The sequence below is a fragment of the Mercenaria mercenaria genome, chromosome 16 (assembly GCF_021730395.1).
Source record: "Mercenaria mercenaria strain notata chromosome 16, MADL_Memer_1, whole genome shotgun sequence".
NCBI classification, from domain to species: domain Eukaryota; kingdom Metazoa; phylum Mollusca; class Bivalvia; order Venerida; family Veneridae; genus Mercenaria; species Mercenaria mercenaria.
Window position 1 is genome coordinate 34,238,538 of NC_069376.1, and position 288,358 is coordinate 34,526,895.

At 36.1% G+C, this 288,358-nt stretch overlaps 7 protein-coding genes and 1 long non-coding RNA gene across 13 annotated transcripts; 6 read left to right on the forward strand and 2 right to left on the reverse strand.

Annotated features, from left to right (window-relative positions):
- The first annotated feature begins 26,203 nt into the window (after positions 1-26,203).
- Positions 26,204-34,757, forward strand: LOC123540583 (DNA ligase 1-like). The gene is made up of 8 exons (XM_053525863.1): positions 26,204-26,389; positions 26,951-27,175; positions 28,410-28,599; positions 29,343-29,526; positions 30,252-30,369; positions 31,275-32,144; positions 34,355-34,441; positions 34,740-34,757. The coding sequence occupies exons 1-8, from the start codon at positions 26,204-26,206 to the stop codon at positions 34,755-34,757; spliced, it is 1,878 nt and encodes a 625-aa protein (XP_053381838.1).
- LOC123540001 (death-inducer obliterator 1-like) lies at positions 32,090-75,996 on the forward strand. 2 transcript variants are annotated; one of them, XM_053526677.1, is made up of 24 exons: positions 32,090-32,144; positions 34,355-34,441; positions 35,298-35,373; positions 37,528-39,544; positions 40,309-40,414; positions 42,419-42,602; positions 43,152-43,223; positions 43,622-43,981; positions 44,573-44,737; positions 45,462-45,609; positions 46,329-46,473; positions 48,358-48,517; positions 48,732-48,848; positions 49,955-50,086; positions 52,485-52,652; positions 57,441-57,619; positions 58,371-58,521; positions 59,393-59,482; positions 60,775-60,970; positions 61,474-61,634; positions 64,928-64,966; positions 68,149-68,296; positions 70,765-70,863; positions 71,511-75,996. In XM_053526677.1, the coding sequence occupies exons 3-24, from the start codon at positions 35,335-35,337 to the stop codon at positions 74,678-74,680; spliced, it is 8,046 nt and encodes a 2,681-aa protein (XP_053382652.1). In that variant the 5' UTR covers positions 32,090-32,144; positions 34,355-34,441; positions 35,298-35,334; the 3' UTR covers positions 74,681-75,996. The 2 variants fall into 2 exon arrangements, with proteins under 2 accessions (XP_053382652.1, XP_053382653.1); XM_053526678.1 differs by lacking the exon at positions 64,928-64,966.
- Positions 75,997-85,405: 9,409 nt separating this feature from the next.
- Positions 85,406-91,385, reverse strand: LOC123540464 (uncharacterized). Its single transcript, XM_045325540.2, has 6 exons — positions 91,076-91,385; positions 90,183-90,350; positions 88,495-88,756; positions 88,055-88,164; positions 86,797-86,897; positions 85,406-86,364 (listed from the first exon to the last, which is right to left on the reverse strand). Exons 1-6 carry the CDS (start codon positions 91,307-91,309, stop codon positions 86,106-86,108), a joined length of 1,134 nt encoding a protein of 377 aa, XP_045181475.2. The 5' UTR covers positions 91,310-91,385; the 3' UTR covers positions 85,406-86,105.
- A 2,803-nt stretch (positions 91,386-94,188) lies between these two features.
- Positions 94,189-121,260, forward strand: LOC123540702 (uncharacterized). 2 transcript variants are annotated; one of them, XM_053526679.1, is made up of 5 exons: positions 94,189-94,324; positions 95,900-96,525; positions 100,689-100,923; positions 108,182-108,318; positions 116,565-121,260. In XM_053526679.1, the coding sequence occupies exons 1-5, from the start codon at positions 94,309-94,311 to the stop codon at positions 121,137-121,139; spliced, it is 5,589 nt and encodes a 1,862-aa protein (XP_053382654.1). In that variant the 5' UTR covers positions 94,189-94,308; the 3' UTR covers positions 121,140-121,260. The 2 variants fall into 2 exon arrangements, with proteins under 2 accessions (XP_053382654.1, XP_053382655.1); XM_053526680.1 differs by having other exon boundaries at positions 94,189-94,240.
- On the forward strand, positions 104,472-105,851 carry LOC128549613 (uncharacterized). Its single transcript, XR_008367819.1, has 2 exons — positions 104,472-105,447; positions 105,719-105,851. It is a non-coding gene; the product is annotated as an uncharacterized LOC128549613 (long non-coding RNA).
- A 4,520-nt stretch (positions 121,261-125,780) lies between the features above and the next one.
- Positions 125,781-137,187, forward strand: LOC123540876 (uncharacterized). Its single transcript, XM_053526681.1, has 4 exons — positions 125,781-127,247; positions 127,863-128,045; positions 129,683-129,905; positions 132,863-137,187. The coding sequence occupies exons 2-4, from the start codon at positions 128,017-128,019 to the stop codon at positions 133,061-133,063; spliced, it is 453 nt and encodes a 150-aa protein (XP_053382656.1). The 5' UTR covers positions 125,781-127,247; positions 127,863-128,016; the 3' UTR covers positions 133,064-137,187.
- An 8,043-nt stretch (positions 137,188-145,230) lies between these two features.
- On the forward strand, positions 145,231-152,661 carry LOC123540715 (zinc finger protein 431-like). Its single transcript, XM_053526683.1, has 2 exons — positions 145,231-145,369; positions 147,634-152,661. The coding sequence occupies exon 2, from the start codon at positions 148,413-148,415 to the stop codon at positions 149,220-149,222; it is 810 nt and encodes a 269-aa protein (XP_053382658.1). The 5' UTR covers positions 145,231-145,369; positions 147,634-148,412; the 3' UTR covers positions 149,223-152,661.
- A 25,599-nt stretch (positions 152,662-178,260) lies between these two features.
- LOC123540961 (zinc finger protein 808-like) lies at positions 178,261-258,655 on the reverse strand. Of its 4 annotated transcripts, XM_045326297.2 has the most exons (3): positions 216,877-217,011; positions 184,950-185,105; positions 178,261-180,660 (listed from the first exon to the last, which is right to left on the reverse strand). In XM_045326297.2, exon 3 carries the CDS (start codon positions 180,190-180,192, stop codon positions 178,987-178,989), a length of 1,206 nt encoding a protein of 401 aa, XP_045182232.2. In that variant the 5' UTR covers positions 180,193-180,660; positions 184,950-185,105; positions 216,877-217,011; the 3' UTR covers positions 178,261-178,986. The 4 variants fall into 4 exon arrangements, with proteins under 4 accessions (XP_045182232.2, XP_053382659.1, XP_045182233.2 ...); XM_053526684.1 differs by lacking the exons at positions 184,950-185,105; positions 216,877-217,011 and adding an exon at positions 258,536-258,655; XM_045326298.2 differs by lacking the exon at positions 184,950-185,105 and having other exon boundaries at positions 216,938-217,017.
- Between the last annotated feature and the right edge of the window lie 29,703 nt (positions 258,656-288,358).

A 288,358-nucleotide genomic window follows, 5' to 3' on the forward strand; every position in this document is an offset into this window, starting at 1 on the left:
CTGACTCCTATATATAGCACCAAGCTTACCATGCATGAACATTTTATATATTTTGATAGTGCTGTTTATTTGTAAATCGGGTGCTATAAAGCAATACAAATTTTGTCTTCAATCTTGGTCTTAATTCATGAATCAAGAGGAATCATACGTTGTAAAGTTACCTGTTTCATGCATAGTCCCACATGGACACCAAGCAAATGTCGTTATATAAATTATCTTGCATATGTCGTTCTAAAACGTTCAATTGTTTAAACGATAACGCATTCACATGAAAGTTCCATCAGTTTTCTTTTCACAAAAAGATCGTTAAAAGGGTCCATATTAGCCCAGGAAATAACTTGCCTTCAAACCATGACTGAAAAACTTACATCAGCATCAAAACTGTTACATACTCGTCACCAAACCGTGACACCTCAGGATTTCAGACAAAATGCCCTCCAATAATGCTTGAAAGTATTAGAAAAGTTACTAAATAAAAGACTACAACTTTACTTGGATGAAGTTCTTGTAATAAGTTTAAAATACTTTCTTTTTTACTTTGGCAGTTTAACATATACATGTAAACTAAAACACTTCTTCACAAATAAAGTTGGATTTTGCAACCTTAGTATGGATGAAATATATAGTAATATGCCTCGGAAATAATGATGAAATTTAAGTCTCTGTCTTATCATCTGAAACTTTTTTTGCGAAGGAGAGTAAACACTTGGAACAGGTAAGTATTCTGTTGTGTTCCTTCTTCGATTATATTTGCGTTTGATACTTCTATCTTCTATATTTCTATCATTGAATACGTTTGTGTTATTGTGCACAGCAGCACTGGGTCTTTTTTTGTACATTTACACATACTTTCTGTATGGAGGGTTGTATGGGCGGATGCGTGCTTTGAATACATCATATCTTGTCGATTCAATATCCTTGGTTTTTCAAAATAAGCTGGGATTGGAACAGCTACTAGTGAATGGAAATTTTGAAAACATCAGTTCCTAAGATCTTAAACCAAGAAAATTTTGCATATGTGAGACACTGTCATACGTGGAATAGTTGTTAAGTATCCATCTGATTGCTCTTCTTTGTACCATTTCTAATTTACCGGTCATGAGTTTAGTGTAGGGTGACCAGACTGAAGAGGAGTATTGTACATGTAGCCTGACAAGAGTTTTATATGCTATTTCTTTAACTATTTTGTTTTTTTTGTTGTTTTTTTTTTTTGTTTGGATGTTACGTTTTTTTAAAGACCGCCCCAGTAGCCTAGTGGTAGAGCGCCCGCGCCGCGTGCGGGAGGTCGTGGGTTCGATCCCCGGCCGCGTCATACCAAAGACGTACAAAATGGTACTATTAGCTTCCTCGCTTGGCACTCATCATTAAGAGGATAGTGCTAGGACTGGTCAGCCCGGTGGCAGTATAATGTGACCGGTGGGGTATCATCACCCGTGTCTACGGCGTGATATTCCAGTGATGCAGCACTATGAAGTTGGGCATTGTGCTCGCTGCTACAAGTAGACACCGTCGTTTATATGACTAAAAATATTGAAAAAGACGTTAAACCCGAACACACAGAGTGTTGTTCAGATTTTGTTAGTACATTTTATTGTATAAGTGTTAAAAGAAATGTCGCTTGATAGGTCTACTCTAAGGTATTTTGCATTTGTTACGGTTTCAAGGATCTGGCCATGCAATATGTAATAATGTAAGATTGTATGTTTATTTCGTGAAATGTTAAGAACCTACTACTACTAGTATTTACTTGGGTTGAAGTGCATTTCCCCACTTATTTTCCCTTTTCTGCTGGTTGCCAAGATCATGTTGTAAATGATTGCAGTCAGTTGTGTTGTTGATAGTAAGATAGACAACTGTGTCATCAGCAAAATGTCAGACCTTGATTTTTTTATGATCAGGTAAGTCGTTAATATATAGAAGAAAGAGGAGAGACCAAAGCACAGACCCTTGGGGCACACCAGATGTCACAGGAACTTCAACCCTCGAGAACAACCACCTGAGTTCTGCCTATTATGAAAGAGCGAATCTAGTCAAGAGTGCATCCTCTGATACCATGCTCATGAAGTTTTTGAAGTAGTTCAGTGTCACCAACTTTGTCAAAAACCTTGCTATCATCAAGGATAAGGTCTGACTGCTGGCCTGCAACAAGGGTTCTGGCTAGATCATCAACCAATTGGAGTTTCGTTTCTCATGAGCGGCGCTCTCTGAATCCATGTTACAGTTCATATAGAGTGTTGTACTAGTAAAATAGGGGGAAATATCGGATGCAATAATCTTTTCTGTCAGTTTACAAAGAATACAGCTTAATATGAAAGGACGATAGTTGGATGGATCTCTCTGAGGTCCTTTCTTGTTAGAGGCAACGTTTCCTTTTGTACAATATGGTGGCCAGTACCAGAATCAAGATATTTTTAGATAAGAATTTTAAGGATAGGCGCAAGTTGACAACGAATCAGTTTAAGGACAACTGGTTTGATGTTGTCAGGACCAGCAGGCTTATCCGTTTTTTTGACAACTTTAAAAATTTGAGAATGCCATTTACACTTACAGAGATGCTTGACATGGAGGGATGTTTACTTTTGAGATGAAAGGATCAGAATCGCACAATTTATCCCTGATAGTATGTAGACAGGACTGTCCGAATGAGAGAGGGGGATTTAATGGAGCGAAAACAAATTGAAATTGGTCGTTAAGGTAAGATTATTTGCCAGATTAATTACAGATCGAGATGGTTATATTTAAATGATAAAAAGAAATTTACTTATGACATTCATCTGGCAGTTAAAAAACTGGCCAGAATAAATACATATACATGTATTTCATTTATACTACTTGGCCCAAGTGTAATATGTTATTTATTTCAAAATATAAACAGTTTATTAGAAAGTACTAACAATAGTATGCATTAGGTTTTTAGCGGATTTGACAGTACATGTATAAAGAAATCTTGAGATTTGAACATAATTATTGCAACATTCATGCACACATTCTAGATTTTCTTTTTTTATGTTGTACTTAAACGTCTTGTTCATTGCAGCATGCGTAAGAATAAATTAAATTCAAAGGAGTCCTGTAGTGTAGATAAAATCTTAGAATTTAAATGTAAATATGCCTAAACTTGGATTTCACTTAACTATGTAAAGAAATAATATGATTTTAATAGTTTTTTTTTATATCTAAAACGCATTTCAAAATATTCTTTGTGCATATTATATTATTCCGACTATATTTAATGGACAGTTTCTCACGGATCTATACTTTAATAATTAAACGGCAATAAATAGGGTTACAACCATACTTTTTGTTTCGTTGAAATATATTTTCGCAACTCTAATGCAGACAAAACACTGGCCATAGCTTTCGCAGAAGCGGTGGTTCCAACGCCGCGGCGGTGGAGGATTCGTCGCAGAAGCGGTGGAGAAATATGGCCGACTGACTATATTTACGCTCTCATCGGTACTTTTTTAACGAGTGTTTCACGCTTGACTGAAAACAACCAGTGAGACAGGAGCCCACATGTGTACTCTTCCAGCCACAAACACTTGTTCAGTGCAATTCTTTGTCATTAATGTAAACACTTCTGTACAGTTTGACGAGGGACTGCCGTTTTTGTAGAATTTCTATCAGAAATGGTAAAATCTTGTACAAAACGACCCCTGAGCACGTTTGCATCAAAATTTAAGTCTGGCACTGTCAAGCAAAAACTTTTTCTCCGTAATCGGTGATTTTTCATTGCAAGCATACAAAATGATCGAACAAAAATGATTCCAACGCAGTGTGTGGTGAGTACGCAACGCATTACGGTGGATCTTGTTTCTTTAATGTTCGCTATTGACTTTAAACTGGAGTAAACAGCATTTTTCCAGAATTTTGATTTGGTAGAGCCATGAAATCACTTTGACATTAGATAGCAACAGAAACTGAAAGTTTAGAATAAATATGATATTGATTTGCACATCCGTAAATACAAAATATCAAGTGACAATATTGATTGTCTGATTAAATGCTGACCACATGCGACTTCTGCATCGTATGATAAACCAACTTGACTAAAGTACAATACAATTACTAATACGTAGCGTATCATAACAAAATGACATTGAGCAGCTGTGTTATAGGAGTTAAGACTTTTTATAAGTAGGCTAATTTACCTCTTCTTCAACAATATCCTTTTATTTTCAGACGTTTACCACAGAATCTCATAGTGTCAAGGGAAAAGTTTTGATATTTTTTCTTAGTGACAAGATGAGATTATTTGATTGCCCTTCGTCCGTCGTCCGTCACTCGTCTGTCCGTCCGTCGTCCGTCCACAATTTCTTGTGAACACGATGGAGATCTCATTTTTCAACAGATTTTAATCCCTGAAGGAGCCAAAATGTTCGCCTTATGAACATGATTGGTGGTTAAAGTCGAAAGTAAAATGTCACCATTTCACACAAATTAAGTCGCAATAAGATCTCGGTTCCTATTGAAAAACAGCTAGATTCCAACATATGTTCAAGAGATACTACCCCTGAAAGGGACAATTTTTCTATTCTGGCCCTCTCAGCCATATATGGTTTCATTTATGCTTGGATTTGATACAAACTTGCATATGTGTGCCCAATCACATGATCACGCTACGTCATTTTGAGCTCGTAAGTTAAAGTGGAAACGTAAACAAAATTATAAATCAGGGCGTAAGTTGTTTCTTTTATTCAATATATTGTGTTAATATCACGTACATCATTCGAAACCTATTTGAAAGTGCTACCCCCGGTACTACAATTTTCCCGCCAAAACCTTCTCGTTTTAACGCTATTCCTGTTTATCCACTTTCGACAGTATGCGCTCAATGTGCAAGTCAATTGAACAGGAATAAAATTAAAATGAAAAGCTTTTGGTGGGGAAATCGTAGTACCAGGGATAGCACTTTCAAATAGGTTTCGAATCATATGCATGATATAAACACAATATAGATTAAAAAAACTTACGCCCCGATTTTAAATTTTTGTTAACCTTTCTACTTTCACTTTCGAGCTCAAAATGACGTAGCGCGATCACGTGATTAGGCACAATGTGCACGGAATTTTTATCTTAAGAATTTCTAGGTCAAGTTCAAAACTTTGTCATGTGGGGTCAAAAACTATGTCACCGGGTCAAATCAAAGGAGAAGCTTCTTAACACCATACGTCACGTTCATGGCCTTATCTTCAGTAATGTTTATCTTGATGATTCTAAGGCTAAGTTTAACACTGAAAGATAAACGGAGAAATAAAGTACAAACAACTTACAACAGACAAGCAGAAAGAAATGTTACAGACACCTTTAACTCCTTGTTCTACTGCCTAGAGGACGACAAGTAATCAATTCATTTCAGTTATTCTTATTACAACAAATGAAGAGAAATTACAGCTGGGAACATACTTAAATATGCTAAAACATTATTAAAAACCTATAAAAATGACAAATGATTGCAGCATATGCAGTGTGTTGGAATATACTCCCCCGCCCCCACCCCAATGCGTACCCGACTTCGATATTATGTGGCCAAAACAAAAATAAGGGACAGCAGAAACCCTGTCAGTTTGTATATTAGATAAGTTTGTATGTTCTATGATGTAAAAGATCAAACAATCGATAAAGTTCGTTCATATTTTGTATATAATAAGGGAAAAGGAAAATGAAGAAAACCTTCATGCGTTAATATGAATAATCATAACCGAGGTGTATTTAGTACGAAAGAACATGGCGTAACTATTTGGCAGTTGATTTAGTAAAATATATAATCATGGTTTAAAATAAAGCTTTTCGTGTATGCATTCAACAGAACGGAATTGCAAATCAATAGTATATTATTACTAAACATTTTCTATTGCTGTCTGATGTCAAAGTGATTTCATGGACCTACCCCAATCAAAATTCCAGGAAAATGTTGTTTACTTATTAATAAGTTAAAGTCCGTAACGAACATTAAAGAAACAAGATCCACCGTAATGCGTTGCAATTGTACCCAACGCACACTGCGTTGGAATCATTTTTGGTCGTTTCTTTTTCATATGGAAAATTCACCTATTACGAAGAAAAAGTTTTTTTGCTTGACAGTGTCAGACTTAAATTTTGCTGAAACGTGCTCAGGGGTTGTTTTGTACAAGATTTTACCATTTTTAATGGGAATTCTACAAAAACGGCAGTCCCTCGTCAAACTGTACAGAAGTGTTTACATTAATGACAAAGAATTGCACTGAGCAAGTGTTTGTGGTTGGAAGCGTACACATGTGGGCTCCTGTCCCACTGGTTGTTTTCAGTCAAACGTGAAAAACTCATTAGAAAACTTACCGATGACAGCATAAATGTAGTCAGTCGGCTATATCTCTCCACCGCTTCTGCAACGAATCCTCCACCGCCGCGGCGTTGGAACCACCGCTTCTGCGAAAGCTATGGCCAGTGTGAAAATAGCTTATTATTTCAGTTATACGCAAACACTAGCCTGTTTTTAGTATGTTACAAAAACATTAAAGTGTTAAACAGTATTTGTCAAAATCAGCTTTAAGTGAGAGTGGGTGCCCACCATAAACCGGTTTAAGCTCTCCCAGTGGTGTTTTTGCCACTGACCGTTCCAATGCGGTGCCCCACTGTGTTCCTTCATTTGTTCGTTTTGTCCTCGTGTGTTTGATTTGTATGCGAGTGAGTGTGTGTTGGCAGAGTGCACATCTGCGTGCTGTGAGTTTCGTTTCGGGGAGGCTCGTTTTTGGAACGTGGCATTCCCTGTTTGATATTTATTCTTGCTTTTAATAATCAATTCTTTACTGCATATTATGAAAAGTAATATATAAAATAGAAAATTAAAGTGGAAACTCTACAGGTCGCTCAACACAACAAAAACAAAAATTTTGCAGGCTCGGTTTGATTGAACCTATTCATGGACGGTAGTGAAAATGCTTGCTACCGTCTACGCCCTCTGGCAGAACTCAACATTTACACATGCTAGAAGTACATAAAAACAATTTGGAGACATCCACAGATGTGTTCATACGGCGGTGCACATGTAACCTTCAATGATAATTCCATGAAAAATGGCGTATAGTCTCCAGTTAAAATTATGGGTTTGCCCTAAACGAGAAAAAAAAAACGAGAAAAAAATGGGCAGAACTAAACAAACTGGAATTAAGAAAGAGTATCTGGGGTTATGGAGCATGTTTATCACAGGAACTGCCAAAAGACAAAATTTAAAAGCAGCACCATATCCAAGAGGTGATTACATAATGCTATGAAAGCGGGAGTATTGGAACCACCCAGGCCGAAATGTTCAAGCTGAGAAATAACACGACAAAAAAGCCGTGCTGAACGATCTGAGAAGATCGAAATATAAAGCACTGACTGAATGTACGGGAAAACATTTTTCGGCCGCCACACGGCACAAACCACTCAACAGGTCACTCAACACGACAAAAACGAAAATGTTCCAGGCTCGGTTTGGCCATGAAATGCATGCTACCGTCCACGCCCTCTAGCCACGAGTTGAGCAGAACTTAGCCTTAATTGGATTTTTTGTTTGTTTGTTTGTTTTGGGTTTAACGCCGTTTTTCAACAGTATTTCAGTCATGTAACGGCGGGCAGTTAACCTAACCAGTGTTCCTGGATTCTGTACCAGTACAAACCTGTTCTCTGCAAGTAACTGCCAACTTCCCCACATGAATCAGAGGTGGAGGACTAATGATTTCAGACACAATGTCGTTTATCAAATAGTCACGGAGAACATACGCCCCGCCCGAGGATCGAACTCACGACCCCGCGATCCGTAGACCAACGCTCTTACCTACTGAGCTAAGCGGGCGGGCTAATTGGCTTATCAGGATGATTTATTTATGATCTGATATTTTTAAGTTGTCATCACTCTGACGGGACAGTGACAGTCAAAAGTTATCACGCTGACCTGAAACGTCTTATTATTTGGACTAAGCAGAACTCAACATTTGCACATGCTACAAGTAGCCCGCCCGCTTAGCTCAATAGGTAAGAGCGTTGATCTACGGATCTCGGGGTCGCGAGTTCGATCCTCGGGCGGGGCGTATGTTCTCCGTGACTATTTGATAAACGACATTGTGTCTGATATCATTAGTCCTCCACCTCTGATTCATGTGGGGGAGTTGGTAGTTACTTGCGGAGAACAGGTTTGTACTGGTACAGAATCCAGGAACACTGGTTAGGTTAACTGCCTGCCGTTACATGACTGAAATACTGTTGAAAAACGGCGTTAAACCCAAAACAAACAAACAAACAAACATGCTACAAGTACAAAAAAAAAACAATTTAGAGACATCTGTAGATGTGTTCATACGGCGGTGCACGTGGTTCAACCTTCAACGATACACTAGCGTGTGATTCCATGGTCCCCACATAAAATAACTAATCAGTATCTAACACCCTTTCAGTAGAGCATAATGTAGATGGCCAATTCCTTACCTATCAATTCAACTTTCTATAAGTGTTCTGTCCTCGGGCGGGGCGTATGTTCTCCGTGATGATTTGATGAAAGACATTGTGTCTGAAATCATTCGTCCTCCACCTCTGATAATTCATGTGGGGAAGTTGGCAGTTACTTGCGGAGAACAGGTTTATACTGGTACAGAATCCAGGGGCACTGGTTAGGTTAACAAACAAATCTGTCTGAAGATTCCAAAATATCAACACTTCTACTCTGATAAATGCTATCAATTTATTTTAGTCTACATGTATATCCCTCGAAACAAGCTTCTTGTATTTCAATGAAAGTAAATTTACATTTAACCGTGAACCTGCAATATGAATATCAGGCTTAAGTAACTTGCAAAGAATGTCCAGAAGATGAGTTCTGCCAAGATTGCTCAGTTTTCAGTTTGTTTTTTTGTTTTGGGTTTAACGCCGTTTTTTCAACAGTATTTCAGTCATGTAACGGCGGGCAGTTAACCTAACCAGTGTTCCTGGATTCTATACCAGTACAAACCTGTTCTCCGCACGTAACTGCCAACTTTCCCGCATGAATCAGAGGTGGAGGACGAATGAATTCAGACACAATGTCTTTTATCAAATCGTCACGGAGAACATACGCCCCGCCCGGGGATCGAACTCGCGACCCCGTGATCCGTAGACCAACGTTCTCCCAACTGAGCTAAGCGGTCGGCTCAAGAGTTTTCAGGACACCGATAAAAATCATCATGTCTTTCAAGATACTCGAGACAAAGTTCATCACCGTCAGTCTCCACTACCCATTGAAAGTAACAGGACTTTGACATTTTGGTTTCAAATTTAATGGCTACAGAGTCATTCAAAATCAAACCTTTTACGTCATCTAAACATTCTTTAACATGCTCAACTTGCAGTTCTGCATTGTTCATTTCAGTGTCATGGTTGTTTACAGGGTTTGCAGTTTCACTGTCGGCTGCTCTTAGAAGACGAACTTCCCATTGTTTCACATAATCACTGTTTGAACACTGTTTATTTATGCGACAACCCTCACAGTAGTAACTTAAGTTACGGGTTTTCAACTGAAAACTGCTGGTTTCATACTGTTTTGCACGACTTGAGCTTAATGGTTTTCCTACGCCAGACAGATTCTTGGCACAAAATTCAACTAATTCCTTTGCATGTGATATTGTCAGACTTCCATCCTGAAACATTGCATTAGATGCCTTTCTCTTCGCTAAGGCCACCACAAGTACCCTTGCCGTGATCTGCCTCATAATAATTTCTTACTTTCTGCACATTATGAAGTACTGTGCCTATCCTTATACTGTTCTGCGCAGCCACCAGACCACTAATGAATGTCATTAACACTAATACATTTGGGTCTCAAAATACCGAATTGTAAGTTTCTCAAATTCTCACACAGCAAAAGCCTCATGCTTCAAATCATCAGTCATTGGGCATAAATCCTTCCTTTTGCAACTGTCCGTCTTTCAAGTAGTAAAACATTATTAGATGCAATTTTGTTTCTTATTCCAGTGTAATGACTGTATTTTTGCGGCCGTATCTACACGTGAAATTGTTGGCAAAGTCCATTGCCATGATGATTTTACTGTCCTTTAAAGCGCTCACGTAAATCAGATTGTTCTGCCATAATGGCACGCATGATATACTGCGAACACAATGTATTAGAGTTGTTTTGTGAGATATCAAAACAGCACGTACAACAAATTTCTCTTCATTAAGAGCCAATTTGCTTCCCTTCTCACGTAATAAGTCTGTGTATGCGTCTTCAAGTTTGTTTGTTTCACAAGAGTCATAGTCACGAATGATATACTTCATTGAATGGAATGAACCAGATTGTTTACAGAGGGTATTTTAGGGAGTATTCTTGAAGTCATATTTGGGGAATGTTGGTTGAATTTGTCCAGTGCTTGCACTTACATTCTAATGTTCTTACAATATGTGCAACAACACACGATGCGATTTGAAATTTTAGTATTTCTCACATTTTGCAGCTTTATCTTGTCAAACTTGCGTGTTTACAGTTTAACATCGTTTTTTCTTCTTCTCTTAAATGCACCGTATGCCTGTTCTTGAGTAATTTCCATAACGTGCTTCTATATGTGCTGTTTTTCTTGGGTTCGTGTTTTTCACTAATAGTACATCACTTTTGTTTGGCATCTGTCTACTTGCATCGTGAAGGTATAACTCGTGCACAGTTTCAACTTTTTCGGTATCAAACTTATCATTTCTGGTCTTCTTTTACTGGCCTGGATTTAGAATTGTTCTGCCTAATATGTTCCTGCTAAGTCCAAGTGTTTTAATACAACTAATATTCTGCGGCTTTATTTTTTTTTAACAGATGGTGGCGATTATCTGAATTGTGCTTTCTGTCGACGACTGGCTGAGCCTTCTGTCACTAAAAAATCAAGTATTCTGTAGTCTGTGTCTGTGTCCTGCGGGCGTTTCTATTGAAGTGATGGACTCTCACTCAATGGTTCACGACACTTCTGTTGTGAAAAATGCTACAAGTTCTCTAAAGCTATACTTTCTTACCAGGAGTCTCAGGCATACTGTGTTTTGCACACTTTAAGGCACGAGCTCCGCTACTGTTATGTTTATATGCACTTCCGGAGTTTACTGGTGAACTCTTGATATTGGATGAAGATACAGGTAAGCACTTTGATTTGAGTTGTTGATACGAAGTCATAACTTAACAACTCGTTGACATGCTTTTTCTTTCTTCCCACTTTTGTGTACACGTTATTTTTTCATTGCACATATCTACGTTTTTCTCTCTGTCAACGGAGGTTTTTACGCACAGTTTTTTTTCCAGGTTCCTGTTTACAGTCAGCAGTTTCTTTCTCTATGGCACCTTCCACGGGCTACATTCAGTTGTCTTACATTTTCAAGTATTTTTACAATATTTCATGGGATGGTTTTCAACTTCAGCTGTCAAAACTGTCCTCTTTGACCTTTTCCTGGCAGCATCTTTTTGTCTGGATTCTATGGGCTTATTATGAAACAAACAAAAATTAAGTTAGATTACATAAATTATATCAAGTTACACTTTAATATACTTGAAGACTAAGAAGGATAATTTTTATTTTAAAATACTTAAAGATGCAATGTTCATCACAAAACCATATTCTGTCATTGTCATGTTTATATACTGGCACTCATCATGTACCCATGTTGTTTTCCTGGTTGAACTCTATGCTTACAGAGTTTGATTTTTTCTTCTGAATTTGAGCATAAAAAGACATTATGGTATATCTTATAATAAACATATATTTAAGTATATCTAAAAAGCTTCCTTTTATATAACGTCAAGTTTTAATGTTACTGTAGTCCTTTAACAAAAGAAAGGATCTTTGATTATTTTTATGAAAAGAACTTTAAAAGAAATAAAATTAAAGTTAAATTTGACGTTTTAATGACAGAATTTTCAATACATACCTCATTTTTTGCTATCTCTTCTTGTTTCCTTTTTTCTCTTTTCCTTTTTTCACGTTTAGCTAATAGTGGATCCTTCACTGTAATGGTAATGAATCTGCAAGTTCCAGTATGTATATCTACCCATAATGATCAATCGAGATCCAATTTAAGGATTTTATTGTACCCTCCGACAACAAAGTTGTAAGGGGGGGGGGGGGGGGAAACTGGTTTCAGGTTGTCTGTCTGTCTGTCTGTCCGTCTGTCCGTAGACGCAATCTTGTGCGAACCATCTCTCCTTATCCCCTTGACAGAATTTAATGAAACTTCACACAAGTGATCAGTACCAACAGTAGTTGTGCATGGGGCATGTTAGGTTCTTTTAGAAAAAAAGTTTGCAGAGTTATGGGACTTTATTTTTTGTTACTATACTATATACATAGACACAATCTTGTGCGCACCATCTCTCCTCATCCCCTTGACACAATTTAATGAAACTTCACACAAGTGATCAGTACCAACAGTAGTTGTGCATGGGGCATGCTATGTTCTTTTAGAAAAAAAAATGTGCAGAGTTATGGGACTTTGTTTTTTTTTGTTACTATACTATATACATAGACACAATTTTGTGCGCACCATCTCTCCTCATCCCCTTGACACAATTTAATGAAACTTCACACAAGTGATCAGTAACAACAGTAGTTGTGCATGGGGCATGTTAGGTTCTTTTAGCAACAAAAATTGCACAGTTATGGGACTTTGTTTCTTGTTAACATACTATGTACATACAGTCTGTATATGCAGTCTTGTGCGTGCCTAATCTACCAAACCCTTGCACACAATTTAATGAAACTTCACACAAGTGATCAGTACCAACCCTAGTTGTGCATGGTGCATGTTACATTCTTTTAGATAAATATTCTGCATAGTTATGGGACTTTGTTTTTTGTTACTATACTGTATACATACAGTCTATATACATACAGTCCACATAATTATGCAATCTTGTGTGCGTCAAATTGCAATGTACTGTGTCAGTGCATGCGGGGGGTACATTTATCACCTTTAGTGATAGCTCTAGTTGTTCCTTGTAATATGACACCCTGTTGAGAGAATGTGACTGTGATTTTTATTATTATCCAGCTTCCCTATTACATAATTTTATTAAAGCCAGAAAACTGACGCATCTTCATTCTGAAATAAATTTTAATGGATTTTAAAGAAAAGAGAAAATCCTTTAGCTGTAAAGCAAACTGTTTTCGGTGATTAGCATCGAAATTCCATATGTGCTTGTTTGTAATTCGTTTATCAGTAAGCTGTTCTAAAAAGTCCTCAGGGCATGATGGCATACCTTAAAACTTACAAAATGTTTCAAGCCTTTGGTTGCCGACACTATTACAAATGTGATAAACTTGAGTTTCCTTACTTCATTCTTTCCTGATTTCTTGAAAGTATCACAGGTGGTCTCTAGTCTCAAGAAAATTACCACACTTGATAAAGACAACTATGGACATGGAACAATATACCTGCATTGTGTCTAAAGTCAGGTCAGTAAATTCGCAGCTAATGGAACTTTTTAATAGCCATGATATTATATTCTATACATTCTTATCTGCCTCTAGGCCAAGTTACGATTGTGAAATTACTTTTCTTAAAGTACTAGAGGACTGAAAAAGATCAATTGATGACAGTTAATTTGTTGATGCCATTTGTATGGATTTGTCGAAAGTTTTCGACTGCCTATGCCTTTATCTTCTATTCGTAAAACTTGATTGCTATCACGTGTCTCTGATCAAGTCCTATATCTACTTTTAGCTGTCTTGCCAACAGGAAGAAACTTGTCAAACTCTGTTCACACTTGAATACCTTCAAACAAATTTATAAAGGTGTCCTTCGGGGTTCTATTTTAGGTCCTTTCCCTTTTACATTTTCGCCAACGACATTATTGATTTTGTGCATAGTTGTAATCTATTTCATTTTGCCGATAATAACAGTGTTTCTTGCAGTGACACAACACAGATTACATTTATTGTTGATTATTTATAGTCAGAAATTAATCTCTGTTGGAGTTGTTCTCAGATAACCTGATTTAAGTATTCTTATCTGTAAATCTAACACTTTTAACTGTTTCCAGTCTTACATTATCACTTTGACATCTCACTGTCAATACTTTTGTAAAATCTTTCTCTTGTACTTACTGTGCATGATGCGCGTAGCATGGCGTACTCAATTACTCGGCTGAGTAACATTTAAAATCTAAAAAATAAAAAAGACTAAAAACTCCATAGAAGCAATAAAAAAACTGACCAGGAGTGGGTATGGGGTAGGGACAATGTCATAGCATATGAGTATGCTGTTGTCTTGGTCCTTGACTTTGTTATAACTTTTGTGATTGCGATTTTCTTTTATCAAAATGGCTATCAAAATTTCTAAATTTTGTTGTTGTTTTTTTTTTCTTGCTCCACTTGCACTTGTTATTGTAAATACATATTTAAATCTAAATACATTTAACATTCTAAATACACATATGATTTCAGATGCATATAATAATATACTATAGCTGCTATTGACCATAAGAACAATCTTCTTAATATATATATAATAATGACAATTGTACATCACTAGTTAAATTTGGAAGGATGAACGACTGTCTGTATCAACTATGAATTCCTAATTCGCTACGCTCAAACAAAAATAAATTATCTATCTCATAATCAAAGAGAATCAACGGGAACAAAAATAACAGATTCACAAATTAACACTTTAGTCTTTGTTATCTGCATTGCCATAGTATAACACTAAACTTCGGTCATATTAACTATCAATTCATTCGTTTCTACATAGAAAACATACGGCTATATGAATATACTTTCCGGATCAATATGCTGCGAGGCACCTTCTCAACCCTACGCCATTCCGTCGTTGGATGGGGTAGTATAAATGTATAAAGAAAACGAGTTTCAACACAAGTCACCTTCTTCTGATACCCTGACGGTCCCAATTCCCAAAATTTATTGCCGAAAAAATACATCCTACACCTCAATACCTTTGAAGTACGGTAATATCTGAGTTCTTTAAACCTAGGATAAAATACTCATAACCAGCAAATATTTAATTAGTAATTTCGTCTCCACACTTCCTCTATCATCCTTTCGTGAATTTAGATTTTATATTTCAGTCCAAACATCTGTCACAAGAGATTTGTTTCTGTATCATTATTTACTTGATTGTTTCCAAGAATGTAGAGATACGTTTCACGGAAATTGTAAGTTCTGATAAGAAATGTTCATGGCAAGTACGATTGTGATATTGCAAACATGTAACAGATGACAAACAATAACTTTTAGTAATTACCTTGGTCTAGAACATATTTCTGTAACTGCAATTAAAAGAGATTTTACTGTAAATTTACTCGAAGAATGAAATGAAAATCTGTTGAAATAGCTTAATCAATTTGTCTGTTTTGAAATTACGCGTAAGTCAAAGTTTGTCCTCAGCAGTCTGATCAGTTCCTAGGCAGTTTAGAGTATTTATTGCAAGGTGATTTGTTTACATTCCGTTGTAACACGTATGCATACATGCGTACTTTATTTAAGAATTGGATGCTATTTTCTGTGCGTTTATACGGGTATAAACCACATTGGGACTTCTTGCAAATTCATGCTGAATGGCGCTAGCATGCTGAATGGCGCTAGCGATTCTTGGATGATTAGCAACCTAGCTTGAACCGTTCCAGTGTGGTTCATACCCATATAAGCGCACAAAAAAATAGCATTCAACTCTTATATTTAGATTTTACGATAGCTTACTACAAAAATAACTGATTTGCTTTCAAGGCCCCGTGTTCACAAAACATTTTCAGTCACAGCTGAGTTTGATAATGAAACTTTATCTATATCTATATCTAGATAGCAAGTTTAAAACTAAATTTTAAGTTATTAACTATTTTCAAATGCCTATCCAGTAATAATGGTCAGTGTCAGGTGGTATTTACTGTTGAAGGTTTAGTAAAATTGATATTAAAATTTCAAACTCAAACTCAGCTGAAACCGAAAAATGTTTTGTGAACACAGGAAGTATCAGAAAATCAAGAGTCAAGAACTATTAAACTATTAAACAACTTCTTCCTAAACTCACTGGAACTCGCGTCTTACCAACTTTTATAATTAAGTTTGTAATCGACGGATGGAGCTGCTTGTAGTGAATCTAATGATTATAAGTTTTTATTTTCAGTGCCTGTGCTTAATTTGTAGTTTTTAGTTTGTTCTGCTTATTTTCTTACTTATATTGAATATGAGTTTTAAGGACACGTCACGGCTGAGATAGTTTAGCATTATTACAATACACAGTCGGTATTGAGATTGTGTTTCCAATACATGTGCTCATTAGATAAATCCTCAATATCTATGTGAAAATAAGGGATACGTTTTGTATGATTGCAACACTGTGAGTTGCTCTAATTACTGACAAATGACTGAAACAATAAGAATTCGTACGAGAGATGGATAGACAAAACGACAGTGAGGTAACAATATATTCTTTTATTGTTTTAATGTATGAGTTGTAAGCTACAATAAAGAATACCCATTTTATGAAAATCAAACTGGAAGTTAGAAATAACAGAAAAAAATTAATTAGGTCACGAGTCATCATATACCTGTCAGAATTTGTCATTAGTTTTCACGAGCTCTCAAAATTATTTTTATCTCTCTACTCTGCAAGTGCATTGTTTTTGAAAGTATCTTGGACGGATATTGTAGTGTGTAACTTACTTTACATTCCACATTAATATTTGTGCTTGAAATTGCTTTTTTGAGCTCACCGACGTTACATATAAATGTCTATTGTTTTAGTTTATTTTCTGTTATAAAGGTACCAAATCTCAATATTAAGATATAAGAATTGTTCCTTTCTGGTAGACAAAGGAAACTATTTGGTTGAATCATAATATAACGGTTTTTGTAAAGAACTGAATATTCTTTGTTTTTTTTGTTATTCACCGGAAATTCAAAAAGTAACATCACCTGCTTTATTTCCGTTTATCTTTTTAGAAGTTCTTAGGTCGCAAACTGTGTACACAAACCTGTTTTACCCTACAATTGAAACAATATATTCTGTGTTCTGTATTACAACGATTCTGTTACAGCTATTCGTTTTCAAGTTATTGTTATGTCACGTGACACATTAAAAATGGCGATGAGCATGGTCCTGACTTTGTGGAGAAATGACGTCAATTTTGTGGGTTTTATGCATGTAATCTCCAATGCCTTGCATTTATAGAACTCGTGAATTGCGATTGTGTATCTAACAACTGTTTTTGCATGAATAAGGTGTGTAACGTGTGTGTGTTTTTGTTAGTGTTGAATGTTGTAATTTTTCATCATAAAAATTTGTTTGTTGAATGTTGTTACATCTATAGAAATCAAGTTGTCTTGCATGCAATGCATTAGAGGGACATACAACTTCATTAAAATTTCTGAGGAAGTGAAACTAAGTCTGCATTGTACTTGTTTGTTAATGTTGAAATGTTGTTTACACTCTACTTCAGTACTTGTATCTTGCAATTTTCAGTAAATTTTATGGCAGTGGCTACTGACACAGTTCCGGTAACCAGACCTCAATTGACCATATCGACATTATAGGATAAATCCCGTCTTCCGGTATTTCCGTAAATAGGGTCAGGGGGGCTGACGTGATTAACCGATATAAAGACCATGTACAATATTACTTTATTAGCGATTATATTTGCCAGAAGATAAGGACAATGAAAATATTATTTTACGACCTCGGCAACAAAATTTTTGCAAAAATAATTTGTTAACCTTAAAAAATGCGAAAAATTGCACACCTTTGGTGTTGAGCCACGGAAGCGGCAATATAGAATAAAAGATAGAATTTCAAAAATAAAGTAAACTTGGATCAGGGTTTTCCCTCGGGTTTTTTATTTGGGAGTCCATGGACTCCCATGGCTGCTAATTTAAGGGTCCCTAATAATTTTTGGGGGTCCACAAATTATTGATCTTGAAAATGGACATTATTACTAAAAAAAAAATTTATCCTAAAACCGAATGAACTTGTATCTTTTTAATTTAGATAGCAGCTGATTCAGTATTTCAGAATCTTTCAAAATGGCATGAGGTTCTCAATCCAGACTGATAACAAAAGGTGTGACAGTCTTTTTGTTATGATCAAATAGCCAGTAATTACCGGCAATTAAGTGTCAACTCGTGTCAATTATGTTGTTCACAGTTTGATCTTAGTTAAAGATAATACTCGATCCTTAATTAGCATCATAATTTTTGTGATTTATTAATATTTTTTCATCAAAATACTTTAAATTTATATGAAATTAATTTTGTTTAATAGAAAAATATACCATTCGATCTTTTACGGAACGTAACGGCAATCTTAGATTTTAGCGGTGTCAGTTAGCGCGGAGAGTAGTTTCCCTTTACCAAAATGGCGAACATCGGTAACAAAACTTGTTTTGAAGTTGGAAAATCGTCTATACCTGTGTATAATGAGCACCCACGATTCGGGGATGGTCCCGGTGGTAAAAAACTGCGCATTTTACATGGGTATCTGCGCAAAGGAAGCTTCAGTGCAAAGGAGTTTCGTGACCGATTTTGCGGGTCCAGTGGACGCAGAGGCACTACAAAATGCGAGTCCAAAGCAGTCAAAGCGCGTCAGGGACGCAGAAAACCTGCGTCCGGGAAAACCCTGTTGGATGATATTTTTAATACATCTTAATTACAACAATGTTTTATGATTATCTGCAATACCTTTTTTATTCATTTTCTTTGTTTAAACCTTGAAAACAGATAATCTTAAACACTACCGCTATATAGCGTAATTGCCGACACCCCCTCCCCGTAAAACCGGGAACGGGTGTTTATTGGTGGTTTATACTGGAAAACGGGATTTATCTTATGTCAATATCGAGAATACAACCGATATAGGGTGTTTAGAGGTCTGTAAGTGTATTTGCAAAGAGAAACCCATAATCATGATACTTAAGAAATTTGTATTTACCTTCCCTAAATTTCATGTTATTATTCCTATTGTGATAGTGTCACCAGCATGCAACATGAACTTGGTTGGCAGACATTACAAGACCGACGTGACATGGCATGATGACTGACAATAATTTATAAAATTGTGTATGGTTTGATGGCAGTTCCAGTTCCAGTTGATGCCCATGAGAATGACGCGCCATGTCAGGCTGATAAATACCTTCACTTTGTATTAACACTATCATGCTTTTATTATGCCCCCTTTGAAAAAGGAGGGGTATATTGTTTTGCAGATGTCGGTCGGTCTGTAGGTCGGTCGGTCGGAATGTAGACCTATCCGTTTCCGGATGATAACTCAAGAACGCTTAGGCCTAGGATCATGAAAGTTGTTAGGGAGGTTGGTCATCACCAGCAGATAACCCCTATTGATTTTGAGGTCTGTATGTCAAAGGTCAAGGTCACAGTGACCCTGAATAGTAAAACAGTTTCCGGATGATAACTCAAGAACACTTGGGCCTAGGATCATGAAAGTTGATAGGGAGGTTGGTAATGACAATTGGATGACCCCTATTGATTTTGAGGTCAGTATGTTAAAGGTCAAGGTCACAGTGACCCTGAACAGTAAAACGGCTTTCGGATGATAACTCAAGAACGCTTGGGCCAAGGGTCACGAAAGTTGATAGGGAGGTTGGTCATCACCAGCAGATGACCCCTATCGATTTTGAGGTCTGTATGTCAAAGGTCAAGGTCACAGTGACCCTGAATAGTAAAACGGTTTCCGGATGATATCTCAAGAACACTTGGGCCTAGGATCATGAAAGTTGATAGGGAGGTTGGTAATGACCAGCGGATGACCCCTATTGATTTTGAGGTCAGTATGTTAAAGGTCAAGGTCACAGTGACCCTGAACAGTAAAACAGTTTCCGGATGATAACTCAAGAATGCTTAGGCCTAGGGTCACGAAAGTTGATAGGGAGTTTAATCATGACCAGCAGGTGACCCCTATTGATTTTGAGGTCAGTATGTCAAAGGTCAAGGTCACAGTGACCAGGAACAGTAAAATGGTTTCCAGGCAATAACTCAAGAACGCTTGGGCCTAGTGTCAAGAAAATTGATTGTTAGGTTGGCCATGACCAGCAGATGACCCCTATTGATTTTGAGGTAATTAGGTCAGAGGTCAAGGTCACATTGGCTAGGAACAGTTAAATGGTTTCTGATCTTCTTGTCCAAAACCATAGGGCCTAGGGCTTTGATATTTGGTATGTAGCAAAATCTAGTGGTCCTCTACCAAGATTGTTCAGATTATTTCCCTGGGGTCAAATATGGCCCCACCCCTAGGGTCACATGGTTTATATAGACTTATATAGGAAAAAAATTTGAAAATCTTGTCCAAACCACAAAGTCTGTGGCTTTGGTATTTTGTAATGTAGCATCATTTAGTGGTTCTCTACCAAGTTTGTTCAAGTTATTCCTCTTGGGTCAGATATGGCCCTGCCTCAGAGGTCAAATGGTTCATATAGACTTACATAGGGAAAAACTTAGAATCTTCATGTCCATAACTTACATCATTCAAATTTGGACCACATGTATAGTTTTGAGTGGCAAGATGAACCTTGACATGAGTTGACCTTGATCTTGACCTAGTGACCTACTTTCACATTTCTGTACCTACAGCCTTCAAATTTGGACGACATGCATATGTTTGTGTACTGAAAAAACTTTGACCTTGTTATTGACCTAGTGACCTACTGTCACATTTTTGAAGGTACAGGCTTCAAATTTGGACCACATGCATAGTTTTTTGTTCCAAAATAAAACTTGACCTTGATTTTGACCTAGTGACCTACTTTCACATTTCTCAAGCTACAGCCTTCAAATTTGGACCACAAGCATAGTTTTGTGTACTGAAATGAACTTTGATCTTGACATTGACCTACTTTCACATTTCTGAAGGTACAGGCTTCAAATTTGGACCACTTGCATAGTTTTGTGTTCTGAAATAAAATTCGACCTTGATTTTGACCTAGTGACCTACTTTCACATTTCTCAAGCTACAGCCTTCAAATTTGAACCACATGCATAGTTTTGTGTACCGAAATGAACTTTGATCTTAAGATTGACCTAGTGACCTATTTTCACATTTTTGAAGGTACAGGCTTCAAATTTGGACTGCATGCATATTTTTGTGTTCTGAATTGAAATTTTACATTGATTTTTATCTATTACCTACTTTCACATTTCTCAATCTACAGCCTCCAAATTTGAAGCACATGCATAGTTCTGTCTACCGAAATGAACTTTACCTTGAAATTGATTTAGTGACCTGCTTTCACGTGTTTCAAGCCACCGCTTTCAAATTTGGACCACATACACATTGTTTTGTACCTAAATGAAATTTGACCTTGATTTTGACCTTGAGCTAGTATTGAAATTTGGAACATTCAAAAATGGCTCAGTGGATGGCGCCAAGATCAATCTGTAATCTCTTGTTAGGTTAATAGGTTAAAGGTCAAGGTCAGATTAAACCAGAAAGGTAGAATTTTTGTTTACAGTGAGCATATAATTTCTGTTCCTTGTGCAATTACTGAATGCATCAAGGGGGGCATTTTGTGTTCGACGAGCTCTTGTTAATATTTCATTCTCACTATTTAACTTTTAAGTCTTCTTTCAATGCTTTAACTACTACTATTCTTGCACTTGGCACGCACCTGCTAGTTTAACTGAAAGGGGCTTCATCAGTATGAAAAGATAGATGATGTACCATAACCACAAACTGTCAATCTTGCATACTGGCTGTCTCTGAGTGGTCTCTGATAATTTTTGGTAAAATTACAACATAAATTGCTGCATCGTAAAATTTGTTTTTATCAATATGCAGTGATTCATTTTGCCGTGCCTCCTGCGTCAAAGACGCGTATTTTTCATGGGGGACGCGTAAATTTAAAATGTGTGCAGCCGCGGGACGCAAACAATTACCTTATCACTGTTCGATTTGTAAAGCATAGGGCTTGAGCTAGGGAGCGACTTGAGCGAAATAGGCGCTTTGTAGCTCCCCACTTCGCCCTAATCTAACATCAAAGCAAAATTCAAGTCACCCGATTTTTTTTTATCCACACTCCACCAGTTATCCGCTATCAGCCTGTTGACTCTTGACTGGAATATACGATGGCATAATTCTGGTGACACTTGTTTTGTAAACTGACTGTTGATAAACAAAGCAGTAGAGATTTATATTGCCCGTACATTAGCTTACACATGCTTTTTTGACCTTTAGAAAGTATCTTACCTTGACTGGCTGAATAATTTCCTTAAATCCACTTAATTTTACTCATATTTTTCAAAACCAAGACTTTAGAAACATAATTTTATCACTGACACTTTCTGAGACTAAAATAACGTAACTGAAATTTACCCAAACTTTTGACACTTGCATCAAATTTAGAAATTGGGTTAAACATGTTTGACAACTGTTTCTTTTGATGTGAGCCCACACCAGCAGATCAAAGAGACACCAGCAGATCAAAGAAGACAGTATTGGAGTGATGTCATAGTGATGTCACTGCTATTGACATGTATTTAATTCACATACTTGTTATTTAAAGTGACTGACTTTGAGTGCATTAGCGTTGGGAGCTTGATTTATTTTCTGCTGATATGGAATAAACATTTTTAATTAATTGTATTCATATTTAAAGGGTTTTCTTGGTTTGGACAATCACTGCAAGAGTGAAAAAAAACTTTTATTTGCAGTTTAATCACATTAGATTCACAAGGTTTACAAAGATAAGAAAACAGAATCACTGACATTTTCAGTGAATTTATTTACTTTAAATTAATAGACTTAAAGACGGGAAATAATAAAATTAGTAACGTTATATTATTATATATTAAGCATATTTAGTTCCTTTTTCAACTTGCATGACTCATTACTCACTGGCTGGGACTCATTGTTTCAAAATATGTGAGTCCTTTGGACTCGTATCTTCAGATTTCAAAATGAATCACTGAATATGTTTTGTTTTTTTGCTGCATATCAAGTATATTTCATTAAAGGAGTTTGATGCAATATATTTTGCATCATTTTGACTATTTGTGCCTCTTCAGTTTATTTGATGTTTCTTTGTTACATTACTTTCAATATATAGCCCATAGGTTACCAAAAGTTACCAAATACAGAGTGGTAACATATAGTGAGCTTTGTGCAGAGGTGCTATTTTTGGGCCATATATGAAACTGTACGAGTTGAATGAATGCTGCTATCTGCGAACCATATCCTTTCCGCAGCCTTAACGTACTAAAACGTATTAGCGTCTGATGGCCCTTTCACGCTTCCATAGAAACAACATTTAATTACACGAAACTTATTTTGAAAATATTTCTGAAATGTCTAGGTCTGCAGCTCTCAAAAACAGTTATATCTTACATCTGAGGCATATACTGACACTCTCAGACAACATCAAAAATGACATTTTGAGCGATTTGATGAAGTTCCAAAATTACCAATGTACCCTTGGTCCGTTATGGACCCCTGTGGGATTTCTGTTTATCTAGAACTCAAATATTTTTTCATAGATTAAAAGCTGACATGCTGTACTAAAGCCCAGGTAATTTCAATTCGTAATAAAGTGCTGAAAATTGGCTCCCCAATAGCAAAAAAAAAAAAGAAGAAGTCCACGCGCATACATTTAGATGGGGTGACCCCTGACTATCTACGAATCAAAATGCGGCTTTCGTTTTCAAGTTTAGTTCTACTTTCATTTTATTTACTTCCAGAAATAGCTGAAGGTCGATTGACGTCATTTTCTTTGTTGTCAAAAACATACATATGCCTGGCGAGATTGCATAAATATGTGCTGGCCGTCCTAAGGTTATACACTTGAATTTTAGAAGATAATTGATTTAATCTAGTCTGATGTTTCATTGCAACAAAATTAACCCTTCGCATGCTAGACAGGATTGGTTCTGCCTTTGCGACCAGTGTAGATCCTGGTCACAGGGATCATCCTACAAGGCGATTTGAGCGATATCGTCGCTTTAAAGTCTGCCACTTCGCCTAATTATCGCCTCCGGGTGAAATCCGAATCGCCGAGATTTTTAGAGTGTTGTAATCTGATTTCTTTAAGTTGTAAAACTTGATCAATGCATATTCTAGATTTAATTACCGATAAATCCATTGTCAACCCAGCCTACTCACCTGTCAAACTTCAGCCAATTATAGCGTTAATATCCCACTGTGTTTAAACAATAATATTGTAAGCCGCCACCATTTTGAAAATTTTCAAATCGGCGTGTAAAAAACTGATAAACTTAACAAGTGCATGATCTTATGCATCAATTGTATATTATTTCTTGACTTTATTAAAAATTACTTCAAAAATTATTTCAAAAACAGCCTATTTCTGTAAATGAATTGCCTGGGCGCTGTGGATAAAAAACGATCCCACGAACGTCTTAACTGCCGTACAAAATATTGTAAAAAGATCGCCAATATCTACAAGTTTGGTATTATTTTCGAAAAGTTTAATAAATAAATCAATTAAATGTATAAACCTGAACAAGTTGATGCAAGAATCGGGTATTATTAAAGCACAAGAATCGAAACATGAATGAAAATTTTCACGGCGATTCGATCATGCACCTGATAAATTTTGAGTTTCGGACGTGTAAATTTCGGATAAAAATTTAAAGGCGACTTTTTCATAGCTCAGTTAATACTTTATTTAGAAATTCATGATACTAATAACGCAATATTCAATTTCCTTAGATAATTACTGTTTATAAGTTACAGCAAGACCTACAGAAATTGGATATATAGGTGGGAAACTGAATACTATATGCTGAAACTTCTCCTTAAATTCCTTGGTTTCTCCCTAAATTCTGTTCTCCCTAAAATTTTAATCTAGGATGATCCCTGGATCAGCCTGCACATCCATGCAGTCTGATCAAGATTTGCACTGTTCGCTATTCAGGTAAGCACCCCTTTTGACAGTTAATGGTACTGTCCAAATTGAAAGATGGACAAGTTCATTGTAGACATTTAGCAGAATAAGGGTTAAAGGTGCAAATAACCCACAATATGTGGTAAGATGAGGTCCATACGCCTACACAATCCCTAATTCATAACTTTATAATGACATCAGGAATGAGGATTTCTAACTGACCAGTCAGAGAGCTGCCTTTTCAAGTACCTATTTCGGTTAAATGAAGTATTTTTACAATGAACATAATATTAGTGACTGTGGAAATAGATATCACACTATTTCAGAAATCAAATTAGATTTTTGACTGCACATGCCCGAGATGATGCTACAAACTATAAGACTTTGAAGTTTCATTGAAATACTTTATGAATTTAATACTTTGATTAAGTTTAAATTTTGAGATTTTACATAGGGAGTCTATGATAAAGTCCGAGTAAAACATAATCATTACTCAAGTGAAATTAGTATCATTCCGCAATGTTTAGAACGTGTTAAAATTATGAATATATAGGCATACCCATAGACACTTCATTCAAATGGGTGATTTAGTTTCCCTGTTTTCTGTACCCTCAGCTTTTACTTAGATTTCATGAACATTATTAGAATATTTTTGGCCAAAAAATAATATATTTGCAGTGGAAAATTTCTATAAATGACCTAAACTGTCAGAAAATCAGTCTAGATACGTAAACGTTTGATTTATAGTTTAATATTTACTAAACAATCTGTGTAGGGCCTTAATGAATGCTCCCCTTTTGCAAAGTGTTATGCCGTTGGGGCATTGATATGGGAACATGCAGTAATTCAGAATTAGGTTTTGTTTCTAACCCCTTCAAATGCATCATGCCCTTTAAATACATCATGCTATAACCGCCTTGGTAGCCTAGTGGTAGAGCGTCCACTTCGAGTGTGGGAGGTCATTGGTTCGAACCCCAGCCGCATCATACCAAAGACGTAAAAAATGGTACTAGTAGCTTCCGCGCTTGGCGCTCAGCATTAAGAGGGTAGTGCTAGGACTGGTCAGCCCGGTTTTAGTATAATGTGACTGGGTGGCGTATCATGTTACGCGTCTACAGCGTGATATTCCAGTTAGGCCGCACTTTAAAGTTGGGAATTGTGCTCACTGCTACAAGTAGACACTGTTGTTTATATGACTGAGAAACTGTTGAAAAAGACGTTAAACCCAAACACACACACACATCATGCCATAGCTAAAATTTTTAACCCACGGGTATGTTTTTTACTGTTTGATATTTGTATCCCTTGGCTAAAAAATTCCAGTAGTGAAGTCTAACCAGAATTTTTGACAGTGTAACTTTTATATTTACAGTTTGCTTGTGGTAGGAAATGAGTGATAGTTTGGAGGCAGGAATATTATCTGATTCACAACCAATCACTGCTCAAGGATCCTCTCTAGGGGCGGAGCCACCAGAAACCTCACAGGGGGTGGAGCATATACAAAACCAGGTGGTTAACAGCAGCCAATCATTAAACCAAGGGGCAGATTTAAACTGGAACTTTGATGGAATGGAGGTATGCTTTCCTTGAAGTCATTTTAGTGTGACGGGTTTTGTTAATTGTTTTTGTCTCCCAAATTCTAGGCGACAAAAGGTAGCTAAAAAGCTCAAATCGCACTGGGAAAATTGTCATCCCATAATTGTGTGACATTTATGATTTACACTCTGGAATGGAGGAACATATGAGTCTGATAATATCTTTTGTATGCCGGAACTAAAAAAATGGTATATTGTGTTACGGTGATGTCAGTCTGTTTGCATTGCTCTTGTTGTACCATTAATAAAAATATATATGTTCAGTAATAAATATGGTCAAAACTGTTTTAGATTCCTGCATTCTTTTCTGTCATCTTCCAATTTGCAATTACGTAGAAAACCAAATTTGAAATCTTCATTTATTATAAGTAACTTAAAAGAAGCTTGTGTCAGAACATTTTTAAAATTAAATTTGGGCTGAGTGCAAAACTATTGTAACTATATATAAATAAAGAACAAGATACAATAGTTTTGCGCTAAGCCCTTAGTAAACATCAAAGAATTTTATTGTTGTTAACATGTTCCCATGTTATTTAAACAGGACAAGAATCCATTTAGTGGTTTCTCGGAGGAACATTTAAACAAGTTAGATGAAGTGTTGTCGTCGGCGGGGGTGCAGGAGCTGCTCCAGCAGTCGAGTCCAGATCTGACATTCCTCAACCTCGATGGCACAGAGCAGCTGGCAGGTGGAGCAGGACACGGTGGTCAGGGAGATGGCACCATGGCATCAACCTCGGCAAGGCGGGATAGCTCGGATTCGCTACCGGTTAGTTAAAAATTTAACTACTAAAATTACTATTAAATGCCGTGCAGTAGTGTTATAGGGCTGCTGGATTAGCAGTAAAAGAAATTGACAAAAATTACAGACAGTTAAAATAAAAATCCATGGGTAACTTTGCTTTTTGTACCCCCCAACAACAAAGTTGTAAGGGGGGAGTATACTGGTTTCAGGTTGTCTGTCTGTCCATCTGTCTGTCTGTCCGTAGACACAATCTTGTGCGCACCATCTCTCCTCATCCCCTTGACACAATTTAATGAAACTTCACACAAGTGATCAGTAACAACAGTAGTTGTGCATGGGGCATGTTAGGTTCTTTCAGGAAAAAAATTTGCAGAGTTACGGGACTTTGTTTTTTGTTACTATACTATATACATAGACACAATCTTGTGCGCACCATCTCTCCTCATCCCCTGGACACAATTTAATATAACTTCACACAAGTGATCAGTAACAACAGTAGTTGTGCATGGGGCATGTTAGGTTGTTTCAGAAAAAAAATTGCAGAGTTACGGGACTTTGTTTTTTGTTACTATACTATATACATAGACACAATTTTGCGCACCATCTCTCTTCATCCCCTTGACACAATATAATGAAACTTCACACAAGTGATCAGTAACAACAGTACTTGTGCATGGGGCATGTTAGGTTGTTTCAACAACAAAAATTGCAGAGTTACGGGACTTTGTTTCTTGTTCACATACTAAGTACATACAGTCTGCATATGCAATCTTGTGCACGCCTGATCTTCCGAACCCTTGCACACAATTTAATGAAACTTCACACAAGTGATCAGTATCAACCCTAGTTGTGCATGGTGAATGTTACGTTCTTTTAGATAAATATTCTGCATAGTTCTGGGACTTTGTATTTTGTTACTATACTGTATACATACAGTCTATATACATACAGTCCACATAATTATGCAATCTTGTGTGCGTTAAATTGCAGTGTACTGTGTCAGTGCATGTGGGGGGTACATTCATCACCTTTAGAATAGTGATAGCTCTAGTTAGTTTTTAAAACTGTACTAAACATCTCAATTTGTTTAGTTGATTTTTCTTGATATCACTTGATTTTAGTAGCAAATTTTTACGCAAGAGTTGTCCTAACCAAAATACAATATGACTGGTTTAGTGACTTAATCATAATGGAACTGTTATTTACATGTATATGCTACTTTTCTTGTTTCTTGCATAGTACAAATTGTCTGTTTAAGGAGTCAATTATATCAGCTGTGTTCTCGGACCATGGTTATTGCATGAACCCAGAAAAGGTACATGTGCAGAAAACTAAGGTTGTTACCACGCAACCAGCCTCCAAGTCGTTGCCAGTGATGGTAACAGTAGAAGAGGCAGCCAGTGCCATACCTATTAACACTGTACCTACAGCACTCAACATGTCCACAGGTTTGTATACAGTACACTGATGTTATTAACTTCAAAACACTATCCCAATTAATCTTAATGATGTAAAATTTTAAAAGAAGTGTCTATTTTGATAAGCTGAAAAAATGATTGTAAGGGATTTGTAAGAGTGGCTTGAATTAAATTCTTCTTATAACTATGTCTGCTGTCTTAGAACCACTCTACCTTAACTGTTGTTGATTTCTGGGATCTTGTATTACATGTACTTAGATAATGAATTGCAGTTGTGGAAGTTCTAAAGCAGGTTGGCAGGTTATTGGTTCACCAAGCAGCACATACCCTGAAATAATGCCAGAAGAGGCATTCTGGTGGTCTGCCACTGCTAATGCTGGAAAGTTGCCATATTGTGTCAGTTATGTTGTCTCAAATATGTTGTGAGCGCGAGAGGTCGTGTGTTTAATCTGCGGCCACATCATACCAAAGACGTGAAGACCAGTTCATGTAGCTCCATTGCTAAACACTCCTGATTTAAAAGGAAAACTGGCTTCTCTTCACTCATACTCTTGTAGTGATTGATTCCATCAGGAATGATGAGTAGAGGGCAATTAATATAAATTGTAGAATTTGCTTCTCAGTTGACCTTAAATAAATTAGTTCGGCTTTATATGACCTTTTTGTGTCTTTTCGCCTTAAGACTCGACTCATTCGTTTTTAAATAAATAAGTATAACCCTACAATGCGAGAAACATTTACATTATTGACTAATATCTAGAAATTACTTTCAGATTCAGAGGCAGAGCAGACTGATTCTAAGACTGAGAGTTCCACCACCTCGCCACGGAAATCTGGGCGTGCTCACATCAAGAGCAAGTACCTAGATGAGGACTGGGTAACAGAGGGGAGCCCCACTAAAGGTCGGGGTAGGGGTCGAGGGGTAGTGATTGGCATGCCATTACCATTTGGATTCAGGTTTATATTTTCTAAGATTGTTGTTCTAAGACGAATTAGGTTCAACAATTTGTTGATGTGTAGATGTACATGTATGTAATACAGATTTAAGGATGTTTTTCAATAGTTTTTCATTATATTTATTACTGGATCAGTTATGGTACCCAGTGTTCTTTAGTTATGTGCCAGTAATAATTTTTTCTTCGCATGTAACTGACAACTTCCCCATATGTACAATAGGTTACGGATGAATGACTTCTGTCATATTTCTTTATGTCAAATTGTCTGAGTCAATCTCATACTTGTTCAAAGATGCAGCTTACAGCAATTCTTAAAATTGGTTTTATCATTATGATTTATGTAGTCATTTTAATGAAAGTCAGGAACTGGTTGTTTTAGGATATAATACTGGGTAATTTTTGTGCTTATTTCAAATTCACAAGATGCTCTGTTTGCAAAGATTAGAAAGAAAAAAAAACGTTACAATTATTTCCTGGTTATATAAATAAAATTATGAAGGCAAGGTTTTATATATGCTTTTAAGATACTTTTTACAGGGCCACAATAACATAGATTTTAATTATACTTCTTTCAGAACCTCAGTAGTATATATTTAGTTGTATTTTTTCTAGCGCTCATTAAGGTAACTGTATGTTTTGATTCATCTTCCAGGGCCGCAACAGTATATGTTTTAATGATACTTTTCCAGGGCCTCAAGGATTTATGTTTTAATGATACTTTTCCAGGGCCTCAACACGTATCAGTGATCAGAAACAGAGAGATCTGGCAGAGAAGATAATGCTTGCCAACAGACAGGCCATGGAAGCTGAGAAAAACAAAGATGACACTGACGATACAGAACAGGTAATAAAACACAGTGATGACCTGTGATTACTGTGAAATTAACAAGAAAAATAATTTTCTGGTTGAATCAAGCCAAGCCACAAAAGTACAAATGTATTTCCAAAATATAAATAAAATTTACCAATCTACTCTCCCTCCTTGTGCCTATTGTTGGTTGCTCTGTAGAATACTTGGTTTCCAAACAATAAGTATGGATTTTAATTTGTTAGTGTCACAATGGCCAGAGTAAATAGGATGATTGCCTGTGGCCAGTAGATGACCCCAATTGTTTTGGGGGTCAGTTGTTCAAGGTCAAAATGACTTTGAAACTGAAAATGGTTTGCTTAGTAAGTAAAGATCGCCTTGAGCTACATGTTAGATTGTTTTGGGGGGTCAGTAGGTAATAGTCAAGGTGGTATTGACCTGCTAGAGATCTTGAAACTGAAAACGGTTCCTGATAAACATCTGAAGTTTTTTTCTAGGTTTTCAAATTTCATAAAATGTTAGCCCATGGTCAGACGATGACTCAGTATTTCAAGGGTTTTAGGCCACAGTTACTTTGAGATTGAAAGTGAAGCCATCATGTGGATGGGGGGGGGGGGGGGGGGGGGGGGGTGGAATATGAATTTTACAACAGCTCAAAATTGGAGATCAACAAATACATAAACCCAAAAATTTTAAGACAGTGAAATTCTTTGAGTTTACAGTATCGATCTGTAAATTAATTTGAAATTTTCTAATTTGTAGGTTACATATGTATATCCCAGTTTTAACATTGCTTTCACATGAATTAAAAACCTTTTAAAAACCTTTTAAATAAGAATTATCTAGTGAAAAAGTTACATTAAAAATCTGTTAATCTTACAATTATTGTACTGTTATAATTACTATTATCCTTTGTTATCATTATCAATAAAACATTTCAGTCGCAATCCCCTGTAAAAAGCTCCTCCCCGAAAGGTCGAGGTCGTGGAAAGGGAATAACCAGTCCTGCTCGCAGTGTAGGCGGGAAGTCAGTGTCTAGTCAAGACGAAAGTTCCCAGGAAGAAAACCAAGAAGATGAAGAAGAGCCTGAGGAAACACAAGAAGAAGTGGAGGAAAATGAAGCAAGCGAGTCTGAAGAAGAGAAAACAAAAACTAAGAAAGGAAGGAAGGCAAAGGCTAAAGGTGGGAAAAAGAAGAAAAAAGGAGGAAAATATGAAGAAGATAGTGATTACTCTGATGGAGAGAGTAAAAATGACAAAACTAAAACAAAAGAGAAGAAAAAGGGAAAGAAAGAATCCGAAGATGAAGAAGCAGCTGAAGCTAAAACAAAGAAAGGAAAGAAGAAAAAATTAGCAAAAGGGAAGAAAAAGGCAAAGCCAAAGGGAAAGAAGGGGAAAAAGAAAGGTGCGAAAGCAGATAAGAAAACAGAAGAGTCAGAAGGGAGTGAAAGTGAAACGAAGGAAAAATTGGAAGAGAAATCACCGAAAAAGAAAACCAAAAAACTGTCAAAGAAAGAGAGACTTAAAAAAATGAAAGAAGCCAAAGAAGCAAAGAAAGCAAAGTTACTAGAAAAGAAAAAGGAGAAAAAGAAAGAAAAGAAGAAAAAAGGAAAGGCAGCAGAAACTGAAACAGATGTTTCTGATGCTTCACCAAAGAAGAAGAAGGCTTTACAGAAAGGAAAGGGTGTAGCAGGTAAGAAGAAAATGGACACTGAAGATGAATCAACTAGTTCTTCACCAAAAAAGAAAGCTAAAGTTACTGAAACCAAAGTGGTGGAGAACAAGTCACCAAAGGCTGGAGAGAAGAGGAAGGTTTGTAGGATTTATTTTCAGTTTTGATACTTCAATATTTAAAAGTTGATGGAGACATGTTTTGTAGTTTATTTCTGTTCAGTAGGCTTTAAGAAATAGGAATGAATTAGGCATAGGAAATAGAGATTAATATAATTGCACCTTTACTAATCCTACCAGGTGTTCTGTATTACAAAAGTGGATCTATTGTGACATTTTGATACAAGCAAAACTGTATTATCTGCGCTATTATTTACCTACTGGTACTTCATTTTATTATTGGCTTGTTAAAAGTTAATTTTTTACCATATGTAAGTTGACAGAATCATAGGAACCATGTCTTGAGGGGTAAATCCAACACAAATGAATAAATCCTTAATGATTTTGTTGTGCAAAAAAGTATGATATTGTGTCTGAAACAGTTTTCATTTTCCACTCAATTGTGTAATTGCAAGGGAAGTAAACTAATAGATATCTACTTATAAGTACTAGCCCAAGGCAAGAGTTGTCATTCTTTGTGGATCACAACTTTAAATTAAAAATTAAAACTTCTGTTATTGATATTAACAAAACTATCATAAACTTCACATTTGTGAAATCATTTTTGGTTATTTCAAGGACTTGGAAATTAATTTCTAGACTTTATTTAATGTAATACTATCATTGAAAATTTTAGGGTCTATCTCTAAATGAATTTTTTAGAGAACTGATGATAGAAATTCATTTAAATCTTTTCAGCTGAATCCGATATGGTTTATATACCTTTAAATAGCTGAAAACTAATCATAAATGATTTCTGTGTGAGAAAGAACAGGTCTTTCCATGTGAAAACATGTCCAAAAAGAAATTTGGGTGATGGCAAATGACTTTTGTTTGATATCTTGGGACAGCATACAGCCTAAATCACTGACATCTGATTTAAGTGTAATTGCAAATCATCGGTCACAAAATGAAAGTCAATTGTCTTAGTTGATTGATGGTGAAATTGATTTTTAGCTCATCTGATTTTTTGAGAAAAAAATGATGAGTTATTGTCATCACTTGAGCGGTTGTCGGCGTCGGCGTTGCCTGGTTAAGTTTTATGTTTAGGTCAGCTTTTCTCCTAAAATCAAAGCTATTGCTTTGAAACTTGGAATACTTGTTCACCATCATAAGCTGACCCTGTATAGAAAGAAACATAACTCCATCTTGCTTTTTGCAAGATTTATGGCCCCTTTTGTACTTAGAAAATATCAGATTTCTTGGTTAAGTTTTATGTTTAGGTCAACTTTTCTCCTTAACTATCAAAGCTATTGCTTTGAAACTTGGAATACTTGTTGACCATCATAAGCAGACCCTGTACATCAAGAAACATAACTCCATCTTGCTTTTTGCAAGATTTATTGCCCCTTTTGGACTTAGAAAATCAGTTTTCTTGGTTAAGTTTTATGTTTAGGTCAGCTTTTATCCTAAACTATCAAAGCTATTGCTTTAAAACTTGCAACACTTGTTCACCATCATAAGTTGACCCTGTACAGCAAGAAACATAACTCCATCCTGCTTTTTGCAAGATTTATGGCCCCTTTTGGACTTAGAAAATATCAGATTTCTTGGTTAAGTTTTATGTTTAGGTCAGCTTTTTCTCTTAAACTATCAAAGCTATTGCTTTGAAACTTGCAACACTTGTTGACCATCATAAGCTGACCCTGTACAGCAAGCAACATAACTCCAACCTGCTTTTTGCAATAATTATTGCCCCTTTTGGACTTAGAAAATCATTTTCTTGGTTGAGTATTATGTTTAAGTCAACTTTTCTCATAAACTATCAAAGCTATTGCTTTAAAACTTGCAACAGTTTTTCACCATCATAAGTGGACACTGAACATCAAGAAACATAACTCTATCCTGCTTTTTGCAAGAATGATGGCCCTTTTTAGACTTAGAAAATCATGGGTAGGACAATATTTCTATTACACAAAAAAAATCAGATGAGCGTCAGCACCCGCAAGGCGGTGCTCTTGTTTTACTGATAATATTCCCAGTAAGTTTTCATTTTCATATTAAAAGGCAAACTGTATGAAAAACAAAAGTTTTGAGAACAAGTGAAGTCTGAAATATCTGACTTCTGATTGGTTGTTTCAGAGCCCTGTCTCGAAACTGACCAATAGCATGCTTGTATTCTGAGACTGGTCTTTAAGCTCAGTATTTTAAATGTGGGAGTCTCATTTCATTGAATTATTTTATCTATGCAGGCATCACCTGCTAGGGCAGCTAAAGGGAAAGCAGAATCTCCAGTTTCTACACCTAAGAAACAGAAAGTGTCTCAACTGAAAAAACAGGTAGGAGAGACATTTATGTTACATGAAATAGATGCTATTGATAAATAAATCTTCATAGGTTATACATGTAAGTTGTATTAGGAGGAATAGGAAAAAAACAAGGCAATGAAATAGAAGTTTCATATTATCAATATCATTGTTTAGTCGACAGGATTTCCTCTGGTGCGCAAACAAAATCGCCAGTCAGAAAAAGTTTGCACCGGTGGCTCCAAAGTTGGAGTCAGTAGTATGTCAGAGGCGACATACCACTTTTGTTATGCATTCAGAAAGTTATTAAAATTTATTTCTGTCTTTTTAGATACCAGCTGACAGTTAACTGCGTCGGCAACATCACGGGCAACGTTTTAAATTTGCTATAAACAACATTAACCAACAAGTGCATAATTATCTAATCAGCTGGGAACCCTGAGTACAACAATGTCATTAGATAAATGTCTGTTGGCACAATTATTTCCTTCTTAGCATGTCTTAATTTTAGCTGGACTACTTGAATTTTTTTTCGAATAGTAGAGCCATTGTTGTCACCCTTTCATGGGCATCAGTGCCAGTATAAAAAAAAAATTGCATATAGGCAGGTTCCTTTAAAACTACCAGATATGATGCATTCAAACTCCAAACACATATTTGGCATCATGGGAAAACCTCATAGGACAAGTTACATAACTTCAAAATTGTCTAAATTATACCCCTTCTTTATTTAGAAATTTAAGTTAAAGTTTTGGACGTAGCAGGCTTCCCACATATTGTAACTTTCAAATTGTTTTCATGCAATTACACACATTCAAGTTCCATTAAAATGGCCACCCTCCAAAGTAATATTGATTTGAGTATTCAAAGTAATTGTTTTTCTTTAAAGGCAAAAAAGACAAAGAAGGAAGTTACAGACTCTGAAGATGATAAACCCCTTAAGTACTGTCAAATCAGATACTGAAGTAAGTATAAACCTGAGCATGATAAACTCTTCAGTACTGAAGTAAGTATAAATCTACTGTCGAGTCATACTGTGAAATCATTTAATTTCGTGGTTTTGACCAAAATGGCTGTTTCGTGGGGACGTAAATTAGTGGATTTTCAATTTTTGAAAAAAAAAAGAAAAGAAATAATTTCCACAGGAATAGATCTACTAGTATATCTGTCCTTACATGTGAAACCTACACGTGTCAAACAGCGCTACCATGGTTACCGAATTTGCAATCAGCGCCACGGGAGATTAGCGAGTGATCATGTGCCAAGTAACGACTGCGTTATCTATAATTATACGAACCTTAATTTGTAAAACGTTTTAGAACTGTGAAATATTCAATGAGAAAAGTTGGCGCCAATTAAAAAGTGTCAAAACCGTAGCACCTTGCACAATATGCATTCATAATCGAAACAAATGTAAAGTTGATCATTTGATTGTGTTTTAAACAAGAACTATTTATTTTACCGCAAATTAAAACATACTATTAAAGATTTAAATAATGTAGTGCAAGTATAACCATAATAATTCTTACATAAACTATTATAAACGTGTCCGACATTTTTTTATTGGCAGAAGGAATGCGCGTCTGCATCGAAAATTACGAGCTGTTGAGCTTGTGCATGTGTTATTTCCTGTCAAGAAACGTGTAATTTGAATTAGGTATAAATGCATCAGATACAAATCTTAAAATTAATATGTAAGATTTATAAGTTCCAAAGTCGTAGTATTTTACTACACGTCATTAAAATAAAGGCTAGTGTATAAACATTGCATAGTGGGGCCATAAAAAATCATATAACAGCCGTATTATAGTGTAGTTGGCACGTGACGCTACGTCAAACTTCTTTATTTAGTATCTACTTTCACTTCGACAAACATGTCATAAACAATTTCAAACCACGGGTACATTTCTAAAAGAAATAGTCGGTTTTGTTTCCACGCATACTTAAGTTTATCGTTGATGGAGATTCCATAAACTACACGAAAGCTGCAGGTTAGTACTGCCGCATGCATACAACTACGGATCAGATCAAACGGCTATGGTGTCAATTTTGGCGACTTTTCGTACAGTTAAAAAATATCGTGGGCATAATGTGTTCGTTGGGACGTAAATTCGTGGTTGAGCTCAACCACGAAATCCACGAAAATTACTCCCCCCACGAATAATAATGATTTCACAGTATACTGAAGTAAGGTTTGATCTGAAGATGATAAACCCCAGAGTGCTGTCAAATTAAATACTGATGTAAGTTTGTATCTGAGGATGGCAAACACTCAGATGCTGTCAAATCACATACTGAAGTAAGTATTGATCTGAAAATGATAAGTTCCTCAGTGCTGTCAAATCAGATACTGAATTAAGTTTAGACCTTAGGATGATAAACCCATCAGTACTGTCATATATACTGAAATAAGTGCAGACCTGTAGATGATAAACCCATCAGTACTGTCAGATATACTGATTCAGTATTACTGAAATAAGTGTAGACCTGTAGATGATAAACCCATCAGTACTGTCAGATATACTGAAATAAGTGTAGACCTGTAGATGATAAACCCATCAGTACTGTCAGATATACTGAAATAAGTGTAGACCTGTAGATGATAAACCCATCAGTACTGTCAGATATACTGAAATAAGTGTAGACCTGTAGATGATAAACCCATCAGTACTGTCATATATACTGAAATAAGTGTAGACCTGTGGATGATAAACCCATCAGTACTGTCAGATATACTGAAATAAGTGCAGACCTGTAGATCATAAACCCATCAGTACTGTCATATATACTGAAATAAGTGTAGACCTGTAGATGATAAACCCATCAGTACTGTCATATATACTGAAATAAGTGTAGACCTGTAGATGATAAACCCATCAGTACTGTCATATATACTGAAGTTTAGACCTTTAGATGATAATCCCCTCAGTACTGTCACATATACTGAAGTAAGTGTAGACCTGTGGATGATAATCTGCTCAGTACTGTCAGATATACTGAAATAGGTATAGACCTGTAGATGATAACCCCATCAGTACTGAGTACTTGTTACAAATCGAATGTTTTTCTTTCTGTAATGTGAACATTACTTTTACATTGAAAATCATCTGGTTTTTCAGAAAGAAACAAAACCAAGTCAGGAACCTTCTAAAAAGATTCAGAGTCCAACAAGAGGAGAACAAAACATTTTTGCCAGCTTGTCTAGTGGTTTAATGATGGATGATAGCAAAGAAAACAAGGCACAGGCAGCTGTTAATATTGAAGATGAAACAAAAAATGTTTCTGAAGACATTGTTGTGGAAATTGAGAAAACTAAATCTGAAAGTGTCAAACCAGATAAGGAAATAAGTAGTGATGAAAAACAAACTAAGGAAAGTATAGATAAGATGGACAAAGACAAAGAAGAACAAATTGATGTTGTGAATGATGAAAGTATTGTGGAAGATATGAAAAATAAAGATGAAGTTCACTTAGAGAATAAAGAAAATTTGAAGGAAAAAGAAATTTCTGTTGAAGAGAAAAGTGAAGAACAAAAGGCTGAAAATGACTTAAAAGAAACTGGTGCCAGTATTGAAACTGAAAGTGATAATATGAAAGAAGAGATTAAAAAATCAGAACCACTTAAAAGACATGACTCAGAGGATAGCAGAGGTTCACATCATCACCATCATCATCATCATAGAAAACATTCACATGACAGGAAAGAATCAGTGTCAGATGATAAATCAGACTCAGGAAGTCACAGACACGAATCTCAAGACCGGAGAGATTCTAGTGACAGAAGACATTCTTCTGATAGAAGAGATTCTCATTCTCAGGATAGAAGAAGTTCTAAAAGTCATAGAGATAAAGACAGGCATGGAAGAAAAGGTTCAGAGTCAAAAGACAGAAATAGGAAAGACTCAGTGAAAGACAGAAGAGATTCTTCATCAGGTACAAAGGAAACTGCAAAAAGAACAGACAGTGTAAAAGATCGTAGAGAATCTGTTGGAAGTGTTAGTTCTGATAAAAATGGAAAATCTGTTCAGCCTAGTCAGGTTTTGAAAAAAACTGGAAAGTTAAATAAGGATGGGAAAGGAAAAGGTAAAAAGTCTAAGAAAACTGATGATTTGCCAATAGATTCCTCAATGGCAGATTTATTCATGCCAGATAATTTACCTACTCCTACTAAAGAGGAGTTAGGAAACAAGCAAACAACTGATAAGGAAAAGAAATCAGAAAACGTGCAAGTTAAAGAACGTGTATCAAAAGTTTCCTTTAAAGATGACTCTGTGAAAAGTTCAAAGAAAACTAAATCTGAAAAGGAAGAAGTTGTGGGACCTGAAGTTGTTAAGGTTGAAAATGAACAAGATCTAGATGAACTTCCAGATATAGTTGAAGAAAGCAAGGTTGTTGAGAAAAATAAATTGTTAAAAGCTGAGAAAAATAAAGATGAACCTGCTGTTTTTGTGATAGATGTGTCAAAAGCTAAATCAGACAAAATTGATAAAAGTGATACTAAGAAGAGCAGCATAATAGTTGGTGACTTAGAAATAGATAAATCTGAAAAAGAATCTGTTAGTGTTAATACAAATGAAGCAGAAAGTGAAGATATTATTGTTGATGTAGAAACTGAAGAAAACGTTAATGAGAAGGTCAGTAGTGTAGATGCTGAAATAAAAAAAGAGGAAGAATCAGAGGTGAAAGCGAAGGAAGTGAAAGATTCTGACAAAATGGAAGAGAAAATGAAAGATAATACAGAAGAAGAAGAGGTGTCAGATAAAAAAGAAACTGACCAGACTACAGATTTGAAGAAAACTAAATCAGAGACAGAAACTGCAGAAAAATTACCTGCAGCTGATGTTAAAACTTCATCTGAAGAAACAAAAGAAAATCTAACATCAGGAAAGAAAGATGTTGTACAAGAGACAGTTGTGACACCAAAAAAGCCAAAAGTTAAGAATCCTTTGAAAATGTCAGACTTCTTTTCTGAAAGAAGATTAAAAATCAATGACCCTAAACCACGGCAGAAAGTTGTAAAGGAAGAATCGACAACTGCAGAAGAAGGTGGTGGGGTGAATGAGAGCAGTGGACGGAAGCGGAGAAACAAATCCAAAGCTTTTGCTGATATACTGAAGAAAGAAAAACTTGGAAGTGGTAATAATTTAGATTTTACAAAAATCCAAATGGTTTTTGCATTAAGAAATGTTTGATATTGAAATTTAAATTTCCTTATACTTGTTTTTTTTTACAAGGAAACAGACAAAGAGCTTGGTAGGGAGAGCACAAAGGTCTATTTTATATTGTGTGCAAAAAATGTTCCTTATGATTATTTCACAAAAAGCAGTATGTCTGAAGTCATTCTTTCATGTTTTAGGAAGTTATCTATTGCTTTGAAAGAATTAGTTAGTATTTATAAGGATTCCAAGAACATTTGAAACATTAACTGTTGTCAGAAATATGATGGCTCAAAATATTTCGTTAAATTTTATAATTTCCACCCTTTAAATTTTACTAGGTCTGTGAAATTCTTTTGAGTTGAGTGGAACTTTTTATTTCACATTACTATTGGATAGTTATTGATTGGGTTCCAGTACCTACATTTAGAACCATACATGTATATACAATTTTCAATGAAAGTCGTTTACAGATGTGTTAAAATTGTACCTCTTCCTATGATTCCTTATTACGCAGTTTAGGTTTGTAAAATTTATGCTAATGCTAAAAAAGCTCTTTATCAGTTGGAAAAAAGGATAAATTTTTAAAAAGCAATTTAGTTAAATATCTATCATACATGTATGAAATGCTGACAGTGAATATGAGTAAACGAAAATGATAAGTCATAGAAGTTCTAAACAAATATTGTTACTGTAATACAAGGACAAAATCGGTTGATTTACAAAACTTCAATATTATAACAGATGATGAAGGAGAAACAGACTCTGACTTCGAAGATGATGAGAATGATGAAGACTTCGAGGATCCAGATGAGCTGTACTGTATTTGTAGACAGCCTCATAATCAAAGGTATATATTCTGAAATAAATCTATGGTTGATGACTTAGAATCACTTGAACCACTGAAGTAGGTTTGCTTTCTGTGTAAAATTCATTCATGTGTGGACGCCATTTAGCTGGTTTGCGGAAGGTTGGTGGTTCTACTATGTTTGCCCTGGCCTGAAATAATGCCGGTGAGTTCGATATTGGGTCATCTGGGGTCAAAAACTAGGTCACCAGTTCAAATCAAAGGAAAAGCTTGTTGACATTGTAGAGGTCACAATTTGGGCCCAAATTTTCATGAAACTTGGTAAGAATGTTACCCTCAATAAAGTCTTGGACGAGTTCGATATTGGGTCATCTTGGGTCAATAACTAGGTCACCAGGTCAAATTAAAGGAAAAGCTTGTTAACACTGTAGAGGCCACATTTATGACTGTATCTTCTTGAAACTTGGTCAGAATGTTAATCTTGAAGATCTCAAGGTCCAGTTTGAATCTGGGTCATGTAGGATCAAAAACTAGGTCACCAGGTCAAATCAAAGGAAAAGCTAGTTTACACTGTAGAGGCCTCATTTATGACCATATCTTAATGAAACTTGGTCAGAATATTAACCTTGAGGCTCTATAGGTCGAGTTCAAATCTGGGTCATGTGGGGTCAAAAACTAGGTCACTAGGTCAGATCAAAGGAAAAGCTTGTTAACACTGTAGAGGCTACATTTATGACTGTATGTTCATGAAACTTAGTCAAAATGTTAATCTTGATGATCTTTAGGTCAAATTCGAACCTGGGTCATGTCGGGTCAATCTGGGTCACCGGGTCAAATTAAAGGAAAGTTTCAAACGCTTGTTAACACTGTAGAGGCCACATTTATGATTGTATCTTCATGAAACTTAGTCAGAATGGTAATCTTGATGATCTCAAGATCCAGTTTGAATCTGGGTCATGTCAGATGAAAAACTAGGTCACCAGGTCAAATCAAAGGAAAAGCTAGTTTACACTTTAGGGGCCACATTTATGACCATATCTTAATGAAACTTGGTCAGAATGTAAATCTTGAAGATCTTTAGGTCAATAGGTCAGGTGAGCGATACAGGGCCTACATGGCCCTCTTGTTAAAGTTATGGCCCCTGAAATAGTAAAAAAATGCACATTTTCACCTAATTATGTGCCTAGCTCGAAAAGTATTTGATGTAAATTCATGAAACTTTGCTTGAGTCTTTATCATAATGTTACCTTGCACATTTGGCATTCTTCTTAGAATCTTAGCACTTATTACAGAGTTATGGCCCTTGAAATAGCCAAAATAGTGGATTTTTTGTTTGTGATGCTCATAGCTCAAAAAGTATATTACCTGGAATAATGAATCCTTTTCATATAATTTTTGTTGAGGCTATACCCCATTAAGACTGCAAACATTTGAATTATTTCCCCTTATTTGTGACAAATGTACCAGTGGGGGCACACCCTGTGTCCTACAGACACATTCTAGCGGGTTTTTTTAGGCCCAGATGGAAATCCTGTTTATTTTCCCCGTAAAATAGTATAATAGGGGTCGGAGATCCATCCACCTATTAACTTTACAATATATATGAATACAATATGAAATTATATAGTACAACAATATATACTTTGAACCTTACAATATATATGAATACAATATGAAATTATATAGTACAACAATATATATTTTGACCCTTACAATATATATGAATACAATATGAAATTATATAGTACAACAATATATATTTTAAACTCCAGCAAACACATGTACATACACAGTAAATGCATATATGCAGTTTTAGTCTACTTGATATTAAAACAAAACCATATATATATATGGGGATTTCTCAGATAAAAAGGATTTTTTTTTTGGAAACGGGCCTCAAATGGACCTCAAAAAAGTTTTCCTGATTATTGATTTTGCAGTGATTTAAATTCTATTAGAAAGAGCTACAGCCATGTGAAACAATGAATGCAGATCTGAAGCACTACTTAATTTGTTGATTTGCTATTAATGGTACTTTGTTTGCAGGTTTATGATATGCTGTGACAAGTGTGAGGAGTGGTTCCACGGCAAGTGCGTAGGAATAACACGTGCACGAGGGGCTGAAATGGAGAAGAATAACGAAGAATACGAGTGTCCTCAGTGTAAAAAGGGCGAGATTCAAGACAAAAATGTCGCCTCGACAACCCAGTCCCTGGAACAGCTGGCCAAGGTAACAGCTAATAAAAGGCTAGAATTTTAAATTTTATTACAGCTTGATCTACATAGTTCTTATAATTTGCATACTTCTGGTGTAAAACAGAAATTGTCTGAAAATTTGTTCAGAATTATTCTTTGTAGAATAGTGTTTGCTAGGAACTTACTGGGATATACGTTTTCACAAGGTATTCCTATACAGTGCCACAGATATGCTTCAAAAGGAGCTAAACATTTGAGAAACATAACTTTTAGCCTTCTGGCAGCATGTAATTCTGCCTTTGCAACTAGTGCAGACCAAGATCAGCCTGCACATCCGTACATTCTGATCATGGTCTGCACTGTTCGCTATTCAGTCAGTAAATTTTCAGTGAACACTCCTTTGATAAACAAGTGGTACTGTTCATTTTAGAAATATAGCAGAGTAAAGGTTAAAAGGATGAACAGCATCAGTATTCCATTTGGAATTTAATACAAAATCTGAGATCATTTCAAATTGAGAAAGAAAAGACATCCTTTTTACATGGTTTCTCTTAGCAGTATTAATTGCCTATTAATTTTGTAGAAACCTAAGGATGCTGAAAATGAAAAAGCTGAGAATGTGACCAGTGCAGAGCCAGGAAGTAGTTCAACAGAGGTAGGCAAATTGTTCATTTCTTTGACTGATTAAGAAGGATTAAGAATGATGTAGAATATCTACACAAAATCTCACTGTCATATGTATGTGGTCACACAGAAGATGCATTGAAATGCAGATTACTGTATTCTATCTGACATATGCATCCCACCCACCAACTTACTTTGTGGTGGTCATAAGAGAATTTTAAAGTTATTTAGTTTATCTGTACTTAAAAATTTTGGTTCTGATGATACAGTGACTTAAATAACATTATTGTATAATTTGAAAGACTCTGCAAACTTTTTTTTTTGAAAATTATGGCAGTAAACTGTTACCTGGAGGCCAGCAGATTCCTCCCTGTAATTTTCCACTGATGCTGTTTTAACTGACACTTCCCTACTATCGTCCCTACTTAGGTAATCAAACCAGATTCAACAGTAGATAAAGACACAACTCAGCCTGTTAAAGAGAAAACAGAGCAGCAGACACCTAAATCATCTGCTGCTAAGGCACCTGGGGAAGCTACTCCAAAGGCACAGAAAACTGTAAAGAAAACTGCTGTGTCACTGAAGAGTAAACAGACAGGGGAAGCCGCCCCGAAATCAGGATTGAGCAAAGAACAAGATCTAACTCCAAAATCGAAGAGTTTGAAAGGGCAGACAACACCAAAGAGTGATGGAAAGAGTAAAGATAAGCAAGGCGTCTCTGCAAAAAAGAAAACTGAATCTGAGCTAAGTGAGAAGAGGAAACGTGTAATACAAATGGTGAAAGAAGAGGTTAGTTTGTATTTTTATTAGCTGTCCATTACATGACCATTTAGTTCCAAGTGGAGGTAACTCTGAGATCCTTTTGAAATGAGGAAGAAAAGATATTTTTCTAAATGCAAGTTCTTGCATCTCTATTATATGCAGTTCTATGGTAACCAGATTGGCATTCCCAAAAATTAACCTCTTAGCTCATTTGGGAGGGGGCAGATCTACGGGTCACAGGGTCGTGAGTTTGATCCCTGGGTGAGATATGTTCTCCGTGATGATTTGATAAAAGAGATTGTGTCTAAAATCATACGTCTTCCACCTCTGATTCATGTGGGGAAGTTGGCAGTTACTTGTGGAGAATGGGTATGTACTGGCACAGAAATCAGGAACTCTGGTAAGGTAGACTGCCCACTATTACATAACTGAAATACTGTTGAAAACAGCGTTAACCCGAAATAAACAAAGAAACAGAAATTGGCAAATAATGCTAATTTTGAATTTCAAAATAAGTTTTAAATTCACAAGTCACAACTTTTGCAGATATTAGCATAATAAACCTATCATTATATAATCGGCATTTTTTTTTTTCAGTAATTATGTTTTTGTTTTCAGAATGAAGCAAAAGATAAACCAAAGCAGCCATACAACAAATGTTTTACATGTAACCTGAAATCGCCAAGGAAAGATTCCCTGTACTGTAGTGACGAATGTCGAGCGAAGCATTCCAAGCATAACGTTGTACCAGGAATTCTGAAAGTCAGAGATAAGAAAGAAAAGGTTTGTTTGCTATTAGTTAAAAGAAGTTAATCTGTTTTATCGCAATGGTAACATTCTACCTGTTTCTGACAGTAGCTATCTTGTGAAAATTTAGTGATTGAACCATCTTGCTGGCTTTTGTCTGAAATTACTATAAAATCCTGAATTTTCATGGGGGGACAAATTTTCTTGGATTTTGTGGTTGAGCCAGCCTACCACAAAATTTGAAATCAAGGAATTGATGTCTCCTTGAAATACTTATTTTCGTCTAAACCATGAAATTTTTGATGCCTACGAAATTAATGATTTTACAATTTGTCTTCTGTTGTTGATTGGGTCTCCTCCACCATGGAAGCAGAAAGTAGTCATATGACATTAACTGTGTTGTTGTAACTTTAAATCCATCGAAACTAGCAAACAAGATGTTTAATAAAATTGATGCAGCATTAGAGGATGTCCAAAGGAACATCAACGGAATATAATTTTTTCTACCACGTACTTCATATGCTTATGTTATAAGTTACTATAGTAAACATGTTATGTGTAAGGAAGTTATCATTTTCTATAGAAAAACATGTTTCAGGTGAGGAAGTTATAAGTTTCTCTCCACTGACAAGATTACACTGGTTAGAATTTGACAAATTCTGGTATGTGTCCATTGGCTAATGGAAGAAGTATTAAGAAATAATGCTAAAATAAACAAAAGCATAACTACAGAACTTTGAGTATCTGTTTGTTTTTACAGAAAAAGGAGAAACACATAGCGGTTGTGGAGCCAACAACTGGTCGAACATTGACAGGAGAAAAGGCGCCAACAGAGAGCGAACTGAAGTCATGGCTAGAAGAAAATCCAACTTTTGAGATTCTTAAATCCCATAATAAGCCAGCTGCAAGTAAGAAATTTGTTATGTTATCATGTTTTTGTGCTCCCGTATTTTTTTTCTGTTGTCTGTCTGCACAGCTGGAATATGTTGGGATGATCTCATCAGTGGTTAATAGAAAGAATTTGAGCCGCGCCATGAGAAAACCAACACATTGTGTTTGTGACCAACAAGGATCCAGACCAGCCTGTGCATGCATGCAGTCTGGTCAGAATCCATGTTGTTCGCTTTCAAAGTCTATTGCAATTAGAGAAACTGTTAGCGAACATCATGGATCCTGACCAGACTGCCTGCGCAGGCTGGTCTGGATCCATGCTGGTTGCAAAGTCACTATGTTTGTTTTCTCATGGTGTGGCTTATTTGATTTTGAATGCACATGCTGTGTAGATGGGCTTGGAGAAAGCTTTTATAATTTCTGGAATTGTCTCCCATTTCTTAAATAGTTCCAACTGTGATCTGGATAAAAGTCTGTTTTAAGGCACCCCCTGGCGTCCTGTGGACATAATGCTAGTTTGCATAAATAGATGTTTCAAAAAATAAACAGAACTTCAAGAGAAAAAATGTTTTGCATAGAAAAATGAAGCTTTTTTATGACAAATGACCAGAAAGACTATTATATCCCTTTCATCCTTAGAATGTTTAGAATATATTTAAAGATGTATTGTGCCAAAGGTACTAAAAGAGAATAACCTGTTATAGAATATGTGAATAAATCATTTAATGTTTTACAGAGTTGCCAGTTTCAACCTCAGACAAGAAAAGGGAAGACAAGGAAGAGTCTAGGTCCAGTAAATCTGACAGGTCAAAGAAGTCTGAGGGACCTGAGCCAATCAGGCTCAATGTCAGGAAAGGGCTGAGGGATGCTCTTGCAGCCAGGTAAAATTTCTTTTTTAGATATCTTGTGTGGAGATTTCATTTTCTCAGTATTTTAGGAAAATGATTCACATCCGTGGCTTCTGGAATTTTAGCTGTGTTTTGGTCAAAATTAGGAAAATTTTCCAGTTATCCATTACAGATTAATAACAAGCATAAAAAGCACCTAAAAATTTATGTTGCATGTATCTTAAAAAAACAACCTTGAATATCAAAAATAAAATTTTTCAATCAAACTCGCCTCTTAAGTCCATGTATGAGAATTGAAAACATTGCGTTTAACAACAGGATGTGTTTCATTACATGTAGACTAACACTATAAATGGGAAGAGAAAATATTTACATTTCAAGGCAGGTTACATTATCATTGTTTTTGGTGTGGGTATTCTTGTGTACAGGTCTGGCCATTATTTGAAATTATGATATTAAGCAACCGTCTGATAAAAGAAAAAGGAAAAAATTGTCATAAAAAATTTAGTAACAGTCAGACCTGTCTTGTGCAGCCAAGCAGGGGGCAACACAAGCTGGTTGCTTATGGCAGTTGATTGCCTAAAACAAGTTGAAGTTAGAACAAAAAGTATTTCTAGCAAGTTATTTGGTTGGCTGCTTAACTCCCTGAGGCCTATATCGTAACATACCTGCTGTGGCGGGATAAGAATTACCACCTGACGTCGAAGAACATTATCTAACCTTATCATAATCACACTCGCATACAGTCAGTTGAAATCATGCAGGGAAACATTATTAACTTGGGTGTAAATTAAAATATACTTACAAAATATTCGAAGTTTGAACAAATATGTTTTATATCCAATTTCGTCCGTAGCTTATATCCAAATAGAACAAAATTTTCACTTCGAAATATTCACAATTTTAACACACCTTCTGCGTTTAATAGATATTTGAACATTAAATTCCAGTAAATAGAAATGCATCATTAACAATGAATATTAATTTTACATCAGCATTACTCGAAATTTACACCTGTTTTTGTGTGAATATCAATGGTTTATTTTGATGTATAATCTATTTCTAAACATGTACACAAATGTTGTGCGTCACGCACTGAAACGGTTAAGTTGTAATATATACATCCATCTTTGAATAATTATTAAATTTACAAACATGCGTTTATTTACATATATTTTTTGTATTTTATGAATTTTGCTTTGTTGTGTTATTTTTTATCCATTTGTATCGTATGTGATGTAAGTGTACCAATATTTCAGCCTTCTAAAACTTAACATTTTCCGACCATTCATTTGTCTGATAATGGAATCGCATCGTCGGAATTGTCATCCGACGGAACTGATATTTTAGAATCAGCATGATAATAAATAAATATTTTCTTCATTTTAAGAAAGATCTCTGGCCGACGACATTATTTTACTCTTTTGAAATACAGTATGAACGAAACACAGTGGAGATCGTCTTTTTATTTCATTAACATTATCGCATAGTTACAGACATTTATTTTAACAGGGGAACTAATTATTAGCACAACTAGTAATTATTACATCAAAGAAATAATAGCCAGTATGCAAAGTAATTTTGCTTTTGTCAAGATTATCAAAAATTAACAAGTACTTATCGCAGTCATCATGATCTCAGTGCCGCGACTATACTCGTCAATCGCCGTCCTGGGGAGTCCTGATAACGCGCATATAGTCGCATATTGACGCTACATGGGGTAGAAAATATAAAGCCTATAGTCGCATTTCGGCCCCAGGGAGTTAAGGCAAGTGACTGCTCAAGACAAGTTGAAGTCATAACACAAAAAGTATTTCTAGAAAGACAGCTGACTAGCTGTTTAAAACAAGTGGCTGCATAATACAGGTGACTGCTAAAGCAGGTTCAGTTATATTGACATATTTATGTATATTACAGGGCAGAGGCTGCAGATGATGTCATGTTGTCTAGCAGTGAGATCAAGAGTGTGGCACTGTCCGTGGAGGAAGAGTTGTTTAAATATTTCAAGGATACAGACCATAAATATAAGGCCAAATACAGAAGCTTAATCTTTAATATTAAGGACCAAAAAAACAAGGTTAGTTGCAGGGCATTTTTTCCTTTAATTTGTAAAGAAGCTCAAGCCCCAAGTTTTGGGAATTTGAAGCATATTTTAGTCTAATTTAGATTTCAGTTGTGAAGTTGTGTAGATTTTGGATGAATATTGAACAAGTTTGTGCAGTATTGACTAAAAATTGAACATTTATTCAGATCCAAAGAGGTAAGCAAAAGCTGTTCAATTCATTTTTCAGGGTCTGTTCAGGAAGATACTTGGTGGCCGTGTTCGGGCAAGCAAACTGGTGAGAATGACAGCTGATGAACTTGCAAATCGGGAACTTGCTCAGTGGCGTGAACATGAAACTAAACATGTAAGAAATTCTGTCTGTGTTTAAGGAATGTGGAGTACAGTGGAAGTTTCTTATAAAATGTTTTTTGACACTGATTATAATACACTTTACATACATGTACAAGTCTGCTTTTGTTGAGATAGTAAAAAATTTTATTGATCATATTTCTATGTATTAGCTACTCGGGATGTACTGGTAAGAGTGCTAAAATACTGACCAAAGGCACTGCGACATAGAGGCGTGACATTTTCATGCGCCAAAATAAGTTGTAAAAAAAATTTAAAATGAGGCAAATATTTAGTAGTGAAATCAAATATTTTATGAATTTATTGGTCGAGTCAAATCACTAAATTTAATCCTTAAAAGCAAAGTAAAAATTTCCATTCATTTTATCTTCAAAATTTGAAATACATGAATTCTTATCCCAACACAAAGGGGTTTCTGCCCCACAAAATAACCATTTTGACCAAAAGCACAAAATTTCATGCCCTTGAAGTTAAACAATTTTGATATTTATAGTAATTATTGTCCTGTTACATTCCACTTCCTATGAATCTCGTGACCTAAAAGGTGAAGCATTCCAGTGATCTGAACATTATTGGCTACTGTTGTTTTCATATGTTATGCCATAAAAATGAAATTATGTGTATTTAACAGTTGTAAGTGTAAAGCAAGTGTTGTGATAATGTTAGAAAATTCTCTATTCCAAAAGCAGCCGTTATATAGTTGATGATTTTGTTATCCCAGAAATCTTTAGCATGAAATGTGTCAAATATTGGATCAATTGAATCAGTGTGGTGTAAATGAAAAAGAAAATGGAACTTTTAGTGTAAGATTTAGAAATGTCCATATGGGTAGGAAAAATCTGACTATGTTTAAAGTGTGTGTTGTGGCTTTCCATACTCTTAAAACATGCCCATGTATTTTACACTCTGAACAGAAATTTTCAGAACAGCAATGTATTCCTTAATATATATTATTATTATTTGCATACATGCTAATTCATTGCTGAAAATCAAAGTTTAGAATTCAGGAAGATGTGTATTGCATCATTGACTTTCCACTTGAGTGAATTACTGATGTTTCAGAAAATTTGAAGAATAATGAATTTCTATCTTCCTATTTAGACAATAGAGATGATTAAACAGACGGAGAGGGAGCACATGAAAGAGCCAGTGCATGTGATGAAGAAAACTCACAAGGGTGAGGAAGAAGTGCAAGATGAAGAGGGAGAGGATCTTAGTACACTTGCCACTGAGGTAGGTCTTGCAGAGAAGGGAGAAGATCTTAGTACACTTGCCACTGAGGTAGGTCTTGCAGAGAAGGGAGAAGATCTTAGTACACTTGCCACTGAGGTAGGTCTTGCAGAGAAGGGAGAAGATCTTAGTACACTTGCCACTGAGGTAGGTCTTGCAGAGAAGGGGGAAGATCTTAGTATCCTTGCCACTGAGGTAGGTCTTGCAGAGAAGGGGGAAGATCTTAGTATACTTGCCACTGAGGTAGGTCTTGCAGAGAAGGGAGAAGATCTTAGTACACTTGCCACTGAGGTAGGTCTTGCAGAGAAGGGAGAGGATCTTAGTACACTTGCCACTGAGGTAGGTCTTGCAGAGAAGGGAGAAGATCTTAGTACACTTGCCACTGAGGTAGGTCTTGCAGAGAAGGGAGAAGATCTTAGTACACTTGCCACTGAGGTAGGTCTTGCAGAGAAGGGAGAAGATCTTAGTACACTTGCCACTGAGGTAGGTCTTGCAGAGAAGGGAGAAGATCTTAGTACACTTGCCACTGAGGTAGGTCTTGCAGAGAAGGGGGAAGATCTTAGTACACTTGCCACTGAGGTAGGTCTTGCAGAGAAGGGAGAAGATCTTAGTACACTTGCCACTGAGGTAGGTCTTGCAGAGAAGGGAGAAGATCTTAGTACACTTGCCACTGAGGTAGGTCTTGCAGAGAAGGGAGAAGATCTTAGTACACTTGCCACTGAGGTAGGTCTTGCAGAGAAGGGAGAAGATCTTAGTACACTTGCCACTGAGGTAGGTCTTGCAGAGAAGGGAGAAGATCTTAGTACACTTGCCACTGAGGTAGGTCTTGCAGAGAAGGGAGAAGATCTTAGTACACTTGCCACTGAGGTAGGTCTTGCAGAGAAGGAGAAGATCTTAGTACACTTGCCACTGAGGTAGGTCTTGCAGAGAAGGGAGAAGATCTTAGTACACTTGCCACTGAGGTAGGTCTTGCAGAGAAGGGAGAAGATCTTAGTACACTTGCCACTGAGGTAGGTCTTGCAGAGAAGGGAGAAGATCTTAGTACACTTGCCACTGAGGTAGGTCTTGCAGAGAAGGGAGAAGATCTTAGTACACTTGCCACTGAGGTAGGTCTTGCAGAGAAGGGAGAAGATCTTAGTACACTTGCCACTGAGGTAGGTCTTGCAGAGAAGGGAGAAGATCTTAGTACACTTGCCACTGAGGTAGGTCTTGCAGAGAAGGGAGAAGATCTTAGTACACTTGCCACTGAGGTAGGTCTTGCAGAGAAGGGGGAAGATCTTAGTATACTTGCCACTGAGGTAGGTCTTGCAGAGAAGGGAGAAGATCTTAGTACACTTGCCACTGAGGTAGGTCTTGCAGAGAAGGGAGAAGATCTTAGTACACTTGCCACTGAGGTAGGTCTTGCAGAGAAGGGAGAAGATCTTAGTACACTTGCCACTGAGGTAGGTCTTGCAGAGAAGGGAGAAGATCTTAGTACACTTGCCACTGAGGTAGGTCTTGCAGAGAAGGGAGAAGATCTTAGTACACTTGCCACTGAGGTAGGTCTTGCAGAGAAGGGAGAAGATCTTAGTACACTTGCCACTGAGGTAGGTCTTGCAGAGAAGGGAGAAGATCTTAGTACACTTGCCACTGAGGTTGCCCGCCCGCTTAGCTGAATATGGAGAGGGCAGATCTACAAATTATGGTGTAGTGATTTGATCCCCAAGTAGGGTGTATGTTTTCCATTATGAATTGATAGAAGATGTTTTAGTCTGAAATCCTTCTTCCTCTACCTTTGATTTATGTGGGGATGTTAGCATTTGTTTGTGGAGAACAGGTTTGTACTGGTACAGAATCCAGGAACACAGCTTTGGTTACTGTTGAAAAACGGCATTGAACCCTGAACAGTTGCCACTGAGGTAGGTTAGGGTGAGGAGGGAGAAAATCTTAGTACATTTGCTACCGAGGTTGGTCATGAGGAGAAAGGAGGGAAGTTAGTACATTTATTACTGAGGTAGTCCTTGTCATGTAGGGAGAGTATCTTAGTATGTCTAAGGTGAGGAGGGAGAAGAAATTAGGATCTTCACTGTATGACTTTGGCTTAAGACCCAGAAATGGCTGTGTATTTCTGATTTAAGTATATTATGACTGTATTACATGCTGATGAGATTGGTTGTGTGATTTTCAGACTGTGCTTGTAAGGTTGTCAGATTGTGCTTGTAATATTCATTGTTGAGTATGTCGCATATTGTAGTGAAAATATGTGAAATGAAGATCAACATAGGCAAAAATGGTCTTCTTCTGAAATACTTCCTTAACCAGGGCTTTTCAACCTACAACACCAGGGGCTGTTCACAGACCTCTTCGATGCAGACAGTTTCTTTCAAATATATATTATATTTATTTGTTGATACACTTTCAGCCGAAGAAGAAAGAGGAACCAACAAAGGCAGAACATAAGGAAGATGAGGAAACCGAGAACCTTCCCGACACAACAGACACACATGGTCAGCATCTGTTTGACGCCAACTGTAAAATCTGTACTGGAAAACTTGTACCAGCTACTGAAACAACTCCAACTAAAGCTTCGGTAGGACATGAATTTTTCAGCATTAGCATGCTTTGTATTTAAATTTAGTACCGGGCATAGAGGTGCGCGGTATTACCGGTATACCGGTAACCGTGGTACCATCTTCCCATGGTACAATACCGTGGTACCATTGGGGAAGACCGGTATTATATCAACATTATCCCTACTTCTGTTTATTTTTAGCTCGACTATTCGAAGAATAGTCTAGCTATTCTACTCACCCTGGCGTCGGCGTCGGCGTCACACCTTGGTTAAGTTTTTGCATGCAAGTACATACAGCTATCATTTAAAGGCATATAGCTTTGAAACTTATTTATTCTTTTTCTAGGTCAATTACCAACCTCACTTGGTCAAGTTCCATAACTCTAACATGTATTTTGAGCAAATTATGCCCCCTTTTGGACTTAAAAAATTTTGGTTAAAGTTTTACATGCAGGTTACTATCTCCAAAACTAATGCAGATATTGAATTGAAACTTCACATGTGTCTTCGGGGTTATAAAACTAGTTGATGTCACCAAGTCCCATAACTCTGACCTTCATTTTGGCCAAATTATGCCCCCTTTTGGACTTAGAAAATTCTGGTTAAAGTTTTGCGTGCAAGTACATACAGCTATTACTAAAAGGCATATAGATTTGAAACTTATTTTTTCTTTTTCTAGATCAATTACCTACCTCACTGGGTCAAGTCCCATAACTCTGACATGTATTTTGGGCAAATTATGCCCCCTTTTGGACTTAGAAAATCCTGGTTAAAGTTTCACATGCAAGTTACTATCTCCAAAACTAATGCAGATATTGAATTGAAACTTTACATGTGTCTTCAGGGTTATAAAACTAGTTTATAACACCAAGTCCCATAACTCTGACCTTCATTTTTGCCAAATTATGCCCCCTTTTGGACTTAGAAAATTCTGGTTAAAGTTTTGTGTGCAAGTACATACAGCTATTACTAAAAGGCATATAGATTTGAAACTTATTTTTTCTTTTTCTAGATCAATTACCTACCTCACTGGGTCAAGTCCCATAACTCTGACATGTATTTTGGGCAAATTATGCCCCCTTTTGGACTTGGAAAATCCTGGTTAAAGTTTAACATGCAAGTTACTATCTCCAAAACTAATACAGATATTAAATTGAAACTTCACATGTGTCTTCGGGGTTATAAAACTAGTTGATAGAGTCAAGTCCCATAACTCTGACATGTATTTTGGGCAAATTATGCCCCCTTTTGGACTTAGAAAATTCTGGTTAAAGTTTTGCGTGCAAGTACATACAGCTATTACCAAAAGGCATATAGCTTTGAATCTTATTTATTCCTTTTTTTAGGTCAATTACCAGCCTCACTAGGTCAAGTTCCATAACTCTTAACATGTATTTTGAACAAATTATGCCCCCTTTTGGACTTAGAAAATTCTGGTTAAAGTTTACATGCAAGTTACTATCTCCAAAACTAATGCAGATATTGAATTGAAACCTAACATGTTTCTTCGGGGTTATAAAACTAGTTGATAGCATCAAGTCCCATAACTCTGATATGTATTTTGGTCAAATTATGTCCCCTTTCGAACTTAAAACTCTTTTGATATTTAACATTTTGGGTAATAATTTCCTGCTTCTGTGACAATATTTCGAATAGTCGAGCTTGGCTGTCTTACGGACAGCTCTTGTTTATTTACATTGTCTATGTAGCCTTCCGTAACAGCAATTGACACCATGCATGATTTTCCGATTTATATCTCTGAAATTCCCATGCTACTATCATTAGTTTCCAAAACTAACCACCCAATGGTACAATTGAACATGTATGATCGACCGTGTGATCCCCAATCAAAACCTTCGGAAACCTCCAGATTATTCCGTATAGATGGGCGCACTTGTTTTTACTTTGAGTCTGGTAAATTCGGCGAGTCCTGACCTTGTTTAAATGATGATAGTTTAAAATATCCCGGTATGTATTTGCATGTATTCAAAAAGAAATAAATAGCATAGAAAATGTTGAGTCGAAATTTATTATTTTTTGTTGCCTTCATATTATTTGTAAACGTTACTGGTTTATTAAACGGGTGCACGAATCGAACTTCAAACAAGCGCAACCTATATACATGTGACCCAGTGCTTCCCTAGAAACAGCATGGCGACAAATACACGCTGGTAAAAAATACTAAGGGTCATTGTACCCCTCGACAACAAAGTTGTAAGGGGGGGGGTATACTGGTTTCAGGTTGTCTGTCTGTCCGTCTGTCCGTAGACGCAATCTTGTGCGCTCCATCTCTCCTTATCCTCTTGACAGAATTTAATGAAACTTCACACAAGTGATCAGTACCAACAGTAGTTGTGCATGGGGCATGTTAGGTTCTTTTAGAAAAAAAATTTGCAGAGTTATGGGACTTTGTTTTTTTGTTACTATACTATATACATAGACACAATCTTGTGCGCACCATCTCTCCTCATCCCCTTGACACAATTTAATGAAACTTCACACAAGTGATCAGTACCAACAGTAGTTGTGCATGGGGCATGTTAGGTTCTTTTAGAAAAAAAATTTGCAGAGTTATGGGACTTTGTTTTTTTGTTACTATACTATATACATAGACACAATCTTGTGCGCACCATCTCTCCTCATCCCCTTGACACAATTTAATGAAACTTCACACAAGTGATCAGTATCAACAGTAGTTGTGCATGGGGCATGTTAGGTTCTTTCAGTGACAAAAATTGCAGAGTTATGGGACTTTGTTTCTTGTTAACATACTATGTACATACAGTCTGCATATGCAATCTTGTGCATGCCTAATCTACCAAACCCTTACACACAATTTAATGAAACTTCACACAAGTGATCAGTACCAACCCTAGTTGTGCATGGTGCATGTTACATTCTTTTAGATAAATATTCTGCATAGTTATGGGACTTTGTTTTTTGTTACTTTACTGTATACATACAATCTATATACATACAGTCCACGTAATTATGCAATCTTGTGTGCGTCAAATTGCAATGTACTGTGTCAGTGCATGCGGAGGGTACATTCATCACCTTTAGTGATAGCTCTAGTTAATCTAACTACACTGGGACCCCGTTATAACGTAGTCGTCGGGGTCCAAGGTTCGAGACCCGCGGATCTAGCTGGGTTTAATTTATAACGCGGGTTGGCCGTATCAGCGGTATATGCAATACCTCACCCAAAGGTAATGTATTAGACATATTTTGAAAGCTGTTTTACGTTACATAAGAAATTCTAATTGTATAAACGGGACATTTATTTACCTTAAATGCTACCGAAAAATACATTAAAAGAATTATAACGCTGTGTCAGCTTCTCATTTCGTAGTGATTCTAAAAGAAAGTTGGAATTGTGTACCCCAGAACTAAACATATAACACTGTGTGAGAAGCGCGCGGTCGTGAAAATTTCATGTGCAACACAATTGCAATGGAGGTTTATGTAACTAAAAGAGAGAAAACGCGGACAGTCATAAAAAATAATATTGAATTCATGTAGAAAATGGATAAAATAAGATTGTTAAATCATGGTCGTTTCGTTAATTCCGATGTACTGAATGTGATGATTACGAAAAACGGCTGCATTTTATTACAAAACTGGGCCTGTTGTTTGATTTTTTATTCACTCAAATGTTCATGTCATCCGCTTAATTGGTGCAAACTTAAACGGTTTGATAGTTGAGTGACGAATGACTGACCAATGTTACACGCTTGTTATGCAAACAATCTAATTTTGACACGGTACTGATTGCCTAATTGTCACATGTCTACATGTATTCAAACTTTAACAAAGGCGATACGCAACAAGTAAGCTAGCAGACAATTATTGATTTTTGTCACAGTTGTCTTGGCAAAGGTGTTAATGTACACAGGTACATGTAGTTTTTACGCTGGTTATGATCAAATTAAATAACATATGCGGACTCGGTTTTTTTTGTTTTTTTTTCTCCGGAGCCAAGAGCATACCGCGTTATAACGAATACCGTGGTATATTGAGTAGCGTTATAATGGGTTTCGAGTGTAGTCATTACTCAGGTTAATATTCCAGTGTATTTTTTTTTCTTTAATTCTAGTCAAGTAACTAGTCTTCGTTGTTGCTCATAATAAATTAAGTATTTCTGAGAGTTTTTCAATATTTTTATGACCACTACCATAGCTGTAAGTCTTATGATAAAAATGGTGGTATACCGTGGTATATACTGCCGTAATTAGGAAAAAAACGTGGTATACCGCAGTATTTTTTTCAAGGCGGTACCCAGCCCTAACTGGGCAAACTTGGATCGTATTCCAATGCTTATTAGTGTCTTGACTGCAGCAGAATGATCTCATTTATTTCGCATTCATTTATATTCGTTAATTATGTTTATAAATTTTTGGAAACAATACATGTCATTATCAATTGCTTATTTAGAATAATGGATACAATATCACAACTTATGCCCAACATCTTAGACAGGAATAGCATGGTAAGTGGTATGTCAAGGCATCATGGATTGACTTCGTGTTGCCTCACTGATTTTTGTTTTCTCACTCCACCTTTGCTGTCTTTTAGCAGTTCATGGACATCTGCAGTATTATAAATTTTCAGTTTAGATAGTAAAAATAAGCGAAAAATTAAACCAAAATGAATTTTGTCCAGTCAACTTTACCAAATTTAAATTATACTTTGACTCAGCTGATATACTAAGTTTACTATACAAAAATTGCATTACAGAATATTTACTGTTCAAAGTTTTACATCTTACAAAATATTGTTAGTGAAATATTTGATTTTGTAACTAAGGCTGTTAAGACAGAAACAACTCCAAAGACAAAGGAAGAGGAGAAGGAGCTGACAAAGAAGGAAAGAGACTTACAGGCTGACGAGGTTGTCAAGGAGGTCCTTAAAGCCATACAGAGAGCTAAAGCTGACGAGAGGAAAGAGGAGTTAGAGGCCCAGCAGAGGTCTGCAGTAACTGTTAGGTAAGTTTTATGCTGATGACAAAGAAGCCATGAAATCACTTATTTTATGGGCATGGAGTTATGATTAGACAGTACTGTAATCAACACCATGGGTGATAGGGAGAGCAAAGGCTGACTGAATGCTACGGAAGACCTGTAGAGATAGAGAAGACATTTTTTTGTTGTTGGGTTTGTTGGGCACCGATGCAATTATAAGTCATACGGCAACTTTCCAGTTTTGATGGTGGAGGAAGACCCCAGGTGCCCCTCCATGCATTATTTCATCACCCAGCTGGCGCCTGGCGGCCTGGGTAGAACCACCGACCTTCCATAAGCCAGCTGAATGGCTTCCTCACATAAGGAATTCAATGCCCAGAGTGAGGCTCGAACCCACATCGATGAGGGGCAGGTAATTAGAGTCGGCAACCTCAACCACTCGCCCACGGAGGCCCATACAGGCTGAGCAAAGATTGTTATTAGCTGTCAGATTAATCTGAAGGAGAGTACTCAGTAGATTTAAAGCCACTACAAATATCTTTGTTTATAATGTCATGCATAATATGAAATAGGCAAATGTTGATATCTTCATATACATGTACTGTACGATTTTTCAAGAGAATTCACAAACATGAACTGAAAGTAGGAACAAGCAAATGTTCAACCTGGCAAAATAACATAATAACTTAAGTATGCAAAATGTTGACTTCATCAAAATGTGCAATTCTGCTATAATATGTATGAATTAATCAATGGAATATATGTGCTGTTTCAGGTCCCCGGATTCTGCATTGAGTTCTGGGCTGGACAAGAACGTGAAGTTTACTCCTATTGGCCCAGTGTTGTGGAAAGGATTTATTTACATGCAGGACGTGTCTAAATTTGTAACCACAGCATACAGGGTGACTGGACCAGCTGATCATTTGGTGAGTTAATCCTATGATTTAGGATCTGCAAGGCCGTTATAAATGTTAATATTTATATGTTATTCTTAGAGTTGTGAACAACATCCGGTCCAGGCACTGGAAATTTCTGAGATGCTCTTGAGTGTCTCCCACCTAACTAAGAGGCCTATACTGGTTCTTCCCAGGAAAGATGGCTTCACATGTATCAATGCTATACACCGGGCACGTTAAAGAACCAGACTGTTATTCGCAAAAAGCTAGGCTAAGTTAGCGGGACAGGCCTGTATCTAAAAAGGATTTCCCTCTATCTGTTCTGGGGGCTCTGTCTCACTCTGTCCCTCTTGTGAGATCGCTCTTTGTCTGTACTAGTAGAGGATGTGTGGCTGCATTTGCTTTATGTAAAGTGGCTTTGAACGTGTTTTTAATTGTGTAGGTGCGGCGTTAAACCCAACAAAATAAATAGAATTGAAAAGGGCGCTATATAAAATCTGGTATAATAATAATGATAATAACATCTTATTGTCCTGTTAGTTTTTGCTTTATTCCATAACTTTTAATATCACACATTTTGAAACATCTTTAATATAAATTTAGTAAGGTTTTGAAGTCTTAATTGAATGCCCAGAGAAGTTCTCTAAAAAGTAAAAAAACTGTACAGTTGAAACTCGATATCTGGAACGGGCTTACCTCAATATTCCGGCTATCTTGAAGACATTTTCATGTCCCATCCCAAAACTATGTGCACAAAATATCATTTTCAGTCGAATTTAGGTTATCTCGAAGTAAACATTCAATCCTTTGGAATTTGAGATACCAGAATGAGATTTCAGCTGTAATTCAGTCTGAATTTTATGATAAGCTGTAAATTATAAATATTACTTCTGTTTTTCAGAGTATACCAGATACAATCACATTGTGTGGAAGGATCAGCCCAGAACATGTTTGGGACTATCTTAATAAAGTTAAACAGTCAGCAACCAGGGTGAGTATTTATGCATCTATTAAATTTTACTTTTTTACAAGAATAAGAAAACCTTTGAAAGGAAACTATACATTGTAACAGTTCAGTTACATTACTTAAGAAGATTGATCAGATACTGCTGTTTAATATACTTTCTAAGCAAAAGAGATTTGAGCCGCGCCATGGGAAAACCGACATAGTGGCTTTGCGACCAGCATGGATCCAGACCAGCCTGCGCATCCACGCAGTCTGGTCAGGATCCATGCTGTTCGCTTTCAAAGCCTATTGCAAATAAAGAAACTGTTAGTGAACAGCATGGATCCTGACCAGACTGCGTGGATGCGCAGGCTGGTCTGGATCCATGCTGGTCGCAAAGCCACTATGTTGATTTTCTCATGGCGCGGCTCATTTATATAATATAGGTGGTCCAGTAGTCAAGTTGTAACACGCTTGACTGTCATTCTAGAGGTCTGGTGTTAGAATCCCTGTCCAGACACTGGCAGTTTCTAACATGATCTTGTGTGTCTCCTACCGAACTAAGAAGTCGGTACTAGTTCCTCCCATACACATTTTCTGAGACCCAGACAAATTGATATGGAGAGCGTGTAGCTGTTACATGAAAGATCTTCTGATACTTGATGACATAACAGAAATCTAAATGTCTCATTTTGTGGTCTCCATTACTGATTCTTGTGGGAAAGTTTTCATTTGCTTGTGGAGAACAATAAGTACTGGGACAGAATCCAGGCTGACTTGTCAGCATTTTATAACTGATACATTGTATAAAAGATTTGCAATTATTATAAACATTTCTTATATTCCTATATATAAATAGTAAAAAAGCCAAGCTAAATTTCACATATACTATTTGCCTTGCTCCCCTGATATTTGCATTGTGTGCCACTTTCTGATCCTGATGGAATGTCTGCATTTTCTGATGTTGATGTCATAAACTGTAAAATCATTTAATTTCGTGGGCATGAAATTTCGTGGTTTTGGTCAAAATGGCAATTTCATGGGGATATGAATTAGTGGATTTCAACTTTTGAACATAAAATGAATGGGAATTTTACTAGTTTGTTGGGATTAAATTTCGTAGATTGACTCGACCATGAAAGCCACGAAAATTAGTCCCCTACGAATATTAATGATTTCACAGTAATAAGTTTAATAAAAATTACAGTGAACTGTAGGAGTGTGCATTTCAAGATATAAGTGCAAACCTAGCTTCAAAAGTACCGTCTGATCTGTATGGATTTCAGGTATACTGCATTGCAGCCTTATTTTATAGAAATCACGTTTTCTGTTTATAGGACATTTGTGTGGTAAGATTCATACCTGGAGTGAATGAAGAGAAGGTGGCTTACATTAATTTGTACTCATACCTGAACAGTCGTAGTCGTTGTGGGGTGGTAGAACACAAGGCGAAGAATATCAAGGACTTCTACATTGTGCCACTTGCTTCACACAGTAAAATACCATCAGTCCTGCTTCCTTTTGATGGACCAGGTGAAAAATTATTCTGTTTATGTTTTAATTTTTTGTTGGTTGTGTACTTTTTGATGTCACAGGCGGCTTACTGATGGAAGTGTACATTAGATTTTTTTTTTACTGAGGCATATTTATAAGACTGTCTGTTATAGATATACCAGCTGTACCCATGTCCAGAGTATGTTGGAGGCTAGGGTCTGAGCTCCAGCTGGATCATGCCAAAAACTTCTGTAAATGGTTCTAGTAGCATCCTGACTTGGTGCCCAGCATGATGAGGATAGTTTTAAGACTGATGTCAGTATCATAAGAATGGATAGGGTGTTGTGCCATATGTCTAAGGGCATGTAATTTAAGCAAGGCAGCACTATAATGTCTGGCATTGTGCTTACTGCTAATAATGGACACAGTCGTTACGAGATTGAAAAATATTTAAAAGGGCACACACTATCTGAAGTGTATTCTAACTATTTCTTAAATATGTCATTTTTTCATTGGATGCTTTTTACAACTGTATATTGCAGGTCTGGAAGAAAACAGGTGCCATATGTTACTGGGTGTAATTATCCGGAACAAGGTGAAGCGGTCAAGTCTTAGTAGCTTGGACCTCCCTAAATCTAGTCATACACGTCATTCACACAGACCATCTAAATCACAACCACTGAAATCTGCTCTCAAAGACCCTGTAAGTACATGTATATGTGTCCCCCATGTTTTATATACTGACTGGGCATTGTATATGCCAGGGTTCATCAATATTCAGAGTCTGGAAAATTCAATATTTACTCGAAAAGGCAATATTATCAATGGATTTTCTTCAAATTTCTGTTAATATGATAGTTTTATATAAGAATGTAAAAATGTAGATATATTACAGACATACCATGGGCTTAGTTCAAAACAGTTTTAACTGAAATGAAATAAAGAATGAGATAATACAACTGTTTCATACAAAAGTCCTCATGTGGGGCATGGAGACTGAGTGTGCAGTGAAAGACGGCATGATCAAATCTCTTGATCACTGTGAGTATTTCTCAAACCCCTTCTGCAACTGATCAGAAAACTTCAGACTCTAGAGCATTGATGAATTTGGGCCCAGTATTCAGAGCTTTCACCCCCACCTTGCAGTAAATATTAGATACACTGAACATGACAAGATTTCTCAGTCCATGTTTTCTAATATCTACGAAGGTCAAGGCCACAAATGTCGATAAATTTTGTTTTTGACATACATAGTCTATAACTGTTATATGCTTTGATGGATAAATGAAACACTTTGTTACTGAAAACAAATCGTTACTGAGTTTTATTAGAATGGTAATTACCATATATTTGCCTTATGAACACTTCCAGGGACATTGCAGGTGTGGGGGGGGGGGGGGTGGGGGGAGGGTAGCATTTATAAAGGCTATAATTTATTTCTTACATTTTGTCAGTAAAAATAAACTTTTAACCCAACTTAAAATGAATGATTACAGTTGTAGCACTTTATTAATGCTGGTATTCCCACAATTATGATCTAAATTAACTTGAAATTATTATGTCTCCCCCCCCTCCCCCTCTGGGGGAGACATTGTTTTTGCCCTGTCCGTCCGTACGTCACACTTCATTTCCGAGCAATAACTGGAGAACTATTTGACCTAGAACCTTCAAACTTCATAGGGTTGTAGGGCTGCTGGAGTAGACGACCCTATTGTTTTTGGGGTCACTCTGTCAAAGGTCAAGGTCACAGGGGCCTGAACATTGAAAACCATTTCCGATCAATAACTGGAGAACCACTTGACCCAGAATGTTGAAACTTCATAGGATGATTGCTCATGAAGAGTAGATGACCCCTATGGATTTTGGGGTTACTCCGTCAAAGGTCAAGGTCACAGGGGCCTGAACATTGAAAATGATTTCCGATCAATAACTAGAGAACCACTTGACCCAGGATGTTGAAACTTCATAGGATGATTGGTCATGAAGAGTAGATGACCCCTATTGATTTTGGGGGTCACTCCGTCAAAGGTCAAGGTCACAGGGGCCTGAACATTGAAAACTATTTCCGATCAATAACTTGAGAACCACTTGACCCAGAATGTTGAAACTTAATAGGTTGATTGGTCATGAAGAGTAGATGACCCCTATTGATTTTGGGGTCACTCCGTCAAAGGTCAAGGTCACAGGGGCCTGAACATTGAAAACCATTTCCGATCAATAACTAGAGAAACGCTTGACCCAGAATGTTGAAACTTCATAGGACGATTGGTCATGTAGAGTAGATGACCCCTATTGTTTTTGGTGTCACTCTGTTAAAGGTCAAGGTCACAGGGGCCTGAACATTGAAAACCATTTCCAATCAATAACTTGAGTACCACTTGACCCAGAGTGTTGAAACTTCATAGGATGATTGTACATGCAAAGTAGATGACCCCTATCGATTTTGGGGTCATTCTGTAAAAGGTCAAGGTCACAGGGGCCTGAACATTGAAAAACATTTCCGGTCAGTAACTTGAGAACAACTTGACCCAGAATGTTGAAACTTAATAGGATGATTGGTCATGCAGAGTAGATGACCCCTATCGATTTTGGGGTCACTCTGATAAAGGTCAAGGTCACAGGGGCCTGAACATAGAAAACCGTTTCTGATCAATAACTTGAGAACCTCTTGACCCAGAATGTTAAAACTTTATAGGATAATTGGACATACAGAGTAAATTACCCCAATCAATTTTGGGGTCACTCTATTAAAGGTCAAGGTCACAGGGGCCTGAACACGGAAAACAATTTCCGGTCAGTAACTTGAGAAACACTCAACCCAGAATGTTGAAACTTCATAGGATGATTGCTCATGCAGAGTAGATGACCCCTATCTCTTTTGGGGTCACTCCGTTAATGGTCAAGGTCATGGGCCTGAACATTGAAAACCATTTCCGATCAATAACTTGAGAACCTCTTGATCCAGAATGTTGAAACTTCATAGGATAATTGAACATGCAGAGTAGATGACCCCTATTGATTTTTGGGTCAGTCTATTAAAGGTCAAGGTCACAGGGTCCTGGTCATGTGAAATCATTTCCGGAAAATAACTTGAGAACCACTTGATCTAAAATGTTGAAACTTGATAGGATGATTGGACATGCAGAGTAGATGACCCCTATTTATTTTGGGGTCACTTGATCAAAGGTCAAGGTCACAGGAGCCTGAACAGTGACTTGAGAACCACTAGGCCAAGAGTGTTGAAACTTAGCAGGATGACTGGTTATGCCAAGTAGATGATCGCTATTGCAGCCAACCATCAGTGTCTCTTTGACTTTCGCTCCTGACTCCTATTGACTTCTTGCCTATACCACTTTGCGTTGGGGGAGACATGGGCTTTTTTGCAAAAGCATCTTCTAGTTTTTTTTATAATTTAGGATAGGGTGTGTGTTTATTAGCAGGAGGGCATTACATAGGGAATATACAGTAGATTCAACAATTTTTCCTTTCTCATCTCATTGCTTCTTAACAAGTAGGGGACTTTGTATTGCTTGGCACTTGTTTACATCAGGACTGCATTCTATTAGATCATGTCATGCCCACATTTATACAAGAAAATATTGAATTTCATTGCCTTGCATTAAGTTCTGTCTTTTTCATTGTCTCTTTGTTATGTCCCCCTTTGAAGAAGGATGGGTATATTGTTTTGCAGATGTCGGTCGGTCAGGATGTAGACAAATATGTTTCTGGATGATAAATCAAGAACACTTGGGCCTAGGATCACGAAACTTAACAGGGAGATTGATCATGACCAGCATTTGACCCTATAGATTTTGAGGACAATAGGTCAAGGTCACGTTGACCCAGAGCAGTTTAACTTTTGTGTACATTGACCAAATAATTTCTGTTCCTTGTGCAATTACTGAATGCATCAAGGGGGGCGTTTCGTGTTCTACGAGCTCTTGTTTTATATTGTTTTTCTGTTATCATACTTTTATTATATCCTTGAATTCGTAGAGAAAAACAGCTTCCAAGAAAAATGCATCTGGCACAGGGGTAATCACACATATTGTTTTAGTTGCACATGTTTGTTACAAAGATCTATGTGTATTTAGCATGCTGTAATGTATGAAAATTGTGTTATTGTACAGAAGTAAGACTTCATCATTAAGTGAATATTCAAAGATTCCTATCAATATTCAAGTTTATGGGGGAGATAAGGTGCCAAATTAAGATTTTTTCCCTCAAATTGCTTAACCTTTAGCCTGCTGGCGGCAAGTGATTCTGCCTTTGTGACCAGTACAGACCAAGATCGGATGTGCAGGCTGATCATGGTCTGCGCTGTTCGCTATTCAGTCAGTAAATTTTCAGTGAATACCCCTTCAAATGATAAATGGTATTGCCCACATTGAATTATAGATCAGTCCATTTTAGAAATGTAGCAGGTTAAAGGTTAAGGTAGTGGACTGCTAATGACAGTTGGCAACTTTCATTTGAGTATGTATTCTTTAGTGCAGTTTTGGCATTCCTTTTTTGTTATGGAAAGCCATGTGCTTGGCTGGTTGTATTTGATGACCAAAGAATGTCAAAATAGCAAAAAGAAAATACTTTGATTTTAGCAAGTGATATAGTACCTTTCCATTTTCACCTACATTTCTTATGTTAAGTCAGCAGTTTTGCCATTTTAACATTGAGTAAGAAAAAGTATAAGAAACACAAGGACTTCGTAGCAAACAGACAAATCAAAAGAGATGCTAGTATTTGTAAACCAAGGCCCTACCTATCAGAATTAGTGATGGGCAGGACTGTAATTTGTAAACAGTCTCCTATATGTCTCAGACATCCTATAACGCATATTTAAAAAAATTATCTGATGCAAGAATTGTACTCAAGATAGGATTTTAACATATACCCTCTGTTTTATAACATAAGTGATTTCTAATTGAGACATTTCTGTTGAAGACTAGCATCTCTGAGATTTTGAAGAGTTAGTCCTATCCAGCATATTAATGGCTAACATGTCATAAATAAATAACAGCATGTTATCACTGTGTTTAGTTAGAGCTGTCATTGTTGTGGTACAAGAACCATCTTAGTTATTTTTAGCTCATCTGATTTTTGGAAAAAAAAGTGATGAGTTATTGTCATCACTTCTTCTTCTTCTTCTTCTCGTTTGCAATTGTCATCACTTGATCGGCGTTGGCGTTGCATGGTTAAGTTTTATGTTTAAGTCAGCTTTTCTCCTTAACTATCAAAGCTATTGCTTTAAAACCTACAACATTTGTTCACCATCAATAGCTGACTCTGTACAGCAAGAAACATAACTCCATCCTGCTTTTGCAAGAATTATGACCCCTTTTGGACTTAAAAAATGTCAGATAGAAAATATCAGATTTCTTGGGTTACTGGTAAGTTTTGCGTTTAGGTCATCTTTTCTCCCTAACGGTCAAAGCTGCTGCTTTAAAACTTGGAGCAGTTATTGGTCCTGCACAGCAAGTACGTAACTCTACATGGCTTTTTGCAAGAATTATGGCTCCTTTTGGACTTAGAAAATCATGGGCAGGACAATATTTCTATTATACAGAGACAAAAAAAAAAAATCAGGTGAATGTCTCCACCCGCAAGGCTGTGCTCTTGTTAATATTAGATGTAACAATTTTAGGCCTTGTTAGTAGGATGGCTTTTAAAATACCAGTCAATTTCAATAGTGAGGGTTTTCTCATTTCCAAATTGGGAACATGTTGCTTCCCTATTTGATGGAAAGAGGGTCTGGCTGGCTCATTAAGAACACATGACTTACAAATTGAGAGGTTGCAGGTTTGATCTCTAGGTAAGAGGAATTTCCAATGTATTGGTTTGACCAGAGGTCATTTATCCTTGGTAGAGACAACTGAACAACTTAAGGGTCCATATTCATCACCATTTAATAAAGCCTGAAACTAAAACTTAAATGTGCTAAATTTACTCTTTGATCTGTCAGTCAAAAATTAGCACAGAGAATAATGAAACTTTGCAAGAGTATTTCTTCAGTACCTAAAAACAGCTCCACAGAATTCGAGTATAGATATGTTGTGACAAAGTTATAACAAGTTGATTAGTCAGCATGTAAGTTTCAGACATTGAATGTTGATGAATACAGGTCCAAACCATCCATATGTATTTGTCCTCAGTCAAATTGTCACAGGTAATTCCTAATATCTAGGGCTGAAACTCCTGACCACTACAGTGTTAATCTTTTTCATCTGACCAGGCAGCTTTTCATATAACAAGACCATTGGATTTAAAAATTAAAAAGAAATATGTGAGCCCTTGCACTTTAGCGGTCCCTATTATTATAGAAGTTTAAAAATGTCTTGAAAAATTAAAAGTTATGAGGGGTTACTTTATTCTGAGATGAATATGTTTGGGGGCTTTGCTCTTATACCCCCACTTTGCCCCACACCCCGACTTGCTGCGCATTCACATTGTAAACTTCCGGGGATCACTAAAGTTCATTCTACCCAAAATATGCCATATATTCATTATCAGTCCTGTTGATGACTGCTCTTTGTTGCATCTGTGCATGATTATTCACATATCCTGGCTTTAGATTATAGTTAAGGCAAGGTATACACATGTGTTTAGATTACTGTAAAATTATTTATATTTGTGGGGAACTCACTTTCGTGGATTTTGTGGTTGTGTCAAACCCTGAAAATTAAAGCCAGTGACCAAGTAAAATTCACATCCATTTTGTCTTCAAAATTTGAAATCCATAATTTCATAATCCCATGAAATACTCATTTTGGCATAGACCACGAAATTTTATCCCCACAAAAATTAGATGATTTCACAGTTCCACTGTATTTAACTAAGTACTGACTTGAGGTAAGATTAGGAACTTCATTAGTATACATTCATAAGTTAGTATTTGTTCATAGAATGTGTAAGATATGTAAGGTTGGTTTTGTTTTTTTCATTCTTAAAAATGGTACTTCAAGTTCAAGGCTCTGGTGTTGTTGAATACAGATTTAAAGCATATAAAACAAACAGATTGAAGAAAGAAGCAGATGTTATGCGGATGATGTCTATGTGTACATACAGGAAATATATATAAGTGTGCAAAAAATGGTTTGGTGAATTAGTAGTGTCACTATATGCAAATGTTCACGATTTTAAATCTCAGTAATATATTTTACTTAAACATGTACATTAATAAATATTCACTGTAACTTTAATCTAAACCATGATTATTGCAGTTTGATCCAGAAAGTCCTGACAAATCTTCTTCAAGTTCACCAAAGACATCCAGTTCATCAAGTACACCTCAGGCAATCATCTCTGAGAAAAAGAAGGCGATTTCCTTTGATCCAATAGTGAAGGAATATTCTCATGTCTCTGAACAAGGTATCGGACTTGGAAAAATCTTATAGAATTTAGAAATTAAATAATGCTGTTTTTAGCTCACCTCGGCCAAAGGCTTATGGTGAGCTTTTGTGACCACTCAATGTCCGTCGTCCGTCCGTCAACATTTTCTAAAAAAACCTTCTTCTTGAAAACCACTTGGCAGAATTACTCCAAACTTCACAGGAATGATCCTTGGGTGGTCCTCTTCAAAATTGTTCAAAGAATTTAATTCCATGCAGAACTCTGGTTGCCATGGCAACTGAAAGGAAAAACTTTAAAAATCTTCTTGTCCAAAACCGCAAGGCGTAGAGCCTTGATATTTAGCATGTAACATAATCTTATGGTCCTCTGTTAAGACTGTTCAAATTGTGCCCCTGGAATGAAAAGAGGCCCCACCCCGGGGGTCACAAGTATTACATAGACATATAGTTAAAAACTTAAAAAGTTTTACATAGACATATAGTAAAAAACTTAAGAATCTTCTTGTCTAAAACCACATGACATAGGCCTTTAATATTTTGTATGAAGCATTGCCTTGTGGTCCTCTACCAAAATTTTTCAAATTATGCCCCCGGGGTGAATAGAGGCCCTGCCCCGGGGGGTCTCATATTTTACATATATAAGAAATAAAAACTTTAAAAATCTTCTTGCATGAAACTGCAAGGCCTAGGCTTTTGGTATTAAGTATGTTGACTTTCCTAGTGTTTCTCTACCAAAATTGTTCAAATTATGTCCCTAGGGTGAAAAGAGGCCCTACCCTGGGGGAGTACCAAGTTTAATAAAGACTTATATAGGAAAGAAATTAAAGATCTTCTTGTCTGAATGTTAAAGGCTTAGGCATTTGATATTTGGTGTGTAACATTGCCTGGTGGATCTCTAACAAGTTTGTTCAAATTATGCCCCTGGGGTGAAGAGGCCCCACCCTGGGGATCACTTGTTATAATTATGAGTTATATAGGAAAAAATACTTCAAAAATTATCAGGTCATATTTCCTAGACTGTTTAATTATAATTACCTGATGACCCAAGCGATTAGGGATCACTTGACTGTGACCTTGACCTACTGACCTACTTTCTTGTTTTTTAAGATACAGCCTTGAAATTTGGATGACATGTACAGTTTTGCACACCAATCTTAAAACTGTCTTTCAGTGACCATGAATGTGACCTACTGACTTACTTTCTAATATTTTAGCGCCAGTTTGCCATTTGAAAAGTGTGGCTCATATTATTCAGATGAGTGGTTCAGGGTCATCATGACCCTCTTGTTCCAATAGGGTGTTGTGGCAAATAATTATGTTTCCCACCATATGTGGGAGACATTTTAATTTACTCCTATCTGTGTGTCTGCCTGTCACAAATCTTGTCCGCACTCTAAGTCGAACATTTCTCATCCAGTCTTCACCAAACTTAAACAAAATGTGTTTGACGATAAGTCCTCAGTTAAGTTCGATAACTAGCCAAATCAGCCTAGGCACTTTTAAATTATGGCCCTTGAATTACCCAAAATCAGCCTTTTTACTCTTCAAAGGTATATTTATAGTGAGTAAAAAGTAAAAACTGACTTACTATTTAGATGATAAGGCAGTTGTGGGGGACTTGCGCTTTTCTCAAAACCAGCTGTAGTTTATGTATTTATTTTGTGGGGTTTAACGTCGCACCGACACAATTATAGGTCATATGGCGACTTTCCAGCTTTGATGGTGGAGGAAGACCACAGGTGCCCCTCTACGCATTATTTTGTCACAACAGGCACCTGGGTAAAACCACCGACCTTCCGTAAGCCAGCTGGATGGCTGAGGCTTGAACCCACATCGATGAGGGGCAAGTGATTTGAAGTCAGCGACATTAACCACTCAGCCACGGAGGCCCCATTTTTGGTATACAGGTGTAACATCATAAAATACAGGTCAAGTTTGACTTTAACTACAAACCACCAATTTTTACCTAGTTATGACCCCATTCCAACTTAAAATATGCTATACTTATGTGACAATAAGCGTATTGTGGGAGTATTATTTGTCACTCCTGTGACAGTTCTAGTTATGTAACGTTTTGAGTCTGAAACATATTTTTTAGCAAATGCACTTGTTGGGAACTTGTGACTTGTTACTGATTGACCTAATTGAATGTATATGTCAGCAACCACAGTCTCAAAAAAAGAGTTACATGAAGAACCATTCTGCAATACCGTATTTCTTTCATTAAAATGGCAGTATAATAAAAAAAGCAGTGTAGCTTTAATGCTTTGATATATGGAAGCTGTCCAGCTGGCTTGAAGAAGGTCAGTGATTCAACCTTAGGTCCATTCACCATTAAAATAAAATGTTCTATTTTTACAGATGACTTATTTCGTATCTTTTGTTTTTATTAGATGACTTATTTCATACGTTCTATTTTTATTGATGACTCATTTCATATGTTCTATTTTTATTGATGACTCATTTCCTATGTTCTGTTTTTTACAGATGATTCATATGAACCAGGAAGTGATTATCCTTTGGATCTGAACGCCCCATATGACCCAGAAAAAGAAGCGCTGAAAGAACCAGCTAAACCTAAACCAGGTTTCATTTCTTATTCTTGATTTCAATTAGAAAAAAACTAAGATGTTGCAAAGGATTTGAATTTACATTTGTTAAATGATAGAAAAATGATTAGAAAGTTAAAGAAAATTGATAATCAGATTTAGATGGGTGTTGCACATTTTTATTACGGCTCATGAACAAACTTGGTCAAAATAGGTGTGCTATTACTTTGCTTGGTTGTGTCCTTTGCTTCTTTATATGAGCCGCGCCATAAGAAAACCAACATAGTGCCTTTGCGACCAGCATGGATCCTGACCAGCCTGTGCATCCGCGCAGTCTGGTCAGGTTCCATGCTGTTCGCTTTTAAAGCCTATTGAAATTGGAGAAACAGTTAGCGAACAGCATGGATCCTGACCAGACTGCGCGGATGCGCAGGCTGGTCTGGATCCATGCTGGTCGCAAAGCCACTATGTTGATTTTCTTATGGCATGGCTCATATAGATTTTATTTACTTGCGTCAATAGTAAGAAACTTAATTAGGAAGTCTGTCTGTCTGAGCAAAAAAATATCATATCTTTGAAATGAAGAAAACAAATCTGGGCATTGCCTTGTGGTAATTCACCAGCGTTATTGTCTGTCTGCATTGCCTTGTGGTAAGTCACCAGCATTACTGTCTGTCTTTTCAGAAAAATCAGCTAAAACTGATCCAGTAACCCTTATGATGGAGAAGATTGCACAGAGTAAGAATCCGGCTGAGGCAACTACTGCCATGGTAGCTGCATTAGCAACCACGTCCAAACTTGGTAACCAGCGTAAACTTCTGCTTGAACTCACAAAGAAAGTAGATGAACAAAAACGTTTATTAGAACAAAAACGAATCTCAACGAAATTAGGACAGTCACCTTCAGGGAGTTCCCCGGGTCCTTCGTCAACCACGGTTGTAACGAGTACATCATCTTCTAGTATTGGGATTTCTTCTAAAGACCCAAGATTAAGGGCCCAAAATGCTGCAGCTGTGGCTGCTGCAGCAGCAAGTGCTAGTGATAAAACTGAAAGTAGTGTGGAACCTATGGATATTGATTTAAGAGTTCCAACTGGCGTACAAGCTCCTTCAGGTGTCCCACCACCTACAGGTGTTCCAACACCAGTAGGCATACCAGCAGTATTAGGAGTGCCTCCTTCCTCAGGTTTAAGTGCACCAACAGCTTCTTTTACATTTACGCCTTCTAAACCTTCATCAGTATTACCCTCTTCTATCACAACTTCTGCGCTTGAAAAATCTGTTTCTATTTTATCATCTTTGACTTCTGAAATAGCTTCAGATGCTGCATCTCCTGTTAAACCAAGCACAGAAAAAACTAAAAATGAACCACAGGCAGCTGTTAAACCATTTTCTACAACAGTTAAGTCACAATCACATACATTAACATCGTCATTAGTTCTTGGTGAAAATAAAGCTGAAGACAAGACAAAACTAGCAAAGTTAAGTGTTGTTAGTGATTCTGTTGTGAAACCAAAAGGTTTTTATGTAGATCATCGTGAAAAGGAGGAAATGGCCAAAACTAATAAAACTGGGAGCGGTAGTGTTTCTAAAATAGATAAAGAAGAGGCAGGTGAACACTTGACTGCAGTTAAAAGTTCTGAAAATAAAAATGAAACAGTTAAGTCGAAATTTGATGATTCAGTTGGGAAGTCTGAGGATGAAAAAACAAAGAAAGGTGCTCAGCATGAGATCATTTCTCAACTCATGGCTGAAGTTAGTGGTAAATCAGTAACAGATTCAAAACCTATTAAAAAGGAAACAGATTCAGAAATCCAAGATGAAATCCAGGAACCAAAAAAGGAACAAACTGAACAGACTTCTAAACAAGTACCAAATGTAGCAGCACTGTTTAAGGGATTGGCAAATACTGGTGCAGGCAATACTGATGCAAGTAAAAAATCTGGAATCCAGCTCCCATCAGCATTAATGTCTTTGTTTTCTAAATTACCAGGCAGCGCTGAAGAACCAAAAGAGGCAGCCCCAGCTAAGATTCCTGGCTTTTTCACAGCGGAATCTGAAGAAGCTGCTGAAGATACTGATCTCAGACAGTCTGAACCAACTGCTGAAACAAGTGTTTCTACAAGTGATAATAAAGAAGAGAAAGACTCTGAAGAAAAACTATCTAAGTCATTTCTGGGATTTGATTATGATTCAGATTCATCAGGTGGAAGTTTTGAAGGATTTGATGATGATGGAACTAAAAAACTAAGCCCTAGAAAAAGAAAATTTATTCAAAAAAGTCCCCGTGCTCTGAGCCCTAACAAGAATTCACCAAGGACTAATTTGTTTGGGGATGTTGATGAGAGGGGGACTCCACCAATAGAGGATGTTGATTTCAGGCAACATGCAAATAATGATGTTGATTTAAGACCAGACACTGAAACTCAGCCTAAAGACATTGATGAGAGAATATCTGTACACATTGCAGGAGCAAGTGGACAGCCACTCCCACCTGGTGAAGGTCCTATGCACCCATTTCCCCCACCAGGTTTAAGGCTTCCTTTTATCCCTTCTTCACAACCTCTTCCCCCAGGAACTGAATCTTCTCAGCCACCCCCTCCAGGAGTTGAATGGGACCACCCAACACCAATGCCAAATATGGCACCCCCTACAGGGGAATGGGGGCACCCTCCTTTACCAGAAACATCACAACCACCACTTCCTGCTGAGCCTCCAATGCCCAAACCCCCTGAACCGCCAGTGAAAAAGAAGAGAGATGATGAAGGAAATAAAAAAGATGACGACTATTCAGACAATGAAGGTGAAACTAAGTACCAGTCCAAAAACAGTAAGAAGAAAAAGAAGAAAAAGGAAAGAAAAAATAAAAAAGGGGGGCAAGTGATGAGTGATGAAAGGCTTAAACAAATAGTTCTAGAAATTGCCAAAAATGAACCTATAGATCCTCCACCCATACCTCCAATGGTGCGGCCAATGCATGGTATGCGGTATGGTCCACCACAGCAGATGATGCCAATGCCGCCAATGGGTGTTCCAATGCCGCATGGTCCACCAGTTATGACAAGTGTACCTGTCACAACGCAGCTTATGCCTCCAAATATGGCTAGCATGGAGATGCCAAGCATTGGAAACACTAGTTGGATGAACGCAGGTGCTGCTGGTCCAGGATTGAACACCCAGTCGCAGATGGTGCCTCCAAATGTCCCTCCACATATGCAGCCAGGAGTTGCTACAAATCCACAGCATCTTGGACCAGCACTGGATTCCTCCTCACGTCAATTCAAAGATCGGCCTAAAGGTCCCGGTGGCCAGCACAAAGGTCCAACTTCAAAAGAATATGCAAAGAAACCTCCATCATTGTTAGATCTCCCAACTTTAGTACCACCGCCAAAATTACTGGGAAAGGCAGCAGAAATGTCTTCTAGTTCAGGTTCAGGGTCACCTTCAATGAGGGACACAAGAGGGCCAAATGAAGACATGAGTTTTAATGAACCAGAACAAACTTTTATGCAAGCAGATATGGACCCAAAAGATCATATTATTGACTCAGTAAATCAGGGTGTAGCTATGGAGCGCAGAAGGGACCAAGAAGAAAGGTCACGTGAGAGAGACAGAGATGAGAGGAGAAGAGACAGGCATAGAAGTCGATCTGGAGACCGAAGCCGAAGAAGTAGATCCGGTGAGAGAAGGTACAGAAGTAGATCGCATGAAAGAGAGTCTGACCGTCACCATAGAGAAAGGTCACATGATCGTGATCGCCATCATTACAGAGATAGTAGAGATAGAAATCGAAGCAGAGATCACAGCAGAAGTCGAGATAGGGACAGGCGAAGTGGTAGAAGTCACAGACATTGAATTGAATTACGTTTTTTATCATAGGGCATTCAGTATACATAAGGTGTACAAGTATGGAAAATTCTATCAGTGGCATTGATTGTGTTTAATAGCGTTACTCTTAAAAGGGTTGAGAATAGATTTTAAGATCACTTATTTGTGTTATTTTACATGTATTTATTATAGTTACATGTGTTTAAGGTAATGAATGTGTAATGTTACTCGGCAATTTACAGTGATTTACGTATTCCTATTAAGCAGTTTGGCATACTTCAGAAGTAAATGTATCTTGACACGTACATGATTATTTTAAGTAAGAGAATACAAAAGCTGCACATGGAAAATACAAAATTCTGGTTTCATTGATTTGAATTTAGAACTTACATGCAGGTTTTTAAGAAATGTTGCTATTGTATTTTCATGTTACAAAAATAAACTGTTACTCCCAAGATTTGAGGAAAGTAATTTTTGAAAAATACCTTGAACTAATTAAAAGAAAGGGGAAAATTTTATGCTTTAAACATTGTTTATCATGTAAAACTAATCTCGCAAATATTTTTATATTGTAGATATTTGTCATACAGTCACATATTTTACTTGTGAAAAAAATCATGTTTGCAGTTTTAAGAAATTATATTTTACACTGTACATAAGTGATACAAACATTAGTCAACTTTTGTACTTCCCAAATTTTGGGGGTCACTTAAGTTGCCCTTTTCTGCCCATACCTCACCAGCCTTTTTATTCAGCATGAGAAGTTGTGCACATGGTATTTTAATTGGGATCTCACACAGCCAGACCTGAGTCATGACCCTTGACTTGGTAAAAAAATAGGCATAAAAAATTATGTCGCACATATCTTAAAACTTATTTGAGCAAAGGTTATGGAACTTAAAAGCAATGGTGTTCATCATGTGATTTTGTGCACCTGGGGTTTTGTTTGGGATTTCAGTCTGTCAGACCAGAGTTGTGGCCTTTGATAAAGGAAGGGTATGAATGTTTATGTTGCATGTATGTCAAAAAGTATTTGATGTAAAGTCATTAAGGGATTGTTATATAGCGTATGAATGTGTACACCTGGTGTTCTCTTTGGGATTTCATTTAGTTTGACTAGAGTTATAATCCTCGACTTAGTGAAAAATACACATAAGGTTTTTAAAAGTTCATGTTGCAGATATCTATAAAAAATAATTCACCTAGAGTCATGAAACCATGTACAGTGATAGAAAGGCAGGGGAGGATGGGGTCACCCCTGTGTCCTATGGACACGCGTCTAGTTGTATTTGCTATTTGCTGACTTTGACATGCATATCCCTTGAACTGTCGATGTACTTTTTTTTTTTAGCTCACCTGAGCACGAAGTGCTCAAAGGTGAGCTTTAGTGATCACCCTGTGTCCGGCGTCCGTCGTCGTCCGTCGTCCGTCCGTCCGTCCGTCCGTCCGTCGTCAACAATTTGACTGTTAACACTCTAGAGCTCACATTTTTGGCCCAATCTTTATGAAACTTAGTCAGAATGTTACCCTCGATAAAATCTTGGACGAGTTCGATATTGGGTCATCTGGGGTCAAAAACTAGGTCACCAGGTCAAATCAAAGGAAAAGCTTGTTAACACTCTAGAGGTCAGAATTTTGGCCCAATCTTAATGAAACTTGGTCAGAATGTTTCCCTCAATAAAATCTTGGACGAGTTTGATATTGGGTCATCTGGGGTCAAAATCTAGGTCACCAGGTCAGATCAAAGGAAAAGCTTGTTAACACTCTAGAGGTCACAGTTTTGACCCAATATTAATGAAACTTGGTCAGAGTGTTATCCTTAATAAAGTCTTGGACGAGTTTGATATTGGGTCATCTGGGGTCAAAATCTAGGTCACCAGGTCAAATCAAAGGAAAAGCTTTTTAACAATGTAGATGCCGCATTTATGACTATATCTTCATGAAACTTGGTCAGAATGTTAAACTTGATGATCCTAAGGTCAGTTTCGAATCTGGGTCATGTAGGATCAAAAACTAGGTCACCCGGTCAAATCAAAGGAAAAGCTAATTAACACTGTAGAGGCCACATTTATGACCGTATCTTAATGTAACTTGGTCAGAATGTTTATCTTGGTGATCTTTAGGTCAAGTTTAAATCTGGGTCAGCTGGGATCAAAGACTAGGTCACTAGGTTAAATCAAAGGAAAAGCTTGTTAACACTCTAGAGGCCACATTTATGACTATATCTTCATGAAACTTAGTCAGAATGTTAAACTTGATGATCTTTAGGTCAGATTCAAATCTGGGTCATGTTGGGTCAAAAACTAGGTCACGGGGTCAAATCAAAGGAAAAGCTTGTTAACATTCTAGAGGCCACATTTATGACTGTATCTTCATGAAACTTAGTCAGAATGTTAAACTTGATGATCTTTAGGTCGAGTTCGAATCTGGGTCATGTTGGGTCAAAAACTAGGTCACGGGATCAAATCAAAGGAAAAGCTTGTTAACACTCTAGAGGCCACATTTATGACTGTATCTTCATGAAACTTAGTCAGAATGTTAATCTTGATGATCTTTAGGTCAAGTTCGAATCTGGGTCATGTCGGGTCAGAAACTAGGTCACGGGGTCAAATCAAAGGAATAGCTAGTTAACACTTTAGAGGCCACATTTATGACCATATCTTAATGAAACTTGGTCAGAATGTTAATCTTGTTGATCTTCAGGTCAATAGGTCAGGTGAGCGATACAGGGCCTTCATGGCCCTCTTGTTTTTTTTTTTAATAAACTGTTTTGCTATGTGTATAAGACAGTTGAATCATGGGATAATAACTTTTCTGCCATTTATAAAATGGATGATGTATATAATGAAAATCATGTTAAGTTCATGAAATTTGGAAAAGGTATGGATCTTAAAGGTCTTGGCTTCATTTATGTTTTATATCTAATATGATTTACTTTTTTTCTCTTTTTTTCTTTTTTGAAAAATAATTCTGTGTGGAATTAAATGTCGAACAATTTTACGCTATTCTGTTTTGATCTTGTATTTCTTGTTGTATTTTCTCGCTATTCAACACTAAACATTAAATTTTGTGCCCGCTGTAAGCATGTCATTGTGGAAAATTTTCATTAAAATTCGCAACTTTGAAGATTTCCATGATAGATGTATTAGATGATTTTGCTAAAAAAAAAATAGTAATAATTACAGTTGAAACCCGGTATCTCAAACTTGTTGTTTCGAAATTTCAGCTTTCTTTAAGACATTTTAAAGTCGTGTCAAATAAGTTGAATTTCGATTACAATGTAGTTTGAAGTAAAATGCAAGATCCATTCTTATTCAAGATACCAAGTTTCAACTGACTGTGATAGCATAAAAAAATTTGTCTTTGATAAAATTTTAAACATTCTGTTCTTCGAATTGCCAAGTTTTTAGGTTTTTTTTTCTGTATTATGATTTTATTCGACAAAATGTTCTGTTTGTCATTTTAGATAAATGTTTGTGATAATCCCAAAGAACTTACATATTTATGAATCTCCAGTTGTTATAAAGGGAAATTCTGTTTGGATAGGCTTGGCAGGCTGCTTATTTCACAAATGAGCCGCACCACGAGAAAACAAACTTAGTGTGTTTGCGACCAGCATGGATCCAGACCAGCCTGCGCATCTGCTTAGTCTGGTCAGGATCCATGCTGTTTGCTAATGCTTTCTCCATTTGCAATAGGCTTTGAAAGTGAACAGCATGGATCCTGACCAGACTGCGCTGATGTGCAGGCTGTTCGGGATCCATGTTGGTTGCACACGCATTATGTTGGTTTTCTCATGGCGCGGCTCAAATACTGTTTATAAAATTTAGGTACACACTCTCGGAAGCAAGCATTTTCTAACTTTTACTAAAATTTGTAACTGACCAATGATTAGCAGTGTTTTAAGACTGTTTCTTTGCTGTTTTATAATGATGATTGTAATAAACTGAGCCTATTGTACATCAACGTTCTAATGCTTAAAATTCAGACTTGCCCATGACAGCTGTAAATTTGCAGAAATTGGTCACATTCGAAGATAATGGTTATATACATATTTCAGACCTTAAATATTATGGACTTAACTCAGTCTAAAAGGCATTGTTAAACACCAGTCACCACATTAAAATTATTTCCTATTAAAATGCATGCATACGTATGCTAGTAATGTATTATCACATGACATTGTTTGAAAATGTTAAGATTACTAGCATATACATTACAATCACAGAAGTTAATTAAATATTATTATTAAGCCTTATCATGCTGTACACAATTGATCCTGCCTTTGCGACCAGTGTAGATCGTGATCAGCCTGCACATCCGTGCAGTCTGATCTTGATCTGCACTGGTCGCCATTCAGTCAGTATTGTTTTTGGTAAAAACTTTTTAACAGTTAATGGTACTGTCCAAATTGAAAGATGGACGAGTTCATTATAGAAATTTAGCAAGGTAAGGGTTAAAATGTTAAATTGAGGGGTCTTTGATGCCTCTTTTTTATGGCAATTCAGCATGCAGTGTTTGTAACCCTTATATATACTTCATGACTTTCTTCATAGTTATTCATTGGTATGCATATTTTGTCGCTTCTTTCAGATTTCATGTAGATATTAATTTTGCTTTTCGTCATTTCATTCAGATTTTCAGATTTTAAATCTTTGTGCTACTTAACTTTCCATTGTTATTGTATGTTGTTTATGAAAAGTTATTGTACAGTGAAAATAAAAGGTCGTCACATAAAACAAAGATGTTCGTTCAATATTAACCCTTATATGCTGGACACGATTGATTCTGCCTTTGTGACCTGTGTAGATCATGATCTGCAGTGTTCGCCATTCAGCCAGTATATAATTTTGGTAAACACCCCTATTAACAGTTAATGGTACTGTCCAAATTGGAAAATGGACACATTAGCAGGTTAATGGTTAACTTGTCCAAAGACTTGCATCCAGGAAAGTGTGTTGGAATCTCCGGCGAAGAGTATGTTCATCTTTGTGATTGACTGGAGGCGTGCGGCACGTCTGTGGGCTTCCGTGCCTTGCTTGTAAATCGGAAGTTATTTTGAGAGAGGAGATTCTCTCTTACAAGGAACAATGATAAGACCGGTGTAATGAAGTATTTCGACCCCCATAGAATAATGACCCCCCGGTCATTATTCTATAGAAAAAGTGACCCCCCGGTCATAGTATTATGACCTCCAGATCATAGTACTATGACTCCCCCACGTGAAGTAAACTGAACCTCATGAAGAATATTGACTCCCATAAAAAAACGACCCCCGGTCATTTGGTCAAATTTAGTGATAACTCATGTATCTAAAGCCTAATTGCTGCATTTTATGCCCCCACTCGAGGGAGGGGGCATATAGATCTGCCCTTGTCCATCCGTCCGTCCTTCCGTTTGACCATTAGCCCCAGATACCATGACTTGACACAGAAATCAGAGCACTCCGCAACGGGAAAAGGGATTCTATTTCTAGACGCTGTATATTGGTGTATACATTTTTTTTTCAAGAAAATAACAATTCACAATACGTTAACAGAACACACCAGTGTCAATAATCCCTGCAAACTTCGGTATGAAGTAATTCTTCAGAAGAAAACTGCACACGAAACTGCTAGCATAGAACTTAGTATTAATAGAAGTTGCAATACTTAGCAGTGGCAGTAAAGTACGGTAGCGGCAACAATAGAAAGTAGTAGTAGTAGTAGTAGTAGTAGTAGTGGCAGTGGTAGTGGCAGTTGCAGTTGCAGTTGCAATAGCAACAGCAGCAGCAGCAATAGCAGCAGCAGAGGAATAAGTGACAGCAACAACAGCAGCAGGAGAAGAAGAGGTAGATGTGCAAGACGTATTAGTGGAAGCAGGTATAGTAGTAGCTGTAGTAGTAGTAGTAGAAGAAGAAGAAGTACATGTAGTAATAGTAATAGAAGTAGCGGCACCAGTAGTAGTAGTACAATCAAAATGTTAACTATTGGCAATGGAGGGGATTAGGGTTGTAGATCTAGTAAAATTGTCCGTTAGGTTTGGTGGGGACCACTTTTTAATAGATATTATAGTCGAAAGTCTTTTTAGGAGCCGGTGTTAAACACGGAAAGAGTAACTTTTTTAAATAGAATAATGTCCGGGAATCGATATTGTATGAGAGTTTGAATTTAGTAATTTCGGCAGTGAGTATTTTACATGGAAGGAGTCACTTTTTCTATAGAATAATAACCGGGGTCGTTATTCTATGAGATTCGAAGGGAGCCATCTTTAGGGAGTCAGTATTTTACATGGAGGGGTCAGTTTTTCTATAGAATAATGACCGGGGGGTCGTTATTCTATAGAGTTTTCAAAGGGAGTCAGTTTTTTATAAGGGGAGTCAATATTTTACAGGAAAGGAGTCACATTTTCTATAGAATAATGACCGGGGGGTCGTTATTATATGGGAGTCGAAATACTTCATTACACCGGCCGTCTGTTTGTTTATTTTGGGTTTAACGCTTTTTTTCAACAGTATTTCAGTTATGTAACTCTGGCAGTTAACCTAACCAGTGTTCCTGGATTCTGTACAAGGACAAGCCTGTTCTCCGCAAGTAACTGCCAACTTCCCCAGATGAATCACGAGGTGGAGGACGAATGATTTCAGACGCGATGTCTTTTATCAAATCGTCACGGAGAACATACGACCCGCCCGCTCTCCCTATTGAGCTAAGCGGGCGGGTGATAAGACCGTCTGACCGCCATACATGATTGAAATGTTGTCACTTAAAAATCTGTATCTCCCATTGTCTTCATCAATGCCATTAATAAAACTAATGTAACAAACTATTGACTATTCGACAACCTTGCCGCATTAACTTTTATGAAAAGACGGTTAGTTAGAACTAATGGGCTGTGGTGCAATCATTCATAATGTAGCGTTACGTTACGGCATGTGCATGTGCGTCTGTCTGTCCTATTTCATGTCCGGAGTATAACTCTTAATTCTAACTCAAGGTATTGGCTTTACACTTCGGATATAGGTAGGTGGTGAAGAGACCATGTGCAGAGCGCATTATCTATGCCGGTAGGTCAGAGGTCAAGGTCATAAATGGAGGTCAAAGTTGTCCCTCGTATATCGTGTAGAGCATAACTTTATTACGGTTAAAGGTATTTACAATGTGCAGAGCGCATGAGGTTGGTAGATCAAAGTTAGTGGTCGCAAATGGAACAGAGCTTAATAACCATTCAAGGTACATTAGGTGAAAGGTCAAGGTCACAGTGAGGTTAAATCTGTTTTGTTGAGTATATCATAATAACCTCAGTCAGTATAGAGCCGATATCCACAGCGTATGTTGGTAAGTCAAAGATCAAGGACACAAAATGAGTTTAAATTGTCCTTTGTATTTTTTTTTTGTCCGGAGAACAACTTCAGAACTATTCCAAGTATAATTAATTTAAAGTTGGAATGTGGAGTGCAGCAATCCGCATTATTGCCCTCCTCCCCCACTGGAAAAAATGAAAAAAGTTCACTTATATTTTGTACCTTAATATTCAAGCCATGAGCTTGATTGGTAGGTTAAAGGTTACAGTCCGAAATTGAGTTAAGATATTGATCCTGTCCTTTGCATTCTGTGTCTTAACCACAGCTTCAAAACGATTAAAGGTATTGACATTAAACTTGAAATACAGATGATGGGTGGGGATGAGAAGAATTGAAAAGTGCAACAATTAGTTCTAGTTTCTTGTGCCTTAGTATTCCATTACGTTACAGCACAAAACTTTCAACTAAATTTCACTTCCTCCACGATCTAGAAATCTTCGGGCATATATATTGCCTTTCACCTCCACCCTCCCCCTCCGCTTTGAGGAGTTCTTGGTTATTTCGTAATTTGCTCCTCACATAAATTGGTACTATTTCTTTGAAATCCTTAGATTGTACAAATCTGGGCAGAATATAATATGGCCAAACGTCAACTTCCGTATTGAATCAGCCCTAATTTCACCACTTTCAGAAGTGATCACATAAAGTGGACCGCTTCCTCTGCAAACAGATCTTAATTCATATATGTTAGGTAAAATTATTTCTGAGTTGAACTTAATTGCCCGTTTACTGAAATATGGTTTTAAGTTGTTACAAAAAGAATAAAATCAATTCATCCTCTTGTTTCTTTACGCTTTGCGTTAATTACCACCTCCTCGGATCATCATCTTCAACAGCTGGAGGCGTGTACACGCACGCACGCGCACAAAATACTGAAATCTTCCGATACAAATGAAAATATGAAAACCATTGATATTTCTAAGTGTGCGTGTACACGTGCTTTACTTAATCTCTACACAAAATGAATAGAATCCGGCATTCTTTCGGCGTAACCATAGCTCAACCAGTACGTGACTTTCCGTAAAAAAACAACAAAAAAACAAAAACCAACAACAGACAATGCCGAAAATAGCATCGAGGGAATACGTAAAGTTTTGCCGATTGTCATTACGAGTCCATTACTTTAAAATGATTGAATGACAACATTTCTATTTATAGGACAGATTGTGAGAAATTTCTGAGCAATGCGCATTACGCTCAAAATTACTAGATTTGGAATGATATATGTTTCTGTCCCAAATCGAAAAGAATAGCTTTTTCGGCGCAACCGTATTATTTTTGTCCGAAAGTCGACACGCTCCAGACAACCAGTAAATACGTGTTTAATCTAGCTGCTGCAGTCGATTTAACACTTTGCAAACAGCTTGGAACCAATCAGACGCGCAATAAATCGGTGTTCGCGTCTGATCAGGTTCCAAGCTGTTTGCTACTCTGACAATATTTCTTCCAATTTTGGAGCAAATTGAATGAACTTTACAATTTTAGCAGACGACATTTCCAGCAGACGACAATTTATCTAGCATGCTAAAGGTTAAATGACATGTTATTTTCAGACTGTTACACTAACTTTGTAAGGCATCTTTTTATTGGATGATATCGTATGTAAAAGGGCAATGAAATACTGTTATGTTTTCAGACTTTCGCGAAAAGTGCTATTTCTAAATTACGTTAACAGCTCATGAACATCAACACAACTGTTTATGACTCGAAGCTGATATCGTCGGTGTGTGTCCAGCAATTTCGCTTTTTCTATCGATGAAACCAGTATTACTTTTTCTAGTATCATTGCAGACCACCATTAATTGATTTTGGCAGACTGTATACGGTACTTCTGTATTCGTCGGAATATACCGGTACTTTTCTTCATATTCAAAATAAAGTAAAATAGAAAGATAACAATAACAAATATATTTTTGGAAAGCAAAAATTATTAAAAAATATCTATTTTCTGTGAAACTATCTTATAGTGTTCAATATCAAATTGCATTATGACATGACTCCTGATATAAATCGCCGGTTCATAGTTTATGCAATCGACCAGTCTATAGTTCAATACTAAGTTTCAAATCTTGAAGAAAAAAAAAATGAAAAATTCATTTTGATGTCATTAATAAAACAGTTTAATGCCTTGTTGGTCAATAGTCAAAACTGTTGCCCGAGATCCGAAGTTTATTCAAATGGATTCGCTTCACCCCTTCCATGGACCGTTAATTAGGGCTAGCTACAAAATGACAAAAAAATTATTTGAACGACTTCTTTTCACGAACAAGGTGATGGCATTTTACAAAACTTGGCCCATAGCGTCATTGTATGGTCCGCTTTCATAAGAATATTTCCGTGGAACTCCCAGCTTCTTATAAGGAAGCTCGGCTATGCTAACCGGGAAACACGGCTGTTGGCACCATGCTAATAAATAGGTCAATCAGAACAAGTAATTGTTACAAATTTCAAAACTTTATTTCATCAGCAAAGGTTATTCTATTTGTTCTTTTTTGTTGTTGTTATTACGATATCAAAAATCAATGACTTTTTTTTGTTAAAGAAATTTAGTCTTTAGACCAAAGAAGCTCGACCGACTTCCCGCTGCCATGGTAGAACAATGTAATTTATCGACTGAATGAACATGGTCACGTGATAATTTTCGTACTGTTTGAATGCTAGTGTTGGGATGTAAGAAAATTAATATTTCAAACAAAAAAAGTAAAGTCCATAAAAACTTCTTTTTCTTTCTCTAGAAAATGTAAATAAATCCCACAATTTAATACTTTTTAATAGAAACACTAACGTCTGAAAGAAGTGTGTGTCCGCCTTTCTGAATAGCAACACTACTGGTCGTCATCTTTAAACTTGTTTTACACGTTTGAGAAAACACAAGAAATAATTCTAAATTGTAAATGCAAATCTAAGTTTGAATTTTGCATGTAGTGCACAATTTTGTATACATCTGTCAAAACTGTTTGATATTTCTGAACGCGAATTTTGTGAATTTTTTTTTCCGAATCTAATATCGTCCGTATACTGGTGACTAATCATAGAGAGATTTATTTTTCCGTGGAATGAGTGATTCTTTTTAAAAGCCCCATCTATTAAGTATAGAACAATCTACGGTACCTCGGATGAAAGTCTGAAGCATAGGGGTAGAGAGCTCAATACTGTGAACTAATTATAGAGGAATTAATTTTTCGTGGATTGAGTGGTTGCGTCAATCCCCGACTTTAAAAAAAATCCCATCTATATATTAGTATAGGTACTTCAGATGTAAATCTGAACATAGGGGTAGAGAGCTCAATACTGTGGAAGTCTGAAGCATAGGGGTAGAGAGCTCAATACTGTGGAAGTCTGAAGCATAGGGGTAAAGAGCTCAATACTGTAAATTTTAAGCATAGGGGTAGAGAGCTCAATACTGTGGAAGTCTGAAACATAGGGGTAGAGAGCTCAATACTGTGGAAGTCTGAAGCATAGGTGTAGAGAGCTCAATACTGTGGAAGTCTGAAGCATAGGGGTAAAGAGCTCAATACTGTAAATTTTAAGCATAGGGGTAGAGAGCTCAATACTGTGGACTAATTATAGAGGGATTAATTTTTCGTGGATTGAGTGGTTGCGTCAATCCCCGACTTAAAAAAAAATCCCTTCTATATATTAGTATAGGTACTTCAGATGTAAGTCTGAAACATAGGGGTAGAGAGCTCAATACTGTTATGCAGCAAAACTACAATGTTTGTTTTGGTATTATGCGTATATAACATGTGACCAGAGTATTGCAAATCCAGTCAGTTGACATTCTAAAACTAAAAAAAAATTCTGTGACAGGAAAAATAACTGGAATCCTTTTTTTGCAGAAGATACATTTGTAGCATTTATACATCCGTAATATGTTGTTGACTTTATGATGACCTTTATGTCAAAAAGAATTTACAAATATTTATATTGCATGAATAGATGGAAATATGTGGTCACCTTTAAAACATTCTTCTTTTTCTAACTACAATAAGTTTAATTTATGAAAAAACTGAATAAAATCAATTTACGAAAAGCTAATAAAAAATGTTATCACGTGACCAGTTTTTACGGAAGGTCTACCATTTTGGCGGGAGTCGGTCGGCTTGCTACTTAGAAATTGAACAATGCATCATCAGGGTCTTCGGCGGTAGGAGACCCGTTCGGTCTGCCTTTGGCGGATGGTTTGACCCTGACATTGCGTAGTGGTGGCAGTGTGGATGGTGCTCGGAGCATTGGGGAGGAGCAGCGGCGATCTTCCTGCAGACGAGCTCGGTTTTTCTCTGCACCATACTGCTTGTATCTGATTGTAAGGTGTGCCTTTTGCTTGAAGTGATATTCCGATTCTGTTTTCCTTTCTTGACATTCGGCTCTGAAATTGAAAATTGATTACATGCTCTATATGTAGGCCTATATTGAGTTTAGTATAGCGTTAAATCGAATCGATGCTGATCAAATCTTTCAAATTATCTTTTTTTTCTTCTTTGCATGAAAACTGTCACTATCTGTGCTAGATCCTGAACATAGTTTTGTTTTATTTCGGTTAACTTTTCTTGGACTAAGAAGCAGAATATATATTACATTGTATTTAAGATACTTCTTATTCAAGTTACTTTAACAATGAAAACGCATGCATACTTTGTTCTTAACATGATTACAGTATGGTTCAACTAAATATCTTTGTTCTCAAATCTTCCTGGTAAATTACAAGACCATTTATTTGGGCAATTATGATGTCACATTAACTAGTGTTCTTATAAAACCTTGTTATTTTAACATTTTGCTGAAATAAAAAGAAACTTACATTTTCCTGTCAATTTCTTTGGCAGACTCTTTCTTCTTTGTAATTTCTTCCATTCTTTTCTGCTCAGCTAGTCTCAATTTCTCGTCCATACCTTGCATGATCTTAAGATAAATAAATTATATAAAAAGTCATGAAAAACTCTTTAAGTGAACATCAGAAGATAAAATAAAAAGACTTAAAGAGCAACGTATACTGTGACGCAATAATCGGTATTTTTATAAGAAAAAATGGTTCCAAGCTTTTTTTTATGGACAGACAATTTTCACTGGAACATTCTTGTGTTACTTTCCACACAAAAACATTTGAAAACAAAAATCAGTATGATGAAATAAAAACACATCACATTTAGTGTGCTGCTGGCATGTTAAGGAATGTATCCTGAAACTAAACGGATCCAGCTGAAAGTTGCACAATGGATTCAGCTGGAAATCGCACAATGGATAGCAGGAAATTGCACAGTGAATTCAGCTGAAAACTGCACAGTGGATTCAGCTGAAAACTGCACAGTGGATTCAGCTGGGAATAGCACAATGGATTCAGCTGGAAATTGCACAATGGATTCAGCTGGAAATTGCACAGTGGACTCAGCTGAAAGTGACATTTGGACCCGGTTGAAAGTTAAATATGGATCCGGCGATGACTTGAGTCAAAATTGTTTAGTTATCATTGTAAGGTCGATATAGAAGTTTAAAAATACCCTATAGATAACATCCTATAATGAAAATTTCAAAAATGTTAAAGGCATTTGAAACTAAATGTCCCTAAATTAAACGTACATGGACAGTGAATTCTTATTCTTTTTGTTTGGTTTATTATTGACATAATTACAATTTCACAGTTTTATAAATGTACAAACATAGAGAATTGAGTAGGAAGCTATAAGCTTTTATTAGAAACTCTCTCCCTTATAATTCTTTTTGTTTGCTAACTTAACTCAACATTGTTGTTATTTCTGTGTTTGTTTGGTGTGTGTGGTGGTGGGGGGGGGGGGGGGGGGGGGGGGGGGTCATGGAGTCCATTTAGTATTTTTTAATAAAGAGTTCCACTTTTCCCCTTTAGCCATTTTAAACATTTTATTACCTCCCAGAAGAAAACTCATTCAGTTGTTTGGTTGCGTTCTGTGCTTCCAAGGGATCTCCTAGTCAAATATATGATATGCATTACTTACAAATAAAATTGAAATTTTTGTATAACTTTTAACTCACTTGTAACTAGAATAATGGTCAAGTATTGTGCGATATAAATTTTTAATACTTACGGGTCCTGGGTGTTGCTTGATTGGTGGCAGAACAGCCTTCCTCATTGGTCTACTGTCGACCTGCACTGTGAATGCCATGCCTCCTTTTGCCCGCTTGTGCTCGTACTCAACTAGATTGAAACATAATATGATAATTAACCTTTAGCCTGCTAAATTTCTTAAATGGACTCGTCTGACTTGTCTATCATTCCATTTGCGCAGTACCATTTACCTTTTGAAGTGATGTTCACTGAAAATTTACTGACTGAATAGCGAACAGTGCAGATCATGATCAGACTGCGCGGATGACAGGCTGATCTTTGTCTGCACTGGTTGCAAAGGTAGAATCACTTGCCACCAGAAGGCTAAGAGTTAAGAAATAATCGTTTAAGCATGTATGCTTACTGATTCCCATGTTTGGGCTAAACCCTTGAAGGTAAACTACATCAGACTAGCCATACCTAATGATTCGGCAGGGGTCTGAGACCTTGCTTCAATGGCTTTTCTTTTCTTTTCTCTTCTTCGCTCTTTCCTTTTGGCAAGCCAAGAAGCGACAAACCCAAATAGGCACGGAAGCTTTCGTTTCTTCTTCTTTTCCTTTGTATCTGTCTGTCCAATGTCCACAACTTCTTCATCTTCTTGTGGATTCTCGTTACTTTTCTTGTCGTTGGATTGCTTTGCTTCATCCGTCTCGGCTGCTTTAAGTTTAGCCTTGTTCTTTTTCTGTACAATATTTATGACATTTATAGTTTATAGTTTTAGTTCTGTACCTTTTTACATGTATTTGTGATTTGGTATGGATTTAATTTCTAGTGCTGTTCCGTCCAAAAGTTCAATATAAAATGTGTATTCTAGAGTAAATTGTGATTTATGTTCTACGCCTAACTTATTAAGGACACACTTGGCAGTCTTTGACGTGATTATTTTCAGATTCCAGGTTTATGATTTATGGAAATCATGAAATTTACAGAACATCAGGGTTGATAGAAATCATGTAATCTACAGAACATCCAAGTTTAAATATGAAACCTACAGAACATCTAGGCTTATAGAAATAATGAACATTCAGGTTTATGGAAATTATGAAATACGCAAAATCATGAAATCTACAGAACACTCAGGTTTATTTAAATCATGAAATCTACAGAACATCCAAGTTTACAGAAATCATGAAATCTACAGAACATCCAGGTTTATAGAAATCATGAAATCTACAGAACATCCAATGAATTCTGCAAGAAGTTCCAAGTTTACAGAAATCATGAAATCGGGAAATCGGCTTTATTTGCTTCCCCTGTGTGTCTTAGGTTTTTTTGTTTGTTTTTCTGTTTGTTTTTTTTTTTTTGTAGTATGCTTGCTTTGTCATCTGTAATGCATGTATTGGTATTGTATAATACCAATGGTTTTAAATGTAACTTCTAGTTCTGTGTGTGTAACCCTTTGTTTTCTTTTTTTTTAGTTTTAGTTATAGTATGCTACATGCTGGTGATGCAAATTTTTTCCTCAGCTGTTTTTAAGTAGTTTTTAAATGCCTGTTGTAAAATGTGACTCTTCTTATTAATTTTTGTGTAGTGTCAGCTAATCTTTTTTATGTTGCTTTAAATGTGTTCTAATCTGTATGTGGTAAATTGCTTTCCTTTTCCTTTTATTTGCTAGTACTTATGTGCTTTTTGTTTTAATATGCTGTAACATGTATGTGATAATTTGTGATTTGTTTATCAGTTGCTTTATTTGTCTTAATGTGCTTTAACATGTATGCTTTTTATTACAGCTGTTTTACTTATGTTTGGCTTATTTACATGTGTTTGTCGGAAAATAGCTTTAAGCTAGTGTTATATGTTTTATACTTATCCGACGTTAAATAAATCTTCTTGTATCTTGTATCTTGGGAAGAAAATCCAGGTTTATGATCATGAAATCGGCAAAAAAAGGAAGGTTCGTTGAAATCATGAAATCGGCAAAAATTTCCAGGTTTATGAAAATCATGAAATCAGCAAGGACAAAGGAAATTTATGGCAGATATGTCACAAACAGAATATGTATCTAAAGTCCACATGTACTTGTCCGTGAATTGATTTCAAAAATTGCATTATAAATATAGGACTGTGCCAACAACACATGTGAGATATAGAAGCAAATAATAAAATACCTTTTTCTTTTTCTTTCCCTTCTTTTTCTTGGTTTCATTCACTCCATCATTGGTGTCGCCACTGACATCTTTACTATCCACATCGTTATTGCCTTCATTTGTTTTAGTAACTTCATCGACTACGTTTCTCTTCATCTGTTCACCATTTTTGATCACGTTCATCATATTCTGTAGTCAGAAAATGAGTAAGCAATTAATAAACAGTAAACACAGGAACCTCATAGTGAGAAGGCTGATATCTACATTGAGCCGTGCCATGAGAAAACCAACATAGTGGCTTTGCGACCAGCATGAATCCAGACCAGCCTGCGCATCCGCGCAGTCTGGTCAGGATCCATGCAGTTCACTAACGGTTTCTCTAATTGCAGTAGGTTATAAAAGCGAACAGCATGGATCCTGGCCAGACTGCGCGGATCCGCAAGCTGGTCTGGATCCATGCTGGTCGCAAAGCCACTATGTTGGTTTTCTCATGGCGCGGCTCATATTGTACATCTTTTATTTTTACCAATTCTGGAAATGTCTGGTGTACACTTATTTAAAATTGAACATGTTGAAACATGCACATTATGAACATAAATAAAGACCGCCACACAGTGTACAGGATCATATTCAATACGTATGTATTCAAATTTCCATAGACAAACTAAAAGACGTAACACATAATATTTTCTAAAGTTTTTTGTCATCACATGACACAGCTTCTCGTTTTCGTTATCAATAAACAAATAAACAAATTAATTAATTAACAAACGAACGAACGAATGAAGAAAACAAGCACATGCATTAACAATCAAACAATAAATATATAAATTCATGAATAAATAGAATCTAAATAAAAAAATATCGACTTATCATCATGTTTACTATTATTATCTAAATAATCGCCAATTCACCTGCACATATTTCACCTCGTCTTCTTCTGTCTTAACTATCGTGGAATCGCTCCCGTCTTCAGAGGTGTTATCCATAATTGCGTTTCCAAGCAAACTGACCTTGCGCGATATTATTCCTCTAATATCAGGGGAAGCGCTGACGTTCTTCTCATCATATTTCATGATATGAGCCGTGTCGGCTGCGTCAACCGGCTTCACCTCAATAATCTTTGTCTTCTCTTTAAATTTTGGCATGTTTTGTCATTTTGGCTGTTGAATTCGCGCCCTATGTTTGTTGTAGCCACAGAGCTAACGTCTTGACGTCTTGGCAACGTGACGTCATGTGTTAACGTTCCGGATAGGCTAATTTTTATACGCATAAGTATTTTTTTCGACGTGTGCTATGACAATATATTTTGTTAAGATGCTCATATATGCATTAAAGCCTTGGATATTTTTAAATGTAAGAAGGCACGCGCTTTTTACTAAAATTTTTGTAAGGTAAAAATGCCTTAGCTTAGTATACATGTATAGATAAATAAAAGTTGGTTTAAGTATACTAGTAGCTTGGCAATCAGTCAACAATTAGGCATTTCTAGAAATATTAATTGACGCAGAAATTTCGATTGATTTCCAATATTACTACTTACCTACTAACATGATTACACAGCGGACACGCAAAGTCTGTGTACATACAGTGACGCCGATTGTCCATCACTAGCGACTCATAGTGTTTGCTAAGGGTGCATTGTCCAGTAAATTTACAGCTGACGGAGTGGTTTAAATAACTTGTGACGTGCTCCTAAACATGTAAAAACGCCCAAATCATATATGTTTTTGTTTCTTGTAAAGTACTCGAAAACTTTAAAATCACCAAAGCAAATTTTGATATTTATGCAATCTGACTGAAGTACATCTCCTATTACGCTACGCATAGGATCTGAGAACGACCTATTCATAGCCTCGTTCTGACGACCCTTTCGCTAGCCAATCAGAGCCTAACTTACAACATCTTGCAAATCTACCTGTAGCCTTGAATTTTGATATTTACAATTCTTATGTCTTAATGTGTCAGATAGCCGGCTATCTCAGTCGGTAGGCCACTTGCTTTGTAAGAGAGGGGTCCCGGGTTCGAGCCCTAGAATGTCTGCACATTTTTCTTACTCTTTAACATTCGAACAAGTCGTCTGATTGGATAAAATAAAAATAGCAATACTGGAAATCCAAAATATACAGAAGACGAATGTGAATGGGTCGTTCTCAGATCTTCGTTTAGAAGATCAAGTACTTTAGTCAGATTGGATATTTATGTATCTGTACAAAGAAGTATAAAATACACAGAATGGCAACTGGCTGTAATCTCGCGTGAGCTCGTGTCAGAGCGTGATTTGGCGTTATCTTACTAAAAACAAACATCGGCGAGCATGGAGTTACAATTTGTACCTTTAAAACTACATTTAAAATATATGTTAGCTTCTAAAACAAAATTAGTTTAATGTGAAATGGTTTTAAGACACGAAGTACACGTTTTTTTTGCCATCGAAAGAAGCGTGGTCATACGGTGATAATTATTTTACCGATGAATAATTGCTTTCGCATACAAAATGGCGCGTGGAGAAAGCGCCACTTTCGGTAAACGAGATCTCGTTTTTTTGTCACGGGAGGTTGGCGAGATTTGCTCTATATGCCTTTCAAGTTGCCAATCTATTTATTTTTATAGCTCTTTGATCTGTAGTATCGAGAAATATGATCAAACATGGTTGATTCTTTCACGCGGGAGTGTTGTGAATTCTGCACGTTGAGCTCGTGTTGCAAATTTACAGCACCGGCTACATAAGTAAAATGTCATCACAGCTTAAAGTCGATCGATTACCGACCCATGAGCAAACATTTCTTCAGATATTAAATGTCTATTATTAAGATCATTATCGAATGTTATTTTTTCTTCAAAAGGAAGTGGTTCTCAGAATCGAAATGTATAAACGTGACAAGAGTAAATGCCATCCAGTATTTCGCTGTTGGGGTCGGGGCAGCGAAAGTATACTGTACAAGGTTTCAGCTTGAACGAACTCCACATGAACGTCACAGTTTATATTACTTCAATATCCCAATCTTCACACGTTAAAATCGGCTCATGGTCTGCAAATATTTTTCAGTTAGAACATAGTGCAAGATGCTGAAGCCGCTCCACTTCCATCAGTTTCCCTAGTTCTTTGCCGTGCCAGTTGTAAGATACCCATACACGAATATACCTCAAAACTTCGTAATTTTAGATGCACGAGCGGTGACTCGAATTAATGACCACTGGTTTCGTCGGCAGACAGTGTTATTACTTCAAGACTCTAGGAGAAGGCTTGGCGTTTCTAGGTATCGATATTTTGCATTTTTTATTAGCTGAGCTTTCTTGTAAGTCCCTTTAGTGTCACCAGGAACATTGTATACCTGTGTAAGATAAGTTTTATCTTATTTAGATTTATTTAAAGTAGACAAGACTTAAACAGAAATTTATGTTCCTGGTAATAGCTAGAGAAAACACGTTCCTTGTTTGAGTCCTGCCCTGAAACAGTATATGGAAGGAGAAGAACCAGTTTTGAAAAATAAATAGTAGACAATTAAGTTAGTTCTAATCATTTATAGGCCTATATCCAAACAATTAACAATAACCAAATGAAACCTTTTACAAAACAACTTGAGTGTCTGAACCATTTCGTGTACTTTGAAATTTAAGCTAAATCCTTACACCACAATACCCTTTGTTCTTGTACATTTAGATCAATTTACTAAATTTAAGAGTACGTCACGTGCAAATTTTGTATGCGTAATCTACAAGAACATCTTTAAAATCTGACAAAAGCTTTAATTAAAGGGTATTTTAAAGTTTCATTAATATTTTGTTACATGAACTAAGATTTTGCCATATCTTAGACAAATGTAACATTTCATGCTAACAAATGACTAACATACATAAAATTAACGATACATTACTATCAGTTGTAGCCAAATAATGATTGTATAAGCGATTGCCGCAGAAGAATATAAGACAAATACCGGATTTGACAGGAGACGTCAAGGTTGGAATTTATTCGTAACGGAAAAGTTTGTCACGCGCGAGAATTCTTCATTTCGAAGAATCGGTAGAAAGTAAACAAAATGAAAGATGAAACATCACTTTGGCGCATATATTTGGTAATACGCCAAAGTGGCAAGCAGTCATAATACATGTGTGAGAAACACCTCTTCACTAAACCACATGGATGTTATTTGTATGGGGTAAACATGAAACAATGATTTTAATGTGTAGTTATAATGAGTTTTCGCGATCTAAGGCTTGATTCACCCGTAAAATAACAACACAAGTGTTCCGCAAAGCGAGGCAATATAGGCCCAAAGTTATATATCTTAGGATGAGGAAGTTTTGTGTATATCGGGAGGGGATGGAGGTCAGGCCTTTTTTTCATCATCTTTCAAATGTTACCAAAACATTGGCAGTGGAATTGGGAAAATGATCTCGGTGACAGGGTCCACAGGGTTGCCACTTACCTTGAAAAGACAAGGAAAAATGATTATTTTTTCAAGGTCAGTGAATTGTCAGGGAAATCTTGATAGTGGTCAGTGAAAAATGAAATTTTAGAAAAGTCTGGGAAAAATGAAAATGTTTAAAATTTTCAGTGGCAATGGCAGCCTTCCAGCAGTATTTATAAGTATTTCCAAACACATTTTGGTGTAGTTGTGTATAAAAATAATTTAAATGTGATTTGATCAATTTTGTTTCATGTTAACTTTGGAATTTTGAAGACTGAAAATCTTTGCAACCCTTTATCTTTGTTATAACTTGATGGATTTGCTTCAAACTTTCCTCATCATTATCCACATCATATGGCACAAGGTTCATAACTCTGGCACCAATATTTTATGAATTACCCCCCCCCCCCCCCTTTTTACTTAGAATTTCATATTATTAAAGTTTTGGCACACTTTCACGTTATCTCAGTTATTACTGAATGGATTTGAATCAAACTTAAAATAGTTGTTTCCATCATTACCCACATCATATGACTCGAGGACTATAACTCTGGTACCAATTTTTCATGAATTATGCCCCCTTTTTACTTTGAATCTTATGTTCACTATCTCTATTACTTCACAAGGAATTTGATTCAAACTTAAAATCATTGTTCATTATCACCACCTACATCATTTGACACAAGGGCTATAACTTTGACACCTGTATTTTATGATTTATCCCTCTTTTGTACTTAAAATTTCAGGTTAAAGTTTTGATGCACTGTCACTTTATCTCTGCTATTACCAAATGGATTTGATTCAAACTTAAAATAGTTGTACCACATCATCATCCACATCATATGATAAAAAGGCCGTAACTTTTTCATGAGTTATGTCCCCTTTTTACTTAGAATTTCAGGTTAATTGTGGTGCACTTTTACTATATATCTTTGTCATTACTTAAATAATGAATTTGATTAAAACTTGAATCAGTTTTTCCAGATCATCATCCTCATCATGGCACAAGGTCAGTTACTCTGGCACAAATGTTTTATGAGTTGTATCCCTTTTTTACTTAGAATTAGTTTGATTTTGATACTTTTTATATCTCTGCTGATATGCTATAAAGGCTGTTCAAAAACTAGCACTTCCATACAGGCTGATCGTGATCTGCACTGTGATCTGCACTGTTTGATATATATTCATTCAGTTAATTTTCACTGAAAACTTTCGAAGAATAATTGGTATCGCAAAAACCGAATGATTGACCAGTCCATTTTATAAATTAAGCAGGCTAAAGGTTAAATTATTTAAGTAAATTTCTATTTTTATGTGTTTCAGATAGCATAAAAAAGCAGATTATGAAGAACAGAAAGAGAAGTGCAGTTGATATTGCCTTGATAAGGCTAAACCATTTACCATTTGTTGTCACCAACAATAGAAAGATGGCAGTATGGTCAGATTTGAAAGAAATCATGCTGTGGTGTCCAAGTCCCCAGTGCTGTGTGGTTCTTGATGCCCTGAAGTTGATACTCGGGTATCCAGCCTATGAGAGGGCAATGCATCCTTGTTCGCAGCTTGAGCAGCTTATGTTCCTGAAACATTTCATGTTTGTTACACATGGAACGCTTCTTGTTGATATTGATAGTCTCCGAGATGGTGCCAGATTAGCGCTACTGTATAACATGGTGAAGGAAAAACATACAAAGCCAAACAATCAGACTGTGTTTAACTGCACAAAAATGTTGAAAACTTTTACAGAGAAGTACGCAAACACAAGTTTTAAGATCCCTCTGAGTTCGGCATCTGGGAAAATGTTGTTGCCAGCTGTTAGAAGAATATCAAAGAGTGCGGCAAGAGGAGAGATACATATACCTAACAATGACCAGGACAGCGGCAGGGGACATTCAAGGTCACATGACTTCAGTAGGAGACTTGATAATGATGGTGATGATGGAATTTTGGAGGTAGAACATTTAATTAACTGTATCCATAAAGTTAATTAACTTGTCTGTTTTATTAGGTTTAAAAAAGAAAGCAAAATTTAAGTTTCCAGCTTAATTGTGGAGGAAGACTACCCAAGGTCCAGCTGTGTATTATTTCATGCAATTACTGGCACCTGGGTAGAACTACCAACTTTCAGTAAGTCAGCTAGATCACTTCCTTGAAAGTAAGAATTCAACATCCCTTGCTGGGATTTGAACCAACAACCTCCTATGTTTGTAATTGATTTAAGGTGGTCACTCCTTTTATTAACCAGATAGGGACAGCATAACATTGTTTATCCAGAAAACCTCGAATAATGCCTAGTTGCTGTTACGCAGGTAGTGAAGATGTTGTGGGGATCTATTATATCCCATTCATTAAGTGTTAAACAGTCTCGCTTAAAGGCTAATTTTAACAATAGATAGTGTTGTATAAGAATTCAAAATAATAATATGAGCCGCGTCATGAGAAAACCAGCATAGTGACTTTGCGACCAGCATGGATCCAGACCAGCCTGTGCATCCACGCAGTCTGGTCAGGATCCATGCTGTTCGCTTTCAAAGCCTATTTCAATTAAAGAAACTGTTAGCAAACAGCATAGATCCTGACCAGACTGCAAGGATGCGCAGGCTGGTCTGGATCCATGCTGGTTGCAAAGCCGCTATGTTGGTTTTCTCATGGCACGGCTCATATAAAGTAGCAGCACTGTAAGGACTTGGATTGATATTAGGTTAATTTGGTATATTCAAGCAAACTAATCCATACATAATTAACAATAGGTAAATTTTATACAACTAAGAAAAGTTTCATTAAAGTCTACTTTTAAAAAAAACAAACATTTTCTTTAACGGCAAAGCCAAGATAAATGGGCACTTTCATATATTCCCCTGTGTTATATGTTGATTCTTGACAATATTTAAGGAATACAATATCATCTTATTCTTTTTTAAAAAGATATTTATAAGCGCTTTCTGGCGATGTATGGTTTATCATACTTTTGTTCAGTATTTTTTTATTTACTAGGGTTGGAGAGTCGAAAAATGGCTCATTTTTAATCGTTATGCTGTTGCAAGGAAAATTCATTAGTTTTTGACCATTTATTTAATTACTATTTTAGTTTGTTACAGTTTTTATTTCAAGTTTTCAAACTTCAAATGACATTCTGGTAAGACATACTTTTTACAGATTTGAAATTGGTCCGAAAATATTCAAGATATTTATAAATGACTAAATCCATCACTTCGTTATGCGTTGATGGTTTTTACCTGCTCTGTTTCTACAAAGGGAATACCAAAGTTATTCTTTAAACTGGCAGATATAATCATTATAATCATGAAAAAGAAACATATTTGCCAGCATCTAAAAGCAAGATATTGATTTGCACTACATTATTTTCTGTAAAATGATAGCTGAATCTGACATTTTTATGAAGAGTCCGTAGCCCCATTTTCAACAGTGTACCGCTTGCACAAAAACAAGAGCAATATAAAAATGAACCTTTGACTACTTTCGTGTTATCCCACATACTAACTACAGAAAAGACATTTCTTCAGAGAAGAAGCAGAAAAAAGTTTTGAACAAAAAATGGTTGTCCGTAGCCCTGTAGAGTCTGTAGCCCCACCATATTCATGCAACTAAATCAGCATTTTTTATGCAATAATCATATCTAATACTAATAATTTTTTTCATTAATGATATAACAAAAGAACGTCATTCTTTCAAACATCTAAGATGTTGATAGTAAACAGTATAATGGGAAAAAAGATATAATTGTAATAAATTAATTATATTTTTGCCAATTTCCAACACTAATCTTACAGATCTAATGCATATAGATGTTTGTTTAGTATCATAAAGTACGGTTAAGGATACACTGTATCAGACTTATAATAAAAATTGTATTAACAAAGTATTTATATATTGATAATAAATACAAGTTAAAATGTTATACAAGGGGCCTACGGACTGTACACTTCCATAACGAGTCGCGTTTCTGTTACATTTACCAATCTATTTCCAGACAATATAAAGAAACAAACATATCAAACATGAGACCTGTAACAAGGAACCAAATAGCTGAAGAAAGCAATTTTTTGGCATAATTTTGTGTACTGTTGACTGAAGCAGGGAAGAAACATATTGTGTAGAGTCTGTAGCCCTATATTAGTCTGTATTTTAAATATGCAACCATTCTATATTTGAATTCAGGAACTTATTTTCTAGGTTAAAACATGTTTTATTTAAGAAATAATTTATAGCAAAACAGTGCTTTATCACTATTTATACACAATGGGCGGTTATACGTCGGACATTTCAATTTCACGAGGGCACAGCCCGAGTGAAATTATTTCGGACGACATATAACCGCCTGAGTGTATAAATAGTGATATTGATAAAGCACTGTTTTGCTATAAATTATTTCGATTCTAATAATTTCTTTATTGTAAAATTTATATCAAATATAATCATAATGGAACTGTTTCTTCGCGCAAGCATGGCGCCAATAGCAGGTCTTTGTTTATACACACCAGGACCAGAAATGGTAATACGTCTTGCGGTAGAGTTCAATTCGAATGAAAATTATTGTGAATTATTCAGCAAAGCGAATAACTAAGTATGTTGGTAAATTAATCAACACATTTGTGCAATGTGACATTTTGTTTTAAACAAAATGTCACATTGCACAAATGTGTTGATTAATTTACAAACATACTTGAAAGTGCTTTTTCTTGATGGGAACATGGCTCTAAATATCACATTGACAAGACGTCAACATAATATCGTTGTGATAATTAAAGCATTGTTAGTCATATTAGAATGTGATTAATCTTCTTGTTAAAACCAAAAGTGATGTACACTGACACATTTCAATGATTTGTTCATGTTCTTCTTATGATAAAACAGTTTGTTCACTTGTGTCTTTACAAAGTTTAAATAATCAAAATGCAAAAAAATAAAAATAAAATTGTTAGTTATATAATGCTCTTAAATGATCTAAGAATTATAAGACTGTCAGAAAATATCACTAATTCTGGAAACTGACTATGAAATATTATACTGCAGCAACTATTTTACTAGTAACCATACATGGATGTAGAGTCCGTAGGCCTTGATATCAATTTGTATTGGGTTCTGTATCAGAAAAGTGTTTAAAGCTATTATCTGAAACCTTTAGTTCTATTTATACATATTTCTTAACAGGTTTCAAGGAAGCTTGCCATACTCTTCTTAGTTTTCTGTTCAGAATGTAAATTGGAAGGCAGTGCATATTGTCTCATTTGATGGTACTTTGATATCCAGCTCTGGATATATTATAAAATTCATAAAATCAACTTTATATTCCATAAAGCAATATTGAAAACATCTTAATGCAACTATTTAACTTATTTTCAACACCATAAATAACTTTTTCTGTGTTATCTAGGTATGTTATGCTTTGGCATGTAGAGTCCGTAGGCCCTAAGAGGTGTGGTTCCTTGAGCATCCGTAACTTTTTTATTTCGCATAATTGAAGAAAACCCTGATAGATTCTTGTGCTCAAAGGAAATCATATGATAAAATCTGAAATTTTGATTGAGTTTAGAATTCACCATATGTGCAACAACAGGGGTACCCTTTATCTTGGCTAATGCCGTTAAGCCAAAATGTTATCAAAAGTGCTTTTTTCCCATAGAAGCTCAATATGAAAATTGACTGGAGGACCCTTAGTATTGTGACACATAATTCTATCTTTCTTAATTGGCTGAATATCCTTTGGATACAATAATGCTTTCAAAAATATGGTTTTTAAATTAAAAATTCTACATTGTACAAAAAATTTTGTTTCAAACATTCAGAATTACCATTACTTGAGGTGAGTTATCTAACAATATTTTTAAGGCAAACTGTTTTTTCCTGTTGACTGTAACAAAGGCTACAAGTTATTTAATATTCACCGATAGATGGTATTATGAGATTATTTTAGTAATATTTCTTAATAAAAATTTGGAAAGTATAAATAAAGCATTTGCCAGAACAGGTATCTTGTGAGAACAAACTTTTTGGCCACAAATTACACCCTGTTATACCAGATAATTTCTTCTGAAGTTTCAAAATAGTTTGATAGGTGTTCCAATTCAGTTTTATCTTAAATTATCTTGTTTAGCCAAATAGACCAGAACCATTTGCTCAAACCAAGCTTGGAGGCAGTACTTCCAGGACTCTGCTTCCATTGGCTCTTCTGTGCAAGCTGTATCCCGGCTGTGAGGGGTTTCTAGAGGAGGTGGTGCGGCTGTATATACTTGGACAGTGTGGAGAGGAATACCTGCAGAGTGTCTGTCAGTGCACAACAGAGGAAGGCATACAGCTGACACGTTTCCTGGCTTCTCAGAATGGATACGGTAGGGTAACACTTAGCCTGCTGGCTGCAAGTGATTCTTCCTATGCAACCAGTGCAGACCAAGATTAGCCTGCAGTTCCTTGCAGTCTGATCATGATCTTCACTGTTTGCTATTCAGTTAGTAAATTTACAGAGAACACCCCTTCGAAATGGTATTGCCCAGAATGAATGATGGACCAGTCCATTTTAGAAATTCAGCAGGGTAAGGATTAATGTTCAGCAAAAAAAACAGTTGAACTTTGTTAGCTCGAACTCGACGGGACAAGCAAAATTTGTCCATGTTATCAGTAGTTTGAGCCCTTGAAAAATATACATTTTATAGATATTTTGCTGGAACCTGACATTCAGTTTGAGCGAAAGGTGGTATATGAATCTTCCAAGTTCAAGCAAATGAAGTTCAATGACTGAACTGTTTTGCTCAAACTGGCTGTCTGTGGACCATTTAGCTTCCTAGGCTATCAGTTACTATACATTTCTTGGGCCTACGATAGTCGGACTTCATAGGATGTTTGCCTGTGGTTTTTATATTATCTTTGTTATTTTAGGGGTCAGAAGGTCAAAGGTCAAGATCACAATTACCTTGAGACTTGTCAGTAACTAAAGATCACTGTGGCCCAACAATATCAAATTTCATAGGATAATTGCATGCGGCCAGTGATGTTTTCAGGGTCAGTAGGTCAAAGATATAGGTCACAGTGACCTAATAACTAAAAACAGTTTTCACTCAATAACTGAAGAACCCTTGGGCAAACTGCCTACAAACTTCATACTAGGTTGACTGCCTGTAGTCAGTACATGACCCTTTTTGTTTTGTGGATCAGTTAATCATTTAGCGTCAAAGTTACAGTGAAGTTTGGAATGAAAATGATTTCTGTTTAATAAATAAAGAAATTTTTGGCATACAGGTTGTCAGACTTTTTATAAGCTCACCTGTCACATAGTGATAAGGTGAGCTTTTGTGACTACCCTGTGTCCATCATCTGTCCACAATTTGTGAACACAATTCTGGCTAGCGTCCTACAACCGGACACTTGGAATATTTTTCATGATAACTCAGGGAAGAGATATATCTAGTAATTGAAATTTCATGTGAACAAAGCTAGAGTCTCCTCCAAACTAAAAAGCTAATTTTTTTACTTCTAAAATCAGGTCTTGTACTTTTTCAAGGCCCGAACTAAGGGCCACCGAATCGTGTAGTTTTAAGGTCTAACAGTACCATGTTTCTGGACAGCGAGTTGTCACTTTATTGATTTTTAATTAACCTTCAACATTGAATTAAATTTTCTTTTCAACTAAGAGAAAGTAGTTGTACAGTGTCTGAGTCATCGAATTGTACGAATTACCTCTCTTGAATATATAATTTGATCTTATCTCTCCCGACCAAATCTTTTAAAATTTCACTTTTCGAAGTGGATATTTTGATATGAAAATGTGTTTTAGGGTGTATTAAAATCATGCACTAAATTATCGAAGCTGCATTTCCCTAGTTTAAGACCACCTTTTGAAATCTGGCCAGTTCCCATCATTGGTTCCAGAGTTATGGCCCCTTAAAGGGCCAAAATTTATAGTTTGATTTGATACAAACTTGCAAAATATCTTTAACATCAATAGATCTTAGATTTCATGATGAATCTGTCAGATCCAGTCATAGGTTCCAGAGTTACGGCCCCTAATTGACCTTTGAAAGAGCCAGAGTTTGTAAATTTTTACCTTGTGAACATGATAGAAGTGATATTTTACATTTGAATTTAACCACATTTGAACACAACTTGAGTCACAATAAGATCTCGGTTCCTTTAAAAAAACAGGCTAGATTCCATCATGTGTTTTAGAATTACTGCCCCTGAAGCATTGATGAATATAGGCAAAGGCCCACATTAAGCATTGATGAATACAAGCCAGTTCCAACATTGAACATTGATAAATACAGGCCAAACCTACCTTAAGCAACTACATTTGTATGTATACAGACCAACGCCTACATTAAGCATTGACCAACATAGGCCAATGCCCACTTTAAGCATTTATGAATACAAGCCAATGCCAACATTGAACATTGATAAATAGAGGCCAAACCTACCTTAACTCATTAAGGACGCAGATCGCATTTATGTGTTCATTTTAACTCTTATCGAGTACCGCATGTCGTATTTATCCGTCAAAAGATAACAGGCGTGTTACTTATTATGCCGAGGATCGCAAAAATGTGCTATCTGCCTGATAGTACTGTATGCCGCGTGACGTGATTTTATGCTAGCAAGAGTATTAACAATTTGACTGCTGTTAAAGTCAACTAATTAAATATTTTACACTAAAGATTTATAAAACCCGGAAGCGATCGAAACTATCAAAATATTTATTATTTAGCATGTATTTTCAATATACTCATCACTAAATATCGAAACTACAAAGTTATTTCTAGGTATTTCCTGTTTGATTTTCTCATTCTATTATACTGCAGAGTCTTTCTTTTTGATTCAGTATTTTTAATTTTATTAAATAAAACATAATTCTGTTCTTTTATAATGTCATTTGCTTTAAAGTTTAGCGGTAAATGATATTTGAATAAATATAAAATAATCAAATAATGGCTGTTTTTTTTTTGTCAAATCTTTCTTGAATATTGCAGTTTTCCATATTCGTATTAGTTCAGTAGGCCTGTGAAACAATTTTGCAAATTAAAATAATACTAAATTTAAAATTTTTGAATAGATCATAAATTGTAGTATCAGATGTGAAAATTTCAGTTTTATTCACCTGTTATAAACAGATGTTTGTCCCTAATATTGAACAAAGGATGCCTAGATCTTATTGATTATTGATTATCAGTGAAAATCCACAGGCATACAAAGCAGATAAATTGATAAGTGGCTCAGGAATGTATCGGAAAATTGATGCCAGTAATTAAGCGGCGATATGGCTGCAGGTGTTAATGAGTTAAGCAACTACATTTGTATGTATACAGACCAACCCTACATTAAGCATTGACGAACATAGGCCAATGCCCACATTAAGCATTTATGAATACAAGCCAATGCCAACAATAAGCAGTGATGAATACAGGCCAAAGCCTACCTTAAGGTAGTTCTGCACGTTTGGATCGAAACTTTTTCTACAATGTAGAATTTAATTAAACTCCAATTTTTCATAACTTCAGAATATACCTAGAAAATTCAGCAAATGAAAAAGATAGGGTCGTGTGCTTGATTTTTTGCTAGGCTGATTTGAAAAATTTGGACCTCACGCAATATTTCATTATGGGAGTCTATAGGAAAATCATAACTTTCATAACATTTTCGCGAATAGAATTTTTTCTACAATGGAGATTTTGATGAAACTTCTCACAGTTGTAAATAAATACATGGCCTATAATTTGGTGAAATAAAATGTATAGGTCCGTGTGCTTATTTTTGAGATATTTGACCACGATTAAAGGGAACCGGACTTTTCACGTTAATTTTAAGACATTATTTTGAATTTTTTAACGTGCCACATGTTTTAATATCATATTTTGACTTAAGAAATATAGCAACAGTGCCATTGTAACAAATTTACTCACAGGTTTCGATTAATTCATAAATTGATTTTTATTTCCGTACGCCGAATCCAGGCTTTATTATACGTTTTCCGGGAAAATGACGTTACGCCATCACTTCCGGTTTTTCAAACGTGCAGAACTACCTTAAGCATTGATGAATACAGGCCAATGCCTTCATTAAGCATTGATGAATAATAGCGTATGCATACATTAAGCATTGAAGAATACAGGCCAATGCCCACATTAAGCTGTGATAAATACAGGCCAATGCATACATTAAGCATGGATGAATACAGGCCAATGCCCACAGTAAGCATTGATGATTACAGGCCAGTCTTACCTTAAGTGTTGATTAATATAGACCAACACCCACTGTAAACACTGATGAATACAGGCCATTGTCAATATAAGCATTCCCAGTAAACACCTGACGTCGTACCGACGTTGGTTAGACGTTGGATTTTGGTCGCGACGTCGGCGACCTGAATCCAACGTCTAACCAACGTCATATCCACGACGTCTAATAGACGTCAGACTTAGACGTCTAGAAGACGTTGGCATTAGGTTGGATAGAAAGTCTGATAAATGTTTTTAGTTATAAAACTAACTGGTATAATTTTGCTAGTATAGTTTAAAGATATTTACTTGTTTTCATAAAGGCCTGGACATGCGCTTAATTATTAATAATAGTTCATTCTCACAACAAGCATTATATTAATTATGTTACAATATTGCATGAGAGTGTCTATTTTCGGAGACGGATTTTTTCACGAACTTTAAACTGTTAAAGATAAAAATGCATTCTATACACATATATAAATTATTCTAAATTCACATAGATCTTCTCTTCTACACATGTTGTCTATAAGTCACACACTCGCGAGATAAGCCTGCATCGGTTTACACAGTCTTCCTGTAATTTGATATTTATTGGGTTAAGATAGAGCAAGTTTATAAATACTTTACACAAAGGGAAGGATCCACAACGTGAGTAACAGATTTTTAAAAATTATACTTATTTTAAAAGTTATACTGATTCCGTATTTTTTTCTTTTTTTTTTTAAATGACTTATTTTTGTTTGTTACTTTAAAAAGCAATTGCATTTAATTACGTTTTACGAAGTTATAGAATATTTTTTTTTCATAGAATTTAAAATATTACATATTTGTTTGGCACGTATTAATTATGCTCTTAGTAATAGCACTAGTATATTTGTATATGTTAAATAATGAAACTGTCAAATTTTATACATTTCAGGTGGAAATGTTGGCGGAGTTGAAGAATCATACAAAAATGACGAAACTTGAAAGTTTCAATTACTGCATTACTTTTTGGACTTATTGTATTAGACTTACGTCGCCATAATATGAAATAAAGATGATAAAATACATGTGTTGATTACTTGTTTGATTGCAAATTACGTTGAAAATTTGGTCAGATTTTGGTTGAAAAGTGGTTAGATTTAGGTTGGAAAATGGTCGGATTGCGACGTCTAGCCAACGTCAGGATCCGACGTCTAAACGGTTTGCAAATCCAACCAAAATCCAACGTTAATCCGACGTCGGGGTCCGACGTCTATACGACGTCTAACCGACGTCAAATGCCTACTGGGTTGATGAATACATGCCAAGGCCTACCTTAAACATCGATAAATAAAGACCAAGGCCTTCCTCAAGCACAGATGAATACAGACCAAGGCTAACCTGAAGCATTGATGAATACAGGTCAGTGTCCACTGTAAGCATTGATGAATACAGACCAATGACCACTGTCAGCATTGATGAATACAGGTCAATGTCCACTGTAAGCAGGGCTCCGGAAATTTTGATAACTCAATCGGTCCGAAACGAAAATCCTGACATTGGCGCTACCCCACCCACCACATTTCCAATATTACATACTTTGTAAAATGTGATAGTGTAAAGAAATAAGCATGTCATGCATTAAAACTGAGTTACCGGTCACCGCGAGTTACCATACAATGAAGACAGTTATTCAGTGTTATGTGTGATCGTTACTTTGTTTAAATTTCAATGTTTTTCCAAGAAAATACTTGCAAGGATAAAATTGCCGAGGCATTGACACCGCGTACGTAACTAGTCTAAGCCAACGCACGTGACTTCGGTACCATACACACGGCAGATACTTTGTGATGTTTCCTCATTCTTTGACGGAATTCTATAAAATACAGTGCGTCAAAGTGAATTACACGATACATACTCTCTGCTAAACAGCCTCAGTATTTTAAGAATACTCTGCCTCGGACCGAATGTGTACGTTTTGTGAACGCTGAGATCGAATTTCCCGCATGCATAGTACCAAAATGTCACGCGGGTTGGCCACTGATGTTTCATTTCACTTACGTTGTACTTCATTAAGCAACTACATTTTATAAAGTTATATGTTCTCTTCTGATGTAAACAAAATTTCATTTTGAAACGTTTTTTAAAAGACCGATTTGATAAACAGCGCCATTCCGGTTCTCTCTATCATTCGTGTTTGCCAGTCCATTTTTTTCATTTTCTTTTCTTGTACAGTCGGTTTGCAAAGAAGACTTTCTGCACTTGTTTCAACTGGAGCCCCAACAAATGAATCATGTATTTTTTCAAATCAATTAAATATAAGAATTATTTTTATCGGTTTTCCGTGTGATGTCTCATTAAATCAAAGACCTATAATGCACAATTATAGCTCTTTGATTAAATTGCAGTGACCCTTTGTTTTCTACCGCGATCAAACATAACCTTTTGAAATAAACCATCCGTCGAATTCTAGATAAAAGAAGTGGATCCCACGTCGAAATGATTTGGATCCAGTCAGTAACATTTGGAAACCAGTCAAAAATGTTTAATACATTGCAGTCGGCTGTCTGCAAACATTAAAGGATGTGCCGCGCGAGCACTGATTGTGTCACGTGCTAATTTCGGACCGATTATCAAAGGACAATCAGACCGTTTGACATGTTTATTGATTATCTGAGGGTGCGACCAACAATTTCCTACTTGGCAGGTGATCGTGTATTGAGATATCAGACCGAAATTTATACTTTTCTCCATTTTTAAGGGACCGATTGTTTTCGTTTTTTCACTTCACGAATCGGTCTGAAAAGTCAAAAATCGGTCCAAAACCGACAAACCGGCAAACTTCCGAAGCCCTGACTGTAAGCATTGATGAATATATGTCAGTGACCACTGTAAGCATTGTTGAATACAGGTCAATGATCACTGTAAGCGTTGATGAATATAGATCAGTGACCACTGTAAGCATTGATGAATACATGTCAATGTCCACTGTAAGCATTGATGAATACATGTCAATGTCCACTGTAAGCATTGATGAATACAGGTCAATGTCCACTGTAAGCATGGATGAATACAGACCAATGTCCACTGTAATAAGCAGTGAATACAGGACAATGTCTACGTTAAGCATTGATGAGTACAGGTCAAGGCCTATCTAAAGCATTGATGAATACAGGCCAATTTCCTCTGTAAGTATTGGTGAATACTGGTCAATGTCCACTGTAAGCATTTATGAATACAGGTCAAAGTCTACCTAAAGCATTGGTGAATACAGGCGAAGTCCACTCACAGTAAGCATTGATAATTACAGGTCAATGTCCACTGTAAGCATTGATGAAAACAGGTCAAAGCCTACCTACAGCATTGGTGAATATAGGTCAAGGTCCTTTTACACAAGTTAACTGCCTATAAATTACAGATACATTCTGGTTGTGCTTGACTACATGCAGTCTGATGATGTCTTGGTCTGAGTTCTGGCTTGGCTACGACAGGATGTGGGGAGGAAGGTTGGAAGTAATGTCTGGTGATGTGTGTGTTGTCACCCTAAATTGTCAGGTATTTATAAATTTAATGACTATTTTCAGTTCTTCTTTGTAATTATCACTTTAATACACACTGAAAAAAAATCATCTGAAATGAAGCTAGCTGTATTTGGAGACAAGTGGACTCTGACTGTGTCTACAGATGCTCTTTATCACAGATTTGCCTTTACTGGCATAGTCTTTGAGTATATGGTATGGCGTAAAACTGAAAGAGACTGGCTATATTCGGGTTTAATGTTGTTAGACAGCAGTAATTCCATTCAACAACTGCTGCGAGACTATGATGTACTTTTTCACAGAGAATGCTCTGATCTTGGAAGATGACATTCTAATTTTGGAAGGTGACATCATCCTAGGTCAAAGTCATCAAAAAGCTAGTAGGATTTTTTATCCCCCGCCGATGAAATCTGGAGGGGGGAATTGAAATGGCGTTGTCCGTCCGTCTGTGTGTGCGTCCGTCCTCAGCCATTTCTCAGTAACTACCAGGTAGAATTTCATGAAACTTGAAATAAACACGAACCAACATACTGCGATGATGCCCGTCAAGTTGTTTTTTTTTATTGATCAATTTTCCTTACAGTTATTGCCCTTGATGTAATGAAAAATGCCTAAAAATGTCCATCCGCAGCCTTTTCTCAGTAACTAGCAAGTAGAATTTCATGAAACTTAAAATAAACATGAACCAACATACTGCGATGATGCCCGTCAATTTTTTTTATTTTTTATTTTTTTGATTGGTCAATTTTCCTTAGAGTTATTGCCCTTGATTTAACGAAAAATCCACGTCTGCAGCCATTTCTCAGTAATTAGCTGGTAGAATTTAATGAAACTTGAAATAGATATGAATCAGCATACTTTGATGATGCTTGTCATTTTTTTTTCAATTTGTCAATTTTCCTTAGAGTTATTGCCCATTAATTGTTTAAAAAACTACAGATTTGTACATAACAAACTAACCAATTGGTAGAATTTCGTCAAACTTCTTTCATTCTTTTCCATGAACATTCATTATAAACATGTGAAGTTGTTTACCCACACCTGGTCACCACCTTGCCTTGGTCACTCCCACTTCCAACCCCACCCCTACAAAAAAAAAAATCATTCCTTTTTATTATTTTTTTTTTTCAAACCTTCCATGAATATTTATCAACATGCAAAGTTGTACTGTTCCCCCACCTCACTCCTCCACCCAGCTGAATCATGCCTACCACTCTGATCATACATTCCCCACCCCCCACCACGCTTTTTTTTTTTTTTCATTTTTGATTTTCCATTAATATTTATAATCAGCATGTGATGTTTTGTACCTTCCCCTAGTCATTCCCACTGCCTCCCCCCACCCACCCAAATAAAGTATTCATTTTCTGTTAAATTGATTTTGACTATTGAAATTTTTTGCTTAACATCTTTAACTTTCTACCGGATATATCTTTTTGCCATTCCTCACCACAAACCCTTTTGGCTGGGGATACCAATTCATCGAATTTAATCAGTCTAATTTTAGGCCATACCAAATTGATTAATAGTTCTTCGGAAAATTTTCAAAAAAAATTGGAGCGGGCGAGCGAAATTTTTATTTTATTTTTTTTTTCTCAATTTTGATTTTTTCAGAGGCGGGTAGATTTTACATGGAGCGAGCGGGCTTTTTTTATTTTTTTTCCCAGCTTGGACCCTTGAGGAGGCGGTTATGATTATACATGAAGTTAACATTTCTTTAGAAATAACACAGAAATCAAACATTTACAGTGTGGGTAACACAGTATATAGCTTTTTTATTATGTTTTAAAGACTACATGAATGATTTTGCAAATAAATTCTTGCCAAACCTCACTGAATCACTTTGTTTTTTTTAAGTTCTAATTTCTAAGGGATGAGTGTCTTCTTTTTAATTTTGATTTTTCTACATTAATCTGAAGGCCTGCCTATTTAATGGCACAGCATGAGGAATATTTAAGACAAAACAGGCACATGTGTGGAATAACATTCCTTCTGAAACACAGTTAGATGGCTTCGGCACATGAACAACTTTGTGCCCCTAGTGGAACTCCAACCCATAGAGGTGAAGGGAAGTATTAAAAACCACTTGACCAGTGAGACCAAACAGAGTTGGTCATACAGATGCTTCGACATTGCTCGAATCCCTTTGGAATAATTTCTTAACAGATCAGGCTAGCTTATGTTTTTGTGATGGAGATTCATTTCAGGCAAAAATGATAACAAGACTGACAAAGAATGATCCCAATATGGCCACCCTTAAAGTGTTATATGGCCACCCTTAAAGTGTTGTTTGTTTTGCTTTGACTGAACTAGAAATTTAGAGTTGGGGAGGTCTGTTTTTTTCATTTTTTTTTTTGTCGTTCTATCAATTCAGAGCCAAGTAATAGACAAACAGGCAAAATTGGGGTTACAAAAGGACAGATTTTATATCTACACTACTTATTTGAAAAGCTAAACAATTTTTAAATTGACTAAATGCGTTTCGATAGAATATCTGACTGCTGTACTAAAGAAGTTACGTTCAAAACGATTTGGGCCTAGACAATGTGATAGGTCGGTCAGGATCTGTGAACAAACATTTTTTTAAGATAGTAGTCGGCCTCAGCTTTGGGCTCTAGATATAACATAATGAATTAAACAACTGATAACAAATGGTTTGAAAACTATATCTGAACAATATTTCCAAATCCCGTGCACGTCTTACAAGTCGGGCTTCGTTCCTTTCACTGTATTGAACAAAAGTAGAACGTGCCTACTTCATTACCTACCGACACATCGAAGGCCATGTGTGGCACTTGCACAGACACTCCAGATTTAAAACAAATGATGAACAACACCATAATTCCTGACTTTTTGAGTTTTGGTCATCAGTAACATGTATTACGGACGCATGAAATCCGATCAATATCACTTTGACGCATTAAAACAGCGATAAAACCTGCTTTGCCGTCATTATTCCGGACCGCGTAATCGGGAAAAAAAAATTTTTTTTCGGAGATTTTTATGTACGTGCGGGCGGGTGATTTTTATTTTTTATTCTCGGGAATGAAATTATTGATGCGGTAGTTCCGACGAACGACATATCAATTTGGTATGGCCTTATGGAGAAAGAAAATGACTATGTATACACACCTAACAAAATTTCTTACTAACCACTTTTAACTAGCAACTTTTTAATTTCAGGGTATACATGTTTATGCTGTGTTCTTATTTGCAGCCCTTGTTGTATTTTATTTTCATGTGGATTGCAAACTTAAGGCTTTCAGGCTCATATCATTAGTGGGAGTAGTGCATTACTTTGTAACGTTTTTAGCTCACCTGTCACATAGTGACAAGGGGAGCTTTTGTGATCGCCCTTGTTCCGTCGTCGTTGGCGTCCATCCACAATTTCTTGTGAACACGATAGAGACCACATTTTGCAATTGATTTTAATCAAACTTGCACACAACTTGTATTGGCATAATATCACGGTCTTTTTCGTAAAATGGCCAGATCCCATAATTGTTTCCAGAGTTATGGCTCCTTAAAGGGCCAAAATTTTCTATGTTGGCGTTTGCAGCCATATAGAGACTTCATTTGTGGTTTGATTTGATACAAACTTGCAAAATATCTAAAGTTAACAACAATAGATCTTGGATTCCATGATAAATCCTTCAGATTCAGTCATAGGTTCTGGAGTTATGGCCCCTAATTGACCCCAGAAAGAGCCATTTTTTGTAAATTTAAACCTTGTGAACATGATAGAAGTAACATTTTACATTTGATTTTAACCGCACTTACAACTTAAGTCACACGAAGATCTCGTGTTCCTTTTGAAAACCTGCTAGATTCCATCATGGGTTCTAGAGTTATGCAATTCTATTCATTAAATTGGCCCTTTCAGCCATATAGAGGTTCATTTATGCTTTGATTTGTTACAAACTTGCAAAGGATGTTTATCTTGATGATCTCTAGGGCAAGCTCCAAACTGGGTCATGAGGGGTCAAAAACTAGGTCACCAGGTCAAATCAAAGGAAAAACTTGATGACATCCTAGTGGCCACATTTATGACCCTATCATCATGAGACTTGGTCAGAATGTTTATCTTGATGATTCCTATGCCAGGTTCAAAACTGGGCCATATGGGGTCAAAAACTAGGAATCAAATCAAAGGAAAATCTTGTTATTACTATAGAGGCCACATTTATGATCCTATCTTCTTGAAACTTGGTCAGAATGTTTGTTTTGATGATTCCTATGCAAAGTTCGAAACTGGGTCATGTGGGGTCAAAACTAGATCACCCGCTCAAATCAAAGGAAAGGCTTATTAACACTCTAGAGGCCATATTTATGTATTGTCCTACCTTCACGAAACTTGGTAAGAATGTTTATCTTGATGATTCCTAGGCCAAATTCGGGTTATGTGGGGTCAAAAACTAGGTCACCACTCAAATCAAAGGAAAAGCTTTTTAACACTGTAGAGACCACATTTATGACCCTATCTTGGTCAGAATGTTTATCTTGATGATTCCAAGGCCAAGTTTAACAGGTGAGTGATATAGGGTCATCATGACCCTTTTGTTAAATTTCCTTCCTTTAAAAAGAAATAAATTTGAAATTTCAAATGATGTACAACAAAAACTGCCTGTAAAATTTTATTTGTTTTCTCTCGAAACTAAGTCTATATTAAAACAATATTATTAAGTAGTTGTTGAAGTGAGTAATCCACGTATTGTAATGAACAAAACAACATCCCAGTAATATAATGTTTAACTTTTTCTTTTGACCTTTTATGACCTGTACATACTACTTTTTTATGGAGAAACTTTCTGGACACAGTTTTTAGCTCACCTGTCACAAAGTGACAAGGTGAGCTTTTGTGATCGCGCAGTGTCCGTCGTCCGTGCGTCCGTAAACTTTTGCTTGTGACCACTCTAGAGGTCACATTTTTCATGGGATCTTTATGAAAATTGGTCAGAATGTTCATCTTGATGATATCTAGGTCAAATTCGAAACTGGGTCACGTGCCTTCAAAAACTAGGTCAGTAGGTCTAAAAATAGAAAAACCTTGTGACCTCTCTAGAGGCCATATATTTCACAAGATCTTCATGAAAATTGGTCAGAATGTTCACCTTGATGATTTCTAGGTCAAGTTTGAAACTGGGTCACGTGCCATCAAAAACTAGGTCAGTAGGTTTAAAAATAGAAAAACATTGTGACCTCTCTAGAGGCCATATATTTCACAAGATCTTCATGAAAATTGGTCAGAACGTTCACCTTGATAATATATAGGTCAAGTTCGAAACTGGGTTACGTGCCATCAAAAACTAGGTCAGTAGGTCAAATAATAGAAAAACCTTGAGACCTCTCTAAAGGCCATATTTTTCATGGGATCTGTATGAAAGTTGGTCTGAATGTTCATCTTGATGATATCTAGGTCAAGTTCGAAACTGGGTCACGTGCAGTCAAAAACTTGGTCAGTAGGTCTAAAAATAGAAAAACCTTGTGACCTCTCTAGAGGCCATATTTTTCATGGGATCTGTATGACAGTTGGTCAGAACGTTCACCTTGATAATATATAGGTCAAGTTCGAAAGTGGGTCACATGCCTTTAAAAACTAGGTCAGTAGGTCAAATAATAGAAAAACCTTGTGACCTCTCTAGAGGCCATATTTTTCATGGGATCTGTATGGAAGTTGGTCTGAATGTTCATCTTGATGATATCTAGGTCAAGTTCGAAAGTGGGTCACGTGCCATCAAAAACTAGGTCAGTAGGTTAAATAATAGAAAAACCTTGTGACCTCTCTAAAGGCCATATTTTTCAGGGGATCTGTATGAAAACTGGTCTGAATGTTCATCTTGATGATATCTAGGTTAAGTTCGAAACAGGGTCATGTGCGGTCAAAAACTATGTCAGTAGGTCTAAAATTATTAAAATCTTTTGACCTCTGTAGAGGCCATATTTTTCAATGGATCTTCATGAAAATTGATCTGAATGTTCACCTTGATGATATCTGGTTCAGTTTTGAAACTGGGTCACGTGCGGTCAAAACTAGGCCAGAAGGTATAAAAATAGAAAAACCCTGTGACCTCTCTAGAGGCCATATTTTCATGAGATCTTCATGAAAATTAGTGAGAATGTTCACCTTGATGATATCTAGGTAAAGTTCAAAACAGGGTCACGTAACTTTGAAAACTAGGTCAATAGGTCAAATAGTAGAAAAACCTTGTGATCTCTCTAGAGACCATATTTTTCAATGGATCTTCATGAAAATTAATCAGAATTTTTATCTTGATAATATCTAGGTTAAGTTCAAAACTGGGTCACATGAGCTCAAAAACTAGGTCACTATGTCAAATAATAGAAAAAACGACGTCATACTCAAAACTGGGTCATGTGGGAAGAGGTGAGCGATTCAGGACCATCATGGTCCTCTTGTTATATGATCACAGGATTTAGAGATAAGTAGAATTCTAGCGTCCTAAAAATGCATTTATACATATATGTTCTTTTTAGCTCACCTGTCATGTAGTGACAAGGTGAGCTTTTGTGACTGCTCGATGTCCGTCAACAATTTGTAAATCTTCTTCTTCAGAACCACTGGGCAGATTTACACCAAACTTCACAGGAATGATCCTTGGGTGGTCCACTTTTAAAATTGCCCAAAGAATTGAATTCCATGCAGAACTGTGGTTGCTATGGCAACTGAAAGGAAAAACTTTGAAAATCTTCTTGTCAGAAACTGTTAGCTGGATTTCAAATTTATTTTGTAGAAATGATCTCTAGGTGACCCTCTACCAAAATTGCCTAAGCCATTCTGTTTCGGTAAAAAAACATGGCCCCCAGGGGGCGGGGCTTATTTTCCCAATATGGCTATATTGTAAATTTTAAAAATTTTCCTCTTCAAAACCACTGGGCAGATTTACACTAAAATTCACAGAAATGATCCTTGGGTGCCCCCTGTCAAAATTGCCCAAAGAATTGAAATCCATGCAGAACTGTGGTTGCCATGGCAACGGAAAGGAAAAATTAAAAAAATCTTCTTGTCCAAAACCACAGTAGCTAGGGCTTTGATATTTGGTATGTGGTATCATCTAATGGTCCTCTACCAAGTTATTTCAGGTTACTCCCCTAGGGTTAAATATGGCCAGCCCCGGGTGTCACATGGTTTATATAGACTTACATAGGGAAAAACTTTGAAAATCTTCTTGTCCAAAAGCACAGTAGCTAGGGCTTTGATATTTAGTATGTGGCATCATCTAATGGTCCTCTACCATGTTAGTTCAAATTATCCCCCTAGGGTCAAATATGGCCCCGCTCTGGGGGTCATATGGTTTACATAGACTTATATAGGAGAAACTTTGAAAATCTTCTTGTCCACAACCACAGGACCTAGGGCTTTTATATTTGGTATATAGCATCATCTATTGGTCCTTTACCAAGTTTGTTTAATTTACCCCCCTAGGATAAATATTACCCTGCACAGGCCCGGGTCAAATGGTTTAAATAGACTTGTATAGGAAAAAACTTTAAAAATGTTCTTATCTGAAACTGCAAGACCTAGGCCTTTGATGTTTTGTATGTAACATTGCCTTATGGTACTCTACAAAGGTTGTTCAAATTATTACCCTGGGTGAAAAGAGGCCGTTCCCTCGGGGTCCATAGTTTTACATATACATATATAGGAAAAACTTCAAAAATCTTCTTGTCTGAAACTGGAAGGCCTAGGCTTTTGATATTTGGTATGTTGCATTGCTTAGTGGTCCTCTATACCAGGATTATTCAGATTATGCCCCTCAGTTGAAAAGAGGCCCCACCCAGGGTGTCCCAAGTTTTACATAGACTTATATAGGAAAAAAAAATCTTGTCTGAAAGTTCAAGGCCTAGGCCTTTGATATTTGGTATGTATCATTGCCTAGTTGATTTCTAACAAGATTGTTTGAATTATGCCCCTTGGGTAAAAAGAGGCCCCACCCCGAGCTACTTTCTAGATTTTTAAGATACCGCTTTGAAATTTTGGTGACATGTACAGTTTTGCACACTTATCTTAAAACTGGCTTTCAGTGACCATGAATGCGACCTACTGACCTACTTTCTTAGTATTTTAGCATCAGTTCGACATTTGATACATGTAGCTCATATTACTCAGGTGAGCGATTATTATGACCCTCTTGTACTGGTAAAAGCAGTATCAAAAACAGTGTAGGGTTGTTTACATGAGAAATTGTACTCCAACAAGTTTCCATAATGTGATACAAAATAGAATAATGTGTGATTTTTTAGACAACGGATGTGGGACAAAATGACAAAGCTATAACAAACAAACAGAAAAATGCAGCTCCAAGGAAACAAACAGTACCAACACAACCTTCTCCTTCATTGTCGACAATAAATGACATAACTGAAAATGTTCAAAGTCAAAATTTAAGTGGTCCTCTAGCCATTCTTTCTGAAGAATCTCTTGAGGATACAGCTTACTGTAAATGTGATCAGAATTGTCAAGCCCACATTAAAACAGTAGTAGATGAGATAGAAAGCACAGTAGAATCATCTAACCTGGACAGTGAATTAGTTACAACTAAATCAGATGAGGGAAATGAAGATAATGAGAAGCAAAGAGAACTTGAAAAGAAAGTGATAAAGTGTTCTGGGAAGAAAAGCAAAAAGAAATCTAGTGGAACAGAAAAAATCAAAACATTAAGTAGAGGAAGAAACAAAGAAATAGATGTTCCTAAGGCAGATGATAAGACAGTTTCAGAACTGAATAGTTGTGAGAAAACAAAACCACATAAAGCAAGAAGAAAGAATAAAAAACCAAAGGCAGTAGATAGAGATGCTACAGAACAGGACACTGGTTCAAGAGGTATAAAATCAAGACTGCGGAGCCGAAACCCAGCCAGAAAAATAACAAAGGAAAAGAGTGTCATAAGTAAGAGAGATGCAAATAACTCAGCCATCACAAATGCAATAGCATCCTCATTACAAAGATCAGGTTCAAGTGATTCAAATAAATCAGGCTCAAAATCAGATGAAATGACTGAATATTTCCATCCAGTTGCAGAACAAGTTGCTGAGGTCAACAAACCAAGCTCGCGTTGTTCACAATGCATACCACTGAAAACTGAATTACCAATATCAGAAGTGTCTCCTTATGATTTGGCAAGCATGAAGTACTCCCAAATGGCCGGCATTCATGTGTCAGTTACACCAAAGAAAGCACAAGGCATACATCGGGAGAATGTACCATTTTTTGAGAAACCAAATATAGCTAAGAAAAAGGTTGAAAATTTGCAGTCCATAAGAAACAGAAGAGAGTCATTAAAAATCTCGTCTGCTGAGATACAGGATGAACTTCCTGTAAGTTTTAAGTACACTTCTAATGCTCCAGCTGTCAAACTGAGCTCCTCACCAACTGCAGAACAAGCATGTTCAGTAACTAGGAAGAGAGGAAAATGGTATAACAAATTTGGTGCAGATCCAAAAAAAATACAAAAGAGTAAAACAATTCCACATAAACTAATTAAATCCACAGAAGATACAGCCAGAAGAAACCGAACTGAAGCTCTTATACATCGACCTAGAACTGACCCTTTTTCTGTAGTTTTAGAAGGGAAGCCATATCAGCAGACTACAACAATATATTCATATGAACTCGGACAATCCTCAGCTGATAAACAAAGGGACAGCTTTGGTAGTCCAGCTGTTGAATCTTGTACACACTCATTTTCAACAAATAAAACAGGACCGCTCCATGAAAAAATTGTAAATAATCTACAGAAACAGGCATTCAGCTCATTTCGTTCAGTGTCTGGAAATCAAGATGAAAAGGGAAACCTTGCTGCAGAAGGAAAAGCTATGAAACAATATGACAAATTAAAGGACTTAAATTCATCAGAGTTTTTGGAACAAAGGGTAAAAAAGTGGAAAAATGAAGTAGAGCAGAGCCTTAATATAGCTGGTAGACTTTCAAAGTCAGCTGATTTAGTGAAGAGAAGGAATATGGGTACATACCGACCAAGATCTTGCGGATGTAGGCCAAACTCTACTCCATTAGATGGAAGAGTTCAATCATTTAAGACTTCATTGTGTTCATTATTTTCCAGAGATTGCGCTTCACCTAATATGTTTGATAAACAGGTTTGTTGTCAAGCATCTGCAAATGAGACCATTGAAAGGCAAGACTCAGAAAATTTTGCCAATGAATATTCAAATAAATACAGTTCTCCCTCCCCTCTTACTGCAGACAACGATAAAATTGTACATGCTGGAACAGGAAATGGTCAATTTAAACTTGACTATCAGTATGAAGTTCAGAACTATGGCTCATCTTCTTCTCTCACACCTGATATATATGACGAGTTTGCAAGAAAAAAGAACCCAAAGTCTATGAGACCAGACATTGTTAAAATTAAACCTAAGCCTGTAACTATTCCATCACCATTCACTCTAAGCCAACCAGTTGTAAGGAAACAACCGCAACCAAGTTTACAAGTGAGTAAAAAAGCAAATTTTCATACTGTTGGTTACATGTCCAGTGCTGAACAATCACAACAACAGAGAGAGGATAGCTCCAGTACCTTTAATGAGGATATTAAACAGATGTACCATTACTCACAGACAAAATTAACAAACTGTCCTTCACAGCAAAAAGGCTTAACTTCAAATAATCCTCATACTTTCTGCCAAGGTAATGATATCTTAACAACGGATCCTTCTGAAAACAAACATCTGCATTCAGATAAGGAGTTGCTAGTTCCAAAGAATTGCCATCCTGCTGGTGAAAAGCATGTTGAAAAGTTTTTACCACATACCTTTGTCTCTAGCACGTCTGTGAATTCTGTTGGAAACCAACAAACTGCTCTTTATGTTAATCATGACCCTGCCAAAGTGGAGACCTTTCCTTTTCTAAGCCAGACATATAGATTTGATAATAGCACACATGTTGGTTGTCTTCAAGGTCATGAAAAGACTGACAATTACAAAGACAAGCAAGAGGCAGAAAATACTTTATGTGGGATGATGTATGACAGTGCTGATGGAAAGAACAGTAACATTTCAGCACTTAACAAGTTATCAAACTTTCGACATTTTGAGATTACTCCTGGCAAATTGGAGTCCCTAGACTATATCAGTAGCATACAAGCACTTCTTCCTAATACCAATGTGATATCCGCTTTGCCAGAAAAGGACTGTACTCATTTGGAGTCAACAAATTGTACAAGGAAATGCCTGTCAGAAGTGACCACAACAACCACAAAAAATGGAAAGTATGCATTGTTGGGTAGTTCTCACCAGACAGGCCTTAATTGTCAAAGATCAAAAAGTGAATTAAAATATGAGGAAAACAAATTGCTTGACCCAAGGCCAAGGGAACACACTCTGTCAAAGGTGAATACTCAGCTGTATTATAAAGTACCAGGTGAGGATATAGTTCACCCTGTGTCTGAGAATGTAATCATACCTAAATATGCTCAATTTTTTGTTCAGGCAACTGCAACTGAAAATGATGTGTGTGTAAAAGAGAAGAAAATAATCCTGGACAAAGATAACATATTGGAAAAAGATACCATTGTAGTAACTACAAATGGTAAAGAAGCAGTTGGAAGTGAACCCAGAAAAGAAACTGATACCAGTGAATACAGAGGAAATAAGCCTGCTAAATCAAATTCTAGTGAAGAAGAAAGATTGTCTAGCACAACATTTGATAAAATTATCAAGGCATCGGAGGATTTTATTGACAAATCAAGGTTAATTAAACATGTGATTAGCAAAACAAAACAAGCCATTGAGAACACAAAAGCAGAGGAAGATGTTGCATCACCTGGAAATCAGATAAAAGTTTCAGACATAAAGACTAACATTGGAGAGCAAATTGAAGAGAGAGAAGGAGATGAATATCAAAAGGTTATTATTCCTTCCTCAGGGCAGGTTACAGAAAAACAGAGCACAAGTCGAAAGAAGAGTTTCAAGGACATAATTGAAGAGAAAAGAGAAGAAAAAAGAAAACTACAACTGCATCTCTCAAGAAAAAAATACTGGAATTCTGCCCATGCAAAGAAAGATGGAAATACTGGAAATTTATCTATTGATAACAGATCTAACAAACAGAAAAATGAAGGTCAGTTAGACAAGAGCAGAGTAAAGGCTGCTCCTAAACAGAACAATGACTGTTTTAACCATGAGACAAACATTGATAAACAAAATCGCAAGGGGAAATGTGAAAGACAGATTAATTCTAAGTTTGTGATTGCCTCTCCAAGAAGGCCAAAGACTTGTATAGGTTTTGGTAAAGGCAGAACTGCAATGAATGTATCAAATGCTGGGATAAAAATGAAGAAAGATCCTCCTGCTTTGAGTGCAAGATCACACACAGATTTTGCCATGAATAAAAAATTTGACAAGGTTGGTCCTTTTGATAGATCAAAATATCAGCAACATACAAAACCAGCAACCATCTTTGCAAGAGCTAAGAATTCCAAGAGCCAACCACCAAAAGAGGCAGATGATTGTACAAGTAAAATCCTTACAGCTTTGAGGAGATTGTCAATAGAGAAGTCTCCCAAAATAACTGAACAGAAAGCGTCTTTAAAACAGGAGATGAGACAAAATAAGCTAAGTGCTTGTGTATCAAAGCAGACAAAGTTGGTAAAGGTTTCTCATACTGATAAAGAAAAAGACAAAAAGAGCAATAACACTGTATTAATGAAAGATTCCAATGACTTACACGAAGTCCATAATGATGAAAACATACAGGAAGAAGTAAAACATATAGGCATGGAAGAAAATACTGAGGTTTCTAAAATATCTGTTGTTATTGGTATGAGAAAAGTTTGTAATGATGAAGTTCCTGAGTCCTGAGTCTGAAGATCTGAAGGATGAAGAATGTGTTGCTGCTAATTATCAGGACTTGTATCTACAGAGGCAAAGTGACCATGCAATTGAACAGATTGGTCATGAAATATCTGGATATGGAAACAATATGCAGACAAATAAATCTGTAAGTGGTTCATATCAAGAAGCAGTCCCTAATAAAGAAACATTTATCACTCTGTATGATACAAGAAAACTTGCTATGTACAGATCAGGTCCTGCAAGTATAAACAGTACCTCAAATTCAAATGTGGATGTTAGTCAAATGAATGAGGAGAAATATCTTGGTTTACCTTATTTCCAGGACGCAAATTCTAATATGAATAATCTAGAATACAAAGTTCCAGTGGTAAATGTTGAAACAGAAAACTGTTTAAGAAGTGATTCAGCTTTACTTAAAGAAAACACTGAACAGATTGCGGAGATGACAAATGAACAATTGTACAGTATGAAGTTCTTTCCTCCCAAAAATGCTGGTGTTAACAACAAGGATCTTGTTTGTGAGATACCCACAGTTTCAACAGTGGAAATCCAAAGTGGAGAAAATCAGGGCCAGCAAAACTTCAACCTTGTTGATAATCTTAGTTGGAAGGCAGAGTCCAATATAACAGTTACACAGCATTTAAGTGCTGATAATATTTTGTTAGGTGATCAAGCACTTTTTCAAGATAGGTCCTATCCCCAGCAGGGTATATTAGGTTCTGAGAATGTTGAACAGTTGACTGACAACGGCCTTGACCCCAACTTGCTTCACAAGATGTATAGCAAGAACATTGTAGGGAATCCAGAAGAGGGTTATTACTTTGCTCAAACAGATGCTGAACATGTAAATCATGATGCATTTATTATGGAAGAGGAAGGGCAAAGACAAGGTCAGTGCCATGAAAAATTTACATATGTTGCCTATGCTATTCCACATGTTATGGATAAACATTCTGATGATAGTGTAAATGTCATTAATAAAATAAAACAAAATGAGGTAAACATAGAGAATGAGAGAGATAATTTAATGAAATATCAGAATAAAGCTGGAGATATTGAGAATACCTGTGAAACAGACCCATATCTGTTTGACCATCCTACAGGAGCTGATGAGGATTTAGAAAATATATATTTTTTTCAACCAATTTTACCAGGATCCTTGATGCAACAAACAGGTGTGGAATTAGTTGTTAACGATGACAGTGATAGAGACATAAAGCAAAGCAGTGAAGAAGTTAACAGACATGCACAAGGTTTGGTATATGAAGAACCGGATCATTGTTTTCAGGTGGAAAATTTAGCTGACCAATGTTGGGAAGAAGGACAAACTGTTGAAAGATTGTATATGGAACGAAACTGTTTGAATATCCTTAACAATGGTGAATATTTCCTTGATGAAACAGACTGTGGTCAAGAAGTTTGCATAGGAGATAATGAAACTGATGGTAGAAATATACAAGATTTTGAAAATGGTCAGTGCAAACTTCCGGAAAATGAAGTATCAGGTAATATATTTTCAAGAAGCAAAAGCAGCTCAGAACTTTCCGATAATATAAATGCCAAAGATACCAAAGACAGAGGTATTGATGTTTCAGAAAATAGAAATGGTGTGTTGAAGGACAGTGGTAAAGAGATGAAACCTGAAGAACAGACTGGGAGGAAAGAGTTAATGATTTCTATCAACAGAGACAGTTGTAACATTGTACAGACAGAAGGAAAGAAATCAAGTTACACAGCTAAGAAAAAGAAGAAAATTAAATCAAAGCCAAAGAAAGAAAAAACAAACACCAGTGTTCAGAGTGCACATGGAAAATCTGAACACATTACAGTTGAGGAAGAATATTCACCTTCAAAAAGTGAAGTGGAGGCTTACTTTAAGGAAATATCAAAAAGAACAGGAATAGAGGATGCAACTAAATCTAAATATAAGACAGAGGATAAAAAGATGGACACTATTAATTATGACTCAGAAACAGGTTCTGAGTCTGCTGACAGTTTACCCGAGTTCAGTCTGGACTTCAGCATTAAAACAGCTAGTTTAAATAAAAGTGAGTCTGATAAAGCAAGTGAAATTAACAGAATTACTGATGACAACAAAGGCATAGCTCGTGGAAAATTGAGGTTAGATGATGATGACGAGAATGATGGTGATATTGATGATGATGATGATTATGATGATGATGATTACAATCCAGAGGATGACCTGAATGAATCTGAAGAGTATAGCGATTACAGTGGCAGTGATGAGGAGACTTTAGAAAAAGAGACTAATGATAACATAGATAAAACTGTAAAAAGTTGTCTAAAAGAAAAGAAAGTAAAAAAGGGAAAACTTAATTTTGTCTCTAGGAAAAGTAATGGTGTTTCTTTGGAGAAGGTAAGAAAGAGTTTTCAAAAGAAATATGAGGTGAAAAACAGCAGTGCCATTCATGAATGGAAACAAAGGTCACAGAAAGAAGACAGCAAAAATGGTCAAAACTTGGGAAGTAAACTTTCTACAAGCAAAAACTCAAAAGAAAGGGAAAAAAGTGTAGTTAGAGAATTCTGTTTGAAACAGTCACAACAAAATAATGACATACCAGACAAAAAGGAAAGTGATATGAATGCTTACTTTGGAAACTTCATGAAATCTCATTCACATAAAATACTGATAGGTAAAAATAACCCACCCAACACTGATGATATTACCAGTTCTACCTACAATGAAACTGTTGATGCCAGTGTTAGCAAAAGCATGGATATGAAAGAAGAAACTGGTGACAGTCATGAAATAAAACAACTAGATTCCAAAACTGTTCAAAAGAAGAGGAAGAAAAAGAAAGGAAAGAAAATAATTAATGTTGAAATGCAAGATGAAGACGAAAATTCGGAGAATGAAAAGAGGAAACAGAAAGAGGAAAATTTAGCAGCAGAAGGTTTCATAAAAACACAGAAACGGTATTATGAAATTCTGAGAAATTCAACTATAGGTACTGGTAGAGAGGACAATGAAGTCTGTAATGAACAAAGGTATATGCTTGTTACAGTTTGTTATGGTTCATGTGTATTGCAATGTGTTATTTTTATGCCCCCGAAGGGAGGCATATAGTTTTTGAACCGTCTGTCCGTCTGTCAGTCTGTCCGTCTGTCAGTCTGTCGGTCTGTCAGTCTGTCCGCAATTTTTGTGTCCGGTTCATATCTTTGTCATCGATGGATGGATTTTCAAATAACTTGGCATGAATGTGTACCACAGTAAGACGATGTATCACGCGCAAGACCCAGGTCCGTAGCTCAAAGGTCAAGGTCACACTTAGACATTAAAGGATAGTGCATTGATGGGCGTGTCCGGTCCATATCTTTGTCATCGATGGATGGATTTTCAAATAACTTGGCATGAATGTGTACCACAGTAAGACGACGTGTCACGCGCAAGACCCAGGTCCGTAGCTCAAAGGTCAAGGTCACACTTAGACATTAAAGGATAGTGCATTGATGGGCGTGTCCGGTCCATATCTTTGTCATCGATGGATGGATTTTCAAATAACTTGGCATGAATGTGTACCACAGTAAGACAACGTGTCGCGGGCAAGACCCAGGTCCGTAGCTCAAAGGTCAAGGTCACACTTAGACTTTAAAGGATAGTGCATTGATGGGCGTGTCCGGTCCATATCTTTGTCAACCATGGATGGATTTTCAAATAACTTGGCATGAATGTGTACCACAGTAAGACGACGTGTCACGCGCAAGACCCAGGTCCGTAGCTCAAAGGTCAAGGTCACACTTAGACGTTAAAGGTCATTTTTCATGATAGTGCATTGATGGGCATGTCCGGTCCATATCTTTGTCATTCATGCATGGATTTTAAAATAACTACGCATGAATGTGTGACACAGTAAGACGACGTGACGCGCGTAAGACCCAGCTCCGTAGGTCAAAGGTCCTAAACTCTAACATCGGCCATAACTACTCATTCAAAGTGCCATCGGGGGCATATGTCATCCTATGGAGACAGCTCTTGTTAATATTGCTTTTCTTGATTTTTTGTTGGTTTTGGTCCACTATTTAAGGTTGTCTGCAAATTTGAAAAACAGGAAGTAATGGTGTGATGTCATTTATCTGGATAACGTAGAATAAATCCTGGACTCAGCATATAGAAATGAAAATTCATTTTATGAATAATTGACAAACCTTGAGTTAATTTAATACAATGGCAATGTTACTATCTTTCTTAAAATCAGCTTGAAATGTGCAGATCTCTTTAATCATGGGCAGATTTCTCAAAAACAAGCATGTGGACCTATACATTTTAATTGATCATGTTATAGCTCATACTTTTATTTACATTCATTCAAATCTACATTATAGAAAAAACTTCTATTTGCAAAAGTTTTATCAAAATTGTTATTTTCCCATAAACTGCCATGATTATGAAAGTTAATAAGTAAGGGTAGATTTCTTGGAAGCACAGAGCAAAAACATAGCCTCAGAGCCACGCATTTGCAAAGTAGGCCTATAACAAAAAGATACTGTAATGGAAAAATATTACCGACGGGCTGCTTCAAAAATCTAACAAGTACACATAAATTTATGCCAAATATAGATAGAGGGGGAGGAAGTGGTAAGGGGTAAAAAGGGGGTGGGGAAGGAAGTTGAAGGGGAAAGTAGAACATTCATGTACCAAAGATTATAACACAACATGACTCGGTGAGGTCCAAATATTTTTAATTAGTCTAGGAAGATAATCGAGCACACAACACTATATTTTTCATTTGCAGAATTTTCTAAATATATTCTGAAGTTTTGAAAATCAGGTTTTAATCATATTCTATATTGTAGAAGAAACTTTGATCCGAACATGCAGAAATACCTCAAAGGTGACCAATCAGCTTTTGACATGTTTTTGTTTGAAGAAGTTGGACATGATCTTGTCAAGTTGTTTAAAAAAAATCACTTAACATTTGAATAATACATTTAGATACATCAACAGAGAGTTTTATTAAATTTAGATTTTCCTGACCTAATTGCCAAACTAAGATTATTCAATTCTATAAATGTAATTGGTAAATCCAATTGTATCTCTGTAAAAGTTGAAAGTATCTCATTACTAATACCCATTGTGTAAGATGTAAAACACATATTTGAGATCATTCATTCAGTATTATGATTGTTCTTTTTTTCCTCTTGACACAATTAGTACTGTTGATTTCCAGCTTTCCTTGATATCTTATTTCATGCTGTTTACATTTTAAGGTTTTATAAACACCTTAACATTTAGCCTTCTAAATTTCTAAAATGAACTGGCCCATCATTAAGTGTGGGCTGGGCTATACCATTTATCATTTGAAGGGGTGCTAACTGAAAATTTACTGACTGAATAGCAAACATTGCAGTCCCAATGATGATCAGCCTGCACGGAATCACTTGCCGCCAGCAGGCTAAAGGTTAACCTTTTAACAAACTAGGTTGAAATCTCATGTTTGTTCTGATATATGGGTTGTGGAAGTTAATTTTGCGCCTGTTAATTTTGAAATCTAGAACTGTGATTAAGACTTATTCTTTCTCAGATGCATATATAACCTATTAATGAAATAATATAAAGCTGATGTGTGTTTTGATTAATCTAAACACAAAGAAAAGGTTACAGAGGCATTATAGCCAGAGTGAATTGAGCCGTGCCATGAGAAAACCAACATAGTGGTTTGCGACAAGCATTGATCCAGACCAACCTGCGCAGTCTGGTCAGGATCCTTGTTGTTCGCTTTCAAAGCCTACTGCAATCAGAGAATCCATGCTGGTCGCAAACGCACTATGTTGGTTTTCTCATGGCGTGGCTCAATTATTCTTTATGGTTTAGCAGTATATATCACAAAACAACAGAAATTATTAGTAAACAAACAACATCTTGACAAACATCTTATCTGTCTAATACATGTTTTACTGTTCTGTCACATAGAATTGGATACTTAAGATATCCTATAGGAGTTGTCCCCCTTTAAAAAAGAATGCCATTTGTAAAGAAGTAAATGTATACAATTGTCAAAAATGATGTTTTACCTTGTAATGTTAAGTTTAAAAATTGGTACTTTGTTGCAAGTGCATCAAAACGAGGACATGTAACAGCTTTTTTAATAAATGGTGAGTTTTTAAAGGTGCTGAACTGTCCAACAATGCTTTCTTTCTATGACTTGGTGATTTCAAAATTTCTCTCCGAAACATGGGCCTAACTCATAAGGCATAAAACCAACTTTTATGTTTATATTAATTAAAACACACTTCTGATATGTTATATTTCAATTAAAATAGGTCTTATTTGTAACATAGTGTATAAAATATGGTAGCACTTTTTGAGATCATTACAAGTATGTGAAAATAATGGTATATTATAGTTAATATAATTTCTGGTAGAGGATCCTTTGGAATACTTAGCACAGAATGCAACCAAGCAAAATGATAGCGGACTTGGTTTGATTGAGTCTGTTCATGAGAGGTTAGGAAATATACAACACCCCTCAGGCCACCTATCACCAGCGTAAGCGGAATTCTATTATAGTATAATTGAGTGTACTCCATTATCCTAAAGGACAGAAAATATAACAACACTGAGTCCAACATAACATACTTTTACATGTAGCCAGCCTAAGTTAACTTATCAGATAATAAATTATGACTAATTAGGGGTTTATTACTATGGAAAATGATTTCCTATACCTACGTTTATCTACAATTTTTTCTGATTTACCTATTTGACAGTGTGGAGGAACCTGTGGTAGATGAACTATCAGAAGTGATAGGCGCTGTCCCTGTACATGGTGAGAGAGTTATTACAAAAGCTCTAAGTGATGCAGAGAAAGCCCTAGAAGGTACAGGCACTCTTAAAGATATCCACAATGAAGATGAAGGAACCATGGTGGAGGACTTGATTAATCAGTGCAGGTAGGCTATTACCATCTCCTTGTTCAGCCATTTCTGTTACGTCTTGCAATGTCATCATCCAGGACAACTTGAATGTCTAGTGCTGAAGTCCTGCACAAAGTGAGATAGTTGTTATAATAAAGAAAGTAGTAAATGACAAAGGAAAGTCTTTGAAAGGTAAGTCACAAGAAAGTATTTACAAAGATGATAAAGGACTGTGATCGAACACATTGGTAACAAAGTAGGTAAGTATCATAAATAAACTCTTTATGTGTTTAAGCTTACAAAGGCATGTATTCAAGATGTGCAACTGATCAAGTTGACTGTCCATTTGATGTCTTTCCTTTGGCATCAATAATTTCTTTAAATAATATGCTAGCAGATAGTGGTGAAACTTTATCTCAGTGTTCCTTCTGGTGCTCCTCTTTTCAAAGTCAAAACAGTCATTACTGCCTCTCTGGACAAATCCATAATGGCACATTGTGCCTCACACCCATAATCATAATGGCCCTGGGTACCAGAATCTCAGAGCCTTCTGAGGCAGAACATCATGTAGCAACATCATGGCAGATGAAAGGATGCTGAATCATTTTCAGATCCATTGTCAAATATTGATGGCACTGTTGATGAAGAAAGCAATACAAATGATGCTAACAAGTTTTTGGAAAATATGTAAAATGAAATTAATGGCACACTTAGTTTCATAATGGCCCTGGGTCTAAAGTCCTTGGGCTGTTATGACACTAGATGTGCCATTATGGCAAGAAGGCACAACCAGGTTGTATATTAATCTCTTATTAAAGGCCATACTTTTCTTCATAAGGAGCACTTGTATTCACTGGACACACATTGGTTTCAATTTGTTGTAGATTCTAGGATATGATAAGGGCTGATTAGGCAATATTATACAAATACTGAATGACTTGCTGGTCTGACAAAACTACTGCCCAAGATTCTTCAGACTTCAGTACTAAAGCGACCAGCAAGACATTTAGTAAGTGTATTATTGCACAAGATTAGAAATTAATTTTCACAGAATTTATTTTGAATTATTTTACTTATGAGCCCAGTAAACATTTACTGAATATTGACCAGTCATACAACACAAACTATTGACTGGCAAAAATATGAAAAAGCGCCTTTGAATGTATCATGAAAAGGGCGCTCAGAATTTGGTATAAAAATGGCCAAGGTTATACTAGATATGAAGAAAAGATTACATCTGATTGGTTATTTCAGACCCCATTCCCTCAACTGACCAATCGGCAATTTTGTTTTCTTAGTCTGGTCTCAAAATTCAAGTTTTGAAACATAAGTGAATCTGGATTTTTTTGTAACAGGCAGCCTGTATAGCTTATTGGTTTGTGCATAATTGCTTCGAAACTAGGTACTCCTGTGATCAAATCAAATAAATGTTTGGCCTTTGAGCGACTCTGTATAAAAACATTAGTAGCCATTTGGATGTGACTTTGAATTGAAATCCAGTGTAGTTCCATTTATACCTTGTACGTTAATGAACTGGGGGAGTCTTCTAGAATTGGAGTATTATCCTCAGAAATACAGTAGGAGTATCTTCCTGTGGCAGGGTTATAAATAATTATAAAATAATTATATTTTTACATAATACATATTACTAGTATATTCAAACACATTTTCAGTTACCAGATGATAGAAGATGAGGACCATGTACAACTGGGCGGAGTAGCACACTTCAAGGACTTCACTCTACCATTTGTGTACATCAATGGCTACAAGTACACGCCACTGAGAGACGCTCTAACACTCTTCTCGCCGGAATGTTGCATCTCAGCTTGTACAATTCCAAGAAGTGTCTTGCAGAAACACAAAGCTATTGTCAAGACATTTAGCACTTGGGAGCAGGTTAGTAGTACAGTTTCAGTGAAAAATATCATTTGAGCCGCGCCATGAGAAAACCAACATAGTGGGTTTGCGACCAGCATGGATCCAGACCAGCCTGCACATCCGCGCAGTCTGGTCAGGATCCATGCTGTCCGCTTTCAAAGCCTACTGTAATTAAAGAAACCATTAGTGAACAGCATGGATCCTGTCCAGACTGCGCGGATGCGCAGGCTGGTCTGGATCCATGCTGGTCGCAAACCCACTATGTTGGTTTTCTCATGGCGCAGTTCATTTCATTCTGCAGCTTACAGCTTATTTACATGCTAACCTTTGTCCTCTTTATAAAATACAGCAGTTATAAGTGAGAGTCAGTATTTTGTCTATGACTCATAAACAAAAGATGATATTTCTTTGTGCAAGTTTGAATTGTGACTTTAAAGAAAATCTATAGATGATAAATCTTAATTTGTACACCAGGAACATGAGCATTATATTTTTATACATTTTCTGGACAAATAGTAGTAGAACCGTCCCTCCGTTTATCTGTATGAACCAGATTTTACCGTTTTGTCTACAACCCACATTTATGACCCAATTTAGTTCATACTAACAGTCAAAAATCCTTGTGGCAAGATGTACAGACTGATCTGTATATAGATGACCATGAACCTCATATGACCTTAACCTTCAAACTTAAAACTTTAAATGAAAACCAATTTATGGTACTGTAACAGCCCACATAATTGACCCAATTTAGTTAATGCTCACATTTATTAAACCTTGTGGGGAGACCTACAATCTGATTAAAAATAGTGATTGATTTTCATATGACCATCAACTTCAAACTTAAAACCTCAAAAAAAATCCCAGCACTACAGCCCATGTTATAACCTGATCTGGAAGTCAAAGATTTGAATCCAGTTGAGAACATATTTTACCACAGTCTGTCCAATCCCATACCAAGCATTGCAAGTCCTGATAAAGAAATTCAGAAAACTTTTATTAGACATAGTAATACAAGTTGTGATTTTAAGCTTGAGTTTATGGTGAGCTATTTGTCCATCTGTTGTCAACAACTTAAACAGCATCTTCTCCAAGACCACTGAATGGATTTAGATGAAACTTCATGATATCTTGGTAGTCCTCTTTCCTTTCAAAGTTGTTCAAATGGTTCCAGTTCATTGAACATATGGGTCACTATGGTTAAAAATAGGTTTTCAGCTATCAAACTTCAAAACTCTTCTTCTCTGAAGTGATAAAAGCTAACGCCTTGATATTTGGCATGTGATATCAGGGGTTTTACTCTGTACCGTAATTGTTCAAATTATTGCCCTAGGATCAGAAATGACAATGCCCCCTGAGTGTGAGATGTATATGAGTTGTGCCATGGGAAAACCAACATAGTGGCTTTGCGACCAGCATGGATCCAGACCAGCCTGCGCATGCGCGCAGTCTGGTCAGGATCCATGCTGTTCGTTAACAGTTTCTCTAATAGCAATAGGCTTTGAAAGCGAACAGCATGGATCCTGCGCAGGCTGGTCTGGATCCATGCTGGTCACAAAGCCACTATGTTGGTTTTCCCATGGCACGGCTCATATATTCATAACTTTTTCATTACAGCAGGAGTTCTAAATAACCAAACAGATAGCTGCATTTTCAAAACAAAGTATTTTTTCAGTGAATATATAATGACTTTTGAAATAAATTTCACACTATTTCAGAAATCAAATTAGAATTTTAACTGCATATATCTCAGATGATGCAACAAACTACAAAACTTTGATGTTACATTGAAATATTATGTGGTTTTAATACTTTGATTTTAGTGTAAAGTTAGAGATTTTACATAGGGAGTCTATGATAAAGTCTGAGTAAAATGTAATCATTACCCAAGTGAAAAAAGTATCATTCCGCAGTGTTTTGGACATGTTAAAAATTTGAGCCACGCCATGAGAAAACCAACATAGTGGGTTTGCGACCAGCATGGATCCAGACCAGCCTGCACATCCACGCAGTCTGGTCAGGATCCATGCTGTTCGCTAACAGTTTCTCTAATTGCAATAGACTTTGAAAGCGAACAGCATGGATCCTGACCAGACTGCGCGGATGCACAGGCTGGTCTGGATCCATGCTGGTCGCAAAGCCACTATGTTGGTTTTCTCATGGCGCGGCTCAAATTATGAATTCTGATGCTTTTATATATGAAACTTTGAGAATATTCTTCTCTTAATCTATGGTAGCTAGAGCCTTGATATCTGGCAGTTTGACTCTTTACTAATTGTTCATCTTAATGCCCTAGGGTCAAAAATGGCCATGCCCATAGGTGTGACATGTTCGGCTATAAGAAACTTTGGATATATTCTTCTCTGAATCCATAATAACTAGAACCTTGACATTTGGCATGTGATATTAGGGTTTGACTGTCAGTGTAATTGTTCGTATTATTGTCCTAGGTTCAGAAATGGCCCTGCCCATAAGTGTAACATGTATATAATATTGGCTTATGCAACAGAAACTTTGAAACATCTTCTTCTCTGAATTGATATTTATATAAACCTAACAATGTATATTTACCATTTTTTTCATACAAACACACTTGCAGGCTTTTACACAGGTGAGCACTTTAAGGTCAATGACCCTCTTGTGTTTTGTTGGATTTAAAGTCACACCAACACAATTATAGCTCATATGGCAACTTTACAGCTTTTAATGGTGGAGATAGACTATAGGTACCACTCCAGGCATTATTTCATCATGGGCGGGCACTTGGGTAGAACCAACAACCTTCGATCTGTATGGCCAGCTGGATGGCTTCAAAACATAAACAATTCCTCACCCCAAGTGGTCAGTGAGGGGCAAGTGACTTTAATTTTGCAATCTTAACCACTTGACCATGAATGCCCCATAACTGAAGTTGTGAGAACTCAAATAAATGTGTTTAAACTGAATATAGACATCTATTTTTGTTTGACTGGTAGGTGTATAAGTTGGAACTGATAAAGATGAAGAAAGGACCAGCAATTATGACAGGTGATATGCTGTTGAAACTGGATACCCTTTTAACACTGCTACCTGAACTTATTCAACAAATAGTAGAACTGCACATTGGAACGAAGTTGAAAAGAAGCAAAACGTGTGATATCAATGCGTATAAGATATTAAAGTCAACGTTTATGTGAAACAGTTACAAGTAAAACAGAATTCTATGGTTTTGAGATATCTGAGTGTGTATAAACATTGAGGTCTAAGTTTATGTGAATGCATATAAAAATATAGGAGTCAATTTAATGTGCTATTATTAGTAGGTATGAAACATTAAAGTCAGTTTACATGATATCAGTGTGTATGAAGTTTAAATAATATCAGTGTGTAAATGTGTATGAAGCTGTAAAGTCAGTTGTTTACATGATATCAGTTTGTACGAAGTTTACATAATATCAGTGTGTATGAAACAATCAGGTCAATTGTTTACATGATATCAGTGTGTATGAAGTTTAAATAATATCAGTGTGTAAATGTGTATGAAGCTATAAAGTCAATTGTTTACATGATATCAGTTTGTATGAAGCTTACATAATATCAGTGTGTATGAAACAATCAGGTCAATTGTTTACATGATATCAGTGTGCATGAAGTTAACATAATATCATTGTGTATGAAGTTTGTTGTTTACATGATATCAGTGTGTATGAAATTTATATAATATCAGTGGATATGAAACTATAAAGTCAGTTGTTTACATGATATCAGTGTGTATGAAGTTAACATAATATCAGTGTGTATGTGTGTATGAATTTTATTGTTTACATATCAGTGTGTATGAAAGTCATATAATATTAGTGTGCATGAAACTATAAAGTCAATTGTTTACATGATATCAAGGTGTTTGAAATTTACATATCAGTGTATATGAAACTATAAAATCAATTGTTTACATGATATCAGTGTGTATGAAATTTACATAATATTTGTTTGTATGAAACTATAAAGTTAATTATTTACATGATTTCAATGAGTATGGATTTTACATAGTATCAGTGTGTATAGTATGTATGTATTTATGAAGTTTATTGTTTACATACTATCAGTGTTATGAAACATTAAAGCCAATAGTTTAAATGATATCAGTGTGTATGAAACTACAAAGTCAATTGTTTACATGATTTCAGTGTGTATGAAGTTTATATAATATATCAATGTGTATGAAACATTAAAGTCAATAGCTTACATTTTTAGTGTGATGAAACATAAAAGTAAAAGTTTGTATGATACTAGTGTGTGTAAAACATTGAAATCTCAGTTTAAGTGATATCATTGCATATGAAACATAGATATCAGCATAATTATATGTAATATTAGTGGACTTTAAACACAGGAGTCTATGTTTAGGTTATATTAGTATATGGTTAATAATAAAAGCTTGTTTTTACTAGTAGGTGGAAGACATGTATTCACCCTTAGCAATGATGTCCTTAGAATGTCGTGACATCATCACATTGTGATATATACAAAATTTTAGTCAAAACACTGCTAATTTGTGGATTTTTTTTTGTTATTTCTTTTTTTGAAAATCATTATGGTTCTAGATTATGAAGAAGAAAACCAACTGCACATAGATTTTTATTAACTTACACAAATTCTTTTAATTCATTTAATTTCATTTCAAAAGCTATGCACACAAACAAGGCAATTTAGAATTTAGCAAATCTGTGAAACAATTGCTGCTTTAATCCACAATTTCTCAATTAAACAATAATCTTTGATTTATCAAAACCGCCTTTTACACCATTGTTTAATATAAAATTATTTCCTTTTGTAGTGAGGTTGTTTCAGGATTTACCAAATACCTGAGGTTGATATCACATTTCACAGGTCTATTAATCATAAATGAGCCACGCCATGGGAAAAGCAACATAGTGGCTTTGCGACCAGCATGGATCCAGACCAGCCTGCGCATCCGCACAGTCTGGTCAGGATCCATGCTGTTCGCTAACGGTTTCTCTAATTGTAATAGGCTTTGAAAGCGAACAGCATGGATCCTGACCAGACTGTGTGGATGCACAGGCTGGTCTGGATCCATGTTGGTCGCAAAGCCACTATGTTGCTTTTCCCATGGCGCGGCTTAAATATTAATGTAGACTAACCTTTCAAGACAATAGCTGTATCATTATTAAATCTAACAAGTAAGGTAACTAGACTTTGTGGAATTCAAGATTTTTTTAACCTTTACCCTGCTAAATTTCTGTAATGGACTGGTCCATCATTCATTTTGGGAAATACCATTTATTATTTGAAGGGGTTTTTACTGAAAATTTACTGACTGAATAGTGAACGCAGACCACAGTCAGCCTGCATAGACGTTTAGACTGATCATGGGCAGAATCACTTGCCACCAGCAGGCTAAAAATTAATTCAGAATGTTTCAACTTTTGAAATACCATATCTGGACAATGGTATTTATGCGAAGATTATCATTCTGAATGAATATTATCAGCTTATTCAGTCCCTGCTGGTTGTAAGATCGGTTTTGGCAACTATTGCATTGTGTGGTTCTGTTTTGTTTAAACTTTCATGTTCAGTTCATAACTGACTCAGGAATTTTAATATTTCTTAGCACAAATGTTACCAATAATTAGACAATGTGTCGTAAGCAAAACTCAGACCCATGGCTTAAAGGTGAATGTCAAAATTGGGGTCAAAAGTTAAGAGGGTTTGTTTTGTGTCCTTTTCATTACCCTCTGTCAATCAAGTTTATTTTACTTGGAAGAAATTGTCCTCATAACGAGACAATATAATTACTGATGTTACGAAACACATTAACAAGACATATAATTGGATGGCAGTATTCCAGTCACTTGTTATGTATTGGGCGGTTCAGTATGGCAGTATATTTGGTTAAAGACCTGTATTTGATTAAACATTTTGACAAACTGCTAGGATGGGTTTGAGCCCATATATTTTCTGTTACAGGAAACTGTTCAATTATCTTTTAATTGTATGCTTATTTTTTCCTGTAAAGAATGAAAACAATAAAAACATGCATAATTATTGGGATCTAAAGCAATGTATGTGTATTTCAAAAGAACAATACATCTATGGACATTGAAGTTCATGCATACAGATTCTTTTATAGGTCAAACACTTTTTAGTGCTATTAAATTCATACGAAAAAGACTAACATTGTCTAATAGTGGAAAGTATGTTATTCAGTATCTAAATATTTTATACCCATTACAATCAAACTTTATATCTTCAAAGTTTGTCTTAGTGAATGTTTGCACACATTATCTTTAAGTTGCCAATTTTTAGTATACTGGACGTATTGTAATAAGGTGAAATGTTTGCTATTTGTGTTAAGCTGAAGAATGTTAGATAATTGAGCCGCGCCATGAGAAAACCAACATAGTGGGTTTGTGACCAGCATGGATCCAGGCCAGCCTGCGCATCTGCGCAGCACTGTCTGGTCAGGATCCATGCTGTTCGTCTTCAAATCCTATTGCAAATTGAGAAACTGTTAGCGAACAGCATGGATCCTGACCAGACTGCGTGGATGCGCAGGCTGGTCTTGATCCATGCTGGTCGCAAACCCACAATGTTGGTTTTCTCATGGCGCGGCTCAATTATATTTATAGAAGCCTGTGATTATTTTACCAGTCTGTGATATGATAATAATGTATGTTTTATGGTTGAATTCGGTCATAGATCAGTCTTAGGTGTTAGTTTTGGGTCTGTATGATTGGATTGGACTGTATAATTAAAAACAGTGAAGTAACGCAAGGTTTAAGCTTTGTGAAAGTCGCACTTCTTTTTCAGTAAAAGTAATTAAGTTCCAAGTTTTCACAAGGATGCAGAAGCAGTCATCTGAGGTAATGTTTTTAACCAAAGTTGAAAACCTGGTTGTTATATTAGAGATGCTGACAGGTGGATGGCACAGTGGTGTAATGATTTATATTTCCATTCAATAACTAAAGTTTGGCTTGAGATATAGACTCAATACTTGGCCTAGATTGGACTGCACCTGAGTATATTCAAATTTAACTTGGCATATAGGTATCCCATAGGAAAATCAAGGTCAGGAGTGCATTAAAGGTCAGCATAACTTAATCAATCTGCTTACTTTGAAAATTCCATAATTGCACAGTGGTCTAATGCATTGGTCTGTTGTACCTTTTTAAATGTAGAATTTCTTAAGGGCAACAAAGTAGGTGCACTAATCTTGGTCCGTGCTGTAACTTTTTTCTGTTTTGGGTAATAAAAATGAGCTATTTAGATACCATAATAAAATGAGCTCTTTAGATACCATTGGGTCAAGGTCACAGTTACTTAAAGTAGATTTTTTTCACTTGGCTTGTTAGAAAGATGTTTCTAGTTTATAACTTGTGTTAAGATTGACATTAGATGATGCGAAGCAAACCTATATGAAGAACTGGCTTTGGATTTTATTTGGAGTCACTGTAACATAAATAGAAAAATGATTTCTGCTCAAAAACTTTAATTAGGCATAAGATATTGCAATGAAACTTTGTATGTAGGTAGCTAAATAAAACCAAAATGTTGGAAATTGTTTTTTTATAGCTACTAGGGTCAAGGACACTGTTAGGTCAAGGTCACTGTTGCTAAAGATATTAAATATTTGAAAAAATCTGACTTGATATTGATGCAAATAACCTAAGCACTATCTATGCTATCAAGAAAAATATTTATGTTTAAAACAAATGGAGTATTCCAGGCATAATGACAAAAAAATGACCCATGACTGAAGTTTTTGTATTGAAAATAATATATTTGTTAAGTTTGAACAGTGTTCATTTTGCAAATGTTTATAAAAGAAGAAAAGAAATTTTATGTGCAACTGTAACGTATTTGAAATTTCTTCTTCAGAGAAAAGTTATATTTATTCATTTCCTAAACTCTAGTACACATGTATTTGTTTTAGAAGTGTTATTACATACCTTTTTGAAAGTATCTGAAACATTAATAAATTGCTCCTTAATCTAAAAATGTCAGTGTTCACTTAATTTGTTTCAAGTCATTAAAGTTAAATAATGTTATTCCAAAGTCAATATTCACACAAAGTTGTTGTTAAAAAATTTATATACCGGCATGTATTTACACTTCAACAATTTTGTGTTGATGGTAAACTTTCAAGACTGTTTGGCCTAAAAAAATTCTACAAAAATGCTAAAAAAATTAGGGTAGGTAGGTCGGAATATTTTTGTTGTGCCCGCTTGCGGTGAGCTCGACTTAGTTGCCACTTCTGGCGGTTCTGTTTATGTATGTGTGTCCGTGTGTATGTACGTCCGATTTTGTCCAGACCATGACTTTAACATTCATCTACCAATCTTAAGTATATTTGCCATGAATGTTAACCTCAATGAGAAGGAGTATCATGCGCAGACCCCATGTTCCTATCTCAAAGGTCAAGGTCACAGTTGGAGGTCAAAGGTCAAATTAAAGTTTGTCCGGAACATTTCTTCTTAATGCATGGTGGGATTTTCATGTTACTTGGCATAAATGTTCACCATTATAAGACGGAGTGTTATGCGTAAGAACCAGGTCCCTAGGTCTAAGGTCAAGGTCACACTTAGAGGACAAAGTCAGATACAAGAATGACTGTACGGAGCATTTCTTTTTCATACATAATGGGATTTTGATTTTGAGACAGAGTGTCATGTGCAAGAGCCTAGAATTATTTCCCTTTGTTGTTACTATAAATAGCTTATACTGTAACTTTTTATTACTGGTTGTAGGCAAAAATTAGGACCACTTTTCTGTAGTACAGCATGCATGTTACATCCAATTTTGAGGTGTATTATGACCTATCTCTACTGGTAAGGATTTTTGTGTGGACTTGGAGTGTCATTGCAACTCATAGTCCTTATGACAGCTGGATGGCTCAACATGTTGCCAGTAGGCATCTTCTTTTTATACCCCCACAAAACGAAGTTTGGGGGGTATGTAGGAGTGAGTATGTCAGTCTGTCTGTCCGTTAGTTTTCATGGTTTCGGACAATAACTCATGAAAGGCCTGACCAATTTAAATATTTTTTGATACACAGGTGTAACATAAAAAATACAGGTCAGATTCGACTTAGAGGTCAGTAGGTCAAAGGTCAAGGTCACAGTGACCCTGAACAGTTAAATGGTTTCCGGATAGTAACTTGAGAATGCTTGAGCTTAGGATCATAAATTTTGTTACACAGGTGTAACATCATGAAATACAGGTCAAACTTGACTTTGAGGTAAGTAGGTCAAAGGTCAAGGCCACAGTGACACGAAACAGTTAAACGCTTTCCGGATGATAACTTTAGAAAGTTTGTGCCTAGGATCATGACAATTGATAGGTAGGTTGGTTATTACCAGCAGATGACCCCTAGTGATTTTGGGGCTAGTAGGTCAAAGGTCAAGGTCACAGTGACCCGGAACATCTAAACAGTTTTCAGACAATAACTTCAGAATGCTTGGGCCTAGGATCAAGAAACTAAATAGGGAGGTTGCTCATAACCAGCAGATGACCGCTATTGATTCCGAGTTCAAAAGGTCAAAGGTCAGAGTGACCCTGAACATTTAAACCTTTTTCGGACAATAACTTTTGAATGCTTGGGCCGAGGATTATGAAACTTCATATGGAAGTTGATCATGACTCCTTTCGATTTTGAGGTCAGTAGGTCAAAGGTCAATCAAGTTTGTCTTTGACATTGGCTTTGTTCTGTGACAAGGCCATATTGTGGGGGTATAATTCGTCACTCCTGTGACAACTCTAGTTTGTTTTGGATTTTTTTGATTAAGTGAGACTTTTCGGAAATTATTTTTGTGTCAAAATATGAATACAAATAAGGGGGTTAAAAAAATATTCTCCATCGCCATAAAAACATTTAGGGTAGGGCCAAAAATTTAGGGTAGGTCGGGATATGGGAAACAAACAATTTTTTTTATGCCTTAGATGTCTGCCAACTATTTGTCTCTTGTCAGTGTCCCATTTGTTTATACTCTAGCAACTACAGTTCTCAGGCAAACTTTGACATAAATTGGCTATGATATCTAAATTGAGTCTGATTATTTGCAGAATTGGACAAATAGTCCGAGTGTCATGGCCTTTGATGACATTATTAGTCTCCTACTGGTTGAAGACCAGTTTCGGGGACTAAAGGAATGCGCTTTTCTGTCATTCCGTCTGTCTGCAATTTCGTGTCTGGTCCATAACTCTTTCATCCATGAAGGGATTTTAATATTACTTGGCACAAATGTTTCCCACGATGAGACAACATGTAATGCGCAAAACCGGACCCCTAGCTTAAAGGTCAAGGGCACAATTGGAGGTCAAAGGTCAACAGGGCTTTTTAGCTCGACTATTCGAAGAATAAGTAGAGCTATCCTACTCACCACGGCGTCGGCGTCACACCTTGGTTAAGTTTTTTGTACCAGTCCACTTTTTGACAGTCTTGAGATAAAGCTTTGAAACTTTCAACACTTGTTTACCATCACCATGGCCAGTTATAGGCAAGAGCACATAACTCCATCAAGGATTTGGCTGAATTATGGCCCCTTTTGACTTAGAAATCATGGTTAAGTTTTTCGTACCAGTTCATATTTTGACAAAGTCTTTTGAGATTAAGCTTTGAAACTTTCAACACTTGTTTACCATCATCATGTCCAGTTATAGTCAAGAGTACATAACTCCATCAAAGATTTTGGCTGAATTATGTCCCCTTTCTACTTAGAAATCTTAGTTAAGTTTTTCGTACCGGTTCATATTTTGACAAAGTCTTTTGAGATAAAGCTTTGAAACTTTCAACACTTGTTTACCATCACCATGTCAATTTTTAGGCAAGAGCACATTACTCCATCAAGGATTTTGGCAGAATTATGGCCCTTTTTGACTTAGAAATCTTGGTTAAGTTTTTCGTACCAGTTCATATTTGACAAATTCTTTTGAGATAAAGCTTTGAAACTTTCAACACCTGTTTATCATCACCATGCCCAGTTATAGACAAATGTACATAACTCCATCAAGGATTTGGGCTGAATTATGGCCCCTTTCTACTTAGAAATCTTGGTTAAGTTTTTTGTACCAGTTCATATTTTGTGTAAAGTGTTTGACATATGGCTTTGAAACTTTTATCACTTCTTTCTGTAGGAAAGAGTACATAACTCTGTCATCTATTTTGGCTGAATTAGGGCCCTTTTTGGACTTACAAATTTGTTCTGTTTTCATACAAGTCCACGTTTTGTCAAAACTATTTGACATATGGCTTTTAAACTTTGAACACTTGTTTATCATCATGATTTCCATCTGTAGACAAGAGTACATAACTCTGACAACTATTTTGGCTGAATTATGGCCCTTTTTGGACTTTGAAATTGGTTCACACATTGCTATTTAGTGCAAGACTTATCGAAATTCACAAATACAGGAACATTGTTTGTCTAATCTGTTTTTTTCTTTTGTCTTAATATCTGTGTTAATATTTTGACCCCATTCTTCAATCAGTTCTTCCAATAGTCGAGCGCGCTGTCATCAGACAGCTCTTGTTTCCTGTCCAGTCCATAACGCTGCCTTCCATGAAGGGATTTTAATATTTTTGGCACAAATGTACCTCATAACAAGACAATTTATCATGCACATCTTTTAGACCTCTAGCTCAAAGGTCAAGGTCACACTTTGCAGTCAAATGCTAACATGGCATGGACAGGGTCTGTTTCATGTCTGGTCCATATCTCTTGTCATTCATTAAGGGATTTTAATATGACTTGGCACAAATGTTTTCCATGATGAGACGACATGTCTTGCAGAAATCCCGGACCCCTGGCCCAAAGGTCAAGGTCACAATTGGAGGTCAAAGGTCAACAGGGCTTTTTCCTGTCCGGTCCATAACTCTACCATCCATGAAGGTATTTTAATATCACTTGGCAAAAATGTTCCCCGTGATGAGACAATATGTCATGCGCAAAACCCTGACCCCTAGCTCAAAGGTCAAGGTCACAACTGGAAGTCAAAAGTCAATAGGTTTTTTTTCCAGTCCTGTCTAGAACTCTGTCTCCATCAAGGGATTTTAATATTACTTGGCATAAATGTTTCCCATGATGAGACGACGTGTCATGCATAACACCCAGAACCTTAGTTTAAAGGTCAAGGTCACACTTGGAGATCAAAGGTGTGTGGAAAAATATTCCTGTCCAGTGTATAAATTTGTCATGCAAAACAGGATTTGAATATTACTTGGCACAAATGTTCACCACTATAAGACAGAGTGTCATGCGCAGGAACCTGGTCCCTAGGTTGAAGGTCAAGGTCACACATATAAGCCAAAGGTCAGATACAAGAATAACTTTGTCTGGAACATTTCTTCTTCATGCATGGAGAGATTTTGATGTAACTTGGTGTAAATGTTCACTACCATGAGATGCATTGTTGTGCACAAGAACCAGGTCCCTGGGTCTAAGGTCAAGGTCACACTAAGAGGTCAAATGCCAAATTCAAGAATGACTTTGTACGGAGCATTACTTCTTCATGCACTGGGGGATTTTGATGTAACTTGGCACAAATGTTCACCACCATAAGGCACCCTTGTTTTTAGAATTATGTCCCTTTGTTTTACTATAAATAGCTTATATTGTAACTTATTTATTACAGGCCATAGGGAAAAATCAAGACCAGTTTTCTGTGGTACAACATGCATGTTACATCCACTTTTTAGGTGTATTTTGACCTATCTCTACCTTGTAAAGAGTTTTATGTGGACTTATTTAGATTTTGTTTTACTATAAATAACTTATGATACCTTTTTTTATAAACGACCAGAAAATGCTATATGAAAACAACTATAGGTTTTTATATATACAAATTTTAATCTAAGTGTTTTGATATAACATATTGTATATATAGCACAATATTGTTTATACATTATTGACAGATCTATATCAGTTCATTTAATATGTTCAAAGAAGTATAAAATACATTTATTTTGATATGTTATACTGCAGTAGAGAAAATTAGGTGCCTTCCAGTAGGGGACTTTGTATTGCATGGCAATACTTCATTCAGTTGTTTTACTTTATGTTTATTTTGCAGTGCCTTAATATTCCCACCAATAATAATCATGGAAGTGTCTAGGGGTACGGATCCGTACCTCTAGAATCTGATTCTAGAGGTACGGATCCGTACCTCTAGACAAGCCTCTTAGGGGTTTTCTAGGGGTACGGACCTCCTTTTTCTAGAGATTTAGGGTTATTTATATCTTAAATTTTGTTGAAAATGAAATAACAACTAAGTCTTAACCAGTCTTCACTTAAAACTTGGATCTAATTGGTTTACAGATACCAGCGTTCGTCCGATTGTTTACCTTCTCTTTCAAAACTTAAATAACCGAGGAACTCCAAATGAATACACTGTTCTGTGCCGATAGGAATTAGTTTGTTGTCAAATAAACTGTTGACAACAGCTAGATTAATCAAAGAGCTATAAAAATAAATAGATTGGCAACTTGAAAGGCATATAGAGCAAATCTCGCCAACCTCCCGTGACAAAAAAACGAGATCTCGTTTACCGGGAGTGGCGCTTTCTCCACGCGCCATTTTGTATGCGAAAGCAATTATTCATCGGTAAAATAATTATCACCGTATGACCACGCTTCTTTCGATGGCAAAAAAGCGTGTACTTCGTGTCTTAAGACCATTTCACATTAAACTAATTTTGTTTTAGAAGCTAACATGTATTTTAAATGTAGTTTTAAAGGTACAAATTGTAACTCCATGCTCGCTGATGTTTGTTTTTAGTAAGATAACGCCGAATCACGCTCTGACACGAGCTCACGCGAGATTACAGCCAGTTGCCATTCTGTGTATTTTATACTTCTTTGGATTAATGAATGAATCTATCCCTTAAATGAATTCTATTTGAAATTCAGCAAATAAATAAATAAATTAGGCATAATAATATGCACCAATCTATTTTGTTATTTAACAATGTACATTGTTGTATAATGATAATCGGCATGGAACTGATTGTTTAATAATCAATTAAGCGACATTAAGTAAAAGAAACTGTTTGTGAAAACGTCCCATGTATCTCGTAACGGCTACCAAATGTGTGAAAAACATAAATACACTAAGGGCTAATTATCAGTTAAAAATAATTTTTCCCCAACATACTTAAAAGTATTTTGTTTAATGTTTATATCTTTTTTTTTCTGCCAGTTCGAAACTTCGTGATTTATTTGGTGTTCTTCGGTTATTTACGTTCCGAAAGAAAATGTAACAAATTGGATGAATGTTGTGATCTGTAAACCATTTAGATCCAAGTTTAAGGTGAATTCTGATGAAATGTTATTTGTTATTTCATTTTCAACAAAATTTGAAATGTAAATGACGCTTAACCTTAATCTCTAGAAAAACGGAGGTCCGTACCCCTAGAAAACCCTTAACAGGCTTGTCTAGAGGTACGGATCCGTACCCCTAGACACTAAGAATAATCATTGTATCTAAAACAATGATCTTGGTCTGAGATCTCGGTAAATTCCAATTATTGGCAAATTGGACCAGTAGCCCAAGATTTATATCTATTTATTTGTCAATATTGCCATATTAAAGCATGTTTATGCTCTGGTACCTTAATTTTTCACCAATTTTATGGTTAATAAAAGGGCCAAGGTCACAATTTGACATTGATAAAGTAAATAATCATTGCCAACATCATACTAAGTGATAGGAAAAACTTCTTTTCGCGTACCAAAACAATGCAGAATCATTGTGAAATAGGTGTACTTTGAGAATGAATGCAAATTCATGGAAAAATCAAACAAAAATTTTCTCTTATAGGCTGATCACTACCAAATAGAATGTAAGCCTCCGCAGGTCTAGTCACAAGTAGTCCAAATATAAATAGTACTAATCTTTTTTCCTTTCCTAGTGCATTTTCTCGGCAGCAACGTGCTTACTTTTACCCTACCGCGTTTCAGTATGTATCACTTTGCATTCTAATGAAATCGGCATGTTCCTATCGCATGCTAGATAAAAATGGCAGCGTAAGAATTTAATGTCACGAAAAGAGAAATTGAAAGAAGCGAAAAGTAGTAAATTCAGCGGGTTGTATTTAACGAACTGTAGTTTTCTTATATAAAAGTTAACACCCCCTTTTCTTTTTGTTTTTCTAAAGTAGCGATCTAGTTCTTTATGGGAATATAAGTCTCTGAAAATCTGATATGCTAGAAAATGTCGAAACACCGTTATGAAGTGAGTGGATTTTATATGAAATAAAGAACAGCTGGATTTAGTGGTGTTCAGCCTTCAATGTGTATCTATAGGCCTAGTGTCTGCAGTACTCGTCTGCAACCTAATTTAGCAAATTTCACAGCATGTATTTTTTACGTTGCATTCTACTTTCGTTTTCGCATGCCGGAAAAACACCAGGAAATAAAATCTTCCATGTCAATTTGTCGTCTTAATTTTTACTGACAACGAAGAACTAGGGTTTCATCAGCGATATAGGTACAAAGTTATCGATTTCATGTAGATTTGACGAACTGCCTATAGTTGCTTTTAACGTAAATCAATGGTTAAATGACCTGTCGATGATTGACAAAATAGACTGGCAATTGAAATTTGAATGTTGTTCAATAAAACTTGTTAGCTGATATCTGTCTTTGAAAATGCAAGTCGACACTTCATGAGGGTTTGAAAGAGAATGTTTAAAAGTATGAATCATCAGTGGCAGTTAAAAAAGTCCTGTTTGAACAAAAGAAAGGAAAGCTCATTTACAAAATTGTAGGCATTATCTAAAGAATATTACCAGATACCATGAGATATGAAAGATTCTCATATGTCATGTAAAACTAGTATTAAAAAAAATGCCGGCAAGCGCACTTTTACGAATGCCCTTTCGGTGCCAAACTGCGCGCTAAGTGCCCTTTTTCTGGTGAAGCACCATGCCCTTTTTAGAGTCTGCAGGAAACACTATAATGTGCATACGCATTTAGGGTAGCTCCTTCTTCTCCAATTAAGTTGAAAGTTTATCTCCTTGGCGGTCAAAACCAGACAAGAGCATGACAAAACATTCTCAGACGAAACATCGACACAACATTTCATGGACACAACTGAATATCGACATGACATAACAGCGAAGTACCCAGGCAAAAAATTATATAAAAATATTTGCAAAAAAATAACCATAAGGCATTTCGGATCGCGTGATCAGATGTTATAAATGAATAAACAGCATTCAACATCCAACATCACATGTGATATGTAACTTTTATTAAATGTATAGGAGTTACTTCCTGTACACTCTCGGTAAAATGCAAAAACACATTGTCGGTGTTTGTCGATATTTTGTTGCTGTACTTTCTATGTTCAATTTCCTTTGGAGACTTTTATAGAACTGAAACATTCTAGAAAAATACATTTAAAAAATTTTATAAATTTTATAACTTAAACTGCTCCGATACCATTACATGATCAATTATTATTAAATTTTCTTCATGAAAAAAAGTTAGAAACAAATTGAAATAAGTTAGAAACAAATATAAAATAAAATAAATGCCTACTTACCTACCCTTATATATTTTGTCAAGTAACCTTAAACAGTTTTTTTTCTGGCCAAAAACATACATAGCCAAATGAATAACTGTTCTATTGAATTTGTAGAAGATTTGCATTAACAGTTATAATTATATTAAGTTTATTGTACAAGTTCTAAAACTATTATTATCTCCATTTTTTAGCTCGACTATTCGAAGAATAAGTAGAGCTATCCTACTCACCTTGGCGTCGGCGTCACACATTGGTTAAGTTTTTCGTACCAGTCCACATTTTGACAAAGTTTTGAAACTTTCAACACTTGTGTACCATCACCAGGTCCAGTTTTAGGCAATGGGACATAACTCCATCAAGGAATTTGGTTGAATTATGGCCCCTTTTAACTTAGAAATCTTGGTTAAGTTTTTCGTACCAGTTCATATTTTGTGTAAAGTGTTTGACATAAGGCTTTGAAACTTTTATCACCTGTTTATTATAACAGTCTCTATCTGTAAGCAATAGAACATAACTCTTCAACTATTTTGGCTAAATTACGGCCCTTTTTGGACTTGGAAATCCATTAAGTTTTTCATACCAGTTCATATTTTGTCTAACCTGTTTGTCATATGGCTTTGAAACTTTAACCACTTGTTTGCCATCATAGTCTACATATGTAGGCAAGACTACATAACTAGGATAAGGACTTTAGCTCAGTTATGACCCTTCTTGACATAGAAATTAGTTAAGTTTTGCATACCATTCCATAATTTGTCTGAACTATTTTACATATGGCTTTGAAACTAACTTTGAACACTTGCTTACCACCATGGTCACATATTGCCATATAGTGCAAGACTTATCCAAATCCACAAATGCAGATAGATTATATGTCTTAACTATTTTTTTTTTTACTTTTGTCTGAAAATCTCTTTTAATATTTTGGCCATATTCTTCTATCAATGCTTCGAATAGTCGAGCATGCTGTCAACAGACAGCACTTGTCTTTCTTGGTTGCACATTCTGATTGCAAATAAATGAATTCAAAAGCTACAAACAATTTAAAAACTATGCCTATGTGTTCAGACAAAGCTATACTCTTAATCAAGTATTGAGATGATAAATCAACACAAAAACAATTTAAACAGGGATTGAGTGAATTTTGTCTGGGATTTTCCTACATGAGGAAGGCAGGTTGTTTTATATATGTGTAATTTTCTGTAACATTTTATCTTTTGTAGATTTATGCAGATGTAACACCGCCATATCTCATTTATGCCAGCCTTTGTATAAATCAGCGTAAGAGTATCTCCTTGAAGCCAGCCTTTGTATAAATCAGCATAAGGATATCTTATTGATGCCAGCCTTTGTATAAATCAGCATAAGGATATCTTATTGATGCCAGCCTTTGTATAAATCAGCATAAGAAGTGTAGGCAAATGAATTAATGAGTACAGGTGTAGAATGTCGGAAACAATATAGTCATGACATAGAAGAGAATGTACAAAAGTGATATTTCTTATAATACATGTCACAGAACTAAGCTCTATAGGCGACATTTAAACATATGCACATGAAAGAAACGCTTTAAATCTTAATGTTTATGGTAATGTTTATGATTCAGTCAGCAAATATTGAGAATGTTATCTCAGATGTCGTCTAAAAACATATGAGAAGAAATGCACAAGAAAAATGCATTGTGATTTTGCACGCGATTAAAAAGGTTATCAGAAGAAACAGCTGGGGAAATGAATAAGAAAGCTTAAGGAGTGAAAAAGCTTTAAGAAGTAAAAAAGTTTTAAATGTGACGTTTGTGATTAAGTATGTAATGAAGTGTTAATCTGAAAACTCATTTCAGAATACACACGAGAGAGAAACGTTTTGAAAGCAGTGTTGAATAGACCCAGGTACTTGATTATGCATGTAATGCAAGTGTAATCTGAAAACTCATATCAGAATACAAACAGGAGAGAAACGTTTTGAATACTGTTTTAATTGTCCAGTTAATTAAGGAGACATAATGAGCAAACCTATAGGAGAAAAGCTGTTTAAATGTATTGTTTGTGGTCATGCATTTAGTCGACATAGTAATCTAAAAACACATATGAGAATACATACAGGAGTGAAAAGCTACAAATGTGGTTTTTGTGAGTATGTATGCAACTACAGTTGTAATTTGAAGAGGCATATGAGAACTCATACTGGAGAAAAATGTTTCAAATGTGATGTTTGTGATTACACATGTATAGGTGGAGATGCTTTGAAGAAACATAATAGCATACATACTGGAGAGAAACAATATAAATGTGATGTGTGTGATTATGCATGTATAGAGAAAGGTACTATGAAGAGACATATGAGAAAACATACAGGAGAGAAAAGCTTCAAATGTGGTTTTTGCGAATATGTCTGCAACAACAGTGATAATTTGAAGAGGCATGTGAAAACCCATACTGAAGAAAAATGTTTTAAATGTGATGTTTGTGATTATGCATGTATAGATAGAAGCGCTATGAAAAGACATAAAAGAATACATACAGGAGAGAAACCATATAAGTGTGATGTATGTGATTATACATGTAGTCAACATAGTCACCTGAAGACACATGTAGCTAAACATACTGGAGAGAAACAATTTAAGTGTGATGTATGTGATTATGCAAGTAGTCGACATAGTCAGCTGAAGACACATATGAGAATACATACAGGAGAGAAACGATTTAAATGTGATTTGTGTGATTATGCATGTAATTATTCTTGCAGTCTGAAAAATCATGTAAAAAGAACACATACTGCAGAGAAATGCTTGAAAAGTGGTGATTGTGATTAAATATGTCGTTGTAAAAGCGCTATGAAGATACATACAACTTGCTGTCAACTGATTCCTATATTCCTATATTTTCCTATATTTTGGATCAAAATCCTATATTCTGAAAAACGTCCTATATTTCCTATATTTTCCTATATTCTGAAAAATATTCCTATATTTTTTAGTAAAGTTCTTGCCGATGAATAAGAGAGTAAATCTTGGTTTGATACTGCTTTTGGATTCTTTATTTTATAGGTAAGAAAATTCCCATGTCTGCCACAGCATCACCATCCTTAAGATAATGTAGTTTTGCTCTTCTTCATCATCTGTATGGTCACTTTGCAAGGCAGTGAAACAGGACATAGGTCTTTCAGGTAAATCAAAGTCTTGTTCAGATGTTTTCTTTCAGATACTCCTCATTGATGAAATACAAGGCAAGTCTCTGAGATCTCTGACATCAAAAAAGTATAGTAAAGATGACAAACTGGTGCAGAAGTACCGTGTCTGTTTTAAATATACAGTTCATGCAGTTTTACCAAAATTCAAAGTCTTCATTTACTGAATTGTCAACAGGAAGATTTTCTCAGAGACTGAGAACACTGCGTCACTGCCCAAAAAGTGTTGACCAAGGGTGACGGTAAAACAGTGACTGCTACAGCCTCTGGAGCATCTAATAAACCAGCTACATTAGGTTCAAGCGATATTGAGCAGAGGCAAATACAACATGTATTCACAAGTCACCCTTTGAAACATCAAGTCACAGAATCTGAGCTGTTGTGGTGTTTTAAAGTAGCAGCTGCTGATTTTTCATTCAGATCATGTGATGGCCTTGACAAAGTGTTTCAGAAGATGTTCAAGTGTGATATTGCTGATCGGTTTTCTTTGTCAAGGACAAAAGCATCATACATAGTTTCAGAAGCCATAAGACCATTTTTAGCTCGACTATATGAAGTATAAGGAGAGCTATCCTACTCGCCCCGGCGTCGGCGTCGGCGTCTTTCCGCGTCCCCACCTTGGTTAAAGTTTTGGTGCACTTTCTCTTTTTTCAACTTATCTCTGTAATTACTTGATGGATTTGATTCAAACTTGAAATACTTATTCCTCATCATCATCCACATCATCTGACATAAGGGCCATAACTCTGGCACCAATATTTCATGAATTATCCCCCCTTTTCACTTAGATTTTCAGGTTAAAGTTTTGATGCACTTTCACTCTATCTCTGTTATTACTTAATGGATTTGATTCAAACTTAAAATAGTTGTTCAACATCATCACCCACATCATATGACACAAGGTGCATAACTCTGGCACCATTTTTTCATGAATTATTCCCCCTTTTTGACTTAGAATTTCAGGTTAAAGTTTTGGTGCACTTTCACTCTACCTGTTTTATTACTGAATGAATTTGATTCAAACTTAAAATAGTTGTTCAGCATCATCACCAACATCATATGACATAAGATGCATAACTCTGGACCAATTTTTCATGAATTATTCCCTTTTTTACTTAGAATTTCAGGTTAAAGTTTTATGCACTTTCACTCTGTCTCTGTTATTACTGAATGGATCTGATTCAAACTTAAATAATTGTTCAACATCATTACCCTTATCATATGACACAAGGTGCATAACTCTGACATCAATTTTTCGTGAATTATTTCCCCTTTTTACTTAGAATTTTAGGTTAAAGTTTTGATGCACTTTCACTCTGTCTCTGTTATTACTGAATGGATTTGATTCAAACTTAAAATAGTTGTTCAACATCATCACCCACACCATATGACGCAAGGTGCATAACTCTGGCACAAATTTTTCATTAATTATTCCCCCTTTTTACTTAGAATTTTAGGTTAAAGTTTTGATGCACTTTCACTCTGTCTCTTGTTATTACTGAATGGATTTGATTCAAACTTAAAATAGTTGTTCAGCATCATCAGCCACACTATATGACACAAGCTGCATAACTCTGGCACCAATATTTAATGAATTATGCCCCTTTTTGCTAGGATATACTTATATAGTGTTTTGATACATTTTATCTTTACCTCTCTTATTACTTTAAGTTGATATTTTTGATATAGACTCAGGCTATTGTGCAATATCTTCATCCACAATTGGAGTCATTCTCCAGTGACAGCTCTAGTTTCTTCAGATGTGCCCAGTTTCACTATCCAGCATCGAAATAGTCGAGCGCGCTGTCTCCTGTGACAGCTCTTGTTGACAGAAGCAATTGTGAAGGAAGTTATATAGATGGAAATTTAGGGTATGTTCTTATGTTTGATGAAACTATTACAGCACAGCAATGTAGACAAATGGACATACTGATAAGATTTTGGAGCAATATTGAAGGAGAAGTGTCTGTGAGGTTTTTGAAAGCTTTTCACTTTGGCCATGCAACAGCTGACATTGTAAGTGAAGCTTCCCTTAAATTATTTTGATACGTCTCTCATCTGATGGCCCGAATGTCAACAAATTCATTCACAGAAAAGTCAATGAAAGTTTGAAAGCAGATGGCCAGCTGGTTTTGCTTGTCTTTGAACCCTGCAACCCCCATACAGTGCACAATGCTTTTAGAAAAGGTCTCAGCTGTTTTGGAAGTGATGCAGAAGAGTTAACTTTTGACATGTATCAGTTCTTCAAGCAGCAGCCAGTCAGAAGAGAAGATTTTAAAGACCTTCAACTGGAGTATGACATGGATGAGAGCCTGTTCCTAAGACATGTACCAAGCAGATGGTTGACATTGTTTGTTGCCAGCCATGACCAGAGTATTAACAAACTAGAGGGTAAGTGTGGATTATTTCACTGTCCAAGTTCCAAAATCAATGAAATCCAAGTCTGCACGAAAACAGCTTGAGAGCAATGAAAGGTACAGAAGAATATGTTGTGGGCTTTGTATCAGTCTTCTGTCTTGTCTGTATTGTGATGCTGTTGAAGAGAATGGTAGACATTCTAGACATTGATTAATGTAGAAACAGTAAGACAGTAAGTGTACAGGTAAGAGTTGATAGTATATGTACCAGTAAATGAAAATATATGTTGTTGAAAACTCCTATATTTTGCCTCAAAACTGTCCAAAAACTCCTATATTTGTTGTGAAAATATTCCTATATTCTTCCTATAATTTGGAGAAGACCTGGTTGACAGCCTGATACAAAAGTACATACTGGAGCGAAACATTTTAGACTTGATGTCTGTGATTATGTATGTGTACAGCATAGTGATCTGAAGAAATATATCAGATTACATACAGGAGAGAAACATTTTAAAAGTGATGTTTGTGATTATGTATGTAGTCAACATATGGATCTGAATAAGCATATAAGAATACATACTGGTGAGAAACAATTTAAATAAGATCTGTATGATTATGGACCTGAAGAAACATATAAAAATACATACTGGAGAGAAACAATTTGAATGTGATGTGTGTGATTATACAATAAAAGGAACATAGTAATCTGAATAGTCATTTATTAATAAGCATATGATATATACAGGAGAGAATTGCTTCAGATGTGGTAAATGTGAATAACTGAATATGCATACTACTACAGTGCTCATTTGTACCCTTAAAAGTTAGGCTCTTGGTGCTCTGACTTAATCCAGACAAGTTATTGAGTACATTGGTGTAACTATACCTTAGATTTACCTTAATTTTGATTAATCTTACTTTTCGCTAATGTTAGAGCCTTAAAATCTCAGCGGGGATTTTATTTACATTGTCATGATTGTGTTGTCTATGTGTTGAAAATAGGGTTAGTGCGAGGTTGACATGCCCTAAACGCGTTTACCCCCCCCCCCCCCCCCCCCCCACCAGTTTCCTATATTTAGGTTACTGACCATTCCAAGGCGATGCCCCTGTTTTCAACTGGTTTTCTGTCTGTCTTGTATTTTCTGTTGCGTATGTTGTCTCGTTTGTTGTAAGTATTTTTTCCTCCTTCTCCTCACTCTCCCTATCGCCCTCATCCTTTCCCTTGCAGTTGGCGCTCCCACCTCTTTAGCATCCCCTCCCCCTTTACTATGAGCTAGTTTTCGTGGCCCCCTTTATTTGGCTGCTGGAGTCCTAAGGCAGTATATGATTGTTTTTTCCTGCTTGCAGGTGTGCGTTTGTGTGCTTGTGTTTCTAAAGCGGTGCGCTACAGTGTTGTTGTATCTTACTTGTCTGTTTATCTTTCTTAGTTGGTTGTGGTTGTGTGTGTTTGTCTTTGGTACATGAATGTATGTGCTATTATTGTTTACGTTGTAGTGTAACTGTAATTAAGGAATGTAGCATTCCCTTTGTATATTCATCCTTGTACTACTTTCCCCTTCAACCTCTTCCCCTACCCCTTTTTCTACCCCTTACCACTTCCTCCCCCTCTATCTATATTTTGCATAAATTTAAATGTAATGTTGGAGTTTTGAAGCAACCCATCTGTAATATTTTTCCATTACAGCTTCTTTTTGTTGCGTGCCTACTTTGCAAATGCGTGACTCTGAGGCTGTATTTTGAGTGCTCTGTGCTTCCCTGAATTCTACCCTTACCTATTATCTTTTGTACAGGCATATGAAAACCTATGTCGGTGCGCCGTAAAACCAAACACAAAAAAATATTCTGGAATGAAAGGTTTTTAACTGATCAATGTGTATTGAAACTAGTAATTTGAAGGCATATGTAAGAAAACCCACATATGAGAAATGCTTTGAATATTCTGTTGATGATTGTGCATGTAGTGATGGAAGTGCTATTAAAAGACATATAAGAATGCATACAGGAGAGAAACGAGGAATGTAGTGAATAATATTCTGATTATGCATGTAGTCATTGTAGTAATATGAAACTGATGATACAATTACATACAGGGATATGGATAAAAAGTGATGTTTGTGATTATACAATCAGGTATATTTAAGACAGTAATTAGTAAACACATCTGAGATTGCATACAGGAGAAAAACGAAACTCTGTTTTTATTAGCTCACCTGTCACATAGTGACAAGGTGAGCTTTTGTGATCATCCGTCGTCCGTCGTCAGTCCGTGTGTCAACACTTTCTTGTCTGCACGATAGTGGTTTCATTTATTTTATTTTAACCAGATTTGCACACAACTTGTATCACCATAAGATCACGGTTCCTTTCTTGAACTGGCCAGATCCCATTATGGGTTCCAGAGTTATGGCCCCTGAAAGGGCCAAAATTAGCTATTTTAACCTTGTCTGCATAATAGCAGCTTTATTTATGATTTGATTTTTACCAAACTGGCACACAACTTGTATCACCATAAGATCTTGGTTCCTTACTTGAACTGGCCAGATTCCATTATGGGTTCCAGAGTTATGGCCCCTGAAAGGGCCAGAATTAGCTATTTTGACCTTGTCTGCACAATAGCAGCTTCATTTATGATTTTATTTTCACCAAACTTGCACACAACTTGTATCACCATAAGATCTTGGTTCCTTTCTTGAACTGGCCAGATTCCATGATGGGTTCCAGAGTTATGGCCCCTGAAAGGGCAAGAATTAGCTATTTTGAACTTGTCTGCACAATAACAGCTTCATTTATGATTTGAATTTGATCAAACTTGCACAAAACTTGTGTCACCATAAGATCTCGGTTCCTTTCTTGAACCGGCCAGATCCCATAATGGGTTCCAGAGTTATGGCCCCTGAAAGGGCCAAAATTAGCTGTTTTGACCTTGTCTGCACAATAGCAGCTTCATTTATAATATGATTTTAACCAAACTTGCACACAATTTGTATCACCACAAGATCTTGCTTCCTTTCTTGAACCGGCCAGATTCCATCTTGGGTTCCAGAGTTACGGCCCCTTAAAGGTCCAAAATTGGCTTTTTTGACTTTTGCAGCCATATAGAGACTTCATTTATGGTTTTATTTGATACAAACTTCCAAAATATCTTCAACAACAATAAATTTTGGATTCCATGACAAATCAGATCCAATCGTAGGTTCCAGAGTTATTTTATATCTGATTACCTCCCCTGATTGTAATCAAAATGGATTTATATCAGTAAGTCCATATAGGACTTATTTGAAATTTCATTATTGTTATGAGTTGGACTGAGACAATCAGGGTAGATAACTATGGACTGATTTTATGTCAAATGACCTCCCTTTATTTCAAATTAAAATGGGTATATCTCTGTAACTAATGAAGATACTGATCTGAAATTTCATTTATGTCAACGGATTATTTGGCAGATCCTTCTTTTGTCCACTTACAATATATATTTTTTTAATTACTTCCCTTTTACGTTACTATAAATAGCTTATTTTTAGTAACTTTTTTATTATTGGCCGTAGGGAAAAACCGAGACCACTTTTCTGTGGTACAACATGGATGGTACCTCCAATTTTTAGGTGTATTTTGACATATCTATACCTTTTTTTTTCTTTTTGGTTAAATTTCTTCCCTTTGTTGTTCCTGTCCTTTGGACTTAGATATCTTTTCTGAGGACCTTCTTGTCCTCAAGTGCAATGATAACAGGTGAGCGATATAGGGCCATCATGGCCCTCTTGTTACTATACATGAGTTACAGTGCTAATTTAAAAGTAAAACTAATGAAAAGCATACAGGAGAAAATTTTTAAATGTAGTATTTGCTGTAATGTATATAATTCAAGTACTTATTTGAAGGCACATACTTAGGAGAAAACATAAACTCTATTGGGTTGGGTGACCAAATTTGGGTGCGATCAAAGCAGTCGTGTGTAGGAACATATGAACGAAATGATTTTAAATGTGATTTGTAATTTTTCAAAGTGTTACATTAGTAAACATATACTAAGGAGCATCATATATCCCATTTTAACCCCCACCTTTTTAGCTCACCTGTCACATAGTGACAAGCTGAGCTTTTGTGATCACCATTCGTCTGTCGTCAGTGCGTCCGTGCATCAACAATTTCTTGTCTGCACGATAGTGGTTTCATTTATGATTTTATTTTAACTAAACTTGCACATAACTTGTATCAGCATAAGATCTCGGTTTCTTTCTTGAACTGGCCAGATCCCATTATGGGTTCCAGAGTTATTGCCCCTGAAATGGCCATAATTAGCTATTTTGACTTTGTATGCCCAATAGCAGCTTCATTTATGATTTGAATTTAATCAAACTTGCACAAAACTTGTGTCAGTGACACCATAAGATCTTTGTTCCTTTCTTGAACTGGCCAGATGCCATTATGGGTTCCAGAGTTATGGCCCCTGAAATGGCCAGAATTAGCTATTTTGAACTTGTCTGCAAAGAGCAGCTTCATTTATGATTTGAATTTAATCAAACTTGCACAAAACTTGTGTCACCATAAGATCTCGGTTCCTTTCTTGAACTGGCCAGATCCCATTATGGGTTCCAGAGTTATGGCCCCTGAAAGGGCCAAAATTAGCTATTTTGGCCTTGTCTGCACAATAGCAGCTTTATTTATGATTTGATTTTAACCAAACTTGCACACAACTTGCATCACCACAAGATCTCGATTTCTTTCTTGAACTGGCCAGATTCCGTCATGGGTTCCAAAGTTATGGCCCCTGATAGGGCCAGAATTAGCTATTTTGACCTTGTTTGCACAATAGTAGCTTCATTTATGATTTGAATTTAATCAGACTTGCACAAAACTTGTGTCACCATAATATCTTGCTTCCTTTCTTGAACTGGCCAGATCTCAATATGGTTTCCAGAGTTATGGCCCCTGAAAGGGCCAAAATTAGCCATTCTGACCTTGTCTGCACAATAGCAGCTTCATTTATGATTTGATTTTAACCAAACTTGCACACAATTTGTATCACCACAAGATCTTGGTTCCTTTCTTAAACTGGCCAGATTCTTCATGGGTTCCAGAGTTATGGCTCCTTAAAGTTCCAAAATTTGCTATTTTGCCTTTAGCAGCCATATAGAGACTTCATTTATGGTTTGATTTGAACTTCCATAATATCTTCAAAAACAATAAATCTTGGATTCCATGACGAATCTGTCAGATCCAATTGTAGGTTCCAGAGTGTTTTTTTTTATATCTGATTACCTCCCCTGATTGTAATCAAAATTGATTTGTATCAGTAAGTACTTATAGGACTTATTTGAAATTTCATTATTGTCATTAGTTTGACTGAGATAATCAGGGTAGATACCTGTGGACTGATTTTATGTCAAATTACCTCCATTTATTTCAAATTAAAATGGGTATATCTCCGTAAGTAATGAAGATATTGATCTGAAATTTCATTTATATCAACAGATGGACTTGGACAATCAGTGAAGATACATATTGACTGAATTTATGACAAATTACCTCCTTTTATTTTATGTAAACGAATATATCTCAGCAGCATCTAATGAGATTGGTTTTAAATGATATTTAAGTCTTCCATGGTAAGGAATAGTCATGTTAGTACAAAAATGCAGCATTTGAGCCTAGGGCCCTCAAACTTGGAAAATATGGAAATTGGCCCTGACTAGGTCCAAAATACAAGAAAATGTTTATCCTAATGATATTTAATGTGTATGCCTATGTGCTCTATGTCAAAACTTGATCATATCATTTTGAGCAATGGTACTCAGGTGAACGATACAGGGCCATCATGGGCCTCTTGCTTTTAAAGACAGCAATGGAGATATAGAAACATGCTGCATTCTTCCATCCGTACATACTTCTGTCTGCCTGTCCTTCCATGCATCGCACTTCGTGTCCGGTTCATAACTCTGCCATCCATGAAGGGATTTTGAAATACCTTGACACAATAATTCCCATAATAAAATTTCATGTCATGCTCAAAACCCAGACGCCTTTTTTCAAGGTCAAGGCCAGTCCATAAGTTTGCCATTCATCAAGGGATTTTAAGATCACTTGGCACAGGTATTTCCCATAATAAGATAACGTGTCATGCACAAGACGAAGACCCTAAATGAAGGTCAAGGGCACTCTTTGAGGTCACGGGTTTAGAGCATGAGAGGTTTAATGTTATGTACGGTCGGTAACTATACCATTTACCAATGGAATTCAAAATAACCTTTTATGAGATGACATGTGCCTGCAATGCCTTTGTCTCAAAGGTCAAGGTCATACTTGGAGGTTAAATATAAATTAAATTAATTGGACATTTTTGGTCTTGTCAATAACTTTGCTGGATGTATATCTAAAGAGATTGGTATAGACATTCACTATAAGACAATGTGTCATGCTAAAAGGTCAAGGTCATAGGTACCAAAGTTAGCTTTACTTCTTGTTGGTATATGAAATTACTTCGCTTTTATATGATTAAGTACAATACATTTTTTTGTCGAGCCGGCTTGATTAATTTTTAGCCAAAGGCTCAGGGTGAGCTATTCTGATCACTCACCGTCCGGCGTCAGTAAACTTTTACTTTAAATGACATCTTCTCATAAACCGCTAGGCCAGTTTCATCCAAACTTCACAGGAATGTTCCTTGGGTGAAACTGTACAAAAATTGTTTAAAGAATTGAATTCCATGCAGAACTCTGGTTGCCATGGCAATTGAAAGGAAAAACTTTAAAAATCTTCTCAAAACCCAGAAGACCTAGAGCTGAGATATTTGGTGTGAAGCATTGACTAGTGGACCTCTACCAAGTTTGTTCAAATCATGACCTCGGGGTCACTTGATTTTTCATAGGAAAATCTTCAAATTTTTTCTAAAAATAACCAGAAGGCCTAGATCTTACATATTTGACATGAGGCATTGCCTAGTAGACTTCTACAAAATTTGTTTAAATCATGACCCCCGGGGTCAAATTGCCCCACCCAACGGGGTTACTTGATTGTACATAGAAAAATCTTCAGAATTTTCTAAAAATATACCAGAAGGCCTAGAGCTTAGATATTTGACATGTAGCATTGCCTAGTGGACCTCTATAAAATTTGTTAAAATCTTGACCCCCCCCCCCCAGGGTCAAATTGACCCAGTCCCAGAGGTTACTTGATTGTACATAGGGAAATCTTCATAAATTTGCTAAAAATAAACCAGAAGGCCTAGATCTTAGATATTTGATTGTAACATTGCCTAGAAGACTTCTACAAACTTTGTTCAAATCATGACCCCTGGGGTAAAATTGGCCCCGCCCCAGGGGTTACTTGATTGTACATCGGAAAATCGTCCAAAAAAAAATCGAAAAATCATCAGTTTGACATTTGAAACATGCAGCTAATATTACTCAGGTGAGCGATCCAGGGTCATCATGACCCTCTTGTTTTTTTATTTGGTAGATGCCTTGTGGACTTACTTTTTTATAGAATTACTTCCTTTGTTGTTACTATCAAAGAAGTATGAAATACATAGAATGGCAATTGGCGGTAATCTCGCGTGATCTCGTGTCAGAACGTGAATCGGCGTTATCTTAGTGAAGCGCAATATTTAAAATACATGTTAGCTTCTAAAACAACATTAGTTTAATGTGAAATAGTCTTAAGACACAAAATGCATGTTTCTTACCATCAAAAGAAGCATGGTCATACCTTGATAACTAATTTACCGATGAATAATTGACCGTGTCCTTCTTTTGCATACAAAATGGCGCGTGGAAAACGCGTCACTTCCGGTAAACGAGATCTCGTTCAGGTGTCACGTTTTCTTGGCGAGATTTGCTCTATATGCCTTTCAAGTTGCCGATCTTTTTATTTTTATAGCTCTTTGTTACTATTAAAAGCTTATTTTGTAACTTTTTAATTATTGACCGTAGGGAAAAGCCTAGACCGCTTTTCTGTGGTCCAACAAGTATGGTACCTTCTGTTCTTAGGTGTATTTTGACATGTCTGTACCTGCACCATGGTAAGGATTTTTTATGGACTAAGAAATACTTTTATGTGAATTCATCTCATGTTTTTAGAATTACTTCTCTTTGTTGTTCCTATAAATAGCTTAATTTGTAACTTAAATTTTGTTTAGGTCAATATATAAAAATGAAACTTGTTTTATTTGGCTAAAATGTTTGTGTCATTCAGTCGGTGTGTCAATAAATGAGCCGTGCCATGAGAAAACCAACATAGTGGCTTTGCGACCAGCATGAATCCAGACCAGCCTGCGCATCCGCGCAGTCTGGTCAGGATCCATGCTGTTCGCTTTCAAAGCCTATAATAATTAGAGAAACTGTTAGCGAACAGCATGGATCCTGACCAGACAGCGCGGATGCCCATGCTGGTCGTAAAGCCACTATGTTGGTTTTCTCATGGCATGGCTCAAATAATGGGCTCGACCTTGTTGCTCTTTTGGCTTTAATATTATAGTTTCATTAGTTTTCCCACTAATTTCAGAATGAAAATAAGTTTTAACTATGTTGATGGGTATTGATAGATATTGAAAAGCTATTAACAGCTATAGATTTCCAGAATGCAAAACCAGCCACAAGTACTTTATAAGCCCGCCCGCTTAGCTCATTAGGGAGAGCGTTGGTCTACGGATCACAGGGTCGTGAGCTCGATCCCCAGGCGGGATGTATGTTCTCTGTGACGATTTGATAAAAGACATTGTGTCTGAAATCATTCGTCCTCCACCTCTGATTCATGTGGGGAAGTGAAAGTTACTTGCGGATAACAGGTTTGTAGTACTGATGCAGAATCCAGGAACACTGGTTACGTTAACTGCCCGCCGTTACTTGACTAAAATACTGTTGAAAAACGGCGTTAAACCCAAAACAAAACAAAAGACAAGTACTTTATTGTGTATATATATAGCATTATTATGATTGCAATACATAAGGTTGATATTCAAGAATGATTTTGTCCGTAGCATTTCTTCATGCATGGAGGGATTTTGATGTAATTTGGCACAATGTTCACCACCATGAGGCACACTTATTTTCAGAATTACTTCCCTTTGTTGTTACTATAAATAGCTTAATTATACTGTAACTTTTTTATTACTGGCTGTAGGGAAAAATCGGGACCCCTCATCTGTGGTACAACATGCATGTTACATCCAATTTTTAGGTGTATTTTGACTTATCTCTACCAGGTAAAGAGTTTTTTGTGGACTTTTATTATTAAGATTTTCATATTAGAATTGTTCATGTGATGAAGCCATCCAGCCGGCTTACTGAAGGTCGGTGGTTCTACCCAGAGAAGTTCAGTTCTTTTTGTAAACAATGGGACATATTTGTATTTGCAGGAGGGATAAGTCAACTACGTCCCAGCAATACCAGGGTTGAAACTTGAGCATGTTCGTGAAATTCTTTAAATTTGATGTGCCAAATAACATTGCCTGCATCACTAAAATGATATAGTCTGGCAAGATAATTAAACTGATTTTTGATAATTATTTTTGAGCTAATTGTCCAGTGAAAAAGCTTAATCTTAGAGATTTGTTTCCAAACAGTTTTATAGCTCCAATTCTGGTTGGCTGTCACATCAGTCTATAAATGTACTGGTATTTCATCTACAAAAGATGTTTCAACACTCAGAAAAGTGCTCTAAATGTGCTTTACTAATGTGCACCCAACCCCTTTTCTCGATTTTGTGTCCGGTCTATAACTTTGTCGTTCATGAATGAATTTCCAAATCATCTGCATGAGCTAACAATGAGTCAAGCGTATGACCTTTAAATAAATCTCTCTAACTTCTAATACTATCTCCCGATTTTGAATGTTCATCCGGATTTCCTGTCCGGTCCGTGACATGAATCGAGGGCTTAGTGCAACACTATTGTATCTTGTTATTTATTTATATACTGTTACAGTTATAGTTTTGCACTAAGCCCACGGAATGGATTTCATAAAAAGTTGACACTAATGATTAACACAACAAAATGCTGCGTCCTATGCAAGAACCTTAAGTCTACCCTTCATTCTTCATGAGTTATCTCCCTTTGGCCAATTTTCTGTTTCATGGCACAACTATAAAACTAGTGCAGAGTGTACAAGGTATATGGCAAGTCGAAAGCTTTCCTGCGGCCAGAAGTTATACAGACCAGAAATTGTTATGGATGTATGTGTTACCACTCAGCCTAAAAAGTAACTTATGTATGAATAACGTGTCTTGTTTTTAGTCCACATCATCAGATCATGGGGGCTATTCAAATCTCTCAGTCTCTGCATCCGTGGTCCGTCGTCCTTCCGTTAACAATTTCTCGTTATTGCATCTCCTCAGAAACTACGAAGGGGATTTTGACAAAACTTTGTCAGAATGATGTATTAGTACCCTAGTTGTGTCCCCCTGAAAATCAGACTGGTTCAACAATTTTTGAGTGAGTTATGGCCCTTTGTTTACTTTTATAATTTGCATAGATTTATATAGGGAAAAACTTCGAAAACCTTGTCCAAAACCACAGGGCCCAGGGCTTTGATATTTGGTATGTAGCATCATCTAGTGGTCTTCTACAAAGATCTTTCAAATTATTTCCCTAGGGTCAAATATGGCCCCGCCCCGGGGGTCACATGGTTTATATCCTTTCGACTACCGCTATCGTACCCCGACGCGCTACCTGAGCCGCCAAATGCAGACTATATTTTTGGGGTTCTCCATTACCGCTACTGTTTTGCAGACGGGCTACCGGAGACGACTAATACGTACCAGATATTTGGGGTGCCCATTTCCGTAGCGCATAATGCAGTATTTTGGTAAAAATCGTATTTTTTCTCAATTGAAAATAGAAGAAATTACCGAAAATATACTACATTTTTACGCTGCGGTAATTTTTATGTAAAACGGTTGCTACACTATGGTAGTTATGGTCATTGTATGGTTATCGGTATAACTACACTGTGGCACAAGTTATAATTTCTTGTTTCCTGCAATAGTCTACTATGGTATTTATATGCAGATAAAACATACAGTTTATGTTATTTATTAAAATTCACATATTCAAACGGTCACTGCATCACTGTGGCAGTACGTGCTATTTGTGTTACTATGTATTAATTAAGCTGCGGCACTGTCTTGAGTTTCTCATTGTTCTACTTTAAACTACTGTGGTATTCGGGGATATAATAATGCCTACAGGGTAATTTGATCACTAGTTATAATCCTTTCGCATAGTAACTTTCTCAGCACTATGGAAGTGCACTTATTTTCATTAATGTGTATAACTACACTATGGCACTGCCCTATAAAATTCAATGTTTCTCACAAAAGTCTACTATATTCCTTAGCAATGGGTTGAGTAAAAACTACACTGTAGTACTTCATTAAAATTCATTCTTCCTGCAAACGTCTACTATGGTACTTATTTCAGATTAAACATACAGTTAATGGTATTTTTAGAGGTGTCAGCAAATGTCGTTTCTGGATATCTTTGGATTTATCAAGTTTATCTTTGGGGTATAAAAGAAATAGGACTAACGAGGAAGGTTGTTGAACATCTGTTTGAGCCAGTGTATCAACGAAACCATATAGTATTTCTAGACACATTCTACACATCGATCCCTTTGGAACAGGCGTTCCTTGCCAGCTCAATCCATGTTTGTGGGTCTTTTATTATAGGGCAGAAATTCTGGCTATATGATTTAAAACCATAGAAATCAATCGAAAGAAAGATAATCGGTTAGAACATTGAACAGAGGACAACATATGACACATCAAACAAAAGATGGAAAGATGGTAGCTACAGTAGAGAAGGATTCAAGGCATGTCTACAACTTGAATACATGTTCCAATCCCGTTCTAAAGACCAGGATACAGTCGCCAGAAAGCAAGTAAATCCTGAAGTAAATGGGAGAAGAAGGTATACCCCTGTCTACCCGCTTGTGTTCAATTCAACAAGTACATGGGGGACGTGGATAGGTAAGATCACCTCCGAATTAGCTACACAGTACAAAGACCAAGCTTTAGGTGGTGGACCTACTTCCTATGGTTTGCTGCTGACATAGCCCCGATGAACAGCTAAATTATGTACAAGACATTGGCCAAGGGTTGTGTACCAAAACTTCCAGAATGAGGGTATGTTATTTTTTCTCAGAAGTCTCATGTTTTAATCTTATTTATTTCTTAACATTACATGTATCATAAATTAATCTAACTAAGGTATAGCCTAAAACTAAAATAGATTGTATGTAATATTTAAATCAGATGAAAGAAATATCCTAAAATATATAATATAAAAACGCATATTGTTATAACATAATTTTAAATAAAAATTGAATCATTTACATCTGGTAGCGGAACAGCTGATTGGAGGTTACTGTTCAAGAATAAGGAAACCCAAACAAACGCAAGTCGTTGGTACCATTGACAGAAAGTTTTCAGACTCACATGGAAATATCTCAATTTAAGGGCGAACAATTATCGGTTTTGCCTTATGAAGCTAAAGACCGCCATCGGTCTTCGGACAACAACGTCATCGTTATGTTGTAAGCAGTGTAGTCAATTTACACAGCTATAACAATAATCTTTTATTAGAAAGTTATATTAATCATATGGGTAGTTTTAATGATTTTATGGTATATTGAGTCCTTTCTATGTTAAGTGAACGTAATTTCTAATGCTTAATATATATAAACTGGGTCTGAGCATTGCTGATACATAACAAGTCGCTCAAGTCCAAAAATATACTCAAATTAACCATCTGGGTCCAATTTCTCGAAACATTTAAGCATGTCAAAGAGGATGAGTCTGTTATTGAATTATATATTCGACTGCTCATAACAGGTTAATATTCTTAGAACAGTTTTCCAATGTTTCGAGAAATCAAGCTCTGTGTTATATTTGATTGGTTTTATTGTTGCTCATTATTACTACATTTTAATAAGAAGTCCTTCCTTCAATTTAGCTACATAATCGTTGCAAGAATTACCCAGGAAGGTACATGTTAAAACAGAATCACCCGTAAAATGCCATCAAAATCATATGGGAAATCAACAAAGAAGATATGACTGTCTGACTAGCTGACACTAAGCTGAAGCTGGGGAAAGACACGACGGTGTCTAAGATTTGTGAGAACATGATGTACTACATATTTGTACTATGTGTCGTGTGTATATGTACGAAAGGTAGAAAGTTTGATTGGGTTCATCTTTAATAATTAATTTTCCATGCAAATACTTCTCTAATATAAGCTGTCTCAAAGGAAAAAGGGGTTAAGACCTATGTTTTTGTAATCCAAGAAAGACATTTTAATAAGTTTGGCTTCTGCTTCTTTGAATATTCCTGAACTTTCTTGAAGATTTTTCAAGTACTTTTAATGTTACAAGCTATTAAGTGCAGGCACCTTTTTTTCGTGATGCAAGAACGTCATCGTAACTTCATTACTACGTAACGGTGATTTCATTTTAATAATATGGTATAAAAAAAAATAATCATATAATCGGATATATTAAAATATACACATAACTTAATTATTAAACAGTACTTGTACTACCGATGAAATGTTTATCAGACTGAATATTAGACATTTTGTCTTTCTTTCGTCATTAACAATTCCAATTACTCTAAACCCCCGTTGCATTTAGACGGCTCATGTCTAACATGTTGTTAAAGATCATATTCGGAAAATACATGTTTATATAATATACAGTACAACGTCTCCAGAGCGGCCTCTTAAGCAAAAACCTCTCTATATAAACATCATCAAAATTTCCCTAAGCTGAGATATACTATCAAATTTACCTGTCCAGAACAACAACCGCAAATTAACAGTCAATATTTGTATCTTCCAAAAGCTGTTGCTCTACAGAGGTTGCACTGTAGAATTACGGTTATTGTCGTACGTTGTTGACAAAATTGTTTCATTTAAACGGACTACAGTACAAATTCAACAGAAAACAGGAATTATTTCATGACTTTGAGTGAACTTTTTATGTATCTTTACGTATGCTCAATGTTACCTTTTACGGTGATTTGTAAGTAATGCATGATCCTCATCTGTAATAGCTTTTACAACTGTTTTCGTTTAGCTGTAATGTTTGTTATGTTCTGTCAAATGTTTGTTTGCTCTTAATGTTTTACTTTATTCTCCTACCGGTTTTCCACGGATCGGACTATAGGTATGTCTGTCTTTTATGAAATTTAGTCCATAATACGTTGTTCAGGTTGTGTAGCATTTGGTGTATGATTTTCCTTCCTCCTACCCGTTCAAAGGGAATGTCTGCGCTGTATTGTCCTTAATTTTCATTCAGTTGTTAATTTTTATTATTTTTCTATCATAAGGTTGTTTGTAAATATAAAAAAAAAATGTTTTATTGCAATTAACATTTAGTCTCCTACCAGTTATGTCAGCAGATCAGACCATAAGTTTGACTGTCTATTATCAATATACGTTATTCATGTTCATTTAAATTTTATACCTTTTCATAATCTGGTTTTTTGTAGTGTATCTGATGCAAGTGCCTAAACAAACCTCAAACAGGCCGAATAACAATTCGTGGTAGTAGTGTCTTTTTCTTTGTTTGTTATGCCTTATTGACTTTCAAACAGATTTTCAAATAACTTCTTTTTTTAATATCATTTTATAAAATGAGAGCGTGTCCCAGTGGGTATCACAGACGCTTTCCGGTAATCGGGTGGAGTTAAAGGTTTTATTCTTTCTGGTGGCCGTAGCTCGGTGGTTGAAAGTATTCCTTATAATCGGGAGATTGAGTGTTGGATCCCGGTAGAACACACATGTCCCAGGCCATATTGCAATAGCATATAATTGCTATGCATTGTTGTTTAAAGTATTTCTACCTACACATAGTGTCGATAGGGTAGAATTAATTGCCAAAACCGTGCAAAGACGATTTTACACCTTTGAAGAAAGTTGCCAGTCTGACACAGTATCAGAGTAATAAATGAATAGTTTGTTTTTGTTCGGATTTGATACAAGTGATTGAATGTTTCTCTACATTACGGACCCGGACTATAATATAATGAGCATGCACAGTTACATATGTGGAATACTGAATAACTGTTACCGTTTATAAAGCATTCCAAATTTGCTATGCATTATTAATGCGTAATGCATGGAGCGCATAATCAAAATTACCATTGGTGAATTAGAATAAATAATAATTTTAATGCATTCTTAAATAAAGTTGAGTTTTAAGTTGAAAAGTATCAATACTTCCATAGTGGATAAATGTACACACGTCTAATTATGCTACTGGCAGAAGCGAAGTGTGCATATATATTACGTTGTGGCAAAAACGATGATGTGTTCTGTAGAGATTACCACAGGGCATGTATGTATATTCCATGTGCAATTACCAATTCAAGTATTACTGCCGTAGTGTATAATATGTACACTATTTCAATGTAGAAAATCGTATGTTATAAATAGTGATTGCACATCACAATAGATTACCACAGAGCAGTTTTGTATTTTACTGGAAAAGTTCAGAATTCCGTTAGGGCCAACAGTCAAAGTAGTTGGAGAAAGTCTACAAAACGCATCAGTGGCAGATCTGTGGTTTTCAGACTCCTAGAATGCCGAAGCCGCATTATGCAGACGTAGTAAAATAGCTTTAAATACCATAGCGTAAAAATGAGTAATTAATTAAGTTTCAAAAATGAGTTTGATAGTTACGAGCAACCTTCACAACTAATTGGTATTTTGGGAGAGTAATTATCCCTTAATTGCCTGAAAAGGATTATCTTATCAACATTTTGCGATAACAGTGATTTTAGAACACTATTGCGCACGAGACGTTTGATTTTGTTTTTTAATTTAGTGGACACCTGAAATTTTGTTGCGTAATACTATCTACTATGTCATATGAATGACTTTACTTATTAGTTTAACTGATTTCATACCGTTTTGTTAATAACATATTGAAAGTTTACACTTCAGATGAAATTCTGCAAAAAAAATAAGAAGCATTCAAATTCCCTCCACATACAAAGAAAACATAAAAATTCCCGGTAGTCCTACGCTGTACGATGTCAGTAATGTGGACCCTCGTTTTTATGGTACGTTTTAGGCGTCTGCGGTAGTCAGTCGGTGTATGATAGCGGTAATAGCGACCCCCGTTTTTATGGTACGTATTAGTCTGCTATGGTAGCCGAAAGGATATAGACTTATATACGGAAAAACTTGTCCAAACCACAAAGTCTAGGGCTTTGATATTTGTAATGTAGCATCATTGAGTGGTTCTCTACCAAGTTTGTTCAAATTATTCACCTAGGGTCAAATATGGCGCCGCACCGGGGGTCACATGGTTTATATAGACTTATATAGGGAAAAACTTTAAAAATCTTTTTGTCTATAACCTACACCATTCAGCTTTGGACCACATGTATAGTTTTGAGTGACTAGATGAAACTTGACATGAGTTGACCTTGGTATTGACCTAGTGACCTACTTTCACATTTCTCAAGCTACAGCTTTCAAACTTGGGGGCCTCCGTGGCCGAGTGGTTAAGGTCGCTGACTTCAAATCACTTGCCCCTCATCGATGTGGGTTCGAGCCTCACTCGGGGCGTTGAATTCTTTATGTGAGGAAGCCATCCAGCTGGCTTACGGAAGGTCGGTGGTTCTACCCGGGTGCCCGCTCCTGATGAAATAATGCACGGAGGGGCACCTGGGGTCTTCTTCCACCATTAAAGCTGGAAAGTCGCCATATGATCTATCATATGTCGGTGCGACGTTAAATAAAAAAAAAATCAAATTTGGACCACATGCATAGGTTTGTGTACCGAAATGAACTTTGACCTAGAGATTGACCCAGTGACCTACTTTCTCAAGGTACAGCCTGCAAATTTGGACCACATGCGTAGTTTTGTTTACCACAATGAACTTTGACCTTGATTTTGACCTTGAGCTCATCTTGAAATTTGGAACATTAAAAAATGGCTCAATGGTGGGCGCCAAGATCACTCTGTGATCTCTTGTTATTATACCATTACGCTTTAATGTAGAAAAGATTACTCAATTCTACATGACGTACAACTAAATCTATGAAATATGTATTTCTTAATTCTGAAGGTTATTGTTTTAAGCAAAAATAACTATATTTCCCTTTTATGTATAACACAACTTTTAGCTCAACTGGTCACATTCCTTGATTATATTGAAATACTTTACTAGAGCTTTCATAAATGTTATCTTCTTTTATAGGGGAACAAGCCTTGCAGACTTACGATCACCTGGAATGGAGCCCTGGATAATGGAAAGGTTAACAATGTAAGAGGACAGGCAATAAAAGAAGCACTGTCCCAAACAAATCTCGATGGAATGCCGTCCAAGCATGTTGCCTTGTCAGAACTTAAATTATTTAAATACTTCAGAATTTTATTTTCAGAGACAATACTGAAAGAAAAACTATTGGAACAACTCTTTGAGAAGCATAAAAGCTACTTACAAAATTCCTACCAAAGATGTTGGAACAATTGGGGAACTTTTCTACAAGTTTAGAAGCAATATTAGTGTAAAAGGAGTTAAATTTCTCAGCAACATTTAATTTATCAAATGTAATATCTCCGTCAATTTTGAGACCAATGTTACAAGCAGACACACAGCTTTTCTTAGAAGGCAGACATAACTCTTTTAAAGTTTTCCATAGGGATTTTGTTTGGTTTTTGTTTCGTTCAAGTTTCTCCTTAAAACATTTCTACTTAGCATTAAACACAAGATACCGAGTTCTGTTTCTACATTGTTTAAAACGATTAAAGCTTTCTTCGGATTTGTTCTTCTTGTAAATATGGAAAGCTTCATCTCTCTCTTTGCTACTCGACAGAATGTCAGATGTTATATAAGGTTCTGTTCGCTTTTTAATTCGACACTCTTTTACAGGTGCAATGTTGTTATTAACAGACATAAATATAACTTTAAAATTTGTCCAAGCATCTGAAACATTATCAGAAAACATTATACTGCTCCAGTCAGTTGATATAAGAGATTGCTGGAAGACTTCTTTATTGTAGTTTTTCATAGATCTAAGTGTAACAGTGTTGTGCTTCCCAATAGAAGATTTTGTTACTTTACCCCTACAAAAGATCAACGAATGATCACTGATGAAAGAGTTTATCACACCACTCCAAGTAATTCTGTCCCTTTCTGAAACGAGTATCAGATCAATACATGTAGATGTAGAGTTACAAATTCTTGTAGGTTCCTGAATAATTTGACTGTAACTAATATTATTGATTCAGAAAGCCAAGCGTGGGCTTATCTGTTCATTTATATGAGTTTACGCTGTCTCGATATCTCTTATTCACCGGTATCTTTACAAATTAAGAAGCACGTCGTTATCGGCCATTATCACGGGGGAGGAAGTGTTACACGAAGGATGGAGTTCTTCTGATAACCTGTCATGTTTTCTTCTGATAACTGTTACGGAGTTCCTGGAAAACGTTACAGAGTTCTTCTGATGTCTGAATGACGAACCAAGGAATCGGTGGATAAAATGGTAATTATTTATCTTTAAAAAGAGAGAATGGGGTGTAAAACTAAAGTTTGATGATCAAGGTTGCCTGACGTCTTGTGCTATGCGTCAGAAAAATCTGTTTAGTCTAATAATCAGTGCCACTTCTTTGAAATGAAGACATTTTGAGTAAAATATCGAAATCGTTTGCTTATTCATACATATTATTCTTCTTTTCACGTTCTTCATCATCTCCACATGCAATAGAATAATTTTAGCGCAAAGTTGCAAACATAAACCACTTTCTAGCAATTTCATGCCCGATTTTTCAAATGTTACGGAATTCAGGTGATAACTCTGAAGATGTCACAGAGTTCTTATGATAACTTTTATTACTGGGAGGGTGTTTCTTGAGCTATGTTAAGATACTTTTTAGCTAATTTAATTATTTACAAAGGGTGTTAATGAAGTTCTAACGTAATATATTTATCCAAGGCACAGTATTGTGGTTTATATAATGTACGGTATGAGTCTTTTATAAAGTTTAAAACTATGTGCAGTAATTATATATAGTAAAATACGAAAAGATAACAAATGCAGTAAGTTGTATTTTTTCGTTCTATCAATGGATGTGCCAATGTTCGTGAACAACGGTTTATTGGTTTCCGTTTTGACTGATCACTGAATTGAAATCAAATCCGTTATAGGGTACATCTATTTGCTGTATTTGCAGAGGCTGTCTTTTTCTGAAGTGGTTTATCGGATTAATATGTATGACTGGATTGACTGCTGTTGTCATCGCATGCAATCCAATTGCTTGTCTAGTTATGCATATTCATATTATCCCAGCCAGCATTCTATATCGGCCCGATATCAAACCGACCGGCCCGATATCGGCTTCAATACTGGCTGCAAATATGAATGATGTCAGGCCGACGTCGGCAGATGATATGGGGGCAACATCATAATGACATCGGTCCGACATTGGAAAACTATATTTGGCAAACATTAAATGATATCGGCCCGATATTGGAAAATATAATAACGAAAAGTCGTTGTCGCGAAATAGTATGACACGCAGTGCTTCTTCAAAGTTTTCTTCAAATATACACTTTATAAATTCTCAGAGTAATTTACTTGAGAACAGATGTGTCTCGCATCATCTGTATGATGGTTATTTGATTTTATTGGTATAATATTTTTCACAACTATATACTACATGTTTTATATAGTGACGTAAGTGTTCTGTATATTCTTAACATTATTAAAATTGTTCAATTAGAATTTTAAACATATTTATATTTTAAGTTTTTTTTTGTAAATATAAATATTTCTACGGCGGCATTCTACATAAAAAAATGCATCTTAATTATAACCTCCCTTTATTACATATAAAATTTTGATAAATACCGTCTAAAAATTCTGTTTGAAACCTAGTTTGATTAATTCTGGCATACATCATTTGCTTAATAAATTAGCACACATAAACAATTACATTACTTTTTCACGTTTATCAATAATATTTTGAAAAATATAGCTGTATTAGAGAATCCAATATCTGCCCGATGTCAATCCGACTTACGAAATAGTTACACTGATTGATGTCGATCTACCGATTTCAATATTTTGCGGCAGTTCAACGGTCCGATCTCGGCGATATATGATCATTTTGTGTCGATTCGCCGTAAAACCTAACTCACTCTCTCACAACGACCCGACGTCGGACCTACATCGGCACATTTTGCCGACATTCCGACATTATACCTATATCGGGCCGATATAGTCATGCTGGCTGGGTATGACCTTTACGTTGAGTTAGTATATGTGTATGCGACAGTCAGATGTAAATACTGTCACAAAAGTTTCCTGACGTCTGAAGCAGTTGCTCATGTTGTAAATATTCATCCTGAAAGGAAAGTCGCTATTACAACATTGAGGCCATGTGGCAAATTTAAAAAAACTGTTTATGCACAGTCTTGGTTGGTGTATTAATTCTTTTTAATTTTTGTACAGCACTTTCTGTAGTATCTTTCGTCAACACTTGTATCAAACCACTTTCTTCATCATAGGATATTTTGGTTCGTCCTGTCCAATGTCTTCCCCAAGTAAATCAAATGTCCGTGTTTTAAATTTGCCACAGTCATACATATTAATCCGATAAACCGCTTCAGAAAAAGACAGCCTCTGCAAATGCAGCAAATAGACGTACCCTAAATTAAAGATAACGGATTTGATTTCAATTCAGTGATCAATCAAAACGGAAATCAATAACCGTTGTTCACGAACATTGGCACATCCATTGATAGAAGTACAAAAGGGGCATCATTCTGTCAAAAATAGAATTAGAGTTATGGGGTTTGTTACCACACATACAGATGATGATTATAAAGAAATACTTTTAATTTCAAGTCATTATCTTTTTTAGTACCAAAGATGTCTATAAACGAAGCTTTCGAAAAAATTTAACATGAAAATAATTCCAAGTATAAAAATTTTGTGACCTTGACCTTGGGTATAATTGGCCCATCCCTTGCACATACTTTGTTTGTATGCTGAACAATGTTTATGTGAACTTACAGTAAGATATAAGCAATAGTAACAATGATATGACAGAACAAGGAGCTGCGTTCAATAAACACTTGATGCCCCCGGTGGCATCCTTGTCGATACAAAGCAACCTAAGTCCAAAACGAGGTCAAGGTCAAGGTCAAACTGAGGTCAGGTGATGTCTGAAGATGAGAAATGGTCACAGGTTACATCTGCTTTAGTATCAAGTCATTCTAGTAAGGGGTATTGATGCTAGACGAAACGGTCCCATTTGGTTAACCAAGAAATGGCCCATACAAAGCAACCAAAGTCCAAAACGAGGTCAAGGTCAAGGTCAAGGTCAAACTGTGGTCAGGTGATGTTTGAAGATGAGGAATGGTCACAGGTCACATCTGCATTAGTATCAAATCTATCTAGTAAGGGGCATTGATGCTAGACGAAACGGTCCCATTTGGTTCATCTCGTACGGACGGACGAACGAACGGACGTAGATGCCGGGGGCATAAAAACAAGGGTTGTTGAAAAAAAACTTTAACCTGATAAATAACCCAAGTATAACACCTTGGTGACCTTGACTTTGGGTATAATGGGCTTAACCTCTACACATACTTTGTTTGTATGCTGGACATGTTTATGTGAAGTTACAGTAACATATATGCAATAGTAACAAAGATATGACAGAAAAACAAAGGTTACCAAAAAACTTTAACCAAGGAAGGTCACGCCGACACCGGGGCGAGTAGAATACCGCCTCCCCCCCCCCCCCCCCACCCCATTTTCCGAATAGTGGAGCTAAAAATGAAATTATTTTGATTTTTTTTAACATTTGACATATACAAGAGTGACAATTATACCACACAATACGGCCTTGTCACATGAAATTGACCTTTGACCTCCTGACCTCTAAATCAAAAGGGGTCATCATGATCAACCTCCTTAAAAAGTTTCGTGTTTCTAGGCCAAACGTTCTCAAGTTACCGTCCAGAAATGGTTTAACTGTTATGGGTCACTGTGACCTTGACCTTTGACCTACTGACATCAAAGGGTTATCTGCTGGTCATGACCAATCTTCCTATCAACTTTCATGATCCTAGGTCCAAGCGTTCTCAAGTTATTGCCTGAAAACTATTTAACTGTTCCGGGTCACTGTGACCTTGACCTCAAAGGGTCATCTGCTGGTCATGACCATTCTTCCTATCAACTTTCATGATCCTAGGTCCAAGCGTTTTCAAGTTATTGCCTGAAAACGGTTTAACTGTTCCGGGTCACTGTGACCTAGAACTTTGATCTACTGACCTCAAAGCCGCCAAAGCCGACCTCTATTTTATGATGTTTCACCTGTGTACCAAAATTTACGATCCTACTCTCAAGCATTCTCGAGTCATCATCCGGAAACCGTTTAACTGTTCCGGGTCACTGTGACCTTGACCTACTGACCTTAAAGTTGAACTTGACCTCTATTTTATGATGTTACACCTGTGTACCAAAAATTATTTAAATCTGTCAAGCTTTTCATGAGTCCAGAAACAATGAAAACCAACAGACCAACAGACAGACCGACGACCGACATGCTCACTCAAAAAAATTGATTGTGGGGGTATAATGAACAGGTAAACGCACATCTGAGTTGCTGAATCGGCAACATTTAATTAAATTAATATTACCAATTTGACAAAATACTATCATTATTAACTATACATATCTGCAGTAATATGTATACAAAAAAATTCGGTCCTCTAGCTTATACGCGTATATAGACTGGGGTACCGAATCCGGTCGAATGAGTTTGTTGTCTAGGGAACAGGTTCCAGTTAGATAGCCCCTGCCTACATTTTAATACTTTGACAAAGCAATTTCATTTATCAAAACAAGAGCTCCGCCAAGTGTGGCATTATACGCCCAAATGGTTACCTCAGAGGATGGGAGCAAAATTTAAAGAACTTGGAGTGTGAAGCCCAAATGACAGGAACAGCAAAGGGAAGAAATTTAAAAAAAAATTCTAAGTCCACAAAAAAACACCTAACAATTGGAGGTACCATCCATGTTGTACCACAGAAAAGTGGTCTCGGTTTTTCCTTACAGCCAATGATAAAAAATGTTTCAAAATAAGCTATTTATAGTAACATAAAAGGGAAGTAATTCAAATATTTTTTACTGTAAGTGAACAAAAGAGGGATCTGCCAATAAAAACAAGAGCACTGCAATGCAGAGCAATAAACACAAAGCAAAGTCATATATGACTTTTGACCCCTAAGTGTGACCTTGACCTTGAAGCGAGTCATCCAGAACACACGCTCTGCACATCGTCTCGGTGTGGTGAAGTTTCTTAGAAATCCTTCAAGCAGTTAAAGAATTACAGAGCGGACACGAAACAAACTGATATGACCTTTGACTCCTAAGTGTGACCTTGACCTTGAAGCGCGAGATCCAAAACATGCGCTCTGCACGTCTTCTCGGTGTGGTGAATATTTGTGTCAAATTTCTCTGAAATCCTTTGAAGGGGTTCAAGAGTTACAGAGCGGACAAGAAATTGCTAATTTACGGACGGACACCAGCGTCATAACATAATAAGTCCCTTCGGGTGTATAAAAAGAGTTTGACTTTGATGAAGGCGCATCCTCAGGGTGTGGCCTGGATACATATGGACTGAGTACTGCATGGTATGATCTCATCAGTTGGTAGCACATATGTAACACAACGCTTTCTAACAATATGATGACAAAGACACACACATCATCTTCTATTTGTTTTGCCATTTTTGATTTTGGCAAACTTGACAAACTTTCGTCTGATCAATTGAAAATGCAATAATGTACTGAAGACAATTAAAAATATGTATTCCTACAAAAAGTATTGACCCTTACGGAAATATTATAGTTTGCCGTGAACACTTGCTGCGATCATGCCGCGAATATCCAGTGAACATGCCGTGAACACTTTTGATACAATTGCTATAATAGTTCGCGGGATGTTCCTTTGATGTTCACTTTTCACATGCAAATTAGTTTTGCCGCAAACAAATTGCTGCGAACTTCCCGCAAACAGGTAGCTGTGAACTTCCCGCGAACAAGTTGCCGCGATCATCCCATGAACTAGCTGCTGCGAACATCCTGCGAACTAGTTGCTGTAAACATCCCGCGAACTAGTTGCTGCGAACATCCCGCAAACTAGCTGAAAACCATCTCTACAGACATGTGTACAAAAAAGCATGTACAGAAAAAGTGCAAAAACAAATAAATTAGTAGGAACCAGGGATATAAATTTATTGAATAAACTTCAACACTGACTGAGGTTGTAACAAATTCAAATTGTCAATGTCTGAACTTTTTCATATCATATTTGGAGCATTTCAAACAGAGTTTTAATGATAATATATATATATATATATATATATATATATATATATATATATATATATATATGTTTTAATTTTAACTGTTACTTGTCATTTCAATAACAGTGTCTGTGTGCATGTATTCATTTCATCCCAATGTTTTTCTTCACACTACTTATATGTATTACTACAAATCTGTCATTGTTTTACATGTTAATTATCAGACTTATGAAGCTAAGAAATTGTCAAAATAAGCTAGTTTTATATTTCTTTTTAGATAATCTGATACAGCTCTGCAAAAGGTTAAGCATATCTATTTCATTTTCAAAATTCCTTATGTTTACTGAGATATATAAGTATAGATATTAAACATAAATTTTCTGACTTACCACAAAAAAGTATATATTCCTATTAGCCTCTAAGAATCACTTATGAAAACTGTCTGTAATGCACACAGATTTCCTTCTAAACATGTCCAGAATATCTGGTTGTAATTAACTTATCAGACTCATACTGTGACCTTACAGATAATGTTACAAATTAATTGATCTACAATTACCTGCTCTTATAAAAGCTCTTCAGTAACAGTTTACCAAAAGATTATAATCTTCTAAGTTCTTCTCGCAAACAAGCCGCGATCATTGGTCTTCCTGCAAATATCTCGCGAACTAGTATCAAACCAATCGCGGCATGATCGCGGTAGCAGCGAATATCCCGTGAATGCTTTCTGCGAATAGGTGTGTTTGCGGCATGTTCGCAGCTTTTTGACCATTTCGTAAGGGGACACAAATATGAAATCTCCCCTATCGGCTGTACGCACGTATTGAGTGTACACTATACAGACTTAAGGTTACGGTAAGGTTTAAAATAAGTTTAATAGTGTACATTCAATGCATGCGTACACTCAATGCGGGAAAATTAAAACCGACTGCAGCTGTCCAGTTATCGATTTCTTAATGAATAAGTAATGATTTAATATAACTTTACCTATTATTCACTTAAGATATCAATACTTAGAATTATTGATATCTTAAGCGAATAAGAGATAAGTTATAGTATTGATATCTTAAGTGAATAACAGGTAAAGTTATATTTAAGAAATAATAAGTTCCCAAGTGCGGTTTATCATAGAATAACCCGTGTTTTGAGTTCTTATGCGTAAGAATATATCACGAAGGCTTGAGTGATATATTGTTTCGCATAAGAACGAAAAACTAGGGTTATTCTACGATACATCACACTTGGGAACTTGTTATTTAGATTCTAACTTGAAATACTAGTATCAACAGTGTTAGAAAAAATGGTAACTACTTTTTACGACCGTGCTACGCAACTAGATTGGGTGACGTCATTGCACGCGAGTGGTTTATTGCAGAATAACCCGATATAGATTTTGATCTACATGTATGTAGGTTATTCGCTGGTCGTGTTAGAATAAAAAATTACTTATTCATTAAGAAATCGATAACTGGACAGCTACATGTGTAGATCAAAGCGCTGACAGCACAGAAAGGTTTAAGTGACTTCCATGGAACAGTATAACATTCAAACCATTTGCATCCATGTTACATTATGGTTGTCTACTAGAAATTTTGCTCTGACTAAAACCATCAATTGTCTCTCGAGCTGGACAAGGCAACCCTTCATCGGCTTAATTAAAATTTACTATGATAATACCAATTAGAAACAGTGTCTGAACAGTAATACTTATATGTGTCATATAAATTTATTTATATATATGCTGTCCAAAATGCATAGAATGCTATAATTTCTACATGATTCTGTAAATTATTACGTCATACAGCTCTCTGTTGTCCTTTCAGATAACATTAGAAAATATTACATAATGAAGGTAAGTTAATTCGCCCCCTATAAATGTAATATCCGTATGAATGGAACTTTTTCGTCTTTGGTAAGACATAATACACACACTGTGAAATATGCAGATATAAAGCTAGTATATCATGCGAAATGTAAGATGTATTTAACAAAAATATATACCATATTTCTAATTAAAATTTTATCTAAAAACTTAGATAATGTTTATGTTGTTTAAATGGAAACAGGATCCCAGCGACTACTTCGTTATAGCTATGACCTCGGTATATAAATAGGTCAACAAACAAACATTACTAAACCAACCAGACTTAATTATTAAATTGTACATCTTCCAAATATCATAAGACCATGAAGGCATACATCAAAGGGATAAGAACCTGAATGGGTACATCAAAGGGATTAAACAAACAAGACCTTAATCTTAAGTCAGGAACTGGTCAAAACTGATTTTCATTAAAATACCACAGACTGCCTGTCCGCGTCCATAGTGATATATTAATATATTAAGCTATATTAATCTGCTTCAGTGAAAACTGTCATTTCTCTTCAGTATGTATTCTCTTATGTATCTTCAGATTTCTGCTAGTCACAAACATCATATTTAAAGCATTTCTCTCCAGTATAAATTCTCCTATGTATCTTCAGTCGACAAGCATTAATATTACAAGCAAAGTCACAAACATCACATTTAAAGCATTTCTCTCCAGTATGTCTTCTCTTATATATATTCAGACTACTGCTGGTCAGAAACCTCACATTTTAAGTATTTCTCTCCAGTATGTTTTCTCCAATGTATCTTCAGATTACTGCTGTGATTACAAGCATAGTCACAAACATCACATTTAATGCACTTCTCTCAAGTATGTATTCTCCTATGTATCTTCAGATACCCTCTCTGATTACAAGCATAGTCACAAACATCACATTTAAAGGGTTTCTCTCCAGTATGTATCCTCCTATGTATCTTCAGATATCCTCTCTGATTACAAGCATAGTCACAAACATCACATTTAAAGCGTTTCTCTCCTGTATGTATTCGCATATGTATCTTCAGGCGACTGTCATCATTACAAGCATAGTCACAAAGAGAACGTTTAAAGTGTTTCCCTCCAGTATGTATTCTCATATGTATCTTCAGGCGACTGTCATCATTACAAGCATAGTCACAAAGAGAACATTTAAAGCATTTCTCTTCAGTATGTTTTCTCCTATGTATCTTCAGACGACTGCTGTCATTACAAGCATAGTCACAAACATCACACTTAAAGCATTTTTCTCCAGTATGTATTCTACTATGTCTCCTCAGATTACCGCTCTGATGACAAGCATAGTCACAAACATCACATTTAAAACATTTCTCTCCAGAATGTATTCTCCTATGTTTCTTCAGACTACTGCCGTCAGTACAAGCATAGTCACAAACATCACATTTAAAGTGTTTCCCTCCAGTATGTATTCTCATATGTATCTTCAGACGACTGTCATCATTACAAGCATAGTCACAAAGAGAACATTTAAAGCATTTCTCTTCAGTATGTTTTCTCCTATGTATCTTCAGACGACTGCTGTCAATACAAGCATAGTCACAAACATCACAGTTAAAGCATTTTTCTCCAGTATGTATTCTTATATGTATCTTCAGACGTCTGCTGTCATTACAAGCATAGTCACAAACATCACATTTAAAGCATTTTTCTCCCGTATGTATTCTACTATGTCTCCTTAGATTACCACTCTGATGACAAGCATAGTCACAAACATCACATTTAAAGCATTTCTCTCCAGAATGTATTCTCCTATGTTTCTTCAGACTACTGCCATCATTACAAGCATAGTCACAAACATCACATTTAAAGCATTTCTCTCCAGTATGTATTCTTCTATGTCTCTTCAGAGAACCGCCAGTATTACAAGCAAAGTCACAAACATCACATCTAAAGCATTTCTCTCCAGTATGTATCCTCCTATGTCTCTTCAGACTATTGCTTAGATTACAAGTATAGTCACAAACATCACATTTAAAGCATATTTCTCCAGTATGAACTCTCCAATGTCTCTTCATTTTATCACTGTGTTTAATCACAAACAGGGCACTTAAAGCATTTCCCTCTAGTATGATTTCGAAGTTCCTTCTTGTAGATGTCCTCTTTCATTACATGCATAATTAGAAATCATTTATTTTCTTCCTGTGCACGTTCTAACTTTTTCTTCAGATGACAGCTGTGACAAGATTCTTTATATTATTTTTATATATTGTTCAATGTCACTTTGGGTAACTCCTTGAAATAAACATAACTTCTAAAACATTTCTCTCCTGTGTGTATTCTCATGTGTCTCTTTTATGCCTCACTGAGTTTTGTGGAGGTTTGTGTTGGAAATGGGCTTATAAGGAATATCGATCATGTGCAAACTCTCTTTTGTAATTTACTGTAATGTTTTAGCTATCTGTTTTTGTTTAGGTCTGTACTTGTTCCTTTTCTTTGCTCTGCTAAGTTGGTATCAAAATAAAGGGTTGTACCATTTTCAAAATCTATAAAAGAAACCAAGAGGGCCATGATGGCCCTATATCGCTCACCAGAGTTGATCTGGCCAACTGACCTAGTTTTTGACCCAGTTTCATAGTTAACCTAAAGATCATCAAGACAAACATTCTGACCAAGTTTCATATATATTGAGTCACAACTGTTGCCTTTAGAGTGTTCACATATTTTTCCTTTGATCTGACCATATGACCTAGTTTTTCATCCCAAATCATCAAGATTAAAACCGGATCTAGAGATCATCAAGACAAACATTCTGACCAAGTTTCATAAAGATTGAGTGACAACTGTGATCTCTAGAGTGTTCACAACCTTTTCCTTTGATCTGGCCTACTGACCTAGTTTTTGACCCCATATAACCCAGTTTCAAATCTGACTCGGAAATCATCAAGATAAATATTATGGCCAAGATTAATAAAGATTGGGCCACAACTGTGTCCTCTAAGTGTTCACAAGCTTATCCTTTGATTTGACTGGGTGACCTGGTTTTTGACCCTACATGACCCAAATTCGAACATGACCTATAGATTATCAAGACAAACATTCTGATTAATTCTCATGAGTTTCAAACTTGAATTGTGGTCTCCAGAATGTTGTAACAATTTTCCTTTGATCTGACTTAGTGACGTAGTTTATGACCCCACATGATCCAGTTTCAAACTTGACCTAGAAATCATAAAGACAAACATTCTGACCAAGTTTCATAAATATTGGATCACAACTGTGGTCTCTAGAATGTTGACAAGATTTTCCTTTGATCTGGCCTAGTGACCTAGTTTATGACCCAACATGAGCCAGTGTCAAAATTAGCCTAGAAATCATCAAGACAACATTCTGACCAAGTTTCATAAAGATTGAGTCAAAATTGTAGCCTCTACACAAGCTTTACCTTGGATTTAACTGGGTGACCTAGTTTTTGAACCCACATGACCCAGATTCGAACCTGACCTAGAAACCAACAAGGCAATTTTGACCAAATTTCATAAATATTGGGTCACATCTTTGGCCTCTACAGTGTTCACAAGCTTTTCATTTTATCAGGCCCACTGACCTAGTTTTGACCCCACATGACCCAGTTTCGAATCTGACCTAGAGGTCATCAAAACAAACAATCTGACTAAGTTTCATAAAGGATGAGTCAAAATTGTGACCTCAAAAGTATCCACAAGGTTTTCCTTTGGTTGACCGGGTGACCTAGTTCTTCACCCAACATGACCTAGATTCAAACCTGACCTAGAAATCGTCAAGACAATCATTCTGACAAAGTTTTATAAATATTCGGTCAAAACTGTGGCCTCTGGAGTGTTCACAAGCTATTCCTTTGATCTGGCCTAGTGACCTAGATTTTGACCCCACATGACCCAGTTTCCAACTTAACCTAGAGATCATCAAGACAAACGATCTGAGAAAGTATCATAAAGATTGAGTCGAAATTGTGGCCTCTAGAGAGTTCACAAGCTTTTCCTTTGATTTGACTGGGTGATCTAGTTTTTGACCCCACATGACCCAGATTCAAACTTGACCTAGAAATCATCAAGACAATCATCATTCTGACCAAGTTCCATAAATATTGGGTCACAACTGTGGCCTCTTGAGTGTTCACAAGCTTTTCCTTTGATCTGGCCTAATGACCGAGATTTTGACCCCACATGACCTGGTTTCCAACTTAACCTAGAGATCATCAAGACAAACATTCTAAGTATCATAAAGATTGAGTCGAAATTGTGGCCTCTAGAGGGTTCACAAGCTTTTCCGGGTGATCTAGTTTTTGACCCCACATGACCCAGATTCAAACTTAGAAATCATCAAGACAATGATCATTCTGACCAAGTTCCATAAATATTGGGTCACACCTGTGGAGTGTTAACAAGCTTTTCCTTTGATCTGGCCAAGTGACTTAGTTTTTGACCCAGTTTCGAACTTGACCTAGAGATCATCAAGATTAACATTCTGACGAAGTTTCATAAAGATTGGGTCACAAATGTGGCCTCTAGAGTGTTCACAAGGCAAATGTTGACACACGACGCACGCTGACGGACGCCGGACAATGATCGGTCACAATAGCTCACCTTGAGCACTTTGTGCTCTGGTGAGCTAAACATATTACAGTTACACGTACATGTATAACATAACAAGGTCACATTTAAAAAAGTTTTTGTTTGCTGTCTCCCGACCCTACTTTTTAAAGTTGGGTAGGTAGGTTTCTTTTTTCTTTTTCCTTTTTTTTGCTGGAGGGATTATACTTTTCCAGTAGATATACGATTGTTTCTTAAGACTTACGGAATATTTCTTCTGTATGTTGTATAAAAGGATAAATTTAAAATTTAATACAATTTAAACTTTCTTATTATTTTGCTTACTTGAAACATATGCGGCACTTGTCAAATCGCAACTTAAACAAGAGGACCATGATGGTCCTGAATCGCTCACCTCTTCCCACATGATCCAGTTTTGAGTATGACGTCGTTTTTTCTATTATTTGACATAGTGACCTAGTTTTTGAGCTCATGTGACCCAGTTTTGAACTTCTTTTGAAATTCTGACTAATTTTCATGAAGATCCATTGAAAAATATGGTCTCTAGAGAGGTCACAAGGTTTTTCTATTATTTGACCTATTGACCTAGTTTTTTAAGGCACGTGACCCAGTTTCAAACTTGACCTAGATATCATCAAGGTGAACATTCTGACCAATTTTCATGAAGATCCGTTCAAGGGTATGGCCTCTAGAGAGGTCACAAGGTTTTTCTATTTCAAGACCTACTGACCTAGTTTTTGATCGCAGTTGACCCAGTTTCAAACTTGACCTAGATATCATCAAGATAAACATTCAGACCAACTTTCATACAGATCCCATGAAAAATATGGCCTTTAGAGAGGTCACAACATTTTTTCATTATTTGACCTACTGACCTACTTTTTGAAGGCACGTGACCCACTTTCGAACTTGACTTAGATATCATCAAGGTGAACATTCTGACCAATTTTTATGAATATCCATTCACAAGTATGGCCTCTAGAGAGGTCACAAGGTTTTTCTATTTTTAGACCTACTGACCTAGTTTTTGACCGCACATGACCCTGTTTCGAATTTGACCTAGATATCATCAAGATGAACATTCAGACCAACTTTCATGAAGATCCATTGAAAAATATGGCCTTTAGAGAGGTCACAAGGTTTTTCTATTATTTGACCTACTGACCTAGTTTTTGACGGCACGTGACCAAATTTCAAATTTGACCTAGATATCATCAAGATGAACATTCAGACCAACTTTCATACAGATCCCATGGAAAATATGGCCTCTAGTTAGGTCACAAGGTTTCTCTATTATTTGACCTACTGACCTAGTTTTTTATGGCAAGTGACCCACTTTCAAACTTGACTTAGATATCATCAAGGTGAACATTCTGACAAATTTTCATGAGGATTTCATGAAATATATGGCCTCTAGAGAGGTCACAAGGTTTTTCTATTTTTAGACCTACTGACCTAGTTTTTGACCGCACGTGACCCGGTTTCGAACTTGACCTATATATCATCAAGATGAACATTCTGACCAATTTTCATGAAGATCCATTGAAAATTATGGCCTCTAGAGAGGTCACAAGGTTTTTCTATTTTTAGACCTACTGACCTAGTTTTTAAAGGCACGTGACCCAGTTTCGAACTTGACCTAGATATCATCAAGATGAACATGCTGACCAACTTTCATAAAGATCCCATAAAAAATGTGACCTCTAGAGTGGTCACAAGCAAAAGTTTACGGACGGACGGACGCACGGACGGACGGACGACGGACACCGCGCGATCACAAAAGCTCACCTTGTCACTTTGTGACAGGTGAGCTAAAAAAAAGAACTGACCAGCATTCTTTGGGAGCACAGCATATTTAACTTAAAAAATGTCGTCGTACCCAGAGTTGGTAGTTTTAACACATTTGTATAGTGCAAATTTTCTTACCTGGCGGAGATATTTATAGAAAGGTCATCAATGGGCCATTCTATCATTTAGTAATCGGTTACATCGTTAGATTTGGTTTCATTCCGTACGAATAAATCCGATATGCACCAAGTTACCTATTGATTTTAATGGTACAGCCTGTACTAAAAATATCTCCGCCAGATCAGATAATATGCACTATAAACAGCGTATTCAAAACTTTCTTAGCCTTCAGTGCGTTCTGTTCAGCCATTTTGTACAAAGAAAGTGTCTGGCTGAAGTAAATACCTACATATGTGAAACCTGAAACACATTCTAACTGTGTTCTATTATAATACCATTTTCTTTACTTGGTAATTTTCCGCCTTTTTTAAACAATAACACCTTTGTTTTATTGATATTGACTTTAAGTTTGCTTTCATTGCAAAATTTATTCAAAGATTTTAACTGCATTTGCAAGCCCACTATCGTATCTGCCATTAATTCGACATCATCTGCAAACATAACAAAAATAATTCAATTAATAAAGGACAAAGTTGTATACCGTGATTATTCAAACGTTATATTTCTTTTTCCAAATCATTTATATACAAAGAAAATAAAATGGGTAAGTTGCAACCCTATCTGAGCCCGACAGCTGTTAAAGCATGCTGTTAAGCCAGATTTACATTTAACAGACATCCTAACTGTACTGTAAATAGCCTGGACTGCAATTAACAGTTTTCCTCTGATATTATAAGAATGTAGTTTGTTATATAATGTAGGTCTATCACAAAAGCGATGTAAAGTTTTCTTCTCTTCATACTTAGAAGTTTACTTGCAAGAGACTGATATATATTTTACCAAAGACATCTGGCAGAGCTTTTCCTCTGTAATTGTTACGACTGTTAAAACTACCTTTTTATGGACAGGTACAGGTATTGAATGAGACCAGGCCGTCGCAAAGCTGCCTGACAAGAATATATTATTGAAAAATCTAACTAAGTATAGTAACGAAAAGTGCATAAACAAAGTGTGCCAGAAAAAGTTTCCCGCAAGTTGATTTGTTCAGTTTTAAACTTTTAACAGCAGAACTTATTTCATACGAAGTTATTTCATTATTGGGAATATCATTTTTCAATGTCACTAAACTCTCTATCCATATTAGTGTATGATGCATCATCAGAGACCTCATTTTCAGTACTTTTATCACCGAAAAGATTTTTAAAATGGAGCAGCCAAGCATCATCAGATATGTCAGGATTCCTAATTGAACTGCCTAATAATATTCTTTTACCTTTTGCCTAAATAACCGAGGATTCGTACTTTCAAGGGATTTGGCAATGTTTTCCTCATGCTTATTTTTTTTAGCCCTACACAAACACTTATATTTCAGCTGAAGTACAGCGTATTCTCAAAAATTCCTATTTACGGTATTTACGCAAAGCGCTCTTGGTATCACACTTCAATTTTCGGCATTCAGTATCATACCATTCATTTAAAAAAACCGGATGTTTACGGTCCTTTTTAGATTTTATTACAAAACAGAGCGACCTGGACCATGTTTGTGAAAGTTCTATACTACTATTTTTTACCCAAGTTCACTGATGTTTATTGACAATGAATATTGTTTCATCTATGACAATACGGATAATTCTAAGACATCAAAATAACGTATATTTCGAAGTAAATAGTTTCCTAGAACTATCAAATACATGGTCCATGGCGTCCTTACACGTGATCTGGGTTGTCACATGGGCCTGGTTGTTCCTAATTCAAAACTTTAACAAAAAAGTTCTAACTCTGTCAAAATTCAAATCAGAGTTATGGGAATTGTTTCTCCGTGTGTAAATATCTACTTGAAGTTTCAAATCAAAAGCATTGATAGAAACAGAGATATTTTACATTATCAAAATATTTAACCAAAGAATTCTACGTTAACAAGCAAATTCGACGAATTGTTATCCCCTTCGCTGAATGGGTATATATTGAGGAATGGCAAAGACATATATCCGGCAAAAAGTTAAGGATGTTTCTAAGAAGCAAATCAGTGCTAGCCCTGGCCATTATAAATTAATAGCCACTTTTTTTTCAAGGAAAAAAATAATAGACAAACTTGGCGCGCGCGTAATTCATGAAACACTTGAACACACTTTATTTTTCAGTTATCATTTTTCAGGTTTATCATAGGCTTTGAAAAATCATACATTTATGCATATCTTCAGTTGTTTGTATTCAAATGTTACTGAAACTACCATTTTAGTATGACTGTGACATGACCCATTGTGAATTCTTGTGAAGAATGATCATTGCTTTTTGTGACGAAAGTCAGGGCTTAAGCTAGGCTAAGATTTTAGGGAGAAGTCACTTCTCCCTCAGCTAAGATTATAGAGATTTTGGGGAGAAGTGACAAGATTTTAGGGAAAATGTGGAAATATTTTAATGTCATGACATGCAAGTTGAAAAAGGAACTAAATATGCTTAACATAATGTTACTATTTTTATTATTTCCTGTCTTTGTTTAAGTCTATTGATTTAAAGTAAATAATAAATTCACTAAAAATGTCAGTGATTCTGTTTTCTTCTCCTTGTAAACCTTGTGAATCTAATGTGATTAAACTGCAAATTAAAGTGTTTTTTTTTTCACTCTTGCAGTGATTGCCTAAACCAAGAAAACCCTTTGAATATGAATGCAATTTAAAAAAGTTAATTCCATATCAGCAAACAAGAGCTGTCATTAATGGTGACAAATGCCCCCGCAGCACCTTGACCTTTGACCTGGTGACCCCGAAGTCAGTAGGGGTGGTGTACTCAATAAGTACTATCAGAGAATGTGAAGTCTGAAGGTCCTGGGTGAAGTGGTTCGCGAGTAAAGTGCTTTCATGCAAAAAGTTAACGTTGGCCCCTGTGACCGTGACCTTTGACCTGGTGACCCCAAAGTCAGTAGGGGTGGTGCACTCAATAAGTACTATCAGCATGTGAAGTTTGAAGGTCCTGGGTGCAGTGGTTCGCGAGTAAAGTGCCTTCATGCAAAAAGTTAACGTTAGCCCCTGTGACCTTGACCTTTAACCTGGTGACCCCAAAGTCAGTAGAGATAGTGTACTCAATAAGAACTATCAGCATGTGAAGTTTGAAGGTCCTGGATGCAGTGGTTTGCAAGTAATGTGCCTTTATGCAAAAAGTTAACGTTGGCCCCTGTGACCTTGAACTTTGACCTGGTGACCCCAAAGACAGTAGGGGTGGTGTACTCAAAAAGTACTATCAGAATGTGAAGTTTGAAGGTCCTGGGTGCAGTGGTTCGCGAGTAAAGTGCCTTCATGCAAAAAGTTAACGTTGGCTTCTGTGACCTTAAACTTTGACCTGGTTAACCCAGTCAGTAGGGTCGGTGTACTCAGTAAGTATTATCAGCATGTGAAGTTTGAAGGTCCTGGGTGCAGTGGTTCGCGAGTAAAGTGCCTTCATGCAAAAAGTTAACGTTGGCCCCTGTGACCTTGACCTTTGACCTGGTGACCCCAAAGTCAATAGGGGTGGTGTACTCAATAAGTACTATCAGCATGGGAAGTTTGAATGTCCTGGATGCAGTGGTTCGCGAGTAAAGTGCATCATGCAAAAAGTTAACATTGGCCCCTGTGACCTTGACCTTTGACCTGGTGACCCCAATGTCAGTAGGGGTTGTGTACTCAATAAGTACTATCAGCATGTGAAGTTTGAAGGTCCTGGGTGCAGTGGTTCGCGAGTAAAGTGCCTTCATGCAAAAAGTTAACGTTATGACGAACGAACGAACGAACTAACCAACGAACGAACGGACAGACGGACGGACAGTTGAAAAATAAATCCACTCCCAATGCTATAATGCACTCAAAATCACAGTCACTTTAATAATTATGCTGGTTCTGAATTAAATACATGTCAATAGCAGTGACATCACATGGAATACACTACGTCGTCTTCTTTAATCTGCTGGTGTCGGCACACATTAAACGGAACAGTTGTCAAACAGGTTAAACCCAGTTTCTGATGGCAGGTGTCAAAAATTGGTGTAAATTTAAGTTACGTTATTTAAGTCACAGAAAGTGTCAGTGATAATATTATGTCTCTAAAGTCTTGGTTTTGAAAAATACGAGTAAAATTAAGTGGATTTAAGGAAATTACTGAGCCTGTCAAGGTAAGATACTTTCTAAAGGTAAAAAGGAATGTGTAAGCTAATGTAATATAAATCCCTACTGATAATTTGTGCTTGTCCGCGGACAAACGGAATGCAAAAACGCACTTGTTCGCCGTCCAAAAGTCTCGAATCGGACATAGGAATTCCACATCTGAAGGAATTATGTTTAATTTGTTTGTTTGGTAATTAATGGCGATTAAATGATCAAGGATAAAGTGATGCTTTAAATATGATCAATAGTGCACACATGTGGATCAATTAGTGAAGTATACCTCGTACGCGTGTTGGGGATAAACAAATCAATTAAGCGTGTCACCGTTTAGAAAGGGTAATTATGCCTCTGGGCGAATACACTTCCTGCTACCGACTTCACACGTTTTTGTCGATAAAAGTACGTATGTTCCAACAGTTTAAGGATAATTTTTTGCAATATTTTTTTTGTAGCATTTTTATAAATTAAATAATATCTTTACATTTGAACTTAAAATAACAGAAGTCCTTAAGGGAGCACAATCAAGTAAGAAATCTGGAATGTGGTTGGTGACTCAGGGTCGTGGTTTACAACTTCACATACTGATAAATATTCATGGGGAGGGGGTGATGGGTACAAAACTTTACATGTTTGTAATAAATATTGATGAAAATCAGAAAATGAAAAAATGGCGGGGGATGCATGATCGAGGTGTTAGTGTTGACTGGGTAGAGGAGCTAGGTGGGGGGAGGGTACAACTTTGCATGTTGATGAATATTTGTGGAAGGTTTAAACTTTAAAAAAAAAAAGGAAGAAAAAAAAAACGGTTTTGGGGTGCGGGTGGGGGGGGAGTCTGACCAGGGCCGTGGGGTGACCGGATGTGGGTAAACACAAAAACAAAACTAAAGACCCAATAACACTGTCAACAAGTAAGACTAAAAGACAGATATATCTGCCTTTGCCGTTATGGATATTGGCTCAAACATTTGACCTTGAGTTATGACCTTGACCTAGGGCCAACATTGCTGACTCATGGGTTCTGCACATCGTCTTGATGAGGTGATCATTTAATCCAAGTTTCATGATTATCCTTCAAGGGGTTTAGGAGACACTAAAATGGACACAACATGTTCCAATTTCGCATGCAAATGAGCTAATGGATCTCAAATTAACATTAATATGTTGTTTAACAACAAACTAATGGAGCACATAATAGATTACTAAATGGATCACATATTAGATCGCTTAATGGATTGCATAATAGATGGCTTAATGGATCGCATAATTTATCGCTTAATAGATCGCTCAATGGAATGCATTTCATCAAACAGATACATTCCTAACAACTTGCTAAATTCAATTGAAACCATATAGTTTGGCAACTTGTTTATATGTGTACTCTGGATTTGCAGAGATGCACTGTACAGTAATTGTTGATTTGTTTTGTTTTTGTTTTGGGTTTAACACCGTTTTTAAACAGAATTTCAGTCATGTAACGGCTGGCAGTTAGCCTAACAACTGTTCCTGGATTCTGTACCAGTACAAACCAGTTCTCCGCAAGTAACTGCCAACTTCCCCACATAAATTATCAGAGGTGGAGGACGAATGATTTCAGACACAATGTCTTTTATCAAATCGTCACAGAGAACATACGCCCCACCCAGGGATCGAACTCGCGACCCTGCGATCCCCAGACCAATGCTCTCCCTACTGAGCGGGCGGGTAAGTAACTGTTAAAAAGGCCTTTCTGTCATAAGTATTAAGGTATTGTTACAATAATGATAACAATGTTAATATGCATGACATGATACAAAGTAAGCAATCATTAAACATTTTCATGATCATGCATTGCGATTCAGTTTTACACAAATCATTTCATAAATTATGCAGCTAACAGAAATTCAATCTTTATGAAATATGCATAGACAAAGAGAAACCTACATTAAAGACCTGCTCCAGTCCCACCTTTTAACCTTAAATTGTCACTGAAAAAACATGAAAGTCCTATGAACAGTAATGCCTGTCAAAATAGAGTCTATTTTATATAAAATTCTGTATAAAATACACTACGGTTTTGCGCGCTTAAGTGTGGCGCGAAGCCGTTAACTGTTACCTCTTGTAATCATTGGTTGCATACACACAATAGAATTTAACTAACCGCGGAGCAGGCCTTTAACTAGTTTTCATATTGTGCAGTGAGTATATATGCAGTTGAATCAGCATTTTAACAAGAGCTGTCCGTAAGACAGCGCGCTCCACTATTCGGGGATCTGACAGTAAAATGAATATATGTCTGAATAAGAGACCTCTACTTCAAAAGGAAGATATACCAAGAGGCATAATTCCATCAAATACACAAATCTGCGTTATTAGGATTGTTACAACACATGCAGATGATGATGATAAAGATATATTTTGAGTTTCAAGTCATTATCTTATATTATATAGTACCAAAATTATGTCCAGAAAACGAAGTTTGATAAAAATGTAAGTGTAAAAGGGGCTTAATTCGGTCAAAAATACAAATCAGAGTTATGGGGATTGTTACCACACATGCAGATGACGATGATAAAGATACATTTTAAGTTTCAAGTCTTTATCTTATATTGCATTAAAGTTATATCCAGAAAGCGAAGATTGCAAAAAAGTTTAAGAAGAAAAGGGGCATAATTCTGTCAAAAATACAATTAAAGTTATGGGGTATGTAGCCACACATGCTGATGATAATAAACAAGTATTTTTTAATTTCAAGTGATTATATTTTAAAGTACTAAAGATATGTCTATAAACGAAACTCTCGAAAAAATTAAACAAAAAAATAATTCAAAGTATAACTACATGGTGACCTTGACCTTGGGTGTAATGGGCCCAGCCCCTGCACATACTTTGTTTGTATGCTGGACAATGTTTATGTGAACATACAGTTTGATATAAGCAAAAGTAACAAAGATGACAGAAAAACAAAGATGCCGAAAAACTTTAACCTTAAAAAATCCTAAGTATAAGACCTTGGTGACCTTGACCTTGGGTATAATGGGCCCACTCCCTAAACATATTTTGTTTGTATGCTGGACAATGTTTATGTAAAGTTACAGTAAGATATAAGCAATAATACAAAGATATGACAGAAAAACAAAGGTTGCCGAAAAACTTTAACCTTAAAAATAACCTAAGTATAAGACCTTGGTGACCTTGACCTTGGGTATAACAGGCTCAGCCCCTACACATACTTTGTTTGTATACTGGACAATGTTTATGTAAAGTTACAGTAAGATACATGTATAAGCAATAGTAACAAAGATATGACAGAAAAACAAAGGTTGCCGAAAAACTTTAATCTTAAAAATAACCTAAGTATAAGACCTTGGTGACCTTGACCTTAGATATAATGGGCTCAGCCCCTACACATAATTTGTTTGTATACTGGACAATGTTTATGTGAAGTTACAGTAAGATACAAGCAATAGTAACAAAGATATGACAAAAAAAAACAAAGGTTGCCGAAAAACTTTAACCTTAAAAATAACCTAAGTATAAGACCTTGGTGACCTTGATCTTGGGTATAATGGGCTCAGCCCCTACACATACTTTGTTTGTATGCTGGACAATGTTTATGTGAACTTACAGTTTGATATAAGCAAAAGTAACAAAGATATGACAGAAAAACAAAGATGCCGAAAAACTTTAACCTTAGAAATCACCTAAGTATAAGATCCTGGTGACCCTGACCTTGGGTATAATAGGCCCACTCCCTAAACATACTTTGTTTGTATGCTGGACAATGTTTTTATAAAGTTACAGTAAGATATAAGCAATAGTAACAAAGATATAACAGAAAAACAAAGGTTGCCGAAAAACTTTAACCTTAAAAATAACCTAAGTATAAGACCTTGGTGACCTTGACCTTGGGTATAATGGGCTCAGCCCCTAAACATATTTTGTTTGTATACTGGTCAATGTTTATGTGAAGTTACAGTAAGATATAAGCAATTGTAACAAAGATATGACAGAAAAACAAAGGTTGCCGAAAAACTTTAACCTTAAAAATAACCTAAGTATACGACCTTGGTGACCTTGATCTTAGGTATAATGGGCTAAACCCCTACACATACTTTGTTTGTATACTGGACAATGTTTATGTGAAGTTACAGTAGGATATAAGCAATAGTAACAAAGATATGACAGAAAAACAAAGGTTGCCGAAAAACTTTAACCTTAAAAATAACCTAAGTATAAGACCTTGGTGACCTTGACCTTGGGTATAATGGGCTCAGCCCCTAAACATATTTTGTTTGTATACTGGTCAATGTTTATGTGAAGTTACAGTAAGATATAAGCAATTGTAACAAAGATATGACAGAAAAACAAAGGTTGCCGAAAAACTTTAACCTTAAAAATAACCTAAGTATAAGACCTTGGTGACCTTGACCTTGGGTATAACAGGCTCAGCCCTAAACATACTTTGTTTGTATAACTGGACAATGTTTATGTAAAGTTACAGTAAGATACATGTATAAGCAATAGTAACAAAGATATGACAGAAAACAAAGTTGCCGAAAAACTTAATCTTAAAATAACTAAGATAAGACCTTTGGTGACCTTGACCTTAGATATAATGGGCTCAGCCCTACACATAATTTGTTTTAAACTGGACCAATGTTTAGTGGAAGTTACAGTAAGATACAAGCATATAACAAAGATATGACAAAAAAAACACAAAGGTTGCCGAAAAACTTTAACCTTAAAATAACCTAATTAAGACCTTGGTGACCTTGATCTTGGTATAATGGGCTCAGCCCTACACATACTTTGTTTGTATGCTGGACAATGTTTATGTGAACTTACAGTTTGATATAAGCAAAAGTAACAAAGATATGACAGAAAAACAAAGATGCCGAAAAACTTTAACCTTAGAAATCACCTAAGTATAAGATCCTGGTGACCCTGACCTTGGGTATAATAGGCCCACTCCCTAAACATACTTTGTTTGTATGCTGGACAATGTTTTTATAAAGTTACAGTAAGATATAAGCAATAGTAACAAAGATATAACAGAAAAACAAAGGTTGCCGAAAAACTTTAACCTTAAAAATAACCTAAGTATAAGACCTTGGTGACCTTGACCTTGGGTATAATGGGCTCAGCCCCTAAACATATTTTGTTTGTATACTGGTCAATGTTTATGTGAAGTTACAGTAAGATATAAGCAATTGTAACAAAGATATGACAGAAAAACAAAGGTTGCCGAAAAACTTTAACCTTAAAAATAACCTAAGTATACGACCTTGGTGACCTTGATCTTAGGTATAATGGGCTAAACCCCTACACATACTTTGTTTGTATACTGGACAATGTTTATGTGAAGTTACAGTAGGATATAAGCAATAGTAACAAAGATATGACAGAAAAACAAAGGTTGCCGAAAAACTTTAACCTTAAAAATAACCTAAGTATAACAGCCTGGTGACCTTGACCTTAGGTATAATGGGCTCAGGCCCTACACATATTTTTTTGTATACTGGACAATGTATTTGTGAAGTTACAGTAAGATATAAGCAATAGTAACAAAGATATAACAGAAAAACAAAGGTTGCCGAAAAACTTTAACCAAGAAGGGTCACGCCGACGCCGGGGCGAGTAGATAAGCCCCCCCCCCCTTATTCTCCGAATAGTGGAGCTAAAAAGTATTATGTTATATTAAATAAAATCCTGGAATTCTATCAATTTCAATTATTTTATTGAAATCTTTAAACAAGAGGGCCATGATAGCCCTATATCGCTCAACTGAGTTTAATTGCTTGCTTGAACAAATTTCTTTGCTAAAGCTTCCGAAACAAAAACAAACTAGTAATTTGTCCATGGGACACAGACGCCCCCACTACATGACAAAGGACATAAATTTTTTCCTAGGTCAGGGGCCATAACTCCTACAATACTGAATGAATCCGGACGCGAAACCCTAGGTGCACAACCGCAAATGCTGACCAACATTTCTTTAAACTCTAGTGACTCTAGCTCAAATACTTTTGGAGGTACGCGCAACACAACATTAAAATTAACAATTTTTAACTAAATCAAGGGCCATAACTCCTACAAGACTGAATTAATCTGGACGCGAAACCCTAGGTGCACAACTGCACATGCTGACCAACATTCCCGTAAACTTGGGTGACTCTAGGTCAAATACTTTTGGAGCAATGCACGACACAACATTAAAATAACCAATTTTTTACTAAGTCAGGGGCCATAACTACTACACAACTGAATGAATCTGGACGCAAAACCCCAGGTGCACAACTACACATGCTTACCAACATTCCTGTAAAGTTTTGTGACTCTAGGTCAAATACTTTTTGAGCTAGGCGCGACACAACATTAAAATGACCAATTTTTACAAAGTCAGGGGCCATAACTCCTATACGACTAAATGAATCCGGACGCGAAACCCCAGGTGCACAACTACACATGCTGACCAACATTCCTTTTAAAGTTTTGTGACTCTACTTTAAATACTTTTGGAGCTACGCGCGACAACATTCTCGGAAGGACGGATGGACGGACGGAAGGAAGGACAGACGGATGGACAAGGGCAAATCTATATGCACCCCCCCCCCCACCAAAAAAAGTGGGGATATAAAAAAGGCGACAAAGTCATGGTAAAGATTCCGCAAGATAAGTACTGAAATCTGTTAAAAATTATACAGTTGGTCCAAATCTCTTTGCTGTAGTTTTAAAAACAAGAAAGTAGGTCAGCAGGTCAGGGTTAATAATATTTAAGATGAGTATTGAAATCTAAATCAAAACTTCTACATGTGGTCCAAATTTCCATGTTGTATCTTCAAAAACAAGAAAACAGGTCAGAAGTCAAAGTTACAGTCAAGTGACCCCTTATTACTTGGGGTCATCAGGTAATTATAAATTAATTAAACAGTCTAGGAAATATGATCAAATATTTTTTAAAGTACATTTTCCTATGATTATAACTCATATACAAGTGATCTTGGGGCGGGGCCTCTTTTCACCTCATGGACATAATTTGATTAATCTTGTTAAAGGACCACTTGGCAATGTTACATACCAAGTATCAAAAGCCAAGGCCTTGCACCGCAGTTTCAGACAAAAAGATTTCTAAAGTTTTTCCTATATTAGTCTATGTAAAACTTGGTAACCTCAGGGCAGGGCCTCTTTTCATCCTATAGGCATAATTTAAACAATCTTAGTAGAAGACACAAGACAATGCTACATAGCAAATATCAAAAGCCCAGACCTTGCAAAACAGTTTCAGACAAAAAGATTTCTAAAGTTTTCCCTATATTATATCATATGAGGTGGGTGGTGGGGTAGAACTACACACAAGTCTTGCGCCAGGTGTAGGCTGCAATTTTTTCTGCTCTGCAAAATTGGATTATTTTTGCAAAAAGCAGTGATTCTAGAGATTGGATTTTTGACTCAGTTTTTAATAAACTGGTAACCAACATTCTGCAGAATTTATTTTGTGGAATTATCATTGGATTTACGAATAACTTTGATGTAAAACAATTGTAATTTGACAAATATTGGGGTAACGTTTCAATAATTTCAGTCAGTTTTGGTGAACAACATCTCACTCGAAATTATGGCTAATCCGTGTACAGGTAGACAATACAGTAGAGACCAATTACTGGATTATAGAGATGTGCCTAGGAGGTATACAATACCGAATAAAGAAACATTAGCTTTGTTGAAAAAGTACAACCTTTTGAAATACAGAGGTAAACGAGCCGGTCGCCCGAGGATAAAATCTAAAGCTGATATTCACTTGAAAAATTCGACCCAAATTAAACTAAATCATACATTTATATCAAATGCACACAGAAAGAAACAACAGGAACGTTCAAATTTGATCCAAATTAAACTAGATCATTCATTTTTATTGAATGCCCAAAGAATGAAACAACTGAAACTTTCAACTGTGAACATACGGTCTGTGCGAGGAAAGTCTGCTGACCTTCTCCAGCACATATTAGAGGAGTGTATAGACCTCTGTGTGATCACAGAAACTTGGCTACAGCCGGATGGTGATGACGTTGTCAGGGGGGAATTGTCTCAAGATGGTTACTGCTTTGATGATGTCCCGAGACCCGACCGTAAAGGTGGAGGACTTGCCTTGTTATACAGAAACAATCTCAAAGTGTCAAGATGCCCAGCAGAAACCTTTCAGTCTTTTGAATGTGCTGAATGGAAAGTACGTAGTCAATCATTCATCCTCTACATCTTTGGTATATATAGACCGCCATATTCGGAGAGACACCCAGTAACTCAGGCTATGTTTATGACAGAATTCACTGGGTTTCTCGAACAAATAACGTCAAGATCCGAGTTTATGGTGCTGTTAGGTGACTTTAACATCCACATGGGTAATAAGTCAGACTGCTACACAAAACAATTTCAGCAGTGTTTGAGATCTTTTCGACTGGTTCAACATGTCAATGCTCCTACTCATTCTGGTGGTCATATTCTTGACCTGATGATCACAAAGCTAGAAGACAAACGTGTGAATGTCTCAGAACCTTTGCCAGACTATTACATCTCTGACCACTGCTTTGTAAGTTGTAACATTGAACAGTGTCGCCCTCCCTTGATCAGGAAAGAAATCAAATCTCGCAATTGGAAATCTGTATCAAGTGACTTATTACAATCAGAATTCGGTCAATTAAATGAAATTGTAGTGAACACTTCCAATGTCAATGATCTTGTGTCTGAGTTCACTAGAATCACGTCCGACATTGTTCAGAAACATGCCCCTCTAAAGGGAAGAACTATTCTCTGTAGACCGACAATTCCTTGGTACTCTGGATACCTAAAACAGCTGAAACAATACAAACGATCAATAGAAAAAATCTTTATGAATGACAAATCTGACCTTTCAAAGAAAGTGTATTGTGGTGTAAGAAATGTATATAGCGCTGAGCTTTCTAGGGCCAAGGATGAGTATTACCAGAACAATATTGGAGAAGCAGAAGGAAACATCAAAAAGCTGTATGCCGTAACATCCGATTTACTGGGAAGGTCGAAAGACAATCCGCTTCCATTACACACAAGTGCAGTATCTTTGGCAAATGACTTTCTACGATATTTTGCTGATAAAATAATCAAGTTGAGAAATGATTTTGACAACATATCAATTGAAACACCCAATGGTAATTCTTTCTACTCAAATCCACCTGTGACTATGAATACATTTACTGCGTTCAAACCACTTTCCGAAAACGATATTTTGAAACTTGTATATGCATCAAAATCTACAACTTGTGAACTTGATGTGATACCAACTAAGAAATTAAAGGAGCATTTTTCACAACTTGTTCCCGTTGTGACAGAAATTGTAAATCGATCACTGCTATCTGGTGTGTTCCCTGATGAATGGAAAAGTGCTGTGATAAAACCTTTGTTGAAGAAGAAAGGTCTCCCACTTGAACTGCAAAACTATCGCCCAGTGTCAAATTTAACATTCCTCTCCAAAATTCTTGAAAAAGCTGCACTAAATCAAATCAACAAGCATATTGAAGCTAACAATCTCCTCCCAGCTTACCAAAGTGCCTATAGAACATATCATGGGGTTGAAACAGCAATGGTCAAAATGTATAATGATCTTTTGGAAACCATAGATGAAAATCAAATAACAGTCGTGGTCATGATCGACTTGAGTGCAGCGTTCGATACCATCGATATCCCGATACTGATTCAAATCCTTCAAGATGACTTTGGTATACATAGCACTCCCTTGAAATGGATAAAATCTTATCTCACGAACAGAACAATGAAAGTTTTAGTCGAACAGTCAGCATCTGACACGGAGCCACTAAGGTTTGGTGTCCCGCAGGGTTCTTGTGCCGGACCTGTGATCTTAACCCTGTATATATCGGCTCTTAACCGAGTGGTGCAGAAATATCCAGCTGATCTCTATGGATACGCGGACGACCACAAGACTGCGTTAAAAATTCAAGCGGGAAATTCTCAAAATGAGACAACTGTTCTTCAACAACTCGACAGTTGTCTAAATGAAATCATAAAATGGATGACAACCTTCAAACTGAAAATGAATCAGTCTAAAACTGAAATTATTATGTATGGAACAAGACAACAGTTAGCGAAATTGGACATCACAAGTGTAAACGTTGGTGGGTGTGGCGTAAAATGCGTCGATCACGTCAGAGACCTAGGTGTAACTATGACCAATACACTCAACTTTGACCATCACATTCAGAAGAAGTGTCAGATAGCTCATGTACAGTTACGAAACCTTAGGGCTATACGGAAACATCTCACACAGAAGTCAACTGAATCATTAGTGCATGGACTGGTTCATTCTCACATTGACTTCTGCAACAGTTTATTTACAGAAATTCCAGCCTACCAAATCAATAAACTACAGCGAGTCCAAAATCATGCCACTAGAGAAGTCAAGAATGTTTCCTATGAAAAACCAAGTACCGAACTTCTGAAAGAATTACACTGGCTTCCAGTTAAGGCTAGAGTCATGTTCAAAGTTTTAGTAATAGTCTTCCGTGTCATCAATGGTACAGCTCCAGTATATCTGAGGGAAATGTTTGTACCTACTCGACAACGATACCGACTTCGCTCACAAAGTGACACTAACTTTAACATCCCTAGACGGCGAACAAAACTAGCAGACAGATTTATGGCAGTCGTTGGTCCCAAATGGTGGAACGATCTGCCTAGCTATCTGAAAAACATTCAGTCTGAAGCCAGCTTTAGATCAAAACTGAAAACACATTTATTTAGGCAGTTTTATGAACAATGAGTGTAGTCTTGTTAAAATACAAAATATTCAGAAGTGGTGTAAAATAGTATTTATATATGTCCAAATCTTTAAATCTAAGTTCTAGAATCCTGTTCATATTTTGTATGTATATATGTTAAATGTGTGTTATGTAATTGTAAAGCGCAATAAAATATTTTATAATTTTTGCGCTATATAAATGCCATGTATTTGTATTTGTATAGAACAACTATTTTAAGTTTGAATCAAATTCATTTAGTAATAAGTCAGATATTTATTAAAAGTACACCGAATTAACCTGAAATTCTAAGTATTTAGCCTAAAACGGGAGATAATTCACAAAATATTGGTGCCAGAGTCATGACCCTTGTGCCATATGATGTGGGTGATGATGAGAAACAACTATGTTTGAAGCAAATCCATCAAGTAATAACAGAGATAAAGTGAAAGTGCATCAACACTTTAACCTGAAATTTTAAGTACAAAAGTGGAGTTTATCATAAAATACAGGAGTCACAGTTATGCCCCTTGTGTCAAATGATGCAAGTAGTGATGATGAACAATTCTTTAAAGTTTGAATCAAATCCCTGTGAAATAACACAGATACAATGCATCAAAAATAACAAAAAATTCTCAGTAACAAGAGGGCACAATTCATAAAAAATTGGTGCCAGAGTTATGCACCTCGTGTCATATGATGTGGGTGATGATGTGAAATAACTATTTTAGGTTTGAATCAAATCCATTTAGTAATAACTGGTATAAAGTGAAAGTGCACCAAAATTTTAACCTGAAATTTCTAAGTAAAAAGGGGGAATAATTCATGAAAAATTGGTGCCAGAGTTATGCACCTCGTGTCATATGATGTAGGTGATGATGTGAAATAACTATTTTAGGTTTGAATCAAATCCATTTAGTAATAACTGATATAAAGTGAAAGTGCACCAAAACTTTAACCTGAAATTCTAAGTAAAAAGGGGGATAATTAATAAAATATTGATGCAAGAGTTATGACCCTTGTGCCATATGATGTGGGTGATGATAAGGAACAATTATTTTAAGTTTGAAGCAAATCCATCAAGTAATAACAAAAATAATGAGAAAGTGCATCAAAACTTTAACCAAAGTGCGGACGCGGAAGGACGCCGACGCCGGGTTGAGTAGGATAGCTCTCCATACTTCATATAGTCGAACTAAAAACAAATTAACTAAACTGATTAAATCATTTACTTTATCCATTTCAATCTTTAAATTTCATTAAATTTTATTTTACAACAATGAAATAAATGTCATCTAAAGGATAAAGTCATTGAGAGTCGGAAATTACTTGCACCTAAGCTTTCATATCAATGGTTTTATACAAAAAATTGCTATGAATATATGAGATTTTTACAAATTCTATATAGAAAATAGAAAGGAAAAACGATGGCATTATAAAGCGTATTTTTACGAATCAAAAATAAAGATAAAATTGATGTTAACAAGAGCTCGTCAAACACGAAATGCCCCCCCCCCCCCCCCCACTGATGCATTCAGTAATTGCACAAGGAACAGAAATTATATGCTCACTGTAAACAAAAGTTCTACCATTCTGGTTTAATCTGACCTTGACCTTTAACCTATTAACCTAACAAGAGATTACAGAGTAATCTTGGCGCCATCCACTGAGCCATTTTTGAATGTTCCAAATTTCAAGACTAGCTCAAGGTCAAAATCAAGGTCAAATTTCATTTTGGTATAAAACAATGTGTATGTGGTCCAAATTTGAAAGCTGTGGCTTGAGAAATGTGAAAGCAGGTCACTAGATAAATTTCAAGGTCAAAGTTCATTTCGGTAGACAGAACTATGCATGTGCTTCAAATTTGGAGGCTGTAGCTTGAGAAATGTGATAGTAGGTAATAGGTAAAAATCAATGTCAAATTTCAATTCAGAACACAAAAATATGCATGCAGTCCAAATTTGAAGCCTGCTGCTTCAGAACTTGAAAGTAGGTCACTAGGTCAATCTCAAGATCAAAATTTCGGTACACAAAACTATGCATGTGGTTCAAATTTGAAGGCTGTAGCTTGAGAAATGTGAAAGTAGGTCACTAGGTCAAAATCAAGGTCAAATTCTATTTGTGAACAAAAAACTATGTATGTGGTCCAAATCTGAAGCATGTACCTTCAAAAATGTGAAAGTAGGTCACTACGTCAATAACAAGGTCAAAGTTTTTTTCGGTACACAAACCTATGCATGTGGTCCAAAGGACATCGGACATTATGCTAGGGATTTTGCCCTAAATTCAATGCTATTTCTTGACTTCAACAGCCGATAGTTTTATATAATGGCTTCAAATATTGATAAATAAGTTATATTCCTATCAAACTGTCACAAAAATAGTTTTATTTCATATTCGTTTTCTTGAAATTCGATCAGATTGTAACTAAGGGTCATATTTTTGAAAAATTTAAAATGTGTATTTTTAGTTAAAATAAGCATTGGTATTTAAGGTATGTCTACTATGAAATATTTAACACAATAAATAAACTTATACCATGCAGATTATCAGTTATATTGACATTTTTGAAAATAAACGAAACGGAAAAAAGAAGTGGAACAAAACTTATGGTCCCTAACTGTACTTCAGTAATTTCCACCCGAGTGCCCATGAAAACTGATGCATTGATCATAGCCTATTGTTTGCTTTCTATACATCTATTGCTATACTGTATATATATATACAAGTGCAATACTGACCGGGCATTATGTGGAGGATTATTATTGAATACATGCAGTGTATCTGGCCATACATTGGCGTAGTTGGCCTTTTTCAGTTGAAACGGAGGGGTGCAGGAGACTGCCTATTCCGCTGTAGGTTCAGGGATGCCTTACGTTTAGCATTTTATATCAGTGGAACAGAACTTCAATAGCTAGTATCAACATTTATATAAATATTCTTGGGGTGTCTGTGTTAGTTCTTTGAGGTCCTTACTAGTACTTCAGTTGGTTTCAAAATAAGTATCAGACGTGTGAGCGAATTGATGTTAATTCTGGGGGTGTCAGTGTTAGTTATGGGCGAGTCAGTATTAATTCTATGGGTGTCAGTGTAAGTTCTGGAAGCAACTGGGTCAGTTAAGCACGGGTGGTAAACGCGCAATCCAATTCCCACTGGGAATACGCTATAAATGGGTTGCGCGACTTCCTGTGCTGGTGCTGCGCATCAATATATACAAAAACGAGGTAGGTGGTTTTTTGTTTTCGTAAATAATGACACATTTACGAGTGCTTTCGAAAAAAAGCAAAATGCTATTCGACACAAAAATGAATAACGATCATAACTTATTAATTTAAGAATCAGCTCTGTTATCACGAAAACACTGCTGGCTCGAGCTGTCAAAAAAGCATGGAATCATGAAAAATGCATATTTTCTAACTCTTGTGCCTTCTTTCTGGAAATGTGACGCTTCTAATGATCAAACACGTGTAAAACAGTCATGAATATTACCTACACTTGAATGAAATGTTGCTTTTGGGGGAAAGATTGGCAAAAAATAATCGGGAATGGGGTTGCGCCCCGGGAATGGAGTTGCGCGTATACATTATATACTGCTAGTTACTGAGAAATGGCTGCGGACGGACATTTTTGGGCATTTTTTATTAAATCAAGGGCAATAACTCTAAGGAAAATTGACCAATCCAAAAATAAACTTGACGGGCATCATCGCAGTATGTTGGTTCATGTTTATTTCAAGTTTCATGAAATTCTACCTGCTAGTTACTGAGAAATGGGGGGTCATAATTTGAATAAATGTTGTAGAGGTCCACTTGGCCATGCTACATGTGAAATATCTAAGCTCTAGGCCTTCTGGTTTATTTTTAGAAAATTTTTGAAGACGTTCATATGTAAAATCAAGTGACCCCTAGGGCGGGGTCAATTTTGACCCCGTGGTCATGATTTGAACAATTTTAGTAGAGGTCCACTAGGCAATGCTACACGTCAAATATCTAAGCTCTAGGGCTTCTGGTTTTTGAGAAGAAGATTTTTCAAGTTTTCCTATGTAAAATCAAGTGATCCCTAAGGCGGGGTCAATTTTGACCCCGGGCTCATGTTTGAATAAGTTTGGTAGAGGTCTACTAGGCAATGCTTCACACCAAATATCTAAGCTCTAGGGCTTCTGGTTTTTGAGAAGAAGATTTTTAAAGTTTTTCCTTTCGGTTGCCATGGCAACCAGAGTTCTCCATGGAATTCAATTCTTTGAATAATTTTGAAAGGGGGCCACCCAAGGATCATTCCTGTGAAGTTTAGTGCAATTCTGCCCAGTGGTTTTCAAGAAGAAGATTTTTTTACAAATTGTTGAAGCACGACGGACGACGCACGACGGACATCAAGCGGTCACAATAGCTCACCTTGTCACTTCGTGACAGGTGAGCTAAAAATAAATAAATGAAAATATGAAATTCGATCTCAGCGTTCACATAACGTACACATTCGGTCTGTTGTAGAGTATTCTTAAACAAGAGCTGTCACAGGAGACAGCGAGCTCGACTATTTCGAGGCTGGATTGTGAAACTGGGCACATCTGAGGAAACTAGAGCTGTCACTGGAGTGTTTAATGACTCCAATTGTGGATATAGATATTGCACAATAGCCTGAGTCTATGTCAAAAATAGCAACTTAAAGTAATAAGAGAGGTAAAGAAACGAGAGGACCATGATGGCCCTATATCGCTCACCTGTTATCATTGCACTTGAGGACAAGAAGGTCCTCAGAAAAAATATCTAAGTCCAAAGGACAGGAACAACAAAGGGAAGAAATTTAACCAAAAAGAAATAAAATTCTTAAAAGGTACAAATATGTCAAAATACACCTAAAAATTGGAAGTACCATCCATGTTGTACCACAGAAAAGGGGTCTCGGTTTTTCCCTACGGCCAATAATAAAAATGTTACACAAAATAAGCTATTTATAGTAACGTAAAAGGGAAGTAATTAAAAAGAAAATTATTGTAAGAGAACAAGAGAAGGATCTGCCAAATAAATCTGTTGACATAAATGAAATTTCAGACCAGTATCTTCATTAGTTACGGAGATATACCCATTTTAATTTGAAATAAAGGGAGGTAATTTGACATAAAATCAGTCCATAGTTATCTACCCTGATTGGTTCAGTCCAACTAATGACAAAATGAAATTTCAAATAAGTCCTATAGGCATGAAGGGGGCAATTAGCCGGATATGCCTCCGTGGTCCACTCGAATGTAGTCCATATCAATATATAGTGCAATTTTCCCGCCTAGTAAAGGCCATTTTCATGCCAGATATAAGCTTTATTTGTGCTTGATTGTAAAAAGGAATGTCCGCAGATGATTTTAAGCTACGTTATATGCTTCAGAAGATGATTGGAAGCTGCCTTGTAAAATGAAAGTGAAAGTAGGTATTTCCTGATGTCTACCTACGCAATATTAACGTTTTCATCACGTGTCTCAGTCACGTGACCATGGTTTCACTGCATTATGGTCAACCCCATATTTTTTTGGTATATTTTGATTGCCTAAAGACATACCTTCAAGACAAGGGTAGTCTCGCAGGAAGTGAAAGGCTAGAAATCTTGATAAAAATATGTTATAAGTTGTTAATTTTATATAGAAAATAGCAGCGGATGCATTTAATACCTTCATACCTAAAATGAAAAATTCGCACTTCGTGAAAATTGCTTCAACCGATGTAAAACTGGTATTTTCTGATCAGAATTGAGCAGTAAGCACCATTTTAAGACAAACATGGCATATTATTTGCATATTTTGGGCAAATTTGAGATTTTTTCGGAAAGTAGGCAAAATTCTGATTTTTAAGGTGGTTCCCCACATCTCAGTTTTGCATCAGCGTCACCATTTTAGGTAAGAATGACAGAAATCGATTATTTTTCGTGTACTTCTAGCTGTTTCTTGCAAACAAATAATAGAAATAAGATAAGTAAGGCCGTATGATACTATATTTAATGAAAAATTGGCATTATCTATGCCCCTGACACGTTTTTTGCAGGTGTGGACTGTCTGTCTGAATGGGGTATAATTCCAACAGTAGCCATTCTTTCAAACTGAAAGTTGGCAAAATTGTTGACAATTGACTTACGTACAATAATTGACTGCAACAGAACGATTTTGAAAACTTTGGTATTTCTTATAGGCATGAAGGGGGCAATTAGCCGGATATGCCTCCGTGGTCCACTCGAATGTAGTCCATATCAATATATAGTGCAATTTTCCCGCCTAGTAAAGGCCATTTTCATGCCAGATATAAGCTTTATTTGTGCTTGATTGTAAAAAGGAATGTCCGCAGATGATTTTAAGCTACGTTATATGCTTCAGAAGATGATTGGAAGCTGCCTTGTAAAATGAAAGTGAAAGTAGGTATTTCCTGATGTCTACCTACGCAATATTAACGTTTTCATCACGTGTCTCAGTCACGTGACCATGGTTTCACTGCATTATGGTCAATCCCATATTTTTTTGGTATATTTTGATTGCCTAAAGACATACCTTCAAGACAAGGGTAGTCTCGCAGGAAGTGAAAGGCTAGAAATCTTGATAAAAATATGTTATAAGTTGTTAATTTTATATAGAAAATAGCAGCGGATGCATTTAATACCTTCATACCTATAAGTACTTACTGATATAAATCCATTTTGATTAAAATCAGGGGAGGTAATCAGATATAAAATAACTCTGGGACCTACGATTGGATCTGATTTGTCATGGAATCCAAGATTTATTGTTATTGAAGATATTTTGGAAGTTTGTATCAAATAAAACCATAATTGAAGTCTCTATATGGCTGCAAAAGCCAAAATAGCCAATTTTGGACCTTAAGGGGGCCATAACTCTGGAACCCATGATGGAATCTGGCCAGTTCAAAAAAAGGAACTAAGATCTTGTGGTGATACAAGTTGTGTGCAAGCTTGGTTAAAATCAAATCATAAATAAAGCTGCTATTGTGCAGACAAGGTCAAAATAGCCAAGTTTGGCCCTTTCAGGGGCCATAACTCTGAAACCCATTATGGGATCTGGCCGGTTCAACACAGGAACTGAGATCTTATGGCGACACAAGTTTTGTGCAAATTTGATTAAATTCAAACCATAAATGAAGCTGGTATTGTGCAGACAAGGTCAAAATAGCTAATTCTGGCCCTTTCAGGGACCATAACTCTGGTTTGAAAAATTGGTGCCAAAGTTATGCACCTTGCGTCATATGGTGTACATGTAGGTGATGATGTTGAACAATTGTTTAAGTTTGAATCAGATCCATACAGTAATGACAGAGATAGAGTGAAAGTGTATAAAACTTTAAGCTGAAATTCTAAATACAGTACAGCTAGCGCGGAACCTTCATTTGAACACCCGTCGCCGCAATTCCAATTCGCGTGTTCGTTTTTACTGTCCGCCGCGACGGGTGTCATATCGGATATTTCGGGTGTTCAGGAATGGTCATTGCCGGAGGCAGCGAACGCCGCGCGTTGCGATGGACGGACGCGATGGTCCGTAGTGGTCGGCCGCGAGGAAACCTGGTGTTCATTCAATACTTTTTGAAAGAATTATTCATCTCATAATTTATAAATATAAATGCTTAAATTATCTATGCATATACAAACTAATTATTTAGAATGTATACCTCGTCCGTATACTCGTAATTAGTCGCGATGTTATGATATGTAATAGTAATTATCACATTGTTTTGTATTTTCTGTAAAATCTAAATAGAGTTGCATATTCTTTGTTTTGTTCTAACAGTTTTATTTCTATTTTCAGGTCACTGCAAGCGTATAAACCTTTGATCCTATTGTTCATTTCTAAATCGATTGTTGAGTTAATTTTATGCTATTCGCACCTCATCTAACAAATACCTTACAAATTATGTTTTACTAACAGCTGTTTCTTACTCAGTTTTATTTATTACGGTACCTAATACGCTCTTTTGTTTCGCTTGTTTGTCATTTTTCAGTTGTTTAGAAATTATTGGTAAGTTTCTTTACACTGTTCTATGATTGCTACTCATCAAATAATTATTGTTATTTGTTCGTAATATGTTTAATAATATAATTACTATCATATTTGTTGACAATTTATTTATTGACAATCTGTGATAAGATGAATATATTTAATAGTATTTCAAAACTTTTTACTCGAGTCTTTGATTTATTATTTTCATTACTTATTAGATGAATATTTAATACACACTTTTATTATATATGAGACTTATGTACATACCTTTCGTTTTCGGAATTCCGCATATTGTTGTAATATTTACATGTACTTTTTCTGTCAACAATAGAAACAGTTGCATTTTTTCTAATTACAGGTAAACGTAAGCGAGCGGCGAATTTGGTGTTTGAGAAGAAGACGAATATGAATTTTTTGTTCAAATACAAATAGACATGGTCTTTATTTTACACCCTCTTGCTCATTTATTAACTAAACAGTCATAAATGCCATATGGTGACCGAAAAAAGACTCTCTTTATGTGGTCTCAGTGTGGTTTGTTTTTCTCTGGACCTTCGGGTTGCTGGAGTCATCTCTGTTGTGTTTATTTTTTTCTCTGATCTTTCGGGATGCTCGAGTCGATCCACTTGTCTATACATACTGTACTGTGAAGTGAAGTTCCGTCATATGGTAGGTTTTGATGGGGTGGTGATGGTTGGTGGAGGATGCTGCACATTTCATTACCCCTCGAGTTTTTATTAGTTTACATGTTAGAGTTCAGTGTACTTAAAAGGTTTTATTTTTGCTATAGTTCTACTTTGCAAATGCGGGCTCTGAATCTGCTTTTAGCCCGCCCGCTTAGCTCAGTAGGGAGAGCGTTGGTCTACGGATCACGGGGTCGCGAGTTCGATCCTCGGGCGGGGCGTATGTTCTCCGTGACGATTTGATAAAAGACATTGTGTCTGAAATCATTCGTCCTCCACCTCTGATAATTCATGTGGGGAAGTTGGCAGTTACTTGCGGAGAACAGGTTTGTACTGGTACAGAATCCAGGAACACTGGTTAAGTTAACTGCCCGCCGTTACATGACTGAAATACTGTTGAAAAACGGCGTTAAACCCAAAACAAACAAACAAACAAACAAAGAATCTGCTTTTTGTGCTCAGTGCTTCCAAGAAATCTACTCATACCTATTATCTTTATTAACTATTACAAAACCTGTCATTTAAAAACATTTAACATGAGTAGTTACACTGTAAGAAGATTCAAACATCTGTAAAATATCCATTATATAAAAACAAAACACAAAAAACTAACGATACTAATAAATTTATGATAATTAATATTCATACATTCATATCATTACAAATGACCTTTGCTACTTGATGAAACATAAATATCAATCTGAATGAGAAGTCTTTTGGATGTCACGTAAGCATCAAAAATTTCAAAGGAAGACCGGTACAAGCTAGTAGTATATGTAGCTGCATTAGGCAATATTTCTAAATCATAGTTGTATATCTTTGACGTTACTTATCTCTGACGTTATATGTATCCGACGTTATTTGTCTCTGATGCTATATATCTCCGACGTAATAATGTATCTTCGACGTTATGCTTTTTCGACGCAATTATGTCCTGTCGGCGCTGTTACTAGTTGTGGTGCATCCAGTTGTCGTTCCGTCGGTCATTACTTGTTCTGGCCTTGCCATATATAGCTCATAATTTTAATGGTAATAAAATTAATTCTGTGTCCAGATGTCTCCGTTTTTTTCTCAGTTCGTCATTTGTGTCTCATCTCCCAATTCGTCAGAGGCCCACATACTTGTAGTACTAATACTGCGTAATAAAAATGTGCCAAATATGGTAAGGACAGAACAATGACGGGAACACGTTAGGTAAATGTGTATTAAAAGAAAAATGTTAAAAACTCCATGTGCAAAATATTGCAGGAAAACTAATAAGACACTAATCTTGCATAGTCTTCGCCTGAAATAGAGAAAAAAAAAACAACATTCAGAATGTGTGCTCAATACTTTCGAAGACCACTATACTTTTCACCAAACATAGCATTTTAAATTAATTCCGTAATAAAATAAATTACTGAAATTTTATCAGCTTGTAGGTCACACAAATATATTAAAATAATTATTGATCATTGAACCTTAAGCACTGGACCTTTAGTTGTAAAAACATTCAAAGAGAACCTATGTACACTGTTTCTGTTCAGATTCACTTGGAAAAGTTATGCACTTCTAATTTTAAACTATCATGCAGACGTTTTCGAACCAAACAGAACGTTGTTACTGGCAATAAAAAGCAATAAAAATTCGTTACAAAACAGAACGTTTTTTAATTGTAAAATATCTTTTAGTCGTTAAAGCAAATAAATTCATTTGAAAAAGAAACCTAGCAACTTACCTCTATTATAATCTTTTAATTTTATGCCAAATTCATAACAAAGATAAACCGTTAAGTGCTAAACAATATAACTGTTAGGTATTGTTAGTATAAAAACACTAGATTGGAACGAAAATAAATATAACAAAATACAAAAATATACGTTTCTTGACAACGGCTGTACCTGCAAAATAAATAAAATCAGTATGTAATACTACTGAAACAATTGCTCAAATCCCGAAGCTAATATAAGTTAAAAAATAAAAACATGTTCATAACATTAGGAGTTCTAAAGTTCTCTGAGATTCGCTTTTGAGATAGTACATCTTACTTGGTACCGTCGGATCGGCGGATTAATTATTTCTTACATGCATATGGTGGTCTTGCTGCCTCTAGATTTTAGTTAACAGTTGAGAAAACAGAAAAAATTATATTCACTCAGAAAAAAAAAAAACTTCTATCGGCTATGTTATTTTGTTTTTAACACTTACGATTATGTGCGAGCTCTTTCTATTTAAAATGTAGCCGATAACGTGTCAAAATTTGACATGTGTTCAGACAATTATATGAAAAAAATCTTGTGAATGTAATCAACGTGTCACAATTTGATACAATGTGTGTGTAAAACATCCCTTCACACAATTGTTTACAATTTGGATATAACTTATTGAAAAAGATATAATCGTCAATGGCAATAAACTAAAATCAAAACATTAAAATTATCGGGCGTAGATAACAAGGCCTGATAAAGGTAGACGAGTAAATTGAATAAATTATATGCATTGTGTATTTATAATAAATACATTATAGATGATAAATTTAACAATTAAATGCTTCTATATACTGTTAAAAAATTAATGTTAAAATAAAACGTTGACCGCGATGGTCCCTCGCGCGTGAACACTGCGAATCCTCGCGGCCGTCCACCGCGAACCGCTGTGTTCATGACCGCGAGGGCCGACGGGTGGCCGGCCATCGCAACTGAACACCCGAAAAAAATTTTACGCGCGAGGGTCGAAGGGTTTTTGAAGGTGCCGCGCTAGCTGTACTGTAAAAAGGGGAATAATTCATCAAAAATTGTGCCAGAGTTATGCATCTTGTGTCATATGATGTGGGTGATGATGCTGAACAATATTTTAAGTTTGAATCAAATCCATTCAGTAATAACAGAGGTAGAGTGAAAGTGCACCAAAACTTTAACCTGAAATTCTAAGTAAAAAGGGGGAATAATTCATGAAAAAATGGTGCCAGAGTTATACACCTTGTGTCATATGATGTGGGTGATCATGTTGAACAATTATTTCAAGTCTGAATCAAATCCATTCAGTAATAACAGAGATAGAGTGAAACTGCATCAAAACTTTAACCTGAAAATCTAAGTGAAAAGGGGGATAATTCATGAAATATTGGTCCCAGAGTTATGGCTCTTATGTCAGATGATGTGGATGATGATAAGGAATAAGTATTTCAAGTTTGAATCAAATCCATCAAGTAATTACAGAGATAAATTGAAAAAAGAGAAAGTGTAAAAAAACTTTAACCAAGGTGGGGACGCGGAACGACGCCGGGTCGAGTAGGAGAGCTCTCCTTATACTTCGTATAGTCAAGCTAAAAACTGAGGATGTATAGCAGAGAATATGTGTCGTGCAATTCGCTTTGACGCATTGTATTTTATAAAATTCCGTCAAAGAATGAGGGAACATCACAAATTATCTGCCGTGTATATGGTACCGAAGTCACATGCGCTGGTTTTTTGACTACTTAGGTACACAGTGTATGCCTCGGTAATTTTATCCTTGCAAGTATTTTCTGGGAAAAACATCGAAATTTGAACAAAGTAACGAGCACACATAACACTGAATAACTGTCTTCATTGTATGGTAACTCGCGTTGATTGGTAACTCAGTTTTAATGCATGACATGCTTATTTCTTTACTCTATCACGTTTTACAAATATGGTACATTGTATATTGGTAATGCGGTGGGTGGAGTAGCGCCTATGTCAGGATTTCCGTTTCGGATCGATTGAGTTCTCAAAATTTCCGGAACCCTGGTACTCAATAAGTACTATCAGCATGGGAAGTTTGCAGGTCCTGAGTGCAGTGGTTAGTGAGTAAAAGGTCTTCATGCAGAAAGTTAATGTTGTGACGAACGAACAGACGGACAGTTGAAAACTAATATGCCTCCCTCCGAGGGTATAAAAAAATGTAGTAAGGACATTGGCTATGTATCCATTTAACGGAAGGCAAGATACTTTTTTATAGTAATTATGTCATTAAATAGCTTTACTTATGTTGGTAAACAGCTATTCTCCATATCGACATTATAGGATAAATCCAGTTTTCTGGTATTAGCCACCAATAAATACCCGTTCCTGGTTTTACGGTGAGGGGGGTAACGGCCATTAAGCTATATAGCAGTAGTGATTAAGATTATTCTTTTTTTCAAGGTTTAAACAAAGGAAATGTATAAAAACAATTGCAGATTATCATAAAACATTGCTGTAATTAAGATGTAGCAAAAAATAAATACCCGTTCCTGGTTTTACGGTGAGGGGGGTATCGGCCATTATGCTATATAGCAGTAGTGGTTAAGATTATTCTTTTTTCAAGGTTTAAACAAAGGAAATGTATAAAAACAATTGCAGATTATCATAAAACATTGTTGTAATTAAGATGTAGCAAAAATATCCCCAAAAATTTACTTTATTTTTGAAATTTTATCGTTTATTCTAAACTGCGGCTTCCGTAGCTCATTACCGATGGTGTGAAATTATTTGCATTTTTTCAGGGTAGATCTAAACATTTTTTTGTGTGTAAAGATCTTGCTGCTGAGGCCGTAAAATAGTATTTTCATGGTAGGAAAGTAAGAATTTTCCTAAATATTTATCTTCTGGCAAAAATAATTACTAATATTGTACACGGTCGTTAAATCGGCAAATCCCGTCAGCCCCCCTGACCCTCTTTACGGAAATACCGGAGAACGGGATTTATCCATTCCTTAAATGTCAAAATGGTCAATATATGCTTAATGGTTTCTGTTAATGGCAGTGGCTACGATTACGGTACCGTAATCCTAGCCTCCGGTCCTAGGATTACGAAAGTTCCGTATTCCTAGACAACCCTATGAGAATAGGCTAGGATTATGGAAGTATCTAAGAGGCATCAAATTTATGTTAGGACATGCATAAATGACATTGTAAACTTACTAATTTCACTTAATTTCACTAATATTTCGTGCTATCGATCTGCTGTTTTGGGTTAGTATAATCTTAATGGCAGTGCGCAGAAATATTATAGAATTATCTATGTTTTGTATATACCTTAGAGATAGTACCTAAGTTTTTCAAATCATAGGTTTGAAGTTAAAAAGCTTTGAAATGAAGAGAATTGTCCATATATTTCTCAAAAACAGAAATATAGACAATATTTTAACCGAAGTGCGGAGTTATGAGCATTTAATATTTTCATGATAACGAAAATTTTGTGATCAAGGAAATGTAACTCTTCTTGAACATGGAGAGCATAAACATCAAAGGGACATAATATAGTCAATATTTTCTAATTGGGTGCATTTGATTTAACGTTCAACTTTGATCTGGATTGCTAAATACTGATCCATGATACTGTGTGCTAAAAATTTAGAACATCTGGAACAGTCTGTTAACAGCAAAACTATGCTTTAGCAGAATCTAAATAGAGTTAAGCTCTAACTGGGACTCGAACCCAGGACCTCTCACCCCTAAGGCAGACACTCTACCACTTCCCTATAACAGCAGTAGCTAATAGCTATGCAGTTTAATTGCTGGATTACATTGCGTGAACTGGAACAATAATCGGTGAACTCCGGATTATCGGCGTATTCGCTTTGTTACCTAACGGCAATTTTTGTGTAAAGAAAAAATATAATCTAATGCTGCCAACGTCATAATTGGTCAAATCTGCCCAAATTTCTCTGACGTGTTGTTCAGAGTATGAACTTACTAACTGGCAGTACCAGTGAAATATTACTTACACTGAATCTTTTATATTTGCCCTTTTTGCAGCTGCCGAACGGCAAAGACGATGAGATTTGTCCAAATATAAGTAATTATTTTACCAGTTTTGAGAGGATTTCAATTGATGGGAAATTACAATTACAAAGTAAATACCTTTCTGCAACACATGGAGTCATTTGCATTCACTGTCAATCAGTATTATGACTGAGATCGACTGTCATTCATTCATTTCAAAGTTTCATAGACAGAGTCCGTTGTTTACATTTTTATCGTAACCGGTGCACTTGTAAAAATCACTTTAGTTTGAAAAATCAAAGTATGCGAAGAGCTATGGTACGGTCTCTATATACCTGCATTTTTTTCATCAAGTCAACACAAATGGTCTTTAATAACATAAAATATGGTTAAAAATCATTTAATTCAAAGTATAGAATTTTTTTTTAAATCTAACTTTGACCATGTTGACACTCATATAAATTTCTAATATTAATATATTTCCACGAGCCGCCATTACGATTATGCTAACCCAAAACGGTGGATAGAAAACACGAAATAATAAGGCAGGCATGAAAAATTAAGTGAAATAAGTAAGTTTACAACATCATTTATGCGTGTCCTAACATATACTTTAGGCAGTGGCTAGAGAACCGGAATCGGTTAAGACAGCGAACTTATTCGTCCGGAACCGGTTCTCTAATCAAAATACCGTGCATAGGCTAGGGAACCGGAATTTTATTTCTATGCTTAAAGCTGTCGAAATTCACTTTGTTTCTTTTGGGAAGTGTCATGCATGTTATTATCTTAATTATTTTCACCATTTCAGCAAGCCGGCTATGCCCTTTCATTTATCTGTGTTTAATACTTTGTCTCCAAAAGTGTACTCGCCGCATACTGTCCGCCATATTGGAAGATAAACTTGTACGAATGAATGCGGAAATCTTCAGCATTGGAGCAAGCCGAAATAAACTTGAAATTTAAACTTAAAAGGTACAATACAATAAAAGAAACAATTAAAACAAACTAAGTAATTTCTGTTTATTAGTATTGATTACATATCTTTGAACGTGTAATGCCGAGGTGTTACAAAACAATATATAAAGTGATCAGATAATATGCAAGAACCTTTAAAGGTGGTCAATCACATTTAATCAACATTTAATGACATTTTTTACTTTTTGTATATTCTGGTAGGGAATTATTTAAGGAACAAAAAGACCGATTACACAGAGTTAGATTCCTATTTGAAATGTATATTTTATTATTTTCATAAAATTTTGTAATTACTCCCCTTTAATATGAAAGTATATAAAAAGCTGGGTATTTCCTTTTATTTCGATACAATGTCTAGTTTTACATTTGCATTTGATAGACATATCAACTATTGAACAATCTGAACCAAAATGCAAGTTTTAAAGCTGTGTGTAGCTTCTGATTTCATTTATTTCCAATCTATCTTAGTTGCGCTACCAAGATAGGCAAAGGGAGGTAATAATAATTTTTCAAACTTGCGTTTCTAATGAATTCCATCTAAATACATATTTTTTAATGCAAATATTTTACAAATATATTACAATATGTCTAATATTTATACATTTCCTTAGGCAAAGCATGTTTATCAAATTTATACTTATGATAAAATAACTCTATCTTGTTTGGGCAACCAGGATAGGAAAATGAAATTTTAAAAATACCTCCAGTGAAAATCTAATTTGTATTAAGTGTTAAGTGAACATAAATGAGTGTAAATGATCAGATGCTAAAGTTTCGAACAAATCCGTTACATGGCCAAAATCTGATTATCCACCTTTAAGACGACAAAGTAGTTTTCACGCATTCATTTCATACTAGTTTACATCATTCCAATTAATATGGCGGACACGGTATGCGGCGAGTAGGCCAACACTATTGGAGACAGTAAACGCAGATAAATAGAAGGGAATGGTAAAATTAATTAAGATAATAATATGCATGATACTTACTTATAGAAACAGAGTGGATTTCGTCAGTGTTATAAAATTCCGGTTCCCTAGCCTATGCACGGTATTCTGGTTAGAGAACCCATTCCGGACGAATAAGTTCGCTGTCTAGCAGTGTTCCCACTCAGATTTTTTTTCAGGGGTAAACTTACCCCCTGGGTACAAAAACGGGGGGTAAAACACAAATTTTGGGGGTATGAAAATTCAAGATCAAATTTTCCATGCTTAAGGCTATACATAAAACAACAAACATATAGGCTTCGACTGCGACATTCTTGCAGATGAGACAGTTCCCGGGGACCCGGATGTAGATCGGTAATCGTTTAGTAAGTGTACATTCATTTACCAATGCGTTAAATAAAAGATACAACCCGTCTACATTTTTTGACGTCAGAGAGCTGTAAGCCAATCGATTCGCAGATGACGCACTGCAGCAGTATTTCCAAGGTTTATTTTTGTACACATAGCGTGGGATTCCAGGTTAGCGGATTCGTCCCCGGCAGTTTCGTACGCGCGCGATCTCGCACCGGGTAAAAAATACTTGCGTGAATTTTATTTTTATTACGTGATTTACGTAGTATTTTACGTGAGTGGGAACTCTGCTGTCTAGGGAACCGATTCCGGTTCTCTAGCCACTGCCTATACTTTATGCCTCTAAATATACTTCCGTAATCCTAGTCTATCCTCATAGGGTTGTCTAGGAATACGGAACTTCCGTAATCCTGGAATCGGAGACTAGGATTACGGTACCATAATCGTAGCCACTAGCTGCCCCTGTATATATATGCACTATGCCAATGCAATACAGTATTGGCTATTGCAATGTAAGAAAATATGTTACAATAACATGTTTTATATGCTTTTTATCTCAGTGAAATACTTTTAAGTATTGAAAATGATGTTTATGATTTAATTAATGACGGAAATTCATTAGCAGAGTGTGACAAATAAACATTTCTAACCCCACCCACTTTCCTAATTATAGCGGTCCTTGTATAACTTGAAGATATTTGTAAACTGCATTAAAACAATATACCTCTTATCAATATTATGTTGAACGATGTTGTTTAAAAAGTTTCTCATTAATTCACCCATACATGTTTTTAATATCCAACACGTCCAAAGCAGCAGTATCAATATAATAAAATTTTCAGGATAAATGGCGAAACTATGTAAGGGGAAACAACTATGATAAAGGAAGTGTCTAGGGGTACGGATCCGTACCTCTAGAATCCGATTCTAGAGGTACGGATCCGTACCTCTAGACAAGCCTGTTAGGGGTTTTCTAGGGGTACGGACCTCCTTTTTCTAGAGATTTATGGTTATTTACATCTTAAATTTTGTTGAAAATGAAATAACAAGTAAAACTTTACTAGTGTTTACTTAAATTACTTGGATTTAAATGATGTACAGATACCAGCGTTCACCCAATTGCTTATATTCTCTTTCAAAACCTAAATAACCGAGGAACTCCAAATGAATACACTGTTCCATGCGGATTAGTTGGTTGATAACAGATTAATGAGTGAATCTAACCGCTGAATAAATTATATATGAACTTCAGCAGAAAAAAATTAGGATAATAATAATCATTATGCACCTATTTATTTTGTTTGTTTTATTTTGTTATTTAACAAGAGATAATGATAATCAGCACGGAACTGATTGTTTTATAATAAATATTAAGTAAAAGAAATTGTTTGTGAAAACGTCCCTTGTATCTCGTAACGGCTACCAAATGTGTGGAAAACATAAATACCCTAAGAGTTAATTATCATTAAAAATAGTTTTTTTTTCAAACATATTTAACATTTTTTAAAATAATTTTTATACCCTTTTTTTCTGCCAGTTCGAATCCTCGTAATTTATTTGGTGTTCCTCGGTTATTTACGTTTCGAAGGAAAATGTAACAAATCGGGTGAACGTTGTTATCTGTAAACCACTTAGATCCAAGTTTAAGGTGAATACTGATGAAGTCATATTTGTTCTTTCATTTTCAATAAAATTTTAAATGTAAATGACATTAACCTCTAGAAAAACGGAGGTCCGTACCCCTAGAAAACACCTAAAAACTAAATTACAGCCATACTGTACAGTACTGGGCGCATTCGGCATACAAACCCGTGTAACTCTGACTAGATCACCCGAGTTCACCTGAGTGACACGAGTAACAATTGTAGTCCGAACGCTTTATCGGGTAACTGAAAATGATGGAGAACGTTACCATGCTAACAGTTCAAAAGCTTCCGAGCTGTAACAATAATAAAGAATGGTTGCTACTTTTGACACATAATGAGGACAGACAGTCTGGTATCGTTGTTAGAGATGAACTGGTACGACTTCTGTCAGAGTGAAAAATCAGACTGGATTATTATCAATCGACTTTTCAGATTCTGGGATCAAGTAACACTTGGAAAAATGTTCAGCCCATAATGTTTAATAGACTAGAAATTTCTATTTTATGTTAATTTATCCTTTAAACTATTTCAGAAGCAAGAGCTACAACTTATATTAATCCTCTTATGTCTACACATGACTCTACTACCCCGAACCATTTCAAATTAAAAGGGCGTTTGGTATAGTTATTTCTTTTTTCCATTGTTGTGACTGAAATTCATTTAAGGAAACAGTGGAGACACTGATCACATGATTCGTTTTGCGGTGTTCAATCTGCACTGTTTGCCAAGACCCATTTATAGGACACTCTGCATAAAAATCACTCTGGACGGTAACCATTGCCACGCAGGTGTGAGAGAATCTATTTTCCACATTTGAGCTGAATGCCAGGGACAGTTGCTGATACATTTACCATTTTCAACTATTTTTGTATATCTTGACAGGTGATCGAATCCACAACCTTCCATAGAAGAAATATGTTACGAAAATGAATAAGCTCAACTCTGCTGTCTCTATTCCCCCATGCTTAGGAATTTCTTTTTTTTTTTTTTTTAATGAAAATGTCTTTGTTTAAAATGACATAACTGAATTCACCATGCTCACAACTAGCACATAACAAACAGTATGCTTTTTTCAAACTTTGTACGAAGTACAGCCATGAAATGTGCTAAATGCTAGATTGACTTTTAAAAGAACAATTATTATTATTATTATTATTATTATTATTATACCAGATTTATATAGCGCCCTTTTCATGATCAATTTCACGTTCAAAGGCGCTTTACATAGCTCAAATGCAGCCACACAGGGCGCATAATTCATCCTCTACTAGTACAGACACAGAGCGATCTGAACAGAGGGAAGAATTGAGACAAAGCTCCCACGGCAGAGAGATCAGAAATAAAATACAGGCTTGTCCGGCTAACTTAGCCTAGCTCGTTGCGAATAGACAGCCTGGTTCTTTAACGTGCCCAGTGTATAGCACTGACACACGCAAGGATTGCCTGGGTTCCTGACCAGTACATCTCTAGTTGGGTGGGAAACACTGAAAAGCGTTTCTGAAAATTCCCGAGTAGCTGCCGGGGATCGAACCCCCGACCTCAGGATTGGAAGGCCAGTGTGCAAACCACTGAGCTATCCGTCCACCATACCAAGTACCAGTTCTTGATGTTGTTCAGTTGGGTTCATCACCATTTCCAACAATCATATTGCCATATATGAGTGACGGTCACTAATGGTGACAAATGTTCACTCTCCCTGGCAAGCTTAGCAACCTAAGTGGCTTACCAGTACGCTTTCATAAGGAACTGACAACTATACATTCGTATGAACTGAGGTAGATTGCAAATGGCCATGGAAGGAATTTCTTCGCTAACCGGATCAAACCCGTGACCTTTGGACTGGCAGCTAACTAGAGAACAGTAACATATGAGCATGAAAGGTTTGTCGGCAAGTAGGGAGGTTGAATTTTTTACTTATAACTTCAACATCAATGTGTGGATTATTTTGTGGATTATTTGTCCTATCACTAATTATGTGATTTTAAGCCTACATGTTTTTCTCAAAGTTGTCCCTTGTGAACCTAGAAAGAAAACTTAAAAGCTTTAAGAATCAGATCGAGAACCCTCGAAATATGCTTGACATGGATGTTGCTGTAAGAAGCAGATTTCTCAACCTCTGTCCTATTCAGCAGTATTACAGATGGGGGCATGAATGCCAAAAGAACTTTCAAAGTTACTCTGCATTTAGAGGAAAGTAAAAGGTTTTAAAATAACAATGACAGCACGCTCCACTATTCGAAGGCAATTGCCAATATGAATGACTTTCGGTTCTAGAACTGAAATAATGATTCAAGTATTATTTGACTTGATTCTATGATCTCGCTTTAAAACCCTGATAGATATAATAAGTTTTCAACCCAGTAACGCCCTTAGTTTTGACAAGAGCATCTTAATGGTAAAATTTTAACCGTCATTTTCTTACTACAAAACAAAGGGACATAACTTTGCTAAAATTAAAGTAAGTGTTATGGAACTTGATGCTTTTACCTTGCTTTACAACCCTGAAGACATGTGAGAAATGTTAACCCAATGCCCCCATTAGTTTTGGATATAGTAACTTGCATGCAAACACAACAATATCTATGCACAGGAAAGAGGGCATAACTTGTCCAAAATTAAGGTTATGGGAATTGATGCTTTGACCTTTCTTTACATCACTAGAGACATGTATGGAAGATTCAATCCAATATCTGCATTAGTTTCCGAGATAGAAACGTGCATGCAAAACTTTAACCAGCTTTTTCTAAGTTTAAACAGTGGGGCAAAGTTATGGAAGTTGATGTCATATCCTTTACAACATGGAAGACATGTGTGAAGTTTCAACCCAGTATCTGCATTAGTTTTAAAAATGACTTGCATGCAAACCTTTAACCCCAAAAAGGGGTCTGACTCAAGTAAGAGTTATGAGGCTTAATTGTGACTTGTTGATATGACCTTATTCTACACACCCGACGAAATGTGTGAAGTTTTTCCAAACATCTGCATTAGTTTGGATATACTAACTTGCATGTAAAACTTAAACCTGCATTTTCTAAGTCCAAAAGGGGCATAATTTTGTCAAAATGCATATAAGAGTAATGGACTTTATCATCTGTGGTTAGTTAATGACCTTAAAAAGTAAAAATAGGTTTCAAAGCAATATGTCTATAAATGAGACCCATAATTTACATTAGATTCGATCAAGAGTTATCTAATTTGATCTTTTTGGTAGGTCTGATGAGTGGAAAAAGTTGTTTGAAGTTTCAAATTCAGTAGCATCTGTGGTTATTGAGATAAAGCCTTGATAGTAATTGCACTCAAAAGTTTACAAGTCTACCAATGACGCCATGTTTAAAGTGTTAATGCATTCGGCTACGATCACCCGCCTTTCCCAGTTTCAGGAGGTGGGTAGAATTCGGGTGACACAACTACTACCGCCCGGGTAACACGAGTTATACTCGAGTAATACCCAGGGTGACTCGGGTTAGCTCGAGTATGTATGCCGAACGCGCCCAGTGTATAAGGCTGATCACTACCAAATAGAATGTAAGCCTCCGCAGGTCTATCACAAGTAGTCCAAATATAAATAGTACTAATCGTTTTTCGTTTCCCAGTGCATTTTCTCGACAGCAACGTGCTTACTTTTACCCTACCGTGTTTCAGTGTGTATCACTTTGCATTCTATTGAAATCGGCATGTTCCTATCGCATGCTGGGTAAAAATGGCGGCGTAAGAATTTAATGTCTCGAAAAGAGAAATTGAAAGAAGCGAAAAGTAGTAAAATTCAGCGGGTTGTATTTACCGAACTGTAGTTTTCTTATATAAAAGTTAACACCCCCTTTTCTTTTTGTTTTTGTAAAGTAGCGATCTAGTTCTTTATGGGAATATAAGTCTCTGAAAGTCTGATATGCTAGAAAATGTCGAAAAACTGTTATGAAGTAAGTGGATTTAATATGAAATAAAGAACAGCTGGATTTAGTGGTGTTCAGCCTATAATAGGGTCATGGGGGCTGGCGAGATTAACCAATATAAAGACCGTGTACAATATTAGCGATTATTTTTGCCAGAAGATAAGGATTTAGGGAAGTTCTTACTTTCTCACAATGGAAATACTATTCTACGACCTCGGCAACATTATTTTTGCAAAAATAATCTGTTTGCCTTGAAAAATGCGAATAACTTCACACCTTCGGTATCGAGCCACGGAAGCGGCACTGTACAATAAAAGATAAAATTTCAAAAATAAAGTAAACTTTGAGGATATTTTTGCTACATCTTAATTACAACAATGTTTAATGATAATCTGCAATACTTTTTTTATTCATTTTTTTTTGTTTAAAACTTGAAAAAAGGATAATCTAAATACTACCGCCATATTCTCATTAATTCTAACACATTTTTTCTCGGTTATATACAGGCAAAAATAAATTTCATACACTTTACGCAAGTTTATGTCCAGAGGTTTGTTTGCATCTGTATAGTTATTGTTATAAATTTGACGTAGATGGTTTAATCAACATTACGATTTTCAATTTTTTACAGGGTGCTTTCAAGAGAGTAATAATTAATGTAGTGCACAGGAAAAAAGAAAAGACAGAAAGCTGCAATTTCAGTGAGAAAAGAAAACAATCAGACTTGTGCTAACAGAACTTGGATATATAATGAGTTAAAATACAGACAGTAATTCATTTTAATTGGATATAACCATTGACTGAAGAAAGAAAAATGACTTTTTTTCAGTTAGACTTTTAAAAGGCTGGAATCAATATTTGACCTGTTGTAGTGATGTTCAAATATTATTTATATCGATTATATTTCTTCAGGAAACTTGCAAACAAACTTTAAACAAGTGTTAGATTTCTTCTTGTTAAATGTTAAACAAAATCAAAAACATTTGAAAATAAAACATGTACATATTAATATTATTATTAGTTTTTTTGAGTCGGCTAAAGGCCGAAAGCCTTTTGACGAGTCCTTGCTGTTCAGCGATTCTCTAAATGGACCGAATAACACGTGAAGGGATGTAGTTCCATTAGATTTCTCAAACTTCAAACAGTTCACTGCATGAATGAAGTTAAGTTGTGTCAATTCCCTTTGCTTTGACCAATATACGATGTAATCTGTCATATTTATGACTTGTAATTGTGCAATACACGAATGTAACTCATTAAGCATAAATGTGCATTTGAAGAATTACGCAGGCTTACAAAGCTTGGGTAACATCCAGCGAAAGACAAAAAATAGTTCCACAGGGCTCCAGATAAGATGCGTATTAGCATAAATTACGTATAGAAATAATGCAAATACGCATGTCTAATAATTTCTAAGCGTATAAAAACGTATATAAAATTACAGAAACGCACACAATGCTTTTTTAAAAACAAAATTTGAATCGTCTGGATGCGTTAGGTAACATAGCCGATCAGCCTTAATTCTCCCACATTGAACGTAAACACGCATCGTATGATTTCTATAAACTTTATGTGGGTTGAATTTTGCAGTCAGTAAACGGATAAATTATCGGAAGAAGAAGCTCTTACTGGTTTGTTTAGTTACTACTGATATTAAAAATGATTTCAATTCTTATTTTTCGAGAAATAAACAAATCGGCGAAACATTAAATTGTATTTTCTTGTAGTTTTTGAAATCGAAAGTAGATCGTCTATGTTTGGCTGCTCTCACGAAACGAAACAACTTTTTATGAAAAGATTTAAATAAGAGGTAATTTAACCGTAAACTTCAATGTCAGATACTGCCAATTGCTGCTAAATGTCTTCGTATCATCACAATTTGTAAAATATATTGTTGAAACTGGAGAAAAGTGTAATCGTATCCGGATATAATATTTTGGGTAAATATCGAGCTGTGTTATGAAATTTTAAGAAAAACACTAAAAACAAACTGAAACTGGTAGACTATACTGTCAGTACAAAAATCATTAGCCGACTCAGGTCCTTCAGGCCTTTGATTTCAAATTCGTAATCGTTGGGATAGCGTTGGCATCCTTCTTTTGGCCAACAAAGAAATAGAGTAGACCCAACGTTGGACCAACCATAATAGATGAAAAAATGCTGTTGGCCCAATGGAGGGCCAACGATAAGTGTAGGATACCAGTTGTTGGTCCAATTAAGGGCCAACGATAACTGTCGGATATCCATCGTTGGGCCAACGGTGTGCCAACCATTGGGTCAACGTTGTGCCAATTAGCAAAATGGCGTTGGGCCAACGTTGGCAATCTTCGTTGGACCAACGAAGAGTCTGCAGTTGGCCCAACGCATGTCTGCTATCTGGGATGTAGTGTAATGCCCGATACCCCTCTCACCATAGAATTCCAGACAAAAAAAACAAACATTATAATCATATTTAGTAATAAAACCAAATAGGGGGTGAAAAGTCTTCATATGCTATAAAACACCACCATATGCTATAAAACACCAGACTTTTCACCCCCAAATTGGGGGTGAAAAGTCTTGGGAGGAACAGTCTTGGGGGTGAAACGTCTGACACCCTCACCGTAAAACCGGGAACGGCGTTTATTATTGGTTAATACCGAAAAACAGGATTTTATCCATAATGTCGATATCGAGAATATTAAATTTGTATAACCATTTCACAGATTCAGATTAATTGACATGTTTACAGAGCTTGATAGTGAAAAGGGGCATGTCTTAGGACACAATTAAGAACCATCACTGAATTGATAATCAATGTGTCATATGATTCAGCTGATGATGTTGAACAATTAATTAAAAAATACCAGAGACACAGCAAAAGGGGTGCAGGTCATAACGTACCCAAACCAAAACGTACCCACATGGTAAAGCCAAAATGCACCCAAAAAGAGTCAAAATGTACCCATATTAAAATAAAATAGACTAAATATCCATGTATCTCATTAACAATTACACAGGCTTTTTTAAAAATGATTTTGATGTTTCTATTCCTCAGTCTGACATTAAATCAATGGGATAACTTAATAGATTAAAATAGAAACCTGCTTAAAAGCAATATTAATTGAACATGTAGGTATTTTCATGAAGACTTGTGTGAAATGTTATCTTCTTGCGTGAAATGTTGTTTTATCTTCTAGAAAACAGCCAACTGGCAGTTGATAATGTTTCATTTTATTCAATATTCAGTTCCGTATATATTTTTGCTGAGAACATGCAGTCAAATATGACACTTTTTGGGTATATTTTGACTTATAGTGTAGGTACATTTTGGTTTGGGTACGTTTTGACTATAATCCCAGTAAAAGTGCATAAAGCCTGCAACTTTAACTTTAAAGTTTAAGTAGTTTGCAACTAACGAGAGTTCCAATAACACGGGTACTAATCAGTGCCTGCGTCACAGCCTGTGCCGATGAGGAATGAAGGCACTTCGATTCCGGTACCGCAGGCATTTCGCCAATGTTGGCAAATCAAGCAAGATCGGTGAGTGATTTTGTTCATTTTTGTCATTTTGTTACTGCATATAGCATTTTTCAAAAATCGGGGAATGTAGCGGGGTGTAAAAGTACCTCATGAAACGAACAAACTCCTATAGTGGCTCAGTAATGAAGAATTTATTTTAGGAATGTTTAGTAAACAAACACATGTCCCTATTTAATTACCAGTAAAACAATAATGTAAAATAATCATTTAATTTCCATATCACTTTTGGGTCACGGACATTATTTTTCACTAATCCACATTTACCTGTGGTTTCTTCTATATATATATAATAATCTTTTTTAATCAAAATGAAGATATTACAAAATATTTTTGTTATCTGTTTTATTGACAAGTTTGTGTATATTCAATCATAATTATATCAAATTTATAATCATATACACTAGATACTATATTTTGTTCAGGCATTGTCAATTAAGGTTTAAAATATTGTTCTCTAAAATTGTTAATACTATATGTTAAACATTAGATAGCACAGTGTGTAATTCAGCGCTACAGCTAATAGAAAGGCGCAACCCTCTCTCTCAGTTCTGTCATTCCATATTCTCTCTCTCTAAGACTGAGACTGCCCTAACATGCCCTCCAAATAATCAATAAAATAATCATTACTACATGTACATCATCTAAAGCATTCATCTTTTGTATGAATTTGCATATTTTTTCTTTAGACTACCATTTTCATTTAATGCAATATTTATAACATTTTTCTCCTATATGTATTTCAAACTTTTCTTCTAAATAACCACACTGGTTACACATAACATTCAAAATATTTTTATGTTTTCCACATGTTTCTTCAGACTACTGGTTTTGTTGCATTCATAGTCACAAACATCACAGTTACAGCGTTTCTGTCCTGTATGCATTGCCATATGCGCCGTGCCATGAGAAAACCAACATAGTGGGTATGCGACCAGCATGGATCCAGACCAGCCTGCGCAGTCTGGTCAGGCTCCATGCTGTTCGCTTTTAAAGCCTATTGGAATTGGAGAAACTATTAGCGAACAGCATGGATCCTGACCAGACTGCATGGATGCGCAGGCTGGTCTGGATCCTTGCTGGTCGCATACCCACTATGCTGGTTTTCTCATGGCGCGGCTCATATATGTTTTCAGATTAATTCTTTGATTATATGCACTATTTCAAAATTCTCATAGTAAACGTTTTCTCCTCAGTATGTATTCTCATATGTACAGTAGGTTAGACTATTAATTTAAAATAATGCATAATTACAAACAGGACATTAAAAGTGTCTCTATCTTGTATGTGTTCCTGATGAAAACTTTGACTTGGTACATAATCAAAACTTATTGCACTGAAAGCCTTTCTCTACCTTTATATTGCCATATATATATTCATATATTCATTTATTCAGATTAGTCCTATGTAAAATATTTCAAATTTAAATTTTCTCATCTGTATATATTCTCATATGTACAGTCAAGACTACTATGGTTATAATATACATAATCACAAGTAAGACATAAAAAGCTTCTTTCTCATGTTTGTATAACCACATGCATGTCTTATCAGAGCAGAACATTGATCTGCAAAATAAGAAACTATATTTTAAGGGTTTCTCGCACTTATCTATAGCTACATCTGTTTTCATTAAGAACTTTTATGTATATTTACATGTACAATTACGGAATTTACATTAAGGTGTTCCTCTCATGTACGTATTGCTACATGTGATTTAAATGAGAAGCTCACATTCAAGGTTATATATCTTCAAACAACTGCAATTATTACAAGCATAGTCACAAACATCACATTTAAAGCATTTCTCTCCAGTATGTATTCTCATGTGTCTCTTCAGACTACCGCTGTGATTACAAACATAGTCACAAACATCACATTTAAAGCATTTCTCTAAAGTATTCTCCTTTGCATCTTCAGACTACTGCCATCATTACATCATCATGTTTAAAACTTCTCTTTGCATGTATTCTTCTTTGTCTTCCCAGGTTATTGCTGTTATTACAAGTGTAGTCAGAAACATCACATTTAAAACATTTTTCTCCAGTATGTATTCTTATGTGTCTCTTCAGACTACCACTATGATTACAAGCATAGTCACAAACATCTAAACATTTAAAGTGTTTCTCTCCAGTATGTATTCTCTTATGTATCTTTAATCTACTGCCATCATTACAAGCATAGTCACAAACATCCCATTTAAACCCGTTCTCTCCAGTATGTATTCTCCTATGCATCTTCAAACAACTGCACTCATTACAAGCATAGTCACAAACATCACATTTAAAGCGTTTCTCTAAAGTATTCTCCTTTGCATCTTCAGACTACTGCCATCATTACATCATCATGTTTAAAACTTTTCTCTTTGCATGTATTCTTCTTTGTCTTCTCAGATTATTGCCGTCATTACAAGCATAGTCAGAAACATCACGTTTAAAACATTTTTTCCCCAGTATGTATTCTCATGTGTCTCTTCAGACTACCGTATGATTACAAGCATAGTCACAAACATCACATTTAAAGCATTTCTCTCCTGTATGTATTCTCCTATGTCTTTTCAGATGACCCCTCTGACTACATAGTCACAAACACAACATTTAAAGCATTTTTCTCCAGTATGTATTCTCCTATGTATCTTTAGACTATCCCTCTGACTACAAGCATAGTCACAAACATCACATTTAAAGCATTTTTCTCCAGTATGTATTTTATGTATCTTCAAGCTACAGCCTCATTACAAGCATAGTCACAAGCATCACAGTTAAAGCATTTCTCTCCAGAATGTAATTTACTATGTCTCCTCAGATTACTGCCGTTATTACAAGCAAAGTCACAAACATCACAGTTAAAGCATTTTTCTCCAGTATGTATTCTCCTATGTATCTTCAGACTATCCCTCCGATTACAAGCATAGTCACAATCATCACATTTAAAGCATTTCTCTGCAGTATGTATTCTCATTTGTCTCTTCAGATGACCTCTGTCTACAAGCATAGTCAAAAACATCACACTTAAAGCATTTTTCTCCAGTATGTATTCTCTTATGTATCTTCAAGCTACTGCCGTCATAAGAAGCATAGTCACAAGCATCACATGTAAAGCATTTCTCTCCAGAATGTATTCTACTATGTCTCCTCAGATTACTGCCGTTATTACAAGCATGGTCACAAACATCACAGTTAAAGCGTTGCTCTCCAGTCACAAATATCACATTTAAAGCATTATTCTCCAGTAAGTATTCTCTTATGTATCTTCAAGCTACTGCCGTCATACGAAGCATAGTCACAAGCATCACATGTAAAGCTTTTCTCTCCAGAATGTATTCTACTATGTCTCCTCAGATTACTGCCGTTATTACAAGCAAAGTCACAAACATCACAGTTAAAGCGTTTCTCTCCAGTATGTATTCTCCTATGTATCTTTAGACTATCCCTCCGATTACAAGCATAGTCACAATAATCACATTTAAAGCATTTCTCTGCAGTATGTATTCTCATATGTCTATTCAGATGACCCCTCTGACTACAAGCATAGTCACAATCATCACATTTAAAGCATTTCTTTCCAGTATGTATTCTCATATGTCTATTCAGATGACCCCTCTGACTACAAGCATAGTCACAAACATCACATTTAAAACATTTTTCTCCAGTATGTATTCTCTTATGTATCTTCAAGCTACTGCCGTCATAACAAGCATAGTCACAAGCATCACATGTAAAGCATTTCTCTCCATAATGTATTCTACTATGTCTCCTCAGATTACTGCCGTTATTACAAGCAAAGTCACAAACATCACAGTTAAAGCGTTTCTCTCCAGTATGTATTCTCCTATGTATCTTTAGACTATCCCTCCGATTACAAGCATAGTCACAATCATCACATTTAAAGCATTTCTCTGCAGTATGTATTCTCATATGTCTATTCAGATGACCCCTCTGACTACAAGCATAGTCACAAACATCACATTTAAAGCATTTCTCTCCAGTATGTATTCTCCTATGTATCTTCAGATTATCCCTCCGATTACAAGCATAGTCACAATCATCACATTTAACGCATTTCTCTGCAGTATGTATTCTCATATGTCTCTTCAGATGACCCCTGTGACTACAAGCATAGTCACAAACATCACATTTAAAGCATTTTTCTCCAGTATGTACTCTCCTATGTCTCTTCATATTAGTGCTGTAATTCGAAGCATAATCACAAGCCGGACATTTAAAGCTTTTCTCTCATGTTTGTTTTCCCAGTTCCTTCCTTAGATGTCGTCTTTGATTACATGTATTGATAGAAATCATTTTCTCCTGTACGCATTCTAATGTGTTTCTTCAGATGACAGCTGTGACAGTATTCTTTATCTGTTAAATGCCACTTTGGATAACTCCTCTTTTTGGGTATTTGCATGCATAACTATGAGTTTTGTGAAGATTTGGACAGGTAAATGGTTTATAAAGAAATATCGATCATGTGCACAATCTATTCTGTAGTCTATATAGTAATGTCCTAGCTATCTGTATTTGTACAGATATGTACTTGTACATTTTCCGTTCTCCGATACGTTGGCATAGAAAGGAGCTGTTGTACCATTTTCAAAATCTGTAAAGAAACAAATACAGTTACACGTACATAACGAGCGTGGCGTAACAGCTCAAGATCACTTATCTTAATCCATGTAGCTAAACTGAATAAGTTTGTAACATGTAACAAAATGCTATCAAATCATTTCATAATCAAGCCAGTGGTTTCAGCTGAAAAGATTGTCAAAGTATTTCGAATCGCAATATAGTTAAGACTAGCCCAGTCCACTGGTAGACATGTTTTTAATTGAAAGAATTTAGTACACGGTCTCCAAATGCACAAAGCTGTGAAATTATTTCGAATTGTGGCAGGACGTTTTCAATATAGTAATTTAAAGAAAACCTGCCTCATCTGAAGCAGCTTTAAATCAACATGGCTTAAAGGAATTAAGTACTTTCATCGAATGAACACGGCTGTTATTTTTGAAATCAGGCCATATGTTTGATATAATATAATTGCCATGTACTGTAATATAAATAAATGTAAGGAAAACTAACCTGGTGGCCATGTTTATAAACAAACAGAATTATTTCAAGCAAATTCAAAGGTAACTAAAGAAACACTGACAGAAAATCAGACCGGTTCTTTCAGAGAATATGATTTTCAAAATTTTCCATATACCATCTTAGGGAAAAACTAGCACCACTCACCAACACATTCCCCACTGGAGGCATTGTTCTTAAACGAAATTAATTATTTGAAGGAACTAAAGGAAAATTACTTTGAAATCGGGCAACAAGTTTGAGAGATTTTCAAAATTTTCGTTTAACCATATTGGGAAAACTAGTCCCGCAACAATTTTGAGAAACAAAACAGAATAATTGATAGAATTTATATCTCTTTTTCTGGGCACTGGGTTACTCTTCTTTTCTTTGGTTACCAAAGGTCTATAGTGGGTTACAAATGGACACACTTGTGCAGGGGTGCACATTTTGGGCCTTACATGCTTTAAGAAAACAAGTGTGCGATGACAAGGACAGCTGACAGTTACTTCCCTTGGCATTCCTATCGCTAACAATAACATGAATTATAGTATTTAGTAGTATTTAGGCCTTTGCTAATTGCAACATAGTCTTTTAAGTTTATTTGCCGACTGTGCCTTGCCCTACATCTCTCCCCCTCGAAACAATACCTGGGTTTTATGTTGATCTCAAAAGTGGTCCTGGACATTCTTAATCCGGATTTCCAGAATAATCAAGGATTATATAACCTCTGATCTGGAAGATTTTTTATATTAATATATCATTAAATTAAGGAAGTGTATAGACGTACGAATCTGATTCTAGAGGTACGAATCCGTCCATCTAGACAATCTAGTTATGGGTTTTCAAGGGGTACGTACCTCCTTTTTCTAAAGAATTAACATAGTTTACATCCTAAATTTTGTTGAAAAATGAAATAACAAGTAAGCCTTAAACGGTGTTAACTTAAAATTAGGATTTAAATGATTTAAAGATACGAGCGTTCACCCAATTGTTTACTAGTACCTTCTCTTTCATTGCCTAAATAACCGAGGAACTCCAAATGAATACACTGTTCCATGCTCGTGCTGGTTAGTTTATTATAGAACAAACTGTTGATAAAGTGGATCTAACAGTTAAATAAATTATTTATACAGATTTCCTGAAATGCATTGTTTTAAAGCTATTTTTGTATCAAACGTCTCTTTTCGAAGAAACGTGTTAATAAATGTCAAAAATAATACCCTGATTTTAGAAAAAAAGATTTTCCTAACATCCTTAGGACACCGGGCACATTCTTATGCAATCTCGCCAGGCATATGTATGTTCTTGACAACACAGAAAATGACGTCACGCGACCTTTTTTTTTTTTTTTTTTTTTTTGCTAATGGGGAGTCAATTTTCAGCATTTTCTAACGATTTGAAAATACCTGGGCTTTAGCACGTCAGTTCTTCATCTTTGAAAAAATATCTGAACTTGAAATAAACTCAAATCCCACAGGGGTCCGTAACGGAGCAAGGGTACATAGAGATTTTTGGAACTTTGTCAAATCGCCCAAAAGGTCCTTTTTGATGTTGTCTGAAAGTGTCAGCCTCGGGTGTAAGATATTTCCGTATATGGGAGCTGCAGATCTAGACACTTCAGAAATATTTTCAAAATGAATTTCGTGTAATAAATGTTGATTCTACGGAAGCATGAAAGGGCCATCAGATGCTAATACTTTTATCATGTTACTGGTGCGGAAAGGGTATGAAATTCAGCAGAAAAAAAGGAATAATAATATGCACCTAATTATTTTGTTATTTAACATGATATACATGATAATCAGCGCGAACTGGTTGCATACATAAAAGTAGAGCAAGTGGGGACAAGATTGTTTTCTATGTATGGTGTACCAAACTACCAAACTGCATAAAGTTGTAAGACAAAAAAAAGAAAAACGATCCTCTGAACAAATCTAATTATAGACCTGTAAGTATTCTGCCTGAATCATCAAAAATTTTTGGCAGAGCAATTAGCACTTTTCTTTGAAAACATCTTCGATAAATTCTTATGTGCATTCAGAAAAGGACATGGTTGTCAAACCACTCTATTAAAACTTTTGGAAAACTGGAAAGAAGCTCTTGACAATAATCATTATGTTGCTGCAATCTTAATGGACCTCTCAAAAGCTTTTGACTGTTTACCCCATGAAATTCTACTCTGCAAACTCTCTGCATACGGTTTATCTGATCAATCTATAAAATTAAAGTCATCATATCTATCTAACAGAAAACAGCAAGTTAAAATATCAAATGTGGTTAGTAACTGGGCTGAAATTAATAAAGGTGTTCCTCAAGGCTCAATTTTAGACCCCTTTCTTTTCAATGTTTTTATTAATGATATCTTTTATTTCATTAAGGAAGGAAGTCTCTTCAATTAAGCAGACGATAACACTCTGTCTTTTCATACTCCTGATTATCAAAAACTAGTTACTGTACTTCAAAAAGAAAGTCAAATTCTTATTTATGCAGGCAAATCCTGATAAATTTCAAGCGATATCTGTAGGTTAGAAGACTCATGATAAAAATGCAACTTTTCAAAAAGGTGACAGCTCAATTAAATGTGGTGATGTAGTAATATTACTTGGCGTGGAAACTGATTTAAAGATAGTGGGGGCGTAATAGAGTACCTCCTTTTTGAAGAGTATTCAATTCCTACCATAAACCCACATTTACTGCAATTCTCAGGGGGGGCGTAGGTTCAAGCCCTACTGGGACCAATTTTTTTTCTTCTTATTTTTGATTTTTTTCTGGTAAGTTTTTACTTCTTTCAAGACTTATGATAGATTTATTATACAAAAATGGAAAAAAAATATATAACTTGATAAGCGATTTCTTGCTGTTCAAAGTGAATTTACTACTTAAACAGAAGGGGTAGAGTTACACATCTGTAAAAATATTGAGTTACATGTGGTAAAATTTCTCTATTTTGCTTTCACTCTTTAGATTACATATTGTGGAAGAAATTTTGGTAGGTTTTACGTCTGTCCCAAGGTTATTTTTGAATGAAGTAAGCAAAATTCAAAACAGAAACATAGGATTCGACCTTATTTTTTCAACGCTGAAATTAGAATCCTGTATCATTAAATCCGTCTACGTGAGGAACTCTATATAAAATGATATCCACATTTTTATTTTGTGTTTTATAATTGTTTACCAATAGTGTGATGATTCTTTTATTAAAATTAATGGTAAAATGAGTTCTCTGCAAACGTTTTATCAAGCGGCCATCACTTTGAAATTTGTCTCTACTTGAGCTAGAGGAGATACCATAAGTTATACAAAATTTAAAACAAGAGCACCGCCTTGCGGGTGCTGACGCTCATCTGATTTTTTTTGTATAATAGAAATATTGTCCTACCCATGATTTTCTAAGTCTAAAAAGGGCCATCATTCTTGCAAAAAGCAGGATAGAGTTATGTTTCTTGATGTACAGTGTCCACTTATGATGGTGAAAAACTGTTGCAAGTTTTAAAGCAATAGCTTTGATAGTTTATGAGAAAAGTTGACTTAAACATAATATTCAACCAAGAAAATGATTTTTCTAAGTCCAAAAGGGGCAATAATTATTGCAAAAAGCAGGATGGAGTTATGTTGCTTGCTGTACAGGGTCAGCTTATGATGGTGAACAAGTGTTGCAAGTCTCAAAGCAATAGCTTTGATAGTTTAAGAGAAAAAGTTTACCTAAACATAAAACTTAACCAAGAAATCTGATATTTTCTAAGTCCAAAAGGGGCCATAAATCTTGCAAAAAGCAGGATGGAGTTATGTTTCTTGCTGTACAGGGTCAGCCTATTATGGTGAACAAGTGTTGCAAGTTTTAAAGCAATAGCTTTGATAGTTTAGGATAAAAGCTGACCTAAACATAAAACTTAACCAAGAAAACTGATTTTCTAAGTCCAAAAGGGGCCATAAATCTTGCAAAAAGCAGGATGGAGTTATGTTTCTTGCTGTACAGGGTCAGCCTATTATGGTGAACAAGTGTTGCAAGTTTCAAAGCAATAGCTTTGATAGTTTAAGAGAAAAGCTGACCTAAACATAAAACTTAACCAGGCAACGCCGACGCAGACGCCGACGCCGACACCGACGCCGACGCCGACAACCGCTCAAGTGTTGACAATAACTCATCATTTTTTTTCAAAAAATCAGATGAGCTAAAAAACGGCATGGTAAAAGTTGTTAAAAAATTGCAAATCAATGCGAAACACGGTCATCTTTAAGAATATACCAAGCAAATGCAATTTTGTAAACGTTGCTATTACATCTCTACTACCTTAACTTAACCTTTGATCAACATATAACTACAATTTGTAAAAAAGCTGCACAACAAATTAATGTTCTAAAACGGATTGGTAAACATCTCAGTAAATTAAATAGACTTACAATCTTCCATAGTTTTATCTTATCAAATTTTAATTTCTGTCCTTTATCATGGCATTTCTGTAGTGTTACAAATACTAACAACAGGACCATGATGGTCCTGAATCGCTCACCTATCCCCACATGACCCAGTGTTGAACTGAGTATGACGTCGTTATTTCTATTATTTTACAAAGTGACCTAGTTTTTCAGCACATGTGACCTAGATATCATCAAGATAAAAAATTCTGACCAATTTTCATGAAGATCCATTGAAAAATATGGCCTCTAGAGAGGTCACAAGGTTTTTCTATTATTTGACCTAATGACCTAGTTTTTGAAGGCACGTGACCCACTTTTAAACTTGACCTAGATATCATCAAGGTGAACATTCTCACCAATTTTCATGAAGATCTCGTGAAAAATATGGCCTCTAGAAAGGTCACAAGGTTTTTCTATTTTTCGACCTACTGACCTAGTTTTTGACGGCACATGACCCAGTTACGAACCTGACCTAGATATCATCAAGCTGAACAGTCTCACCAATTTTCATGAAGATCTCATGAAAAATATGGCCTCTAGAGAGGTCACAAGGTTTTTCTATTTTTAGACTACTGACCTAGTTTTTGACCCACGTGACCAGTTTCGAACCTGACTAGATATCATCAAGATGAACCTTCTGACCAGTATTCATGAAGATCTCATGAAAAATATGGCCTCTAGAGAGGTCACAAGGTTTTTCTATTTTTAGATCCATGACTGTTTTTGACCCACGTGACCAGTTTCGAACTTGATCTAGATATCATCAAGGTAAACATTCTGACCAATATTCATGAAGATCTCATGAAAAATATGGCCTCTGAGAGGTCACAAGGTTTTCTATTTTAGACCTACTGACTAGTTTTTGACCGCACGTGACCCAGTTTCAAAACTTGACCTACATATCATCAAGGTGAACATTCTCACCAATTTTCATGAAGATCCATTGAGAAATATGGCCTCTAGAGAGGTCACAAGGTTTTTCTATTTTTAGACCTACTGACCTAGTTTTTGATCCCACATGACCCAGTATCAAACTTGCCTAGATATCATCAGGTGAACATTCTGACCAATATTCATGAAGATCTCATGAAAAATATGGCCTCTAGAGAGGTCACAAGGTTTTTCTATTTTTAGATCTACTGACCTAGTTTTTACCCCCACGTGACCCAGTTTCGAACTTGACCTAGATATCATCAAGCTGAACATACTGACCAATTTTCATGAAGATCCATTGAGAAATATGGCCTCTAGAGAGGTCACAAGGTTTTTCTATTTTTAGACCTAAGGACCTAGTTTTTGACCCCACGTGACCCAGTTTCGAACCTGACCTAGATATCATCAAGGTGAACATTCTCACCAATTTTCATGAAGATCTCATGAAAAATATGGCCTCTAGAGGGTCACAAGGTTTTTCTATTTTCAGACCTACTGACCTAGTTTTTGACCCCACGTGACCCAGTTTCGAACCTGACCTAGATATCATCAAGGTGAACATTCTGACCATATTCATGAAGATCTCATGAAATATATGGCCTCTGAGAGGTCACAAGGTTTTTCTATTTTTAGATCTACTGACCTAGTTTTTGATCCACATGACCCAGTATCGAACTTGACTAGATATCATCAAGGTGAACATTCTGACCAATATTCATGAAGATCTCATGAAAAATATGGCCTCTAGAGAGGTCACAAGGTTTTTCTATTTTTAGATCTTACTGACCTAGTTTTTACCCCACGTGACCCAGTTTCGAACTTGACCTAGATATCATCAAGCTGAACATTCTGACCAATTTTCATGAAGATCCATGAGAATATGCCTCTAGAGAGGTCACAAGGTTTTTCTATTTTTAGACCTATGACCTAGTTTTGACCCACGTGACCCAGTTTCGAACCTGACCTAGATATCATCAAGGTGAACATCTCACCAATTTTCATGAAGATCTCATGAAAAATATGGCCTCTAGAGAGGTCACAAGGTTTTTCTATTTTCAGACCTACTGACCTAGTTTTTGACCCACGTGACCCAGTTTCGAACCTGACCTAGATATCATCAAGGTGAACATTCTGACCAATTTTCATGAAGATCCATTGAGAAATATGGCCTCTAGAGAGGTCACAAGGTTTTTCTATTTTTAGACCTAATGACCTAGTTTTTGACCGCAGTGCCCCACTTTAAAACTTGACTAGATATCATCAAGGTGAACATTCTGACCAATATTCATGAAGATCTCATGAAAATATGGCCTCTAGAGAGGTCACAAGGTTTTTCTATTTTTAGATCTACTGACCTAGTTTTTGACCCCACGTGACCCAGTTTCGAACTTGACCTAGATATCATCAAGGTGAACATTCTGACCAATTTTCATGAAGATCTTGTGAATATATGGCCTCTAGAGAGGTCACAAGGTTTTTCTATTTTAGACCTACTGAACTAGTTTTTGACCCCACGTGACCAGTTTCGAACCTGACCTAGATATCATCAAGATAAAACCTTCTGACCAATATTCATGAAGATCTCATGAAAAATATGGCCTCTAGAGAGGTCACAAGGTTTTTTTTATTTTTAGATCTACTGACCTAGTTTTTGACCCCACGTGACCCAGTTTCGAACTTGATCTAGATATCATCAAGGTGAACATTCTGACCAATTTTCATGAAGATCCATTGAAAAATATGGCCTCTAGAGAGGTCACAAGGTTTTTCTATTTTTAGACCTACTGACCTAGTTTTTGACCGCACGTGATCCCGTTTCAACTTGACCTACATATCATCAAGGTGAACTTTCTGACCAATTTCATGAAGATCCATTGAGAAATATGGCCTCTAGAGAGGTCACAAGGTTTTTCTATTTTTAGACCTAATGACCTAGTTTTTGACCCCACGTGACCCAGTTTCGAACTTGACCTAGATATCATCAAGGTGAACATTCTGACCAATTTTCATGAAGATCTTGTGAAATATATGGCCTCTAGAGAGGTCACAAGGTTTTTCTATTTTTAGACCTACTGACTTAGTTTTTGACGGCACGTGACCCAGTTTCGAACTTGACCTAGATATCATCAAGGTGAACATTCTGACCAATTTTCATAAAGATCCCATGAAAAATGTGACCTCTAGAGTGGTCACAAGCAAAAGTTTTCGGACGCACGCACGCACGGACGGACGACGGATGCCGCTCGATCACAAAAGCTCACCTTGTCACTTTGTGACAGGTGAGCTCAAAAAAATGAAACAAGAGCTGTCTCCATAGGATGACACATGCCCCCGATGGCACTTTGAACGAATATTTATGGCCGATGTTAGAGTTTAGGACCTTTGAGCTACGGACCTGGGTCTTGCGCGCGACACGTGGTGTTACTGTGGTACACATTCATGCCAAGTTATTTGAAAATCCATCCATCGATGACAAAGATATGGACCGGACACGCCATTCAATGCACTATCCTTTAACGTCTAAGTGTGACCTTGACCTTTGAGCTATGGACCTGGGTCTTACGCGCAACACGTCGTCTTACTGTGGTACACATTCATGCCAAGTTATTCGAAAATCCATCCATGGATGACAAAGATATGGACCCGGAGACGCCATCAATGCACTATCCTTTAACGTCCTAAGTGTGGGCCTTGACCTTTGAGCTACGGACCTGGGTCTGGCGCGGACACGTCGTCTTACTGTGGTACACATTCATGCCAAGTTTATTTGAAAATCCATCCATCGATGACAAAGATATGGACCGGAAAACCCATCAATGCACTATCCTTTAACGTCTAAGTGTGACCATGACCTTTAAGCTACGGACCTGGGTCTTGCGCGCGACACGTCGTCTTACTGTGGTACACATTCATGCCAAGTTATTTGAAAATCCATTCATCGATGACAAAGATATGGACTGAACACGAAAATTGCGGACAGACTGACAGACCGACAGACGGACAGACGGTTCAAAAACTATATGCCTCCCTTCAGGGGCATAAAAATTCAAGAAAGAGCCTTAAGATTTGTATATGATGATTATGTAAGTACTTATGACCAGTTACTAGTGAAAGCAAAATTACCATCATTGCATGTAAGAAGACAAAGAACTATGGCTATAGAAACTTTTAAAATGTTAAATAATTTGGCACCTCCAGGTCTATCTGATCTAATAAACAAACGTTCAAATTCATCATATTATTTTAGATACTCTAATATTTTACAGGTACCCCAGGTCAGTACAACTAAGTTCGGTAAGAACAGTTTAGGGATGCTGCCCTGTATTGTGGAACTCCCTACCTGACACTTTTCGGCAACAATAATTTAAGACTTTTAAAATTCTAATATCTTGTGGTCAGGAAAGGAGTGTACCTGTGTGGCTTGTCAACAAGTATAACTTATCCATAATGCAGTGGCATGCATGCCTTTATCAAATATCCCTACTGGTTTTTCTGTTTGACTATTTTTGCATGTTTTTTCCACTACAGTTGTAAATATTATTATTTGTGCTTCTTAGACTATGTGCTTATCCTCCAATACCTTTTCAGTTTTGTAACCTAATCTTGCTTGTTTTAGTGTTTGCTTGCCATCATACGTATTATCAATATATGCCTGTTTTATTCCAAATCTGAGAGGTTTATGCTAATCTGTTCTCCTCAAACCTGGTTTGAAGGGATACGCTTTCTTAGCTTTTCCCTTATGAAATAGTCAAAAAGCTGTGAACATGCCGCGAACATACCTATTCGCAGGAAATATTTGTGGGATATTCGCTGCTACCGAGATCGGTTTGATACTAGTTCGCGGGATATTCGCAGGAAGACCAATGATCGCGGCATGTTCATGAGAAGAACTTAGAAGATTATAATCTTTTGTTAAACTGTTACTGAAGAGCTTTTATAAGAGCAGGTATTTGTATATCAATTAATTTGTAACATTATCTGTAAGGTCACAGTATGAGTCTGATAAGTTAATTACAACCAGATATTCTGGACATGTTTAGAAGAAAATAAGTGTGCATTACAGACAGTTTTCATAAGTGCTTCTTAGAGGCCGATAGGAATATATACTTTTTGTGGTAAGTCAGAAAATTTATGTTTAATATATATACTCATAAATCTCAATATTAACATAAGGAATTTTGAAAATGAAATACATATGCTTAACCTTCTGCAGAGCTGTATCAGATTATCTAAAAAGAGATATAAAACTAGCTTATTTTGACAATTTCTAAGCTTCATAAGTCTGTCATTAACATGTAAAACTAGGACAGATTTGTAGTGATTCATATAACTTATAAGCAGTGTGAAGAAAAAACATTGGGATGAAATGAATACATGCATTCAGACACTGTTATTGAAATGACAAGTAACAGTTAAAATTTAAACATATTTTATCATTTTTAAAATGCTCCAAATATGATATGAAAAAGTTCAGACATTGACAATTTGAATTTGTTACAACCTCAGTGTTCAAGTTTATTAAATAAATTTAGATCCCTGATTCCTATTGATTTATTTGTTTTTGCGCTATCTGTACATGCTTTTTGTACACAATTTCTGTAGTGATGGTTTTCAGTTCGCGGCATGTTCGCAGCAACAAGTTTGCGGGATGATCGCAGCAACTTGTTCGCGGGAAGTTCACAGCTACTTGTTTGAATCAGATTCTAGAGGTACGGATCCGTACCCCTAGACACTTCCCAAACAAAAAAAAGGCCCAATAAACCCAATTTAACCGGTTAAAACCGCCCCGGTCAATACTCGCTGAAGTGGTCAATACTGGTCGATTGGTCAATACTGGTCAATTAGTCAGTACTGACTGTTGAAATATTTTGCAAAGTTTATGAACAATTAAATAATGACTGTCTAAGAGCATTTGGGGCTTGATTATGGTGAATGCAGGCATTATTATTTAGTTAAAGCAACCTAATCAGTACTCCTAAATTGGTCAGAAGTGGTCGGCTGGTCAATACTGGTTGAATCTTTTGGTCATTGAACATTTTCTGAAAGATTGAATAACAAAGATATATTTTATAAACTGTAGCAGTAGGTGTTTGATTCACAAGTGATGAATCTAATTATTTTTACTGGAATAAATATTTAATGAAAAATTGCTGTGAACACCTGGACCCTTTCATGGAAGTGGTTTGTGTTTTGAGAGCAGTTGTCACATTTCCTAATTAACACATGTCTTACAATATACAACAGATGTTGCTGGCCTGTTTATCTAGTCACTAATTAGCTGTCATGATCAATAATCCCACTGTATTATTCTCAATGCTTGAACATGGTAACTTTATTTTAAAAATAAGTAATGCCATCATAATATTCAATTGACCAGTATTTACCAGTACATGTACTGATCAGGAAAACTGCATAGGACCAAAATTTGAATTGACCAGTACTGTCCATTTCACTGAGTGTAATTTATAGTAATAAAACCTTTAATTAATTTAAAATCAAGGTAACTGTAAGAAGATAAAAGCATTGAATAAACTAGTATTGACCAGTCTAAGTATATTGTCCAAAATGGAGCCTGACCAGGACACACTGCCAAGGACCAAAATTGAATCGACCAGTATTGACCACTATACTTTTTAATGAACAAACTTTATATTATTCAAATTGCTTTATTATTTTTATATTACTATTACAGCCTGTGTTAATCTGTGAATGTACAATGTATAAAAGTGTTGAATAAACCAATATTGACCGATCAAGAATAACCCTAGTATTGAATCGACCAGTATTGACGGGTATTGACCAGTATTGACTGGTTTTAACCAGTATTGACCACCGGCCCGGTCAATACTCATATTGACTGGCTTTTTGCCAACATTGCTCTGGTCATGATTAGCATAGTCCACTCAGTTTTTACCCTGTATCGCTTGTATAATAATTTGCTTTGGTTTGCTTTGTGTGCTGCATATGTTTTATATTTGTATGCTTTTTTTACAGCTCTTATATTTGTTCATTCAATATATGTTATAGCAGTCGGTTATAAAAGCTCTTCTCGGGCTTATGTTTTCTGTTATGATATATGTGATATCTTGCCGACTTTAAATAAAGGCAGTGGCTACGATTACGGTACCGTAATCCTAGCCTCCGATTCTAGGATTACGGAAGTTCCGTATTCCTAGACAACCCTATGAGGACAGGCTAGGATTACGAAAGTATTTAAGAGGCATTAAATATATGTTATGACATGCATAACTCTTATTGTAAACTTACTTATTTCACATAAAATTGCGTGTTTTTTTCATGCCTGCCCTATTATCTTGTGTTATCGATCAGCCATTTTGGTATATTTTAGTATAATCTTAACAAGTTTAACTTTTAAAAAGCTAGAAAGTGGCTCGCTTAGCTCTTGTTCTAACAGGGCAGTTATGAAGCACAGTGATATGCCAGTGAAAATTATAGGGTCTGTGATGCCTGGATAGGTCAGTGGTAGAACGTTTATTGTGGGTACACAGGTTAAGTGTTCAATGCCTGAACGTGAGCATTTTACCAGAAATTCCCTTACTTTTTGCTTAGCAAAAAGAAAACCAGCTTCCTCTCTCTTGTACATTCATGGCGATGGATATCATATAGCGTAATATAAGTTACAGCTATGGCGATGAGAAATTATGTCTTGCACATCTACATGTTTTCAGTTTTTACCGACCATGCTTGTGTTGATTACTGAACCTCCAGTGTAGAGAGTTGCAAAAACCGAAAAATTTAACGAGAAGAGCCGAAAAGGAAGGAAGGGAAAAAACGATAAATTAAACAAGAAGAACCGAAAAGGAACGAAGGGTACTGTATTCTGTGTTGATAACGCCTTGAAATTTTGCCTTATTACTATTTCAGATCTTGTCTACATAGTTCTGAGGTGTATATTCATTCATTTTTTCCAGAAAAGGAGCAATCTGAATCTTTCTGCATAATTTCAACAACTACAATAATCGGTGCAATCGATGCATTTTCTACTTGCATAGACTGGTCCTTTGCGTGTCATTGAGCTTTTTTGTGTTCATTAATATAAGATGGTTGCGGCCTATGTGGATAACATGACTTTTTCGTAAACCAGCTTTCGATTGGTCACTTTTTGTAAGCCTGCTTTCGATTGGACACTTCTCATAAAGGAAACGCTATTTTGTTTTCTTGGTTGCTGGCTTGCATTTGTAATGAAAGTAAAAAGCTGAGAGCCAGGTTTAGGAGATGTTCTGCCTTTTATGTAGATTTAATAGTAAAATCCTAAAGTAATACTGGCTCGTCGAGCGAGCCAGCATTAAACAGGCGAAATCGACATCCAATTTATACGTTTTTCTTTCCAAAACCATACTAAATACTTTTATTGTTTTGAAAATTGGCAGACAAATGAAGAACTAGAAATTGCTTTTGTATAAAAGTGCATGTCTCCCCCAATGCAAAGTCCTATAGGCAAGAAGTCAATAGGGGTCAGGAGCAAAGGTCAAAGAGACACTGATGGTTGGCTGCAATAGGGATCATCTACTTGGCATGTCCAGTCATCCCACTAAATTTCAACACTCTTGGCCTGGTGGTTCTCAAGTCACTGTTCAGGCTCCTGTGACCTTGACCTTTGATCAAGTGACCTTAAAATAAATAGGGGTTATCTACTCTGCATGTCCAATCTATGAAGTTTCAACATTCTGGGTCAAGTGGTTCTCTAGTTATTGATTGGAAATGGTTTTCAATGTTCAGGCCCCTGTGACCTTGACCTTTGACGGAGTGACCCGAAAAACAACAGGGGTCGTCTACTCCAGCAGCCCTACAACCCTATGAAGTTTGAAGGTTCTAGGTCAAATTGTTCTCCAGTTATTGCTCGGAAATGAAGTGTGCCGTACAGACAGACGGGCGGCCGGCCGGACGGGGCAAAAACAATATGTCTCCCCCAGAGGGGGGGGAGACATAATTATATTCTTAATAATAGCTCAAAAGGATTACTAAAGGGGCATGATGGCCCTATACCGCTCACCTGTTATCATTGCACTTGAGGACAAGAAGGTCCTCAGAAAAAATATCTAAGTCAAACGACAGGAACAACAATGGGAAGAAATTTAACCAAAAAGAAAAAAAATCTTACAAGGTATAGATATGTTAAAATACACCTAAAAATTGGAGGTACAATCCATGTTGTACCACAGAAAACTGGTCTCTTGTTTTCCCTATGGCCAATAATAAAAAAGTTACTAAAAACTAGAGATGCTTTTGAGAAAAGCGCATGTCTCCCACAACTGCCCCTATGTAAAATGTCTAGTTTCTTTAGATGGTTTAGACGAGTGGATCCAATTATATGGTCTGGATGAGTGGATCCAATCAGTAATTCAAGGGCCATAAATCGAAAGTGCTTGGGTGGATTTGGCTAGTTATCGAACTTGGCTAAGGTCTTATGGCCAAACACATTTTGTTCAAGTTTAGTGAAGATCGGATGAGAAATGTTGGATTTAGAGAGCGGACAAGAGTAAAAAGGCGGATTTTTCGGTAATTCAAGGGCCGTAACTCCAAAATGCCTAAACCGATTTGGCTAGTTATCTAACCTGGCCGAGGTCTCATGGTCAAACACATTTTGTTTAAGTTTGGTGAAGATCGGATGAGAAATGTTCGACTTAGAGTGCGGACAAGAGTAAAACTGCCAATTTTTCGATAATTCAAGGGCGGTAACTCCAAAATGCCTGGACCGATTAGGCTAGTTATTGAACTTGGCCGAGGTCTCATGATCAACACATTTTGTTCAAGTTTGGTGAAGATCGGATGAGAAATGTTCGACTTAGAGTGCGGACAAGAATAAAACTGCCAATTTTTTGATAATTCAAGGGCCGTAACTCCAAAATGCCTAAACCGATTTTGCTAGTTATCGAACTTGGCCGAGGTCTCATGGTCAAACACATTTTGTTCAAGTTTGGTGAAGATCGGATGAGAAATGTTCGACTTTAGAGTGCGGACAAGAGTAAAACTGCCAATTTTTCGATAATTCAAGGGCCGTAACTCCAAAATGCCTGGACCAATTTGGCTAGTTATCGAACTTGGCCGAGGTCTCATGGTCAAACACATTTTGTTCAAGTTTGGTGAAGATCAGATGAGAAATGTTTCATTTAGAGTATGGACAAGAGTAAAAAGGCTGATTTTTGGTAATTCAAGGGCCATAACTCCAAGACGCCTAGACCGATTTGGCTAGTTATCGAACTTGGCCGAGCTCTTATGGTCAAACACATTTTGTTTAAGTTTGGTGAAAATTGGATGAGAAATGTTGGACTTAGAGTGCGGACAAGCTTTGTGACAGACACACACACACACAGACTGGAGTAAATCAATATGTCTCCCACACCACTGTGTGGTGGGAGACATAATAAGCTATTTATAGTAACGTAAAAAGGAAGTAATTAAAAAAAATATTGTAAGTGGACAAAAGAAGGATCTGCCAAATAAATCTGTTGACATAAATGAAATTTCTGATCAGTATCTTCAGTAGTTATGGAGATATAACAATTTTAATTTGAAATAAAGGGAGGTAATTTGACATAAAATCAGTCCATAGTTATCTACCCTGATTGTCTCAGTCCAACTAATAACAATAATGAAATTTCAAATAAGTCCTGTAAGTACTTACTGATATAAATCCATTTTGATTAAAATCAGGGGAGGTAATCAGATATAAAATAACTCTGGAACCTATGATTGGATCTGATTTCTCATGGAATCCAAGATTTATTGTTGTTGAAGATATTTTGGAAGTTTGTATCAAATAAAACCATAAATGAAGTCTCTATATGGCTGCAAAAGCCAAAATAGCCAATTTTGGACCTTTAAGGGGCCATAACTCTGGAACCCATGATGGAATCTGGCCAGTTCAAGAAAGGAAGCAAGATCTTGTGGTGATACAAGTTGTGTGCAAGTTTGGTTAAAATCAAATCATAAATGAAGCTGCTATTGTGCAGACAAGGTCAAAATAGCTAATTTTGGCCCTTTCAGGGGCCATAACTCTGGAACCCATTAAGGGATCTGGCCGGTTCAAGAAAGGAACCGAGATCTTATGGTGACACAAGTTTTGTGCAAGTCTGATTAAATTCAAATCATAAATGAAGCTGCTATTGTGCAGACAAGGTCAAAATAGCTAATTCTGGCCCTTTCAGGAGCAATCACTCTGGAACCCATAATGGAATCTCGCCAGTTCAAGAAATGAACCGAGATCTTATGGTGATACAAGTTGTGTGCAAGTTTGGTTAAAATAAAATCATAAATGAATAGGGGTGGGTATTGCCACGAAAATTGGTATTGCGATATACTGCAATATTGTATGTGGATATTGCAATATACTGGGATATATTGTACCAGTTATTTAATGAACAAAAACATGACGAATCATACTGTTTTTTTTCAAATTTATTCAATTAAAAATGAGTAAAATGACTAGTATCAACAACACGACCTTCTCAATAAATAAAAATACCAGTAAACAAAAAAATAAAAAGTTTTGACTAGATTATGGGGAGTATTACCGAATATTCAAAAGCAAAAGTAGACTGCGTCAAAATTTTTTTTGATTTATTGTGCGGCACTACATTCGGTTTACGGATACAATCATATTACACAGGTTGCTCAATTCACCGACTATAAACGAGGAAAGTGGTATAGCTGTTGTATGAATAATAAATTCTAGTTGATAGAAAAATTACTAATGAGTCGCTGACGGATACGAAATTATATTTATCTAAATTTTCGTATTGGTTTTATTATGTGGAAATGGGTCCGTAAAATAGCTGTAAACCAGTCTGCTACCTGCACCGGAAATGAAAAGAGAAAAACGAAAACAAAGTTGAATCGTGCTGGCTGCTAGAAAAGGATTTTTTTTGTGAATCTTCTTGGTTTACGTTGGTGTTACTTAATGTTATAAAATAACCGGTATTCTAAAATCATATCGCAATATCGTATCGTCGGAAAAAAACATCGCAATAACCGGTCTACCGCGGTATATCACCCACCCCTATAAATGAAGCTGCTATTGTGCAGACCAGGTCAAAATAGCTAATTCTGGCCCTTTCAGGGGCCATAACTCTGGAACCCATAATGGAATCTTGCCAGTTCAAGAAAGGAACCAAGATCCCATGGTGATACAAGTTGTGTGCCAGTTTGGTAAAAATCAAATCATAAATAAAGCTGCTATTGTGCAGACAAGGTCAAAATAGCTAATTTTGGCCCTTTCAGGGGCCATAACTCTGGGACCCATAGTGGGATCTGGCCAGTTCAAGAAAGGAACCATGATCTTATGGTGATACAAGTTGTATGCAAAAATAAAATCATAAATGAAATCACTATCGTGCAGACAAGAAATTGTTGACGGACGCACGGACTGACGACGGACGAAGGGTGATCACAAAAGCTCACCTTGTCACTATGTGACAGGTGAGCTAATAAAAAGTTTCTATACTTTAAATGATTTGTTTTTGCCTGTCACTTAAATTTAGATTTCCGCGCATATAGAATCGGGCGAAATCAACACCCGAATACGTTTTTGTTTAAGTGAAATAAGTAAGTTTACAACATCATGTATGCATGTCTTAACATATATTTGATGCCTCTTAAATACTTCCGTAATCCTAGCCTATCCTCATAGGGTTGTCTAGGAATGCGGAACTTCCGTGATCCTAGAATCGGAGGCTAGGATTACGGTACCGTAATCGTAGCCACTGCCTTATATAAAATTTATTGTTTTGTATCGGTCTGTCTTATTACCCCAAGACACCCCAAGACTACCCCAAGACACCAAAAATAATGATTTAAATGTATTTTTGAACAGTATACCTTTAATTAAAATCAAAATAACCCAAGTAAGAACATGGAGAACTTAGGTACAGACGTATTAGACCTTCCTGGTACAGGTAAGTAAGAAAGAAAATAATGTAGGTCGGTTTGAAAATCGCAGCACGGGAGGTAACTACAACGGATTAAAAATTATACCTAATTGAATTATGTCCCTTATGATTGCGAATGCATTAGTGCAAGTTCCGTAAAATATTGAAAATGTTGTATAAATAATGGATCAACAATAATGCAAAACTGAGTTATGCAACTTATGCTTATGATACAAATAAAATATTACAATACAATTTACAATTGTAAAAATAACATACTGATAGTGTATTTCATTTTTAAATTTATTTTTTTTGTCTGAAAAAATGTAAAGAATATTCAGAAATTAACAGGCGGCCAAATCAAAGGAACTGTTATTTTACATGTGATTATTTGATGAAATAATCAATCAAACTTCACGCCTTTGCTAAGTGCTAAAAAGCCGGCATCTTATCAGCAACACGTGTTACGCCAATTATCTATGCGATGGCTGTTGTTTGACATGTTATCATAAATTAACACCACGTGTTTGGCCGATAATTATCTTTAATGATGCCCGAGTGCCGATTTGAGAAATAGCAGTATAATCAACAATTGATTGAATTAACAACCCTTCTTTAATCTAAATAATCAATTAACGTTTGTTTTTTAATATTTAGTTTGATGTACTGTCTTTTCCTAATTGACCACCTTTTATAATCCACAAATACAAAGGGCCAATTTTGATAAATTAAATCAAACTGACAAAATACTTTAACTCGTTACTAGGACGGACGGACACCGGGACCATAACATAATACGTCCCTTCGGGCATATAATAAAGTGCCATCTGTGATATGCTATACAGACAAACAAATGAGACTTGAAACACTTTTTATCAAACGGAAAGAAACAACCAATAGGAATAGATAGAACATTTAACTTGGGGAACTTTTTTGTTACTGTGCTTGTTTATAAAAACCAACGAATCTTTAGAAAAGGCACTACAGAAAACCCTATATTTCTAGGACCAGTTCTCTTGCACAAAGATGCAACGTATCAAACGTACAAAAGTTTCTTGGAACGCATAGCTACAGAAATAGATGCCGACATAGAAAACATTGAAATGAGGATATCCGAAAGCATGGAATTTGGAACCGACGATGAGAAAGCACTTACGAAAGCAATTGAACACGTATTCCCATCAGCTAAGCGATATTTGTGTACCAAGCACTTAAAAGACAATGTGAAACATTATCTTCAAAACAAAGTAGGCATACACACAACTGAAAGAAATGTTTTGATTAATAATTTATTCGGCAGTGGAGGGCTAGTAAATGCAGATACAACAGTAGACTTTGAAAGTAAAGCATCCGAAATTGAAAACAAAATATCTGAAAATCACGAATCTTTTACGATTTAGTTAATCTCATGTACCAAGTTCTACCATGTTGTATTGTTCAATCAATCTCATGATCTCATGCATATTCGTCAGTATAGGACTCCGACGTGAACTGCTTTTTTATATACATGTATAAAGCTGTCGGTAAACTTTTTATGTGCCGTTTATATTTGTGTTGTACTGTTTAATTAATCTCAGGTATATTCTCATGAACTCTTTTTTCATATATATATATAATGCTGTTGGTATAGGACACCTAGTCCTGCCCACGTGGGCCGACATGCTAAGTGTTTTGGATGAATGTATATATAACAAATTTAAAAAACGAAAAAAAAAAAAATGTATACTGGTTGGGAACCAATTTCCGGACACATTTTCATATTTCGGCTCCATTATTCCCTAAAAAATATTTGACATAAATACAAGAGATCACAGAGTGATCTTGGCGCCCACCAATGTGCCATTTTTGAGTGTTCCAAATTTCAAGACTTACTGACTAGCTCAAGGTCAAATTTCATTTCCATACACAACACTGTGCATGTGGTCCAAATTCGAAAGCTGTAGCTTGAGAAATGTGAAAGTAGGTCACTAGATCAATCTTAAGGTCAAAGTTTAATTCGGTACACAAAACTATGCAAGTGGTCCAAATTTGAAGCCTGTACCTTCAAAAATGTGAAAGTAGGTCACTAAGTCAAAATCAAGGTCAAATTTCACTTAAGAAACAAATCTATGCATGTAGTCCAAAATTGAAGCCTGTACCTTCAAAAATTTGAAAGTAGGTCACTAGGTCAATGTCAAGGTCAAAGTTTGTTTCGGTACACAATCCTATTCATGTGGTCTAAATTTGAAGCCTGTAGCTACAGAAATGTGAAAGTAGATCACTAGGTCAATCTAAAGGTCAAAGTTCATTTCGGTACAAAAAACTACGCAAGTGGTCCAAATTTGAAGGCTGTAGCTTGAGAAATGTGAAAGTAGGTCACTAGGTCAATGTAAAGGTCAAAGTTTGTTTCGGTACACAAAACCATGCATGTGGTCTAAATTTGAAGCCTGTAGCTACAGAAATGTGAAAGTAAGTTACTAGGTCAATCTTAAGGTCAAAGTTCATTTCGGTACACAAAACTATGCAAGTGGTCCAAAAAATTTGAAGGCTGTAGCTTGAGAAATGTGAAAGTAGGTCACTAGATCAAAATCAAGGTCAAATTTTATTTTTGGAATACAGAACTATGCATGTGGTCCAAATTTGAAGCCTGTACCTTCAAAAATGTGAAAGTAGGTCACTAGGTCAATGTAAAGGTTAAAGTTTGTTTTGGTACATAAAACCATGCATGTGGTCCAAATTTGAAGGCTGTAGCTTGAGAAATGTGAAAGTAGGTCACTGGGTCAAAATCAATGTCAAATTTCATTTCGGAACACGAAATTATGCATGTCGTCCAAATTTGAAGCCTGTACCTTCAAAAGTGTGAAAGTAGGTCACTAGGTCAATGTCAAGGTCAAAGTTTATATCAGTGCACAAAACTATGCATGTGGTCCAAATCTGAAGGTTGTAGCTACAGAAATGTGAAAGTAGGTCACTAGGTCAAAATCAAGGTCAGCTCATGTCAAGGTTCATCTTGCCACTCAAAACCATACATGTGGTTCAAATTTGAATGTTGTAGGTTATTGACAAGAAGTTTTTAAAAGCTTTTCCCTATATAAGTCTATATGAACCATGTGACCCCAGGGCGGGGCCATATTTGACCCTAGGGGGATAATTTTAACAAACTTGGTAGAGAACCACCAGGCGATGCTACATTACAATATCAAAGCCCTAGGCTTTGTGGTTTGGACAAGAAGATTTTCAAAGTTTTTCCCTATATAAGTCTATGTAAACCATGTGACCCCCGGGGCGTGGCCATATTTGACCCTAGGGGGATAATTTGAACAATCTTAGTAGAAGACCACTAGATGATGTCACATACAAAATATCAAAGCCCTAGGCCCTGTGGTTTTGGACAAGAGGTTTTTCAAAGTTTTTCCCTATATAAGTCTATATAAACCATGTGACCCCCGGGCGGGGCCATATTAGACCCCAGGGAAATAATTTCAATTATCTTGGTAGAGGACCACTAGATGATGCTTCATACCAAATATCAAAGCCCTAGGCTCTGTGGTTTTGGCCAGGAAGATTTTCAATGTTTTTCCCTATATAAATCTATGTAAATTATAGAAATAAACAAAGGGCCATAACTTACTAAAAATTTGTTGAACCAGTCTGATTTTCAGGGGGACACAACTAGAGTACCAATACATCATTCTGACAAAGTTTGGTCAAAATCCCCCTGGTAGTTTCCGAGGAGATGCGATAACGAGAAATTGTTAACGGAAGGACGGACGGACGGAAGGACGCCGGACCACGGACGCAGAGTGATTTGAATAGCCCACCATCTGATGATGGTGGGCTAAAAACACACACTGCACAAACTTCAGCTCCTTCCACATCCGATGTTGTAATCAGCATCGTGTTGTGACGTAAAATATGCGTTACATGGGGCCTCAAATGGGGTCACTAAAATAAGTTATTTTTCCCATCAGGTAAACCAGTATCCGGACAAATATTTTGACGGTGTTTTGTTGTTAATTTGATATCAAAATAAGTAATTAAACTGTTTCTACACATTTCATTATCATTCAACTCTTCAAAATTGCACATGAAACATAACCCGATGTTCAATAGCAGCTACGAAAGCAAACCGAGATTGACTATAAAAAACTCGAATTTGGTCTTATACGAAATCTTGATAAATCCAATAGATATAGAATAAAATTAGTGCAAAAATCGACAGCCCTGCAACTTGCGTAACTTTTAGCCTGAAATTAAAAGTAGAACATGTTATCAGCAGACAATCATTATGTAGTTTGATTATTTCTACCCCACTTGATACCTCGGCATGTGTGAACTACTGCGCATGCGCAATGCTATCTTCATGCCCCGTTAAGACAGAAAGCTGTTTTGTAAACGCAGGTGAGTTATCATCAAAAACCCAAACATTATACAGCCTTATAAAATAGTGGTTTGTTGTAGACATGAACTTGATGAAGAACAAACATCTAAATGATCTAGATGAAACAATTACACAAATAACAACGAAATAAAGCGGATATGACATGTGTCAGGAAACTGGTCCTGTCCGGAAAATGATACCCAACCAGTATATAACAAATTTAAAAAACGAAAAAAAAAAACGGGCCATGACAAGAGCGCCTCCCCGTGGTGTGGCCTGGATATAGTTGTACTCTGATACAAATAAATCATTTAAACTCTGTTTTTCCATCCTTTATTTTGGATCATATTGGACACTAAATAAAAACAGAAAATAAATAGAAATTATTTAAAAAGCTTAACAGAACGCTATTATCCGTGAGGAATAATCAAGCGGTGTTCGTGTTATGAGTTTGCTATTTGGTACACCTATAATCATTACCGTTACTGCAACTCAGAAATTTCTGTTGAGATTTTCTTTTAAATAAACTTATAAAATGGGCATAATTAATTGAAGAATATTTATTAATACTTTAGCGGTTACCTCCCTTGGTTTAATGCTGTAATGATAAGACCGGCCATATTATATTTTTTAAAATAAAGTAGCTCAAAATATCACAGTTTAAAATTATATTTTAATGAAATATACATAAATAACCATTTATTTGAAGTCTTGGGGTGTCTTGGGGTAGTCTTGGGTTAATAAGTCGGACCCTTTGTATTGTATTGTATCCCCACATCACTTATTACCTGTGGTTACCTATTACCGGTGCAACCCGAAAATCTCGAATATTTACTTCCTGAAAAGCACTTCCGGAATCCTTTGTTTACAAAATTACACGACTATTCGTCAAGAGTATCTTCCGTGAAATATTTCCTTCCTAAGGGTAAGTTACTTATTTATTCAATATGAATTGATAGAAAATATGTTTTTCCAGTGTACTTTACTGATAAACTTCAATAACACTCGATGCATTATGAATAATTCCCCAGAAAATAAGTTACAGAAGGAGTTTCCTCTTGCAAATGACGTCATCAAGCACTGCCTCACACATGCGCTTTTGGCGCCCTTTTTGATGAACAATACTACTGGACTAAACTTCCGACTTTTCATTGTTAAGAACTGAGAAATCAAATTTCATTCAATATTGTGTGCATGTTATGCATGTGGTAAGGTTTTTTGTTTATTTCATTACAGTTACAAGCTAAAGTGTGATAAGTGTGGTCATTGGACACACCTGAAAAACTGCTGTGCTGTGAAGTTTTTAAGGAGTCATGATGAGTTCTTTAAATCACCACTGAATGTGATAATTCTGGTTTACCTGTGATTTGACAAAAGGCAGTGGCTAGGTAGCCGGTTCCGGCTACCTAGACCTTTAGTCTACGTAGCCGGTTCCGGCTACCTAGACTAAAGGTCTAGGTAGCCGGCTATATATATACATATCATATATGAACATGTAAGTAAAGGTAGCCGGCTTTAATAAACTGTATCTATAAAGGATTATAAGGATCATTAAATTAGTTAAATAAAATACATTTCTTCTGATTTATTATTAATTGTTTGTGGTTTACCTGTTTATTTTGCCGTATTTACGCACTCATATCGGCGAACATTTTGTTATGTTAGAATGTACTCGATACATATTCGAGATACAGCGATTCATTCCTAAAAGAAAACAAAACAAACAGTTTTAAAAAGGCAAAACAAAGAGCATCATCGTATATTAAATGATGCGACTCTACTGAACATAACGACGTTGGATCATTTCGTGTGCCTTTTTTAAGTGAAAATTTTAAGTGATCATTACTTTCGCACTTCTGTGTGCGTCTTTAATTAATTATCTAATTACTTACTAATTTCTTCTCCGATTTGTCTACAATTCAATGATCTTTATTGGTTCTAATTGTTTGTTTGAACATATGAGCTCTTTATTCTAAGGTAGCGTGATAAATGTGAAATGTAAAATTACATAATTACATGTATATATCAAAAGACCTAATTCTAAAGGATCGCCGACAATTGAAATCATCTATCAAAACTGGTGTATTTTTTACATTATAACAAACTACAAAAATTCATTTAAATTTTACTTTTAATTATAAACATGCCATTTAAACACGCGATGACGATAACGACACTTTGATCATTTGTTGATAACATAACAAAATATCGCCGATATGATACGAGTGCATAAATACGGCGAAATAAACAGGTAAATCACAAATAGTAAATAATAAGTCACAAAAAATGTAATTGATTTAACTAATATAATGATCCTTTATAACAAAATTTATTAAAGCCGGCTACCCTGACTTACGTGTTAATATATGATATGTATATATATAGAGCCGGCTACCTAGACCTTTAGTCTAGGTAGCCGGAACCGGCTACGTAGACCTTTGGTCTAGGTAGCCGGAACCTAGCCACTGCCTTGACAAAAATGTGACAAAGTGCTGTTTGTGATATTATTCATTTATTTTATTCATGTTATATGTTATAATATAATGTTCTTCTCCACAGCAGATTAAATAATCCAGTAGCCAGAACTTTAAACTGTGTTTACTTGTTATTTTTGTGTTTCTGGATGGAAGTTTAATGCAGTAGCATTATTTCCCACAATTCCACCGGTAATAGGTAACTGTAAACATACAAGATGGCGACCATGGTAGGTCAAAACATGACCTATTATTGACGATAATTCTGTTCCCAGGTGAATAAAATTAACTTTTAATGAAAAGAAAATACTTTTTTCTTGAAAATGAGTTTAATTTTAGTAAGCATGTGAATCAAATGTCATTTATTGTGGAATATCAATCATTAATACACCGGTAATTGGTACATCCAGGATAAATATCGCACAAACAGAAAGGATGTTAGTCAAAACGTCCCCTAGTCAAAACGTCCCCAAGTCAAAACACCCCCCATTTTGGTCAAAACGTCCCCCTTTTCTGGTCAAAACACCCCCCTTCCAAAATTTACCAGGTCAAAACACCCCCCTTAAAAATTACATATGTAAATACATATTAATTAAGTTAATTTGGTAAATATTAAATGTTCATTATACTGTTTTACATGCATAGTTTTTAATTAGAATGTTGTAAACCATTAGTTATAGAATGTTATAGCATTGTTGTGAAATTATATCTGATGTTTATATAGTGAAAAAGTGATGTTTCTGTTATTTAATAATAAAATTAAATGAAATTATAATGTTGTTATGTTATAAATGAAATTGTTACAACTGCATGAGGACAAAGGGATAATGGATCATAAAACAAGATGTTTGTAAACAATTATTTTTTAAGTATCTAAAGTTTAATTGCACAATAATTAAATAATGTGGAAAAAGTTATAACTATTATATTCAACCACTAATTTTCTTAGTATCCTAGTGTATGTATACTGTCTATCTCTGTGAATAGTGTGTTGGATTGTTATTTGTTTAAATATCGGTGCTTTTATAAGATAACGTTTTTATGGAGTATCCTTGCATTAAGTGTAGAAACGAAGTCAGACCGCGTCAACATGCCATTGCCTGCGACTCGTATGGCAGCTGGCAACACAGAACCTGTGACACAGGTAAGTTATATTCATGTTATTATTATTATTATTATTGATTTCTTGAATTACTAGACTTCAGTAAGCAATATCTTTTGCGGAATACTTATCATATTCCGAATTGTCTAACTACTTTTTTGGCAAATATGTAATTTTCTGGCTGAACTATACATCATAGAAAATTATACATTATTTAGATATATACATTATTTAAGGAACAAAAAGGCCCATTACATAGAGTTATACAGTTTGTATGTTTACATTCCATTAGCTGACCAAAATCTGATTAACTACTTTTTACCATTTAATAATATTTGTATTTTATTTTATAAAATATTGTAAAATCTGGTCAGAAAGAAATAAACAATATACAGATCATAATCACATTATGAAAGCAAACAAATTCAAATATACAAGTAATCAATGCATTGTCAAGTTAATCCAATCAGAGGAGATAATGTGTTATCAGTAGGTGTTAATTCAATCAAGAGATTCTGTATATTGAATGGAATGAGAAATAAATAAGAAATATTTATTTTAAAGTACCAGAATTAAAAAGAAATAATGGGTCGTTCCATGAGGAAACCTGTATTAGTGACCAAAAAAACAAAATTAAGATAACAAAATATTCATTAAGAACATTCTTTTATCTTTAAAATCTTAAAATTTGAAGTAATTATCTTAAAGTATAGGTCCATGCATTGGCCAGAGTATTCGCAACTTTGGACTGGTGATTATGTTCATGCTATTAGTATTTCACTGCCTTGATAAAAAAATTTATGATTTTTATAACACTCTTCTCTTCCAGCAACAGCATGATAAGAGATTTTTTTCGGAAAATTATTTATAGTTTGTGTAAAAAGGTATTATTATTTATAGTTTGTGTAAAAATGTATTAAGTTAAACATTCTTTTCAGTAATATCATTCTCTTACTACGGTATATTTTTTCAGTTACTTATGCATAATTTGTCATTTCTATCTCCTATAACTGTTTCTTATGTCTTTTACAGCTACCGTGCAGGGGTTATGTCTGCAAGTTCCTTGCTAAAAAAGATGAGCACCATTTACAAACGCAGGCTCACTACAACAGTTCATGAGGAGGAATAATTGTGATAAAAACATTAACTAGCATAGGGTAGATTTGACTTCTTGATATTGTGTAGCTGGAACACTTTGAATTATTATATTGTGAATTTGACTTCTTGGTGTAGAACAGTGAATGAATAGTGCGATATGTGATTTTTACTTAATAACTATGCAGTTGTGACTGTTCTGATGTTTTATTAATGTTTTATAAATAAAGTTATAACTCTGATCAGGATTTTTGTTCATTCTACACAAATTTAGATTGTATAGAAGAAAAGATTTTCCCTTCATAAATGTTCACACCTAATTACTGGTGATAAATAGGTTTATAACACCTACTAATATTAAGCCCTCAGCACAATTAATGCACAACCATGTATAGTTGATAGGTGTTGATTGCATTAATTAAGGTGCTAATAAATCATAAAATTTTGTGTATTATCAAAACATAATCCATAAGTTTCAAACCCTTTAAGGTAACTTGACAGAGAAAACCAAGATGGCGTCACGAAATTAGGGTTGGTCACATTATTTACTCTTATAGACGATATGCTGCTACAGGGGTCTAAAGATGCATTTTAATCATTTAACACACACATAAACACTTGTGAAAATGCTTTTAACTTATAAAAATATATAATCAAATGTTCTGAAACTCACCATGAAATCTAGTCAATTTTTGTGCGCATTTTGCAGAAAAGTTATGTATCCAAACTGAAAAAAAAATATATCCTCATATCTTAGAATGTGTCCTTCAGGTGCTCCACCTATGAACAAAAGAACTTATCCACTGAGTTTTATGCTATTTGCTCTGGAATTTCATCAGTAAATTATAAATTTCTATATTTTACACCCTAAAAAGTTGAAACCTGCTTGCAGTATGAGGGTCGTTAAAAAAATTCAAAGTACATGTAAGTTTACTTTGTCTTTATTTCTGAGACTTTACATCCTCACATATTAAGAGTTTTGAGTGATGTGTTCATTTCTTAGTAATTCTACATTGTTTGTATTTAAATTTTATAAAACGTTTACAATTTTTTCAACCTTTGTCCTAGTTGAAATGTGTTTGCTACTGTTTGAATAACCCTCAATGTCAAAACTTTACTGACTTGCATGGAAATCTCATGGAAAGTGTGGATCTTAGGTCATACTAAATTAATGTATGTTTAATGTAATTGATAAAGTACATTTTCTTGATTTTCTGTTGCCTCCAAAAAGTACAGAGACAGTTTAGATAAGGATTTTTTTCATTTGAACATGAAAGGGTAATAAAATATAATGTAATATACCCAAAATCAGCTATGTTTAGGTTAATTTTCCATTCATAGGACTGGGTGAGTTTTACAATAAACATATTTTTGGAATTGCATAGCCCCTTGGTACTGAATTTATTTGCTACAAAATATTGAAATTTATAATTTACTGATGAAATTCCAGAGCAAATAGCATAAAGCTCAGTGGATAAGTTCTTTTGTTCATAGGTGGAGCACCTGAAGGACACATTCAAAGATATGAGGATATAAATTTTTTTCAGTTTGGATACATAACTTTTCTGCAAAATACGCACAAAAATTGACTAGTTTTCATGGTGAGTTTTAGAACATATGATTCTATAATTTTATAAATTAAATGCATTTTTACAATTGTTTATGTGTGTGTTAAATGATTAAAATGCATCTTTAGACCTCTATAGCAGCATATTGTCTATAGGGATAAATAATGTGACCAACCCTAATTTTGTGACGCCATCTTGGTTGTTCATGTCAAGTTACCTTAAAAGATATGAATTAATTAAAAAGAATTAATAGATCTAATACAAAAAAAATTAGGGGGACGTTTTGACCAAATTCTAAACTGAATGGGGGACGTTTTGACCAAAATGGGGGGTGTTTTGACCAGGGGACGTTTTGACTAGGGGACGTTTTGACTTGATACCAACAGAAATATAAACTGCATTTAAACAGAACCTAGCTCTTACCAATATAATGTAGAATGACATCAGTTGATAAGTTTCACTTTGTCAATTAAGTGATCCATACATGTATAAAAATAGATATATAGCCTATTCAATCCACGGCAAAATTTTCTAGATAAATGGCGAAACTTAATAAGGGGAAACAACTACAGTAATACGACGGTATGTCTAAAACACCGAACACGAGTCATGTCCGCGGATATGACTGGTAAATACCGAACATGAGCGATTATTATTTTATTAAAGCAATATATTATGTTTTAGTGATTTAAATTGATTATTTATGCTAAAAAAGTATACTGGTACTAATGATAAACCTGAACAGAAAATGCAGAAAATGAGGTTTTTTACCTGTAACACGTCATATGCACGAACACTCCCTTAGGCAGATCCATACAAACATTAATGTTTTTAAGTTCTCTTTCTTTCCATACACCGTTACCCTATGGAATCAGCTGCCACCCCTGATCGTTAATCAGCCTGATCCTGAACATTTCAGACATGCTGTTAACGCATCCCACTACTATTAAGTGACTACACCCTGTTTTATCCTGATTTTACTCTTGTTAATACAGTTTTATCTTGCACTATCTTCCTTTTGACATCTTACTGTCATTCTTTTAACTTTATTCTGGCACAGACGCGCACCTGCTAGTTATACCCGAAAGGGGCGTCAAGCAGTATACATACATACATACATACATAACTTTTTTATTTCTGCAATTTGTAATCAATGGTCGGTTTCAAAATAAAGCTTAACATTTGCTGAAAACTTTACATAATTCATATTTATATTTAGTTAACAAACTCACACGAAGTGAGGCCCTGAAAGGGGTTTGTAAAATGGCGACTGTAAGCAGGTTGACTGATGATAAATTCGAACACTTTGTCATTTACAAAATTTTCTTCGTAGTATTATCTTGAAACTTTCACCAAAAAGCTGCAACAGCCATTCCTGATCAAGTAATGAAAAGTGACCCAATGTCAGGCCTTCATGTGGCGACAGTGAGCATGCGCAAAAAAAAACACCCTCTTCCCCAGTAATTTTGGATAAATATTTTTTATACAGATAAATTAAGTCCTTTATTTATACAGAATATTTACCAATTTTGTTTTTATTTACACCAGTTGGTATTGTAAATGGAAACTATTAGATGGTGTGTTCAATTTTATAAAATAACCGATTGCAATCAAATATTTCCAAGGTGGCCGACTTTATCATCTGTCCGGGTTTATCATCAGTAGGGGTCTACCAGTATCAGTCTGTTTAAAATACATCAAGGCTCCATACATAAAAGATGATTTATGTGTATGTATATACATGTAAAATGTTATTATTTTTCTTTTTTTTTCTTTTTTTCTTTTTTTTCTCATTTTTTTTCTTCTTTTTTTTCTCTTTTTTTTCTTTTTTTTTCTTTATTTTAACCGGGTGCTAATAGTCTAGTTTCAATAGAAATTATTGAATTATTGAAATTCGGAAACGAATTAGCCGGTTATGAAGTATATTCCAGTCTTACCTAAATTTCAGGAGGAAGACCGTTAATATTTCAAAAGTTAATGGCAAAATGTTAATTCATATTACTATATTCTACCCTTATATTTTACGAACTCTTTAGTGGTTTTTGTTTTGTTTTGTTTTTGTATAATACACTTACTAAAACTTTTAGCACCAAGTTAAATATCATATACTGAAAGGGAAATGAAACGTGTTTGTTAATTGCTCTGTCATATTTTTTTTATGTAATGTTAAGAGCCAATGGTAAATGATATGGCATACTAAAGAAGAAAGGCCAAGAAGAATAAACAAATTCAAGGAATATATGTTCTTTAAATTTAGATTTTGAACTTAAATCATGAACAATTCGTTTTCCTTGCAGTGTTTACTAGCACATGTATGCAAACAAATATGTACACATATGGTCGCTTACGGAGATTGTAACTGACATTTTATTGCCCTTATTTTTACGATGTAAAGTATGTGACGTTCCCACTGTTGCACTCATCACAAAACCAGTTTTGTGCTTTCGGTGAATTATTATTATTATTATTATTATACCAGATTTATATAGCGCCCTTTTCATGATCAATTTCACGTTCAAAGGCGCTTTACATAGTTCAAATGCAGCCACACAGGGCGCATAATTCATCCTCTACTAGTACAGACACAGAGCGATCTGTCCAGAGGGACAGAGTGAGACAAAGCCCCCACGACAGAGAGATCAGAAATCAGATACAGGCTTGTCCGGCTAACTTAGCCTAGCTCGTTTCGAATAGACAGCCTGGTTCTTTAACGTGCCCAGTGTATAGCACTGATACACGCAAGGACTGCCTGGGTTCCTGACCAGTACACCTCTAGTTGGGTGGGAAACACTGAAAAGCGTTTCTGAAAATTCCCGAGTAGCTGCCGGGGATCGAACCACGACCTCAGGATTGGAAGGCCAGTGTGCAAACCACTGAGCTATCCGTCCACCACTTATTATGCCAACACAGTGGTAGTGAAACCAGTTCAGGCAACTGTCACATCCCACACATCTTGTAAGTAATTCTTGTTGGCAGACTTTGCACAGCCACTGTCTGTTAGATTCATCAAGCTGTTTAACGGTAGCCTGTAACTGGGACCACGCCTCGTCGTTAAGGTACTTCTTACTTATATCCAAGGAAACGTCTGTAGCACCAAGAAAAACTTTATTTGGGTCACAGTCAATAGCTTCTTCAGGGATTTTGGTTTCGTTCTTCATATACCGTTCAATGATATCTTCGTCTATAAACCAGGAAAGGATTATCTTTGCCTTTTTGTTGTCCGGCAAGTTGTCAAATAGCTGTGCATTTCGCTTTTTTATTTAATTTCAGACGTTTCTTTGGTAACCCAATGACAGTTTGATCAGACCCTTTCGGGCGACCTCTTCTTCCGATGTTTGCTGGTAACGTTACTTCGGCAACTGAAACACTGACCGTCCCCTCAAATGTCGTGCACTCCCCGGTTTCCCTAGCACGTTGATCGTCCTTGGTACCGCCAGCTTGTGCAACGACAGGGCCTCTGTACTGTTTGGTGTAGCCTGGTCATCAATGTTCTTTGTAGGAGTGGGGTCATCGTCTGTATTTTCGTCCATTCTTTCTCCAGCTTGTGGAACTAAAGGGTGTTGTGGGTTGTTTGGTATAGCATTAGCACTTATATGAAATAGATTGACTGGCGATCTGATTCATGTCCGTGAACAGACTGGTAAATACCGAACATAAGTGATTATTACTCTACTAAAGTACAAAATGTAATATATTATGTGTTTTTGGTTTAAAATGATTATAAATATTAAAATACATGTACATACTAAAAATATACTACATTCAATCACATTAAAGATTGTTATTTATATAGAATACAATACGGACAATCTGTTTTATGCCAACGAACATGACTGGTAAATACCGAACATGAGCGATTATTCAAAGAAGTATTTTTATTTTTTATAGCTCTTTGTTTTATTAAAGCAGTGTATTATGTTTTTCTGCGATTTAAATTGATTATTTATCATAAAATACTAAAAAACACCGAACATGAGTAAGTATAACATCTTCCACAAATTTAAATGAGGGAATTCTCATTTCAAATATGTTATTAAATAGGTAATTATAATGTGAAGTAGAGTTTTCTATCAAACGAAAATAGAACCGACTTGATATTTACATTAAAGATTATAATTTACAGTTCAGATCGCCAGTCATCTATTTAATGTAAATTAAAAGCATTAATATGTTTGAATTTTAAATATTTTTGGTATGCACTAGTTTTTTAGCATAAATAATCAATTTAAATCACAAAACATAATATATTGCTTTAATAAAATAATAATCGCTCATGTTCGGTATTTACCAGTTGTGTCCGCGGACATGACTCATGTTCGGTGTTTAGCAATACCCGTTATACGACAACACGTTTCGGATCGTAGACGCATGACGGACGACGGACATCAAGCGGTCATAATAGCTGACCTTGTCACTTCGTGACAGGTGAGCTAAAAACAAATAACAGCCGTAGCATAGTGCGGTTGGCATGTGACGCTACGTCAAACTGCTATTTTCGTGCCCCCGAAGGTGGGCATATTAAAATCGCACTGTCCGTCCGTGCGTGCGTGAGTCCGATAAATTCTTGTCCGGGCTTAACTCTTCCATCCATTAAGGGGTTTTGAAATAACTTGGCAAAAATGTTCACCATAATGAGACGACGTGTCATGCGTTAAGACCCAGACCCCTAGCTCCAAGGCCAAGGTCACACTAAGAGGTCAAAGGTTAACATGATCTGTTTCGTGTCCGGTCCATAACTTTGCCATCTATGAAGGGATTTTGAAATAACTTGGCATAAATGTTTACCATAATGAGACGACATGTCAGGCGCAAGACCCAGACCCCTAGCTCCAAGGTCAAGGTCACACTTACAAGTCAAAGGTTAACAGGGTATGTTTCGTGTCCGGTCCATAACTTTGCCATTCATTTAGGGATTTTGAAATTACTTGGAATAAATTTTCCTCATAATGAGACGACGTGTCATGAGCGAGACCCAGACCCCTAGCTCCAAGGTCAAGGTCATACTTAGAGGTCAAAGGTTAACATGGTCTATTTCTTGTCCGGTCCATAACTCTGTCATTGATGAAGGGATTTTGATATTACGTTGCATAAATGTTCCCTATAATGAGTTGAGGTGTCATGTGCATGACACAGACCCCTAGCTCCAAGGTCAAGGTCACACTTAGAAGTCAAAGGTGTCTCTTGTCTGGTCCGTAACTCTGCCATTTATCCAGGGATTTGAAAATGATTTGACACAAATGTTAACCATATTGAGAAGATGTGTCACACTTATGACCGAGGCCTCTTGGGTCAAGGTCACAAAATGATATGTGATTTTTTGCACATGCAACTGTGACATTCTTGGGCATACTTCGGGGGCATTTGTCACCAACAGTGACAGCTCTTGTTAATATCTACTTTTACAATGGCGAGCATGTTCCGACACATACCTATGTTTATCTTTGATGGAGCCTACATAACCTAAACGAAAGCTGTAGGTCAGTATTGCTGCATTCACACAATTTCGGACCAAATCGGACGGCTATGTTGTCTTTTTGGGGACGTTGAGTACAATTTACATGATCCTGCATGGGCATTATATGTTCGTCAGGGACTTAATTGCGTGGTTAAGCTGAACCACGAAATCCACGTAAATTAATCTCCCATAAATAATTATGATTTCACAGCATTTGTGAGAGACGTAACTAGCCGGTATCAACATCCGGAGCAACTTGAAGTCGCCCATACCAGCCAGGAGGCCCTGTTGAAGATGTATAAGATGAACAAGAAAAAATCTCCGCCAAGATGAACCGAAAGGATTTGATTTCGAGGTTTGTTTGTACTTTGTCTAAATGACATTTGATTAAACTCTAGAGTGATCGTTTACTAAGGCTTAATTCCTTCCTGATATACGTGTAAATTATAAATTGGTATTGTTTCTTCTCCGTTCCTGTATTATTGTTGTATTTTCATGCTGTTATTGAAGTGTAGTCGACTGATCTTTTTCTATATTTCCAGGTAAATGAAGAATTTCAAGAAATTCTAGGAGAAGAGTTCAACTGTACAACGGTGCAGGAGGACAGGCGTCACATCCTATTCGCTACCCAAGCACAGCTCAATCTTGCTCATGGTATATCGACGGGACGTTCAAAGTGGTACGGGATTCTTCCTATCAGCTATTATCCGTAAACGCTTTTGTCAAGTCAGAGGACGCCATGAAACGGTTACCTCTGTGTTTCATATTGATGACTTGAAAGAAAAGAAAGGATTACGAAATGGTATGTACACATTTACGTTTATTTTAAAATTACTCTACTTACTAGGGTGACCAAAGGATTAGAAATTCTAATATAATAACAAAATGGCCATAATGGCCCTATATCGCTAATCTTAGGGATATATCCAAAATCATTCAGATTTAAGCGTTTTTGGTACTTAATGTCACTCATCATGTCCAGCCTCTATTAGTTTGTGAGTCCTACGTCCAAACATTGTCGAGTATTAAGAGCTTTTATGTCAGGGGAATATTTTGAACAATATTGTTATATTGCAGGTGTTCCAGTGTCTTCTAACCCTATTAGAGTCGACAAGTCCAGATGTTTGTGATTGACTTCGAGGCCAAGCTATGGCAGGGTTTGGGGGATGTCTTTGACGAACCAGATATCCGAGGTTGTGTGTAATATCGGCCAGACAATGTGGAACAGTTAAAAGTGAAAATATATGCTTTGTTTATATTAACCCCAGCTTACGTACATAAACTGCTTAGTCGAAAAAGAGGCATAAATGCAAAGTAGATTTAAGGGACCTGCTTAGTGCAGATGATGACAGTGAACAAATTGTGGAGTTTCAATCCATTCCCATAAGTGGGTACTGAGATACCAGCTTACATGCAAAACCTTAACCAACAAGAGGGCCATGATGGGCCTATATCGCTCACCTGAGTACCATTGCTCTTAATGATATGATCAAGTTTTGACATAGATCACATAGGCATACACATTAAATATCATCAGGATAAATATTTTCTTGTAACAGTCCCTTTTGACCTATGGGTCACATACTAGTCAGGGCCAATCTCCATACCAAGTTTGAGGATCCTAGGCTCAAATGCTGCATTTTTGTACTAGCATGACTATTCCTTACCCTGGAAGACTTAAAAATAATATTTAAAACCAATCTCATTAGATGCTGCTGAGGTATATTCATTTACATAAAATAAAGGAAGGTAACTTGTCATAAATCCAGTCAAAAGATATCTACCCTGACTGTCCGAGTCCATCTGATGGCATAAATGACATTTCAAATCAGTATCTTCAGTGGTTACTGAGATACACCCATTTTAATTTGAAACAAAGGGAGGTAATTTGACACAAAATCAGTCCATAGTTATCTACCCTGATTGTCTCAGTCCAACTTATGACACTAATGAAATTTCAAATGAGTCCTATAAATACTTACCGAGATGAATCCATTTTTTCTTAAAATCAGGGGAGGTAATCATGCATTGGTATATGCATGTATTAGAAAAGTAAGTAAAAGTAGAAATTTCTTACCATGGAAGACATAAATAAAGTTTCAAACCAATCTCATTAGAAGCTGCTAGGTATATTTATTTACATCAAAAATAAAGGGAGGTAATTTGTCATAAATTAAGTCAATCTTTATCTTCACTGATTGTCCAAGTCCATCTAATGGCATAAATCAAAGTTCAAATCAGTATATTCATTAGTTACGGAGATATACAAATTTTAATTTGAAATAAAGGGAGGTAATTTGTCATAAATCAGTCCATAATTATCTACCTTGATTGTCTGAGTCCGACTAATGACAATAATGAAATTTCAAATGAGTCCTATGAGACTTACTGATATAAATCCATCTTGATTAAAATCAGGGGAGGTAATCAGATATAAAATAATTCCAGAACCTATGATTGGATCTGACAGATTCATCATGGAATCCAAGATTTATTGTTGTTGAAGATATTTTGCAAGTTTGTATCAAATCAAACCACAAATGAAGTCTCTATATGGCTGCAAAAGCCAAAATAGCAAATTTTGGACATTTAAGGGGCCATAACTCTGGAACCCATGATGGGATCTGGCCAGTTTTCGAAAGGAACCGAGATATTATGCCAATACAAGTTGTGTGCAAGATTTATAAAGCTGATTGCAAAATCTTGTATCTATCGTGTTCACAAGCCAAAAACAACAAAGTTTGGCCCTTTAAGGGGCCATAACTCTGGAATCAATGATGGGATCTGGCCAGTTTTCGAAAGGAACCAACATATTATTCTAATACAAGTTATGTGCAAGTTTTATTAAAGTTGATTGCAAAATGTGGTCTCTATCATGTTCAAAAGCCAAAAATGGCAAATTTTAGCCATTTAAGGGGCCATAACTCTGGAACCCATGATGGGGATTTGGCCAGTTTTCGAAAGGAACCGCGATATTATGCCAATACAAGTTGTGTGCAAGTTTGATTAAAGCTGATTTAAAAAACTTGTATCTATCGTGTTCACAAGCCAAAAACAGCACATTTTGGCCTTTTAAGGGGCCATAACTCTAGAACCAATGATGGCATCTGGCCAGTTTTCGAAAGGAACCAAGATATTATGCTAATACAAGTTTTGTTAAAGTTGATTGCAAAATGTGGTCTCTATCATGTTCAAAAGCCAAAAATGGCAAATTTTAGCCCTTTAAGGGGCCATAACTCTGGAACCCATGATGGGATTTGGCCAGTTTTGGAAAGGAACCGAGATATTATGCCAATACAAGTTGTGTGCATGTTTGATTAAAGCTGATTGCAAAATCTTGTATCTATCGTGTTCACAAGCCAAAACAGCACATTTTGGCCTTTTAAGGGGCCATAACTCTGGAACCAATGATGGGATCTGGCCAGTTTTCGAAAGGAACCAAGATATTATGCTAATACAAGTTGTATGCAAGTTTTATTAAAGTTGATTGCAAAATGTTGTCTCTATCATGTTCAAAAGCCAAATATGGCAAATTTTAGCCCTTTAAGGGGCCATAACTCTGGAACCCATGATGGGATTTTGCCAGTTTTCGAAAGGAACCGAGATATTATGCCAGTTCAAGTTGTGTGCAAGTTCGATTAAAGTTGATTGCAAAATGTTGTATCTATCACGTTCACAAGCAAAAACAACAACAAATTTTGGCCCTTTAAGGGGCCATGACTCTAAAATCCATGATGGGATCTGGCCAGTTTTCGAAAGGCAGGTTTTATTACAGTTGATGGCAATATGTGGTTTCTATCATGTTCACAAGTCAAAAATGGCAAATTTTGGCCCTTTAAGTGGCCATTACTCTGGAACCCATGATGGGATCTGGCCAGTTTTCGAAAGGAACCGAGATATTTTGCCCATACAAGTTGAGTGCAAGTTTGATTAAAATCAAATACAAAATGTGGTCTCTATCGTGTTCACAAGGAAATTGTGGACGGACGGATGGACGACGGACGGACGAAGGGCGATCACAAAAGCTCATCTTGTCACTACGTGACAGATTAGCTTAAAATTTCTTAGTCGAAAAAGGGGCATACTTTTGTAAAAAATAAGAGTTAAGGAACCTGTGCAATGAAAGTCAGTTTATCACAGTGAAGAAGTGTATAAAGTTTCAATCCATTCCCACAAGTGGTTACTGAGATACCAGCTTACATACAAAAACTTAATCAAATCGGGACGCAGACGCGGACGCCGATGCACGGGTGACTCCAATAGCTCTACTATAGGCGAGCTGAAAGAATAGTAGAGCTAGAATGGGAGAGGGCTTCATAATGATGTTACAGAACAAATCTGATGAATATTCATTAATAGGCGGTTCAAGAAAAGATGCGGTATAAAAGTTTCTTTTATCTATTTTTCATTCTAGCTGTCCATAAAAGGAGTTAAGCAGAAACGTTTTGGACAAATGACAGAAACCTTGCCAGCATGCTACAGGTAACGATTGGTGTAATTCTAACCAGTACATGGGTGGTATAGTACGTCATCAACAGGTGCGCGCAACACTTCCGATGCGGCTTTTTTATGTCAAAACACATCGATTCGGTGAGTAAACTTGCGATTATTTCATTGGTAACGAATAGATTTGGAAATGACATAAAGTCTAAAGTACCCGCACGTGTCTCTAGTTTATCACTGGCTTTTGCATTTTTCAAGAAAGTCTTACGTTTAAGAGAACATTCGAGCACAATGCACTTCATGGAAACACTTCCCCATTCACCACACCACATTATATCGCATAAAAAGAGTTTTCATGCATTTCTAATGACTAAATGCCTTGACGTGTGTTCTGTTATGGCAAACAGAGGTCAGTGATACCTTAATTAATGATTGGAATCTGTAGTTTCAAAGAAATCAGTAATATAAAATTTCGCCTTCCCGGTTCACCAGGTAAAACGATGCACTTCCCGGCTCACCGCCCGTGTGGCATCGAGTTTGACTTAATTATATGTAGGCTTTCAATTTATTTTGACGCATGGTACTTCGGTTGCCATACCAGCAAAACTAGTATTTAGCAATGAACGTTTATGTCAGTAAAAACAGTGCTTAATTTACCTTCAATGGCTATATTATGACAGATGTACTCTTTCTTTTTCAGATCACAACAGAAACACCTCAGATATTCTGTTTAACAGAATAAGATTATGAAGCTTAACACTTGAGGTTCAGCAGTATGATATCCGTAGACAGATGAACATAAACTATATATAGTAATTCATGCATTTCTCTGGAATAAAATGACACGTCAAAAAAAAAATCAGAATTGTAGACAGAACAATACCCGCTTGTTGTGGATGTTTGTGAAACAGTCAGAAATGAAGACCACAAAAGTAGTCGTTGTTTGAGATTCACTCACTGGCAATATGTGCAGACACCGTTTAAAACTGCTCACTGTTGCGTGTGACCACTACCGTACAATATTTAGCCATGAACAGCTTTTGTAGACGGAATTTAATGTGATTTTGCGTGACTTCAAACAATTGTGATTTTTTATTGAAACATTTTTTGTTTTGTCTGTCTGTGTTGAAGTCACAGAGTCTTGTCAGTGCCTCTCCTTTCTTCTAAATAACATTTAACAGATTTTGATGAAAGGCAACAGCAGTATTAAACTTTGTATGAAATGTAGTTGACACTAATGCTCATAACGGGTAAAACACAACAATGTAAATATTCTTGTTATCTCTATGTTTCGGTCAATAAACGTTCACAGATTATACTACATTGCCACTTTATCAATTTTTGTGTGTTTTAATGAAACTTTTGAGTTATAATTAGTATAGTTGCGCAAAACCTCAACATTTTCCAGTTTAATGGTTTCAAGAGTTATTATATTCTGATTCTTGTTGATTTTGAAGTATAGAGAGGGCACCTCCACTTAAACCTTTTTATAATTTTCATAATTACAAAAACATGTACATGGTGTACATCATGGCAATAATTGGTTTTAACGGTAACTTACCAATAACATTCAGGGCTTTCTTTTCCGTGTAATTCCTTCCTCTATAGATGTTGACATATTCTTTGACATTTTTTCCACAGAAAGCTGCTGTCGTCTATTCAGAATGTGGATGAAAACAAACGGCCATTTAAAATAAAACACCTTTAATTTCATAATAACCATGTTGTTGAGGGTATTGTGCGTTTTAGAATGTGTGATAATAAATTACCAATAGTCTTTTATCGGTTTTCTTTTACACTAAAATTACCAAAAAAGTTTTGTAATTATTTTAGGGTTCCCTGTCGTGTCTGAATATTACCAATTGTTGAGAATATGTGACATAGAGATGTACACTACTTCTTGATCGAAGAAAATTAAAGCATACAATGTAGAACGAATTTGTCAGATATGCGATCTTAATGAAACTTAAGGTGAATTTCATCTTTTTTAAATGTTGAGTTATAAAGAATTACGTCCAAAAGTATAAATGAAACGTTATCATTATACTCGTATAAGTGTGTATAAAATTTAGAATTGCTACAATCAAGTACTACTTTAATTGATTTGTGTAAATATATAACATTAGCTGATAAAAAGGAAAATGTTGCTATGTCTTGAAAGTGTATGTGCGTATGTTTATGTCACAACGGCTTCCACTGTGTAAGGGTTTAAATAAAAAATCAGTAAAATTTCCTATTTTAAATAATCTTTTATACATCAACATTTTCAACAACTAAACAGTTTAAGAAAAGTAAAATAATTTACATTGCAAGTAAACTTGTCCTACCACTGTTCAAGCTCACTTCGAGTTTTAACATGTAAAATTGCGTGCACTAAGATTTGCAAGCAAAATCTGAACATTAGTCAAATGTTAAATCCTGAACCACTTTCTAGGGTAGATTCAATCGATGTCCCATTCTACTACGTGGTAATTATAATTCGGTTGCAGTCACTCTTGTTCTTTCCCTGCGCACATCTAAAACTCCTTAATAAGAACATTTCGTTGGCGCGATACAGTAATTTCTCATTTTTCCCGAGCAATTGTGATGATCACGTGACCCTGGAACGTTAAACAAAATTAAATAGTAGCATATCATTAAAAACTAAACTGCATTGGTGCGACTTTATACCTTTAACAAGAGCTGTCGGATGACAGCGCGCTCGACTATTCGAAGAATTGATTGAAGAATGGGGTCAAAATATTTCCATAGATTTTCAGACAAAAGAAAAAAATGGATTAAACAAAAAATTTTCCTGTATTTGTGGATTTCGATTAGTCTTGCACTAAGTGGCAATGTGTGACCATGATGGCAAATATGTTATTAAGTTATATGTTAGGCAAACACAGACTTGTATGAAAAGTTTAACTAATTTCCAAGTTCAAAAAGGGTCATAATTCAGTCAAAATAGTTGACAAAGTTATGTACAATTGCCTACAGATGGAAATCATGTTGATATACTAGTGTTAACAGTTTCAAAGCCACAGTTCAAATATTTGACAAAAATGTCAAAGTCCAAAATGGCCATAATTCAGCCAAAAATAGTTGTCAAGAGTTATGTACTCTTGCCTGCAGATGGAAATCATAATGATAAATAAGTGTTTTAAAGTTTAAAAGCCATAAGTCAAATAGTCTTGACAAAACATGGACATATATGAAAACAGAACCAATTTCCAAGTTCAAAAAGGGCCATAATTCAGCCAAAAAAAGATGACAGAGTTTATGTACTCTTGCCTATTGATAGAGACTATAATACTGAACAAGATATAAAAGTTTCAAAGCCATATGTCAAACACTTTACACAAAATATAACTGGTATGAAAAAACTTAACCAAGATTTCTAAGACAGAAGGGGCCATAATTCAGCCAAAATGCTTGATGGAGTTATGTACTCTTGCCTACAACTGGATATGGTGATGGTAAACAAGTGTTGAAAGTTTCAAAGCTTTATCTCAAAAGACTTTGTCAAAATGTAGACTGGTACGAAAAACTTAACCAAGATTTCTAAGTAAAAAAGGGGCAATAATTCAACCAAAATGCTTGATGGAGTTATGTTCTCTTGCCTACAACTGGACATGATGATGGTAAACAAGTGTTGAAAGTTTCAAAGCTTTATCTCAAAAGACTTTGCCAAAATATGAACTGGTACGAAAAACTTAACCAAGATTTCTAAGTCAAAAGGGGCCATAATTCAGTCAAAATGCTTGACAGAGTTATATACTCTTGCCTATAACTGGACATGGAGATGGTAAACAAGTGTTGAAAGTTTCAAAGCTTTATCTCAAGACTTTGTCAAAATGTGGACTGGTACGAAAAACCTAACCAGGGTGTGACGCCGACGCCAACGCCGACGCCGTGGTGAGTAGGATAGCTCTACTTATTTTTCGAATAGTCGAGCTAAAAATATATCAAAAGGTTGCTCCTTTAAAAGCAACACATGATAATAATTTAACTATATAATTTTGCTTTACTTAGCAAATTATCAATGCATATACTTATTTGTCTCATCGAGTCTTGCCTTGAACTCAAGTTCGGAATCAAAGGCATCATACTCGACTATTTTCGATGACACGCCATATATAGTTATCATGAAAAAATAATAGGAGTAACAAGTTAACTAATGGTTTCCAAAATACTTTCTATTTATATTATCTTGTGTTGAAGTGCCTATCTAACTATACCCCTTATTAAGGTTTATCTACTGTAACATTATTGAAATTAAATCAGTTATTTATATCCATACCTTCAAACAGCAACCGACATAGTCGTGTTTGGTACGGAGACCTAGTTGAGCGTTGAAATCCTTGTCTGGGGTAATTCCGTTAGAGGATGTTCACCACTTCTCAAATATTATGTCGTACAGCTTTTGGAAAATATAATACGTCAATTATGTCTTGCATGCCGATCACTCAACAATCCTTTTTAACATATAGATCTATTGACAATTCCATTGATGCAGACTAGAAGTTTTATTTCCTTTTTCATCTTTCATGTACCTAAAATAACAAATGATAGAACATATGTCATACATATGCACGTTTATAGTATACAACATATGTTCAAGATATGCCTCGATCTTTCAATATTATCTTCAAATGCTTAAATGAAGTTTACGGACCATCTAGTGCAAGCACTCTAACAGTTATTCAAATTAATAGAACTTCCAGGCAAGAGTGATCACATTTACAGGAGCACCAGCCCGATGTAAGTCATGCTGGAAATTGGTGAGCCGGGAAGGACATCAATTCAGTTGATGAACCGGGAAGGCGAAATTTTAGTTTACTGATTTTTCGTAAAGTTTAGATTCCAATGACTAATCAAGGTATCGCTGACATCTGTTTACCATAAAAGAATACCCGTCAATGCTTGGATTTATCAGAAATGCATGTAAACTCTTGTTATGCGACATAATATGGTGTGGTGGATAGGGAAGTGTTTCCATGAAGTGCATTGTGCACGAATGTTCTCTTAAACGGAAGGCTTTCTTGAAAATGCAAACGTAAATGGTAAACTAGACGCATGTGTGGGTACTTTCGACTATATGTCATTTCCGAATCTATTAGTTATCAATGTAATAATCGCAAGTTTACTCACCGAATCGAGATGTTTTGACACAAAAAAGCCGCATCGGGAAGTGTTGCGCGCACCTGTTGATGACGTACTATACCACCCCTGCAGTAGTTTCAGAGGCAATGATGTTTATTTCAATTTGTCGCGACGGACGAAAATCTACGAATACTATTAACTCACGCTGGACCTTCGGTTCAGGCGTGCTTAAAATCTTGCCAGCGGTTTCCGAGAATATTACTTAAGTTTTTCCTTTTGATTGCCATCGAAATCAGAACTTTGCATCGGCTGACTTAGATTTGAAAGAATCTGAAAGGGGACCACCAAGGAAACATCCTTGTTCAATTTTTGTTGAAATTAGCAGAGAGGCTTTGGAGAGGATGTTCTTAAAGTAATTGTGGATGAATGACGAACGGATAAACGGATATCAAACGATGCTAATTGCTCAACATGAGTACTTCGTGCTCCAGTGCACTGAACAGCTGCTGCAAGAAGTGTCAGCAAGATTACGGGTGATTAACACCGACCTTCCGTCAGACAGTGGGATGGTTTTCTCACAAGAATAATTCTAAACCGCGAGTGATCCTCGTAGGCTTATCGGTGCAGGGCAAGTGATTTGAAGTCGGTAAAGAGGAGTCCCCGAATAAGAAGAAAAATAAAATAAAAATGTTATGAAATATTTCATCGTATTAAAGGGATGAACAAATAACGTGAAAAATTTAATATGGTACTAATGAAAGTTTTTTTTTTCAATTACATCAGTGGGAGTTACTATCAAGTTGGTCGAAGCACAGCCACACTGCATATCAAGTTTTTATCAACCTAATGTATTGCAATTATAATAATTTTTTGTTTTTGTTTTGGGTTTAACGCCGTTTTTCAACAGTATTTCAGTCATGTAACGGCGGGTAGTTAACCTAACTAGTGTTCCTGGATTCTGTACCAGTACAAACCTGTTCTCCGCAAGTAACTGCCAACTTCCCCACATGAATCAGAGGTGGAGGACTAATGATTTCAGACACAATGTCGTTTATCAAATAGCCACGGAGAACATACGCCCCGCCCGAGGATCGAACTCACGGCCGCGAGATCCGTAGACCAACGCTCTACCTACTGAGCTAACCGGGCGGGCTTCAATTATAATAATACTATATATACAATAAAGTACTTGTGGCTAGGTTTGCATTCTGGAAGTCTACAACTGTTAATAGCTTTTTAAAATCGATCAATACCCATCAACCTACCCGATTTAAAAATGAAAATAAGTTTAAAATAGTGGGAAAAACTGATGAAACTATAATGTTGAAGCCAAAAGGGCAACATGTCGAGCCCATTATCTGTTGAAAACCGACTGAATTACTCAAACATTACAGCTAATTAAAGCAAGTTTCATTTTCATACCTTGATGATCAAGGCTTGTTCCAAACTAAAGTTATTTAAGGTAATTTTAAATCCACAAAAAAATCTTTACCAGGTAAAGATAGGTCAAAATACACCTAAAACACCTAAAAATTTGATGTATCATCCAATTTGTACCACATATAAACGGCGTTTGTTTTTCTGTGCGGTCAATTATAGAAGTTACAAATTAGGCTATTTATAGGAACAACAGAGGGAAGTCATTCTAAAATAAGTGCACGCTCGACTATTCGAAGAATTGATGGAAGTATTGGGTCAAGATATTACCAGAGATTTTCAGACAAAAGAAGAAAATAGATAAGACAAACAATGTACCTGTATTTGGGGATTTGTATTAGTCTTGCACTATATGGCAACGTGGGACCATGATGGTAAGCAAGTGTTCAAAGTTTCAAAGCCATATATCAAACAGTTAAGACAAAATATGGGATGGTATGAGAAACTTCACTAATTTCTATGTAAAAACAGGGCCATAACTGAGCTAAAGTCCTTGTCCTAGTTGTGTTGTCTTGCCTACAAATGTTGACTATGATGGCTAACAAGCGACCAAAGTTTCAAAGCCATATGACAAACAGGTTAGGCAAAATATGGACTGGTAAGAACAATTAATCTGATTTCCACGTCCAAAAAGGGCCATAATACAGCCAAAATAGTTGACAGAATTATGTATTCTTGCCAGGTAGAAGTTTTCAAAGTTTAAAAGCCACATGTCAAACAGTTTTTTACAAAACATTGACTTGTATGAAATCTGAACCAATTTCTAAGTCCAAAAAGGGCCATAATTCAGTCAAAATATTTGACAGATTTATGTACCCTTGCCTACAAGTAGAGACTGTTATAATAAACAAGTGTTCTAACTTTGAAGTAAATATCTTTGACGGTATACAAGATATTACCATTTCATAAAACCTTTAACCAATGCTCAGTTTTGAGTATGACGTCGTTTTTTCTTTATTTGACATAGTGACCTAGTTTTTGAGCTCATGTGACCCAGTTTTGAACTTGACCTAGATATTATCAAGATAAAAATTCTGATTAATTTTCATGAAGATCCATTGAAAAATATAGTCTCTAGAGAGGTCACAAGGTTTTTCTATTATTTGACCTATTGACCTAGTTTTCGAAGGTACGTGACCTGTTTTGAACTTTACCTAGATATCATCAAGGTGAACTAATTTTCATGAAGATCTCATGAAAAATATGGCCTCTAGAGAGGTCACAAGGTTTTTCTATTTTTATACCTACTGGCCTAGTTTTTGAACGCACGTGACCCAGTTTCGAAAATAATCTAGATATCACCAAGGTGAACATTCAGATCAATTTTCATGAAGATCCATTGAAAAATATGGCCTCTAGAGATGTCAAAAGATTTTTCTAATTTTAGACCTACTGACCTAGTTTTTGACTGCAGTTCACCCAGTTTCAAACTTGACCTAGATATCATCAAGATGAACATTCAGACCAACTTTCATACAGATCCCATGAAAGTATGGCCTCTAGAGAAGTCACAAGTTTTTTTTTATTATTTTAACCTACTGACCTAGATTTTTAAGGCATGTGACCCAGTTTCAAACTTGACCTAGATATCATCAAGGTGAACATTCTGACCAATTTTCATGAAGATCCATTCAAGGGTATGGCCTCCAGAGAGGTCACAATGTTTTTCTATTTCAAGACCTACTGACCTAGTTTTTGATCGCAGTTGACCCAGTTTCGAACTTGACCTATATATCATCAAGATAAACATTCAGACCAACTTTCATACAGATCCCATGAAAAATATGGCCTCTAGAGAGGTCACAACGTTTTTTCATTATTTGACCTACTGACCTACTTTTTGAGGCACGTGACCCACTTTCAAACCTGACCTAGATATCATCAAGATGAACATTCTGACCAATTTTTATGGAATCCACTCACAAGTATGGCCTCTAGGGAGGTCACAAGGTTTTTCTATTTTTAGACCTACTGACCTAGTTTTAGACCGCACAAGACCCTGTTTCGAACTTGACCTAGATATCATCAAGATGAACATTCAGACCAATTTTCATACAGATCCCATGAAAAATATGGCCTTTAGAGAGGTCACAAAGTTTTTCTATTATTTGACCTACTGACCTAGTTTTGGAGGCACGTGACCCACTTTCAAACTTGACCTAGATATCATCAAGATGAACATTCAGACCAACTTTCATACAGATCCCATGAAAAATATGGCCTTTAGAGAGGTCACAAGGTTTTTCTATTATTTGACCTACTGACCTAATTTTTGACGGCACGTGACCCAGTTTCGAACTTGCCCTAGATATCATCAAGTTGAACATGAACTGAATATGACGTCTTTTTTCTATTATTTGACATAGCGACCTAGTTTGAGCTCATGTGACCTACTTCTGAACTTGACCTAGATATCATCAAGATAAAAATTCTGACCAATTTTCATGAAGATCCATTGAAAAATATGGCCTCTAGAGAGGTCAAAAGGTTTTTTTATTTTTAGACGTACTGACCTAGTATTGATCGCATGTGACTCAGTTTCGAACATGATAAGATATCATAAAGGTGAACATTCTCACCAATTTTCATGAAGATCCATTGAAAAATATGGCCTCTAGAGAGGTCAAACGGTCTTTCTATGTTGAGACCTAGTGACCTAATTTTTGACCGCAGTTCACCCAGTTTCAAACTTGACCTAGATATCATCAAGATGAACATTCAGACCAACTTTCATACAGATCCCATGAAAACTATGGCCTCTAGAGTGGTCAAAAGGTTTTTCTATTATTTGACTCACTGACCTAGTTTTTGACCGCACGTGACCCAGTTTCGAACTTGACCTACATATCATCAAGATAAACATTCTGACCAATTTTCATACAGATCCCATGAAAAATATGACCTCCAGGGAGGTCACAAGGTTTTTCTATTATTTGACCTAATGACCTAGTTTTGGACCGCACGTGACCCAGTTTCAAACTTGACTTAGATATAATCAAGGTGAACATTCTGACCAATTTTCATGAAGATCTCATGAGTTATATGGCCTCTAGAGAGGTCACAAGGTTTTTCTATTTCTAGACCTACTGACCTAGTTTTTGACAGCACGTAACGCAGTTTCGAACTTGTCCTAGATATCATCAAGGTGAACATTCAGACCAACTTTCATACAGATCCCATAAAAAATATGGCCTTTAGAGAGGTCACAAGGTTTTTCTATTATTTGACCTACTGACCTAATTTTTGACGGCACGTGACCCAGTTTCGAACTTGCCCTAGATATCATCAAGTTGAACGTTCTGACCAATTTTCATGAAGATCTTGTGAAATATATGGCCTCTAGAGAGGTCACAAGGTTTTTCTATTTTTAGACCTACTGACCTAGTTTTTGAAGGCACGTGACCCAGTTTCGAACTTGACCTGGATATCATCAAGGTGAACATTCTGATCAATTTTCATGAAGATCTTGTGAAATGTATGGCCTCTAGAGGGTCACAAAGTTTTTCTATTTTTAGACCTACTGACCTACTTTTTGACGGCACGTGACCCAGTTTCGAACTTGACCTAGATATCATCAAGATGAACATTCTGACCAACATTCATAAAGATCCCACAAAAAATGTGACCTCTAGAGTGGTCACAAGCAAATGTTTATGGATGACGGACGACGGACGCCGCGCGATCACAAAAGCTCACCTTGTCACTTGACAGGTGAGCTAAAAATGCGATAAATTCACAAAAAGAATATTTCTTAGTCCATAAAAAAAAATCCCTACCAGGTTCTGATATATCAAAATACACCTCGTTGTTTCCCTACAGCCAAAAATGAAAACGTTACAAAACTAGAGATGCTTTTGAGAAAAGCGCATGTCTCCCACAACCGCCTAATCATCTAAATAGCATGCGCATTGTTGATCTCAAAAGGACCACTATACTACTTATCATCTAAATAGCATGCGCATTGTTGACCTCAAAAGGACCACTATACTACTTTTAAAAGTAGTATAGGCGTCTTTTTGAGGTCAACAATGCCCAAGAAATCTGAGCGTTTTTTTTTTTTTGGTAATTCAAGGGCCATAATTCTGAAGTGCCTAGGCCGATTTGGCTAGTTATCGAACTTTGCCGAGGTCTTATGGTCAGACACATTTTGTTCAAGTTTGGTGAAGATCGGGTGAGAAATGTTCAACTTAAAGAGTGCGGACAAGTCTTTGTGACAGACAGACAGACAGACTGGAGTAAATCAATATGTCTCCCATACCACTGTGTGGTGGGAGACATAATAAGCTTTTAATAGTAATGACAAAGGGAAGTCATTCTATAAAAAAAATATAGGACCACAAAAAGGGATCTGCCAAATAAGAAACAAGAGGACCATGATGGTCCTGAATCGCTAACCTGCCCCCACATGAACTGAGTATGACGTCTTTTTTCTATTATTTGACATAGCGACCTAGTTTTTGAGCTCATGTGACCTACTTCTGAACTTGACCTAGATATCATCAAGATAAAAATTCTGACCAATTTTCATGAAGATCCATTGAAAAATATGGCCTCTAGAGAGGTCAAAAGGTTTTTCTATTTTTAGACGTACTGACCTAGTATTGACTGCATGTGACTCAGTTTCGAACTTGATAAGATATCATAAAGGTGAACATTCTCACCAATTTTCATGAAGATCCATTGAAAAATATGGCCTCTAGAGAGGTCAAAAGGTCTTTCTATGTTGAGACCTAGTGACCTAGTTTTTGACCGCAGTTCACCCAGTTTCAAACTTGGCCTAGATATCATCAAGATGAACATTCAGACCAACTTTCATACAGATCCCATGAAAACTATGGCCTCTAGAATGGTCACAAGGTTTTTCTATTATTTGACTTACTGACCTAGTTTTTGACCGCACGTGACCCAGTTTCGAACTTGACCTAGATATCATCAAGGTGAACATTCTGACAAATTTTCATGAAGATCTCATGAAATATATGGCCTCTAGAGAGGTCACAAGGTTTTTCTATTTCTCGACCTACTGACCTAGTTTTTGACAGCAAGTAACGCAGTTTCGAACTTGACCTAGATATCATCAAGATGAACATTCAGACCAACTTTCATACAGATCCCATAAAAAATATGGCCTCTACAGCGGTCACAAGGTTTTTCTATTATTTGACCTACTGACCTAGTTTTGGATCGGACGTGACCCAGTTTCAAATCTGACCTAAATATCATCAAGGTGAACATTCTGGGAGGTCACTAGAATTTTCTATTTTTAGATCTACTGACCTAGTTTTGGACCGCAGTTGACCGAATTTCGAACCTGACCTAGATATCATCAAGATGAACATTCTGACCAATTTTCATGCAGATCCCATTAAAAATATGGCCTCTACAGCGGTCACAAGGTTTTTCTATTATTTGACCTACTGACCTAGTTTTGGATCGGACGTGACCCAGTTTCAAATCTGACCTAAATATCATCAAGGTGAACATTCTGACCAATTTTCATGCAGATCCCATGAAAAAATATGACCTCTAGAGAGGTCAAAAGGTCTTTCTATTATTTGACCTACTGACCTAGTTTTTGACCGCAGTTCACCCGGTTTCAAACTTGACCTAGATATCATCAAGATGAACATTCTGATCAATTTTCATGCAGATCCAATGAAAAATACGGTCTCTAGAGAGGTCATAAGGTTTTTCTATTATTTGACCTACTGACCTAGTTTTAGACCGGACGTTACCCAGTTTCAAACTCGACCTAGATATCATCAAGATGAACATTCAGACCAATTTTCATGCAGATCCCATGAAAAATATGACCTCCAGAGAGGTCACAAGGATTTTCTATTATTTGACCTACTGACCTAGTTTTTTACGGTATGTGACCCAGTTTCGAATTTGACCTAGATATCATCAAGGTGAACATTCAGACCAACTTTCATGAAGATCTTGTGAAAAATTTGGCCTCTAGAGAAGTCATAAGGTTTTTCTATTTTTAGACATACTGACCTAGTTTTTGACCGCACGTGACCCAGTTTCGAACTTGACCTAGATATCATCAAGGTGAACATTCTGACCAATTTTCATAAAGACTCCATGAAAAATGTGACCTCTAGAGTGGTCACAAGCAAAAGTTTACGCACGCACGGACGGACGGACGACGGACGCTGCGCAATCACAAAAGTTCACCTTGTCACTTTGTGACAGGTGAGCTAAAAACAAGAGCTCGTCGAACACGAAATGCCCCCCTTGATGCATTTAGTAATTGCACAAGGAACAGAAATTATATGCTCACTGTAAACAAAAGTTCTATCATTCTGGTTTAATCTGATCTTGACCTTTAACCTATTAACCTAACAAGAGATTACAGAGTGATCTTGGCGCCATCCACTGAGAAATTTTTGAATGTTTCGAATTTCAAGACTAGCTCAAGGTCAAAATCAAGGTCAAATTTCATTTCTGTACAAAACAATGTGTAGGTGGTCCAAATTTGAAAGCTGTGGCTTGAGAAATGTGAAAGTAGGTCACTAGATCAATTTCAAGGTCAAAGCTCATTTCGGTAGACAGAACTATGCATGTGCTTCAAATTTGGAGGCTGTAGCTTGAGAATTGTGAAAGTAGGTAATAGGTAAAAATCAATGTCAAATTTCAATTCAGAACACAAAAATATGCAGGCGGTCCAAATTTGAAGCCTGTAGCTTGAGAAATGTGAAAGTAAGTCACTAGGTCAATCTCAAGATCAAAGTTCATTTCGGAACACAAAACTATGCATGTGGTTCAAATTTGAAGGCTGCAGCTTGAGAAATGTGAAAGTAGGTCACTAGATCAAAATCAAGGTCAAATTTTATTTCGGAACACAAAACTATGCAAGTGGTCCAAATTTGAAGCCTGTACCTTCAAAAATGTGAAAGTAGGTCACTAGGTCAATAACAAGGTCAAAGTTTGTTTCAGCACACAAACCTATGCTTGTGGTCCAAATTTGAAGGCTGTAACTACAGAAATGTGAAAGTAGGTCACTAGGTCAAGATCAAGGTCAACTCATGTCAAGGTTCATCTTCCCACTCAAAACTATAAATGTGGTCCAACTTTGAATGATGTAAGTTATGGACATGAAGATTCTAAGTTTTTCCCTATATAAGTCATGTGACCCCTGGGACGGGGCCATATTTGACCCTTGAGGGATAATTTGAACAAACTTGTTTGAGAACCACTAGATGATGCTACATTACAAAATATATAAGCCATAGTCTTTGTGGTTTGGACAAGAAGATTTTCAAAGTTTTTCCCTATATAAGTCTATGTAAACCATGTGACCCCAGGGCGGAGCCATATTTGACCCTAGGGGAATAATTTAAACAATCTTAGTACAGGACTACTAGATGTCATATACAAAATATCAAAGCCCTAGGCCCTGTAGTTATGGACAAGAGGTTTTTCAAAAACATTTCCTATGTAAGTCTATATAAAACATGTGACCCCCGGGGTGGGGCCATATTTGATCCCAGGGAAATAATCTGAATAACCTGGGTAGTGAACCACTAGATTTTGCTACATACCAAATATCAAAGCCCTAGGCCCTATGGTTTTGGACAAGAAGATCAGAAACCGTTTAACTGTTCCTGGCCAATGTGACATTGACCTTTGACCTAATGACCTCAAAATCAATAGGGGTCATCTGCTGGTCAATGCCAACCTAACTATCAATTTTCCTGACACTAGGCCCAAGCGTTCTTGATTATTGCTCGGAAACCATTTTACTGTTCCTGGTCACTCTGACCTTGACCTTTGACATACTGACCTCAAAATCAATAGGGGTCATCTGCTGGCTATGACCAACCTCCCTATCAATTTTCGTGACCCTAGGCCTAAGCGTTCTGGAGTTATCATCCAGAAACCGTTTCACTGTTCAGGGTCACTGTGACCTTGACCTACCTTTAACATACTGACCTCAAAATCAATAGGGGTCATCTGCTGGTCATGACCAACCTCCCCATTAACTTTCATGATCCTAGGCCCAAGTGTTCTTGAGTTATCATCCGGAAACCGTTTTATTATTCAGGGTTACTGTGACCTTGACCTTTGACATACAGACCTCAAAATCTATAGGGGTCATCTGCTGGTGATAACCAACCTCCCTATCAACTTTCATGATCCTAGGCCCAAGCATTCTTGAGTTATCATCTGGAAACGGATTGGTCTACATTCCGACCGACCGACCGACCGACCAACAGACCGACCAACATCTGCAAAACAATATACCCCTCCTTCTTCGAAAGGGGACATAAAAATAACACATTGTGGCTGGGTTTTGCGTGTGACACTCTGTATCACTGAGGCAAACATTTAAGCCAAATCAAATTAAGACTGTTCAAAGCACGTCAAAGTTAAGGCACGGGCAAGCTCTACAATGTCAATGACAATGACAAAATGTTTATTTGATACTGGTCACCAGCCAATAACAATATAATGCAGTACAGATAAGCATTTTAGAGAAATGTACAGGTACACTAATGATAGATATAATATATATTACTAGTATCACTCATACACATGTATAATATCTACTAATATAAACAAAGGTATCTTTCCAAAACATTAGTTATAAACTTATGACATTCAAATATAAACATAATTCTTTATTGTGTTAAAATGTAACAGAACATAGTATTCGAATACTTTTACTTGTACACAAGGAAAAATAATGTATTAATTATATGCTAAATTAACTGTTTTTATTGCTAGACTTGTTATTTCAGTGTTGAAAATGAAATTTATTTCAGCAAATAGCAATCATTTGAAACAAAGGAAAATAAACAGGATGTAAACTTAAACAGTCAGGGGTGTAACTGTTTTAAGTTATGTAACCTATTTCAGTTACTTTTTCAAGCATTTTATAACCTGTATTAGTTATAGAGTAAGTTAACTCAGGTAAGTAAATCAAACAAGAGGACCATGATGGTCCTAAATCGCTCACCTGTCCCCACATGACCCAGTTTTGAACTGAGCATGACATCGTTTTTTCTATTATTTGACATAGTGACCTAGTTTTTGAGCTCATGTGACCCAGTTTTGAACTTGACCTAGATATCAAGATAAAAATTCTGACCAATTTTCACGAAGATCCATTGAAAAATATGGCCTCTAGAGAGGTCACAAGGTTTTTTATTATTTGACCTACTGACCTAGTTATTGACGGCACGTGACCAAGATTCGAATCTGACCTAGATATCATCAAGGTGAACATTCTGACCAATTTTCATGCAGATCCATTCAAAAGTATGGCCGCTAGAGAGGTGACAAGGTTTTTCTATTTTTAGACCTACTGACCTAGTTTTTGACCGCAGTTGACCCAGTTTCAAACTTGATCTAGATATCATCAAGATGAACATTCACACCAACTTTCATACAGATCCCATGAAAAATATGGCCTCTAGAGAGGTCACAATGTTTTTTTATTATTTGACCTACTGACCTAGTTATTGAAGGCATGTGATCCAGTTTCGAACTTGACCTAGATATCATCAAGGTCAATATTCTGACCAATTTTCATGAAGATTCATTCGAAAGTATGGCCTCTAGAGAGGTCACAAGGTTTTTCTGTTTTAAGACCTACTGACCTAGTTTTGACCACAGTTGACCCAGTTTCGATCTTGACCTAGATATCATCATGGTGAACATTCAGACCAATTTTCATACAGATCCCATGAAAAATACGGCCTCTAGAGAGGTCACAAGGTTTTTTTATTATTTGACCTACTGACCTAATTGACGGCACGTGACCAGTTTCGAACCTGACCTGGATATCATCAAGATGAAAATTCTGACCAATTTGCATGAAGCTCCATTCAAAAGTATGGCCTCTAAAGAGGTCACAAGGTTTTTCTATTTTTAGACCTACTAACCTAGTTTTTGTTCGCATGTAAACCAGTTTCAAACTTGTCCTAGACATCATCAAGATGAACATTCAGACCAACTTTCATACAGATCCCATGAAAAATATGGCCTCTAGAGAGGGCGCAAGGTTTCTCTATTATTTGACCTACTGATCTAGTTTTTGATGACACGTGACCCAGTTTCGAACTTGACCTAGATATCATCAAGGTGAACATTCTGACCAATTTTCATACAGATCCATTCAAAAGTATGGCCTCTAGAGAGGTGACAAGGTTTTTCTATTTTTAGACCTACTGACCTAGTTTTTGACCGCACATGACCCAGTTTCAAACTTCCTCTAGATATTATCATGCTGAACATTCAGACCAACTTTCATACAGATCCCATGAAAAATATGGCCTCTAGAGAGGTCACAATGTTTTTCTATTTTTTGACCTACTGACCTAGTTTTTGAAGGAACGTGACCCAGTTTCGAACTTGACATAGATATCATCAAGGTGAACATTCTGACTAATTTTTATGAAGATCTTATATAAAATATGGCCTCTAGAGAGGTCACAAGGTTTTTCTATTTTTAGATCTACTGACCTAGTTTTTGACCACACGTGACCCAGTTTTGAACTTGACCTAGATATCATCAAGGTGAACATTCTGACCAATTTTCATACAGACCCAATTAAAAATGAGACCTCTAGAGTGGTCACAAGCAAAAGTTTACGGACGGACGGACGCACTGACGACGGACGCTGCGCGATCACAAAAGCTCACCTTGTCACTTTGTGACAGGTGAGCTAAAAAAGTCTTTTTGCTGTTCTCACAAAGTGACCTATACAGTGAAATAAGTAGCAATCTGTGGTTAATCAAATTCTCTTTTAGTCTGATCTTGACCTGATAAGCATAATGGGATGCTAAGAGTTTTATAGCCTTTTAAACCTTTTGTGTAAAACTTTATCAGCCTTGCGTAAAATAATTTACTGCATAGGTGGAAAGATAACAGTTCAAGGATTCAGGAAATAAGTGCATTAGTCACATTCAAAATGAGGAATTGGCACAGGAGGGCTTTGATATATTTTATTATAACTGAAACAAGTTATGAAAATATAGGCAATAACTCAAATGGGTTATAAACTGCGATAACTTGAAACAGTTACACCCCTGACTGTTAAAACTGTTGTCATAACAATTTTATGAGATTGCACATAATATTTTTACAGCATGTGACATTAAAAATTCGAAGAAATATTCTTATAGAAATTCTTTTTTTTCAGTCCCATTAATTTCCAAAAATGGTCATCTTTATAGGAACGAAAACTGAAGATGTATCCTTTGGAAATTATTTTAGAAAAGATAAAATTTATCATATCCATGTAATACATACATTTTTTTTGTATTCTTAAGAATATGTCAACTTTTTTATTACATTATATTGTATGTAATGTGTACAATTTAACATCTTGTAATCATAAAAGCTATACTTAACACATGATTTATATTCATAAAAGTTATCATTAATTCAAACCGGGTGCTATATGTATATCATTAAGCATCATTAACAAAAAAAGCATCAGCTGGTAAATACTACCGTCTAATATCATCGTATACAATGTCCTTTGACCACTAAGTGCGTCCTTGACATTTTAGGTAGGGTTCTGTGAGTTGCGTGCAACACTGCCTCATTGAGGCAAACATTTATGTCAACTAAAAAACAGACTGCTTTATGAATGACAAAGTTACATCCCGGACAAGCTCTAAAATGACCTTTGACCCCAAAATGTGGCCTTAACCTGTGAGTAAGGGGGACCTGGGTTTGCATGCGACACTGTCTCACTGATGTGAACATTTATGCCAAATGAAAGATTGCTTCATACTTATCAAAGTTCATACTTATCAAAGTTATCGCCCTGACAAAGTCTAAAATAACCAATTTATCGTCAATTGTGACCTAAACCTTTGAGATAGAAACCTGGCGTTTGCATGCGACACTGTCTAATGGACATGATGGAGGGTAACATTCATACAAAGTATAAACAAGATTCCTTTATGCATGTCAAAATTAATGTCCGGGCAAGATCAGACATGACAAATGACCTTGACCTTTGAGATAGAAACCTAGGATTTGCGCATGACACTCCTTGTCATTAAGGTAAGCACTCATGCCAAATATTAACAAGATTTCATCCATGCATGTCGAAGTTTTTGTCCCGGCAAAAAAATGGATAGATGCACACAAGAATGCATGGACAACTATGTTTTTGCTTCTGCAAGCGGTCTCTATAAAAACAATGTATTGTACTTTATCATATAAAAGGGGAGTATTTCATGTACCAACAAGAAAGAAAGCTAACTTGCGTTCCAATGACCTTGATCATTGCACATGGCACATTGTCTTCTTATAGTGATTATTCATACTAATTTATTTGAATATACATCCTTGCACAAAGTTACACACCAGACGAAAAACAAGAGGGTCATGATGACCCTGGATCGCTCACCTGAGTTATATGAGCTACATGTTTCAAATGGCAAACTGATGCTAAAATATTAAGAAGGTAGATCAGTAGGTCACATTCATGGTAACTGAAAGTCAGTTTTAAGATCGGTGTGCAAAACTGTACATGTCATTCAAATTTCAAGGCTGTATCTTAAAAAACAAGAAAGTAAGTCAGTAGGTCAAGGTCACAGTCAAGTGATCCCTAATCGCTTGGGGTCATCCGGTAATAATTATTAAACAGTCTAGGAAATATGCTGGATAATTTTTGAAGTATTTTTCCAATATAACTCATAATTATAACAAGTGCCCCAGGGCGGGGCCTCTTTTCACCCTAGGGGCATAATTTGCACTCACTTGTTAGAGATCCACCAGGCAATGCTACGTACAAAATATCAAGGCCTAGGCCTTGAACTTTTAGACAAGAAGATCTTTATTTTTTTTCCTATATAAGTCTATGTTAAACTTGGTACCCCCAGGGCAGGGCCTCTTTTCATCCTAGGGACATAATTTGAACAATTTTGGTAGAGGACTACAAGGAAAGGCAACATACTTAATATCAAAAGCCTAGGCCTTGCAGTTTCAGGCAAGAAGATTTTAAAAGTGTTTTTTTTTCCTATAAGTCTAAAACTTGAGACCCCCGGGCAGGGCTTCTTTTCACCCCAGGGGCATAATTTGAACATTTCTGTTAGAGGACCACAAGGCAATGCTACATACAAAATATCAAAGGCCTAGATCTTGTGGTTTTAGACTAAGAAAAGAAGATTTTTAAAGATTTTAGTATACAAGTCTATGTAAAACTTGTGACCCCAAGGACGGGGCCTCTTTTCACCCCAGAGGCACAATAATCTTCATAGAGGACCATAAGATGATGTCACATGCCAAATATCAAGACTCTACGCCTTGCGGTTTTGGACAAGAAGGTTTTTAAAGTTTTTCCTTTCGGTTGCCATCGCAACTAGAGTTCTGCATGGAATTAAATATTTTGAACAATTTTGAAAGAGTACCACACAAGGCTCATTCCTGTGAAGTTTGGTGTAATTTTGCACAGTGGTTTTCAAGAAGATTGTTTTAAAAAATGTTGAAGGACACTCGACTGACGACGATCAACAGACATTGAGCTGTCACAAAAGCTCACCATGAGCCTTTGGCTCAGGTGAGCTAAAAAAACATTATAGTGTTATATCTCAAAGTGTGACCTTGAGCTTGATGTCAGGGACTTACATGTGAAAAATCAATTTGTTATGGAGGCTGTTTGTGCCAAGTTACTTGAATATCCAACCATGCAAAGCAGAATTATTGACCAGACCAAAACATGACCTATTAATTTCATTTATCTTTGACCTCTTAATGCCTTGACCTTTAAGACAGAGGCATTGGTCTGGCATGCACATGTCAGCTCATTATGGGGAACATGTGATTTTGAATTCCCTTGATAAATGGTAGAGTT

Bases quoted from the DNA above. Each gene is read 5' to 3' on its own strand.
- LOC123540464 (XM_045325540.2), bottom strand. From the start codon at position 91,309: ATGCCAAAATTTAAAGAGAAGACAAAGATTATTGAGGTGAAGCCGGTT. The intron at 88,165-88,494 runs GTATGGCTAGTC...GTTTCAATCTAG, and splicing joins GACCCCTGCCGAATCATTAG to TTGAGTACGAGCACAAGCGG. The intron at 86,365-86,796 runs GTAAGTTTCTTT...TTTCAATTTCAG, and splicing joins AAAGAAATTGACAGGAAAAT to AGCCGAATGTCAAGAAAGGA.
- LOC123540961 (XM_053526684.1), bottom strand. From the start codon at position 180,192: ATGAAGAGACATTGGAGAGTTCATACTGGAGAAATATGCTTTAAATGT.
- LOC123540702 (XM_053526679.1), top strand. The intron at 100,924-108,181 runs GTAGGGTAACAC...TATAAATTACAG, and splicing joins GGCTTCTCAGAATGGATACG to ATACATTCTGGTTGTGCTTG. The intron at 108,319-116,564 runs GTATTTATAAAT...GTGATTTTTTAG, and splicing joins TTGTCACCCTAAATTGTCAG to ACAACGGATGTGGGACAAAA.
- LOC123540876 (XM_053526681.1), top strand. From the start codon at position 128,017: ATGGTGGAGGACTTGATTAATCAGTGCAG. The intron at 128,046-129,682 runs GTAGGCTATTAC...ACACATTTTCAG, and splicing joins GACTTGATTAATCAGTGCAG to TTACCAGATGATAGAAGATG. The intron at 129,906-132,862 runs GTTAGTAGTACA...TTTGACTGGTAG, and splicing joins CATTTAGCACTTGGGAGCAG to GTGTATAAGTTGGAACTGAT.
- LOC123540583 (XM_053525863.1), top strand. From the start codon at position 26,204: ATGAGTGATAGTTTGGAGGCAGGAATATTATCTGATTCACAACCAATC. The intron at 26,390-26,950 runs GTATGCTTTCCT...TTATTTAAACAG, and splicing joins GGAACTTTGATGGAATGGAG to GACAAGAATCCATTTAGTGG. The intron at 27,176-28,409 runs GTTAGTTAAAAA...TGTCTGTTTAAG, and splicing joins ATAGCTCGGATTCGCTACCG to GAGTCAATTATATCAGCTGT.
- LOC123540001 (XM_053526677.1), top strand. From the start codon at position 35,335: ATGATAAACCCCTTAAGTACTGTCAAATCAGATACTGAA. The intron at 40,415-42,418 runs GTATATATTCTG...CTTTGTTTGCAG, and splicing joins AGACAGCCTCATAATCAAAG to GTTTATGATATGCTGTGACA. The intron at 42,603-43,151 runs GTAACAGCTAAT...TTAATTTTGTAG, and splicing joins CCCTGGAACAGCTGGCCAAG to AAACCTAAGGATGCTGAAAA.
- LOC123540715 (XM_053526683.1), top strand. From the start codon at position 148,413: ATGAGCAAACCTATAGGAGAAAAGCTGTTTAAATGTATTGTTTGTGGT.